The sequence below is a fragment of the Saccoglossus kowalevskii genome, chromosome 14, assembly GCF_978046115.1.
Source record: "Saccoglossus kowalevskii chromosome 14, keSacKowa6.1, whole genome shotgun sequence".
NCBI classification, from domain to species: Eukaryota; Metazoa; Hemichordata; class Enteropneusta; family Harrimaniidae; genus Saccoglossus; species Saccoglossus kowalevskii.
The window spans coordinates 29,590,477-29,878,834 of NC_140654.1; the positions used below are offsets into that span (position 1 = coordinate 29,590,477).

General features: G+C 37.6%; 2 protein-coding genes and 1 long non-coding RNA gene across 3 annotated transcripts; 2 read left to right on the plus strand and 1 right to left on the minus strand.

The window, feature by feature from the left end:
• Positions 1 to 114,647: 114,647 nt before the first annotated feature.
• Positions 114,648 to 142,061, plus strand: LOC100368799 (solute carrier organic anion transporter family member 4A1-like). The gene is made up of 10 exons (XM_085508111.1): positions 114,648 to 114,735; positions 124,373 to 125,239; positions 126,255 to 126,357; positions 129,362 to 129,483; positions 130,418 to 130,672; positions 132,862 to 133,054; positions 133,951 to 134,110; positions 134,826 to 134,995; positions 135,757 to 135,821; positions 137,728 to 142,061. Exons 2-10 carry the CDS (start codon positions 124,558 to 124,560, stop codon positions 138,024 to 138,026), a joined length of 2,049 nt encoding a protein of 682 aa, XP_085364237.1. The 5' UTR covers positions 114,648 to 114,735; positions 124,373 to 124,557; the 3' UTR covers positions 138,027 to 142,061.
• A 21,254-nt stretch (positions 142,062 to 163,315) lies between these two features.
• Positions 163,316 to 238,028, minus strand: LOC102806997 (uncharacterized). The gene is made up of 10 exons (XM_006821180.3): positions 237,423 to 238,028; positions 224,386 to 224,511; positions 216,623 to 216,757; positions 209,735 to 209,904; positions 208,291 to 208,495; positions 196,092 to 196,184; positions 194,504 to 194,608; positions 190,902 to 191,104; positions 164,071 to 164,266; positions 163,316 to 163,581 (listed from the first exon to the last, which is right to left on the minus strand). Exons 1-10 carry the CDS (start codon positions 237,712 to 237,714, stop codon positions 163,316 to 163,318), a joined length of 1,791 nt encoding a protein of 596 aa, XP_006821243.1. The 5' UTR covers positions 237,715 to 238,028.
• A 23,339-nt stretch (positions 238,029 to 261,367) lies between these two features.
• Positions 261,368 to 261,544, plus strand: LOC144344830 (uncharacterized). The gene is made up of 2 exons (XR_013419277.1): positions 261,368 to 261,430; positions 261,461 to 261,544. It is a non-coding gene; the product is annotated as an uncharacterized LOC144344830 (long non-coding RNA).
• The last annotated feature ends 26,814 nt before the right edge of the window (positions 261,545 to 288,358 follow it).

The window sequence follows — 288,358 nt, forward strand, 5'->3', positions numbered from 1 at the left end:
TATGCAGGGTTCCCACCAAATTAGGCGACCCCACTTCTCAACTTATTATACTCGGTTTTCACCAAAGTAGGCGACCCAACTTCTCAACTTATTATACAGGGTTCTCACCAAAGTAGGCGACCCAACTTCTCAACTTAATATGCAGGGGCCTCACCAAAGTAGGCGACCCAACTTCTCAACTTAATATGCAGGGTTCTCACCAAAGTAGGCGACCCAACTTCTCAACTTATTATACTTGGTTTTCACAAAAGTAGGCGACCCAAATTCTCAACTTATTATACAGGATTCTCACCAAAGTAGGCCACCCAACTTCTCAACTTAATATGCAGGGTCCTCACCAAAGTAGGCGACCCAACTTCTCAACTTAGTATACTGGGTTCTCACCAAAGTAGGCGACCCAACTTCTCAACTGATTATACTGGGTTTTCACAAAAGTAGGCGACCCAACTTCTCAACTTAGTATGCAGGGTCCTCACCAAAGTAGGCGACCCAACTTCTCAACTTGGTATCCAGGGTTTTCACCAAAGTAGGCGACCCAACATCTCAACTTCATATACAGGGTTCTCCCCAAAGTAGGCGACCCAACTTCTCAACTTAGTATGCAGGGTCCTCACCAAAGTAGGCGACCCAACTTCTCAACTTGGTATCCAAGGTTTTCAACAAAGTAGACGACCCAACTTCTCAACTTAGTATACAGGGTTCTCACCAAAGTAGGCGACCCAACTTCTCAACTTATTATACTTGGTTTTCACGAAGTAGGCGACCCAACTTCTCAACTTATTATACAGGGTTCTCACCAAAGTAGGCGACCCAACTTCTCAACTTATTATACTCGGTTTTCACCAAAGTAGACGACCCAACTTCTCAACTTAGTATGCAGGGTCCTCACCATAGTAGGCGACCCAACTTCTCAAATTAATATACAGGGTTCTCACCAAAGTAGGCAACCCAACTTCTCAACTTAGTATGCAGGGTCCTCACCAAAGTAGGCGACCCAACTTCTCAACTTGGTATCCAGGGTTTTCACCAAAGTAGGCGACCCAACTTCTCAACTTAATATGCAGGGTCCTCACCAAAGTAGGCGACCCAACTTCTCAACTTGGTATCCAGGGTTTTCACCAAAGTAGACGACCCAACTTCTCAACTTAGTATACAGGGTTCTCACCAAAGTAGGCGACCCAACTTCTCAAATTAGTATATAGGGTTCTCACCAAAGTAGTCGACCCAACTTCTCAACTTAATATACAGGGTTCTCATCAAAGTAGGCGACCCAACTTCTCAACTTAATATGCCTGGTTCTCACCAAAGTAGGCGACCCAACTTCTCAACTTAGTATACAGGGTTCTCACCAAAGTAGGCGACCCAACTTCTCAACTTATTATACAGGGTTGTCACCAAAGTAGGCGACCCAACTTCTCAACTTAATATGCAGGGTTCTCACCAAAGTAGGCGACCCAACTTCTCAACTTAGTATACAGGGTTCTAACCAAAGTAGGCGACCCAACTTCTCAACTTAATATGCAGGGTCCTCACCAAAGTAGGCGACCCAACTTCTCTACTTAGTATACAGGGTTCTCACCAAAGTAGGCGACCCAACTTCTCAACTTATTATACTGGGTTTCCACCAAAGTAGGCGACCCAACTTCTCAACTTATTATACAGGGTTCTCACCAAAGTAGGCGACCCAACTTCTCAACTTAGTATCCAGGGTTCTCACCAAAGTAGGCGACCCAACTTCTCAACTTAATATACAGGGTTCTCACCAAAGTAGGTGACCCAAATTCTCAACTTGGTATCCATGGTTTTCACCTAAGTAGGCGACCCAACTTCTTAACTTAGTATGCAGGGTCCTCACCAAATTAGGCGACCAAACTTCTCAACTTGGTATCCAGGGTTTTCACCAAAGTAGGCGACCCAACTTCTCAACTTAATATACAGGTTTCTCACCAAATTAGGCGACCCAATTTCTCAACTTAGTATGCAGGTTTTTCACGAAAGTAGGCGACCCAACTTCTCAACTTAATATGCAGGGTCCTCAGCAAAGGAGGCGACCCAACTTCTCAACTTGGTATCCAGGGTTTTCACCAAAGTAGGCGACCCAACTTCTCAAGTTAGTAAACAGGGTTCTCACCAAAGTAGGCGACCCAACTTCTCAACTTAATATGCAGGGTCCTCACCAAAGTAGGCGACCCAACTTCTCAACTTAGTATCCAGGGTTCTCACCAAAGTAGACGACCCAACTTCTCAACTTAATATGCAGGTTCCTCACCAAAGTAGGCGACCCAACGTCTCAACTTGGTATCCAGGGTTTTCACCAAAGTCGGCGACCCAACTTCTCAACTTAATATACAGGGTTCTCACCAAACTAGGCGACCCAACATCTCAACTTAATATACAGGGTTCTCACCAAAGTAGGCGACCCAACTTCTCAACTTAATATGCAGGGTTCCCACCAAATTAGGCGACCCCACTTCTCAACTTATTATACTCGGTTTTCACCAAAGTAGGCGACCCAACTTCTCAACTTATTATACAGGGTTCTCACCAAAGTAGGCGACCCAACTTCTCAACTTAATATGCAGGGGCCTCACCAAAGTAGGCGACCCAACTTCTCAACTTAATATGCAGGGTTCTCACCAAAGTAGGCGACCCAACTTCTCAACTTATTATACTTGGTTTTCACAAAAGTAGGCGACCCAAATTCTCAACTTATTATACAGGATTCTCACCAAAGTAGGCCACCCAACTTCTCAACTTAATATGCAGGGTCCTCACCAAAGTAGGCGACCCAACTTCTCAACTTAGTATACTGGGTTCTCACCAAAGTAGGCGACCCAACTTCTCAACTGATTATACTGGGTTTTCACAAAAGTAGGCGACCCAACTTCTCAACTTAGTATGCAGGGTCCTCACCAAAGTAGGCGACCCAACTTCTCAACTTGGTATCCAGGGTTTTCACCAAAGTAGGCGACCCAACATCTCAACTTCATATACAGGGTTCTCCCCAAAGTAGGCGACCCAACTTCTCAACTTAGTATGCAGGGTCCTCACCAAAGTAGGCGACCCAACTTCTCAACTTGGTATCCAAGGTTTTCAACAAAGTAGACGACCCAACTTCTCAACTTAGTATACAGGGTTCTCACCAAAGTAGGCGACCCAACTTCTCAACTTATTATACTTGGTTTTCACGAAGTAGGCGACCCAACTTCTCAACTTATTATACAGGGTTCTCACCAAAGTAGGCGACCCAACTTCTCAACTTATTATACTCGGTTTTCACCAAAGTAGACGACCCAACTTCTCAACTTAGTATGCAGGGTCCTCACCATAGTAGGCGACCCAACTTCTCAAATTAATATACAGGGTTCTCACCAAAGTAGGCAACCCAACTTCTCAACTTAGTATGCAGGGTCCTCACCAAAGTAGGCGACCCAACTTCTCAACTTGGTATCCAGGGTTTTCACCAAAGTAGGCGACCCAACTTCTCAACTTAATATGCAGGGTCCTCACCAAAGTAGGCGACCCAACTTCTCAACTTGGTATCCAGGGTTTTCACCAAAGTAGACGACCCAACTTCTCAACTTAGTATACAGGGTTCTCACCAAAGTAGGCGACCCAACTTCTCAAATTAGTATATAGGGTTCTCACCAAAGTAGGCGACCCAACTTCTCAACTTAATATACAGGGTTCTCATCAAAGTAGGCGACCCAACTTCTCAACTTAATATGCCTGGTTCTCACCAAAGTAGGCGACCCAACTTCTCAACTTAGTATACAGGGTTCTCACCAAAGTAGGCGACCCAACTTCTCAACTTATTATACAGGGTTGTCACCAAAGTAGGCGACCCAACTTCTCAACTTAATATGCAGGGTTCTCACCAAAGTAGGCGACCCAACTTCTCAACTTAGTATACAGGGTTCTAACCAAAGTAGGCGACCCAACTTCTCAACTTAATATGCAGGGTCCTCACCAAAGTAGGCGACCCAACTTCTCTACTTAGTATACAGGGTTCTCACCAAAGTAGGCGACCCAACTTCTCAACTTATTATACTGGGTTTCCACCAAAGTAGGCGACCCAACTTCTCAACTTATTATACAGGGTTCTCACCAAAGTAGGCGACCCAACTTCTCAACTTAGTATCCAGGGTTCTCACCAAAGTAGGCGACCCAACTTCTCAACTTAATATGCATGGTCCTCACCAAAGTAGGCGACCCAACTTCTCAACTTGGTATCCAGGTTTTTCACCAAAGTAGGCGACCCAACTTCTCAACTAAGTATACAGGGTTCTCACCAAAGTAGGGACCCAACTTCTCAACTTAATATGCAGGGTCCTCAGCAAAGTAGGCGACCCAAATTCTCAACTTAGTATCCAGGGTTCTCACCAAAGTAGGCGACCCGACTTCTCAACTTGGTATCCAGGGTTTTCACCAAAGTATACGACCCAACTTCTCAACTTAGTATACAGGGTTCTCACCAAAGTAGGCGACCCAACTTCTCAACTTAGTATACAGGGTTCTCACCAAAGTAGGCGACCCGACTTCTCAACTTAATATACAGGGTTCTCACCAAAGTAGGCGACCCAACTTCTCAACTTAATATGCAGGGTTCTTACCAAAGTAGGCGACCCAACTTCTCAAATTAGTATACAGGGTTCTCACCAAAGTAGGCAACCCAACTTCTCAACTTATTATACAGGGTTCTCACCAAAGTAGGCGATGTAACTTCTCAATTTAGTATCCAGGGTTCTCACCAAAGTAGGCAACCCAACTTCTCAACTTAATATGCATGGTCCTCACCAAAGTAGGCGACCCAACTTCTCAACTTGCTATCCAGGGTTTTCACCAAAGTAGGCGACCCAACTTCTCAACTTAGTATACAGGGTTCTCACCAAAGTAGGTGATCCAACTTCTCAACTTAATATGCAGGGTCCTCAGCAAAGTAGGCGACCCAACTTCTCAACTTAGTATCCAGGGTTCTCACCAAAGTAGGCAACCAAACTTCTCAACTTAATATGTAGGTTCCTCACCAAAGTAGGCGACCCAACTTCTCAACTTGGTATCCAGGGTTTTCACCAAAGTAGGCGACCCAACTTCTCAAATTAGTATACAGGGTTCTCACCAAAGTAGGCGACCCAACTTCTCAACTTAGTATCCAGGGTTTTCACCAAAGTAGGCGACCCAACTTCTCAACTTAGTATACAGGGTTCTCACCAAAGTAGGCGACCCAACTTCTCAACTTAATATGCAGGTTCCTCACCAAAGTAGGCGACCCAAATTCTCAACTTGGTATCCAGGGTTTTCACCAAAGTAGGCGACCCAACTTCTCAACTTGGTATCCAGGGTTTTCACCAAAGTAGGCGACCCAACTTCTCAACTTAGTATGCATGGTTCTCACCAAAGTAGGCGTCCCAACTTCTCAACTTATTATACTGGGTTTTCACCAAAGTAGGCGACTCAACTTCTCAACTTGGTATCCTGGGTTCTCACCAAAGTAGGCGACCCAACTACTCAACTTAGTATCCAGGGTTCTCACCAAAGTAGGTGACCCAACTTCTCAAATTAATATGCAGGGTCCTCAGCAAAGTAGGCGACCCAACTTCTCAACTTGGTATCCAGGGTTTTCACCAAAGTAGGCGACCCAACTTCTCAAGTTAGTAAACAGGGTTCTCACCAAAGTAGGCGACCCAACTTCTCAACTTAATATGCAGGGTCCTCACCAAAGTAGGCGACCCAACTTCTCAACTTAGTATCCAGGGTTCTCACCAAAGTAGACGACCCAACTTCTCAACTTAATATGCAGGTTCCTCACCAAAGTAGGCGACCCAACGTCTCAACTTGGTATCCAGGGTTTTCACCAAAGTAGGCGACCCAACTTCTCAACTTAATATACAGGGTTCTCACCAAACTAGGCGACCCAACTTCTCAACTTAGTATGCAGGGTCCTCACCAAAGTAGGCGACCCGACTTCTCAACTTGGTATCCAGGGTTTTCACCAAAGTATACGACCCAACTTCTCAACTTAGTATACAGGGTTCTCACCAAAGTAGGCGACCCAACTTCTCAACTTAGTATACAGGGTTCTCACCAAAGTAGGCGACCCGACTTCTCAACTTAATATACAGGGTTCTCACCAAAGTAGGCGACCCAACTTCTCAACTTAATATGCAGGGTTCTTACCAAAGTAGGCGACCCAACTTCTCAAATTAGTATACAGGGTTCTCACCAAAGTAGGCAACCCAACTTCTCAACTTATTATACAGGGTTCTCACCAAAGTAGGCGATGCAACTTCTCAATTTAGTATACAGGGTTCTCACCAAAGTAGGCGACCCAACTTCTCAACTTATTATACTGTGTTTCCACCAATGTAGACGACCCAACTTCTCAACTTATGATACTGGGTTCTCACCAAAGTAGGCGACCCAACTTCTCAACTTAGTATCCAGGGTTCTCACCAAAGTAGGCGACCCAACTTCTCAACTTAATATGCATGGTCCTCACCAAAGTAGGCGACCCAACTTCTCAACTTGGTATCCAGGGTTTTCACCAAAGTAGGCGACCCAAATTCTCAACTTAGTATACAGGGTTCTCACCAAAGTAGGCGACCCAACTTCTCAACTTAATATGCAGGGTCCTCACCAAAGTAGGCGACCCAACTTCTACACTTATTATACTGGGTTTTCACCAAAGTAGGCGACCCAACTTCTCAACTTAGTATACAGGGTTCTCACCAAAGTAGGCGACCCAACTTCTCAACTTAGTATACAGGGTTCTCACCAAAGTAGACGACCCAACTTCTACACTTATTATACTGGGTTTTCACCAAAGTAGGCGACCCAACTTCTCAACTTAGTATACAGGGTTCTCACCAAAGTAGGCGACCCAACTTCTCAACTTAGTATACAGGGTCCTCACCAAAGTAGGCAACCCAACTTCTCAACTTAGTATCCAGGGTTTTACCCAAAGTAAACGACCCAATTTCTTAACTTAGTATACTGGGTTCTCAGCAAACTAGGCGACCCAACTTCTCAACTTAATATACAGGGTTCTCACCAAAGTAGGCGACCCAACTTCTCAACTTAATATGCAGGGTTCCCACCAAAGTAGGCGACCCCACTTCTCAACTTGGTATCCAGGGTTTTCACCAAAGTAGGCGACCCAACTTCTCAACTTAATATACAGGTTTCTCACCAAAGTAGGCGACCCAATTTCTCAACTTAGTATGCAGGTTTTTCACGAAAGTAGGCGACCCAACTTCTCAACTTGGTATCCAGGGTTTTCACCAAAGTAGACGACCCAGCTTCTCAACTTAGTATACAGGGTTCTCACCAAAGTAGGCGACCCAACTTCTCAACTTAGTATACAGGGTTCTCAGCAAACTAGGCGACCCAACTTCTCAACTTAATATACAGGGTTCTCACCAAAGTAGGCGACCCAACTTCTCAACTTAATATGCAGGGTTCCCACCAAAGTAGGCGACCCCACTTCTCAACTTATTATACTCGGTTTTCACCAAAGTAGGCGACCCAACTTCTCAACTTATTATACAGGGTTCTCACCAAAGTAGGCGACCCAACTTCTCAACTTAATATGCAGGGGCCTCACCAAAGTAGGCGACCCAACTTCTCAACTTAATATACAGGGTTCTCACCAAAGTAGGCGACCCAACTTCTCAACTTAATATGCAGGGGCCTCACCAAAGTAGGCGACCCAACTTCTCAACTTAATATACAGGGTTCTCACCAAAGTAGGCGACCCAACTTCTCAACTTAATATGCAGGGTTCTCACCAAAGTAGGCGACCCAACTTCTCAACTTAGTATACAGGGTACTCACCAAAGTAGACGAGCCAACTTCTACACTTATTATACTGGGTTCTCACCAAAGTAGGCGACCCAACTTCTCAACTTAATATGCAGGGTTCTTACCAAAGTAGGCGACCCAACTTCTCAAATTAGTATACAGGGTTCTCACCAAAGTAGGCAACCCAACTTCTCAACTTATTATACAGGGTTCTCACCAAAGTAGGCGATGCAACTTCTCAATTTAGTATACAGGGTTCTCACCAAAGTAGGCGACCCAACTTCTCAACTTATTATACTGTGTTTCCACCAATGTAGACGACCCAACTTCTCAACTTATGATACTGGGTTCTCACCAAAGTAGGCGACCCAACTTCTCAACTTAGTATCCAGGGTTCTCACCAAAGTAGGCGACCCAACTTCTCAACTTAATATGCATGGTCCTCACCAAAGTAGGCGACCCAACTTCTCAACTTGGTATCCAGGGTTTTCACCAAAGTAGGCGACCCAAATTCTCAACTTAGTATACAGGGTTCTCACCAAAGTAGGCGACCCAACTTCTCAACTTAATATGCAGGGTCCTCACCAAAGTAGGCGACCCAACTTCTACACTTATTATACTGGGTTTTCACCAAAGTAGGCGACCCAACTTCTCAACTTAGTATACAGGGTTCTCACCAAAGTAGGCGACCCAACTTCTCAACTTAGTATACAGGGTTCTCACCAAAGTAGACGACCCAACTTCTACACTTATTATACTGGGTTTTCACCAAAGTAGGCGACCCAACTTCTCAACTTAGTATACAGGGTTCTCACCAAAGTAGGCGACCCAACTTCTCAACTTAGTATACAGGGTCCTCACCAAAGTAGGCAACCCAACTTCTCAACTTAGTATCCAGGGTTTTACCCAAAGTAAACGACCCAATTTCTTAACTTAGTATACTGGGTTCTCAGCAAACTAGGCGACCCAACTTCTCAACTTAATATACAGGGTTCTCACCAAAGTAGGCGACCCAACTTCTCAACTTAATATGCAGGGTTCCCACCAAAGTAGGCGACCCCACTTCTCAACTTGGTATCCAGGGTTTTCACCAAAGTAGGCGACCCAACTTCTCAACTTAATATACAGGTTTCTCACCAAAGTAGGCGACCCAATTTCTCAACTTAGTATGCAGGTTTTTCACGAAAGTAGGCGACCCAACTTCTCAACTTGGTATCCAGGGTTTTCACCAAAGTAGACGACCCAGCTTCTCAACTTAGTATACAGGGTTCTCACCAAAGTAGGCGACCCAACTTCTCAACTTAGTATACAGGGTTCTCAGCAAACTAGGCGACCCAACTTCTCAACTTAATATACAGGGTTCTCACCAAAGTAGGCGACCCAACTTCTCAACTTAATATGCAGGGTTCCCACCAAAGTAGGCGACCCCACTTCTCAACTTATTATACTCGGTTTTCACCAAAGTAGGCGACCCAACTTCTCAACTTATTATACAGGGTTCTCACCAAAGTAGGCGACCCAACTTCTCAACTTAATATGCAGGGGCCTCACCAAAGTAGGCGACCCAACTTCTCAACTTAATATACAGGGTTCTCACCAAAGTAGGCGACCCAACTTCTCAACTTAATATGCAGGGTTCTCACCAAAGTAGGCGACCCAACTTCTCAACTTAGTATACAGGGTACTCACCAAAGTAGACGAGCCAACTTCTACACTTATTATACTGGGTTTTCACCAAAGTAGGCGACCCAAATTCTCAACTTATTATACAGGATTCTCACCAAAGTAGGCGACCCAACTTCTCAACTTAATATGCAGGGTCCTCACCAAAGTAGGCGACCCAACTTCTACACTTATTATACTGGGTTTTCACCAAAATAGGCGACCCAACTTCTCAACTTAGTATACAGGGTTCTCACCAAAGTAGGCGACCCAACTTCTCAACTTAGTATACAGGGTCCTCACCAAAGTAGGCAACCCAACTTCTCAACTTAGTATCCAGGGTTTTAACCAAAGTAGACGACCCAATTTCTTAACTTAGTATACTGGGTTCTCACCAATGTAGGCGACCCAACTTCTCAACTTAATATACAGGGTTCTCACCAAAGTAGGTGACCCAACTTCTCAACTTGGTATCCATGGTTTTCACCAAAGTAGGCGACCCAACTTCTTAACTTAGTATGCAGGGTCCTCACCAAAGTAGGCGACCCAACTTCTCAACTTGGTATCCAGGGTTTTCACCAAAGTAGGCGACCCAACTTCTCAACTTAATATACAGGTTTCTCACCAAAGTAGGCGACCCAATTTCTCAACTTAGTATGCAGGTTTTTCACGAAAGTAGGCGACCCAACTTCTCAACTTGGTATCCAGAGTTTTCACCAAAGTAGACGACCCAACTTTTCAACTTAGTATACAGGGTTCTCACCAAAGTAGGCGACCCAACTTCTCAACTTAGTATACAGGGTTCTCACCAAAGTAGGCGACCCAACTTCTCAACTTAATATACAAGGTTCTCACCAAAGTAGGCGACCCAACTTCTCAACTTAATATGCATGGTTCCCACCAAAGTAGGCGACCCCACTTCTCAACTTATTATACTCGGTTTTCACCAAAGTAGGCGACCCAACTTCTCAACTTATTATACAGGGTTCTCACCAAAGTAGGCGACCCAACTTCTCAACTTATTATGCAGGGGCCTCACCAAAGTAGGCGACCCAACTTCTCAACTTAATATACAGGGTTCTCACCAAAGTAGGCAACCCAACTTCTCAACTTAATATGCAGGGTTCTCACCAAAGTAGGCGACCCAACTTCTCAACTTATTATACTTGGTTTTCACCAAAGTAGGCGACCCAAATTCTCAACTTATTATACAGGATTCTCACCAAAGTAGGCCACCCAACTTCTCAACTTAATATGCAGGGTCCTCACCAAAGTAGGCGACCCAACTTCTCAACTTAGTATACAGGGTTCTCACCAAAGTAGGGACCCAACTTCTCAACTTAATATGCAGGGTCCTCAGCAAAGTAGGCGACCCAAATTCTCAACTTAGTATCCAGGGTTCTCACCAAAGTAGGCGACCCGACTTCTCAACTTGGTATCCAGGGTTTTCACCAAAGTATACGACCCAACTTCTCAACTTAGTATACAGGGTTCTCACCAAAGTAGGCGACCCAACTTCTCAACTTAGTATACAGGGTTCTCACCAAAGTAGGCGACCCGACTTCTCAACTTAATATACAGGGTTCTCACCAAAGTAGGCGACCCAACTTCTCAACTTAATATGCAGGGTTCTTACCAAAGTAGGCGACCCAACTTCTCAAATTAGTATACAGGGTTCTCACCAAAGTAGGCAACCCAACTTCTCAACTTATTATACAGGGTTCTCACCAAAGTAGGCGATGTAACTTCTCAATTTAGTATCCAGGGTTCTCACCAAAGTAGGCAACCCAACTTCTCAACTTAATATGCATGGTCCTCACCAAAGTAGGCGACCCAACTTCTCAACTTGCTATCCAGGGTTTTCACCAAAGTAGGCGACCCAACTTCTCAACTTAGTATACAGGGTTCTCACCAAAGTAGGCAACCCAACTTCTCAACTTAATATGCAGGGTCCTCAGCAAAGTAGGCGACCCAACTTCTCAACTTAGTATCCAGGGTTCTCACCAAAGTAGGCAACCAAACTTCTCAACTTAATATGTAGGTTCCTCACCAAAGTAGGCGACCCAACTTCTCAACTTGTTATCCAGGGTTTTCACCAAAGTAGGCGACCCAACTTCTCAAATTAGTATACAGGGTTCTCACCAAAGTAGGCGACCCAACTTCTCAACTTAGTATCCAGGGTTTTCACCAAAGTAGGCGACCCAACTTCTCAACTTAGTATACAGGGTTCTCACCAAAGTAGGCGACCCAACTTCTCAACTTAATATGCAGGTTCCTCACCAAAGTAGGCGACCCAAATTCTCAACTTGGTATCCAGGGTTTTCACCAAAGTAGGCGACCCAACTTCTCAACTTGGTATCCAGGGTTTTCACCAAAGTAGGCGACCCAACTTCTCAACTTAGTATGCATGGTTCTCACCAAAGTAGGCGTCCCAACTTCTCAACTTATTATACTGGGTTTTCACCAAAGTAGGCGACTCAACTTCTCAACTTGGTATCCAGGGTTCTCACCAAAGTAGGCGACCCAACTACTCAACTTAGTATCCAGGGTTCTCACCAAAGTAGGTGACCCAACTTCTCAAATTAATATGCAGGGTCCTCAGCAAAGTAGGCGACCCAACTTCTCAACTTGGTATCCAGGGTTTTCACCAAAGTAGGCGACCCAACTTCTCAAGTTAGTAAACAGGGTTCTCACCAAAGTAGGCGACCCAACTTCTCAACTTAATATGCAGGGTCCTCACCAAAGTAGGCGACCCAACTTCTCAACTTAGTATCCAGGGTTCTCACCAAAGTAGACGACCCAACTTCTCAACTTAATATGCAGGTTCCTCACCAAAGTAGGCGACCCAACGTCTCAACTTGGTATCCAGGGTTTTCACCAAAGTAGGCGACACAACTTCTCAACTTAATATACAGGGTTCTCACCAAACTAGGCGACCCAACTTCTCAACTTAGTATGCAGGGTCCTCACCAAAGTAGGCGACCCGACTTCTCAACTTGGTATCCAGGGTTTTCACCAAAGTATACGACCCAACTTCTCAACTTAGTATACAGGGTTCTCACCAAAGTAGGCGACCCAACTTCTCAACTTAGTATACAGGGTTCTCACCAAAGTAGGCGACCCGACTTCTCAACTTAATATACAGGGTTCTCACCAAAGTAGGCGACCCAACTTCTCAACTTAATATGCAGGGTTCTTACCAAAGTAGGCGACCCAACTTCTCAAATTAGTATACAGGGTTCTCACCAAAGTAGGCAACCCAACTTCTCAACTTATTATACAGGGTTCTCACCAAAGTAGGCGATGCAACTTCTCAATTTAGTATACAGGGTTCTCACCAAAGTAGGCGACCCAACTTCTCAACTTATTATACTGTGTTTCCACCAATGTAGACGACCCAACTTCTCAACTTATGATACTGGGTTCTCACCAAAGTAGGCGACCCAACTTCTCAACTTAGTATCCAGGGTTCTCACCAAAGTAGGCGACCCAACTTCTCAACTTAATATGCATGGTCCTCACCAAAGTAGGCGACCCAACTTCTCAACTTGGTATCCAGGGTTTTCACCAAAGTAGGCGACCCAAATTCTCAACTTAGTATACAGGGTTCTCACCAAAGTAGGCGACCCAACTTCTCAACTTAATATGCAGGGTCCTCACCAAAGTAGGCGACCCAACTTCTACACTTATTATACTGGGTTTTCACCAAAGTAGGCGACCCAACTTCTCAACTTAGTATACAGGGTTCTCACCAAAGTAGGCGACCCAACTTCTCAACTTAGTATACAGGGTTCTCACCAAAGTAGACGACCCAACTTCTACACTTATTATACTGGGTTTTCACCAAAGTAGGCGACCCAACTTCTCAACTTAGTATACAGGGTTCTCACCAAAGTAGGCGACCCAACTTCTCAACTTAGTATACAGGGTCCTCACCAAAGTAGGCAACCCAACTTCTCAACTTAGTATCCAGGGTTTTACCCAAAGTAAACGACCCAATTTCTTAACTTAGTATACTGGGTTCTCAGCAAACTAGGCGACCCAACTTCTCAACTTAATATACAGGGTTCTCACCAAAGTAGGCGACCCAACTTCTCAACTTAATATGCAGGGTTCCCACCAAAGTAGGCGACCCCACTTCTCAACTTGGTATCCAGGGTTTTCACCAAAGTAGGCGACCCAACTTCTCAACTTAATATACAGGTTTCTCACCAAAGTAGGCGACCCAATTTCTCAACTTAGTATGCAGGTTTTTCACGAAAGTAGGCGACCCAACTTCTCAACTTGGTATCCAGGGTTTTCACCAAAGTAGACGACCCAGCTTCTCAACTTAGTATACAGGGTTCTCACCAAAGTAGGCGACCCAACTTCTCAACTTAGTATACAGGGTTCTCAGCAAACTAGGCGACCCAACTTAATATACAGGGTTCTCACCAAAGTAGGCGACCCAACTTCTCAACTTAATATGCAGGGTTCCCACCAAAGTAGGCGACCCCACTTCTCAACTTATTATACTCGGTTTTCACCAAAGTAGGCGACCCAACTTCTCAACTTATTATACAGGGTTCTCACCAAAGTAGGCGACCCAACTTCTCAACTTAATATGCAGGGGCCTCACCAAAGTAGGCGACCCAACTTCTCAACTTAATATACAGGGTTCTCACCAAAGTAGGCGACCCAACTTCTCAACTTAATATGCAGGGTTCTCACCAAAGTAGGCGACCCAACTTCTCAACTTAGTATACAGGGTACTCACCAAAGTAGACTAGCCAACTTCTACACTTATTATACTGGGTTTTCACCAAAGTAGGCGACCCAAATTCTCAACTTATTATACAGGATTCTCACCAAAGTAGGCGACCCAACTTCTCAACTTAATATGCAGGGTCCTCACCAAAGTAGGCGACCCAACTTCTCAACTTAGTATACAGGGTACTCACCAAAGTAGACGACCCAACTTCTACACTTATTATACTGGGTTTTCACCAAAATAGGCGACCCAACTTCTCAACTTAGTATACAGGGTTCTCACCAAAGTAGGCGACCCAACTTCTCAACTTAGTATACAGGGTCCTCACCAAAGTAGGCAACCCAACTTCTCAACTTAGTATCCAGGGTTTTAACCAAAGTAGACGACCCAATTTCTTAACTTAGTATACTGGGTTCTCACCAATGTAGGCGACCCAACTTCTCAACTTAATATACAGGGTTCTCACCAAAGTAGGCGACCCAACTTCTCAACTTAATATGCAGGGTTCCCACCAAAGTAGGCGACCCCACTTCTCAACTTATTATACTCGGTTTTCACCAAAGTAGGCGACCCAACTTCTCAACTTATTATACAGGGTTCTCACCAAAGTAGGCGACCCAACTTCTCAACTTAATATGCAGGGGCCTCACCAAAGTAGGCGACCCAACTTCTCAACTTAATATACAGGGTTCTCACCAAAGTAGGCGACCCAACTTCTCAACTTAATATGCAGGGTTCTCACCAAAGTAGGCGACCCAACTTCTCAACTTAGTATACAGGGTACTCACCAAAGTAGACTAGCCAACTTCTACACTTATTATACTGGGTTTTCACCAAAGTAGGCGACCCAAATTCTCAACTTATTATACAGGATTCTCACCAAAGTAGGCGACCCAACTTCACAACTTAATATGCAGGGTCCTCACCAAAGTAGGCGACCCAACTTCTCAACTTAGTATACAGGGTACTCACCAAAGTAGACGACCCAACTTCTACACTTATTATACTGGGTTTTCACCAAAATAGGCGACCCAACTTCTCAACTTAGTATACAGGGTTCTCACCAAAGTAGGCGACCCAACTTCTCAACTTAGTATACAGGGTCCTCACCAAAGTAGGCAACCCAACTTCTCAACTTAGTATCCAGGGTTTTAACCAAAGTAGACGACCCAATTTCTTAACTTAGTATACTGGGTTCTCACCAATGTAGGCGACCCAACTTCTCAACTTAATATACAGGGTTCTCACCAAAGTAGGTGACCCAACTTCTCAACTTGGTATCCATGGTTTTCACCAAAGTAGGCGACCCAACTTCTTAACTTAGTATGCAGGGTCCTCACCAAAGTAGGCGACCCAACTTCTCAACTTGGTATCCAGGGTTTTCACCAAAGTAGGCGACCCAACTTCTCAACTTAATATACAGGTTTCTCACCAAAGTAGGCGACCCAATTTCTCAACTTAGTATGCAGGTTTTTCACGAAAGTAGGCGACCCAACTTCTCAACTTGGTATCCAGAGTTTTCACCAAAGTAGACGACCCAACTTTTCAACTTAGTATACAGGGTTCTCACCAAAGTAGGCGACCCAACTTCTCAACTTAGTATACAGGGTTCTCACCAAAGTAGGCGACCCAACTTCTCAACTTAATATACAAGGTTCTCACCAAAGTAGGCGACCCAACTTCTCAACTTAATATGCATGGTTCCCACCAAAGTAGGCGACCCCACTTCTCAACTTATTATACTCGGTTTTCACCAAAGTAGGCGACCCAACTTCTCAACTTATTATACAGGGTTCTCACCAAAGTAGGCGACCCAACTTCTCAACTTATTATGCAGGGGCCTCACCAAAGTAGGCGACCCAACTTCTCAACTTAATATACAGGGTTCTCACCAAAGTAGGCAACCCAACTTCTCAACTTAATATGCAGGGTTCTCACCAAAGTAGGCGACCCAACTTCTCAACTTATTATACTTGGTTTTCACCAAAGTAGGCGACCCAAATTCTCAACTTATTATACAGGATTCTCACCAAAGTAGGCCACCCAACTTCTCAACTTAATATGCAGGGTCCTCACCAAAGTAGGCGACCCAACTTCTCAACTTAGTATACTGGGTTCTCACCAAAGTAGGCGACCCAACTTCTCAACTTATTATACTGGGTTTTCACAAAAGTAGGCGACCCAACTTCTCAACTTAGTATGCAGGGTCCTCACCAAAGTAGGCGACCCAACTTCTCAACTTGGTATCCAGGGTTTTCACCAAAGTAGGCGACCCAACTTCTCAACTTCATATACCGGGTTCTCACCAAAGTAGACGACCCAACTTCTCAACTTAGTATGCAGGGTCCTCACCAAAGTAGGCGACCCAACTTCTCAACTTGGTATCCAAGGTTTTCAACAAAGTAGACGACCCAACTTCTCAACTTAGTATACAGGGTTCTCACCAAAGTAGGCGACCCAACTTCTCAACTTAATATGTAGTGTTCTCACCAAAGTAGGCGACCCAACTTCTCAACTTATTATACTTGGTTTTCACGAAGTAGGCGACCCAACTTCTCAACTTATTATACAGGGTTCTCACCAAAGTAGGCGACCCAACTTCTCAACTTATTATACTCGGTTTTCACCAAAGTAGACGACCCAACTTCTCAACTTAGTATGCAGGGTCCTCACCAAAGTAGGCGACCCAACTTCTCAACTTAGTATACAGGGTTCTCACCAAAGTAGGCGACCCAACTTCTCAAATTAGTATACAGGGTTCTCACCAAAGTAGGCGACCCAACTTCTCAAATTAATATACAGGGTTCTCATCAAAGTAGGCGACCCAACTTCTCAACTTAATATGCCTGGTTCTCACCAAAGTAGGCGACCCAACTTCTCAACTTAGTATACAGGGTTCTCACCAAAGTAGGCGACCCAACTTCTCAACTTAGTATACAGGGTCCTCACCAAAGTAGGCAACCTAACTTCTCAACTTAGTATCCAGGGTTTTACCCAAAGTAGACGACCCAATTTCTTAACTTAGTATACTGGGTTTTCACCAAAGTAGGCGACCCAACTTCTCAACTTAGTATGCAGGGTCCTCACCAAAGTAGGCGACCCAACTTCTCAACTTAATATACAGGGTTCTCACCAAAGTAGGTGACCCAACTTCTCAACTTGGTATCCATGGTTTTCACCAAAGTAGGCGACCCAACTTCTTAACTTAGTATGCAGGGTCCTCACCAAAGTAGGCGACCCAACTTCTCAACTTGGTATCCAGGGTTTTCACCAAAGTAGGCGACCCAACTTCTCAAATTAATATACAGGTTTCTCACCAAAGTAGGCGACCCAATTTCTCAACTTAGTATGCAGGTTTTTCACGAAAGTAGGCGACCCAACTTCTCAACTTGGTATCCAGGGTTTTCACCAAAGTAGACGACCCAACTTCTCAACTTAGTATACAGGGTTCTCACCAAAGTAGGCGACCCAACTTCTCAACTTAGTATACAGGGTTCTCACCAAACTAGGCGACCCAACTTCTCAACTTAATATACAGGGTTCTCACCAAAGTAGGCGACCCAACTTCTCAACTTAATATGCAGGGTTCCCACCAAAGTAGGCGACCCCACTTCTCAACTTATTATACTCGGTTTTCACCAAAGTAGGCGACCCAACTTCTCAACTTATTATACAGGGTTCTCACCAAAGTAGGCGACCCAACTTCTCAACTTAATATGCAGGGGCCTCACCAAAGTAGGCGACCCAACTTCTCAACTTAATATACAGGGTTCTCACCAAAGTAGGTGACCCAACTTCTCAACTTAATATGCAGGGTTCTCACCAAAGTAGGCGACCCAACTTCTCAACTTATTATACTTGGTTTTCACCAAAGTAGGCGACCCAAATTCTCAACTTATTATACAGGATTCTCACCAAAGTAGGCGACCCAACTTCTCAACTTAATATGCAGGGTCCTCACCAAAGTAGGCGACCCAACTTCTCAACTTAGTATACAGGGTTCTCACCAAAGTAGACGACCCAACTTCTACACTTATTATACTGGGTTTTCACCAAAGTAGGCGACCCAACTTCTCAACTTAGTATACAGGGTTCTCACCAAAGTAGGCGACCCAACTTCTCAACTTAGTATACAGGGTCCTCACCAAAGTAGGCAACCCAACTTCTCAACTTAGTATCCAGGGTTTTAACCAAAGTAGACGACCCAATTTCTTAACTTAGTATACTGGGTTTTCACCAAAGTAGGCGACCCAACTTCTCAACTTAGTATGCAGGGTTCTCACCAAAGTAGGCGACCCAACTTCTCAACTTAATATACAGGGTTCTCACCAAAGTAGGTGACCCAACTTCTCAACTTGGTATCCATGGTTTTCACCAAAGTAGGCGACCCAACTTCTTAACTTAGTATGCAGGGTCCTCACCAAAGTAGGCGACCCAACTTCTCAACTTAGTATCCAGGGTTTTCACCAAAGTAGGCGACCCAACTTCTCAACTTAATATACAGGTTTCTCCCCAAAGTAGGCGACCCAATTTCTCAACTTAGTATGCAGGTTTTTCACGAAAGTAGGTGACCCAACTTCTCAACTTGGTATCCAGGGTTTTCACCAAAGTAGACGACCCAACTTCTCAACTTAGTATTCAGGGTTCTCACCAAAGTAGGCGACCCAACTTCTCAACTTAGTATACAGGGTTCTCACCAAAGTAGGCGACCCAACTTCTCAACTTAATATACAAGGTTCTCACCAAAGTAGGCGACCCAACTTCTCAACTTAATATGCAGGGTTCCCACCAAAGTAGGCGACCCCACTTCTCAACTTATTATACTCGGTTTTCACCAAAGTAGGCGACCCAACTTCTCAACTTATTATACAGGGTTCTCACCAAAGTAGGCGACCCAACTTCTCAACTTAATATGCAGGGGCCTCACCAAAGTAGGCGACCCAACTTCTCAACTTAATATACAGGGTTCTCACCAAAGTAGGCAACCCAACTTCTCAACTTAATATGCAGGGTTCTCACCAAAGTAGGCGACCCAACTTCTCAACTTATTATACTTGGTTTTCACCAAAGTAGGCGACCCAAATTCTCAACTTATTATACAGGATTCTCACCAAAGTAGGCCACCCAACTTCTCAACTTAATATGCAGGGTCCTCACCAAAGTAGGCGACCCAACTTCTCAACTTAGTATACTGGGTTCTCACCAAAGTAGGCGACCCAACTTCTCAACTTATTATACTGGGTTTTCACAAAAGTAGGCGACCCAACTTCTCAACTTAGTATGCAGGGTCCTCACCAAAGTAGGCGACCCAACTTCTCAACTTGGTATCCAGGGTTTTCACCAAAGTAGGCGACCCAACTTCTCAACATCATATACAGGGTTCTCACCAAAGTAGACGACCCAACTTCTCAACTTAGTATGCAGGGTCCTCACCAAAGTAGGCGACCCAACTTCTCAAATTGGTATCCAAGGTTTTCAACAAAGTAGACGACCCAACTTCTCAACTTAGTATACAGGGTTCTCACCAAAGTAGGCGACCCAACTTCTCAACTTAATATGCAGTGTTCTCACCAAAGTAGGCGACCAAACTTTTCAACTTATTATACTTGGTTTTCACGAAGTAGGCGACCCAACTTCTCAACTTATTATACAGGGTTCTCACCAAAGTAGGCGACCCAACTTCTCAACTTAGTATACTGGGTTCTCACCAAAGTAGGCGACCCAACTTCTCAACTTATTATACTGGGTTTTCACAAAAGTAGGCGACCCAACTTCTCAACTTAGTATGCAGGGTCCTCACCAAAGTAGGCGACCCAACTTCTCAACTTGGTATCCAGGGTTTTCACCAAAGTAGGCGACCCAACTTCTCAACATCATATACAGGGTTCTCACCAAAGTAGACGACCCAACTTCTCAACTTAGTATGCAGGGTCCTCACCAAAGTAGGCGACCCAACTTCTCAAATTGGTATCCAAGGTTTTCAACAAAGTAGACGACCCAACTTCTCAACTTAGTATACAGGGTTCTCACCAAAGTAGGCGACCCAACTTCTCAACTTAATATGCAGTGTTCTCACCAAAGTAGGCGACCAAACTTCTCAACTTATTATACTTGGTTTTCACGAAGTAGGCGACCCAACTTCTCAACTTATTATACAGGGTTCTCACCAAAGTAGGCGACCCAACTTCTCAACTTATTATACTCGGTTTTCACCAAAGTAGACGACCCAACTTCTCAACTTAGTATGCAGGGTCCTCACCAAAGTAGGCGACCCAACTTCTGAACTTAGTATACAGGGTTCTCACCAAAGTAGGCGACCCAACTTCTCAAATTAGTATACAGGGTTCTCACCAAAGTAGGCGACCCAACCTCTCAACTTAATATACAGGGTTCTCATCAAAGTAGGCGACCCAACTTCTCAACTTAATATGCCTGGTTCTCACCAAAGTAGGCGACCCAACTTCTCAACTTAGTATACAGGGTTCTCACCAAAGTAGGCGACCCAACTTCTCAACTTATTATACAGGGTTGTCACCAAAGTAGGCGACCCAACTTCTCAACTTAATATGCAGGGTTCTCACCAAAGTAGGCGACCCAACTTCTCAACTTAGTATACAGGGTTCTAACCAAAGTAGGCGACCCAACTTCTCAACTTAATATGCAGGGTCCTCACCAAAGTAGGCGACCCAACTTCTTTACTTAGTATACAGGGTTCTCACCAAAGTAGGCGACCCAACTTCTCAACTTATTATACTGGGTTTCCACCAAAGTAGGCGACCCAACTTCTCAACTTATTATACAGGGTTCTCACCAAAGTAGGCGACCCAACTTCTCAACTTAGTATCCAGGGTTCTCACCAAAGTAGGCGACCCAACTTCTCAACTTAATATGCATGGTCCTCACCAAAGTAGGCGACCCAACTTCTCAACTTGGTATCCAGGGTTTTCACCAAAGTAGGCGACCCAACTTCTCAACTTAGTATACAGGGTTCTCACCAAAGTAGGGACCCAACTTCTCGACTTAATATGCAGGGTCCTCAGCAAAGTAGGCGACCCAACTTCTCAACTTAGTATCCAGGGTTCTCACCAAAGTAGGCGACCAAACTTCTCAACTTAATATGTAGGTTCCTCACCAAAGTAGGCGACCCAACTTCTCAACTTGGTATCCAGGGTTTTCACCAAAGTAGGCGACCCAACTTCTCAACTTAGTATACAGGGTTCTAACCAAAGTAGGCGACCCAACTTCTCAACTTAATATGCAGGGTCCTCACCAAAGTAGGCGACCCAACTTCTCTACTTAGTATACAGGGTTCTCACCAAAATAGGCGACCCAACTTCTCAACTTATTATACTGGGTTTCCACCAAAGTAGGCGACCCAACTTCTCAACTTATTATACAGGGTTCTCACCAAAGTAGGCGACCCAACTTCTCAACTTAGTATCCAGGGTTCTCACCAAAGTAGGCGACCCAACTTCTCAACTTAATATGCATGGTCCTCACCAAAGTAGGCGACCCAACTTCTCAACTTGGTATCCAGGGTTTTCACCAAAGTAGGGGACCCAACTTCTCAACTTAGTATACAGGGTTCTCACCAAAGTAGGTGACCCAACTTCTCAACTTAATATGCAGGGTCCTCACCAAAGTAGGCGACCCAACTTCTCAACTTAGTATCCAGAGTTCTCACCAAAGTAGGCGATCAAACTTCTCAACTTAATATGTAGGTTCCTCACCAAAGTAGGCGACCCAACTTCTCAACTTGGTATCCAGGGTTTTCACCAAAGTAGGCGACCCAACTTCTCAACTTAGTATACAGGGTTCTCACCAAAGTAGGCGACCCAACTTCTCAACTTAGTATCCAGGGTTTTCACCAAAGTAGGCGACCCAACTTCTCAACTTAGTATACAGGGTTCTCACCAAAGTAGGCGACCCAACTTCTTAACTTAATATGCAGGTTCCTCACCAAAGTAGGCGACCCAAATTCTCAACTTGGTATCCAGGGTTTTCACCAAAGTAGGCGACCCAACTTCTCAACTTGGTATCCAGGGTTTTCACCAAAGTAGGCGACCCAACTTCTCAACTTAGTATGCATGGTTCTCACCAAAGTAGGCGTCCCATCTTCTCAACTTATTATACTGGGTTTTCACCAAAGTAGGCGACCCAACTTCTCAACTTGGTATCCAGGGTTCTCACCAAAGTAGGCGACCGAACTTCTCAACTTAGTATCCAGGGTTCTCACCAAAGTAGGTGACCCAACTTCTCAACTTAATATGCAGGGTCCTCAGCAAAGTAGGCGACCCAACTTCACAACTTGGTATCCAGGGTTTTCACCAAAGTAGGCGACCCAACTTCTCAAGTTAGTAAACAGGGTTCTCACCAAAGTAGGCGACCCAACTTCTCAACTTAATATGCAGGGTCCTCACCAAAGTAGGCGACCCAACTTCTCAACTAAGTATCCAGGGTTCTCACCAAAGTAGACGACCCAACTTCTCAACTTAATATGCAGGTTCCTCACCAAAGTAGGCGACCCAACGTCTCAACTTGGTATCCAGGGTTTTCACCAAAGTAGGCGACCCAACTTCTCAACTTAATATACAGGGTTCTCACCAAACTAGGCGACCCAACTTCTCAACTTAGTATGCAGGGTCCTCACCAAAGTAGGCGACCCAACTTCTCAACTTGGTATCCAGGGTTTTCACCAAAGTATACGACCCAACTTCTCAACTTAGTATACAGGGTTCTCACCAAAGTAGGCGACCCAACTTCTCAACTTAGTATACAGGGTTCTCACCAAAGTAGGCGACCCAACTTCTCAACTTAATATACAGGGTTCTCACCAAAGTAGGCGACCCAACTTCTCAACTTAATATGCAGGGTTCTTACCAAAGTAGGCGACCCAACTTCTCAAATTAGTATACAGGGTTCTCACCAAAGTAGGCAACCCAACTTCTCAACTTATTATACAGGGTTCTCACCAAAGTAGGCGACCCAACTTCTCAATTTAGTATACAGGGTTCTCACCAAAGTAGGCGACCCAACTTCTCAACTTATTATACTGGGTTTCCGCCAATGTAGGCGACCCAACTTCTCAACTTATTATACAGGGTTCTCACCAAAGTAGGCGACCCAACTTCTCAACTTAGTATTCAGGGTTCTCACCAAAGTAGGCGACCCAACTTCTCAACTTAATATGCATGGTCCTCACCAAAGTCGGCGACCCAACTTCTCAACTTGGTATCCAGGGTTTTCACCAAAGTAGGCGGCCCAAATTCTCAACTTCGTATACAGGGTTCTCACCAAAGTAGGCGACCCAACTTCTCAACTTAATATGCAGGGTCCTCACCAAAGTAGGCGACCCAACTTCTCAACTTAGTATCAAGGGTTCTTACCAAAGTAGGCAACCGAACTTCTCAACTTAATATGCAGGTTCCTCACCAAAGTAGGCGACCCAACTTCTCAACTTGGTATCCAGGGTTTTCACCAAAGTCGGCGACCCAACTTCTCAACTTAGTATACAGGGTTCTCACCAAAGTAGGCGACCCAACTTCTCAACTTAGTATCCAGGGTTTTCATCAAAGTAGGCGACCCAACTTCTCAACTTAGTATACAGGGTTCTCACCAAAGTAGGCGACCCAACTTCTCAACTTAATATTCAGGTTCCTCACCAAAGTAGGCGACCCAACTTCTCAACTTGGTATCCAGGGTTTTCACCAAAGTAGGCAACCCAACTTCTCAACTTATTATACAGGGTTCTCACCAAAGTAGGCGACCCAACTTCTCAACTTAGTATCCAGGTTTCTCACCAAAGTAGGCGACCCAAGTTCTCAACTTAGTATACAGGGTTCTCTCCAAAGTAGGCGACCCAACTTCTCAACTTAGTATACAGGGTTCTCACCAAAGTAGGCGACCCAACTTCTCAACTTAATATACAGGGTTCTCACCAAAGTAGGCGACCCAACTTCCCAAGTTAATATGCAGGGTCCTCACCAAAGTAGGCGTCCCAACTTCTCAACTCGGTATCCAGGGTTTTCACCAAAGTAGACGACCCAACTTCTCAACTTATTATACTGGGTTTCCACCAAAGTAGGCGACCCAACTTCTCAACTTATTATACAGGGTTCTCACCAAAGTAGGCGACCCAACTTCTCAACTTAGTATCCAGGGTTCTCACCAAAGTAGGCGACCCAACTTCTCAACTTAATATGCATGGTCCTCACCAAAGTAGGCGACCCAACTTCTCAACTTGGTATCCAGGGTTTTCACCAAAGTAGGCGACCCAACTTCTCAACTTAGTATACAGGGTTCTCACCAAAGTAGTGACCCAACTTCTCGACTTAATATGCAGGGTCCTCAGCAAAGTAGGCGACCCAACTTCTCAACTTAGTATCCAGGGTTCTCACCAAAGTAGGCGACCCAACTTCTCAACTTAGTATACAGGGTTCTAACCAAAGTAGGCGACCCAACTTCTCAACTTAATATGCAGGGTCCTCACCAAAGTAGGCGACCCAACTTCTCTACTTAGTATACAGGGTTCTCACCAAAATAGGCGACCCAACTTCTCAACTTATTATACTGGGTTTCCACCAAAGTAGGCGACCCAACTTCTCAACTTATTATACAGGGTTCTCACCAAAGTAGGCGACCCAACTTCTCAACTTAGTATCCAGGGTTCTCACCAAAGTAGGCGACCCAACTTCTCAACTTAATATGCATGGTCCTCACCAAAGTAGGCGACCCAACTTCTCAACTTGGTATCCAGGGTTTTCACCAAAGTAGGCGACCCAACTTCTCAACTTAGTATACAGGGTTCTCACCAAAGTAGGTGACCCAACTTCTCAACTTAATATGCAGGGTCCTCACCAAAGTAGGCGACCCAACTTCTCAACTTAGTATCCAGAGTTCTCACCAAAGTAGGCGACCAAACTTCTCAACTTAATATGTAGGTTCCTCACCAAAGTAGGCGACCCAACTTCTCAACTTGGTATCCAGGGTTTTCACCAAAGTCGGCGACCCAACTTCTCAACTTAGTATACAGGGTTCTCACCAAAGTAGGCGACCCAACTTCTCAACTTAGTATCCAGGGTTTTCACCAAAGTAGGCGACCCAACTTCTCAACTTAGTATACAGGGTTCTCACCAAAGTAGGCGACCCAACTTCTCAACTTAATATTCAGGTTCCTCACCAAAGTAGGCGACCCAACTTCTCAACTTGGTATCCAGGGTTTTCACCAAAGTAGGCAACCCAACTTCTCAACTTATTATACAGGGTTCTCACCAAAGTAGGCGACCCAACTTCTCAACTTAGTATCCAGGGTTCTCACCAAAGTAGACGACCCAACTTCTCAACTTAGTATACAGGGTTCTCTCCAAAGTAGGCGACCCAAGTTCTCAACTTAGTATACAGGGTTCTCTCCAAAGTAGGCGACCCAACTTCTCAACTTAGTATACAGGGTTCTCACCAAAGTAGGCGACCCAACTTCTCAACTTAATATACAGGGTTCTCACCAAAGTAGGCGACCCAACTTCCCAAGTTAATATGCAGGGTCCTCACCAAAGTAGGCGTCCCAACTTCTCAACTCGGTATCCAGGGTTTTCACCAAAGTAGACGACCCAACTTCTCAACTTATTATACTGGGTTTCCACCAAAGTAGGCGACCCAACTTCTCAACTTATTATACAGGGTTCTCACCAAAGTAGGCGACCCAACTTCTCAACTTAGTATCCAGGGTTCTCACCAAAGTAGGCGACCCAACTTCTCAACTTAATATGCATGGTCCTCACCAAAGTAGGCGTCCCAACTTCTCAACTTGGTATCCAGGGTTTTCACCAAAGTAGGCGACCCAACTTCTCAACTTAGTATACAGGGTTCTCACCAAAGTAGGGACCCAACTTCTCGACTTAATATGCAGGGTCCTCAGCAAAGTAGGCGACCCAACTTCTCAACTTAGTATCCAGGGTTCTCACCAAAGTAGGCGACCAAACTTCTCAACTTAATATGTAGGTTCCTCACCAAATTAGGCGACCCAACTTCTCAACTTGGTATCCAGGGTTTTCACCAAAGTAGGCGACCCAACTTCTCAACTTAGTATACAGGGTTCTAACCAAAGTAGGCGACCCAACTTCTCAACTTAATATGCAGGGTCCTCACCAAAGTAGGCGACCCAACTTCTCTACTTAGTATACAGGGTTCTCACCAAAATAGGCGACCCAACTTCTCAACTTATTATACTGGGTTTCCACCAAAGTAGGCGACCCAACTTCTCAACTTATTATACAGGGTTCTCACCAAAGTAGGCGACCCAACTTCTCAACTTAGTATCCAGGGTTCTCACCAAAGTAGGCGACCCAACTTCTCAACTTAATATGCATGGTCCTCACCAAAGTAGGCGACCCAACTTCTCAACTTGGTATCCAGGGTTTTCACCAAAGTAGGCGACCCAACTTCTCAACTTAGTGTACAGGGTTCTCACCAAAGTAGGTGACCCAACTTCTCAACTTAATATGCAGGGTCCTCACCAAAGTAGGCGACCCAACTTCTCAACTTAGTATCCAGAGTTCTCACCAAAGTAGGCGACCAAACTTCTCAACTTAATATGTAGGTTCCTCACCAAAGTAGGCGACCCAACTTCTCAACTTGGTATCCAGGGTTTTCACCAAAGTAGGCGACCCAACTTCTCAACTTAGTATACAGGGTTCTCACCAAAGTAGGCGACCCAACTTCTCAACTTAGTATCCAGGGTTCTCACCAAAGTAGGCGACCCAACTTCTCAACTTAGTATACAGGGTTCTCACCAAAGTAGGCGACCCAACTTCTTAACTTAATATGCAGGTTCCTCACCAAAGTAGGCGACCCAAATTCTCAACTTGGTATCCAGGGTTTTCACCAAAGTAGGCGACCCAACTTCTCAACTTGGTATCCAGGGTTTTCACCAAAGTAGGCGACCCAACTTCTCAACTTAGTATGCATGGTTCTCACCAAAGTAGGCGTCCCATCTTCTCAACTTATTATACTGGGTTTTCACCAAAGTAGGCGACCCAACTTCTCAACTTGGTATCCAGGGTTCTCACCAAAGTAGGCGACCGAACTTCTCAACTTAGTATCCAGGGTTCTCACCAAAGTAGGTGACCCAACTTCTCAACTTAATATGCAGGGTCCTCAGCAAAGTAGGCGACCCAACTTCTCAACTTGGTATCCAGGGTTTTCACCAAAGTAGGCGACCCAACTTCTCAAGTTAGTAAACAGGGTTCTCACCAAAGTAGGCGACCTAACTTCTCAACTTAATATGCAGGGTCCTCACCAAAGTAGGCGACCCAACTTCTCAACTAAGTATCCAGGGTTCTCACCAAAGTAGACGACCCAACTTCTCAACTTAATATGCAGGTTCCTCACCAAAGTAGGCGACCCAACGTCTCAACTTGGTATCCAGGGTTTTCACCAAAGTAGGCGACCCAACTTCTCAACTTGGTATCCAGGGTTTTCACCAAAGTAGGCGACCCAACTTCTCAACTTAGTATGCAGGGTCCTCACCAAAGTAGGCGACCCAACTTCTCAACTTGGTATCCAGGGTTTTCACCAAAGTATACGACCCAACTTCTCAACTTAGTATACAGGGTTCTCACCAAAGTAGGCGACCCAACTTCTCAACTTAGTATACAGGGTTCTCACCAAAGTAGGCGACCCAACTTCTCAACTTAATATACAGGGTTCTCACCAAAGTAGGCGACCCAACTTCTCAACTTAATATGCAGGGTTCTTACCAAAGTAGGCGACCCAACTTCTCAAATTAGTATACAGGGTTCTCACCAAAGTAGGCAACCCAACTTCTCAACTTATTATACAGGGTTCTCACCAAAGTAGGCGACCCAACTTCTCAATTTAGTATACAGGGTTCTCACCAAAGTAGGCGACCCAACTTCTCAACTTATTATACTGGGTTTCCGCCAATGTAGGCGACCCAACTTCTCAACTTATTATACAGGGTTCTCACCAAAGTAGGCGACCCAACTTCTCAACTTAGTATTCAGGGTTCTCACCAAAGTAGGCGACCCAACTTCTCAACTTAATATGCATGGTCCTCACCAAAGTAGGCGACCCAACTTCTCAACTTGGTATCCAGGGTTTTCACCAAAGTAGGCGACCCAAATTCTCAACTTAGTATACAGGGTTCTCACCAAAGTAGGCGACCCAACTTCTCAACTTAATATGCAGGGTCCTCACCAAAGTAGGCGACCCAACTTCTCAACTTAGTATCAAGGGTTCTTACCAAAGTAGGCAACCGAACTTCTCAACTTAATATGCAGGTTCCTCACCAAAGTAGGCGACCCAACTTCTCAACTTGGTATCCAGGGTTTTCACCAAAGTCGGTGACCCAACTTCTCAACTTAGTATACAGGGTTCTCACCAAAGTAGGCGACCCAACTTCTCAACTTAGTATCCAGGGTTTTCACCAAAGTAGGCGACCCAACTTCTCAACTTAGTATACAGGGTTCTCACCAAAGTAGGCGACCCAACTTCTCAACTTAATATTCAGGTTCCTCACCAAAGTAGGCGACCCAACTTCTCAACTTGGTATCCAGGGTTTTCACCAAAGTAGGCAACCCAACTTCTCAACTTATTATACAGGGTTCTCACCAAAGTAGGCGACCCAACTTCTCAACTTAGTATCCAGGGTTCTCACCAAAGTAGACGACCCAACTTCTCAACTTAGTATACAGGGTTCTCTCCAACGTAGGCGCCCCAAGTTCTCAACTTAGTATACAGGGTTCTCTCCAAAGTAGGCGACCCAACTTCTCAACTTAGTATACAGGGTTCTCACCAAAGTAGGCGACCCAACTTCTCAACTTAATATACAGGGTTCTCACCAAAGTAGGCGACCCAACTTCCCAAGTTAATATGCAGGGTCCTCACCAAAGTAGGCGTCCCAACTTCTCAACTCGGTATCCAGGGTTTTCACCAAAGTAGACGACCCAATTTCTTAACTTAGTATACTGGGTTTTCTCCAAAGTAGGCGACCCAACTTCTCAACTTAGTATTCAGGGTTCTCACCAAAGTAGGCGACCCAACTTCTCAACTTAATATGCATGGTCCTCACCAAAGTAGGCGACCCAACTTCTCAACTTGGTATCCAGGGTTTTCACCAAAGTAGGCGACCCAAATTCTCAACTTAGTATACAGGGTTCTCACCAAAGTAGGCGACCCAACTTCTCAACTTGGTATCCAGGGTTTTCACCAAAGTAGGCAACCCAACTTCTCAACTTATTATACAGGGTTCTCACCAAAGTAGGCGACCCAACTTCTCAACTTAGTATCCAGCGTTCTCACCAAAGTAGACGACCCAACTTCTCAACTTAGTATACAGGGTTCTCTCCAACGTAGGCGCCCCAAGTTCTCAACTTAGTATACAGGGTTCTCTCCAAAGTAGGCGACCCAACTTCTCAACTTAGTATACAGGGTTCTCACCAAAGTAGGCGACCCAACTTCTCAACTTAATATACAGGGTTCTCACCAAAGTAGGCGACCCAACTTCCCAAGTTAATATGCAGGGTCCTCACCAAAGTAGGCGTCCCAACTTCTCAACTCGGTATCCAGGGTTTTCACCAAAGTAGACGACCCAATTTCTTAACTTAGTATACTGGGTTTTCTCCAAAGTAGGCGACCCAGCTTCTCAACTTGGTATCCAGGGTTTTCACCAAAGTAGGCGACCCAACTTCTCAACTTAGTATGCAGGGTCCTCACCAAAGTAGGCGACCCAACTTCTCAACTTGGTATCCAGGGTTTTCACCAAAGTAGGCGAACCAACTTCTCAACTTAATATACAGGGTTCTCACCAAAGTAGGCGATCCAACTTCTCAACTTAGTATGCAGGGTCCTCACCAAAGTAGGCGACCTAACTTTTCAACTTGGTAACCAGGGGTTTCACCAAAGTAGACTACCCAACATCTCAACTTAGTATACAGGTTTCTCACCAAAGTAGGCGACCCAACTTCTCAACTTAGTATACAGGTTTCTCACCAAAGTAGGCGACCCAACTTCTCAACTTAATATACAGGGTTCTTACCAAAGTAGGCGACCCAACTTCTCAACTTAATATGCAGGGTTCTCACCAAAGTAGGCGACCCAACTTCTCAACTTATTATACTTGGTTTTCAGCAAAGTAGGCGACCCAACTTTTCAACTTATTATGCAGGGTTCTCACCAAAGTAGGCGACCCAACTTCTCAACTTAATATGCAGGGTCCTCACCAAAGTAGGCGACCCAACTTCTCAACTTAGTATACAGGGTTCTCTCCAAAGTAGGCGACCCAACTTCTCATCTTATTATACTGGGTTTTTACCAAAGTAGGTGACCCAACTTCTCAACTTATTATACAGGGTTCTCACCAAAGTAGGCGACCCAACTTCTCAACTTAGTATCCAGGCTTCTCACCAAAGTAGGCGACCCAACTTCTCAACTTAATATGCAGGGTCCTCACCAAAGTAGGCGACCCAACTTCTCAACTTAGTATCCAGGGTTCTCACCAAAGTAGACGACCCAACTTCTCAACTTAATATACAGGGTTCTCACCAAAGTAGGCGACCCAACTTCTCAACTTAATATTCAGTGTTCTCACCAAAGTAGGCGATCCAACTTCTCAACTTAGTATGCAGGGTCCTCACCAAAGTAGGGGACCTAACTTCTCAACTTGGTATCCAGGGTTTTCACCAAAGTAGGCGACCCAACTTCTCAACTTAATATACAGGGTTCTCACCAAAGTAGGCGACCCAACTTCTCAACTTAATATGCAGGGTACTCACCAAAGTAGGCGACCCAACTTCTCAACTTATTATACTTGGTTTTCACCAAAGTAGGCGACCCAACTTCTCAACTTAATATGCAGGGTCCTCACCAAAGTAGGCGACCAAACTTCTCAACTTAATATGCAGGTTCTTCACCAAATTAGGCGACCCAATGTCTCACAATGGTATCCAGGGTTTTCACCAAAGTAGGCGACCCAACTTCTCAACTTAGTATACAGGGTTCTCACCAAAATAGGCAACCCAACTCCTCAACTTAATATACAGGGTTCTCACCAAAGTAGGCGACCCAACTTCTCAACTTAATATACAGGGTTCTCACCAAAGAAGGCGATCCAACTTCTCAACTTAGTATGCAGGGTCCGCACCAAAGTAGGCGACCTAACTTTTCAACTTGGTATCCAGGGTTTTCACCAAAGTAGACTACCCAACTTCTCAACTTAGTATACAGGGTTCTCACCAAAGTAGGCGACCCAACTTCTCAACTTAGTATACAGGGTTCTCACCAAAGTAGGCGACCCAACTTCTCAACTTAATATACAGGGTTCTCACCAAAGTAGGCGACCCAACTTCTCAACTTAATATGCAGGGTTCTCACCAAAGTAGGCGACCCAACTTCTCAACTTATTATACTTGGTTTTCAGCAAACTAGGCGACCCAACTTCTCAACTTATTATACAGGGTTCTCACCAAAGTAGGCGACCCAACTTCTCAACTTAATATGCAGGGTCCTCACCAAAGTAGGCGACCCAACTTCTCAACTTAGTATTCAGGGTTCTCACCAAAGTAGGCGACCCAACTTCTCAACTTATTATACTGGGTTTTCACCAAAGTAGGCGACCCAACTTCTCAACTTATTATACAGGGTTCTCACCAAAGTAGGCGACCCAACTTCTCAACTTAGTATCCAGGGTTCTCACCGAAGTAGGTGACCCAACTTCTCAACTTAATATGCAGGGTCCTCACCAAAGTAGGCGACCCAACTTCTCAACTTATTATACAGGGTTCTCACCAAAGTAGGCGACCCAACTTCTCAACTTAGTATCCAGGGTTCTCACCAAAGTAGGTGACCCAACTTCTCAACTTAATATGCAGGGTCCTCACCAAAGTAGGCGACCCAACTTCTCAACTTGGTTTCCAGGGTTTTCACCAAAGTAGGCGACCCAACTTCTCAACTTAATATACAGGGTTCTCACCAAAGTAGGCGACCCAACTTCTCAACTTAATATGCAGGGTTCTCACCAAAGTAGGCGACCCAACTTCTCAACTTATTATACTTGGTTTTCAGCAAACTAGGCGACCCAACTTCTCAACTTATTATACAGGGTTCTCACCAAAGTAGGCGACCCAACTTCTCAACTTAATATGCAGGGTCCTCACCAAAGTAGTCGACCCAACTTCTCAACTTAGTATCCAGGGTTCTCACCAAAGTAGGCGACCCAACTTCTCAACTTATTATACTGGGCTTTCACCAAAGTAGGCGACCCAACTTCTCAACTTATTATACAGGGTTCTCACCAAAGTAGGCGACCCAACTTCTCAACTTAATATACATGGTTCTCACCAAATTTGGCGACCCAACTTCTCAACTTAATATGCAGGGTTCTCACCAAAGTAGGCGACCCAACTTCTCAACTTATTATACTTGGTTTTCAGCAAACTAGGCGACCCAACTTCTCAACTTATTATACAGGGTTCTCACAAAAGTAGGCGACCCAACTTCTCAACTTAATATGCAGGGTCCTCACCAAAGTAGGCGACCCAACTTCTCAACTTATTATACAGGGTTCTCACCAAAGTAGGCGACCCAACTTCTCAACTTATTATACTGGGTTTTCACCAAAGTAGGCGACCCAACTTCTCAACTTATTATACAGGGTTCTCACCAAAGTAGGCGACCCAACTTCTCAACTTAGTATCCAGGGTTCTCACCGAAGTAGGTGACCCAACTTCTCAACTTAGTATGCAGGGTCCTCACCAAAGTAGGCGACCCAACTTCTCAACTTATTATACAGGGTTCTCACCAAAGTAGGCGACCCAACTTCTCAACTTAGTATCCAGGGTTCTCACCAAAGTAGGTGACCCAACTTCTCAACTTAATATGCAGGGTCCTCACCAAAGTAGGCGACCCAACTTCTCAACTTGGTATCCAGGGTTTTCACCAAAGTAGGCGACCCAACTTCTCAAGTTAGTAAACAGGGTTCTCACCAAAGTAGGCGACCCAACTTCTCAACTTAATATGCAGGGTCCTCACCAAAGTATTCGACCCAACTTCTCAACTTAGTATCCAGGGTTCTCACCAAAGTAGACGACCCAACTTCTCAACTTAATATGCAGGTTCCTCACCAAAGTAGGCGACCCAACGTCTCAACTTGGTATCCAGGGTTTTCACCAAAGTAGGCGACCCAACTTCTCAACTTAGCATACAGGGTTCTCACCAAAGTAGGCGACCCAAATTCTCAACTTAATATACAGGGTTCTCAACAAAGTAGGCGACCCAACTTCTCAACTTAGTATCCAGGGTTCTCACCAAAGTAGACGACCCAACTTCTCAACTTAATATGCAGGTTCCTCACCAAAGTAGGCGACCCAACGTCTCAACTTGGTATCCAGGGTTTTCACCAAAGTAGGCGACCCAACTTCTCAACTTAGTATACTGGGTTTTCACCAAAGTTGGCGACCCAACATTTCAACTTAGTATACAAGGTTCTCATCAAAGTAGGCGACCGAACTTCTCAACTTAGTATACAGGGTTCTCACCAAAGTAGGCGACCCAACTTCTCAACTTGGTATCAGGGTTTTCACCAAAGTAGGCGACCCAACTTCTCAACTTAATATTCAGGGTTCTCACCAAAGTAGGCGATCCAACTTCTCAACTTAGTATGCAGGGTCCTCACCAAAGTAGGCGACCTAACTTCTCAACTTGGTATCCAGGGTTTTCACCAAAGTAGGCTACCCAACTTATCAACTTAGTATACAGGGTTCTCACCAAAGTAGACGACCCAACTTCTCAACGTAGTATACAGGGTTCTCACCGAAGCAGGCGACCCAACTTCTCAACTTAATATACAGGGTTCTCACAAAAGTAGGCGACCCAACTTCTCAACTTAATATGCAGGGTTCTCACCAAAGTAGGCGACCCAACTTCTCAACTTATTATACTTGGTTTTCACCAAAGTAGGCGACCCAACTTCTCAACTTAATATGCAGGGTCCTCACCAAAGTAGGCGACCCAACTTCTCAACTTAATATGCAGGTTCCTCACCAAAGTAGGCGACCCAACGTCTCAACATGGTATCCAGGGTTTTCACTAAAGTAGGCGACCCAACTTCTCAACTTAGTATACAAGGTTCTCACCAAAGTAGGCAACCCAACTTCTCAACTTAATATACAGGGTTCTCACCAAAGTATGTGTCCCAACTTCTCAACATAATATGCAGGTTCCTCACCAAAGTAGGCGACCCAACTTCTCAACTTGGTATCCAGGGTTTTCACCAAAGTAGGCAACCCAACTTCTCAACTTATTATACAGGGTTCTCACCAAAGTAGGCGACCCAACTTCTCAACTTGGTATCCAGGGTTCTCACCAAAGTAGACGACCCAACTTCTCAACTTAATATGCAGGGTCCTCACCAAAGTAGACGACCCAACTTCTCAACTTAATATGCAGGGTCCTCACCAAAGTAGGCGACCCAACGTCTCAACTTGGTATCCAGGGTTTTCACCAAAGTAGGCGACCCAACTTCTCTACTTAGTATACCGGGTTCTCACCAAAGTAGGTGACCCAACTTCTCAACTTAATATACAGGGTTCTCACCAAAGTAGGCGACCCAACTTCTCAACTTAATATTCAGTGTTCTCACCAAAGTAGGCGATCCAACTTCTCAACTTATTATGCAGGGTCCTCACCAAAGTAGGCGACCTAACTTCTCAACTTGGTATCCAGGGTTTTCACCAAAGTAGGCTACCCAACTTCTCAACTTAGTATACAGGGTTCTCACCAAAGTAGGCGAACCAAATTCTCAACTTAGTATACAGGGTTCTCACCAAAGTAGGCGACCCAACTTCTCAACTTAATATACAGGGTTCTCACCAAAGAAGGCGATCCAACTTCTCAACTTAGTATGCAGGGTCCGCACCAAAGTAGGCGACCTAAGTTTTCAACTTTGTATCCAGGGTTTTCACCAAAGTAGACTACCCAACTTCTCAACTTAGTATACAGGGTTCTCACCAAAGTAGGCGACCCAACTTCTCAACTTAGTATACAGGGTTCTCACCAAAGTAGGCGACCCAACTTCTCAACTTAATATACAGGGTTCTCACCAAAGTAGGCGACCCAACTTCTCAACTTAATATGCAGGGTTCTCACCAAAGTAGGCGACCCAACTTCTCAACTTATTATACTTGGTTTTCAGCAAACTAGGCGACCCAACTTCTCAACTTATTATACAGGGTTCTCACCAAAGTAGGCGACCCAACTTCTCAACTTAATATGCAGGGTCCTCACCAAAGTAGGCGACCCAACTTCTCAACTTAGTATACAGGGTTCTCACCAAAGTAGGCGACCCAACTTCTCAACTTATTATACTGGGTTTTCACCAAAGTAGGCGACCCAACTTCTCAACTTATTATACAGGGTTCTCACCAAAGTAGGCGACCCAACTTCTCAACTTAGTATCCAGGGTTCTCACCAAAGTAGGTAACCCAACTTCTCAACTTAATATGCAGGGTCCTCACCAAAGTAGGCGACCCAACTTCTCAACTTAGTATCCAGGGTTCTCACCAAAGTAGGTGACCCAACTTCTCAACTTAATATGCAGGGTCCTCACCAAAGTAGGCGACCCAACTTCTCAACTTGGTATCCAGGGTTTTCACCAAAGTAGGCGACCCAACTTCTCAAGTTAGTAAACAGGCTTCTCACCAAAGTAGGCGACCCAACTTCTCAACTTAATATGCAGGGTCCTCACCAAAGTATTCGACCCAACTTCTCAACTTAGTATCCAGGGTTCTCACCAAAGTAGACGACCCAACTTCTCAACTTAATATGCAGGTTCCTCACTAAAGTAGGCGACCCAACGTCTCAACTTGGTATCCAGGGTTTTCACCAAAGTAGGCGACCCAACTTCTCAACTTAGCATACAGGGTTCTCACCAAAGTAGGCGACCCAACTTCTCAACTTAATATACAGGGTTCTCACCAAAGTAGGCGACCCAACTTCTCAACTTAGTATCCAGGGTTCTCACCAAAGTAGACGACCCAACTTCTCAACTTAATATGCAGGTTCCTCACCAAAGTAGGCGACCCAACGTCTCAACTTGGTATCCAGGGTTTTCACCAAAGTAGGCGACCCAACTTCTCAACTTAGTATACTGGGTTTTCACCAAAGTTGGCGACCCAACATTTCAACTTAGTATACAAGGTTCTCATCAAAGTAGGCGACCGAACTTCTCAACTTAGTATACAGGGTTCTCACCAAAGTAGGCGACCCAACTTCTCAACTTGGTATCAGGGTTTTCACCAAAGTAGGCGACCCAACTTCTCAACTTAATATTCAGGGTTCTCACCAAAGTAGGCGATCCAACTTCTCAACTTAGTATGCAGGGTCCTCACCAAAGTAGGCGACCTAACTTCTCAACTTGGTATCCAGGGTTTTCACCAAAGTAGGCTACCCAACTTATCAACTTAGTATACAGGGTTCTCACCAAAGTAGACGACCCAACTTCTCAACTTAATATACAGGGTTCTCACAAAAGTAGGCGACCCAACTTCTCAACTTAATTTGCAGGGTTCTCACCAAAGTAGGCGACCCAACTTCTCAACTTATTATACTTGGTTTTCACCAAAGTAGGCGACCCAACTTCTCAACTTAATATGCAGGGTCCTCACCAAAGTAGGCGACCCAACTTCTCAACTTAATATGCAGGGTCCTCACCAAAGTAGGCGACCCAACGTCTCAACATGGTATCCAGGGTTTTCACTAAAGTAGGCGACCCAACTTCTCAACTTAGTATACAGGGTTCTCACCAAAGTAGGCAACCCAACTTCTCAACTTAATATACAGGGTTCTCACCAAAGTATGTGTCCCAACTTCTCAACATAATATGCAGGTTCCTCACCAATGTAGGCGACCCAACTTCTCAACTTGGTATCCAGGGTTTTCACCAAAGTAGGCAACCCAACTTCTCAACTTATTATACAGGGTTCTCACCAAAGTAGGCGACCCAACTTCTCAACTTGGTATCCAGGGTTCTCACCAAAGTAGACGACCCAACTTCTCAACTTAATATACAGGGTCCTCACCAAAGTAGACGACCCAACTTCTCAACTTAATATGCAGGTTCCTCACCAAAGTAGGCGACCCAACGTCTCAACTTGGTATCCAGGGTTTTCACCAAAGTAGGCGACCCAACTTCTCAACTTAGTATACCGGGTTCTCACCAAAGTAGGTGACCCAACTTCTCAACTTAATATACAGGGTTCTCACCAAAGTAGGCGACCCAACTTCTCAACTTAATATTCAGTGTTCTCACCAAAGTAGGCGATCCAACTTCTCAACTTAGTATGCAGGGTCCTCACCAAAGTAGGCGACCTAACTTCTCAACTTGGTATCCAGGGTTTTCACCAAAGTAGGCTACCCAACTTCTCAACTTAGTATACAGGGTTCTCACCAAAGTAGGCGACCCAAATTCTCAACTTAGTATACAGGGTTCTCACCAAAGTAGGCGACCCAACTTCACAACTTAATATACAGGGTTCTCACCAAAGAAGGCGATCCAACTTCTCAACTTAGTATGCAGGGTCCGCACCAAAGTAGGCGACCTAAGTTTTCAACTTGGTATCCAGGGTTTTCACCAAAGTAGACTACCCAACTTCTCAACTTAGTATACAGGGTTCTCACCAAAGTAGGCGACCCAACTTCTCAACTTAGTATACAGGGTTCTCACCAAAGTAGGCGACCCAACTTCTCAACTTAATATACATGGTTCTCACCAAAGTAGGCGACCCAACTTCTCAACTTAATATGCAGGGTTCTCACCAAAGTAGGCGACCCAACTTCTCAACTTATTATACTTGGTTTTCAGCAAACTAGGCGACCCAACTTCTCAACTTATTATACAGGGTTCTCACCAAAGTAGGCGACCCAACTTCTCAACTTAATATGCAGGGTCCTCACCAAAGTAGGCGACCCAACTTCTCAACTTAGTATACAGGGTTCTCAACAAAGTAGGCGACCCAACTTCTCAACTTATTATACTGGGTTTTCACCAAAGTAGGCGACCCAACTTCTCAACTTATTATACAGGGTTCTCACCAAAGTAGGCGACCCAACTTCTCAACTTAGTATCCAGGGTTCTCACCAAAGTAGGTAACCCAACTTCTCAACTTAATATGCAGGGTCCTCACCAAAGTAGGCGACCCAACTTCTCAACTTATTATACAGGGTTCTCACCAAAGTAGGCGACCCAACGTCTCAACTTGGAATCCAGGTTTTTCACCAAAGTAGGCGACCCAACTTCTCAACTTAGTATACTGGGTTTTCACCAAAGTTGGCGACCCAACATTTCAACTTAGTATACAAGGTTCTCATCAAAGTAGGCGACCTAACTTCTCAACTTAGTATACAGGGTTCTCACCAAAGTAGGCGACCCAACTTCTCAACTTTGTATCAGGGTTTTCACCAAAGTAGGCGACCCAACTTCTCAACTTAATATTCAGGGTTCTCACCAAAGTAGGCGATTCAACTTCTCAACTTAGTATGCAGGGTCCTCACCAAAGTAGGCGACCTAACTTCTCAACTTGGTATCCAGGGTTTTCACCAAAGTAGGCTACCCAACTTATCAACTTAGTATACAGGGTTCTCACCAAAGTAGACGACCCAACTTCTCAACTTAGTATACAGGGTTCTCACCGAAGCAGGCGACCCAACTTCTCAACTTAATATACAGGGTTCTCACCAAAGTAGGCGACCCAACTTCTCAACTTAATATGCAGGGTTCTCACCAAAGTAGGCGACCCAACTTCTCAACTTATTATACTTGGTTTTCACCAAAGTAGGCGACCCAACTTCTCAACTTAATATGCAGGGTCCTCACCAAAGTAGGCGACCCAACTTCTCAACTTAATATGCAGGTTCCTCACCAAAGTAGGCGACCCAACGTCTCAACATGGTATACAGGGTTTTCACCAAAGTAGGCGACCCAACTTCTCAACTTAGTATACAGGGTTCTCACCAAAGTAGGCAACCCAACTTCTCAACTTAATATACAGGGTTCTCACCAAAGTATGTGTCCCAACTTCTCAACATAATATGCAGGTTCCTCACCAAAGTAGGCGACCCAACTTCTCAACTTGGTATCCAGGGTTTTCACCAAAGTAGGCAACCCAACTTCTCAACTTATTATACAGGGTTTTCACCAAAGTAGGCGACCCAACTTCTCAACTTAATATTCAGGGTTCTCACCAAAGTAGGCGATCCAACTTCTCAACTTAATATACAGGGTTCTCACCAAAGCAGGCGACCCAACTTCTCAACTTAGTATACAGGGTTCTCACCAAAGTAGGCGACCCAACTTCTCAACTTATTATACTGGGTTTTCACCAAAGTAGGCGACCCAACTTCTCAACATATTATACAGGGTTCTCACCAAAGTAGGCGATCCAACTTCTCAACTTAATATACAGGGTTCTCACCAAAGTAGGCGACCCAACTTCTCAACTTAGTATACAGGGTTCTCACCAAAGTAGGCGACCCAACTTCTCAACTTATTATACTGGGTTTTCACCAAAGTAGGCGACCCAACTTCTCAACTTAATATTCAGGGTTCTCACCAAAGTAGGCGATCCAACTTCTCAACTTAATATACAGGGTTCTCACCAAAGTAGGCGACCCAACTTCTCAACTTAGTATACAGGGTTCTCACCAAAGTAGGCGACCCAACTTCTCAACTTATTATACTGGGTTTTCACCAAAGTAGGCGACCCAACTTCTCAACATATTATACAGGGTTCTCACCAAAGTAGGCGACCCAACTTCTCAACTTAGTATCCAGGGTTCTCACCAAAGTAGGTAACCCAACTTCTCAACTTAATATGCAGGGTCCTCACCAAAGTAGGCGACCCAACTTCTCAACTTATTATACAGGGTTCTCACCAAAGTAGGCGACCCATCGTCTCAACTTGGTATCCAGGTTTTTCACCAAAGTAGGCGACCCAACTTCTCAACTTAGTATACTGGGTTTTCACCAAAGTTGGCGACCCAACATTTCAACTTAGTATACAATGTTCTCATCAAAGTAGGCGACCTAACTTCTCAACTTAGTATACAGGGTTCTCACCAAAGTAGGCGACCCAACTTCTCAACTTTGTATCAGGGTTTTCACCAAAGTAGGCGACCCAACTTCTCAACTTAATATTCAGGGTTCTCACCAAAGTAGGCGATCCAACTTCTCAACTTAGTATGCAGGGTCCTCACCAAAGTAGGCGACCTAACTTCTCAACTTGGTATCCAGGGTTTTCACCAAAGTAGGCTACCCAACTTATCAACTTAGTATACAGGGTTCTCACCAAAGTAGGCGACCCAACTTCTCAACTTATTATACTGGGTTTTCACCAAAGTAGGCGACCCAACTTCTCAACTTATTATACAGGGTTCTCACCAAAGTAGGCGACCCAACTTCTCAACTTAGTATCCAGGGTTCTCACCAAAGTAGGTAACCCAACTTCTCAACTTAATATGCAGGGTCCTCACCAAAGTAGGCGACCCAACTTCTCAACTTAGTATCCAGGGTTCTCACCAAAGTAGGTGACCCAACTTCTCAACTTAATATGCAGGGTCCTCACCAAAGTAGGCGACCCAACTTCTCAACTTGGTATCCAGGGTTTTCACCAAAGTAGGCGACCCAACTTCTCAAGTTAGTAAACAGGCTTCTCACCAAAGTAGGCGACCCAACTTCTCAACTTAATATGCAGGGTCCTCACCAAAGTATTCGACCCAACTTCTCAACTTAGTATCCAGGGTTCTCACCAAAGTAGACGACCCAACTTCTCAACTTAATATGCAGGTTCCTCACTAAAGTAGGCGACCCAACGTCTCAACTTGGTATCCAGGGTTTTCACCAAAGTAGGCGACCCAACTTCTCAACTTAGCATACAGGGTTCTCACCAAAGTAGGCGACCCAACTTCTCAACTTAATATACAGGGTTCTCACCAAAGTAGGCGACCCAACTTCTCAACTTAGTATCCAGGGTTCTCACCAAAGTAGACGACCCAACTTCTCAACTTAATATGCAGGTTCCTCACCAAAGTAGGTGACCCAACGTCTCAACTTGGTATCCAGGGTTTTCACCAAAGTAGGCGACCCAACTTCTCAACTTAGTATACTGGGTTTTCACCAAAGTTGGCGACCCAACATTTCAACTTAGTATACAAGGTTCTCATCAAAGTAGGCGACCGAACTTCTCAACTTAGTATACAGGGTTCTCACCAAAGTAGGCGACCCAACTTCTCAACTTGGTATCAGGGTTTTCACCAAAGTAGGCGACCCAACTTCTCAACTTAATATTCAGGGTTCTCACCAAAGTAGGCGATCCAACTTCTCAACTTAGTATGCAGGGTCCTCACCAAAGTAGGCGACCTAACTTCTCAACTTGGTATCCAGGGTTTTCACCAAAGTAGGCTACCCAACTTATCAACTTAGTATACAGGGGTTCTCACCAAAGTAGACGACCCAACTTCTCAACTTAGTATACAGGGTTCTCACCGAAGCAGGCGACCCAACTTCTCAACTTAATATACAGGGTTCTCACAAAAGTAGGCGACCCAACTTCTCAACTTAATATGCAGGGTTCTCACCAAAGTAGGCGACCCAACTTCTCAACTTATTATACTTGGTTTTCACCAAAGTAGGCGACCCAACTTCTCAACTTAATATGCAGGGTCCTCACCAAAGTAGGCGACCCAACTTCTCAACTTAATATGCAGGTTCCTCACCAAAGTAGGCGACCCAACGTCTCAACATGGTATCCAGGGTTTTCACTAAAGTAGGCGACCCAACTTCTCAACTTAGTATACAGGGTTCTCACCAAAGTAGGCAACCCAACTTCTCAACTTAATATACAGGGTTCTCACCAAAGTATGTGTCCCAACTTCTCAACATAATATGCAGGTTCCTCACCAATGTAGGCGACCCAACTTCTCAACTTGGTATCCAGGGTTTTCACCAAAGTAGGCAACCCAACTTCTCAACTTATTATACAGGGTTCTCACCAAAGTAGGCGACCCAACTTCTCAACTTGGTATCCAGGGTTCTCACCAAAGTAGACGACCCAACTTCTCAACTTAATATACAGGGTCCTCACCAATGTAGACGACCCAACTTCTCAACTTAATATGCAGGTTCCTCACCAAAGTAGGCGACCCAACGTCTCAACTTGGTATCCCAGGGTTTTCACCAAAGTAGGCGACCCAACTTCTCAACTTAGTATACCGGGTTCTCACCAAAGTAGGTGACCCAACTTCTCAACTTAATATATTACAGGGTTCTCACCAAAGTAGGCGACCCAACTTCTCAACTTAATATTCAGTGTTCTCACCAAAGTAGGCGATCCAACTTCTCAACTTAGTATGCAGGGTCCTCACCAAAGTAGGCGACCTAACTTCTCAACTTGGTATCCAGGGTTTTCACCAAAGTAGGCTACCCAACTTCTCAACTTAGTATACAGGGTTCTCACCAAAGTAGGCGACCCAAATTCTCAACTTAGTATACAGGGTTCTCACCAAAGTAGGCGACCCAACTTCTCAACTTAATATACAGGGTTCTCACCAAAGAAGGCGATCCAACTTCTCAACTTAGTATGCAGGGTCCGCACCAAAGTAGGCGACCTAAGTTTTCAACTTGGTATCCAGGGTTTTCACCAAAGTAGACTACCCAACTTCCTCAACTTAGTATACAGGGTTCTCACCAAAGTAGGCGACCCAACTTCTCAACTTAGTATACAGGGTTCTCACCAAAGTAGGCGACCCAACTTCTCAACTTAATATACAGGGTTCTCACCAAAGTAGGCGACCCAACTTCTCAACTTAATATGCAGGGTTCTCACCAAAGTAGGCGACTTCTCAACTTATTATACTTGGTTTTCAGCAAACTAGGCGACCCAACTTCTCAACTTATTATACAGGGTTCTCACCAAAGTAGGCGACCCAACTTCTCAACTTAATATGCAGGGTCCTCACCAAAGTAGGCGACCCAACTTCTCAACTTAGTATACAGGGTTCTCACCAAAGTAGGCGACCCAACTTCTCAACTTATTATACTGGGTTTTCACCAAAGTAGGCGACCCAACTTCTCAACTTATTATACAGGGTTCTCACCAAAGTAGGCGACCCAACTTCTCAACTTAGTATCCAGGGTTCTCACCAAAGTAGGTAACCCAACTTCTCAACTTAATATGCAGGGTCCTCACCAAAGTAGGCGACCCAACTTCTCAACTTATTATACAGGGTTCTCACCAAAGTAGGCGACCCAACGTCTCAACTTGGTATCCAGGTTTTTCACCAAAGTAGGCGACCCAACTTCTCAACTTAGTATACTGGGTTTTCACCAAAGTTGGCGACCCAACATTTCAACTTAGTATACAAGGTTCTCATCAAAGTAGGCGACCTAACTTCTCAACTTAGTATACAGGGTTCTCACCAAAGTAGGCGACCCAACTTCTCAACTTTGTATCAGGGTTTTCACCAAAGTAGGCGACCCAACTTCTCAACTTAATATTCAGGGTTCTCACCAAAGTAGGCGATTCAACTTCTCAACTTAGTATGCAGGGTCCTCACCAAAGTAGGCGACCTAACTTCTGAACTTGGTATCCAGGGTTTTCACCAAAGTAGGCTACCCAACTTATCAACTTAGTATACAGGGTTCTCACCAAAGTAGACGACCCAACTTCTCAACTTAGTATACAGGGTTCTCACCGAAGCAGGCGACCCAACTTCTCAACTTAATATACAGGGTTCTCACCAAAGTAGGCGACCCAACTTCTCAACTTAATATGCAGGGTTCTCACCAAAGTAGGCGACCCAACTTCTCAACTTATTATACTTGGTTTTCACCAAAGTAGGCGACCCAACTTCTCAACTTAATATGCAGGGTCCTCACCAAAGTAGGCGACCCAACTTCTCAACTTAATATGCAGGTTCCTCACCAAAGTAGGCGACCCAACGTCTCAACATGGTATACAGGGTTTTCACCAAAGTAGGCGACCCAACTTCTCAACTTAGTATACAGGGTTCTCACCAAAGTAGGCAACCCAACTTCTCAACTTAATATACAGGGTTCTCACCAAAGTATGTGTCCCAACTTCTCAACATAATATGCAGGTTCCTCACCAAAGTAGGCGACCCAACTTCTCAACTTGGTATCCAGGGTTTTCACCAAAGTAGGCAACCCAACTTCTCAACTTATTATACAGGGTTTTCACCAAAGTAGGCGACCCAACTTCTCAACTTAATATTCAGGGTTCTCACCAAAGTAGGCGATCCAACTTCTCAACTTAATATACAGGGTTCTCACCAAAGTAGGCGACCCAACTTCTCAACTTAGTATACAGGGTTCTCACCAAAGTAGGCGACCCAACTTCTCAACTTATTATACTGGGTTTTCACCAAAGTAGGCGACCCAACTTCTCAACATATTATACAGGGTTCTCACCAAAGTAGGCGATCCAACTTCTCAACTTAATATACAGGGTTCTCACCAAAGTAGGCGACCCAACTTCTCAACTTAGTATACAGGGTTCTCACCAAAGTAGGCGACCCAACTTCTCAACTTATTATACTGGGTTTTCACCAAAGTAGGCGACCCAACTTCTCAACTTAATATTCAGGGTTCTCACCAAAGTAGGCGATCCAACTTCTCAACTTAATATACAGGGTTCTCACCAAAGTAGGCGACCCAACTTCTCAACTTAGTATACAGGGTTCTCACCAAAGTAGGCGACCCAACTTCTCAACTTATTATACTGGGTTTTCACCAAAGTAGGCGACCCAACTTCTCAACATATTATACAGGGTTCTCACCAAAGTAGGCGACCCAACTTCTCAACTTAGTATCCAGGGTTCTCACCAAAGTAGGTAACCCAACTTCTCAACTTAATATGCAGGGTCCTCACCAAAGTAGGCGACCCAACTTCTCAACTTATTATACAGGGTTCTCACCAAAGTAGGCGACCCATCGTCTCAACTTGGTATCCAGGTTTTTCACCAAAGTAGGCGACCCAACTTCTCAACTTAGTATACTGGGTTTTCACCAAAGTTGGCGACCCAACATTTCAACTTAGTATACAAGGTTCTCATCAAAGTAGGCGACCTAACTTCTCAACTTAGTATACAGGGTTCTCACCAAAGTAGGCGACCCAACTTCTCAACTTTGTATCAGGGTTTTCACCAAAGTAGGCGACCCAACTTCTCAACTTAATATTTAGGGTTCTCACCAAAGTAGGCGATCCAACTTCTCAACTTAGTATGCAGGGTCCTCACCAAAGTAGGCGACCTAACTTCTCAACTTGGTATCCAGGGTTTTCACCAAAGTAGGCTACCCAACTTATCAACTTAGTATACAGGGTTCTCACCAAAGTAGACGACCCAACTTCTCAACTTAGTATACAGGGTTCTCACCGAAGCAGGCGACCCAACTTCTCAACTTAATATACAGGGTTCTCACCAAAGTAGGCGACCCAACTTCTCAACTTAATATGCAGGGTTCTCACCAAAGTAGGCGACCCAACTTCTCAACTTATTATACTTGGTTTTCACCAAAGTAGGCGACCCAACTTCTCAACTTAATATGCAGGGTCCTCACCAAAGTAGGCGACCCAACTTCTCAACTTAATATGCAGGTTCCTCACCAAAGTAGGCGGCCCAACGTCTCAACATGGTATCCAGGGTTTTCACCAAAGTAGGCGACCCAACTTCTCAACTTAGTATACAGGGTTCTCACCAAAGTAGGCAACCCAACTTCTCAACTTAATATACAGGGTTCTCACCAAAGTATGTGTCCCAACTTCTCAACATAATATGCAGGTTCCTCACCAAAGTAGGCGACCCAACTTCTCAACTTGGTATCCAGGGTTTTCACCAAAGTAGGCAACCCAACTTCTCAACTTATTATACAGGGTTCTCACCAAAGTAGGCGACCCAACTTCTCAACTTGGTATCCAGGGTTCTCACCAAAGTAGACGACCCAACTTCTCAACTTAATATGCAGGGTCCTCGACAAAGTAGACGACCCAACTTCTCAACTTAATATGCAGGTTCCTCACCAAAGTAGGCGACCCAACGTCTCAACTTGGTATCCAGGGTTTTCATCAAAGTAGGCGACCCAACTTCTCAACTTAGTATACGGGGTTCTCACCAAAGTAGGTGACCCAACTTCTCAACTTAATATACAGGGTTCTCACCAAAGTAGGCGACCCAACTTCTCAACTTAATATTCAGTGTTCTCACCAAAGTAGGCGATCCAACTTCTCAACTTAGTATGCAGGGTCCTCACCAAAGTAGGCGACCTAACTTCTCAACTTGGTATCCAGGGTTTTCACCAAAGTAGGCTACCCAACTTCTCAACTTAGTATACAGGGTTCTCACCAAAGTAGGCGACCCAAATTCTCAACTTAGTATACAGGGTTCTCACCAAAGTAGGCGGCTCAACTTTTCAACTTAGTATACTGGGTTTTCACCAAAGTTGGCGACCCAACATTTCAACTTAGTATACAAGGTTCTCATCAAAGTAGGCGACCTAACTTCTCAACTTAGCATACAGGATTCTCACCAAAGTAGGCGATCCAACTTCTCAACTTGGTATCTAGGGTTTTCACCAAAGTAGGCGACCCAACTTCTCAACTTAATATACAGGGTTCTCACCAAAGTAGGCGATCCAACTTCTCAACTTAGTATGCAGGGTACTCACCAAAGTAGGCGACCTAACTTCTCAACTTGGTATCCAGAGTTTTCACCAAAGTAGACGACCCAACTTCTCAACTTAGTATACAGGGTTCTCACCAAAGTAGGCGACCCAACTTCTCAACTTAGTATACAAGGTTCTCACCAAAGTAGGCGACCCAACTTCTCAACTTAATATACAGGGTTCTCACCAAAGTAGGCAACCCAACTTCTCAACTTAATATGCAGGGTCCTCACCAAAGTAGGCGACCCAACTTCTCAACTTAGTATACAGGGTTCTCACCAAAGTAGGCGACCCAACTTCTCAACTTATTATACTGGGTTTTCTCCAAAGTAGGCGACCCAACTTCTCAACTTATTATACAGGGTTCTCACCAAAGTAGGCGACCCAACTTCTCAACTTAGTATCCAGGGTTCTCACCAAAGTAGGCGACCCAACTTCTCAACTTAGTATCCAGGGTTCTCACCAAAGTAGGCGACCCAACTTCTCAACTTAATATGCAGGGTCCTCACCAAAGTAGGCAACCCAACTTCTCAACTTGGTATCCAGGGCTTTCACCAAAGTAGGCGACCCAACTTCTCAACTTAGTATACAGGGTTCTCACCAAAGTAGGCGACCCAACTTCTCAACTTAATATGCTGGGTCCTCACCAAAGTAGGTGACCCAACTTCTCAACTTAGTATCCAGGGTTCTCACCAAAGTAGACGACCCAACTTCTCAACGTAATATGCAGGTTCCTCACCAAAGTAGGCGACCCAACGTTTCAACTTGGTATCCAGGGTTTTCACCAAAGTAGGCAACCCAACTTCTCAACTTATTATACAGGGTTCTCACCAAAGTAGGCGACCCAACTTCTCAACTTAGTATCCAGGGTTCTCACCAAAGTAGGCGACCCAACTTCTCAACTTAATATGCAGGGTTTTCACCAAAGTAGGCGACCTAACTTCTCAACTTATTATACTGGGTTTTCACCAATGTTGCCGACCCAACTTTTCAACTTAGTATGCAGGGTCCTCACCAAAGTAGGCGACTCAACTTTTCAACTTAGTATACTGGGTTTTCACCAAAGTTGGCGAGCCAACATTTCAACTTAGTATACAAGGTTCTCATCAAAGTAGGCGACCCAACTTCTCAACTTATTATACAGGGTTCTCACCAAAGTAGGCGACCCAACTTCTCAACTTAATATGCAGGGTCCTCACCAAAGTAGGCGACCCAACTTCTCAACTTAGTATACAGGGTTCTCACCAAAGTAGGCGACCCAACTTCTCAACTTATTATACTGGGTTTTCACCAAAGTAGACGACCCAACTTCTCAACTTAGTATACAGGGTTCTCACCAAAGTAGGCGACCCAACTTCTCAACTTAGTATACAGGGTTCTCACCAAAGTAGGCGACCCAACTTCTCAACTTAGTATACAGGGTTCTCACCAAAGTAGGCGACCCAACTTCTCAACTTAATATGCAGGGTTCTCACCAAAGTAGGCGACCCAACTTCTCAACTTATTATACTTGGTTTTCACCAAAGTAGGCGACCCAACTTCTCATCTTAGTATACAGGGTTCTCACCAAAGTAGGCGACCCAACTTCTCAACATATTATACTGGCTTTTCACCAAAGTAGGCGACCCAATTTCTCAACTTATTATACAGCGTTCTCACCAAAGTAGGCGACCCAACTTCTCAACTTAGTATACAGGGTGCTCACCAAAGTAGGCGACCGAACTTCTCAACTTAATATGCAGTGTTCTCACCAAAGTAGGTGACCCAACTTCTCAACTTATTATACTTGGTTTTCACCAAGTAGGCGACCCAACTTCTCAACTTATTATACAGGGTTCTCACCAAAATAGGCGACCCAACTTCTCAACTTGGTATCCAGGGTTTTCACCAAAGCAGGCGACCCAACTTCTCAACGTAATATGCAGTGTTCTCACCAAAGTAGGCGACCCAACTTCTCAACTTATTATACTTGGTTATCACCAAGTAGGCGACCCAACTTCTCAAATTATTATTCAGGGTTCTCACCAAAGTAGGCGACCCAACTTCTCAACTTAATATGCAGGGTTCTCACCAAAGTAGGCGACCCAACTTCTCAACATATTATACTGGCTTTTCACCAAAGTAGGCGACCCAATTTCTCAACTTATTATACAGCGTTCTCACCAAAGTAGGCGACCCAACTTCTCAACTTAGTATACAGGGTGCTCACCAAAGTAGGCGACCGAACTTCTCAACTTAATATGCAGTGTTCTCACCAAAGTAGGTGACCCAACTTCTCAACTTATTATACTTGGTTTTCACCAAGTAGGCGACCCAACTTCTCAACTTATTATACAGGGTTCTCACCAAAGTAGGCGACCCAACTTCTCAACTTAATATGCAGGGTCCTCACCAAAGTAGGCGACCCAACTTCTCAACTTAGTATACAGTGTTCTCACCATAGTAGGCGACCCAACTTCTCATTTTAGTATAAAGGGTTCTCACCAAAGTTGGCGACCCAACTTTTCAACTTAGTATACAGGGTTCTCACCAAAGTAAGCGACCCAACTTCTCAACTTAGTATACAGGGTTCTCACCAAAGTAGGCGACCCAACTTCTCAACTTAGTATGCAGGGTCCTCACCAAAGTAGGCGACCCAAATTCTCAACTTAGTATACAGGTTTCTCACCAAAGTAGGCGACCCAACTTCTCAACTTAGTATACAGGGTTCTCACCAAAGTAGGCGACCCAACTTCTCAACTTAATATACAGGGTTCTCACCAAAGTAGGCGACCCAACTTCTCAACTTAATATGCAGGGTTCTCACCAAAGTAGGCGACCCAACTTCTCAACTTATTATACTTGGTTTTCACCAAAGTAGGCGACCCAACTTCTCAACTTAGTATACAGGGTTCTCACCAAAGTAGGCGACCCAACTTCTCAACATATTATACTGGATTTTCACCAAAGTAGGCGACCCAATTTCTCAACTTATTATACAGGGTTCTAACCAAAGTAGGCGACCCAACTTCTCAACTTAGTATCCAGTGTTCTCACCAAAGTAGGCGACCAACTTCTCAACTTCATATGCAGGGTCCTCACCACCAAAGTAGGCGACCCAACTTCTCAACTTGGTATCCAGGGTTTTCACCAAAGTAGGCGACCCAACTTCTCAGCTTAGTATAAAGGGTTCTCACCTAAGTTGGCTACCCAACTTCGCAACTTAATATGCAGGGTCCTCACCAAAATAGGCGACCCAACTTCTCAACTTGGTATCCAGGGTTTTCACCAAAGCAGGCGACCCAACTTCTCAACGTAATATGCAGTGTTCTCACCAAAGTAGGCGACCCAACTTCTCAACTTATTATACTTGGTTATCACCAAGTAGGCGACCCAACTTCTCAACTTATTATTCAGGGTTCTCACCAAAGTAGGCGACCCAACTTCTCAACTTAATATGCAGGGTCCTCACCAAAGTAGGCGACCCAACTTCTCAACTTGGTAACCAGGGTTTTCACCAAAGTAGGCGACCCAACTTCTCAGCTTAGTACAAAGGGTTCTCACCAAAGTAGGCTACCCAACTTCTCAACTTAATATGCAGGGTCCTCACCAAAGTAGGCGACCCAACTTCTCAACTTAGTATCCAGGGTTCTCACCAAAGTAGGCGACCCAACTTCTCAACTTGGTATCCAGGGTTTTCACCAAAGTAGGCGACCCAACTTCTCAACTTAATATGCAGTGTTCTCACCAAAGTAGGCGACCCAACTTCTCAACTTATTATACTTGGTTTTCACCAAGTAGGCGACCCAACTTCTCAACTTATTATACAGGGTTTTCACCAAAGTAGGCGACCCAACTTCTCAACTTAATATGCAGTGTTCTCACCAAAGTAGGCGACCCAACTTCTCAACTTATTATACTTGGTTTTCACCAAAGTAGGCTACCCAACTTCTCAACTTAATATGCAGGGTCCTCACCAAAGTAGGCGACCCAACTTCTCAACTTAGTATCCAGGGTTCTCACCAAAGTAGGCGACCCAACTTCTCAACTTAATATGCAGGGTCCTCACCAAAGTAGGCGACCCAACTTCTCAACTTAGTATACAGGGTTCTCACCAAAGTAGGCGACCAACTTCTCAACTTAATATTCAGGGTCCTCACCACCAAAGTAGGCGACCCAACTTCTCAACTTGGTATCCAGGGTTTACACCAAAGTAGGCGACCCAACTTCTCAGCTTAGTATAAAGGGTTCTCACCAAAGTAGGCTACCCAACTTCGCAACTTAATATGCAGGGTCCTCACCAAAATAGGCGACCCAACTTCTCAACTTAGTATCCAGGGTTCTCACCAAAGTAGGCGACCCAACTTCTCAACTTGGTATCCAGGGTTTTCACCAAAGTAGGCGACCAAACTTCTCAACTTAATATGCAGTGTTCTCACCAAAGTAGGCGACCCAACTTCTCAACTTATTATACTTGGTTTTCACCAAGTAGGCGACCCAACTTCTCAACTTATTATACAGGGTTTTCACCAAAGTAGGCGACCCAACTTCTCAACTTAATATGCAGTGTTCTCACCAAAGTAGCCGACCCAACTTCTCAACTTATTATACTTGGTTATCACCAAGTAGGCGACCCAACTTCTCAACTTATTATTCAGGGTTCTCACCAAAGTAGGCGACCCAACTTCTCAACTTAATATATAGGGTCCTCACCAAAGTAGGCGACCCAACTTCTCAACTTGGTAACCAGGGTTTTCACCAAAGTAGGCGACCCAACTTCTCAGCTTAGTATAAAGGGTTCTCACCAAAGTAGGCTACCCAACTTCTCAACTTAATATGCAGGGTCCTCACCAAAGTAGGCGACCCAACTTCACAACTTAGTATCCAGGGTTCTCACCAAAGTAGGCGACCCAACTTCTCAACTTGGTATCCAGGGTTTTCACCAAAGTAGGCGACCCAACTTCTCAACTTAATATGCAGTGTTCTCACCAAAGTAGGCGACCCAACTTCTCAACTTATTATACTTGGTTTTCACCAAGTAGGCGACCCAACTTCTCAACTTATTATACAGGGTTTTCACCAAAGTAGGCGACCCAACTTCTCAACTTAATATGCAGTGTTCTCACCAAAGTAGACGACCCAACTTCTCAACTTATTATACTTGGTTTTCACCAAGTAGGCGACCCAACTTCTCAACTTAATATGCAGGGTCCTCACCAAAGTAGGCGACCCAACTTCTCAACTTAGTATACAGGGTTCTCACCAAAGAAGGCGACCCAACTTGTCAACTTATTATACTGGGTTTTCCCCAAAGTAGACGACCCAACTTCTCAAATTAGTATACAGGGTTCTCACCAAAGTAGGCGACCCAACTTCTCAACTTAATATACAGGGTTCTCACCAATATAGGCGACCCAACTTCTCAACTTATTATACTTGGTTTTCACCAAAGTAGGCGACCCAACTTCTCAACTTATTATACTGGCTTTTCACCAAAGTAGGCGACCCAATTTCTCAACTTATTATACAGGGTTCTCACCAATATATTCGACCCAACTTCTCAACTTAGTATCCAGGGTTCTCACCAAAGTAGGCGACCCAACTTCTCAACTTGGTATCCAGGGTTTTCACCAAAGTAGGCGACCCAACTTGTCAGCTTAGTATAAAGGGTTCTCACCAAAGTAGGCTACCCAACTTCTCAACTTAATATGCAGGGTCCTCACCAAAGTAGGCGACCCAACTTCTCAACTTAGTATCCAGCGTTCTCACCAAAGTAGGCGACCCAACTTCTCAACTTATTATGCAGGTTCCTCACCAAAGTAGGCGACCCAACTTCTCAACTTGGTATCCAGGGTTTTCACCAAAGTAGACGACCCAACTTCTCAACTTATTATACTGGGTTTTCACCAAAGTAGGCGACCCAACTTCTCAACTTAGTATACAGGGTTCTCACCAAAGTAGGCGACCCAACTTCTCAACTTAGTATACAGGGTTCTCACCAAAGTAGGCGACCCAACTTCTCAACTTAATATACAGGGTTCTCACCAAAGTAGGCGACCCAACTTCTCAACTTAGTATACAGGGTTCTCACCAAAGTAGGCGACCCAACTTCTCAACTTATTATACTGGGTTTTCACCAAAGTAGGCGACCCAACTTCTCAACTTAATATGCAGGGTCCTCACCAAAGTAGGCGACCCAACTTCTCAACTTAGTATACAGGGTTCTCTCCAAAGAAGGCGACCCAAATTGTCAACTTATTATACTTGGTTTTCACCAAAGTAGACGACCCAACTTCTCAAATTAGTATACAGGGTTCTCACCAAAGTAGGCGACCCAACTTCTCAACTTAGTATACAGGGTTCTCACCAAAGTAGGCGACCCAACTTCTCAACTTAATATACAGGGTTCTCACCAAAGTAGGCGACCCAACTTCTCAACTTATTATACTTGGTTTTCACCAAAGTAGGCGACCCAACTTCTCAACTTATTATACTGGCTTTTCACCAAAGTAGGCGACCCAACTTCTCAGCTTAGTATAAAGGGTTCTCACCAAAGTAGGCGACCCAACTTCTCAACTTGGTATTCAGGGTTTTCACCAAAGTAGGCGACTCAACTTCTCAACTTAGTATACAGGGTTCTCACCAAAGTAGGCGACCCAACTTCTCAACTTAATATACAGGGTTCTCACCAAAGTAGGCGACCCAACTTCTCAACTTAGTATACAGGGTTCTCACCAAAGTAGGCGACCCAACTTCTCAACTTATTATACTGGGTTTTCACCAAAGTAGGCGACCCAACTTCTCAACTTAATATGCAGGGTCCTCACCAAAGTAGGCGACCCAACTTCTCAACTTAGTATACAGGGTTCTCTCCAAAGAAGGCGACCCAAATTGTCAACTTATTATACTGGGTTTTCACCAAAGTAGACGACCCAACTTCTCAAATTAGTATACAGGGTTCTCACCAAAGTAGGCGACCCAACTTCTCAACTTAGTATACAGGGTTCTCACCAAAGTAGGCGACCCAACTTCTCAACTTAATATACAGGGTTCTCACCAAAGTAGGCGACCCAACTTCTCAACTTATTATACTTGGTTTTCACCAAAGTAGGCGACCCAACTTCTCAACTTATTATACTGGCTTTTCACCAAAGTAGGCGACCCAACTTCTCAGCTTAGTATAAAGGGTTCTCACCAAAGTAGGCGACCCAACTTCTCAACTTGGTATTCAGGGTTTTCACCAAAGTAGGCGACTCAACTTCTCAGCTTAGTATAAAGGGTTCTCACCAAAGTAGGCGACCCAACTTCTCAACTTATTATGCAGGTTCCTCACCAAAGTAGGCGACCCAAATTCTCAACTTGGTATCCAGGGTTTTCACCAAAGCAGGCGACCCAACTTCTCAACGTAATATGCAGTGTTCTCACCAAAGTAGGCGACCCAACTTCTCAACTTATTATACTTGGTTTTCACCAAGTAGGCGACCCAACTTCTCAACTTATTATTCAGGGTTCTCACCAAAGTAGGCGACCCAACTTCTCAACTTAATATGCAGGGTCCTCACCAAAGTAGGCGACCCAACTTCTCAACTTGGTAACCAGGGTTTTCACCAAAGTAGGCGACCCAACTTCTCAGCTTAGTATAAAGGGTTCTCACCAAAGTAGGCTACCCAACTTCTCAACTTAACATGCAGGGTCCTCACCAAAGTAGGCGACCCAACTTCTCAACTTATTATACTGGGTTTTCACCAAAGTAGGCGACCCAACTTCTCAACTTAATATGCAGGGTCCTCACCAAAGTAGGCGACCCAACTTCTCAACTTAGTATACAGGGTTCTCTCCAAAGAAGGCGACCCAAATTGTCAACTTATTATACTGGGTTTTCACCAAAGTAGACGACCCAACTTCTCAAATTAGTATACAGGGTTCTCACCAAAGTAGGCGACCCAACTTCTCAACTTAGTATACAGGGTTCTCACCAAAGTAGGCGACCCAACTTCTCAACTTATTATACTTGGTTTTCACCAAAGTAGGCGACCCAACTTCTCAACTTATTATACTGGCTTTTCACCAAAGTAGGCGACCCAACTTCTCAGCTTAGTATAAAGGGTTCTCACCAAAGTAGGCGACCCAACTTCTCAACTTGGTATTCAGGGTTTTCACCAAAGTAGGCGACCCAACTTCTCAGCTTAGTATAAAGGGTTCTCACCAAAGTAGGCGACCCAACTTCTCAACTTATTATGCAGGTTCCTCATCAAAGTAGGCGACCCAAATTCTCAACTTGGTATCCAGGGTTTTCACCAAAGCAGGCGACCCAACTTCTCAACGTAATATGCAGTGTTCTCACCAAAGTAGGCGACCCAACTTCTCAACTTATTATACTTGGTTTTCACCAAGTAGGCGACCCAACTTCTCAACTTATTATTCAGGGTTCTCACCAAAGTAGGCGACCCAACTTCTCAACTTGATATGCAGGGTCCTCACCAAAGTAGGCGACCCAACTTCTCAACTTGGTAACCAGGGTTTTCACCAAAGTAGGCGACCCAACTTCTCAGCTTAGTATAAATGGTTCTCACCAAAGTAGGCTACCCAACTTCTCAACTTAACATGCAGGGTCCTCACCAAAGTAGGCGACCCAACTTCTCAACTTAGTATCCAGGGTTCTCACCAAAGTAGGCGACCCAAATTCTCAACTTGGTATCCAGGGTTTTCACCAAAGTAGGCGACCCAACTTCTCAACATAATATGCAGTGTTCTCACCAAAGTAGGCGACCCAAGTTCTCAACTTATTATACTTGGTTTTCACCAAGTAGGCGACCCAACTTCTCAACTTATTATACAGGGTTTTCACCAAAGTAGGCGACCCAACTTCTCAACTTAATATGCAGTGTTCTCACCAAAGTAGGCGACCCAACTTCTCAACTTATTATACTTGGTTTTCACCAAGTAGGCGACCCAACTTCTCAACTTAATATGCAGGGTCCTCACCAAAGTAGGCGACCCAACTTTTCAACTTAGTATACAGGGTTCTCACCAAAGAAGGCGACCCAACTTGTCAACTTATTATACTGGGTTTTCCCCAAAGTAGACGACCCAACTTCTCAAATTAGTATACAGGGTTCTCACCAAAGTAGGCGACCCAACTTCTCAACTTAATATACAGGGTTCTCACCAATGTAGGCGACCCAACTTCTCAACTTATTATACTTGGTTTTCACCAAAGTAGGCGACCCAACTTCTCAACTTATTATACTGGCTTTTCACCAAAGTAGGCGACCCAATTTCTCAACTTATTATACAGGGTTCTCACCAATATATTCGACCCAACTTCTCAACTTAGTATCCAGGGTTCTCACCAAAGTAGGCGACCCAACTTCTCAACTTGGTATCCAGGGTTTTCACCAAAGTAGGCGACCCAACTTCTCAGCTTAGTATAAAGGGTTCTCACCAAAGTAGGCTACCCAACTTCTCAACTTAATATGCAGGGTCCTCACCAAAGTAGGCGACCCAACTTCTCAACTTAGTATCCAGCGTTCTCACCAAAGTAGGCGACCCAACTTCTCAACTTATTATGCAGGTTCCTCACCAAAGTAGGCGACCCAACTTCTCAACTTGGTATCCAGGGTTTTCACCAAAGTAGACGACCCAACTTCTCAACTTATTATACTGGGTTTTCACCAAAGTAGGCGACCCAACTTCTCAACGTAGTATACAGGGTTCTCACCAAAGTAGGCGACCCAACTTCTCAACTTAGTATACAGGGTTCTCACCAAAGTAGGCGACCCAACTTCTCAACTTAATATACAGGGTTCTCACCAAAGTAGGCGACCCAACTTCTCAACTTAGTATACAGGGTTCTCACCAAAGTAGGCGACCCAACTTCTCAACTTATTATACTGGGTTTTCACCAAAGTAGGCGACCCAACTTCTCAACTTAATATGCAGGGTCCTCACCAAAGTAGGCGACCCAACTTCTCAACTTAGTATACAGGGTTCTCTCCAAAGAAGGCGACCCAAATTGTCAACTTATTATACTGGGTTTTCACCAAAGTAGACGACCCAACTTCTCAAATTAGTATACAGGGTTCTCACCAAAGTAGGCGACCCAACTTCTCAACTTAGTATACAGGGTTCTCACCAAAGTAGGCGACCCAACTTCTCAACTTAATATACAGGGTTCTCACCAAAGTAGGCGACCCAACTTCTCAACTTATTATACTTGTTTTTCACCAAAGTAGGCGACCCAACTTCTCAACTTATTATACTGGCTTTTACCAAAGTAGGCGACCCAACTTCTCAGCTTAGTATAAAGGGTTCTCACCAAAGTAGGCGACCCAACTTCTCAACTTGGTATTCAGGGTTTTCACCAAAGTAGGCGACCCAACTTCTCAGCTTAGTATAAAGGGTTCTCACCAAAGTAGGCGACCCAACTTCTCAACTTATTATGCAGGTTCCTCACCAAAGTAGGCGACCCAAATTCTCAACTTGGTATCCAGGGTTTTCACCAAAGCAGGCGACCCAACTTCTCAACGTAATATGCAGTGTTCTCACCAAAGTAGGCGACCCAACTTCTCAACTTATTATACTTGGTTTTCACCAAGTAGGCGACCCAACTTCTCAACTTATTCAGGGTTCTCACCAAAGTAGGCGACCCAACTTCTCAACTTAATATGCAGGGTCCTCACTAAAGTAGGCGACCCAACTTCTCAACTTGGTAACCAGGGTTTTCACCAAAGTAGGCGACCCAACTTCTCAGCTTAGTATAAAGGGTTCTCACCAAAGTAGGCTACCCAACTTCTCAACTTAACATGCAGGGTTCTCACCAAAGTAGGCGACCCAACTTCTCAACTTAGTATCCAGGGTTCTCACCAAAGTAGGCGACCCAACTTCTCAACTTGGTATCCAGGGTTTTCACCAAAGTAGGCGACCCAACTTCTCAACATAATATGCAGTGTTCTCACCAAAGTAGGCGACCCAAGTTCTCAACTTATTATACTTGGCTTTCACCAAGTAGGCGACCCAACTTCTCAACTTATTATACAGGGTTTTCACCAAAGTAGGCGACCCAACTTCTCAACTTAATATGCAGTGTTCTCACCAAAGTAGGCGACCCAACTTCTCAACTTATTATACTTGGTTTTCACCAAGTAGGCGACCCAACTTCTCAACTTAATATGCAGGGTCCTCACCAAAGTAGGCGACCCAACTTCTCAACTTAGTATACAGGGTTCTCACCAAAGAAGGCGACCCAACTTGTCAACTTATTATACTGGGTTTTCCCCAAAGTAGACGACCCAACTTCTCAAATTAGTATACAGGGTTCTCACCAAAGTAGGCGACCCAACTTCTCAACTTATTATACAGGGTTCTCACCAATGTAGGCGACCCAACTTCTCAACTTATTATACTTCGTTTTCACCAAATTAGACGACCCAATTTCTCAACTTATTATACAGCGTTCTCACCAATATATTCGACCCAACTTCTCAACTTAGTATCCAGGGTTCTCACCAAAGTAGGCGACCCAACTTCTCAACTTGGTATCCAGGGTTTTCACCAAAGCAGGCGACCCAACTTCTCAACGTAATATGCAGTGTTCTCACCAAAGTAGGCGACCCAACTTCTCAACTTATTATACTTGGTTTTCACCAAGTAGGCGACCCAACTTCTCAACTTATTATTCAGGGTTCTCACCAAAGTAGGCGACCCAACTTCTCAACTTAATATGCAGAGTCCTCACCAAAGTAGGCGACCCAACTTCTCAGCTTGGTAACCAGGGTTTTCACCAAAGTAGGCGACCCAACTTCTCAGCTTAGTATAAAGGGTTCTCACCAAAGTAGGCTACCCAACTTCTCAACTTAATATGCAGGGTCCTCACCAAAGTAGGCGACCCAACTTCTCAACTTAGTATCCAGGGTTCTCACCAAAGTAGGCGACCCAACTTCTCAACTTGGTATCCAGGGTTTTCACCAAAGTAGGCGACCCAACTTCTCAACATAATATGCAGTGTTCTCACCAAAGTAGGCGACCCAACTTCTCAACTTATTATACTTGGTTTTCACCAAGTAGGCGACCCAACTTCTCAACTTATTATACAGGGTTTTCACCAAAGTAGGCGACCCAACTTCTCAACTTAATATGCAGTGTTCTCACCAAAGTAGGCGACCCAACTTCTCAACTTATTATACTTGGTTTTCACCAAGTAGGCGACCCAACTTCTCAACTTAATATGCAGGGTCCTCACCAAAGTAGGCGACCCAACTTCTCAACTTAGTATACAGGGTTCTCACCAAAGAAGGCGACCCAACTTGTCAACTTATTATACTGGGTTTTCCCCAAAGTAGACGACCCAACTTCTCAAATTAGTATACAGGGTTCTCACCAAAGTAGGCGACCCAACTTCTCAACTTATTATACAGGGTTCTCACCAATGTAGGCGACCCAACTTCTCAACTTATTATACTGGCTTTTCACCAAAGTAGGCGACCCAATTTCTCAACTTATTATACAGGGTTCTAACCAATATATTCGACCCAACTTCTCAACTTAGTATCCAGGGTTCTCACCAAAGTAGGCGACCCAACTTCTCAACTTGGTATCCAGGGTTTTCACCAAAGTAGGCGACCCAACTTCTCAGCTTAGTATAAAGGGTTCTCACCAAAGTAGGCTACCCAACTTCTCAACTTAATATGCAGGGTCCTCACCAAAGTAGGCGACCCAACTTCTCAACTTAGTATCCAGCGTTCTCACCAAAGTAGGCGACCCAACTTCTCAACTTATTATGCAGGTTCCTCACCAAAGTAGGCGACCCAACTTCTCAACTTGGTATCCAGGGTTTTCACCAAAGTAGACGACCCAACTTCTCAACTTATTATACTGGGTTTTCACCAAGTAGGCGACCCAACTTCTCAACTTATTATTCAGGGTTCTCACCAAAGTAGGCGACCCAACTTCTCAACTTAATATGCAGAGTCCTCACCAAAGTAGGCGACCCAACTTCTCAGCTTGGTAACCAGGGTTTTCACCAAAGTAGGCGACCCAACTTCTCAGCTTAGTATAAAGGGTTCTCACCAAAGTAGGCAACCCAACTTCTCAACTTATTATACAGGGTTCTCACCAATGTAGGCGACCCAACTTCTCAACTTATTATACTTCGTTTTCACCAAAGTAGGCGACCCAACTTCTCAACTTATTATACTGGCTTTTCACCAAATTAGACGACCCAATTTCTCAACTTATTATACAGGGTTCTCACCAATATATTCGACCCAACTTCTCAACTTAGTATCCAGGGTTCTCACCAAAGTAGGCGACCCAACTTCTCAACTTGGTATCCAGGGTTTTCACCAAAGTAGGCAACCCAACTACTCAGCTTAGTATAAAGGGTTCTCACCAAAGTAGGCTACCCAACTTCTCAACTTAATATGCAGGGTCCTCACCAAAGTAGGCGACCCAACTTCTCAACATAGTATCCAGCGTTCTCACCAAAGTAGGCGACCCAACTTCTCAACTTATTATGCAGGTTCCTCACCAAAGTAGGCGACCCAACTTCTCAACTTGGTATCCAGGGTTTTCACCAAAGTAGACGACCCAACTTCTCAAATTATTATACTGGGTTTTCACCAAAGTAGACGACCCAACTTCTCAACTTAGTATACAGGGTTCTCACCAAAGTAGGCGACCCAACTTCTCAACTTAGTATACAGGGTTCTCACCAAAGTAGGCGACCCAACTTCTCAACTTAATATACAGGGTTCTCACCAAAGTAGGCGACCCAACTTCTCAACTTAGTATACAGGGTTCTCACCAAAGTAGGCGACCCAACTTCTCAACTTATTATACTGGGTTTTCACCAAAGTAGGCGACCCAACTTCTCAACTTAATATGCAGGGTCCTCACCAAAGTAGGCGACCCAACTTCTCAACTTAGTATACAGGGTTCTCACCAAAGAAGGCGACCCAAATTGTCAACTTATTATACTGGGTTTTCACCAAAGTAGACGACCCAACTTCTCAAATTAGTATACAGGGTTCTCACCAAAGTAGGCGACCCAACTTCTCAACATAATATACAGGGTTCTCACCAAAGTAGGCGACCCAACTTCTCAACTTATTATACTTGGTTTTCACCAAAGTAGGCGACCCAACTTCTCAACTTATTATACTGGCTTTTCACCAAAGTAGGCGACCCAACTTCTCAGCTTAGTATAAAGGGTTCTCACCAAAGTAGGCGACCCAACTTCTCAACTTGGTATTCAGGGTTTTCACCAAAGTAGGCGACCCAACTTCTCAGCTTAGTATAAAGGGTTCTCACCAAAGTAGGCGACCCAACTTCTCAACTTATTATGCAGGTTCCACACCAAAGTAGGCGACCCAAATTCTCAACTTGGTATCCAGGGTTTTCACCAAAGCAGGCGACCCAACTTCTCAACGTAATATGCAGTGTTCTCACCAAAGTAGGCGACCCAACTTCTCAACTTATTATACTGGGTTTTCACCAAGTAGGCGACCCAACTTCTCAACTTATTATTCAGGGTTCTCACCAAAGTAGGCGACCCAACTTCTCAACTTAATATGCAGAGTCCTCACCAAAGTAGGCGACCCAACTTCTCAGCTTGGTAACCAGGGTTTTCACCAAAGTAGGCGACCCAACTTCTCAGCTTAGTATAAAGGGTTCTCACCAAAGTAGGCTACCCAACTTCTCAACTTAATATGCAGTGTCCTCACCAAAGTAGGCGACCCAACTTCTCAACTTAGTATCCAGGGTTCTCACCAAAGTAGGCGACCCAACTTCTCAACTTGGTATCCAGGGTTTTCACCAAAGTAGGCGACCCAACTTCTCAACTTATTATACAGGGTTTTCACCAAAGTAGGCGACCCAACTTCTCAACATAATATGCAGTGTTCTCACCAAAGTAGGCGACCCAACTTCTCAACTTATTATACTTGGTTTTCACCAAGTAGGCGACCCAACTTCTCAACTTAATATGCAGGGTCCTCACCAAAGTAGGCGACCCAACTTCTCAACTTAGTATACAGGGTTCTCACCAAAGAAGGCGACCCAACTTGTCAACTTATTATACTGGGTTTTCCCCAAAGTAGACGACCCAACTTCTCAAATTAGTATACAGGGTTCTCACCAAAGTAGGCGACCCAACTTCTCAACTTATTATACAGGGTTCTCACCAATGTAGGCGACCCAACTTCTCAACTTATTATACTGGCTTTTCACCAAAGTAGGCGACCCAATTTCTCAACTTATTATACAGGGTTCTCACCAATATATTCGACCCAACTTCTCAACTTAGTATCCAGGGTTCTCACCAAAGTAGGCGACCCAACTTCTCAACTTGGTATCCAGGGTTTTCACCAAAGTAGGCGACCCAACTTCTCAGCTTAGTATAAAGGGTTCTCACCAAAGTAGGCTACCCAACTTCTCTACTTAATATGCAGGGTCCTCACCAAAGTAGGCGACCCAACTTCTCAACTTAGTATCCAGCGTTCTCACCAAAGTAGGCGACCCAACTTCTCAACTTATTATGCAGGTTCCTCACCAAAGTAGGCGACCCAACTTCTCAACTTGGTATCCAGGGTTTTCACCAAAGTAGACGACCCAACTTCTCAACTTATTATACTGGGTTTTCACCAAGTAGGCGACCCAACTTCTCAACTTATTATTCAGGGTTCTCACCAAAGTAGGCGACCCAACTTCTCAACTTAATATGCAGAGTCCTCACCAAAGTAGGCGACCCAACTTCTCAGCTTGGTAACCAGGGTTTTCACCAAAGTAGGCGACCCAACTTCTCAGCTTAGTATAAAGGGTTCTCACCAAAGTAGGCTACCCAACTTCTCAACTTAATATGCAGGGTCCTCACCAAAGTAGGCGACCCAACTTCTCAACTTAGTATCCAGGGTTCTCACCAAAGTAGGCGACCCAACTTCTCAACTTGGTATCCAGGATTTTCACCAAAGTAGGCGACCCAACTTCTCAACATTATATGCAGTGTTCTCACCAAAGTAGGCGACCCAACTTCTCAACTTATTATACTTGGTTTTCACCAAGTAGGCGACCCAACTTCTCAACTTATTATACAGGGTTTTCACCAAAGTAGGCGACCCAACTTCTCAACTTAATATGCAGTGTTCTCACCAAAGTAGGCGACCCAACTTCTCAACTTATTATACTTGGTTTTCACCAAGTAGGCGACCCAACTTCTCAACTTAATATGCAGGGTCCTCACCAAAGTAGGCGACCCAACTTCTCAACTTAGTATACAGGGTTCTCACCAAAGAAGGCGACCCAACTTTTCAACTTATTATACTGGGTTTTCCCCAAAGTAGACGACCCAACTTCTCAAATTAGTATACAGGGTTCTCACCAAAGTAGGCGACCCAACTTCTCAACTTATTATACAGGGTTCTCACCAATGTAGGCGACCCAACTTCTCAACTTATTATACTGGCTTTTCACCAAAGTAGGCGACCCAATTTCTCAACTTATTATACAGGGTTCTCACCAATATATTCGACCCAACTTCTCAACTTAGTATCCAGGGTTCTCACCAAAGTAGGCGACCCAACTTCTCAACTTGGTATCCAGGGTTTTCACCAAAGTAGGCGACCCAACTTCTCAGCTTAGTATAAAGGGTTCTCACCAAAGTAGGCTACCCAACTTCTCAACTTATTATGCAGGTTCCTCACCAAAGTAGGCGACCCAACTTCTCAACTTGGTATCCAGGGTTTTCACCAAAGTAGACGACCCAACTTCTCAACTTATTATACTGGGTTGTCACCAAAGTAGACGACCCAACTTCTCAACTTAGTATACAGGGTTCTCACCAAAGTAGGCGACCCAACTTCTCAACTTAGTATACAGGGTTCTCACCAAAGTAGGCGACCCAACTTCTCAACTTAATATACAGGGTTCTCACCAAAGTAGGCGACCCAACTTCTCAACTTAGTATACAGGGTTCTCACCAAAGTAGGCGACCCAACTTCTCAACTTATTATACTGGGTTTTCACCAAAGTAGGCGACCCAACTTCTCAACTTAATATGCAGGGTCCTCACCAAAGTAGGCGACCCAACTTCTCAACTTAGTATACAGGGTTCTCACCAAAGAAGGCGACCCAAATTGTCAACTTATTATACTGGGTTTTCACCAAAGTAGACGACCCAACTTCTCAAATTAGTATACAGGGTTCTCACCAAAGTAGGCGACCCAACTTCTCAACTTAGTATACAGGGTTCTCACCAAAGTAGGCGACCCAACTTCTCAACTTAATATACAGGGTTCTCACCAAAGTAGGCGACCCAACTTCTCAACTTATTATACTTGGTTTTCACCAAAGTAGGCGACCCAACTTCTCAACTTATTATACTGGCTTTTCACCAAAGTAGGCGACCCAATTTCTCAACTTATTATACAGGGTTCTCACCAAAGTAGGCGACCCAACTTCTCAACTTAGTATCCAGGGTTCTCGCCAAAGTAGGCGACCCAACTTCTCAACTTGGTATTCAGGGTTTTCACCAAAGTAGGCCACCCAACTTCTCAGCTTAGTATAAAGGGTTCTCACCAAAGTAGGCTACCAACTTCTCAACTTAATATGCAGGGTCCTCACCAAAGTAGGCGACCCAACTTCTCAACTTAGTATCCAGCGTTCTCACCAAAGTAGGCGACCCAACTTCTCAACATATTATGCAGGTTCCTCACCAAAGTAGGCGACCCAACTTCTCTACTTGGTATCCAGGGTATTCACCAAAGTAGGCAACCCAACTTCTCAGCTTAGTATAAAGGGTTCTCACCAAAGTAGGCTACCCAACTTCTCAACTTAATATGCAGGGTCCTCACCAAAGTAGGCGACCCAACTTCTCAACATAGTATCCAGCGTTCTCACCAAAGTAGGCGACCCAACTTCTCAACTTAATATGCAGGGTTCTCACCAAAGTAGGCGACCCAACTTCTCAACTTATTATGCAGGTTCCTCACCAAAGTAGGCGACCCAAATTCTCAACTTGGTATCCAGGGTTTTCACCAAAGCAGGCGACCCAACTTCTCAACGTAATATGCAGTGTTCTCACCAAAGTAGGCGACCCAACTTCTCAACTTATTATACTTGGTTTTCACCAAGTAGGCGACCCAACTTCTCAACTTATTATTCAGGGTTCTCACCAAAGTAGGCGACCCAACTTCTCAACTTAATATGCAGGGTCCTCACCAAAGTAGGCGACCCAACTTCTCAACTTGGTAACCAGGGTTTTCACCAAAGTAGGCGACCCAACTTCTCAGCTTAGTATAAAGGGTTCTCACCAAAGTAGGCTACCCAACTTCTCAACTTAACATGCAGGGTCCTCACCAAAGTAGGCGACCCAACTTCTCAACTTATTATACTGGGTTTTCACCAAAGTAGGCGACCCAACTTCTCAACTTAATATGCAGGGTCCTCACCAAAGTAGGCGACCCAACTTCTCAACTTAGTATACAGGGTTCTCTCCAAAGAAGGCGACCCAAATTGTCAACTTATTATACTGGGTTTTCACCAAAGTAGACGACCCAACTTCTCAAATTAGTATACAGGGTTCTCACCAAAGTAGGCGACCCAACTTCTCAACTTAGTATACAGGGTTCTCACCAAAGTAGGCGACCCAACTTCTCAACTTATTATACTTGGTTTTCACCAAAGTAGGCGACCCAACTTCTCAACTTATTATACTGGCTTTTCACCAAAGTAGGCGACCCAACTTCTCAGCTTAGTATAAAGGGTTCTCACCAAAGTAGGCGACCCAACTTCTCAACTTGGTATTCAGGGTTTTCACCAAAGTAGGCGACCCAACTTCTCAGCTTAGTATAAAGGGTTCTCACCAAAGTAGGCGACCCAACTTCTCAACTTATTATGCAGGTTCCTCATCAAAGTAGGCGACCCAAATTCTCAACTTGGTATCCAGGGTTTTCACCAAAGCAGGCGACCCAACTTCTCAACGTAATATGCAGTGTTCTCACCAAAGTAGGCGACCCAACTTCTCAACTTATTATACTTGGTTTTCACCAAGTAGGCGACCCAACTTCTCAACTTATTATTCAGGGTTCTCACCAAAGTAGGCGACCCAACTTCTCAACTTAATATGCAGGGTCCTCACCAAAGTAGGCGACCCAACTTCTCAACTTGGTAACCAGGGTTTTCACCAAAGTAGGCGACCCAACTTCTCAGCTTAGTATAAAGGGTTCTCACCAAAGTAGGCTACCCAACTTCTCAACTTAACATGCAGGGTCCTCACCAAAGTAGGCGACCCAACTTCTCAACTTAGTATCCAGGGTTCTCACCAAAGTAGGCGACCCAAATTCTCAACTTGGTATCCAGGGTTTTCACCAAAGTAGGCGACCCAACTTCTCAACATAATATGCAGTGTTCTCACCAAAGTAGGCGACCCAAGTTCTCAACTTATTATACTTGGTTTTCACCAAGTAGGCGACCCAACTTCTCAACTTATTATACAGGGTTTTCACCAAAGTAGGCGACCCAACTTCTCAACTTAATATGCAGTGTTCTCACCAAAGTAGGCGACCCAACTTCTCAACTTATTATACTTGGTTTTCACCAAGTAGGCGACCCAACTTCTCAACTTAATATACAGGGTCCTCACCAAAGTAGGCGACCCAACTTCTCAACTTAGTATACAGGGTTCTCACCAAAGAAGGCGACCCAACTTGTCAACTTATTATACTGGGTTTTCCCCAAAGTAGACGACCCAACTTCTCAAATTAGTATACAGGGTTCTCACCAAAGTAGGCGACCCAACTTCTCAACTTAATATACAGGGTTCTCACCAATGTAGGCGACCCAACTTCTCAACTTATTATACTTGGTTTTCACCAAAGTAGGCGACCCAACTTCTCAACTTATTATACTGGCTTTTCACCAAAGTAGGCGACCCAATTTCTCAACTTATTATACAGGGTTCTCACCAATATATTCGACCCAACTTCTCAACTTAGTATCCAGGGTTCTCACCAAAGTAGGCGACCCAACTTCTCAACTTGGTATCCAGGGTTTTCACCAAAGTAGGCGACCCAACTTCTCAGCTTAGTATAAAGGGTTCTCACCAAAGTAGGCTACCCAACTTCTCAACTTAATATGCAGGGTCCTCACCAAAGTAGGCGACCCAACTTCTCAACTTAGTATCCAGCGTTCTCACCAAAGTAGGCGACCCAACTTCTCAACTTATTATGCAGGTTCCTCACCAAAGTAGGCGACCCAACTTCTCAACTTGGTATCCAGGGTTTTCACCAAAGTAGACGACCCAACTTCTCAACTTATTATACTGGGTTTTCACCAAAGTAGGCGACCCAACTTCTCAACGTAGTATACAGGGTTCTCACCAAAGTAGGCGACCCAACTTCTCAACTTAGTATACAGGGTTCTCACCAAAGTAGGCGACCCAACTTCTCAACTTAATATACAGGGTTCTCACCAAAGTAGGCGACCCAACTTCTCAACTTAGTATACAGGGTTCTCACCAAAGTAGGCGACCCAACTTCTCAACTTATTATACTGGGTTTTCACCAAAGTAGGCGACCCAACTTCTCAACTTAATATGCAGGGTCCTCACCAAAGTAGGCGACCCAACTTCTCAACTTAGTATACAGGGTTCTCTCCAAAGAAGGCGACCCAAATTGTCAACTTATTATACTGGGTTTTCACCAAAGTAGACGACCCAACTTCTCAAATTAGTATACAGGGTTCTCACCAAAGTAGGCGACCCAACTTCTCAACTTAGTATACAGGGTTCTCAACAAAGTAGGCGACCCAACTTCTCAACTTAATATACAGGGTTCTCACCAAAGTAGGCGACCCAACTTCTCAACTTATTATACTTGTTTTTCACCAAAGTAGGCGACCCAACTTCTCAACTTATTATACTGGCTTTTCACCAAAGTAGGCGACCCAACTTCTCAGCTTAGTATAAAGGGTTCTCACCAAAGTAGGCGACCCAACTTCTCAACTTGGTATTCAGGGTTTTCACCAAAGTAGGCGACCCAACTTCTCAGCTTAGTATAAAGGGTTCTCACCAAAGTAGGCGACCCAACTTCTCAACTTATTATGCAGGTTCCTCACCAAAGTAGGCGACCCAAATTCTCAACTTGGTATCCAGGGTTTTCACCAAAGCAGGCGACCCAACTTCTCAACGTAATATGCAGTGTTCTCACCAAAGTAGGCGACCCAACTTCTCAACTTATTATACTTGGTTTTCACCAAGTAGGCGACCCAACTTCTCAACTTATTCAGGGTTCTCACCAAAGTAGGCGACCCAACTTCTCAACTTAATATGCAGGGTCCTCACTAAAGTAGGCGACCCAACTTCTCAACTTGGTAACCAGGGTTTTCACCAAAGTAGGCGACCCAACTTCTCAGCTTAGTATAAAGGGTTCTCACCAAAGTAGGCTACCCAACTTCTCAACTTAACATGCAGGGTCCTCACCAAAGTAGGCGACCCAACTTCTCAACTTAGTATCCAGGGTTCTCACCAAAGTAGGCGACCCAACTTCTCAACTTGGTATCCAGGGTTTTCACCAAAGTAGGCGACCCAACTTCTCAACATAATATGCAGTGTTCTCACCAAAGTAGGCGACCCAAGTTCTCAACTTATTATACTTGGCTTTCACCAAGTAGGCGACCCAACTTCTCAACTTATTATACAGGGTTTTCACCAAAGTAGGCGACCCAACTTCTCAACTTAATATGCAGTGTTCTCACCAAAGTAGGCGACCCAACTTCTCAACTTATTATACTTGGTTTTCACCAAGTAGGCGACCCAACTTCTCAACTTAATATGCAGGGTCCTCACCAAAGTAGGCGACCCAACTTCTCAACTTAGTATACAGGGTTCTCACCAAAGAAGGCGACCCAACTTGTCAACTTATTATACTGGGTTTTCCCCAAAGTAGACGACCCAACTTCTCAAATTAGTATACAGGGTTCTCACCAAAGTAGGCGACCCAACTTCTCAACTTATTATACAGGGTTCTCACCAATGTAGGCGACCCAACTTCTCAACTTATTATACTTCGTTTTCACCAAATTAGACGACCCAATTTCTCAACTTATTATACAGCGTTCTCACCAATATATTCGACCCAACTTCTCAACTTAGTATCCAGGGTTCTCACCAAAGTAGGCGACCCAACTTCTCAACTTGGTATCCAGGGTTTTCACCAAAGCAGGCGACCCAACTTCTCAACGTAATATGCAGTGTTCTCACCAAAGTAGGCGACCCAACTTCTCAACTTATTATACTTGGTTTTCACCAAGTAGGCGACCCAACTTCTCAACTTATTATTCAGGGTTCTCACCAAAGTAGGCGACCCAACTTCTCAACTTAATATGCAGAGTCCTCACCAAAGTAGGCGACCCAACTTCTCAGCTTGGTAACCAGGGTTTTCACCAAAGTAGGCGACCCAACTTCTCAGCTTAGTATAAAGGGTTCTCACCAAAGTAGGCTACCCAACTTCTCAACTTAATATGCAGGGTCCTCACCAAAGTAGGCGACCCAACTTCTCAACTTAGTATCCAGGGTTCTCACCAAAGTAGGCGACCCAACTTCTCAACTTGGTATCCAGGGTTTTCACCAAAGTAGGCGACCCAACTTCTCAACATAATATGCAGTGTTCTCACCAAAGTAGGCGACCCAACTTCTCAACTTATTATACTTGGTTTTCACCAAGTAGGCGACCCAACTTCTCAACTTATTATACAGGGTTTTCACCAAAGTAGGCGACCCAACTTCTCAACTTAATATGCAGTGTTCTCACCAAAGTAGGCGACCCAACTTCTCAACTTATTATACTTGGTTTTCACCAAGTAGGCGACCCAACTTCTCAACTTAATATGCAGGGTCCTCACCAAAGTAGGCGACCCAACTTCTCAACTTAGTATACAGGGTTCTCACCAAAGAAGGCGACCCAACTTGTCAACTTATTATACTGGGTTTTCCCCAAAGTAGACGACCCAACTTCTCAAATTAGTATACAGGGTTCTCACCAAAGTAGGCGACCCAACTTCTCAACTTATTATACAGGGTTCTCACCAATGTAGGCGACCCAACTTCTCAACTTATTATACTGGCTTTTCACCAAAGTAGGCGACCCAATTTCTCAACTTATTATACAGGGTTCTCACCAATATATTCGACCCAACTTCTCAACTTAGTATCCAGGGTTCTCACCAAAGTAGGCGACCCAACTTCTCAACTTGGTATCCAGGGTTTTCACCAAAGTAGGCGACCCAACTTCTCAGCTTAGTATAAAGGGTTCTCACCAAAGTAGGCTACCCAACTTCTCAACTTAATATGCAGGGTCCTCACCAAAGTAGGCGACCCAACTTCTCAACTTAGTATCCAGCGTTCTCACCAAAGTAGGCGACCCAACTTCTCAACTTATTATGCAGGTTCCTCACCAAAGTAGGCGACCCAACTTCTCAACTTGGTATCCAGGGTTTTCACCAAAGTAGACGACCCAACTTCTCAACTTATTATACTGGGTTTTCACCAAGTAGGCGACCCAACTTCTCAACTTATTATTCAGGGTTCTCACCAAAGTAGGCGACCCAACTTCTCAACTTAATATGCAGAGTCCTCACCAAAGTAGGCGACCCAACTTCTCAGCTTGGTAACCAGGGTTTTCACCAAAGTAGGCGACCCAACTTCTCAGCTTAGTATAAAGGGTTCTCACCAAAGTAGGCAACCCAACTTCTCAACTTATTATACAGGGTTCTCACCAATGTAGGCGACCCAACTTCTCAACTTATTATACTTCGTTTTCACCAAAGTAGGCGACCCAACTTCTCAACTTATTATACTGGCTTTTCACCAAATTAGACAACCCAATTTCTCAACTTATTATACAGGGTTCTCACCAATATATTCGACCCAACTTCTCAACTTAGTATCCAGGGTTCTCACCAAAGTAGGCGACCCAACTTCTCAACTTGGTATCCAGGGTTTTCACCAAAGTAGGCAACCCAACTACTCAGCTTAGTATAAAGGGTTCTCACCAAAGTAGGCTACCCAACTTCTCAACTTAATATGCAGGGTCCTCACCAAAGTAGGCGACCCAACTTCTCAACATAGTATCCAGCGTTCTCACCAAAGTAGGCGACCCAACTTCTCAACTTATTATGCAGGTTCCTCACCAAAGTAGGCGACCCAACTTCTCAACTTGGTATCCAGGGTTTTCACCAAAGTAGACGACCCAACTTCTCAACTTATTATACTGGGTTTTCACCAAAGTAGACGACCCAACTTCTCAACTTAGTATACAGGGTTCTCACCAAAGTAGGCGACCCAACTTCTCAACTTAGTATACAGGGTTCTCACCAAAGTAGGCGACCCAACTTCTCAACTTAATATACAGGGTTCTCACCAAAGTAGGCGACCCAACTTCTCAACTTAGTATACAGGGTTCTCACCAAAGTAGGCGACCCAACTTCTCAACTTATTATACTGGGTTTTCACCAAAGTAGGCGACCCAACTTCTCAACTTAATATGCAGGGTCCTCACCAAAGTAGGCGACCCAACTTCTCAACTTAGTATACAGGGTTCTCACCAAAGAAGGCGACCCAAATTGTCAACTTATTATACTGGGTTTTCACCAAAGTAGACGACCCAACTTCTCAAATTAGTATACAGGGTTCTCACCAAAGTAGGCGACCCAACTTCTCAACATAATATACAGGGTTCTCACCAAAGTAGGCGACCCAACTTCTCAACTTATTATACTTGGTTTTCACCAAAGTAGGCGACCCAACTTCTCAACTTATTATACTGGCTTTTCACCAAAGTAGGCGACCCAACTTCTCAGCTTAGTATAAAGGGTTCTCACCAAAGTAGGCGACCCAACTTCTCAACTTGGTATTCAGGGTTTTCACCAAAGTAGGCGACCCAACTTCTCAGCTTAGTATAAAGGGTTCTCACCAAAGTAGGCGACCCAACTTCTCAACTTATTATGCAGGTTCCACACCAAAGTAGGCGACCCAAATTCTCAACTTGGTATCCAGGGTTTTCACCAAAGCAGGCGACCCAACTTCTCAACGTAATATGCAGTGTTCTCACCAAAGTAGGCGACCCAACTTCTCAACTTATTATACTGGGTTTTCACCAAGTAGGCGACCCAACTTCTCAACTTATTATTCAGGGTTCTCACCAAAGTAGGCGACCCAACTTCTCAACTTAATATGCAGAGTCCTCACCAAAGTAGGCGACCCAACTTCTCAGCTTGGTAACCAGGGTTTTCACCAAAGTAGGCGACCCAACTTCTCAGCTTAGTATAAAGGGTTCTCACCAAAGTAGGCTACCCAACTTCTCAACTTAATATGCAGTGTCCTCACCAAAGTAGGCGACCCAACTTCTCAACTTAGTATCCAGGGTTCTCACCAAAGTAGGCGACCCAACTTCTCAACTTGGTATCCAGGGTTTTCACCAAAGTAGGCGACCCAACTTCTCAACTTATTATACAGGGTTTTCACCAAAGTAGGCGACCCAACTTCTCAACTTAATATGCAGTGTTCTCACCAAAGTAGGCGACCCAACTTCTCAACTTATTATACTTGGTTTTCACCAAGTAGGCGACCCAACTTCTCAACTTAATATGCAGGGTCCTCACCAAAGTAGGCGACCCAACTTCTCAACTTAGTATACAGGGTTCTCACCAAAGAAGGCGACCCAACTTGTCAACTTATTATACTGGGTTTTACCCAAAGTAGACGACCCAACTTCTCAAATTAGTATACAGGGTTCTCACCAAAGTAGGCGACCCAACTTCTCAACTTATTATACAGGGTTCTCACCAATGTAGGCGACCCAACTTCTCAACTTATTATACTGGCTTTTCACCAAAGTAGGCGACCCAATTTCTCAACTTATTATACAGGGTTCTCACCAATATATTCGACCCAACTTCTCAACTTAGTATCCAGGGTTCTCACCAAAGTAGGCGACCCAACTTCTCAACTTGGTATCCAGGGTTTTCACCAAAGTAGGCGACCCAACTTCTCAGCTTAGTATAAAGGGTTCTCACCAAAGTAGGCTACCCAACTTCTCTACTTAATATGCAGGGTCCTCACCAAAGTAGGCGACCCAACTTCTCAACTTAGTATCCAGCGTTCTCACCAAAGTAGGCGACCCAACTTCTCAACTTATTATGCAGGTTCCTCACCAAAGTAGGCGACCCAACTTCTCAACTTGGTATCCAGGGTTTTCACCAAAGTAGACGACCCAACTTCTCAACTTATTATACTGGGTTTTCACCAAGTAGGCGACCCAACTTCTCAACTTATTATTCAGGGTTCTCACCAAAGTAGGCGACCCAACTTCTCAACTTAATATGCAGAGTCCTCACCAAAGTAGGCGACCCAACTTCTCAGCTTGGTAACCAGGGTTTTCACCAAAGTAGGCGACCCAACTTCTCAGCTTAGTATAAAGGGTTCTCACCAAAGTAGGCTACCCAACTTCTCAACTTAATATGCAGGGTCCTCACCAAAGTAGGCGACCCAACTTCTCAACTTAGTATCCAGGGTTCTCACCAAAGTAGGCGACCCAACTTCTCAACTTGGTATCCAGGATTTTCACCAAAGTAGGCGACCCAACTTCTCAACATTATATGCAGTGTTCTCACCAAAGTAGGCGACCCAACTTCTCAACTTATTATACTTGGTTTTCACCAAGTAGGCGACCCAACTTCTCAACTTATTATACAGGGTTTTCACCAAAGTAGGCGACCCAACTTCTCAACTTAATATGCAGTGTTCTCACCAAAGTAGGCGACCCAACTTCTCAACTTATTATACTTGGTTTTCACCAAGTAGGCGACCCAACTTCTCAACTTAATATGCAGGGTCCTCACCAAAGTAGGCGACCCAACTTCTCAACTTAGTATACAGGGTTCTCACCAAAGAAGGCGACCCAACTTTTCAACTTATTATACTGGGTTTTCCCCAAAGTAGACGACCCAACTTCTCAAATTAGTATACAGGGTTCTCACCAAAGTAGGCGACCCAACTTCTCAACTTATTATACAGGGTTCTCACCAATGTAGGCGACCCAACTTCTCAACTTATTATACTGGCTTTTCACCAAAGTAGGCGACCCAATTTCTCAACTTATTATACAGGGTTCTCACCAATATATTCGACCCAACTTCTCAACTTAGTATCCAGGGTTCTCACCAAAGTAGGCGACCCAACTTCTCAACTTGGTATCCAGGGTTTTCACCAAAGTAGGCGACCCAACTTCTCAGCTTAGTATAAAGGGTTCTCACCAAAGTAGGCTACCCAACTTCTCAACTTATTATGCAGGTTCCTCACCAAAGTAGGCGACCCAACTTCTCAACTTGGTATCCAGGGTTTTCACCAAAGTAGACGACCCAACTTCTCAACTTATTATACTGGGTTTTCACCAAAGTAGACGACCCAACTTCTCAACTTAGTATACAGGGTTCTCACCAAAGTAGGCGACCCAACTTCTCAACTTAGTATACAGGGTTCTCACCAAAGTAGGCGACCCAACTTCTCAACTTAATATACAGGGTTCTCACCAAAGTAGGCGACCCAACTTCTCAACTTAGTATACAGGGTTCTCACCAAAGTAGGCGACCCAACTTCTCAACTTATTATACTGGGTTTTCACCAAAGTAGGCGACCCAACTTCTCAACTTAATATGCAGGGTCCTCACCAAAGTAGGCGACCCAACTTCTCAACTTAGTATACAGGGTTCTCACCAAAGAAGGCGACCCAAATTGTCAACTTATTATACTGGGTTTTCACCAAAGTAGACGACCCAACTTCTCAAATTAGTATACAGGGTTCTCACCAAAGTAGGCGACCCAACTTCTCAACTTAGTATACAGGGTTCTCACCAAAGTAGGCGACCCAACTTCTCAACTTAATATACAGGGTTCTCACCAAAGTAGGCGACCCAACTTCTCAACTTATTATACTTGGTTTTCACCAAAGTAGGCGACCCAACTTCTCAACTTATTATACTGGCTTTTCACCAAAGTAGGCGACCCAATTTCTCAACTTATTATACAGGGTTCTCACCAAAGTAGGCTACCAACTTCTCAACTTAATATGCAGGGTCCTCACCAAAGTAGGCGACCCAACTTCTCAACTTAGTATCCAGCGTTCTCACCAAAGTAGGCGACCCAACTTCTCAACATATTATGCAGGTTCCTCACCAAAGTAGGCGACCCAACTTCTCTACTTGGTATCCAGGGTATTCACCAAAGTAGGCAACCCAACTTCTCAGCTTAGTATAAAGGGTTCTCACCAAAGTAGGCTACCCAACTTCTCAACTTAATATGCAGGGTCCTCACCAAAGTAGGCGACCCAACTTCTCAACATAGTATCCAGCGTTCTCACCAAAGTAGGCGACCCAACTTCTCAACTTATTATACTGGCTTTTCACCAAATTAGACGACCCAATTTCTCAACTTATTATACAGGGTTCTCACCAATATATTCGACCCAACTTCTCAACTTAGTATCCAGGGTTCTCACCAAAGTAGGCGACCCAACTTCTCAACTTGGTATCCAGGGTTTTCACCAAAGTAGGCAACCCAACTTCTCAGCTTAGTATAAAGGGTTCTCACCAAAGTAGGCTACCCAACTTCTCAACTTAATATGCAGGGTCCTCACCAAAGTAGGCGACCCAACTTCTCAACATAGTATCCAGCGTTCTCACCAAAGTAGGCGACCCAACTTCTCAACTTATTATGCAGGTTCCTCACCAAAGTAGGCGACCCAACTTCTCAACTTGATATCCAGGGTTTTCACCAAAGTAGACGACCCAACTTCTCAACTTATTATACTGGCTTTTCACCAACGTAGACGACCCAACTTCTCAACTTAGTATACAGGTTCTCACCAAAGTAGGCGACCCAACTCCTCAACTTAGTATACAGGGTTCTCACCAAAGTAGGCGACCCAACTTCTCAACTTAATATACAGGGTTCTCACCAAAGTAGGCGACCCAACTTCTCAACTTAGTATACAGGGTTCTCACCAAAGAAGGCGACCCAAATTGTCAACTTATTATACTGGGTTTTCACCAAAGTAGGCGACCCAACTTCTCAACTTAATATGCAGGGTCCTCACCAAAGTAGGCGACCCAACTTCTCAACTTAGTATACAGGGTTCTCACCAAAGAAGGCGACCCAAATTGTCAACTTATTATACTGGGTTTTCACCAAAGTAGACGACCCAACTTCTCAAATTAGTATACAGGGTTCTCACCAAAGTAGGCGACCCAACTTCTCAACATAATATACAGGGTTCTCACCAAAGTAGGCGACCCAACTTCTCAACTTATTATACTTGGTTTTCACCAAAGTAGGCGACCCAACTTCTCAACTTATTATACTGGCTTTTCACCAAAGTAGGCGACCCAACTTCTCAGCTTAGTATAAAGGGTTCTCACCAAAGTAGGCGACCCAACTTCTCAACTTGGTATTCAGGGTTTTCACCAAAGTAGGCGACCCAAATTCTCAGCTTAGTATAAAGGGTTCTCACCAAAGTAGGCGACCCAACTTCTCAACTTATTATGCAGGTTCCACACCAAAGTAGGCGACTCAAATTCTCAACTTGGTATCCAGGGTTTTCACCAAAGCAGGCGACCCAACTTCTCAACGTAATATGCAGTGTTCTCACCAAAGTAGGCGACCCAACTTCTCAACTTATTATACTTGGTTTTCACCAAGTAGGCGACCCAACTTCTCAACTTATTATTCAGGGTTCTCACCAAAGTAGGCGACCCAACTTCTCAACTTAATATGCAGAGTCCTCACCAAAGTAGGCGACCCAACTTCTCAGCTTGGTAACCAGGGTTTTCACCAAAGTAGGCGACCCAACTTCTCAGCTTAGTATAAAGGGTTCTCACCAAAGTAGGCGACCCAACTTCTCAACTTATTATACAGGGTTTTCACCAAAGTAGGCGACCCAACTTCTCAACTTAATATGCAGTGTTCTCACCAAAGTAGGCGACCCAACTTCTCAACTTATTATACTTGGTTTTCACCAAGTAGGCGACCCAACTTCTCAACTTAATATGCAGGGTCCTCACCAAAGTAGGCGACCCAACTTCTCAACTTAGTATACAGGGTTCTCACCAAAGAAGGCGACCCAACTTTTCAACTTATTATACTGGGTTTTCCCCAAAGTAGACGACCCAACTTCTCAAATTAGTATACAGGGTTCTCACCAAAGTAGGCGACCCAACTTCTCAACTTATTATACAGGGTTCTCACCAATGTAGGCGACCCAACTTCTCAACTTATTATACTGGCTTTTCACCAAAGTAGGCGACCCAATTTCTCAACTTATTATACAGGGTTCTCACCAATATATTCGACCCAACTTCTCAACTTAGTATCCAGGGTTCTCACCAAAGTAGGCGACCCAACTTCTCAACTTGGTATCCAGGGTTTTCACCAAAGTAGGCGACCCAACTTCTCAACTTAGTATACAGGGTTCTCACCAAAGTAGGCGACCCAACTTCTCAACTTAGTATACAGGGTTCTCACCAAAGTAGGCGACCCAACTTCTCAACTTAGTATACAGGGTTCTCACCAAAGTAGGCGACCCAACTTCTCAACTTAATATACAGGGTTCTCACCAAAGTAGGCGACCCAACTTCTCAACTTAGTATACAGGGTTCTCACCAAAGTAGGCGACCCAACTTCTCAACTTATTATACTGGGTTTTCACCAAAGTAGGCGACCCAACTTCTCAACTTAATATGCAGGGTCCTCACCAAAGTAGGCGACCCAACTTCTCAACTTAGTATACAGGGTTCTCACCAAAGAAGGCGACCCAAATTGTCAACTTATTATACTGGGTTTTCACCAAAGTAGACGACCCAACTTCTCAAATTAGTATACAGGGTTCTCACCAAAGTAGGCGACCCAACTTCTCAACTTAGTATACAGGGTTCTCACCAAAGTAGGCGACCCAACTTCTCAACTTAATATACAGGGTTCTCAACAAAGTAGGCGACCCAACTTCTCAACTTATTATACTTGGTTTTCACCAAAGTAGGCGACCCAACTTCTCAACTTATTATACTGGCTTTTCACCAAAGTAGGCGACCCAATTTCTCAACTTATTATACAGGGTTCTCACCAAAGTAGGCGACCCAACTTCTCAACTTAGTATCCAGGGTTCTCGCCAAAGTAGGCGACCCAACTTCTCAACTTGGTATTCAGGGTTTTCACCAATGTAGGCCACCCAACTTCTCAGCTTAGTATAAAGGGTTCTCACCAAAGTAGGCTACCAACTTCTCAACTTAATATGCAGGGTCCTCACCAAAGTAGGCGACCCAACTTCTCAACTTAGTATCCAGCGTTCTCACCAAAGTAGGCGACCCAACTTCTCAACATATTATGCAGGTTCCTCACCAAAGTAGGCGACCCAACTTCTCTACTTGGTATCCAGGGTATTCACCAAAGTAGGCAACCCAACTTCTCAGCTTAGTATAAAGGGTTCTCACCAAAGTAGGCTACCCAACTTCTCAACTTAATATGCAGGGTCCACACCAAAGTAGGCGACCCAACTTCTCAACATAGTATCCAGCGTTCTCACCAAAGTAGGCGACCCAACTTCTCAACTTATTATACTGGCTTTTCACCAAATTAGACGACCCAATTTCTCAACTTATTAAACAGGGTTCTCACCAATATATTCGACCCAACTTCTCAACTTAGTATCCAGGGTTCTCACCAAAGTAGGCGACCCAACTTCTCAACTTGGTATCCAGGGTTTTCACCAAAGTAGGCAACCCAACTTCTCAGCTTAGTATAAAGGGTTCTCACCAAAGTAGGCTACCCAACTTCTCAACTTAATATGCAGGGTCCTCACCAAAGTAGGCGACCCAACTTCTCAACATAGTATCCAGCGTTCTCACCAAAGTAGGCGACCCAACTTCTCAACTTATTATGCAGGTTCCTCACCAAAGTAGGCGACCCAACTTCTCAACTTGGTATCCAGGGTTTTCACCAAAGTAGACGACCCAACTTCTCAACTTATTATACTGGCTTTTCACCAAAGTAGACGACCCAACTTCTCAACTTAGTATACAGGGTTCTCACCAAAGTAGGCGACCCAACTCCTCAACTTAGTATACAGGGTTCTCACCAAAGTAGGCGACCCAACTTCTCAACTTAATATACAGGGTTCTCACCAAAGTAGGCGACCCAACTTCTCAACTTAGTATACAGGGTTCTCACCAAAGAAGGCGACCCAAATTGTCAACTTATTATACTGGGTTTTCACCAAAGTAGGCGACCCAACTTCTCAACTTAATATGCAGGGTCCTCACCAAAGTAGGCGACCCAACTTCTCAACTTAGTATACAGGGTTCTCACCAAAGAAGGCGACCCAAATTGTCAACTTATTATACTGGGTTTTCACCAAAGTAGACGACCCAACTTCTCAAATTAGTATACAGGGTTCTCACCAAAGTAGGCGACCCAACTTCTCAACATAATATACAGGGTTCTCACCAAAGTAGGCGACCCAACTTCTCAACTTATTATACTTGGTTTTCACCAAAGTAGGCGACCCAACTTCTCAACTTATTATACTGGCTTTTCACCAAAGTAGGCGACCCAACTTCTCAGCTTAGTATAAAGGGTTCTCACCAAAGTAGGCGACCCAACTTCTCAACTTGGTATTCAGGGTTTTCACCAAAGTAGGCGACCCAACTTCTCAGCTTAGTATAAAGGGTTCTCACCAAAGTAGGCGACCCAACTTCTCAACTTATTATGCAGGTTCCACACCAAAGTAGGCGACTCAAATTCTCAACTTGGTATCCAGGGTTTTCACCAAAGCAGGCGACCCAACTTCTCAACGTAATATGCAGTGTTCTCACCAAAGTAGGCGACCCAACTTCTCAACTTATTATACTTGGTTTTCACCAAGTAGGCGACCCAACTTCTCAACTTATTATTCAGGGTTCTCACCAAAGTAGGCGACCCAACTTCTCAACTTAATATGCAGAGTCCTCACCAAAGTAGGCGACCCAACTTCTCAGCTTGGTAACCAGGGTTTTCACCAAAGTAGGCGACCCAACTTCTCAGCTTAGTATAAAGGGTTCTCACCAAAGTAGGCTACCCAACTTCTCAACTTAATATGCAGGGTCCTCACCAAAGTAGGCGACCCAACTTCTCAACTTAGTATCCAGGGTTCTCACCAAAGTAGGCGACCCAACTTCTCAACTTGGTATCCAGGGTTTTCACCAAAGTAGGCGACCCAACTTCTCAACATAATATGCAGTGTTCTCACCAAAGTAGGCGACCCAACTTCTCAACTTATTATACTTGGTTTTCACCAAGTAGGCGACCCAACTTCTCAACTTATTATACAGGGTTTTCACCAAAGTAGGCGACCCAACTTCTCAACTTAATATGCAGTGTTCTCACCAAAGTAGGCGACCCAACTTCTCAACTTATTATACTTGGTTTTCACCAAGTAGGCGACCCAACTTCTCAACTTAATATGCAGGGTCCTCACCAAAGTAGGCGACCCAACTTCTCAACTTAGTATACAGGGTTCTCACCAAAGAAGGCGACCCAACTTGTCAACTTATTATACTGGGTTTTCCCCAAAGTAGACGACCCAACTTCTCAAATTAGTATACAGGGTTCTCACCAAAGTAGGCGACCCAACTTCTCAACTTATTATACAGGGTTCTCACCAATGTAGGCGACCCAACTTCTCAACTTATTATACTGGCTTTTCACCAAAGTAGGCGACCCAATTTCTCAACTTATTATACAGGGTTCTCACCAATATATTCGACCCAACTTCTCAACTTAGTATCCAGGGTTCTCACCAAAGTAGGCGACCCAACTTCTCAACTTGGTATCCAGGGTTTTCACCAAAGTAGGCGACCCAACTTCTCAGCTTAGTATAAAGGGTTCTCACCAAAGTAGGCTACCCAACTTCTCAACTTAATATGCAGGGTCCTCACCAAAGTAGGCGACCCAACTTCTCAACTTAGTATCCAGCGTTCTCACCAAAGTAGGCGACCCAACTTCTCAACTTATTATGCAGGTTCCTCACCAAAGTAGGCGACCCAACTTCTCAACTTGGTATCCAGGGTTTTCACCAAAGTAGACGACCCAACTTCTCAACTTATTATACTGGGTTTTCACCAAAGTAGACGACCCAACTTCTCAACTTAGTATACAGGGTTCTCACCAAAGTAGGCGACCCAACTTCTCAACTTAGTATACAGGGTTCTCACCAAAGTAGGCGACCCAACTTCTCAACTTAATATACAGGGTTCTCACCAAAGTAGGCGACCTAACTTCTCAACTTAGTATACAGGGTTCTCACCAAAGTAGGCGACCCAACTTCTCAACTTATTATACTGGGTTTTCACCAAAGTAGGCGACCCAACTTCTCAACTTAATATGCAGGGTCCTCACCAAAGTAGGCGACCCAACTTCTCAACTTAGTATACAGGGTTCTCACCAAAGTAGGCGACCCAACTTCTCAACTTAGTATACAGGGTTCTCACCAAAGTAGGGACCCAAATTCTCGACTTAATATGCAGGGTCCTCACCAAAGTAGGCGACCCAACTTCTCAACTTAGTATACAGGGTTCTCACCAAAGAAGGCGACCCAAATTGTCAACTTATTATACTGGGTTTTCACCAAAGTAGACGACCCAACTTCTCAAATTAGTATACAGGGTTCTCACCAAAGTAGGCGACCCAACTTCTCAACTTAGTATACAGGGTTCTCACCAAAGTAGGCGACCCAACTTCTCAACTTAATATACAGGGTTCTCACCAAAGTAGGCGACCCAACTTCTCAACTTATTATACTTGGTTTTCACCAAAGTAGACGACCCAACTTCTCAACTTATTATACTGGCTTTTCACCAAAGTAGGCGACCCAATTTCTCAACTTATTATACAGGGTTCTCACCAAAGTAGGCGACCCAACTTCTCAACTTAGTATCCAGGGTTCTCACCAAAGTAGGCGATCCAACTTCTCAACTTGGTATTCAGGGTTTTCACCAAAGTAGGCCACCCAACTTCTCAGCTTAGTATAAAGGGTTCTCACCAAAGTAGGCTACCAACTTCTCAACTTAATATGCAGGGTCCTCACCAAAGTAGGCGACCCAACTTCTCAACTTAGTATCCAGCGTTCTCACCAAAGTAGGCGACCCAACTTCTCAACATATTATGCAGGTTCCTCACCAAAGTAGGCGACCCAACTTCTCTACTTGTTATCCAGGGTATTCACCAAAGTAGGCGACCCAACATCTCAACTTATTATACTGGGTTTTCACCAAAGTAGACGACCCAACTTCTCAACTTAGTATACAGGGTTCTCACCAAAGTAGGCGACCCAACTTCTCAACTTAATATGCAGGGTTCTCACCAAAGTAGGCGACCCAACTTCGCAACTTATTATACTTGGTTTTCACCAAAGTAGGCGACCCAACTTCTCAACTTAGTATACAGGGTTCTCACCAAAGTAATCGACCCAACTTCTCAACTTATTATACTGGCTTTTCACCAAAGTAGGCGACCCAATTTCTCAATTTATTATACAGGGTTCTCACCAAAGTAGGCGACCCAACTTCTCAACTTAGTATCCAGTGTTCTCACCAAAGTAGGCGACCCAACTTCTCAACTTAATATGCAGGGTCCTCACCAAAGTAGGCGACCCAACTTCTCAACTTGGTATCCAGGGTTTTCACCAAAGTAGGCGACCCAACTTCTCAGCTTAGTATAAAGGGTTCTCACCAAAGTAGGCTACCCAACTTCTCAACTTAGTATACAGGGTCCTCACCAAAGTAGGCGACCCAACTTCTCAACTTAGTATACAGGGTTCTCACCAAAGTAGGCGACCCAACTTCTCAACTTAGTATACAGGGTTCTCACCAAAGTAGGCGACCCAACTTCTCAACTTAATATACAGGGTTCTCACCAAAGTAGGCGACCCAACTTCTCAACTTAGTATACAGGGTTCTCACCAAAGTAGGCGACCCAACTTCTCAACTTATTATACTGGGTTTTCACCAAAGTAGGCGACCCAACTTCTCAACTTAATATGCAGGGTCCTCACCAAAGTAGGCGACCCAACTTCTCAACTTAGTATACAGGGTTCTCACCAAAGAAGGCGACCCAAATTGTCAACTTATTATACTGGGTTTTCACCAAAGTAGACGACCCAACTTCTCAAATTAGTATACAGGGTTCTCACCAAAGTAGGCGACCCAACTTCTCAACTTAGTATACAGGGTTCTCACCAAAGTAGGCGACCCAACTTCTCAACTTAATATACAGGGTTCTCAACAAAGTAGGCGACCCAACTTCTCAACTTATTATACTTGGTTTTCACCAAAGTAGGCGACCCAACTTCTCAACTTATTATACTGGCTTTTCACCAAAGTAGGCGACCCAATTTCTCAACTTATTATACAGGGTTCTCACCAAAGTAGGCGACCCAACTTCTCAACTTAGTATCCAGGGTTCTCGCCAAAGTAGGCGACCCAACTTCTCAACTTGGTATTCAGGGTTTTCACCAATGTAGGCCACCCAACTTCTCAGCTTAGTATAAAGGGTTCTCACCAAAGTAGGCTACCAACTTCTCAACTTAATATGCAGGGTCCTCACCAAAGTAGGCGACCCAACTTCTCAACTTAGTATCCAGCGTTCTCACCAAAGTAGGCGACCCAACTTCTCAACATATTATGCAGGTTCCTCACCAAAGTAGGCGACCCAACTTCTCTACTTGGTATCCAGGGTATTCACCAAAGTAGGCAACCCAACTTCTCAGCTTAGTATAAAGGGTTCTCACCAAAGTAGGCTACCCAACTTCTCAACTTAATATGCAGGGTCCACACCAAAGTAGGCGACCCAACTTCTCAACATAGTATCCAGCGTTCTCACCAAAGTAGGCGACCCAACTTCTCAACTTATTATACTGGCTTTTCACCAAATTAGACGACCCAATTTCTCAACTTATTATACAGGGTTCTCACCAATATATTCGACCCAACTTCTCAACTTAGTATCCAGGGTTCTCACCAAAGTAGGCGACCCAACTTCTCAACTTGGTATCCAGGGTTTTCACCAAAGTAGGCAACCCAACTTCTCAGCTTAGTATAAAGGGTTCTCACCAAAGTAGGCTACCCAACTTCTCAACTTAATATGCAGGGTCCTCACCAAAGTAGGCGACCCAACTTCTCAACATAGTATCCAGCGTTCTCACCAAAGTAGGCGACCCAACTTCTCAACTTATTATGCAGGTTCCTCACCAAAGTAGGCGACCCAACTTCTCAACTTGGTATCCAGGGTTTTCACCAAAGTAGACGACCCAACTTCTCAACTTATTATACTGGCTTTTCACCAAAGTAGACGACCCAACTTCTCAACTTAGTATACAGGGTTCTCACCAAAGTAGGCGACCCAACTCCTCAACTTAGTATACAGGGTTCTCACCAAAGTAGGCGACCCAACTTCTCAACTTAATATACAGGGTTCTCACCAAAGTAGGCGACCCAACTTCTCAACTTAGTATACAGGGTTCTCACCAAAGAAGGCGACCCAAATTGTCAACTTATTATACTGGGTTTTCACCAAAGTAGGCGACCCAACTTCTCAACTTAATATGCAGGGTCCTCACCAAAGTAGGCGACCCAACTTCTCAACTTAGTATACAGGGTTCTCACCAAAGAAGGCGACCCAAATTGTCAACTTATTATACTGGGTTTTCACCAAAGTAGACGACCCAACTTCTCAAATTAGTATACAGGGTTCTCACCAAAGTAGGCGACCCAACTTCTCAACATAATATACAGGGTTCTCACCAAAGTAGGCGACCCAACTTCTCAACTTATTATACTTGGTTTTCACCAAAGTAGGCGACCCAACTTCTCAACTTATTATACTGGCTTTTCACCAAAGTAGGCGACCCAACTTCTCAGCTTAGTATAAAGGGTTCTCACCAAAGTAGGCGACCCAACTTCTCAACTTGGTATTCAGGGTTTTCACCAAAGTAGGCGACCCAACTTCTCAGCTTAGTATAAAGGGTTCTCACCAAAGTAGGCGACCCAACTTCTCAACTTATTATGCAGGTTCCACACCAAAGTAGGCGACTCAAATTCTCAACTTGGTATCCAGGGTTTTCACCAAAGCAGGCGACCCAACTTCTCAACGTAATATGCAGTGTTCTCACCAAAGTAGGCGACCCAACTTCTCAACTTATTATACTTGGTTTTCACCAAGTAGGCGACCCAACTTCTCAACTTATTATTCAGGGTTCTCACCAAAGTAGGCGACCCAACTTCTCAACTTAATATGCAGAGTCCTCACCAAAGTAGGCGACCCAACTTCTCAGCTTGGTAACCAGGGTTTTCACCAAAGTAGGCGACCCAACTTCTCAGCTTAGTATAAAGGGTTCTCACCAAAGTAGGCTACCCAACTTCTCAACTTAATATGCAGGGTCCTCACCAAAGTAGGCGACCCAACTTCTCAACTTAGTATCCAGGGTTCTCACCAAAGTAGGCGACCCAACTTCTCAACTTGGTATCCAGGGTTTTCACCAAAGTAGGCGACCCAACTTCTCAACATAATATGCAGTGTTCTCACCAAAGTAGGCGACCCAACTTCTCAACTTATTATACTTGGTTTTCACCAAGTAGGCGACCCAACTTCTCAACTTATTATACAGGGTTTTCACCAAAGTAGGCGACCCAACTTCTCAACTTAATATGCAGTGTTCTCACCAAAGTAGGCGACCCAACTTCTCAACTTATTATACTTGGTTTTCACCAAGTAGGCGACCCAACTTCTCAACTTAATATGCAGGGTCCTCACCAAAGTAGGCGACCCAACTTCTCAACTTAGTATACAGGGTTCTCACCAAAGAAGGCGACCCAACTTGTCAACTTATTATACTGGGTTTTCCCCAAAGTAGACGACCCAACTTCTCAAATTAGTATACAGGGTTCTCACCAAAGTAGGCGACCCAACTTCTCAACTTATTATACAGGGTTCTCACCAATGTAGGCGACCCAACTTCTCAACTTATTATACTGGCTTTTCACCAAAGTAGGCGACCCAATTTCTCAACTTATTATACAGGGTTCTCACCAATATATTCGACCCAACTTCTCAACTTAGTATCCAGGGTTCTCACCAAAGTAGGCGACCCAACTTCTCAACTTGGTATCCAGGGTTTTCACCAAAGTAGGCGACCCAACTTCTCAGCTTAGTATAAAGGGTTCTCACCAAAGTAGGCTACCCAACTTCTCAACTTAATATGCAGGGTCCTCACCAAAGTAGGCGACCCAACTTCTCAACTTAGTATCCAGCGTTCTCACCAAAGTAGGCGACCCAACTTCTCAACTTATTATGCAGGTTCCTCACCAAAGTAGGCGACCCAACTTCTCAACTTGGTATCCAGGGTTTTCACCAAAGTAGACGACCCAACTTCTCAACTTATTATACTGGGTTTTCACCAAAGTAGACGACCCAACTTCTCAACTTAGTATACAGGGTTCTCACCAAAGTAGGCGACCCAACTTCTCAACTTAGTATACAGGGTTCTCACCAAAGTAGGCGACCCAACTTCTCAACTTAATATACAGGGTTCTCACCAAAGTAGGCGACCTAACTTCTCAACTTAGTATACAGGGTTCTCACCAAAGTAGGCGACCCAACTTCTCAACTTATTATACTGGGTTTTCACCAAAGTAGGCGACCCAACTTCTCAACTTAATATGCAGGGTCCTCACCAAAGTAGGCGACCCAACTTCTCAACTTAGTATACAGGGTTCTCACCAAAGTAGGCGACCCAACTTCTCAACTTAGTATACAGGGTTCTCACCAAAGTAGGGACCCAAATTCTCGACTTAATATGCAGGGTCCTCACCAAAGTAGGCGACCCAACTTCTCAACTTAGTATACAGGGTTCTCACCAAAGAAGGCGACCCAAATTGTCAACTTATTATACTGGGTTTTCACCAAAGTAGACGACCCAACTTCTCAAATTAGTATACAGGGTTCTCACCAAAGTAGGCGACCCAACTTCTCAACTTAGTATACAGGGTTCTCACCAAAGTAGGCGACCCAACTTCTCAACTTAATATACAGGGTTCTCACCAAAGTAGGCGACCCAACTTCTCAACTTATTATACTTGGTTTTCACCAAAGTAGACGACCCAACTTCTCAACTTATTATACTGGCTTTTCACCAAAGTAGGCGACCCAATTTCTCAACTTATTATACAGGGTTCTCACCAAAGTAGGCGACCCAACTTCTCAACTTAGTATCCAGGGTTCTCACCAAAGTAGGCGATCCAACTTCTCAACTTGGTATTCAGGGTTTTCACCAAAGTAGGCCACCCAACTTCTCAGCTTAGTATAAAGGGTTCTCACCAAAGTAGGCTACCAACTTCTCAACTTAATATGCAGGGTCCTCACCAAAGTAGGCGACCCAACTTCTCAACTTAGTATCCAGCGTTCTCACCAAAGTAGGCGACCCAACTTCTCAACATATTATGCAGGTTCCTCACCAAAGTAGGCGACCCAACTTCTCTACTTGTTATCCAGGGTATTCACCAAAGTAGGCGACCCAACATCTCAACTTATTATACTGGGTTTTCACCAAAGTAGACGACCCAACTTCTCAACTTAGTATACAGGGTTCTCACCAAAGTAGGCGACCCAACTTCTCAACTTAATATGCAGGGTTCTCACCAAAGTAGGCGACCCAACTTCGCAACTTATTATACTTGGTTTTCACCAAAGTAGGCGACCCAACTTCTCAACTTAGTATACAGGGTTCTCACCAAAGTAATCGACCCAACTTCTCAACTTATTATACTGGCTTTTCACCAAAGTAGGCGACCCAATTTCTCAATTTATTATACAGGGTTCTCACCAAAGTAGGCGACCCAACTTCTCAACTTAGTATCCAGTGTTCTCACCAAAGTAGGCGACCCAACTTCTCAACTTAATATGCAGGGTCCTCACCAAAGTAGGCGACCCAACTTCTCAACTTGGTATCCAGGGTTTTCACCAAAGTAGGCGACCCAACTTCTCAGCTTAGTATAAAGGGTTCTCACCAAAGTAGGCTACCCAACGTCGCAACTTAATATGCAGGGTCCTCACCAAAATAGGCGACCCAACTACTCAACTTAGTATCCAGGGTTCTCACCAAAGTAGGCGACCCAACTTCTCAACTTATTATGCAGGTTCCTCACCAAAGTAGGCGACCCAACTTCTCAACTTGGTATCCAGGGTTTTCACCAAAGCAGGCGACCCAACTTCTCAACTTAATATGCAGTGTTCTCACCAAAGTAGGCGACCCAACTTCTCAACTTATTATACTTGCTTTTCACCAAGTAGGTGACCCAACTTCTCAACTTATTATTCAGGGTTCTCACCAAAGTAGGCGACCCAACTTCTCAACTTAATATGCAGGGTCCTCACCAAAGTAGGCGACCCAACTTCTCAACTTGGTATCCAGGGTTTTCACCAAAGTAGGCGACCCAACTTTTCAGCTTAGTATAAAGGGTTCTCACCAAAGTAGGCTACCCAACTTCTCAACTTAATATGCAGGGTCCTCACCAAAGTAGGCGACCCAACTTCTCAACTTAGTATCCAGGGTTCTCACCAAAGTAGGCGACCCAACTTCTCAACTTATTATGCAGGTTCCTCACCAAAGTAGGCGACCCAATTTCTCAACTTGGTATCCAGGGTTTTCACCAAAGTAGGCGACCCAACTTCTCAACTTAATATGCAGTGATCTCACCAAAGTAGGCGACCCAACTTCTCAACTTATTATACTTGGTTTTCACCAAGTAGGCGACCCAACTTCTCAACTTATTATACAGGGTTCTCACCAAAGTAGGCGACCCAACTTCTCAACTTAATATGCAGGGTCCTCACCAAAGTAGGCGACCCAACTTCTCAACTTAGTATACAGGGTTCTCACCAAAGAAGGCGACCCAACTTGTCAACTTATTATACTGGGTTTTCACCTAAGTAGACGACCCAACTTCTCAAATTAGTATACAGGGTTCTCACCAAAGTAGGCGACCCAACTTCTCAACTTAATATACAGGGTTCTCCCCAAAGTAGGCGACCCAACTTCTCAACTTAATATACAGGGTTCTCACCAAAGTAGGCGACCCAACTTCTCAACTTATTATACTTGGTTGTCACCAAAGTAGGCGACCCAACTTCTCAACTTATTATACTGGCTTTTCACCAATGTAGGCGACCCAATTTCTCAACTTATTATACAGGGTTCTCACCAAAGTAGGCGACCCAACTTCTCAACTTAGTATCCAGGGTTCTCACCAAAGTAGGCGACCCAACTTCTCAACTTGGTATCCAGGGTTTTCACCAAAGTAGGCGACCCAACTTCTCAGCTTAGTATAAAGGGTTCTCACCAAAGTAGGCTACCCAACTTCTCAACTTAATATGCAGTGTTCTTACCAAAGTAGGCGACCCAACTTCTCAACTTATTATACTTGGTTTTCACCAAGTAGGCGACCCAACTTCTCAACTTATTATACAGGGTTCTCACCAAAGTAGGCGACCCAACTTCTCAACTTAATATGCAGGGTCCTCACCAAAGTAGGCGACCCAACTTCTCAACTTAGTATACAGGGTGATCACCAAAGAAGGCGACCCAACTTGTCAACTTATTATACTGGGTTTTCACCAAAGTAGACGACCCAACTTCTCAAATTAGTATACAGGGTTCTCACCAAAGTAGGCGACCCAACTTCTCAACTTAGTATACAGGGGTCTCACCAAAGTAGGCGACCCAACTTCTCAACTTAATATACAGGGTTCTCACCAAAGTAGGCGACCCAACTTCTCAACTTATTATACTTGGTTTTCACCAAAGTAGGCGACCTAACTTCTCAACTTATTATACTGGCTTTTCACCAAAGTAGGCGACCCAATTTCTCAACTTATTATACTGGGTTTTCACCAAAGTAGACGACCCAACTTCTCAACTTAGTATACAGGGTTCACACCAAAGTAGGCGAGCCAACTTCTCAACTTAGTATACAGGGTTCTCACCAAAGTAGGCGACCCAACTTCTCAACTTATTATACTGGGTTTTCACCAAAGTAGGCGACCCAATTTCTCAACTTATTATACTTGGTTTTCACCAAAGTAGGCGACCTAACTTCTCAACTTATTATACTGGCTTTTCACCAAAGTAGGCGACCCAATTTCTCAACTTATTATACTGGGTTTTCACCAAAGTAGACGACCCAACTTCTCAACTTAGTATACAGGGTTCACACCAAAGTAGGCGAGCCAACTTCTCAACTTATTATACAGGGTTCTCACCAAAGTAGGCGACCCAACTTCTCAACTTAATATGCAGGGTCCTCACCAAAGTAGGCGACCCAACTTCTCAACTTAGTATACAGGGTGATCACCAAAGAAGGCGACCCAACTTGTCAACTTATTATACTGGGTTTTCACCAAAGTAGACGACCCAACTTCTCAAATTAGTATACAGGGTTCTCACCAAAGTAGGCGACCCAACTTCTCAACTTAGTATACAGGGGTCTCACCAAAGTAGGCGACCCAACTTCTCAACTTAATATACAGGGTTCTCACCAAAGTAGGCGACCCAACTTCTCAACTTATTATACTTGGTTTTCACCAAAGTAGGCGACCTAACTTCTCAACTTATTATACTGGCTTTTCACCAAAGTAGGCGACCCAATTTCTCAACTTATTATACTGGGTTTTCACCAAAGTAGACGACCCAACTTCTCAACTTAGTATACAGGGTTCACACCAAAGTAGGCGAGCCAACTTCTCAACTTAGTATACAGGGTTCTCACCAAAGTAGGCGACCCAACTTCTCAACTTATTATACTGGGTTTTCACCAAAGTAGGCGACCCAATTTCTCAACTTATTATACTTGGTTTTCACCAAAGTAGGCGACCTAACTTCTCAACTTATTATACTGGCTTTTCACCAAAGTAGGCGACCCAATTTCTCAACTTATTATACTGGGTTTTCACCAAAGTAGACGACCCAACTTCTCAACTTAGTATACAGGGTTCACACCAAAGTAGGCGAGCCAACTTCTCAACTTAGTATACAGGGTTCTCACCAAAGTAGGCGACCCAACTTCTCAACTTATTATACTGGGTTTTCACCAAAGTAGGCGACCCAACTTCTCAACTTAGTATACAGGGTTCTCACCAAAGTAGGCGACCCAACTTCTCAACATATTATACTGGGTTTTCACCAAAGTAGATGACCCAACTTCCCAACTAAGTATACAGGGTTCTCACCAAAGTTGGCGACCCAACTTCTCAACTTATTATACTGGGTTTTCACCAAAGTAGACGACCCAACTTCCCAACTTAGTATACAGGGTTCTTACCAAAGTAGGCGACCAAACTTCTCAACTTAGTATACAGGGTTCTCACCAAAGTAGGCGACCCAACTTCTCAACTTATTATACTGGGTTTTCACCAAAGTAGACGACCCAACTTCTCAACTTAGTATACAGGGTTCTCACCAAAGTAGGCGACCCAACTTCTCAACTCAGTATCCAGAGATCTCACCAAAGTAGGCGACCCAACTTCTCAACTCAGTATCCAGAGATCTCACTAATGTAGGCGACCCAACTTCTCAACTTAATATGCAGGGTTCTCACCAAAGTAGGCGACCCAACTTCTCAACTTAATATGCAGGGTCTTCACCAAAGTAGGCGACCCAACTTCTCAACTTGGTATCCAGGGTTTTCACCAAAGTAGACGACCCAACTTCTCAACTTAGTATACAGGGTTCTCACCAAAGTAGGCACCCAACTTCTCAACTTTCCAAGTTAGTATGCAGGATTCCAATCAAAATAGGCGACCCAATTTCTCAACTTATCATCCAGGGTTCCCACCAAAATAGACGACTCAACTTATTATCCAGGGTTCTCTCCACAATTGGCAACCCAACTTCTCAACTTCTGAAGTTAGTATCCAGGGTTCTCACCAAAGTAGGCGACCCAACTTCTCAACTTAGTATCCAGGGTTCTCACAAAAGTAGGCGACCCAACTTCTCAACTTATTATACTGGGTTTTCACCAAAGTTGGCGACTCAACTTAGTGTACAGAGTTCTCACCAAAATAGGCGACCCAACTTCCCAACTTAGTATACAGGGTTCTCACCAAAGTAGGCGACCCAACTTCTCAACTTATTATACTGGGTTCTCACCAAAGTATGCAACCCAATTTCTCAACTTAGTATCCAGGGTTCTCACCAAAGTAGGCGACCCAACTTCTCAACTTAGTATCCAGGGTTCTCACCAAAGTAGGCGACGCAACTTCTCAACTTATTATACTGGGTTTTCACCAAAGTAGACGACCCAACTTCTCAACTTAGTATACAGGGTTCACACCAAAGTAGGCGAGCCAACTTCTCAACTTAGTATACAGGGTTCTCACCAAAGTAGGCGACCCAACTTCTCAACTTATTATACTGGGTTTTCACCAAAGTAGGCGACCCAACTTCTCAACTTAGTATACAGGGTTCTCACCAAAGTAGGCGACCCAACTTCTCAACATATTATACTGGGTTTTCACCAAAGTAGATGACCCAACTTCCCAACTAAGTATACAGGGTTCTCACCAAAGTTGGCGACCCAACTTCTCAACTTATTATACTGGGTTTTCACCAAAGTAGACGACCCAACTTCCCAACTTAGTATACAGGGTTCTTACCAAAGTAGGCGACCAAACTTCTCAACTTAGTATACAGGGTTCTCACCAAAGTAGGCGACCCAACTTCTCAACTTATTATACTGGGTTTTCACCAAAGTAGACGACCCAACTTCTCAACTTAGTATACAGGGTTCTCACCAAAGTAGGCGACCCAACTTCTCAACTCAGTATCCAGAGATCTCACCAAAGTAGGCGACCCAACTTCTCAACTCAGTATCCAGAGATCTCACTAATGTAGGCGACCCAACTTCTCAACTTAATATGCAGGGTTCTCACCAAAGTAGGCGACCCAACTTCTCAACTTAATATGCAGGGTCTTCACCAAAGTAGGCGACCCAACTTCTCAACTTGGTATCCAGGGTTTTCACCAAAGTAGACGACCCAACTTCTCAACTTAGTATACAGGGTTCTCACCAAAGTAGGCACCCAACTTCTCAACTTTCCAAATTAGTATGCAGGATTCCAATCAAAATAGGCGACCCAATTTCTCAACTTATCATCCAGGGTTCCCACCAAAATAGACGACTCAACTTATTATCCAGGGTTCTCTCCACAATTGGCAACCCAACTTCTCAACTTCTGAAGTTAGTATCCAGGGTTCTCACCAAAGTAGGCGACCCAACTTCTCAACTTAGTATCCAGGGTTCTCACAAAAGTAGGCGACCCAACTTCTCAACTTATTATACTGGGTTTTCACCAAAGTTGGCGACTCAACTTAGTGTACAGAGTTCTCACCAAAATAGGCGACCCAACTTCCCAACTTAGTATACAGGGTTCTCACCAAAGTAGGCGACCCAACTTCTCAACTTATTATACTGGGTTCTCACCAAAGTATGCAACCCAATTTCTCAACTTAGTATCCAGGGTTCTCACCAAAGTAGGCGACCCAACTTCTCAACTTAGTATCCAGGGTTCTCACCAAAGTAGGCGACGCAACTTCTCAACTTATTATACTGGGTTTCACCAAAGTTGGCGACTCAACTTAGTGTACAGGGTTCTCACCAAAGTAAGCGACCCAACTTCTCAACTTATTATACTGGGTTCTCACCAAAGTATGCGACCCAACTTCTCAACTTAGTATCCAGGGTTCTCACCAAATTAGACGACCCAACTTTTCAACTTAGTATACAGGGTTCTCACCAAAGTAGGCGACCCTACTTCTCAACTTATTATACTGGGTTTTAACCAAAGTAGACGACCCAACTTTTCAACTTAGTATACAGGTTTCTCACCAAAGTAGGCGACTCAACTTTTCAACTTAGTATACTGGGTTTTCACCAAAGTTGGCGACCCAACTTTTCAACTTAGTATACAAGGTTCTCACCAAAGTAGGCGACCCAACTTCTCTACTTGATATGCAGGGTCCTCACCAAAGTTGGCGACCCAACTTCTCAACTTGGTATCCAGGGTTTTCACCAAAGTAGGCGACCCAACTTTTCAGCTTAGTATAAAGGGTTCTCACCAAAGTAGGCTACCCAACTTCTCAACTTAATATGCAGGGTCCTCACCAAAGTAGGCGACCCAACTTCTCAACTTAGTATCCAGGGTTCTCACCAAAGTAGGCGACCCAACTTCTCAACTTATTATGCAGGTTCCTCACCAAAGTAGGCGACCCAATTTCTCAACTTGGTATCCAGGGTTTTCACCAAAGTAGGCGACCCAACTTCTCAACTTAATATGCAGTGATCTCACCAAAGTAGGCGACCCAACTTCTCAACTTATTATACTTGGTTTTCACCAAGTAGGCGACCCAACTTCTCAACTTATTATACAGGGTTCTCACCAAAGTAGGCGACCCAACTTCTCAACTTAATATGCAGGGTCCTCACCAAAGTAGGCGACCCAACTTCTCAACTTAGTATACAGGGTTCTCACCAAAGAAGGCGACCCAACTTGTCAACTTATTATACTGGGTTTTCACCTAAGTAGACGACCCAACTTCTCAAATTAGTATACAGGGTTCTCACCAAAGTAGGCGACCCAACTTCTCAACTTAATATACAGGGTTCTCCCCAAAGTAGGCGACCCAACTTCTCAACTTAATATACAGGGTTCTCACCAAAGTAGGCGACCCAACTTCTCAACTTATTATACTTGGTTGTCACCAAAGTAGGCGACCCAACTTCTCAACTTATTATACTGGCTTTTCACCAATGTAGGCGACCCAATTTCTCAACTTATTATACAGGGTTCTCACCAAAGTAGGCGACCCAACTTCTCAACTTAGTATCCAGGGTTCTCACCAAAGTAGGCGACCCAACTTCTCAACTTGGTATCCAGGGTTTTCACCAAAGTAGGCGACCCAACTTCTCAGCTTAGTATAAAGGGTTCTCACCAAAGTAGGCTACCCAACTTCTCAACTTAATATGCAGTGTTCTTACCAAAGTAGGCGACCCAACTTCTCAACTTATTATACTTGGTTTTCACCAAGTAGGCGACCCAACTTCTCAACTTATTATACAGGGTTCTCACCAAAGTAGGCGACCCAACTTCTCAACTTAATATGCAGGGTCCTCACCAAAGTAGGCGACCCAACTTCTCAACTTAGTATACAGGGTGATCACCAAAGAAGGCGACCCAACTTGTCAACTTATTATACTGGGTTTTCACCAAAGTAGACGACCCAACTTCTCAAATTAGTATACAGGGTTCTCACCAAAGTAGGCGACCCAACTTCTCAACTTAGTATACAGGGGTCTCACCAAAGTAGGCGACCCAACTTCTCAACTTAATATACAGGGTTCTCACCAAAGTAGGCGACCCAACTTCTCAACTTATTATACTTGGTTTTCACCAAAGTAGGCGACCTAACTTCTCAACTTATTATACTGGCTTTTCACCAAAGTAGGCGACCCAATTTCTCAACTTATTATACTGGGTTTTCACCAAAGTAGACGACCCAACTTCTCAACTTAGTATACAGGGTTCACACCAAAGTAGGCGAGCCAACTTCTCAACTTAGTATACAGGGTTCTCACCAAAGTAGGCGACCCAACTTCTCAACTTATTATACTGGGTTTTCACCAAAGTAGGCGACCCAATTTCTCAACTTATTATACTTGGTTTTCACCAAAGTAGGCGACCTAACTTCTCAACTTATTATACTGGCTTTTCACCAAAGTAGGCGACCCAATTTCTCAACTTATTATACTGGGTTTTCACCAAAGTAGACGACCCAACTTCTCAACTTAGTATACAGGGTTCACACCAAAGTAGGCGAGCCAACTTCTCAACTTATTATACAGGGTTCTCACCAAAGTAGGCGACCCAACTTCTCAACTTAATATGCAGGGTCCTCACCAAAGTAGGCGACCCAACTTCTCAACTTAGTATACAGGGTGATCACCAAAGAAGGCGACCCAACTTGTCAACTTATTATACTGGGTTTTCACCAAAGTAGACGACCCAACTTCTCAAATTAGTATACAGGGTTCTCACCAAAGTAGGCGACCCAACTTCTCAACTTAGTATACAGGGGTCTCACCAAAGTAGGCGACCCAACTTCTCAACTTAATATACAGGGTTCTCACCAAAGTAGGCGACCCAACTTCTCAACTTATTATACTTGGTTTTCACCAAAGTAGGCGACCTAACTTCTCAACTTATTATACTGGCTTTTCACCAAAGTAGGCGACCCAATTTCTCAACTTATTATACTGGGTTTTCACCAAAGTAGACGACCCAACTTCTCAACTTAGTATACAGGGTTCACACCAAAGTAGGCGAGCCAACTTCTCAACTTAGTATACAGGGTTCTCACCAAAGTAGGCGACCCAACTTCTCAACTTATTATACTGGGTTTTCACCAAAGTAGGCGACCCAATTTCTCAACTTATTATACTTGGTTTTCACCAAAGTAGGCGACCTAACTTCTCAACTTATTATACTGGCTTTTCACCAAAGTAGGCGACCCAATTTCTCAACTTATTATACTGGGTTTTCACCAAAGTAGACGACCCAACTTCTCAACTTAGTATACAGGGTTCACACCAAAGTAGGCGAGCCAACTTCTCAACTTAGTATACAGGGTTCTCACCAAAGTAGGCGACCCAACTTCTCAACTTATTATACTGGGTTTTCACCAAAGTAGGCGACCCAACTTCTCAACTTAGTATACAGGGTTCTCACCAAAGTAGGCGACCCAACTTCTCAACATATTATACTGGGTTTTCACCAAAGTAGATGACCCAACTTCCCAACTAAGTATACAGGGTTCTCACCAAAGTTGGCGACCCAACTTCTCAACTTATTATACTGGGTTTTCACCAAAGTAGACGACCCAACTTCCCAACTTAGTATACAGGGTTCTTACCAAAGTAGGCGACCAAACTTCTCAACTTAGTATACAGGGTTCTCACCAAAGTAGGCGACCCAACTTCTCAACTTATTATACTGGGTTTTCACCAAAGTAGACGACCCAACTTCTCAACTTAGTATACAGGGTTCTCACCAAAGTAGGCGACCCAACTTCTCAACTCAGTATCCAGAGATCTCACCAAAGTAGGCGACCCAACTTCTCAACTCAGTATCCAGAGATCTCACTAATGTAGGCGACCCAACTTCTCAACTTAATATGCAGGGTTCTCACCAAAGTAGGCGACCCAACTTCTCAACTTAATATGCAGGGTCTTCACCAAAGTAGGCGACCCAACTTCTCAACTTGGTATCCAGGGTTTTCACCAAAGTAGACGACCCAACTTCTCAACTTAGTATACAGGGTTCTCACCAAAGTAGGCACCCAACTTCTCAACTTTCCAAGTTAGTATGCAGGATTCCAATCAAAATAGGCGACCCAATTTCTCAACTTATCATCCAGGGTTCCCACCAAAATAGACGACTCAACTTATTATCCAGGGTTCTCTCCACAATTGGCAACCCAACTTCTCAACTTCTGAAGTTAGTATCCAGGGTTCTCACCAAAGTAGGCGACCCAACTTCTCAACTTAGTATCCAGGGTTCTCACAAAAGTAGGCGACCCAACTTCTCAACTTATTATACTGGGTTTTCACCAAAGTTGGCGACTCAACTTAGTGTACAGAGTTCTCACCAAAATAGGCGACCCAACTTCCCAACTTAGTATACAGGGTTCTCACCAAAGTAGGCGACCCAACTTCTCAACTTATTATACTGGGTTCTCACCAAAGTATGCAACCCAATTTCTCAACTTAGTATCCAGGGTTCTCACCAAAGTAGGCGACCCAACTTCTCAACTTAGTATCCAGGGTTCTCACCAAAGTAGGCGACGCAACTTCTCAACTTATTATACTGGGTTTTCACCAAAGTAGACGACCCAACTTCTCAACTTAGTATACAGGGTTCACACCAAAGTAGGCGAGCCAACTTCTCAACTTAGTATACAGGGTTCTCACCAAAGTAGGCGACCCAACTTCTCAACTTATTATACTGGGTTTTCACCAAAGTAGGCGACCCAACTTCTCAACTTAGTATACAGGGTTCTCACCAAAGTAGGCGACCCAACTTCTCAACATATTATACTGGGTTTTCACCAAAGTAGATGACCCAACTTCCCAACTAAGTATACAGGGTTCTCACCAAAGTTGGCGACCCAACTTCTCAACTTATTATACTGGGTTTTCACCAAAGTAGACGACCCAACTTCCCAACTTAGTATACAGGGTTCTTACCAAAGTAGGCGACCAAACTTCTCAACTTAGTATACAGGGTTCTCACCAAAGTAGGCGACCCAACTTCTCAACTTATTATACTGGGTTTTCACCAAAGTAGACGACCCAACTTCTCAACTTAGTATACAGGGTTCTCACCAAAGTAGGCGACCCAACTTCTCAACTCAGTATCCAGAGATCTCACCAAAGTAGGCGACCCAACTTCTCAACTCAGTATCCAGAGATCTCACTAATGTAGGCGACCCAACTTCTCAACTTAATATGCAGGGTTCTCACCAAAGTAGGCGACCCAACTTCTCAACTTAATATGCAGGGTCTTCACCAAAGTAGGCGACCCAACTTCTCAACTTGGTATCCAGGGTTTTCACCAAAGTAGACGACCCAACTTCTCAACTTAGTATACAGGGTTCTCACCAAAGTAGGCACCCAACTTCTCAACTTTCCAAATTAGTATGCAGGATTCCAATCAAAATAGGCGACCCAATTTCTCAACTTATCATCCAGGGTTCCCACCAAAATAGACGACTCAACTTATTATCCAGGGTTCTCTCCACAATTGGCAACCCAACTTCTCAACTTCTGAAGTTAGTATCCAGGGTTCTCACCAAAGTAGGCGACCCAACTTCTCAACTTAGTATCCAGGGTTCTCACAAAAGTAGGCGACCCAACTTCTCAACTTATTATACTGGGTTTTCACCAAAGTTGGCGACTCAACTTAGTGTACAGAGTTCTCACCAAAATAGGCGACCCAACTTCCCAACTTAGTATACAGGGTTCTCACCAAAGTAGGCGACCCAACTTCTCAACTTATTATACTGGGTTCTCACCAAAGTATGCAACCCAATTTCTCAACTTAGTATCCAGGGTTCTCACCAAAGTAGGCGACCCAACTTCTCAACTTAGTATCCAGGGTTCTCACCAAAGTAGGCGACGCAACTTCTCAACTTATTATACTGGGTTTCACCAAAGTTGGCGACTCAACTTAGTGTACAGGGTTCTCACCAAAGTAAGCGACCCAACTTCTCAACTTATTATACTGGGTTCTCACCAAAGTATGCGACCCAACTTCTCAACTTAGTATCCAGGGTTCTCACCAAATTAGACGACCCAACTTTTCAACTTAGTATACAGGGTTCTCACCAAAGTAGGCGACCCTACTTCTCAACTTATTATACTGGGTTTTAACCAAAGTAGACGACCCAACTTTTCAACTTAGTATACAGGTTTCTCACCAAAGTAGGCGACTCAACTTTTCAACTTAGTATACTGGGTTTTCACCAAAGTTGGCGACCCAACTTTTCAACTTAGTATACAAGGTTCTCACCAAAGTAGGCGACCCAACTTCTCTACTTGATATGCAGGGTCCTCACCAAAGTTGGCGACCCAACATTTCAACTAAGTATACAGGGTTCTCACCAAAGTAGGCGACCCAACTTTTCAACTTAGTATACAGGGTTCTCACCAAAGTAGGCGACCCAACTTCTCAACTTATTATACTGGGTTTTCACCAAAGTAGGCGACCCAACTTCTCAACTTATTATACAGGGTTCTCACCAAAGTAGGCGACCCAACTTCTCAACTTAGTATACAGGGTTCTCACCAAAGTAGGCGACCCAACTTTTCAACTTAGTATACAGGGTTCTCACCAAAGTAGGCGACCCAACTTCTCAACTTAGTATACAGTGTTCTCACCAAAGTAGGCGACCCAACTTCTCAACTTAGTATACAGGGTTCTCACCAAAGTAGGCGACCCAACTTCTTAACTTAGTATACTGGGTTTTCACCAATGTTGGTTACCTCAACTTTTCAACTTAGTATACAGAGTTCTCACCAAAGTAGGCGACCCAACTTCTCAACTTAGTATACAGGGTTCTCACCAAAGTAGGCGACCCAACTTCTCAACTTAGTATACTGGGTTTTCACCAATGTTGGTTACCCAACTTTTCAACTTAGTATACAGAGTTCTCACCAAAGTAGGCGACCCAACTTCTCAACTTATTATACTTGGTTTTCACCAAAGTAGGCGACCCAACTTCTCAACTTAGTATACAGGGTTCTCACCAAAGTAGGCGACCCAACTTCTCAACTTAATATACAGGGTTCTCACCAAAGTAGGCGACCCAACTTCTCAACTTAGTATACAAGGTTTTCACCAAAGTAGGCGACCCAACTTTTACACTTATTATACTGGGTTTTCACCAAAGTTGGTTACCCAACTTTTCAACTTAGTATACAGAGTTCTCACCAAAGTAGGCGACCCAACTTCTCAACTTAGTATACAGGGTTCTCACCAAAGTAGGCGAGCCAACTTCTCAACTTAGTATACAGTGTTTTCACCAAAGTAGGCGACCCAACTTCTCAACTTAGTATACAGGGTTCTCACCAAAGTAGGCGACCCAACTTCTCAACTTAGTATGCAGGTTTCCTACGAAGTAGGCTTATGCTTATGCATTGTCCCACACATTTGGTTATCTAAATTATCTTTTTACTAACCATGGCTGTGGAAATGTTTCAATATGTGATGTTATCATTTGATGCTCTGTAGCAGACAGAGCAGTTACTATTTTCCAGCCTCTTTAACTGTTTACATTCTTAATTAAAACAACGTTTAACATAACTATATATTCATTGGTATTTACCGGTAAAATGTTGGTAAATGAATTGTCTATCGTGAGATACAAAACCAACATTTTTGCAAAACTGCTTGGGTAAACCTAAGGCTGGACTAAGCTCTGGTTTGTTCGAGTGAAAGACGAACGCCCACTACACTAAAGCAAATATAAACAAACTCAACACCTTACCACAAAAAACAGACATGTGTCTTGTTGTTTCTAATTTCATAAACAAGTCACAAATTAATCCGTGTTGTTGCATTTGTTATACTTAATAATGATATAATTTGCTCTAAAATGTGATGAATAATTGAAAGATACAGCGGACTAATTTGTTACCTTTACATTGTTGCAACCTAAACAACTCGTGTTTGAAAAACAAAGAACAAAACATGAAACAAACACGTCTAAAAAGCACAACTAAAATATCATAAGTAAATAAGTTTTGTAATTCATAAATATTTATTTTGTTGCGGTACTTGCGGTACGGTGTATTAAGATTATGTTTGGAGAAAAGACGTACCAAAAACGAGTGTCAACGAAAACCATTTAATTTTACTGTTTTTTGTGGTGAAACAATTGTTTTTGTTTATTTTTTATAACTGGACGCTGTTGACTATATTCCACACCTGATATAGTTATTGATATGTGTGCACACATAAAGATATTGTTGTTTCTTGGTGCTGACTTGCTGGAGACTAAAACAATGGCTAAAATGTTTACCGGAATTATCAATTTTGATTTTTTAAAACGGTTACACAACAAAGTAAATACACTCAGCATATCACACACAATATACGAGCAATATTTTCAAACAATAAGCAAAAAGACAATTTTTGCGTTTCATCAAAATTAGGAACTTCGTACAATTGTTTAAATTTAAACGATAACATAAAAATAAAGAAGAGCAATTACGGATCTGAACGCGGTCCTCTAAAACCAATGCAACAGTAATACAATGGTAGCCATCGCTAACGACATTTCGAAAAAAAACCACACACTAAAAATGTAAGACTGTATACCCCAAGTGTAGTAGTAGTATTAATTTAGGAATAACAACACAAACATACGAGACACCCCAGTACTTTAAGGTTAACCCACTAACGCATTTGGCCAATCATTGTGAAATAACAATGTTACTTTTAATCAACTAAAACATATATGAACAATTATATACTAATACAGCAACACGCATGGATCAGAGATACGTCATCAATGATTCCTCTAAGAAAATATATGTCTAAATACATTGGATAGTTTAGATTAGATTAGATAGAGCACAGCTATATCGGGAAAACAAGGATTCAAAGGTAAGTGCTTCAAAATGGACTAAATATTCTTTTCGAAATCATGTAACCCATTGCGAATTCATCTAAAGATGTTTGATGCAGTAATTAAACCAGTCCTTCTGTACTGTACAGACGTTTGATCAAGTGACATAGTTAAACAAACTTTGCAAATGTTGTCTCCTATAATTATGATAAAGCAGTAAGGGTCTTGTGAAACTGTATTCACATCGATAGCAGACAAAAATCAGAAACAAATTCATCGAGATTTGAAGACAAAGATTGTCGCCTCTACATAAAGAATTAAACGCATGTATAACATACCGAATTGATGATCTAATCAACTGAGGTTAATTCTTCACATTGAAATTTTAAAAGCATAAGTAAAGAAAAGAAACATGCTAAGTTAATTACCAAGAAGAGAATAACATGAATTTAGCTTCAGAAAAAGAGCCACCAAAGATAACTTCTTTCACTCACGTCGACTTGACATGCAGGACAGCAACGAAATTTTGCCACTCTTGCCTGTCCCGGGCTAGCTTCTGTATGTCGTGTTGGAAGGTTCTCAGCTCTGCTTCCATAATTTGTCACCAGGTGTTCTTGGGATGTCCCCGCTTGCGTCTTCCTTCTGATGTCCAATGCAGATGTGCGGATGATGTTGTTCTCCCTTCCAATGACGTGACCAAGCCATCTCCATCACCTTAGCATGATGGTGGTTTCCATGAAGTCCTGGTTGCATTGAGCAAACAGTTGTTGGTTACAGATAGTTTTCAGGATCCTTCTGAGGTGGACAGTTTGTTGAAATCCCGTTTTGTCATCCTCCAGCATTCCAATCTGTACAGCAATGTGGAGAGTACACAGCTCTGGTACAGTCTTAGTTTTTGGTGGTGCTGTACTCATATGACTCTAACTGCATTTCGTCCCTTGCTGGGACGGTTTTTGGTTCCGCTGCCTGCTCTTCCATTGTGCCTGTGTATGCTCCCCATGTAGGCGGATTTTTCCGTCGTTGGTAGATCTTTTTAGTTCACTGTGACAGGTGAGAAGTTCTTGACACTGAGCAACACCACCTCTGTTTTCTTCTGGCTGATCTTCAGGCCTGTTTGATGTGCGAATTTGCTGGGTTGGGTTGTCTTCTCCTGCATGTGTTGGTGCGTATGCGAGACCCAAAGTAGTAACAAAATGAGTAACAAATTAAATTTTCACAAAGATAAAGAAATAAAACTGCAAAGAACTTTAATTATTTTTGTGTGACACTCACCCTTAATAGATAATCCCAAAGAAAATGTTCTAACATGTGGTATGCAAGTGGTTATAAATAATTCCAAGAAGATGTATATCCCCGATATTGCATTTTACTTTTGGCGTTTAAACACCTAAAGTGGGTATATAGGTATATCTAGGCAGATATTCGCTAGATGTGTTCATAAACGAAAAACAAATGGTCAAATATTACAGTCGTATTATGAACTTTAATAATTTGATACTAATGAAGCAGTGTTACTGAATAAATAAATATACATGGTATAAACATATTCAAGAGCAACACACACTAATAAACTAGACTGTAGTTACAAGGAATTTTCAGTGTTTCCTGGCATCATAATTTGTGTTGCCAAAACAAAATAACAAAACAAATATATGCAATTGCGTTGTAAATCAAAATAGAAATAAATTGTTTTGTAACGTGTCGCTCAGTCTTGCATGGGTACCGTATGTTCTAATAAAACTTTCCCAAAATACCAAACACTTAAAAACCGAAAATTGTCGGTAAGATTGTCATGCAAATGAGGATTAAAATCTGATGTTGTTGGAGTTGGAGTGAATATGTACTGAATTTAATATTCAAATAAAAAAATGGTAATAACTTGACTACACATACAAGGAGTGGAACAACTATTAACGACCACAGCATTATATCTTCTGTCACAGTCTCAGAATTTGAACTCGGGTCAACCAATCACGTATCGTTGAACCTTTGACATACACGTCCACATCGTTTAAGATCAATAGCGTTCACGCACTTGAGTTGTGATCATGCTTTAAGTTTTATAGTGTTACTCGTTACTGTGTCAAACTTGTTACCATGCAAGTAATAAGAATAATTAAAAGGGGTGGTGCATTGGAAACTCTTTAAGGGACGATGGCAGAAAAACCGTGCACAATATTTGTTTGTTCCTGCTGTAAAATTTGTAATATTTTCAAAGCAAATTATAATATATCGAAAATTAGTTTCTATTCGTCGACCTTTAAATGAGCTAGTAGATTCTCTTTAAATATAGTATATTAAAATGCGTTATTTGTTTCAATCTGATATAGTAAAACTATTGAAACTCCATGCCATGGAGTACATACATGTTGTGACGTCTGGCGCAACTGAAAATGCACGCTTTGGGTACAAATAAAAAAAATCTAATAATTTCCTAATATCATCAATAGTCAAACATTAAAGAATAGATGTGATAGCTATTGGAAAAATGTAAATTAAAAGAAAAACTTTGATTAGTAAAAATATTGAAACACTGATTTACGAGACCGACTGAGCAAATTCTGGCTATGTAAAATCCATCTGAAACCGGTGGGCAAACCAAACCAAAGACATCGATTGTGTGAATTATGAAATAAACAAGAGAAGTAGGAGATGAAATGCATTTTATTCTGACAGAGACGGACACATTAATAATCCCACTAGTAATGTATAAACGCGACTGCATGGAATTAAAACAGCAACGATCTCCCAACTAAGTTGTTCAAGTTTCATTGTAACAGCGTATTCATGTATTTTAGCGATTATGTCTGTAATTGTTAGTGATTTGTAAAAGTATGTATTAACTAGTCTAGGCCAGTGTTGTGTAAATAAATAAATAAATAAATAAATAAATAAATAAATAAATAAATAAATAAATAAATAAATAAATAAATAAATAAATAAATAAATAAACAAACAAGCAAGCAAGCAAGCAAGCAAGCAAACAAACAAACAAACAAACAAACAAACAAACAGACAAACAAACAAACAAACAAACAAACCAACAAACAAAACAAACAAACAAACAAATAAACAAATAAATTATTAAAAACTTACCGCCAGAACTAGCTATGTTTCCAGCACTTGTTCTCTGCCTGGCAGCATACCCTTGCCTGTCAGCAGAGATGTGTCCCGTATCCGTTATCTCTACACTGCTCGCAGTGATTGTGACATACGCGTTACTTGTGTATTCAATAATAACTGTGCCAGCTATGTGGACTGAATCTAGTTGGCCTGTGCGCGACCCGGCTTGTATGGTACAGGTATCTCCTACGTCCACCACAAGATTGCTGGAAATCGAACATACACTGCTTTGTCAACATGCGAAGCACATTGTGCTTAATACAATTAGTATTAACTGTAAGCGTTGTTGACGTCTCGTCATAATATATCTATGTTTTAACACAGTTACTATAGAAGATTGCTACATTGGTCAGTTATGGTTTCCTCGTGTACTGCTTTCACTTGCATAACACAAGTATTAATGTATGAAATATTAAGTTACAGGTAGATGTTATATTCGAATGTGCTATATATAAACATATTTATGTAATTGGTCTATATTCGTCAAATTGAAGATGCATATTACCCACTCATACAATCATTTGTGGACAACAGGGCGGACTCCATTTTGACGAAAACAACGGCCTAAATAACGGCCAATTTTACACCTCCAGGCTACCTGCGACACTAAGATACTGGATCAACTTTTCTACTGGACGAATAGAAATACCAGAACTCTGTGCGAATCCCCCTTGATTCTGGCTGCTGGATATTTTCGTTCATGAAATCGTCGGATATCACCATTCAAAACGCGGGATTTGTGCAGTTTTGAATAAAACCAAGTTAGCGATTATGAACAATGGTTTTTTGCACGAAGAGCGCGACCATACTTGAGAGTCCGGTGCTTGCTCCCCCTTAAAATGTTTGAAATCTGGATGTTTGTTTGAAAGCTTTATTTGTAACCGAGAAAGACGTCAGATTTTTGAACGTCATTAGAATAGTATATTTTTCTTTTTCATTTTACTATCTTCGGTAAGGAAACGAATTTGTCTGTACATCGTCTCTATTTTATTTGTACATTTAGTCTGGTACAGTAACCCCACGCTAATTCGTGGGTGTCGGAATCCAAGCAAAAACTGTGACTTATCGAGGCGCGACTTAGTGAGTCACTGTATATAGTAAACTATGTAAATATTAAAACAGCACCTGCTGGAAGCCTCCATAGGTAGCCAAACTATGAGATCTAGCAGTGAGCGAAAAATCTATAATTAATAATAGTTCTTTTTATAGACAGCTTTTCAGCACACAGGGATTCTTTCAAAGCTTACTTTCATTTTAATCATCTGTTAAAATTATATATAATTGTATCATCGTCACTGTTACTAATTAGTAACTGTGTTACCATGCACAGTTGTAAATCTAAAAGACTCACTCTTATTGGTCAGTTTTGTCGCATGTTGTCTTTTATGGTTATGAGGATTATTTTCTTGTATTTTGTATTTTGTATTTGCTTCATTTTATTGTATGAAATAAAAGTTTTTTGAAAAAAAAATCGTAGCTGGGGATGTTATAAACTTGTTTTTAAAAATAAATATTTATAAATCAAAATGACTGTTAAAATTCAAATTGACCAATCCACAAACCATGTGGCGTATAACATCATTCAAACAGCAACCCCTTCATTTTGAATAAGTAGGCGGTAGCAGTGGCCATGTCAATTGAAGGCTTGTATGCGTATTATAGGTGTAGACAACGTGGAGATCTTGAGTCAATCATTAAACTTTTGAATTTGAATGAAAGCTGATGATTGGTATTTACAAATTGTTATAAATACGTTTATAATCTAAGGTACAACTTTCTGTGTTTCACTTTATCATATTTAATACAACAGTTGAAATATAAATGCCATTGCTAACAAAATACTGTTTTCAAAATTTTGTGTACAAATTATTGTTGTGTAAACTAACTTATATAAATATATCTTAAATATGAGAACAAGCCGAGAAATATTAGTTTTGATACTGGAAGGGAGAACCACTTGTGGTATTTACATGGCAAATGTAAAAGAAATCTGGTAGCAAAAGAAAAACAAAAAAAACAATCCATTTACCTCCAAATCACAACTCCCCCCACAAATAACAGCAGATATTGCCAAACAGTACACAAATCAGAACACTCCTGTTCCTGAAAACCAATATTATTTAAATTGATGTTTTCAAGAAGACTGAAATTAACTGCAATATTCTTAAGGAGGGTCGCCACTAAGGGTAATGTTACACGTTAATTTTCTGAAATTTTCTACAGTTGTAGAACTAAGTTAAAGTATTCAAGAATAAAAAAAATGTATGATCACCGGTCAATTTTTGGTGTAGTCTGGTCCCCTGTTCTAATTTCAACGCTGAAATTGGGGCAGGGGACCAGACTATTTTTGGTGGTGGTGCCATCTAGTGTCAAGAAGTTGTCCAAAGCTGAGCAATTCATGACATATACTAAACTAACTCCTAAATATGATTTCAATAGCTGGCGAATCAGTCACTTTATCAGAATAGTATAATCAAAGTTCTGTATGGTCAAATGATACTGAATTATTGTAAATCATCTGCAATTTTTGAGAGGATTACAATTTAAAATTTTATAATTTCATTAAAAATTGTGATAATAGCAACACAGCAAATTTCCTAAAACTCTGTATATAGCTTATTTAATTTACCCTTAATCGAATAAGCATTAAAAATAGGGGGTAACCGATCTTAATTTTAAGATATTTACTTTACAATTCATGTGAATCCTAATAATGGAAGTTGTAATGGTTTCCATAGCAACAAGTAAATGTGTTAGCTATGGAACAATGTACTTGAAAAATAATTTGAAAATAAATTTATGGAGTGTTTATCTTGGAGATGTAAATTTTGTGTTGCTATGACAAGCAACTTCTAAAAGTTAAGAATGTCTCAAATTGTTCAATGTCATGTGAATGTAAATATTATTTTAGTTATGACCTATCTTTGTTGAGGTGAGAGGGAAAGCAGCAGTTTAATACCACATCCAATCTGTTATTGAACTATAATAATAACATGGAGGATGGGAAGGTGTATCAGGCAAGACAAAACTATACATGCCACCTTTCCTAAAATGAGACAAAATACAGTCCCTATAAATCACGCCCTCTGGTGACAAAGCGCTTCCATGACGTAAATGACCGTAGACGGCGTTTAAATCATCGATGTCGTTTAGGTCTGTTTCCATCAATGAAAACTATGTTTTTTATAGATTTTATTATACTCCAGATGACGAACGACTACACAACCAAACAGTGATCGATTTGAACGACAAAACCTTCTCCTATTTACACATATACGTCACAAGAAAAAAATTAACATACTAGGCGAAAAGTGTGCTAAGTTTATTTCAAAAACGAGATATTTGCACAAATGTGTAGGTTCTGCTAATTAAGTTTATTCTCGAAAAAACAGTATGAACAGCCGAAACATGTTCAAACTCTATTTGAATGTATGAACGTTGGTAGGTTATTTAGTGCGTATACCAGGCCTGGTGTTCTGAAAACAAATCACTTAACATATATATTATGCGTTAATAGAAAACAACAAGGCTTGTGTCTAATGGTGAAAATACCCCCATTCCGTAATTAGTGCATCCTAAATTTGAGTATACCAGCCAACTTGAATTTATGTGTACTCGGACGTAGTTGGCGTCGATCTTCCATGAATTGCTTTCACAGCAATAAATCACTGGATGAATAAAATGTCGTGACATATATGCATTATATGAACTGAGGTTGTTGTATGTGGCAGGCCATTCTGGGGTGATGTTAGAATTTCAGTGCAAAATATTTGTTTTTCGTCATTTAGCCTCCAGTGACTGTTTAAACTTGCCAAATGATTGGTTGAAAAAGCAAAAACACCCACATTAAAAGTTAGTTTATTGTTATATATATGACACGGATTAGGAAAATCAAAATATGAGGTTATTGTGTTCAACATATTTATATAGGATTGTATATTTTTTTAGTGGGGTTCCATAGAAACGCTGACTATGGAAAACGCTGATAAAATATATTTTTCACAAAAAAATTTGACAAAGGGGAAAAACGTCCACGTGCTGTTGACTAATACTGGATTGATTAACTTCAGAGTTTGGCATTAAATGTTCTCAGTGTTACATGCTCGAAACACTTGCCAGATTGTCATGAATAACTTTCTACCTCAAGAAGACTGATGCCAGCACCTAGGTCTGTTAACAGTGTAAACTGCACTACATATATGTGTTTCCTCATTGTGAACGTAACGACAACGGAACCAACAACAATTCAATACAAGCCACTAGTTTGCGAACAGTCTAGAAATGTTAATAGTTCAAACTAGCAGTTTGCTATGGTAAGCTGATGTCAATATTGTTACTTTGTTAGCAAAATGATGAGATATATTACGATACTGTCGGTTCGGTTGCTTTTTTTGTTTTCAGTGGTATATAAAACAAGTAGCTAATTTGAATAACTCACTGTTTTAATAGTTGGCAGGCATGCCGGGATCAATGGTACCATTCAAAGCACATTCCTCCAACTAGCTTGCCATCTCTATAAAACATTGATGATTTAATAGAATCAGAAATGAAACTACATCATGCTTCCCAATTACTATTATCAATAAAATACATATTTTTTTATTTCGAAAAGTAATATTTAACGTTAGCAAACGGTAATACTTTTAGTAAATCATAATGAAACCGCATATCCAAATGGACAATTATGTCGGTAGAATATTGCGAGATCTTGCAAACTACGGAAAACGGCTTATTGAGGGAAATGTTAGATTCTGCTGATTCAGAAAAAAATATATGTTGTTGTTCGGCATATGAGTGATGGGGAAAAAGGAAAACAAAGTTTCCGCATAGACAGAGAAAGCAAATAATGGCTGTCACACACTGTTCTTGGGTGACAGTAATTTAATTAATGGACCTCTATTCTGAATGGAATGACGTATTCAATTATTTTATGCGTGTTTTTCTCCTACGAAATTTTATCCCGGAATCGTATCGGCGTTATGGGAACGTATTTTATGATTTCTAAGCAATATTTCGACTCTAAATAAGTACTACGCTATAAGTAATTGTTTCTGCTATATTATAGTAAATGATAGTAAATGACCACTTAGGTATGGTTATTAGTAAAAAAAAAAGAAGTTAGTGGAGAACTGGAAATGCTAAAATCCAAAAAAGCACCAGGCTTGGATGGTTTCTGTTTAGAACTATTAAAATACAGCTCAAACTATCTAATTAATTCACTTACAAAATTGTTTAACTTCGTTTTGAGTAGCTCAGTTTTCCCAGATATTTAAGTTCCATCACTCGTCTTTATAAAAAGGAGACAAAATTAGACCCTCAAAATGACAGGGGAATATCAGTTTCAATTTGTATTGGTAAAGTCTTCTGTTCCATCATAAATAAACGTGTCAATAGAGAATTTCGACCGGGACGCAGAGGTGGTGTGGTAGTATGAACCAGTGATCTTTATTCGGATGGTCACATCAGGATAACGACGCATAGAGTACAGAAGTTGTGTCTGGGCGTTGGTGAAACGGCCAAGCCCAGAGACCAAACAAGTGGACCAGGTCCGGTGTATCTGTGTATATGTCCGAGTCTCTCTCTATTTCTTTTTATATGGTAAATCACGTGATCCAAATTGATACATCACATGACTCAAAACAACATTTTAGACAGGACAGTGATTCAATACACCCGCATAAGTTTCCAGAAATACATTGAATAAAAATACAAAAGTGATTTTAGCACCTCCACATCGTGGTTAAATGCTTTACAAGCTGATTTGTCGTGGATGACAATGTTTTACGAATTATATTATTACAACTGTCAGCTGCCCAGTTACCACATACTTGCTAAAAGCGACACGGATATTGTTTTAGAAACCACGCTTGTTGATGGCAATGGGAAGATACGCTTTATATCACCCGTGGGAATCCTGACAACGCCCATGATGGGTGTCTGTACGAGCGATATGACATGGTACAAACGATTTAAATTAAAGCGTCCTCGCTTTACGCAAATGTAATCAAAGAAAGAATGAAATTGAAAAAAACTATGATTGATGAAAATATACTGAACATCTAGTACAAGAAGTTTAGCAATAGAATACTTAAATTGCTAATAATTCTATCGATATGATGGCATGACTAAGATATTGCAGAATGTTTTGTGCATCTCCTCAATTTAAAAACAATCAGAAATGTCGTCAAATATACCATACATCTAACTAATCCAAAATCACCCAAAGAAGAGACTATTTTAAAACAGCACCTGAATGAGTGTGGTATGCTTGGGCCTGAGAATATGTGAATGAAAGCACTGTAAATAGTCACTTTTTGTGGAATGTCCAGATCAATTAAAGTGTTGGATACTATGACCGTTCTAAATGTCTATCCAAAATTACGGATATGAGTAGAGTTGTCCCATTGAAATAATGAATCAAATAAAACACACGAGATTTTGAACATTTTACGGACTTGTGGGGAAATGTCTCTCCCACGAATATTTTCTGTAACCTGGCTGTTTGTTGTCACATAAATGAAAATATAAAAAAAATGTGTGTTATTGGAAGATTTGTTTTGTCGGGAATAAACTCATTTTGACCAACTATTGTTTTTTTGAAATGTTCATGACCAGAGTTTTCTCAAAATGACGAATTTTTATTTGACATGAAACATCACACAAAATAGAATTAGGATTGTACTGTTAAAATCATACCTCGTGCCACCCTGCAAGGAAAAACGACCTATTGGTGACAAGTCGCATATAATGTATGAAAAAATAATTAAAATTAAAAGTCAAACGAGTGTAAAAGTTCAAAATCCTCTGTTTCTTCACATCTTCATTTTGTAGTTTGTCTTTGGTTGAAGTATGTATCGTCCACAATTTCTTTGCTTCTCATGGGTTAATTTGCGTTCATCAACACTGACGATGTTTAGTTGATTCGCTGTTCTGCACAGAAGTGACCCATGTAATCACAATTTGATTGAACTTGACTTTGAAGTAGTTTATGGGTGATATTCTGTGCCGAGGTTTGGTGGTACTGTCTTTGTCCGTCCGTTTTCGATTCCGTTCACTGTTCCTGTAATACTAGTATGTTGCTGTATGTCCTTCTTGTCCTGAATTGTCTTGTGATAGAGGAACTGGATATTGTTTTAGAAACCACGCTTGTTGATAGCAATGTGAAGATACGCTTGATATTGTTTGAATACAGGCGTCACCCGTGGGAATCCTGGCAACGACCATGATGGGTCTGTACGAGCGATATGACAAACGCATAAACTGTTTCATTGACGAAAATAAAATACTCAAAAAACAATCAGGCCGGCTTCAGAAGAAAACACGGAACAACTGATCAAATTTTTGTATTAAAAACTCTAATTCATGAACACATTAAAAATAAACAAAAACTCCATGTTTGTTTTGTAGATTTTGCCAAAGCATTCAACACGGTATGGAGAGTAGGGCTATTCCATAAACTATTAAAAAATAACATTAATGGCAAGATTTACAAAATAATAAAAAAACAAAAGCTTGCATTAATATAAATAATTATATAACCAAAGAATTCACTATTAATAGAGGAGTAAAACAGGGATGTATAATTAGCCCAACTCATTTCAACATTTTTATTAATAATTTAAAAGATAGTTTAGATAATGCCGAATCACCACTTCTGAATAATAACATTGTTAACTCTATTTTATATGCAGATGATTTAGCCCTTACTTCCACTACTCAGGCTGGTCTACAGACATCATTGAATACACTAAATAAATAAATATTGCAATATCTGAAAATTAAGTGTGAACCTTTCAAAAACACAAGTTGTTTTCTTTGGTTCATCAACATTGAGTAAAAAAATACCAATTCAGTTTTGGAAATGATAACATTCAAACAACAAACAGTTATACATATCTAGGAATCACAATAAAATCAAATAGAAGTTTTGCTAGTGCCATGTCAAATTTAGCAGGTAAAGCTGGAAAATCAATTTACACCATGAACAAAGTACTTTTAGGAAACTATTTAACATTTACAAAAAACAATTTTGCTTTTATGGCTCAGAAATATGGGCCATAGACTTGCAGGACATTCAGAACAATGCTAAATGGGACAAAACATCAATTGAAAAAAAGTCAATATTAAATTCTGCAAACAAATCTTACAAGCAGTGGCGGCGGTACAGGGGGGGGGGCAAAAAGATGTTGGGGCATCACCCCTCGAAAATCATGATGAAACCCTTTGTGTCAGCAAAATTTGTCCCTCAAAATGCAGGAAATAGCGTTTCAAAGGGTCTAGATTTCAACATTTTTAAGGGGGCATGCCAAGAGCAGAGGTGGGTATTTATCCACAACTGCTCAGTGTAAAAGTTCAAGGTATTAATTACTGGTTGCATATAAAGGAACTCCCAGATGATAATTTAACAAATAAACAGGCATACCTAGAACAAACGCAGCAGAATACTATACAATATTGAAAGACAATTCACTAAACTTCGTAAACGAAAAACTGAGAACATATGCTAAATTTAAAATTGAATACATCTTTGAGCCATATTTGAATAAACTTGACACTCATAAAAGGAAAATATTGACAAAATTTAGAATTAGTAACCATAACTTAAAAATAGAGGAAGGCAGATATTCAATTCACAAGAAACCTATAAACAAAAGAATATGTAAAAACTGTGACACAAATTCAATTGAAGACGAAGAACATTTTCTACTGAATTGCCAAAAAAACACACTTATCCTAATATTTTTACACAGAGACAATAAAGTTATTATTATTATATTATTTATTATTATTCTTACATTGCTTGTAAACTTGCGTGTAATGATGGTGTTTAACCGATAATCAAAATCTACACGTGGTCACATGAGCGACGAACTCATCAGTCAGTCCAAATTTGTCTCGAAGTGTTGTCTAACCACTACATCTTACATGACAGTCAGAATCGCTGTGAATGTACTATGCAATGAAATACTAGTAACACAGATAAAGAAAACAATCAAAAGTGGGCGTGGTAAGTGTCTTCCTGAAAGTACGTCAATGACGACGGTGACTCATACTATCATTTTGTAAGCCAGGGGTGAATTAAAAATGAAGCCGGAAACAGTTTAAATCCAGTACAGAAAATGACACAACCTCAGAAAAAAAAAACAATTGCATAAGTACTGGTAGTACTGAACCCTAAAATAGCTCCTACAATGGCAATGGTGCAACTGCAACAGTACGCTTGATTGACAAGAGAATACCGGAAGTAGCTCTTCATTGAAAGTATTTCTTTGCACCCGCTTTGACCTCCACCCTTTCTCACGCTCGCCAGACACCCAGACGAGTACCCTGCGTCATATTATACTGTACAACGCAACCCGGGACCCCATACAAAGGTACGGCATACTAGTGCGGCAGATATTAAACTTTCTTTATATGTCTGACTTGTTCTTGAACGGATTTGTTGTAAATCGCGCTATCGATGGCCGACAGTGTACACCAAATGAAAATGTCTGCTGGCAATCGAAAGGGCTATGAAACCGCAGCTGTGGTATCTCTATACTGTGGACACGTTTCTGAATGGCAGTCTTGTTGATTCAATGATGTATCCATTTGTTTGTGGGAACCTTTCAAATTTGTCTGCCACCTCAAATTTCAGACATTGACGTGCAAGCTGCTTAACATTATTTTGATCAACATGGTTCTAAATGAATACAGACAACACATTCACAGCATGTATGTACACATATTTTCTCTTTCATGTTCACAGTTACTTGACGGCTGAACATCTATATATATTGATTTTCTAAGTCAAGCCTACGTCACAAACTGGTCAAAATCCCCATTGCCAGCAACTCATCACAGACTAGCTTAATATATCCCCCACACTAACTTGAAAAATCTTTTGTTTTTGTTTTTGTTTTTGTTTCGTTTCCGTTTCCAGTCTGTCTTAGGAGGTATGTATGGGGGTCTAAAAACTAACTCTGCGACGTGATTGTGCGACTCACCGAATGTCGATTATTAATGCACTCTGCGACAAGATCGCAGTGTCACTCTGCGAAGAGCACGATTCTCATTGGTAGGTTGGTCGAAAAGCGTGAATCTCAATGGTCAATCGATGTAAGGGTACACAGCATGCCTTATAGAAATGTTCAGTTTTAAATGGTTATTTCGCCGACTGCTCGTGAACTACGGTAAACAAGTATTTACCGACGACATGCTACACGGTTCGGTAATCAGCAAGTATTTAACATTGATTTATTAACATGTATAACATCCCCCGGAGGGGATGAGAGTGATTACAAAACACATGCACGTTGGTGTTGGGTGCTTATTACGGTGTACTATTAACATCAGGGAGCTGGTAACATTAGACCTTAGAATCTCATTTTAAGGTCTATGGTTTCACACGATGTTACTTTTTTTTTTTTTTTTTCATTAGCAAGTTTAATTTATTATGACTATATTCATCACTTTGAATTCCCAAATGAAGCGTGTAGCGGGTCAAACTGTTTCTAGGCAATCAATATCGTTTTATTAAGAATATTAAGAGAGAAAAAACGTAAAGCTATGTGAATGGATTGAAACTACTGCTGAAGATGGAAAACTACTAGTAAAACGGCAGTGTCAACGGAAAATTAGATGGTGCACGCTTTCTGCATAAACGGAAAAGATGGCCTTGTTTATTTGGCCGATGTCGACGAGCAACAGATTTCCTGTACTCATTTCCTCGTCTAATCACCGGCCCTCAATGGTCTCACGTATCGGTGTCGTCATCGTTAAGTAGTTGAAACTCTCGCGTTGATGCGAATATTTCAGCCTAATCGTCCCTTTCGAACCACTCGCGAGGTTGGTCATAATATGACCTAGACGTGCTTGCAATCTGTTGCAATTCCGATGAAAAATTCTTGAAAAATAAATATAAATTGCATAAATGAGGGGTGAACGCGAAAGTCCTGTAATTTTGCATCGAAATCACAACAGGCTGCACGCAAGTCTAAATTAGTAAATATGACCCTGAGTTGCAGATTTTCTTTGCCTCGTCTGTCATTGGCGTCTTTGCTTTCTTTCTTTTCATCGTCATTGCTTTAGTAAGATGGTGTTATTATAATAGAATATAGACTTAGAAAATAAAACGATTTCTCAGACGAAGTCTTGATTGATAATAATGCTGACAGTGGACGTTAGATTAATATGCATTGTTTGCGACAGGATCGAAGCTTGTCACCCGTTCTATCAAAATCGTCAACAACAGAGTATTACCAGTAGTATACATATACATGTAATAAACATTATGCAAATATTAATGAAACGGTAGTAGTGTTAGCGTTTGAGCACTGGTCTTTCCGAAGTTTCAAAAGCTGGGATGATGAATCAATGTACAAAGTAACCGTTTTTATTTATTATTGAAAAATCAAGAAAAAAAAAGAATTTCCCTTCCGCTACATTAAGATCAATATGGACCACCGAAATTTGTCGTTCATTTAAAAAAATAAACCACAATTTTCAGTAATACTGACTTCAAAAACTATGATACAAAAATAATTACATTCATGCCTCAAACCAACGCCGTTTTTGTTTACTTTTCATAACTGTTACAAAGTATTTTATTTCTGGTGGTTAAAATACCAGCTAATCGATCGTAGACCACAAGTTTTGAGTCCGTTTATGATCTAAACGAAGGCAGACGATTGCAAACAACTGCTGTCATGGCAAAACTTTGCACGTCGTGAATGATTTTTTTTTTCACTGCATGCAAATTATTTTCCTTGATGCACTCAACAAAGTCAAAGCAGACGTACAGCATTCGTTGCAGAACGTGTGAAAAGTACTTCGCGTTCCACTTGCTTTGAAGCTGCCGCCTATGCCAATGAGCATCGTCATCGGAACGAAGCCTTACAACTCCAAGATGGCGATAACGTTACACCATAAATAGGCAGTCAAAACCAACATGCACGTTACACTATTTAATTTTTCTAGCCAGCGGTGTGATGTGTCTAAAAACCTTAAACCACGTGTCATTTGTTTGGTCCCACAATTTGTCTTCCATGTGCTTGCCGATCACCGAACAGTGCGGCATGTCGCCGGTACATAGTGTTTACACACTTTTTTTACCGTACCATTTTTACCATTTAAAACTTAATTTCTTTACAAGGCATATGCGGTGAACATCGACCATTGGGATACGCGCTGTTCGACCAACCAACCAATAGGAATCGTGCTCTTCGCAGAGTGACACTGCGATCCTGTCACAGAGTGCATTAATCGACATTCGGCGAGTCGCACAATCACGTCGCAGAGTTAGTTTTTATACCCCCATACATACATGGTCTTAGAGAATCAGTACAATTTATTGTCTATTTTTCGTTGTTTCACAATGTTTTGGTGAAGGATAATAATAATTGTTTATTGCATCTTTAGAAATACACATTTCTTTCAGTATATAGCAGTAGAAATATTAATCAATACAAAAAAAAAATATAACAGTGAAGTGACTGTGGTTTTTATACTCTCAAAAACCAGGCTACTTCTCTCAGTAAAATGTCAGTAGACTCCAGCATTTATTGATTGATAGAGGAATTCTTTGATGTCAACAAACTAATTTATATATAATGGAATTCTTCAACAAACTATTATGTCAGTATTATCTGAAAAACAAATATGAGAAAAAAAACAGTTCCTCTACAGACTGTTCAAAAATATTACCAGTGTAATGATGGGCAATTCGCTACAGGAATTCTTGGATATAAAACCAAATTTTGTGAAATCAACTTGAAAGTTTAGTTGTGGTAAATTAAAGTCCTGTAGTGCAAAGTTAGATTTCAAGTGTGAGCAATTGCATTTCTGTTGCAAGAAGTTTTTTTTCAGTTGTTAGAATTATGTTTACATTTGCTTGAATACAATTTTTTTTTCTCGTAATTTAAACTTTTACTTTATAAATTAAAGTTGATGTTGCAGAAAGTGAAGATTAATGTGACACCAGTGGGCCATTGTAATATTATGAGGTTATTACGAGGATACCTCAAAGTATGCACAAAGACAGTACAGCTGAAGTATCAACCAACGCACAGCGGAGGTCAATGTGACGGTGTACTGACTGAGTGCATACTTTGAGGTATTCTCGTAATAACCTTATTATTATACATCTTTTCCTTAAAAAACTACATCATGGGAATGCCGAAATCCAAAATGTTCAGAACAGATCAGTGAACTCATTTGTGTGGAGTCCTGTCAAACCCTGGTGTCAGCCAATTCACATTTCCTAATATGATCAATGAAAATACCCGTAAAATACTGCAAATTTACAACACGCTGCATAACTTTATTGCATAGTTCTCAGTGTTGAAGTGATCCGTTTAAAAACCCTGTAAAGCTAATGCTCTATTTTATGATGGACTTCTCATAAATTATCTCATGAACTGTAGAAAATTCTTATGAAGCTTACAGGGTCAGTGAGAGGTTTACTAGGAATTCATACGAACTAGAAACGGAAACTTAAATATAGGAGGAATTTGGAAATTGTATTTGGTACAGGGGTTATACCCATTGGCCTTTTCACTACCAGTTCCCTCTTTTCATCACAAGTTCACAAAATAGTCCTGTTTATAGTTGGCACTTTCCTTCAGAATATTGGGACGAAAATAGTCAATTTTTTTAGTACAAACTGAAAGTTAATTCAAATTGTTTGTTGACTCCAAAATTTTCATTTCCAGACATATTGACGAAAATATAATAAACGTGCAGACAAATTTGGACAAGGAAGTCTGGTGGTGAAAAGGTTAAAAAAATGGTGGATTTGAAAAAAAATGGTTTTGGATGAAGAGAAGGAAATAAAAACTTGCTTTGATAAAATGTTAATTTATTAATTCAATTTATATATTTTTGTTGGATTCAGTGGCAAACAATATTATATTCCATTATTAAGAATATTAATTTTGAAACAATTAATTGAGTTTTCTCATTCATCCAGACACATTAGTTTTAAACAACTTTTTTCTAGACAATTTATTTGTCTCACAACTTATCGGTGATTGTCGATGAAACTAAAATAGTCTGCAAGATTTTCTTGTGAGTATCGCCGTCTTCCTGCTTTGACTATGTACAGCGAAGAGGTATTTACTGGTCTTAGTTCAAATGTCATCTTCCCATGTCTGTCTAAAAGTATTTCTCACAATTATTATTCACCTTATTTTACTTTCTGATCCAATCAAAAATCATAGCAGTCATTTTTCAAAAAAAACTACCTGTAACAATTGTTATCGATTGTCTTCATCTGATACCTGATGAACTTTTTCATTTCTCTACAATAATATGCAAATACAACAATTCATCATTGATACTCATTTCATGGCACTCCAGAGGAATTTTCACTGCTACAAAATATCATGGTTTTCACTGACCCAGGTAAATTAGTCTCACAAAATTAATCTTTCCACCACCAGACTTCCTTGCCCAAATTGTTCTGGACTTTTTTGTTTATATTCTTCAATATTTCTGGAAATGAACACTGATTTTGGAGCCACCAGACAAAGTTTGTGTTAATTTTCAGTTTTTAATCAGTTTCAGTTTCGCAGACTATAAACGGGACTATTTTGTAAATTTGTGATGAAAAGAAAGAACAGTTTGTACAGTAAAATTGTTTCAGTGGTATGATTGTAGTGAATATCCTCTTGGCTTATCACTGTGTTATCATTTGGATTCCCACTTGTGATGCAACAGTATGAAGTATTCTAGATGTCATAATTTCAAAGTATACCTATGAGTTTTGTAATCAGGAATAACTGCAGTTACTGTAATCATTATTTGGAATCTGGGGCAGAAATCTGAATCTGAAACTAATTTTCCATCTCTAATTCCCACTGGTGGGACCATAGTCTGCCTATAATCACTCAGACTACTGTTGGCATTTACGAGGTTAACCTAAGGTCAGATTTGCTGGTTTACATGATACCATTGACATGCTGTCTACCACTGCTACTGTATTTCTGTTTTCATATAGGGGTCTTCCCAAAGCATAGAATACATGTAGGTTATTCATCCTGGTACTTTTGGTGGTATTAAAAATCAAAACGAGTTTATTTTATAGATATTTCGGCACAATTTCTTAGACTTGACTATTTGTCTTAGCTACTAGAGTAAAATGTTTCTGTTAGGAACAAATAAACACATTAAAATTCTACAATTGTTGTCATGCTGTTATACATATGTACCAACATTAGTATCCAAAATGGATAAGAAGTTTTATCAAAATCAGTAAAGAAAATGAAATAAACATGTTTACACAAAATTTAGAAAAGATGAAATCATTAAAACACTACTGTTGGTTTAAAAGAAACATTAAAAAAGAAAATTACATAATAGATCCTTATGATCATCATGGTATCTCCCTTGTCTTTAAAACTAGGTCAAACTCTTTAGATCTTGAAGGTAACAAAATGGGATGGAAAAATTACAGGGGTAATGGAATTTGTGGAGTCTGCAATCAGGGCAAAGAAGACATTTACCACTTTCTTTATCTTTGTACGTCATCTAATCATATTAGAAAGGAATTTTATTTAGCATTAGAAACCTCACTGAGAAACAATGTTGAATCTTCATCACTAATGAATAGTTTTCTTTCAGGGGGGTTGAATTATAGGTTCAATTTCCTTTTTGGTGATACACTATGGAACATAAATGAAAATGTGGGAAATACCTCATCAGCTTTAATTAGGAAATAAGTAACTGATTTATGGCAATATAGAAAAGAAATGATGAATGTAATTTAAATATATGTATTACTGTTTTCATGCTGCCGATACAAAGGTTGAATAAACATTATTATTATTATTAGTAGTACCAGGATGTGTGACCTTTAGGGGTCATGAGAAGGGCATAATTATCATAATAATAAATACGATATAATTAATTAACATTTGCTGTTGTTATGCAAATATGTTTTTTCTTGTGTGTAGAACAATGATTGCAGATCCCTCACATCAGGTCTAGATGGTCACTTCCAGGGAAGCGACCATGCTTTTAAGTATCTTATCTTCTGTACTGCAGTACATGTACCTATACATCATTAATGATTTTGATATACTCACCACAAATTCATCAGTTAATTTCAAGTGTCATAATATTGATTCACCCTAATACTTTGTTCATTGCATTTCAAAACTCTTGGTAATTATCTTTTAAATTCACACGCTTCACTTGTTTCTTCTAAGTCAAATACAAGCGTAGTGGTCAATTTGCATCTCATTTGCATGTGTATTTTGACTTGGAATATTAGGTTATTTACATGTGCTCTGAATTCATTTCTTACTATTACTATTATAATACAAATCATATTCTAAAGTAGTGCACATTATTTGAATTAATATTGGGTGTCGCTATTAAAATGAAAATGTCAAAATACATTAAGATTTTGATGCATTATATCGCCATGGAAACTATTCAGTCATATTCATCTCTGATATTAGATACAGTAATAGACAAGAGAACTGGTGATGGTTGTAGAACCATAACTGCCTCAGCTCAAAGATTGTTATGTAATACAGGGGAATGTGAAGGGAAATGTATTGTACCTCTGTGTAATTTACAATATATCTGCATTAACCTTCACTGTGAAGGACAATATGGCAGTTGACTTAAATGACTGGTAAAAGCAAGGCTTGTCAAATTCTGCGAAATAGTAGTTAGAATTTCCAGATTACGCAACCGACACATTGTGAGATATCAAAATATGGATGATAAACAGCAAGTGATCATGATATTTCCAGAGATGTAGTTGGATATGAAGCAAATTGACCTAATAATCCATGAAACATACTCTCACATATTCGTACATATCATCCTGTCTTATTGTGTGTGGGCAAAGCTGTCATGCACACAATCGGAAAAATATGTTATTACTGTAAATAATTATGAACAATAAAAACTATGAACAATTAATAAGGAAAATATGTGATTTGCTATGCAGTTTCCAGAAAATTATTACAAGTCCCAGAAGTGCATACGAGTCGTCAAAACGTACAGTTTGGTAACAGAACCCAAATGAGAAGTCTGGATTCACGGCGAATACTTCTAGTGAGTCACCCCTCTAAAAACGTCATTACTGTGCCAATGACATTGAACTTTGCTCTTCCATAAAGCAGCAGTTTTCATCTTCAAATAATCAAAATAAACTTGATACCCTGGCGAAGCATGTCTATTGTTTCACAACGACTGTCCCAGGGGATTTTCGTCTTCTCAATTTCTCAAGATAAACATCCCAGGGTTGTTTTGTGTACTAGAAGGACATGTTTATTGGCAGCATTTCTTGTATTAATTTCCATTGCACAAAAAAAAAAGAAGAAGCAAATACTGTTACTGAAGCACAGAATTTGCATGAATTTTTCTCCCCGGCCATTCATGCAAACTGCAAATGAAGTCTTTTACCTCATCCATAGTTGTTGACACTTTGCAACCGCCTTGATGGATGTATTTTGACCCCGGATTCTGACCTTGCGTTCTGGCTACATGTACTGCCCTTTCATACCAGTTCTATTTCCTTTCATTATTACATCCAAATGTCATGATAATTAATATTTAAAACCAACCTTTATTTCACAGTCACTTTAGTTTTCACTTTTCTAAAATTATTTTACTGATCAAAAGACTTTTCACTCCCATCATGCAATTTCCAGTAGTACTTCCGCAGACACAGCGGCGATCGCCAACATATCTACAAATAACCTCACTCTCAGGAGCTGAGGAATAATCTATTATCTCATATTATCTTTTCTTCTAATAGCTTGAAAATTATTTTGCTGTCAGCTTTGAAAAATTTATATTTATTCTTCCTTTTAATTTCACATTGTGTGAAGTAGTACATCATTATATATAATGTTTTGTACATCTGACATGGTCCTGCATCATGTGATATGAAGAAGAACAAAATCGGAAATAAGTAAAAATAAATATTTAACCCACTTTAAAATCAAGAAAGTATCACAAATATTTTTGCAAATCACTGTCGTCTCTAAATGAAGAATGATGATAAGGTTTTTTTTAAGCATTTGCTAAACGTATGCTTAAATTAATTTGTATATTTATTCTGCAGTGTTTAGAGAATTTTTTAATCTTTACAAACTTCCTCTGTACATATGTTACAAAGTTCAATTCACTTGCACTCATGGCATCCAACTAGATTTGCTGTAAAGTATTTTCCAATCCCTCATCTTGGTTTAACACTTTGAGTGCCATATTTATTCCCCACTCAAAATGGGGTCAATTTGTTTCATGTCATTTGTTTCACTGAATTCAAATATGGCAGTAATTTCATGTCTCAGGAGAGATGGTGGATGCAATATAACGCAAGAGACCACTGAAATTTTGATTGAAATGAGATGCATTTTCAGTTTGATTTATGTTCGACTTGTTGCCATTGGTGATGATCCAGAAACTGACATTTGTAATTTAGTTTTTTACAAAAAATAAATTGTCCCAGACAGATATTATTTTTCCTTGTCTAACTCGCATTGGAGGTGGATAGAATTGCAGCTCACTTGTTAAAAATTTGAAAATTACTAAAATTCTAGGGTATTTGCTCATGGGTACCCAGGCATGTTACCAAGGAAACAATGATTAAGCACTATATTGGTGGCCATTTTGGATTAGAAAATACTCACAACTTATGTTTATAATTAAAAAAAAAACATTTTCAAGTAAATGTACCTTAAATTTTTTCTTTGGAATTTGAAAAAGCCAATCACAAAGAATATTTTAGCAAAGTTTCAAAAAATTGTCGTCCCAAATATGTGTCAGCCACAACCATTCTTCATTTATGCGAGACTGTATAGCACTGTTGGGAATTCATGTGAACCCATTGAAGTGTAGTAGTTGATGTACTCAATTGATCACATGTATACATTACACCATACTGACAGTTATGATGCACAGACAATTATAAATCTGTTTTATGGCGATATAAATTCTTTCGTAACAAGAAATAGATTTGCTTATGGCCATACTTTAATTCCTAAAATGTCCTTTTCTGCTTTTTTCCAGTTTTTTGTGCATTACTGAGAAGTGCTATCAGCATCATTTGCGGTAATTTCCATAGTAACCACCATCCAAAAGTCATCATTATAAGTCAAGTACCAAAACGATAAGATAACAGAAGAAGAAGACAAAGTTATTTTCTCATTGATTGTCGATTTTTCAATATTCTGGACTTTGATAGTGATTGTCAAATGATGGCTGACAATAATTTTCACAGTCTGGGGGCATCGGCATCGCAGAAGGACACAAATAAAAACGATTATGATGCTGAAAACAAGGACAATGTACAACTCGGCGTTATAGACACTGAACCACTGACCGTAGATCAGCAGTGTGGATGGGGAAGCTGGAAGCCATCTTGTGCACAGGTGTTCAACAACTCTAAAGGCGTTCTCTTCTTCTTGTGCATTTTTTCAATAACCCAGAGTATGGCAGTAAACGGTTTCATTAACGTTGTGATTACAAGTCTTGAACGTCGTTTTGATCTTCCAAGCATAAATACAGGACTTATTGCTAGCAGTTATGACATTGCTGTATTAGTTCTTCTCATATTTGTCACCTACTACGGTGGTCAAGGGCACAAACCGAAGATGCTAGGGTGTGGTGCTTTCATCGTGGGGCTTGGATCATTTGTATTCATGTTGCCGCACTTCACCTCAGGGTTGTACGAGTTTGATGCTAATACTCTTGACGTGTGTGATAAAAACAGCACTATTATAGAAGATTGCGAGAGTAGTTCCAATTTATCCCTATACCTAGGTGTTTTTATAGTTGCTCAGCTACTGCATGGCTTTGGAGCCTGTCCTCTTTATACTCTAGGCGTTACATACATTGATGAGAACGTCCCAACTAAAATGTCTTCAGTATATGTTGGTAAGTATTGATTTTAATTATGATAACTATGATTTAATATGAATGTGCTGTTTGGATTGTAACCAATCTGATTAAAATAATCATGAATTAGGAGGTCATTTTAATTTTCAGTCGCTGGTGTTCATCACTTCGAAATATATCTGACCAAATAAATCACCAAATCATGCACAGTTTCCCTGACAGGATTTATGTTCCAATTAGAGCCCTCCTTAGAGTGCAGTCTGTAACACAAATTCTGATTGGTAGCTGATCCTACAAGATTGAATGAGAGTTTCAGTGTCTAAAAAAACAAAAAAACATTGAAACTTAATCAGATTGAATTGCGATGGGATATGTGTACAAATCAGTGTTAGCATAGGATATAATTGTAACATATTATTGTGTACCGTAAAATCTGTATTAGAAGCCGCATCCCTAATAGAAGTCGCACCCATTCTTTTTGAAAAATTGAGAACCAAAAAATCATCATTTCTCATATGTATAGATGCTCTAATAGAAGCCGCATCTCCTCTATTGCATTGTACCATTTTAATAGAAGCCGCGATTTCTAATACAGATTTTACAGTAATTATGATATTCCATTAATATGTGTTAGGGACAGTCTGGCATTGTTGCAGAAGCTAAAGAAACTTAATTTTTGTGCTTTTTATCATTTGGGGGGGGGGAGAGGTTAGCATACTTCATTTGCTGAATCTCAATTTCACACTTGTTGATATTATAAAGACACACAAAATAAAATAAACTGCAACATGCATGAACATGAACAGCAAAGATCTGCACGAACTTAATGAAATATACGTTGGATAAAATCAAAAGTGTGTCAATGTGACCCCGACAGATGACTTAAACAGTGGATGCATGTGACTTTTGAATTGCTGACTGTTCATCTATCTGCGATAATGCAAGATCATTTCTTAGATGTTAGTCTAGGCTAGAGCTGCCTCTATATTGACAATGAACTTTTGTTTATTTTTTGTGTGTGGGTGGAATGGTATTATATTTTACTTTGTTTCAGGTATCTTTTATGGTTTTTCCATGTTTGGACCTGCTATAGGTTACGTGTTAGGTGGAATGATGCTAAATTTGTATACTGATATAGGTCAAGTAGATACATCAGAGTAAGTACATATCTCATTTTGCATATGACACAGTCATGTGAATATCGCAAAAAAAACATGAATTTCATCAGTATATGCTGACCATCACTGAAACAGTATCTTTTGGATTTTAAAAAAAAAAACACCATTCCATCCTGTACATTATTGTTAGGTTTATATTTATAAAAACTTCAAAAAGCCAACTATTTTCATTTTAAATTAATCTCACTCACTCTCAAGTGAAAGGATTAGATTGGCTAGTTAGGCGCTATTCTGTATTTCATGAAGTGCTCACATGTCAATTACACAGTATTCTAACCATTTACAACATTACACATACATTGTCTAACTGTCATTTGAGTTTATTAATATTTATATTTATAAATAATTTATGATGTACCTGACTTCAATGTGAATAGCATTCATTTTGCAAGATATATACATTGGGTATTGGGAATTGCGCTGACCAGTGACGTTTTGATGCCGTGGATATTATATGCTTCATTATAGTGGACACTTCACTATAACAAAATATTTGTACATGTATGTCTCCAAAAAAGTTTGTTATAATGAGGTTACAGTGTAGGTAAATGAATGAATGGTGACTTCCTGCAATCTTGCTTTTTAGTCCTCGTTTGGACGAAGTCCGACACAGGAACTATTAATTTGAGTTCGCTCCGTCCGTCCGTCCGTCCATCCGTACGTACATCTGGAACCATATCTTGGACACCCATTGACGGATTTCATTCAAACTTAACATGAAGACAATACATAATGTTTTACGTATGCGCGTCAAGTTACTTTATGATCGGTACAAAAATGGCCGACTGGTGGCCATTTTGGGTATAAAATTTGCTATTTCTGATACCTAAACATGTTCGCAGCAGTTTCTCAGAGATGACTGGGCCGATTTGGATCAAAGTTGATATGATAATCATACATATTGGGTTGTAGGTGCACGTAATTTTTTTCTCGTGATTCAAACAAATATGGCCGACTGGCGACCATTTTGTTTTTCATAGTACCCATGCTACTTTATCTTGAATGCAATGAACGTTTCTGTTCAAATTTTGTACAAAGATAGTATACCAAGAGGTACATCTGCACCAACATGATTTTTGTGATTCAATTCAATATGGCTGGCCGACGCCAAATGTTCATGTAAAAGCGCTTAATCGTCATTTTTACATGTCTGGAGCCGTTTCTCAGAGATGACTAGGCCAATTTGGATCAAAGTTGGTATGATGATCATACATATTGGGTTATAGTTGCATGTCATATTTTTTCTGTGATTCAAACTAATATGTCTGACTGGTGGCCATTTTGTTAGTCCCCGTTCGGACGTACAAACGGGGACTTATGGTTTGCCATGTGTGCGTTCGTGCGTCTGTGATCACCTGTATCTCGAACATGCATGGACCGATTAAGTTCAAACTTCACTCATACATCACACATTATATGGGACATATGCATTTTTTTCATGATCAATTTAAACGATAGCCGAATAGCAGTCATTTTAAGGCCAAAAATGCATCAAAATCGCACATTTTCACCATTCCGGACCCGGATCTCAGTTATGCATGGACAGATTTTGTTCAAATTTGGTACATACATTAAACATAATAGGACCTTGATGAACGTCATTTTTTGGGGGGGATCGGGTTTGAAATGGCCGACTGGCGGCCATTTTGTTTTAAAGAATTCAGTTCTGGATCCGTATCTGAGACATGCCTGGATTAATCGAGTACAAACTTCACACACACAAGGTACATCATATTACAAATATGTATGTGCATTTGATTCATGATCTCATTAACGATAGCCAAATGGCCGCCGCTTTAAGGCCGAAAATGCATTGAAATCGCACATTTTCACCATTCCGGACCCGGATCTCAGTTATGCATGGACGATTTTGTTCAAATTTGATACATACATTAAACATAATAGGACCTTGATGCACGTCATTTTTTTGTGTGGATCAACTTCGAAATGACCGACTGGCGGCCATTTTGTTTTAAAGATTTCAGTTCTGGATCCGTATCCGAGACATGTCTGGATTGATCAAGTTCAAACTTCACACACACATGGTATATCATGTCACAAATAAATATGTGTATTTGTTTCATGATCCGCTTAACAATAGCTGAATGATGGCCATTTTAAGGCCGAAAATGCATCAAAGTCACGTATTCCGGAACCGGATCTCAGTCATGCATGCATGGATTTTGTTTAGATTTAGTACAATGTGTTGTACGTATGCAGGTGCATTTCGGTCTGAAACTTTGATCATGATCTGCTTTGAATGTATATGTCACTCAAATATGAACGGAACGGGGACGTGTCATTGACAATGACTTGTTTTGCATAGTACCCATGCCTACTTTCCCATGAATTCAATGAACATTTCTGTTTAAATTTTGTACAAAGATAGTATATCAATAAATATATCCACATGAATATTATTTTTGTAATTTGATTCAATATGACTGCCTAATGTCCAATTCTTGTGTAAAAGCACTAAATCATAATTTTTTTACAAATTCATCTCCTATTAATAGTTTCAATCTAATCTCAATGACTTCATCAGCATCAAATTGATATGTCAGATCACAAAATTTTGGACGAGGACTGTGTCATTAACAATGACTTGTTGATCATACTACTATACTAAAATTAATTTGTGTTCATGTTTATTAATTTAACTTTATTACTCAGAGCCCAATAAAGATTGTAATTTCTTCACGATGATAATGAAGTGTTATTGTATTGTATATCTTGTGCATGAGCCCAGACAAATGAAGTTAAGTGAGGATACAAAAAAATGCATGAATAGCATATTCTTTTGAATTTAACATGTATATTTTGATTTTGATAGTCATTTAAAAGATCTAATTACTGTTGATACTAGATCAACTAATTCACTCCCAACTATGCTTTTGGTCCATATTACTATTTTTGGCAAGAATAATTTTTTTTCTAAATCTGACTATGTCATTTACAAAAACTTATTTTACATAATTTGCAGATTGTCTATAACTGTTGACAGTCCATTATGGGTGGGTGCTTGGTGGCTAGGCTTCATAATTACTGGGACGTTAGCTTGGATGGTTTCATTACCATTAGTAGCATATCCGAAACAGTTACCAGGTAAGCAATATTATTAAATACTGTCCTCATGAATATCATTAAAAGTTTGAAGTGCCAACGCTCACGTTGGTAAACAGTGTAAAAAGCGGAGACACTTGTTGAATTTGGTGATCAGTTAAGTATGATAGATAGCGTGTACAGTCTTCAAATAACCACAATAGACAGTTGGGGTCAAGACTATATACATGTATATGTGATTCTAACATTTCATAATAAATGCTTTCTAAAAATAATTGCACTTTAAAATAATATTCATGAGATATGACTATGTCATTACCATATTATTAAAATTATTAGAGTATTGTGTACGCAGTGCTCATGCTTCAGTCCCTTTTTTCGTATTCCACAACATATGTGTCATCACAGTGAGGTCAATTGCAATTCACATTTTAAGCAAGGTAACGTTCATGTCAATGAGGTTTGTCAATGCTGAATGTTGTGTTTGTATTCAAAGCCCACACATAAGCGATGCTACCAGATATATACACAAGCTAACAAGCCACACCAACCCAGCGACTGCTCAGATTGCAATAATTTGTACACAGTCACACCGTGTCATATGCTGTGATATGCAATTACAATTCTGGTTCCCTCATAACCTGTACAACTAGTTGGTGTCTAAAGTAGCTCTTTTCTCAGAGTGGACTTCATTTTCAATGCCTGGCTACCATCGTGAGTGAAAACAAAAGCCGAAAATTAGCGAGAAATGGTTTTTTGGGCTAGTTGTTGAGACTTTCCTGAACAGTGTTGAATTATATAATGCTGTTTTCATATCTTTAGCTTATTTCAGCAACAGCCCATAGAATGGTACAGTATAGCTTACTGGCCGGTTTTATATTATAATATGTTGTTTTAATTGAAATGAAAGACTTTTTTTTATGATTATCTGTATTTTACAATCATGATATGAAAAAGTGTATTGTTTTGCTTATAGGTTCTGACAAACTGAAGAGAGTGTCAGAGACACATCAAAGCAGAGGAGAAGAGAAAGCTTCTCAACCTGGTTTTGGTTCCTCCATCAGAGACATGCCAGCTGCCTTTGCTGTATTGCTCTGCAACATTCCATTTTTATGTTTGAATCTGGCTGGTGCAACTGAGGGTTTTATTATGACTGGGTTTTCAACATTTACCCCAAAGTATGTGGAGTCACAATTTGGTCTTCCATCTTCCTGGTCAGCCACCCTATTTGGTTAGTGTTTTTGTCTTGTTTTAAGTTTGAATGCTACACAAAAGTAACAATATTGTCATTTTACATATTTGATATATCATATGTTACAAGAGTTAAGGAAATGAAATAAAAATATGGGGTAACCATACTCGCTTTAAAGAAATTTGTTAAAAAATATCTGTGAAAACAGCATGTTTTGTCTGTAGGGCGTTAACCAATGTTTCCTTTGGGAGAATATATATCTCAATATTTCTAAATGTTGCTAAGTGACAATGGTGAAAAAAAGATATAAAGTCCTGAAAGTTACTTTTTGATATCTAGAAGTATTAAAATATTAACAATATTTTTAATGAGATTTAACAGTGAAATTTGTTTTCATTGTGGTTTATGGAAACATTGTTAAAGTGGCATTTTATTTGTGTTATTTTACTGTTAAGAATTTTTTGGCTGATTACATAGTAATCTGAGGTTAACACTGCTGGGACGACCACACCTGTCTACTACCTACATATCATGTTTTCACAATCGTAGTTTATACTTAACACCTGACCATGGGGTTCATTTGCCTCACCCTGTTGCCAGTCTTTTGTTCAATGTTATGTTTTAATTATCACCCTCATACTTATAATAATCCTCTTTCTGCATTACACATCCAGTCCTTTGTTTCATTGCCATGCTTTGTTATTAAGTACACATTCCATAACCTGCATTCTTGGTAACCAATCATATTTTGTATATTCCATAATCCTCCCATCCCCAACCAATCAATTCTCTGCATCTTGGTTATTTAACCACTAGACCAAGCATTCACTCATCAGTCATATCACACTTGCTTCATTGCTTGCTGTTGAACGATTTTTCCCACCCACCCACCGCAGTCTCTGTTATTCACTTGATTTTCAGTATTATACAATAAAGCACAGGGGGGCTGTCACTGCAGCATACACAGCCTTGCTTTAGGTACCACGGTGTTCTTGCCGCAGTGTTAGTCTAAATTGTGACTCGTACTGTGCCAACAACTCTTACGACGCCTACTTGTGAGGTTGCCGTAGTGACCACCAACACTCAGGTACCACGTTGTTCATGTCATGATGTAATTCAAATCTGTGAATTGCATCATGGGGTCAGCCGCTATGACGCCTGCACGTGAGGGTGTGATGCTCCCATCATACCTACCTATCGGCATCCTTGTCTCTGTGTCATTTATTTTGGTCTCACCCCACTTGATTTAACTACTGTAGTCCCATCAGTGTTAATCAAAAATAAGATTGATGGTGAACAAACTGTTGACTAATACTAAAATGACTAATTGTAGACAGATTTTGACACAAAATATTGCTACTGTTATATGCACTTTTTTTGTTGTTGAGATTTCTAGTGCAAAAAGGAAAGATTTTTTTCTGAAGATTGCAGCTTAATAAGAATTTTTGTTACAAAGATATTTCATGACAATGCATGGTTGGTCTCAATATCTACTCAATATTGACTTCACAGATTTGAAGTTTGTATTTTGCCAACCAGAACAATAGCTTGTGATTGCTCGAAATAAAAAATAAATAATTTAAATTGCATTCAGTCAATTTACAAGCAGAAAATTTGCAGACCAAGTTGTATTTTTATATTGCCGGTATAATTGGACCTATATGTATCTGTGAATGTAATGTTGTTTCACACAGACACCTTTTATGTTTTCAAAAACACACTAGTTGGAGTTCAAGTTCAATAAACATTATTCTTATCATTATCAATTTTAATGTGTAAAGCTTGCACCACAAAGTTTCTCTCTAAAAAATGTATATGCAACTTTTTCACTTCCGTAATTGCGACTATGTCTGAACATTGAATGCCTCATACTTCCTAGATTACCAATTATAGCCATGTTTAGCGAGCATCCAAAGCTGATTTCAAAACAACAATGCATTGTGGAATATTAGGTCATCCAGAAAAATAACACTACTTATTATGCAGTATTTTTCAAATGGACATTCTACACAATACGCCGAACAATTCAACTTATATACAGAAAACTTATGTGCATGCGTCAGATGCCCATAGCGTGTCATTGTTTACAAACAAGCGTCTACCCATGAGCCTTTGCATTTTTAGCGTGTGTTGTTATTGTCGGTTGGGATTCACTCCCTGCGCGTGCGCAGGTGACGATCCTCCCGCTTTAAATTGTACAATTAACAATGTTCATTTCTTCTTCCTAGGTATTGTAGTGGTACCTAGTGGGTTTCTTGGTACTGTAATGGGTGGTTGGTGCATAAAGAAAATGAAACTTAAAGTAGCTGGGATAATAAAGTACTGTTTTGTGATGATACTGTTTTCTTCTTTATGCTGTGCCATACTGTTGGCAAGATGTCCTAATCCACTTTTTGCTGGCATTACAACACCCTATAACAGGTACAGTGCAAGGTTCCACCTGCATAATTCTTTTAATGCCATTATTTTGCCGCCATGATTTTGGTGCGACGTTCTGCAGTTTTTTATGCATTTTTCAATAATTTCTTTGTTGATTTTTTGAACAATGGATATAATTACCCATTATCTATGAGTGGACATTAATTTATCTCTCGATAAAGATTTTTTAAGAAAAACAAAATATGTTTTTTAATTTTGTATTAGACAGAAGTTGACTTAGTGTTTCAAATGTTCATACAGTTGGAATGTTTGTTTATTCACGAAGTGTTTTGCATTTTTGGATGTGGCGATAACCCCACTCAAGGGTAGGCAATTTGGAATCCAGGGATGGGAAGTAGAATTATCAAAAAAAAATTGCACAAGAAAAAAGAATCATGGGACAAAAATTCTGCAGGAATCAATAAAAAAGAATACGTCCACCCCTAACTTTCTGTTATTATGCAGTCAAACTTTTCCACTGTGTCCACTGCCTTATGTGATGCCAAATTTGGTTGAAGTACATTTGGTACATGAGAATTTTATTGTATATCACCATACATACCCTAATTCTTATAAATTGATCATAATGCCATGGATACTGGTATGAATCCCGCTGACCTCTGATTATTATGTGTTCAATTGTTATTTATTGTTTCCTAATTACAAGATTTTTTGTTTTCACATAGACTAGATTTACCGTATTTGATCTATAAGAAGTGCATCTCTGATAGAATTTAGAAGGACACAGAAACCCATACTTGCATTTGCTGTATGCCAAATTATTAAAATATTAGTTATTTGGTCAAAAGTAATTTACACCTAATATGTAATTTATATATAAGTGAATGAGCCACTATTAGAACAAATATGGTATTTATTTGTGTGTATTTTTATTTCAGTACTGGTGCTACAATAGATGGTAATTTGACTGATATTTGCAACCGTGATTGTCACTGTCTTTCAATATATGATCCTGTATGTGGTTCAGATGGTATTGCTTACTATTCTCCCTGTCACGCAGGCTGTCAGACTCGTGATGAATCACAGCTGAATAAGAGAGTAGGTGTCACTGCTACTTATCAATATTTGTATTGTATGAATACTACAAGGTTATAACAAGAATCCTGTGAAGTATGCACAAAGGCATATGCTCGGAGATAATGCGCAGAGCTGATTATTTTTTGGTTTTGGTACATATTAATGATCTAATTTGCATATGATTTTCACTTTATTCTCAAGAACCATTACGAGAATAGCGCAAAATATGCACGGCAGCAGTATTGTGATCATATCGACTGTCCCGTACTGCCTGAGTGCATACTTTGCAGTATCCCTGTGATAAACTTTAAGTTAATATTATACATCTTTTTCCTGCTTGTAGTAATAATTTTATGGGAGATAATAGCCTGAAATGGCAAGGAAGAACGTTTCATGCTGTACTGCCTGAGTGCATACTTTGCAGTATCCCTGTGATAAATTTTAAGTTAATATTATACATCTTTTTCCTGCTTGTAGTAATACTTTAATGGGAGATAACAGCCTGAAATGGCAAGGAAGAACGTTTCAAGCTGCGCAAACATTCAGTAACAAGATTCCATGTCCAAACAACAGCCTCCTCTCTTTATGCATATAATAAAACATATTAGAACAGCCTTTGATACTGTATGCAAACATACAATGAGTAACTGTAGTTTGAGTTTATGAATTATTTATAATGTACATGTCTTACCTGATTTCAGTGTGTAATATTGTCACTGTGTGTTATTCTTAATAGGTGTACCATGATTGTGAATGCATCCCTCAATTGGATGGTAACTCTACTTCAGCCTATGCTGGTAAATGTGAGAGAAATTGTTCATATCAAATAGTCTTCTTTGTTGTATTCTTTTTGGCCATCTTCTTTACATTTATGGCAAGTGTACCAGCACTAACAGCCACCCTCAGGTGAGTTTTGCAGTTTTATCACCTCCCCTCATGGCATGCAAATACTGTAATATTGATATGTGGGAAATTATTGCCCCAATGTGAAGGAGCACTTCCCATAGCTTATGAGGCTGGGCAATACAAGGTATATGATGAAGTTTATTTTCACATGCAATTTATTTTTGCTATTTCGCTGAAATGAAATTCTCTAATAAGTATGTGCACTGCATTTTTGGTATGTACCATAACAATCATTGCATGTGTAGTAGTGAGTCATCTAATGAAAACGTGTGTCTTGCAATGCAACATTTTTTGTTTATGATAAATCTTAGTTCAATTTGGTCAACAGTATCAAACAACAAAATTACCGAAAAAACTATTTAACCATTAATTTGGAAAATCTATTTTTGTGACATTACTAATTCTTTTATTCCTATATGTTTAAAATTCATACAGTGGCAGACTTTGACGTTCACATCACCATACTGTGAGACGTTTTGAACAAGTTGTTTTAATATTCCATTTTCTTCTCATTTTGCATGAACCCTCATAGTCTTGTAGTGGCGTCACATGAAATTTTACAAACTTCTCACCTAACAATGTGCTATTTAATGATGCACAGTTTTCATAACGGGTATCTCAACATTATATTTTTTCTTGAATGATCGGCAGTGAGTAATGAAAAAAGAAATTCAAAATTAAATCAATGGATGTTTGGTCCACGCTTTTCACCCAATGCACAAGATGGAAAACCCCCTTATTGTTATTCATTTTCATTACAGGTGTGTTCCATTTTCTCAGCGATCATTTGCACTTGGTATTCAATGGATAGTCATCAGAGTTCTAGGTAAGAATTTGGTCATTCTAAAAAATTGCCATAATTCAGAAGCATTGCAATGAAGACTTACTATGTGTATAGCGCCCTCTACTGGCAGCCATATTTTCTACATGTAGCAGCAGCAAGAGGGCGCAATTCATAATAAAATGCCTGGCTAATGAAATATAATACTTTCTCTGTAAACTCAGACCAGTTTTTTGAGACCAGTTTATATTGCTGTTGCATGCAGATCTTTCCGATATAAGTATTGTTTGCTAAATGTCTTTTTTTGTTTGCTTGCACAGTTGCATTCATATCAATTCAGAAATTCCTCTCTAAGAACCTGTGTGGTAGCTCAGTATGTTTATGAGTATGCATGTGTTACCCTTCTTTCCAAAAACAATGCCCCAGGGCTAGCGATAGAGCAGACTAAGGGTAGACAAAATAATCAATTTATATGGTCCGGAATGGTAGCGCAGGACACACACATGCAAGAGACTCATAAGTAGGGAAATAATCAAAGTATGTATAAACAATGTATTAACGTTCAACAGTGATGGTACAATATTCCTTTTCAATATAAAATACTACCCCAATACAGATATAAAATAAAAAGCTCGCATCAGCAATACAAGAGTTCACTCAGGTGTATGTTGAACTGCTTGACGGATGGATGTACGATGTCTGGCATTAGTCATACAGAGACGTTGAATACAAACTCTGCAGCATGTAAAGGTGTCGTAGCTACCACGAATCCTAGCAGGTGTGCTGCACAGGTGTACTTCTTGAAGTTGAGGGCGCTGTCTTCAGTCACGAAGACGTAAAATAAACAAATGTCTATATTGGCAATAACGTTACATCTAGCATCGATCATAGACGTATTACTATAACAAGTGGCACGTATGTACGTACAATGCTTAGCAATGGCGAACATCAACAGTATAACAATGCGGAAGAGAATGAATAATGTTGAGGCTGGAAACAATTCATATGCACCAATATGCACTTAAGTTGTACATAAGGCAATGGTAGCAATCGATTATATTCGTAACGCACTTATCTGGCTTGCGGTTGAGAGATTTCACACTTCCGTGTTTGCTTCATGGGCGCCGCCATCTTGTTTCCCATGGAAACCGAGTCTCGCGTTTTGCGGGAGTTCAATTCAGCTCGGTCCGAGTAGAGATCGGAAAAACGCTATTTTACAGTGGTTACTAAATTATAAATCAAGTAAAAACGCCTTCAATACGAGCACCAAGTTTCCTTTGTTGACTGGACAAAATCGATCAGGTCGGATTCAAAGCTATCCAGCACAAATACTTCGTTTTGCGAAGCAGCTCAATCCTCACATGTGCTCTGCCGACATTTGTAGAGAGAGAGAGAGAGTGCGCGATCGCTCGCTCGCCTCCCTAACTTAACTAATAAAAATACATCATGAAATGGGGCAACACTTTTATGAAATAACCATCGTAAATCACAAATAACACATCAGAACTTCATAAATAATAAAACAACATTTTCAGCAAATCGTAGGACTTTCGTTTAGCCCAAAAGACATCCTTTACCAAACTACATAATTCAAAGTGAAAGCTGACCCAAACTGGCTGTTGAGGGCACAGTACCATTATACTAAAGAAAGCATCTCACTTATGTTGGTATCACATGGTAGAGGTTGTATAACACAATAGCAAAGTTAACAATCAATAGGATTCGTTGTTACAAATATTTCAAATATGCCAAGCCCCATGTGCACTGTTTGTGGTGATTACAAAATATTCGTTTCATTTCTTTTGATTTGTTTTCTGCCTATAATTATGCCATTTTCAAGAATGTGAATATGAATATATGACGGTAAATTATGTCTGTCACACTTTTATTGTACTTGACCAATTTAACATCGACTGTGATCACTGTATATATTATTTTATTTTATTGGTAGGCTCAATACCAGGTCCGATAGTCTTTGGTGCTGTAATCGACAGGTCATGTATTCTATGGGAAGAGAAATGTGGTTCATCAGGGACTTGTTGGCAGTACGATAACCCTATGATGAGTTTATATCTGTTCATTGTGGCTGCTGGACTTAAAGTACTTAGTTTATTGTTCTTCAGTTTAGCTCTTTGTACTTACAAACCACCTATGCAAGAGACAGCGGAGGACCATGAAGGTATTGCTATAGACAAGTATAAGACTGTGGAACCAAAGGAGACTGAATTGGAGGCATTCACTGAGAAGTAGATTTAGTCGGGGTCAATTCCATGGTGCATGCATCCAGTGTGCCTTCTAACAGGGCTGATTTTGTAGAGATTATGAGTCAAAATTGAATCTCTTAAAATAAAGTTGAGTCAGTTTTTTGACTGCTGTGGAGAGAAAAAAAATTGTATGTGACTGCTTCTTTCCTTGATGCTGTATTAGATTTGTATCTTATTCATCCATTTCATAACAATGTCAGTTGAACAGTGTAGAGTACAGTTGCTATGTCCCATTAAGTTGTATTGTTGGCAACAATTTGTTTAAAGCTTTGGGCATGTGAAGTAATAGGTGTAATATAATAAATTCAACAGTTACAGTTTCTTTTTAATATCAGAAAATCACCAAGCACTTTATAGATTCATGTGTGAGTAAGTTTCCAGCATCTTGGGGTGTCATCAAGTCATTAGTCCCCGTTCGGACGAAGTCCGAAAACGGGGACTTATAATTCGGTCTCTGTGCGTCCGTGCATCTGTGCGTCCGTCCGAAGTCATATCGATTCTGTTCATTCTTTGCATGTGTCTAGTACTTTATGTGGGACATATGCACATGCAGTGGTTTAGCAATTCGATTCAAAATGGCCGACTGGCAGCCATCTTGTTTTTTGAAAATGTTGTATTTCGGACATGCTTTGTCAGTTGTCATTCAAACTTGGTACATAGATTATACTTGTTAGGATACATGTCCATGACGATTTATTTCTCAATTGGATCAAAGATGGTCGACTGGCAGGCATCTTGTTTTTTTTTATGCGGTATCTTGGATGTGCTCTGTCAGTTTTCATTCAAATTTGGCACATACATGTACTTTATACATGTTAGGATGCATGTCCATGACAATTTGTTTCAAAATCTGGTTAAGGATGGCCGATTGACAGCCATCTGATATTTTGGCCTTACTACTATATTTCCACAATTTATGTACCATTTTCATTCGTATTTGGCACATACATCATACATAGCAGTGTGTTTCATAATCAGATCAAAGATGGCCGAATAACGGCTGTTTTTATTTTTGGCCATATTACTACTACACGGAACACCTGTTTTGATGTAAATAAACAATCAGTTGTATACGCCACTTGGAACTCAAGTTTCAAGGACACGCTCGCGCCACCCCCTCCGCTTTAATATGACGAGCACAAAGAGAACTTTCAAAAATTTAACGGGGACTGTGTCATTTTCAATGAATTGTTGAGTTTTCAGCATCTTAGGGTGTCACCAAGTCACTGAGTTTTCAGCATCTTAGGGTGTCATCTAATCACTGAGTTTTCAGCATCTTAGGGTGTCATCTAATCACTGAGTTTTTAGCATCATAAGGTGTTACAAGTCATTGAATTTACAGCTTTTTAGGGTGTTATATTTTCAACATTTTAGTGTGTCATCATGTCACCGAATCACAAATTGAGTATGCAATACATGTATGTAATGCATTTTCCATTAAGATTGGTCGGAGATGCACGCTAGACTTTTGAGTATAGCCATTAGGTCTCTCCTTTTCAAATTTCAAGGATAATTACTTTAATCATAACAGAATGTATTGTAGTGAAGACAATAGTTACTTAAGTTGATAAATAACAAAAATATGTCAGGTTTGATCAGTGTAACTGGTGAACAGTGTAATCTTAAGATTTGATTTATTGCAAAGTTATAACTCAAATAAAGTCTTTCAACTAAATGTTACCATCAATACAACTTTGAGAACACCATTATCAAAACTGTGCTTATATGTGCTCTACTAGTCTGATTGGTGTTACTGACATCCTAGACACTATGTAGTCCATTCAAACACAATAATGGCAACAAGTCTTATCTAGTTGCTTAGCCAGTCTGTTCACCAGACTTTTAGCACCCCTCTAAAACCGCTGCTGGGTGAGAACCCATGTTAGATTATACTGTGTACATGACAACAGTGTTGCTTCATGTATGCTATACACTTTTATAGGCTTGAAGGCATCAATTGTTTTTTCAAGTAATTCATTAAATGGAAAAAAGTATTTAATACAAAATTTGATACATTCAGGATTTTAATATTATATGAGAATCACATATGAACTGTATATTACATGTATGGGACTCAGTGAACTGTATATTACATGTATGGGACTCAGTGAACTGTATATTACATGTATGGGACGCAGTGAACTGTATATTACATGTATGGGACTCAGTGAACTGTATATTACATGTATGGGACTCAGTGAACTGTATGTTTGCATGTATGGGACTCAGTGAACTGTATGTTTGCATGTATGGGACTCGGTGAACTGTATGTTTGCATGTATGGGACTCAGTGAACTGTATATTACATGTATGGGACTCAGTGAACTGTATGTTACATGTATGGGACTCAGTGAACTGTATGTTTGCATGTATGGGACCCAGTGAACTGTATGTTTGCATGTATGGGACCCAGTGAACTGTATGTTACATGTATGGGACTCAGTGAACTGTATGTTTGCATGTATGGACCCAGTGAACTGTATGTTTGCATGTATGGGACCCAGTGAACTGTATGTTTGCATGTATGGGACCCAGTGAACTGTATGTTTGCATGTATGGGACCCAGTGAACTGTATGTTTGCATGTATGGGACCCAGTGAACTGTATGTTTGCATGTATGGGACCCAGTGAACTGTATGTTTGCATGTATGGGACCCAGTGAACTGTATGTTTGCATGTATGGGACCCAGTGAACTGTATGTTTGCATGTATGGACCCAGTGAACTGTATGTTTCCATGTATGGGACTCAGTGAACTGTATGTTTGCATGTATGGGACCCAGTGAACTGTATGTTTGCATGTATGGGACCCAGTGAACTGTATGTTTGCATGTATGGGACCCAGTGAACTGTATGTTTGCATGTATGGGGCCAAGTGATATGGATGTTGCATGTATGGAACTCTGAACTGAATGTTACTTGTATGGTTAACTGAATGTGTAAACAATTGCCAAATGTTTTTATCATAGACATTTTTTAAAACAGGTGTTATTCAAGAATTATTTTTTTAACATATATGTATTTTTCTCACTGTATAATTGGTTGCATGTATATATTGTATAACTTGTCTGTAATATTTATTTATCTACTGGACTAGACCATTCATTAATGGCGGTGTAGGGATAGAAAATATTATTTTTATCTGAGAAATGATTTTTATATATTCTGCACTGCATAATTCTTACCATCATGATCATCTGCAGAAAATGTGTGATCAGGACTTATACCCAATGAAAAATTATGTTTTGTTTGTCCAAAATTAAAAATGAAATAGTTTTCTGTTCATCATGCGTTATACATTAAATTAAACGTAGAAACATGACAATCAAAGCATGGGATTTGACAAACATGAATTTTTTGTTTATGTATTTTCTGTATTTCTCAGTGCCTATTTCTTTCTGATAGGCATTCCAGCATTGAACTATAATAAAAAGAATTCAACTTTAAAATCAAATCATTAATTTTTGTGGCATACATTCAATCTTACAGTGAACAGAAAATCAGATAGGGTAGAACAATATGTACAGATTAACAAAGTGTAGTACCAAAATGTTTGCTTGAAAAATCATTCTATTCAAAGGCTTATGAACTTGACATTTTATCGCATATTATTCTTTTATTAACTTTCAAATTTACTCAGCTATGTCAACCAGGGGTTTGCTTTTAAACCTGAAAAAGACCTACAGAATAATGTTCTGAATAAATATTTTATAAACTTTATAAAATATTAAGACAACTGTGCTGTAAACAGAATATCCATGATATGTATTTTGTGAAAAAAAAGTCGTGTAATAAATTTCCATGAAAAGTTCCATTATGGCTGAATCTGTGAATACATTATGACTGAATTCAACAGAGTAATAATATTATTAATAAATATTTTTTATCTAGAAATAAGTTATAAATGTATACCTTTGTGCAACCTGTGGTGTAAAATTGTGAGTTTTTCAGAATCTTCATGATAATAGTTATGTATATTATAAAGGAAAAAATTGTGTAATAAATTGTGTATGTATTTTAAACATGTGTTCATTCATTATTACTGAATCTGTAAATTCTATAATAGTAAGTTAATAATGGCTGATGCTGTGCCTATGCTTATCTGTGTACAATATTGGCTGACGCTGTAACTATGCCATTCTGTGTACAATAATGGCTAATGCTGTAACTATGCCAATCTGTGTACAATAATGGCTAATGCTGTAACTAAGCCAATCTGTGTACAATAATGGCTAATGCTGTAACTATGCCAATCTGTGTACAATAATGGCTAATGCTGTAACTATGCCAATCTGTGTACAATAATGGCTAATGCTGTAACTATGCCAATCTGTGTACAATAATGGCTAATGCTGTAACTATGCCAATCTGTGTACAATAATGGCTATCGGTGTAACTATGCCAATCTGTGTACAATAATGGCTAATGCTGTAACTATGCCAATCTGTGTACAATAATGGCTAATGCTGTAACTATGCCAATCTATGTACAATAATGGCTAATGCTGTAACTATGCCAATCTGTGTACAATAATGGCTAATGCTGTAACTAAGCCAATCTGTGTACAATAATGGCTAATGCTGTAACTATGCCAATCTGTGTACAATAATGGCTAATGCTGTAACTATGCCAATCTATGTACAATAATGGCTAATGCTGTAACTAAGCCAATCTGTGTACAATAATGGCTAATGCTGTAACTATGCCAATCTGTGTACAATATTGGCTGACGCTGTAACTATGCCAACTGTGTACAATAATGATCAATGCTGTAACTATGCCAATCTGTGTACAATAATGGCTGATGCTGTAACTATGCCAATCTGTGTACAATAATACGAATGACAAATGCTGTAACTATGCCAATCTGTGTACAATAATGGCTGATACTGTAATGCCAATCTTTGTACAATAATGGCTAATGCTGTAACTATGCCAATCTGTGTACAATAATGGCTGATGCTGTAACTATGCCAATCTGTGTACAATAATGGCTGATGCTGTAACTATGCCAACTGTGTACAATAATGATCAATGCTGTAACTATGCCAATCTGTGTACAATAATGGTTGACAGCTGTAACTATGCCAATCTGTGTACAATAATGGTTGACAGCTGTAACTATGCCAATCTGTGTACAATAATGGGTGATGCTGTAACTATGCAAATCAATGTACAATACTGGCTCATGCTGTAACCATGACATCCTCATTATATACATGGATAGGTTTACATCTATGATCAGGAAGTATACAAATCCAACAGATTATACATGTTACTAACATTTCAAATATTTGAATAATCTGTCTTGTCAAAGATTGATGAATAGCATGTTTTGACATAATCTTTAACCATAGATTTATCTGTCGAATGATTCAGCACCAAAGTCTGTAAGAGAATGATAGAAAACGAATCAACAGTAATGTTTATGGCCGCTTTTAAAATATGGGCCCCTTGCTGTCGAGATAACTGTATTAGAAATGTACAGAGATTATTGCCGGGGATACGTCCACCTAGCCCTCACTAAATAGCATATAACAGCTGGCATATCATGTATGCCTCATTAAGGTTACTATATGCCTAGATTCATATATTGTGTCGATCCCAACACAAGTTTCCTACCATAACAAAATACACTAGGCTAGGTTTTCATATGATGCGTTCTCTTCCAATTGCAGCCTTTGCAATCTGTTTTCAAGAAGAAGTCAAAAATAGAAAAAAATAAAAACACCAACAAAAATACTAGAAAAAATCATGAATTGCTGTAATAAGTCACATGTTCCAGAGATTGTAGTATCTCGCAGTGAACGTGAATTCCGTTATTTTTTTAACAAAACCAATGGGTTTTTCCCCCATGCTATGCGTACAAATATTAAAGGAGCCGGACATAGGCGTGATAGGCGGCCTCGCCGGCTGAACAGCATCAGCCCCAAACTTGGGTTTGAAGCACCGCAGAGGGCGCAACTCATGTGAATTTGTCAGGCTAATTCCAAAGTAATTGAGCAGTATTTAAAAGTTCACTCCGATGTACAAAAATATTGAAGGAAGAAATTGCCCAGAGCTCTGTTCACGGTAAACTACATATCACAAATCGACTAAATCGATTGATGGAGTTGAAGTAGAAGCCAGCATCTTCACCTAAGGTCTATCAAAATAAATCGTTTTGACAATCATTTATCAGAAGCGGTATGATATGATTGAGCCTCTAAACGTTCTTCGGACACCTAGTAAACTAATCCTGGATTTGGTGATATATACAGGTGAAAAGACATGTGTACGTGTTTCTCATGGGTTCTTGAAAACAGTTAATTTAGGAAGCCTGAATTAAAAGCATGCGCAATTACAGTGATTTTCATTCGAAATGTATTGGGTCAGGACTGTCAGCATATTCCCTCCGCAGACTTACCGACTAATCAGGTTTTGAAAAGAAATAATTTTTGTGCGGAAACATACTGTTATTTGGAGAAAATGAATCAAGATTAGCAGCAACTACTGTGGTAAACCACGTTTGGATAGCCTTTAGGGGATACTAAAATACGCACCAAGATACTGCGTATGTTCTTAAGACGCTTTAATCTTCTTAATTTTCTTTTGTCGGTTATTGATTCACTCTGATCATGTATCTAATAATTCTCTGATTGAACTGAGAGGTTATCGATTAACGTGTGTGTATGTCACGTGGTGATTAATTTTGTGACAGATTAAAAATGTCTATAATGGTTTGATTGACAGTACTTATGTGAGATGGACATTAGAATGTGATCAGACGACGTTTTAGCCAGTAATTAAACCTCTGATGATTCATTGGAGCATAACTATGCTGCTTTTATAAATAGTTATCATAAACGTTATCACCATGTGCGTAATCATTTGAAGCTTATACGTGAATAACTATTTCATTCATCATTAAGTTTGATGATCGTATGCTAATAATATCACCGTAAAGCCTTACAATTGGTTTAATGTTATTAACAGATTGAGTAGCTACAGAGTGTAAACATGATCGTTTGAATTATGAAACTTGTAACATTAAAACAACATGTCGTGAGCTATATTTATAAACATAACGACAACACTAACGTGTGCAACATGGGTTTTATTTTAATAAATAGAATAAATAATACTAGATGGACTCAGGCTAGTTACACCAGTGAGTCTAGTGATATTGATGTAGAAACTCACATTCGGATAAGGCGTGCTCTAGTTTGATAAGGCGGTGCTCATGAAAGCATATTATGTCCATGTTATATATGAATTATAAGCAATACGTAAGTTAACTGACACGTGACTAAATTCAACAACTTCAGTCTGTTGATAATGTTTCTGAAATTCAAATGTCCCCGGGACTCGTGTAAAACAGTTTTATGTTGTTTTAATGTTTATTTATAGTGCTGTGGCTATTCTGATATAAGGGCTCAGTAAAGGGAGTAACCCCTCCCCCGGGTATAACAATTCACAACCATGTTTTTTTGCCTCTGTGGTGGGAAATGGATGGTTGTGAAAAAAATTAGGTTGTTTAACATATATATTAGGCGCGATTACCAATTTGCGTAATGACGTGTTTACGAATTAAGATAAATTTGTGTTGTTGTCACATTCTTTAACATATATGCATATATCTGGTGTCATTTTGTTTGTAAAAGCTTGTTCTGTCAAGATATTGACAGCAACATTGATTTAGCTAGATTGTTTTCACTGAATAACTACCTTTTCAACAATTTTTTTGCTTCAATTTCTGGTACAGCATGGTGAAATTTTCAAAAAGATTACGAATTTAGAATATATAATCAGGTCACAATTTCCAGAAAAAAATCCCTGATTATCTCTGGTTGTACTGAAACCTCATTTTGCTATAATTTGTATATTTGTGTGTTGTCTAATAAAGTAACATGGTTTAAATGACCATAGCTCCAGTGCTACAAATGACATTGTCGTCTTTCGTACCGTCTCTTCTGTTGATGTCGGTATGATTACATGGGTGCATTGTAGTGACAGTCTTCTGTCTGCATTAACAAAAACCATCTTTTTATTTTCAGAGTGTACGTGGTAGTGGGTTATTATGATCTTCCAAAGTTAACCATGTCTCTTTCAATTTGTTTCTGGTAACTACATTAGCTGACAATAGCATGATGGATTGTGCACCACCAGAGAAGAAACGACGACTGGATACAGACAAATGTAAAATTTGCTTCAAGCCACTCAGCAAATTGAAGGCCAAAGATAAAATAGTGAAAAATCCAACTCCAGAAGGGATTTTCAACAATACTAAAGGCTACACATGCACATACAGATGATGTATTTGAAGCTCTATCACCAGTGGAAGATCAACTTCGATCAAATAGTCTGAAAGTGTCATTCCACAAGTCCTGTAGAGACGCATATACCAGTTCATCAAACAATTATATGTACATGATGGACAATCCATCTGGAAGCTCAACCAAGTCTAGATCTTATTCAACATCTGAGACACAGTCATTACGTAAAAGTAGCAGAACTGAAACTTCTGGGTTTGACAAACGAAGTGACTGTTTCATTTGTGGTAAAAGTAATCAATACAAAGACACAAATTCCGACAGGCACTGGCAAGAGTACAAGAGAAAAAGTGTTAACTGCATCAGAAAAAAGGAAGGACGATGTTGTTTATCACTGTATGCTGACAAATCTTGATTTGTTTGCAGCAGATGTAAAATATCAAAGATCTGCAAAAAACAGTACTGTCCAAGGATATGGCAGTCATTAATTTGGCACACATCAGAACAGAGTATGTTAAAAAGCTGGCGGAATTTGAAGTAGAGGATCCACAGAACTACTCACCGTGGAAGCGAAACAAACGACTTGTGAATCATTTTGCCGGAAAGCTCGTCTTCATTGAAAGGCCTGGACGATCTAACTTGGTTTGTTCAAATAATATGACAGTAAGTGATGTTCTACAGAAGGAGTCATATATAGACAATAGCAACACGGACATTGAACTTGAGGATTTGGGTACTCAACCTACTCAATTAGATGATAAACAAGTGTTATATATGGCAGCTTCTATACTGCGAGAGAGCATGGCTGGTATTAAGGACGAGGACACGTACACATCCAGTATGGGTATCAATGTTGAACACTGTAGTGAGTATGTCCCTATGTGGTGTGTAAAAGAAAGTGCGTTCAAGAATGTTTCCAGCTGCTGTGATGAAGGACAAGACAAAAATGAACTAATTTCTAATAATTTCTATTTGTCATACTCTGATTAACCAGTGTCAGCAGGTTCGCACACCCATTGCACTTGTACTTGTAATTCGTATTCACCATAACTTTGGAAGCAAAACTTTCATAGAGGAACTGCATTCCCTAGGATACTGTGTATCCTATGATGAAATTAGACTATTTCTCACATCTGTTGCACTTGATCAAAAACATGAAGGAGAATTCATTCCAAGAGGGTTGCATCAAGAAGGTGACTCCATACTTATTGATGCTTCAATTGATAACTTCGACCAAAACGAAGACACTCTTGACGGCAAGTCTACAACTCATGCCATGGCAGCTGTAGTATATAAGAGATGTTCTGTTGATCCATCTGAGTGTCGAGTGCCTAGAGTACCACAGAAGTCGCTGTCATCCGTACAAGCTTTCAATATGAATGATGCATTATTGAGGTACAACAAACCATCAACCTCCAGATGTACAAAAATTATCACACATCGATGTGCAGAGAACAGCAGCAGGCTACACAGATACCGAGAAAAGGAACCTACTGTGGACTTTGGGACGTCTTCACAAAACTGATGATGCACAACAGATGAACCCTGCTTGGACAGGTTTCAATTCAACCCTATCTGACAACTTGCCAACAACGAGAATACGTTATATGCCATTTATCCGAGCACCATCATGTGACCTTTCAACCATATACACGATTCTCAACAAGTTAGTTAAGATGTCAACGAAGATTGGTCAGTCACACATGTTGATTACTGCTGACAAATCTTGTGGAAGAAACCACCAACACTAGATGGATGGATAACCATGCGAGTAGGTGGGATGCACACATCCATGGCCATGTTAGCTTCCTTAAGAAAGCTGTATGGTAGTGGGTGATTGCTGTCACTCTGAACTGAGTCTAACACATATGCTGAAGCCACAGCCATACAAATGCTGCAAGGTAACCAAGTTGCCCGTGGAATTCGCATGGTAAAGATTGTTTATGAGGCTTTATTCAAAGTATTCTATGCATCTTTCCAGGTCTGGTTAGAAAAGTCAAATCGCAACCCAGTAGATGACACTTTACAACAGAAGCTCAAAGACCTACAACATGTATTTAGTTCAACAAATAATGAAACTCGTAGGAATTCTGTAAAAGAAATAATGGAAGATGACCTATCAACAATTATGGATGCTATCAAAGATTTCACAACAGTAGGCAGAGCACTATAAACCACATTCGCCTACTGGGATAACTTTATGAAAGGGGCGAGAGTACTGCTTCATATGTTGAGGGCAGAATGAGATGGTTTGTTTGACCTCCATTTTAATGCTATGTGTGAAGCTCGTCCACTATGCCAAGTATGTCCCTTGCTACATAACAGATATGAAGAATCTAGGACAGAAACACCCAAAGTCCAATCAACATCTTTACCAAGGTGCATTTGTGGTTTGGCACACTGGATACTACAATTTCAATGCTGTTAGTACTGACCAAGCTCTAGAACAAACTATTAATAAAGAAGGTAAGAGTCAGGGGGCAGTATTGGACTTACCCTGCAAAAGGATGCACTTAATCGCTGGCTTCTGACTCGACATGTGACAGCTGAATTTTCCAATGCCTTCAGAAACATGTGCTATCAAACATCAGACAAAAGGATCCATGGGGATCTAGAAAAGAAGCAGGATGTCAAAGGATGAGTCTGATGTAGCAAATGTTGTTGATATCTTAAATCAGAATCAAAATCCCTTTGATTTGGATACTGTTCCTTCCATGCTCGTCAATATTATAACTGGCCAAGTAGCTTCAGCAGAGGTGACACAGAGTCTCAGTGACTTCTTAGAGTTGGGACAAAACAAGCACACAGATTTCATGAAAAGAAAATTAGTGGAAGGTACCAGATCGACCAGTTTTGGGGATCCAGAAACCTGCACTAAGGTACTAACGTTTGCAGACATGCATAAATCACTGCAAGTGGACAAGTCAACCAAGCTGATGATAGATTCTGAAGTTCTCTTTAGATGGCTTCTGGCAGTATCCAAACAACATGATGTGGATTTGCAGACAGTCCTAGCGGCAGTACCCCCTTCATTGTTCCATGACGATGGCAACATGCGAAAATGCACCAAGGCCAAACTTGCCAAAGAGTTAGAGTTCATGACATAGTCATATTCACGACGTGCAAAACTTACCCCAAATTGAAGGATCTACAGCCTACATATTTGATGAAATGGCATTGCTACAGAGCCAACATGAGTCTCAGTTCAGCACATTTGAAGACCTGGCTCAGCTACTGCTACAGAGAGTTTTACTGCTTCTGAATGGTCGAATGGGAGTAGAGGATGTTGTGCTTGTGTTTGATCATTATGATGCCCCAAACTCCATCGAGTGTCAGGAAAGAGTACGTCGTGGTGCTGTTGAAGCTGCTAGTCATATTATCACAGCTAGCCGAGTTGTGCCACATTACTGAAACTTCTTGAAAAATACCAGCAATAAAGCAGCACTTGCAGCTTATATTTGCAAGTATTTTATGGAAAAAGCCCCTGCAATGTTAACAGGAAACCATAGCATTACCCTGGCTGGCGATTTCACAGATGGAAAGCAGGCCAAAGTGATCATGAAAGACCAGACTACAGATTTAGAGAACCTGTTGTGTACACAGGAGGAAGCAGACACAAGAATGTTGCTGCATGCTGTTGATATATCAGAGTCAAGTCATAGAATTGTTATTCGTGCAGACGATACAGATGTACTGGTTCTTTTGGTCTACTATTATAGTAAGGGTCAGTTGTCTGGTTTGGTCTATATGCATGCCGGTCAAACAAAAAACGTTTCATACCAGTACATGAAATATGTGACAAACTTGGCCCTAAGGTGTCTCAAGCATTGCCGGCTGATCATACAATAACTGGTTGTGACACAGTATCAATCTGTTCAGGATATGTAAACGTACAGCATACAGTACACTTCTCCAGCATGCCGAGAAAATGCCTGCTGTTGTTTCATTTGGAGAGTCACAAAATCTGAACGAACGTCTAGCAACTGCACGTAAGTTTGTATGTGCCCTCTACTTTGAACTAGCTCCTTTTAAGTGCTCATTCTAGTGTGCTGTTATTTTCAAAAGTACATTCTATTCGCGTGTTTTAAAGTTCATACACTCGTAGTAAAAGAGAAGCCTAACCTTAACCAACCCTTGTCATAAAACTGAAGAGATTTTTCATGAATGAGAGATGTAACAGTCAGAGATTTTAATAAATCACTTGACAGGCTGACGCGGCCTACTTTGTATATACTTTGTCTGATGTAACCGCATTTCAGACTACTATGTAGTTAAATATTGATTTCTTCAAAATAGTAGTTTCTTCGTTGGTCTTAAAAAGTATTATTGATTCGTCTTTGTATATATACTTGCAATTTCAATGCACGTTGTTTCTACAAAACTGTCACAAAACACAATTGTGTGAGATGCCATATTTCAGTGTGCCATACAAACAGTTGAAATTGCCAAAGATATTGTATTCTCCCATGGATATATTTGATCGATAATTTATCGAGTAAAAACAATTATATTAAATTGATTCACATATGCTATGAATTATAATCACGTCAATTTCAGTTATTTTTTCAATTCATTTATTTTTGAGATTCATTCAAAGGGATCGTCTTATCACTGAGAACAATTAGGTGTCCCAAAGATAGAAAAATACATGTAAGAACAAAAATTACCAAAAAAAATCTCATCATATTTGTACATTTGCAATGAATGGCCCGGGTACAAAAGTTATAACAAAAGATACCAATTATTCCAGTAAAATTTCTTCACCGCTGGCAAAACTGACGTAGCTGAATTAGATGGTTTTATCGGTTACTTGGTAATTAGTCTACAAATCGAAGATTCTGTTGAACAAACGATCCTGGAATTAAACTGTATTGTTAAAGATGCAGTTTACCTGACAGGTATTTTAATTAGTTAATTAGGAAACCAAGATGACCTCCCTTGTCCACAAAATTATATATTTTCAAAAACATTATTGTATAAATTTTTAAATTTTGTTAGTATTTTTTTATGGACGTTGTAGTTTGAAATATGCACAAATGTACCTTTTTGGTCAAAAGTGATTTAAAAAAAAAATTAGCTTCTAAACCATGCGTCTGTTTCCTGTCAAAATTGGTTTACGGGTACATCTGTTTACTATGAAGAAAGTGTCGTCTTGAAAACTGTCTATCAGTTGTCAATTTTGAAGGGCAGCAGCTCAAATTTCACTACTTCAAGTTTATGCATAAATTAATACCCAGGCTAGTTGTTTGTACGATTGTTGTAACACTGTTCAACCAGAAACAATGCTCTGACGGCGTTTTGAAGATAAACACATTGTCAATCATTTGTGAAAATTTCAAAACAAAAGGTCAAAGCGTCCAGGAGCTAGTTTTGGGATGTGCACTAAAAAGAAGCTGAGATAATTGCTAATTTGCATAACCATTCATTCAGGGAGAAGTTTGCTAATGCTCATAATTAAAATGGCTGTGACAGTTCCAAATTTAAATTAGTATTAAGAATTATCGATTTGTAAAAAGTTAAATATAGTGCATAATATGGAGATCCCATAGTTTCTTTTTTCACCATGTTTCTTTTTTATTATTTACGTACAGCCTTGCTAAGCATTCAAAAGAGGGAATGTTTGTCTTTTGAGTATGTTCCACTACTCACAATTCTACAAAATTTTAACAGTCTATAGCCAAAACTGTTTGGATTATGAAAAGCAAAAAAAAAACAATACACTCCTAAGTGCCCACGAACCTGCATCTCTACCTTATGCCTTATGGCATTTGAATTATCACTTAAAGGCCCAGGTATACTATAAATACACTCCTAAACAACACGGATTATTTCCTTGCTTGTCCCCTGTAGTAAACAGCTCCAGCTAAGCTCCGGTAAAACGCGTGTTCTCAAACTTACAGGTCGATTATGTCGTGCCAAAGTGGATGCATGTGACTATAAATATCACAGCAGTGACTAAGTGTAATATTTATGTCAATAAATAGTGTACGAGTTGAGATTTTGGCAGATAAAAGTCAAAAACACGAACCAGGGAAAGGGACACGCTACTAATCTTGAATAATTAACTACCGTCAATCAAAGTCGCATGATGTTGGACCGCTGAAATGGGATGCGTTATAGGCTATACAAGTGATTAACAACACTCGTTAGCATAGCCACACCTCCAATTCACACTTGCCCTGGACAAGTGAATTGGGCCTTTAAATAGGTTGGACATTAGTTATATAGAACATGGTGAAATTTCCCATTCATAATGAAGAACATCTAGACAGGCACTTTATGAAGAAAAAACACACTGAGATCCACTTAATATACAGGCAAGGTGTATTCATTAACGCATAAATAAATATGACTCTTGAAATGGACTTGCATATGAACACGAAATCAAATCCTAAAGAATGGATACACAAGGGAAATGAGGTTACTGACCATTTCTAGTTAATCCTACAGGAACAGACAATATACAGTACAACACACTACAGGATCATTACGCTTATTTGGTTGATCCTGTAGATTGTACGTACAGGAAGATTCAAGATCATTTTCCATTTCTAGTTATTCACAAAGAATGGACGTACAGAAAAAAAGAGATCATTGTCCATTTCTAGTTATTCACAAAGAATGGACGTACAGAAAAAAAGAGATCATTGTCCATTTCTAGTTATTCACAAAGAATGGACGTACAGAAAAACAAGCAGCCTGTCGGCTGAGATAGCTCCGCTGTTAGCAATGCACATGGCAATTAAAGAACAGAAGATATCATTAGAAAATGAACAAATCTGAGAGAGGTCCACATGTAGTACCTATATGTATAATATATCAAAGCAATTGGACTTGCGGTTTTCAACAAGAAGTCGAAAATATCACTTTTTACCAAAAATTACAAAAATATTCATCAAAATTAGAGAATTAAAGATATCATCATGAAATGAACAAATCTGAGAGAGGTCCACATGTAGTACCTATATATGTAATATCAAAGCAATTGGACTTGCGGTTTTCAACAAGAAGTCGAAAATATCACTTTTTACCAAAAATTACAACAAGCAGCCTATCGGCTGAGATAGCTCCGCTGTTAGCAATGCACATTTCAATTAAAGAACTGAAGACATGATTAGAAAATGAACAATATGAATAGTATCAAAGCAATCAGACTTACAGTTTTTAACAAGAAGTCGAAAATATCACTTTTTACCAAAAAATTACAAAAATATTCACCAAAATAAATTAATTAGAGAATTGAAGATATCATCACAAAACGAACAAATCTGAGAGAGGTCCACATGTAGTACCTATATATGTAATATCAAAGCAATCAGACTTACAGTTTTCAACAAGAAGTCGAAAATATCACTTTTTACCAAAAATGACAAAAATATTCACCAAAATTAGAGAACTGAAGATATCATCACAAAATGAACAAATCTGAGAAAGGTCTACATGTAGTATCTATATATGTAATATCAAAGCAATTGAACTATTGGTTTTTAACAAGAAGTCGAAAATATCACTTTTTACCAAAAATTACAAAAATATTCACCAAAATTAGAGAATTAAAGATATCATTACAAAATGAACAAATCTGAGAGAGGTCCACATGTAGTACCTATATATGTAATATCAAAGCAATTGCACTTGCGGTTTTTAACAAGAAGTCGAAAATATCAGTTTTTACCAAAAATGACAAAAATATTCACCAAAATTAGAGAATTGAAGATATCATCACGAAATGAACAAATCTGAGAGAGGTCCACATGTAATACCTATATATGTAGTATCAAAGCAATTGGACTTGCGGTTTTTAACAAGAAGTCGAAAATATCAGTTTTTACCAAAAATGACAAAAATAATCACCAAAATTAAAGAATTAAAGATATCATTACAAAATTAACAAATCTGAGAGAGGTCCACATGTAGTACCTATAGATGTAATATCAAAGCAATTGCACTTGCGGTTTTTAACAAGAAGTCGAAAATATCAGTTTTTACCAAAAATGACAAAAATATTCACCAAAATTAGAGAATTAAAGATATCAACATGAAATGAACAAACCTAAGAGAGGTCTACCCAAGGTACATATACACCAAGTATCAAAGCATTTAGGCTTGTAGTTTTCAAGAAGAAGTCGAAAAAGTAAAACATTGACACGGACGACGACGGACGACGACGACGGACAATCACTCATATGATAAGCTCCGCTCGACAAAGTCGACAGCGGAGCTAAAAATATTCACCGAAATTACAGAATTAAAGATATCATTACAAAATGAACAAATCTGAGAGAGGTCCACATGTAGTACCTATATATGTAATATCAAAGCAATTGGACTTGCGGTTTTCAACAAGAAGTCGAAAATATCACTTTTTACCAAAAATTACAAAAATATTCACCAAAATTAGAGAATTAAAGATATCATTACAAAATGAACAAATCTGAGAGAGGTCCACATGTAGTACCTATATATGTAATATCAAAGCAATTGGACTTGCGGTTTTCAACAAGAAGTCGAAAATATCACTTTTTACCAAAAATTACAAAAATATTCACCGAAATTAGAGAATTAAAGATATCATTACAAAATGAACAAATCTGAGAGAGATCCACATGTAGTACCTATATATGTAATATCAAAGCAATTGGACTTGCGGTTTTCAACAAGAAGTCGAAAATATCACTTTTTACCAAAAATGACAAAAATATTCACCAAAATTAGAGAATTAAAGATATCATTACAAAATGAACAAATCTGAGAGAGGTCCACATGTAGTACCTATATATGTAATATCAAAGCAATTGCACTTGCGGTTTTCAACAAGAAGTCGAAAATATCACTTTTTACTAAAAATGACAAAAATATTCACCAAAATTAGAGAATTGAAGATATCATCATGAAATGAACAAATCTGAGAGAGGTCTACCCAAGGTACATATACACCAAGTATCAAAGCATTCAGGCTTGTAGTTTTCAAGAAGAAGTCGAAAAAGTAAAACATTGACACGGACGACGGACGACGGACGACGACGGACAATCACTCATATGATAAGCTCCGCTCGACAAAGTCAACAGCGGAGCTAAAAAGAGATCATTGTCCATTTCTAGTTATTCACAAAGAATGGACGTGCAGAAAAAAAAAGAGATCATTGTCCATTTCTAGTTATTCACAAAGAAGGGACGGGACGTACAGAAAAAAAAGAGATCATTGTCCATTTCTAGTTATTCCCACGGAATAGATGTGCAGGTCAACACAGGGCCGATACACATTTATCAGTGAATCCTGTAGGATAGATTAGGGCTTGATGAATGTACAAAAAAACAGTAAATCACGTAGAACATGCTGAAACCAGAGAAACACAATACGAGAACCTCTTTATATATTGAATAACAAAGGATGGACGCGCAGGGGAATGCAAATTACTTGAGTCTGGTATATTTATAGGCACAGGGGACGGGATACAATTTTCTATTTTGGCGAATTCCTGCAGAGAATATTATGACCATTGCGATGGATCCCTTAGGTGGATGTGACATTGTCCATTTCTATGCAAGGGGCAGAAGATCAGTCCATTTCTAGTGAACTTGACACTGTAAATAAGATTCCCTACATTTTGTGATTAGCCAAATAGTTATCAAGTTTATTCTGAGAACATACTTGTCAAAAATGTATTGGCGTGTACAATGTAAATGTAATGTATTAATACAATGAGAACAATTTGAGTGTTTATGTTTCCATACAAATATCAGTGATTAACAGGTTTATTTAACTGAAACCACTCAATTACCTTCTTCTATTTCATGCCTAGAATGGTCTGTTTGAACAAAATCTTTATTGCAGAAATACTTTCCCTAGGCAATGGATAAACAGTTTTGCAGCTCATATTCAGATCAAAACTTTTAGATCAGGGAACTTGAACTTGTCTCAACACGTTTTTCTCATACATAAGTTTGGCTTTAACTTGTTCTTTTCATAGCACATACCATCACTACGAGTTACCTACTATAAAATCCAGCATTGCTCACTGACTTGATTATGTATTTAGGATTGACAATTTAAAATCAAAGTGGTGGGGTGAGATTTGTCACCAAGAAATAAAATTGCATACAAGGTGTTGAAGAGAAAACATGTTGACACGTTCAAGAAAAATAAAAATGTGCAGGCAAGACAATGTGAAAAAAATGGAACTCTTCCAGCCACCCTCTCCCCAAGGATTTCAAATGTTTGCCCCCTTAACAAATATATTTGCACTTTTCTCCTCAGGAAAATGCTCAAGCATTGTAGGTAATTTGCATATGAAAGAGTGACTAACTTATTCATACTACAAAACTCTGATATAACACTGAGTTGTAAGATATATTGTTTTTGTGTTAATGTAGATTTCCTGATGTATTGATTTGGTATGACATATTCTATTTTTAAGACTGTAAAACTATAAAAAAACAGACAAATTCACTAGCATAAAATAGAATTTATTTTTCTTACTTTTCTTGGGGGTAGGTTTTACAGCAATGGTGCAATAGTATCATAACTATGGATCATTCCATTCATTAAATCACTTTTTAAAAATAATTACCATAATAAATTAAGTTTTGGTTTCACTTGGATAAGATTTATGTTACCATTAAAATAAATAAAACTATAGTAGAAACACAACTAAAATGTAAGCTAAAAAATAAAGTATGTTCTTTTGTAAGCTTACAACATAAAAATAAATTGTTCTAAACAAAGTACTAGTGTGAAGCTTTGTTTACTTTCTAACACTAACAAATATATCCTGTAGTTCTGGCAGTGTTGTAAGCTTTGCTATGGACATGTAGCTATAAAGCTTTTATGAACTATAGAAATTAAATAAGCTTTTCACATAGTAATAACAAGCATGTAAAAAATAGTCTGTTTCAACATGCTAAGTACCAATAGCAATAAGATTTTTATGGTTAAAGGGTGATGGTCACACACACAAGATAGGGGTCTCATATAAACAAATATGGACCTTAACTGCTGCACAGACATAGGAGTACCAACTGATAGGTTACCAAGCTTTAATTAGGTAATTCTTTTGGTGATTGGAAGGTATCAAAGGATTCACTGGCAGTAATTAGTGCAAGTGGTGCCCAGGTCTTGTACTCGTGATTTCATTAGAAAAGTGCAATGTTTATCAATACGAATGTCGCACCGCCCTTAAAATAATGTTCAGCTACAATCTTTTTAGATACTGCACATAAAATGAACATCCAATAAGCATTCAGAAACTATGAACAAACATGAAAATTTTGCATTGTAAAAGACAACTACTTGTACACACTTGTAAAGAAATTTGGTTGAGCAGGGAAATAGTGCAAACAAATCATTTAAAAAAATGAAGAACGAGAGATAAATGCATTAGGGGTGATCAATATAGTTCTCTGAATATGGATGGGTTTGAAGTGGACACGCCAGAATTGCTCCCCAATACATTAACACAGGGCAAAAAACTGACATTGCCATAATTTACAAATAGGTCTGTACCCTTTTTGAATTTTTTAAATATAGTTCCAAACACATTGTTTTTTGATAAAATTATTTATAAATTTAATGGATCATATTTTACTTTCCCAATCAAGTACTATAAATTAATTCTGTAATCCGCATAAATTATTATAATTATCTGAAAAATTGGGTTCGCAGTTATTCTTCCCCACTCGGCATTATGGTAATTAAAGAGGGAGTGATTTAAAGTCCAGAGCAGATGCATTGTAGATTAACATATATAAAATGATTAAAAGACAAAATATAAATGCCATTAGTCTGTAACGAAGCATGTTACATTGCTATACTCGCTAGCATGACCTGTATTTTACTGATGTCATAGCCTTCTATCAGCAAATATCTTTCTATACATTATAACTGTAAATACATAATAACCACTCTCCAATAGAAAGATTAAAACTCAAATACTACACAAAACATACAAATATAACTTTGTATACAAAAAATAATATAATATACACAATTTGTTTTGGAATTGTAATTATTGATATTTGTAACAGTTAAGTGAATTACAATCAAGTTTTCATGAATTCTGCATGAAGGACAGGGATTACGTATGGATTATGTATGGGGAGGGGGTACTTCAGATATTTTCACTGTAGGGGTGTGCCAACAAATTACCAAACAAAATACAAACACTAAATATCCAATTTTGGTATCGACATAAATAATAAATGTTGGTAGCGTACATGGTGCAATAATTTCTAATTTTAATACAGTGCTTGTATTATTATTTTAACTTAAGGGAGGAAGGGAGAAAACTTATTTGCTGAAGGGCTTTATATCAGTCAATGGGATTTCAATAGACTCTTCATGTTTTGGATATATTTCAGAATACTCTATTTTCGCTTTGAATTAATTTTCGCTGAAGGTATGATTCATTGAAAATAAAATCTAGCGAATATACCTTTTTGCCTGTATTTTACATTCAACTTGTCAAAAATCAGTGAAAAAATAAATTCCATACAAAACAATCGAAAACACAGCGAAAATTAATTCCAGCTAAAATAAAGTATTTTATAGTAGATAAAAAAAATATTGCTTTACAGGGATTAGAACTAACAATATTGGGTGAAAGCACAAGGTGGATGGGGATAATGTTGTAGAAAAGTTCAAAATCCCAAACAATGTATTTATAGTATTTGCCTAGTAGTAGCACATATAAATCAAAAATTGCATTTACTACATGCTGTATCATTGAGATATGACTTATTTAGGCTACATATGCACCTCTATTGCTTGAAAGCACATGCTCTACTGATAGAGCAAATTTGAATTCTGGGTAATAGCCAAACAGGAGGATTTATATCCTTACTAATAAAATTTTGATTTCTGAAACAGAAAGAAAAATGTGTACAGGCCTACTTGCAGGTTTTAGTTAATCATGATGGAGACCATACACAACCAAGTCATGCTAAGTACACTTATCAATATTTTCTACATTGAAATTCACCACAAAATATATGACAGTAGTAAAATGCAATCGTATCTCAGCAGTTACTGAAAATGACCTATTACAATGGAACTAAAACATTTCTAAATTTTTTTTTAGCTAGAAGGCGCTGCAAAATTACATTAGAGATTGAGGCTCTTTGGAATTTTAATGGTGTCAAAATGGATAGTACTGTAGACAATCAGGGTGACGGAATTTCTAAATGATTATATGAAAGTAATTGAGAATAATATTTTGATTGTTTTTTTTACAAGAAAGATGCAATTTTTTTTATATTTTTTCACCTCTTGGCAATATATATTAGCAAGTATCAGTGTAGTATTAAAATGGGTGTGTATTGGGTAATTTTTGAATGTGTGCGTAGGGTGGGTGTGGTGCAAAGTGGGTGTGGGTGTGGTGCCAAGTGGGTGTGGTGCTATGTGGGTGTAAAATACAAATTACAATGAATGAGTAAATTTGAATTAATATCTCAATTTAAAACTCTGTCTCCCATGATGCTTGATATAACTGTATTATTTTGTTAAGTAGTTCATTAGAAAGCAGAATACAACAAAATCAATATGGTCAAATTAAAATCGCTATTTGTTTAACGTTCCATAGAAGTTTGTTGTTTCACCACATTTATGTACAAGGTAGTGAATTAAATGTACAGTGTATGTCAGAACACCGTGGCATGAGAGTTAAATTTGTAAACTGATCTACTAGTTACACAAGCAGGCTCTCGGCTGAGATAGCACCGCTGTTAGCAATGCATATTTCAATTAAAGAACAGAAGATATCATTAGAAAATGAACAATATGTATAGTATCAAAACAATCAGACTTGCGGTTTTCAACAAGAAGTGGAAAATATCACTTTTTACCAAAAATTACAAAAATATTCATCAAAATTAAAGAATTGAAGATATCATCATGAAATGAACAAATCTGAGTTATAACCACACGTAGTACCTATATATGTAATATCAAAGCAATTGGACTTGCGGTTTTCAACAAGAAGTTGAAAATATCACTTTTTACCCAAATTGACAATAATATTCACCAAAACTAGAGAATTAAAGATATCATTACAAAATGAACAAATCTGAGAGAAGTCCACATGTAGTACCTATATGTATATATGTAATATCAAAGCAATTGGACTTGTGGTTTTCAACAAGAAGTCGTAAATATCACTTTTTACCAAAAATGACAAAAATATTCACCAAAATTAGAGAATTAAAGATATCATTACAAAATGAACAAATCTGAGAGAGGTCCACATGTAGTACCTATATATGTAATATCAAAGCAATTGGACTTGCCGTTTTTAACAAGAAGTTGAAAATATCACTTTTTACCAAAAATGACAAAAATATTCACCAAAATTGGAGAATTAAAGATATCATTACAAAATGAACAAATTTGAGAGAGGTCCACATGTAGTATCTATATATGTAATATCAAAGCAATTGGACTTGCCGTTTTTAACAAGAAGTTGAAAATATCACTTTTTACCAAAAATGACAAAAATATTCACCAAAATTAGAGAATTGAAGATATCATCATGAAATGAACAAATCTAAGAGAGGTCTACCCAAGGTACATATACAACAAGTATCAAAGCATTCAGACTTGTAGTTTTCAAGAAGAAGTCGAAAAAGTAAAACATTGACACGGATGACGGACGCTGGACGCCGACGGACAATCACTCATATGATAAGCTCCGCTCGACAAAGTCAACAGCGAAGCTAAAAAAAATTGACACTCACGAATGAAGAACAAAGATTCAATTTGTATGGCATCGATTATATGTAATTTCATATCACTGGATGAAAACTATTATATTTATATATACCGTACTTACAGTGGTGTATGTTATATCAATATTATTTTTGTTTCAAGATTAAGTAAATAATCAATTTATGTATATTATGAAATAGTATACACAGCGGCAACAATTTGATAAGTAATTAGACTGAGATATGCAAGATATTAGTGAAATGGATGTGACAGACCCCTTAGCTCTCCTTGTGTGCTCAGTGTATTGCAGTGATGAATGGTATAAATGACATAAATGTGAAAGCATCATATTGTGAAGCATGCATCATGAAAAGTGATGGAATTGTATAATACAGAAAATAGAAATTATTTGTATAATATTCCTCCATTAGAAGAGCTTCCAAAAGTACTAGCTTCCGTGCTAGGAGAATTATTCGTACGCGCAACAATCAATCATACCCATTGAAAGCAGTTCTGTGCAACATAGTGACAATGCTAAAGATTCATTGTAGACATAATGATATTTCAAATTATTTCAGATGACTTGAAATAAATAATCCAGGTGATGCATTTCTACTCAGAGTGTACATCAATATACAGGTTTCAATTTAATATTACTATACTGTAAAATAATTTATTTTCACTGAATCACTCCTTCAATAAAGTATTTTACAGTATACAGCAATAATACACTAGATATTCAAAGACTAATTTGTAATTATTATAAGTGATTTAAATTAAAATCAATAATATTTTTGCCACCATATTGTTTGAGACACCAAAACAGCAACATTGCAATCCAAGTTGCTGACTGGTTTGTTATGTGCTTCTCAACATTGTTATGTGATAAGATGGTAATTTGTTTGACGAAATACATGCATTTACTAGTCATCTGACGTGACACTGCATCAGTAGAAACATTTTGTTTAATTTTTTTGGATAACTTTGGCATTTGTCATTTATATGATTGGATGAAATAAATTTGAATGTAATCTTCTATCGATATTCAACGTGTCCCTCACTATTAGTTTGATATCTCCTCAAGGTTGTTTTGACTCAACTTTTTTCAATTGCGTAAAGATCTTGAAATGCGCATAGTAAACCAGTCAGCAACAGTAAATAAAAATGTCTCATATGACAGAAAATCTGACTGATAATCTTATGTGTTTTACATGCAAGCTACGGTAATCTCATGAAAGGAATTCAGTCTTGTACTTTATAAAACTGATTGATATGTGGGTTTACAGTTTGCATTGTAATGTTACATCTCTTCTTTCAAAACGTGCAGTTTACATTATTATAATCTGAGCGCAAATCAGAATTTACACACATCTAAATACTGCATGCTTTTCTTGTATATAATTTGTGACTTAAAAAAACTTTTGTTGGTCCCCTAAAGTAATTTCATGCTCTGTTACTCCTAACCATGCAGACTTCATGGAATTTATATATTGACCACTGCAGCCATAAAATCCAGTTTACCAATGACTTGCACACCCCACTACACTAAATGGTTACAAATATATAACAAGACATTTATGGTTATTGCCTGTTTGAAGGTTTTTGAAAATTAGTCTTGTATTACTAATGCATTAATTGTAGCTTTTTTAATGATGTATACTCATTGATATGCGGCACATTGATGTATATTTCAGCATGACCAACAAACTTGTCTACTCGGTATCAGAATTTATGGTCTATGTTTGTTTATGTCAGGAATATATAGTGTTTTTCTTATTTAACACATTGCTTTTTACATTCCACATACTGTGAAATAATGTATTTTGGCTGGAATTAATTTTCGCTGAAAAATTTTTTTAAGTGTAGTGTATGGAATTTATTTTCACTGATTTTTGATGAGTTGAATGTGAGCCAAAAGAAAAAAAGTATATTCGCTGGATTTTATTTTCACTGAAACATCCCTTCAGCAAAAATAGCGAAAATAAATTCTAAGCGGAAATAAAGTATTCTACAGTATCTGTGGATATAGCACATGATGTGTTAGGAAATTGTAGAATTATTTGAGTATAAGCTTAATTTAAAAGGCAGTGGTTGTAGCGCCATGCACGTGTGAGATACACGTCTCATGTTAACAAAGATGGTGCCTTTGATATAGAAATAAGGACACTACCAAAACTAATTACTATAGATAATTCATGATTGTCACTGGGAGAGCGCAATGGGTTGTAGCCAAATCATTGTTTATCAATACCAATCTTGCACATGGTTGGTATTTAACTATTGTTTTACATTACTATGGCAACATATAACACCTGTCTTTTGTAAGTCAGACCACAGTCTCTCGTTTCACACTCACTGTAGAGTGTCTGCGTGCACAAGGCCCATCTTCTAAGTAGGCTGAATTTGAAAGATGTGGATGTCGGTGTGGAGTATGCGAGACAGTCTGTGGCACTGCCCTCGGTGTTCTATTCATTTCCACACAGTATGGGTTCTCCACTTCACTTGCATCAAAATAATTAGGAAGAATAAACTCATTAAGGATCCAGGAGACTTTACGAGTGACTTCTTCTGGTTTCTCACACTCAATGACAGCTGAAATGTAAAAAAATTAATACTATAACATAAAGACTAATTTTGGAAAAATCATTTGATATTGAAAACAGCATCAATTTAATACTTATTGTTACATTAGTAGTATGCACATCCTGTTCTAGTTCACATGTCTAGTCTGTTTCTCAACAATTTCACTAATAAATACATTTTTTTTCGCAAATTTAACACATATATTTTCATGTATCAATTTGATGGATATTATCAGCCAAGCAACTCTTTCTAACGTCTGAAATTAATATGGGTAAAATTTTAACAGTAGGATTTCTGGGGGTGAATTGACAAGCAGTTTGAAACTGGTGATGATGAAATCTATTGGTATAATAATATATTATGTATTTTTATTATCATGAAATAATGTTTCGACAACATTGAAAGAACAAAGTAAGTCTGCTGATATTAACATGTCAAGCACAGTAGGGCAGCAAAATATTTAATTTTAATATTCAGTAAATTGAGTAAAATCCCTACCTGTGAAGTATTTCCACATCTCATTATTATGGATGTTATTTTTGCGAGAATTACTGTGGAACGTTTGATGAGTTGACCAATCACCAGCTGCTTTCACCGTTAAAGGTTTTACCATAATAGTAATGGGATCAAGATTATAAACTAGCGCTAACTTCACAGACCAGAATTCATCAGACTCCAGGATGCAATATTTTCCCTGCGGATGAACATAAATAATATATATTATGATATGCAAGACATACATGTAGTGTGGATTATTTTCCACCTGCTAGTAAAATAATTGACAGGAAGTTTATAACAGAAAAAAAATGCTTCTGGTGTATTATTTAAAACGAGAAGTAGAAACATTTTAAAAAACGGAACATTCATGCTGTGACACATATTATTAATGATGCATTTGTGAGCTAGGAACAAATATTTTTCAATCATTTGCAAGTCTTGATCAAAAATAGAGATACAAAATATAGACAAAGTTTTTGAAATAAAACAAGCAGCAACCTTTCAGCTGATATAGCTGCGCTGTTAGTGATGCATATTTCACAAGCAATCTGTACCACAGTATAAGAATGAAGTTCTGTGTGCAAAGTGAATTAAAGCCATTGATTGGATGTAGGAGATAATTATAATATCACAATTAAACAAAACTTCATTTTGTGAACATAAATTTATCCAAAATCATAACAATCGGCAATTCTAAAAATCTTTATCAAAGAAGTTGAGAATATAATTTTTTTTACCAAAAATGATTGCCAACAAGCCATGTATGGCACAGTCCCAGTTAGTTATCAAATTTAAGTTATGTAGTTTTATTTATAGTAATATAGTATGAGTCCATATTGAGAGATATTGCTCTGGAACAACATTAATTAAAACAAAATGGACATGGGTCAGCCATTTTGAATCGAATTGTCAAACCAATACATGTACATCTGTATATCTATGACATGATATATAATGAATATATAAAATTTGAACATAATCAGTTAAAGCATGTCAGAGATATGGCTCTAGAACCGCGTTCATAAAAACAAAATGGATGCAAATGGACCATTTTTAATCCAAACTGAAAAACAAAATGATGTGCATCAACAACCAACAATGTTCTTTGACAAAATTCATTCATTAACAACCAAGATCCAGTTCCGGAATGCCAGAAATGCTTGATTTTTGTTGATTTTTAGCACAAATTCGGCCATTTTGAATTGGATGGTCAAACCAATATATATATCTATTAGATGATGTATGATGAATATTTAAAATTTGAACAATCAGAGATACAGCACTAGAACCACATTCATTAATACAAAATGGCCGTCAGTCGGCCATTTCGAATCTGATCTGGAAAACAAAATGACGTGCATCAAGGTCCCATAATGTCAAATGTACATGACGCACACACTGAGGTCATTCCAAAAGAGTACTAAAAAAAGAGATTTGAAGATATTGTCATGAATTTGACAGCAATCCACTCAAGGTACCTACATATCATATATCAAAACAACAAGCCATGCATGGCACAGTCACCGTTAGTTATCAAATTTAAGATATATAGTTTTGTTTATAGTAATATAGCTGGAATATAACCATGTCAGGAATATGATTTTTTAACATTAAAATGATTGACATTTGTATCTGATCGTCAAACAGCATTCAAAATCCGCCATTTGAATACATGTATATATATAACATGATGTATAATGAATATATAAAATTTGAATATAATCAGTCAAAGCATTTAAGAGATATGGCTCTAGAAGCCCATTCATTAAAACAAAATGGCCACCAGACAGCCATTTTGAATCTGATCTGAAAAATAAAGGATGTGCATCAGGAACCTGTAATGTCTAATATATGTACCAAGTTTGAACGAAATCCATCCAGAAATGCTTGATATTTGATGTTTTTTAGCACAAAAATGGCCACCATTTGGCCATTTTGAATAGAATCGTCAAACCAATATATCTGTCTATCTATGAAATGATGTATAATGAATATTTAAAATTTGAACATAATCAGTGAAAGCAAGTCAGAGATATGGCACGAGAACCACATTCATTAATACAAAATGGCCACCAGTCGGCCATTTTGAATCTTATCTGAAAAACAAAATTATTTGCATCAAGGTCCCATAATGTCTAATGTATATACCAAGTTTGAATAAAATCCATCTGTAAACAGCCGAGAAATGCTTGATTTTTAGGATTTTTTAGCACAAAAATGGCCGCCATTCAATCATCTTGAATCAGATCGTAAAACAAAATGATGTGCATCAAGGTTCTATAATGTCTAATGTATATACCAAGTTTGAACAAAATCCATCTGTAAACAGCCGAGAAATGCTTGATTTTTAGGATTTTTTAGCACAAAAATGGCCGTTATTCGACCATCTTGAATCAGATCGTAAAACAAAATGATGTGCATCAAGGTCCTATAATGTCTAATGTATATACCAAGTTTGAACAAAATCCATCTGTAAACAGCCGAAAAATGCTTGATTTTTAGGATTTTTTAGCACAAAAATGGCCGCCATTCGACCATCTTGAATCAGATCGTGAAACAAATTGATGTGCATATGTATAATATCATGTATGATGTATGTGTGAAGTTTGATTGTGATTGATTCAGGCATTTCTAAGATACAGGTCCGGACGCACGCACAGACGCACGCACGCACGCACGGACACACAGAGGTCAAAACATAAGTCCCCGTTTTCGGACTGTGTCCAAACGGGGACTAATTAAGCTGGTAGTTTTCAAGGAGTCTAGAATAGCGTCTTTTACCAAAAATGACTAAAAAATATTCAAATTTAGACTTTAAAGAGGTAATCACAAAATGAACAAATTCATAGAGGTTTACCCAAGGTACCCCCACAGTACCTACCTATAATATCAAAACAGGGGAAATAGTGGTCTAAAGAAACAATGACATAATGTACCTGAGAAACAGTTAATAGAGTTTAGAATTTCACACAAGTTGTCAAAGGTAGTAAAGATCCAGCTTTTAATGAGTCATTCTCAATTTCTCTTGCAATTCACTTTTAAACGTGTTGTGCCTGAGAAGCGTATTACCAGTACTGCTAATACCCATAAGTTTGGTAACTAGTTATATTAAAAAAAAAACATATCAAAAATCCTAAAGGAATAGCGATTGACGCCTATAACATTTTTTCATTTTTTTTTTAAATTCGATAATCATATTTTGAAATATACAAATGAAATTCAGTTAAACATTAAATTTTTGACATTCAAATTTGTTTAAATTTAAATTTATTTCACCTTTATGAAAGTCACCCTTACTCACTGGTATAAGAACCCCAATGAAATATTCACTGACTAAATATTCACCATAATCAATAATCAATATACTTCTATTAGCAATATTTCATATCTCTGTAACAGCATTAAAAATACCAAATATGAAAAAAAATATTTCGCCTTTTGTGTATATTTGAGTACAGCACATCTAAATAGAGTAACAGTGACTTAACTCTTTCGCCATTCGACTTTTTCGCCCAAATTTTTTTGCACTTTTTTTTATATAATCTTAAATATTTCTAAAAAAAGGAACAATGATTTTGGAGCCAACAGACAAAATTTAAGTAAATTTTTTGTTTTTACCCACAAAATTTGGCTATTTTTGTCCCATTCTTTTCAAGAAAAGTGCAGACTATAAACAGAACTATTTTTTAAATTTGTGATGAAAAAAGAGAAGTGGTGGTAAAAAGGTAAAGTATGTATATAGACTGGTGTGTATCATCATTACAAACACCTCAGGCAAATAAATACAAATATAGGTATATATCGGTATATGATAAGGATATCATAAATATTTTAATAAACTACAGGAGGTATAATGTACATAATATGTATGGTGTCCTTCATTGTAGTCTGTTTATCTGACAAAAACCCAACTAAAATGCGTGTAAGTGTGACTTACTGCACTATTCTATTTAGCAACCATGGTCAACTAAAACTATTATCAGATATTCAACTGCACACTGAGTGAGCATATGCAAATAACTGATCATCCCTTTGGTCCCGCAAGCTAAAAATAATTCCATTTTTAGAAAAACAATCATAAACAAATGTAATAAATGAAGACCATCAAAATGCATTTTTGATCAATATCAGTTGATTTTATTAAGTAGGAATTTTCTTCTCAGAAATCTCAGCTCACTCACTCACTCACTCACTCACTCACTCACTCACAGACAGACTGACAGACAGACAGATAGACTGGACGGACTGTCCAGGTGGCACTAAAAAACAGGATTGCTATTTTTTCTGCATGGATAATTTCAACCATCATTAACAGATCAAACTAAGTCTATCTGAATCTTAAACTTAGTAGATACACAACACAACTCCAGTATACATATATTAACAACATGAGCCGATAGAATGCAACAGTACTAATGCATCATATGGCTCCATCTTCAATAAGTCAAATATTACCAAATTATGAAAATGAGGCTCAGTTACTTGTAGTGTGTCTGACCTGAAATGGTTGCAGCAAAAATCAATTACTTTCCAATAGCATTAGTGCATTTTTGCTACTTCACTCGTGCTGGCAAATTATATTGAAAGTCAGAACATCAAAGGTTTTACGATGACTTGATGACATAATCACAAGACCAATACTCCAACATATGTTTTCCATTAGTATAATTACAAACATACATCTAAAGACCACTAACTGTTGCTAAAATGTTAAATTCAATAATATCCTATCAGTCACATATAAATATAACCATGTGTTGTTGACTCCTAGAAAAGATAACAATAAGATGAGAACATGGCTTAAGGTGGCAACAGGGAGAAAAAAAGTTACAATTTGATTTGTGATTCAGACATTGTCTAAAAGTTATTCTACTATAATGGTAGTGCATATACAGTACCAATGTTTCTCTAAGGGATTATGTGATGGCCAATTTCGTAGGTCAAAGAAATCTAAAGGTGGTTTTACTCAAAGAGAAGATCTTCTATAACTAAGGCCAGATTATAAATAAAAAAGAAAAACCTATGTTTACAAAATAATCTTCTTTTCTTTACTTAATTTGTTATGCATTTGTTTATATTTATGTGTTAAGTTTGTACCAAATGAACGTAAATTCCCATTGGTTACCACTTTTGATCAAATTTCTTGACATTTTAAAAACAATATACAGGAATATTCAAGAGCTGACAATCAACATTCACTGACTTCATGTCTCCATAGTAAATAACATTACACTACAAAATTTAAAACATTTTCTAATTGAGATGCTACACTGATGTTCAAACAAAAAAACAAACACGTTTTCAAATATATAAGTATCATGAACAGGTCAGGACAGAAAAATTGATTAGAGAATTTTTTCAACAGAACAAGTATTATTTTATCTATAAGAAGCTTATCTCCAACAAAAGCAGATATGTAAGACTAAAAGCATGTAATCATTTAAGAGGCATAGTAACCTGACAGAGCCATCTGCTATGTAAACTATTCCCTCAAGGCACTTGTGTAAACACATATATTCCTAACATAGAAAAGTAAAATATGGATTGAAATAACCAAAAAAACAGCTCAGTTTCTACTCCTCCAACCATAATTAAAATTGTATAGACAATTAGGTGTTCTTAGGAGGGGCAAATACAATTAAATTACAGAGTTCTAGAGAGTGAGGATGGGGAATGAAAAAAAAACCTAATTAAATACTTCAAATTTACATGTGATTGATCCATTAAGCATTGCATTCCTTCACATTTATATCACATACATCACTATTGAAACATTGTCATTTAGATAAAATATGCAAACTCAAAAGATAACCATTGCATTCCATCACATTTATACCACATACATCACTATTGAAACATTCTCATTTGCAAAATATGTGCAAACCAAAAAGATAACCATTGCATTCCATCACATTTATATCACATGCATCACTATTGAAACATTCTCATTTGCATAATATGTGCAAACCCAAAAGATAACCATTGCATTCCATCACATTTACACCACATACATCACTATTGAAACATTCTCATTTGCATAATATGTGCAAACCCAAAAGATAACCATTGCATTCCATCACATTTATATCACATACATCACTATTGAAACATTCTCATTTGCATATGTGCAAACCCAAAAGATAACCATTGCATTCCATCACATTTATACCACATACATCACTATTGAAACATTCTCATTTGCATAATATGTGCAAACCAAAAAGATAACCATTACATTCCTTCACATTTATATCACATACATCACTATTGAAACATTCTCATTTGCAAAATATGTGCAAACCAAAAAGATAACCATTGCATTCCATCACATTTATATCACATACATCACTATTGAAACATTCTCATTTGCATAAAATGTGCAAACCCAAATAATAACCATTGCATTCCATCACATTTATATCACCTACATCACTATTGAAACATTCTCATTTGCATAATATGTGCAAACCCAAATATTAACCATTGCATTCCTTCACATTTATATCAAATACATCACTATTGAAACATTCTCATCATTTGCATAAATTATGCAAACTCAAAAGATAACCATTGCATTCCATCACATTTATACCACATACATCACTATTGAAACATTCTCATTTGCAAAATATGTGCAAACCAAAAAGATAACCATTGCATTCCATCACATTTATATCACATACATCACTATTGAAACATTCTCATTTGCATAAAATGTGCAAACCCAAATAATAACCATTGCATTCCATCACATTTATATCACATACATCACTATTGAAACATTCTCATTTGCAAAATATGTGCAAACCAAAAAGATAACCATTGCATTCCATCACATTTATATCACATGCATCACTATTGAAACATTCTCATTTGCATAAAATGTGCAAACCCAAATAATAACCATTGCATTCCATCACATTTATATCACATGCATCACTATTGAAACACTCTCATTTGCATAATATGTGCAAACCCAAATAATAACCATTGCATTCCATCACATTTATATCACATACATCACTATTGAAACATTCTCATTTGCATAATATGTGCAAACCCAAATAATAACCATTGCATTCCATCACATTTATATCACATACATCACTATTGAAACATTCTCATTTGCATAAAATGTGCAAACCCAAATATTAACCATTGCATTCCTTCACATTTATATCACATACATCACTATTGAAACATTGTCATTTACATAAAATATGCAAACTCAAAAGATAACCATTGCATTCCATCACATTTATACCACATACATCACTATTGAAACATTCTCATTTGCAAAATATGTGCAAACCAAAAAGATAACCATTGCATTCCATCACATTTATATCACATGCATCACTATTGAAACATTCTCATTTGCATAAAATGTGCAAACCCAAATAATAACCATTGCATTCCATCACATTTATATCACATACATCACTATTGAAACATTCTCATTTGCATAAAATGTGCAAACCCAAATATTAACCATTGCATTCCTTCACATTTATATCACATACATCACTATTGAAACATTCTCATTTACATAAAATATGCAAACTCAAAAGATAACCATTGCATTCCATCACATTTATATCACATGCATCACTATTGAAACATTCTCATTTGCAAAATATGTGCAAACCAAAAAGATAACCAATGCATTCCATCACATTTATATCACATGCATCACTATTGAAACATTCTCATTTGCATAAAATGTGCAAACCCAAATAATAACCATTGCATTCCATCACATTTATATCACATACATCACTATTGAAACATTCACATTTGCATAATATGTGCAAACCCAAATAATAACCATTGCATTCCATCACATTTATATCACATACATCACTATTGAAACATTCTCATTTGCATAATATGTGCAAACCCAAATATTAACCATTGCATTCCTTCACATTTATACCACATACATCACTATTGAAACATTCTCATTTGCATAATATGTGCAAACCAAAAAGATAACCATTGCATTCCTTCACATTTATACCACATACATCACTATTGAAACATTCTCATTTGCAAAATATGTGCAAACCAAAAAGATAACCATTGCATTCCACCACATTTATATCACATACATCACTATTGAAATATTCTCATTTGCATAAAATATGCAAACTCAAAAGATAACCATTGCATTCCATCACATTTATACCACATACATCACTATTGAAACATTCTCATTTGCAAAATATGTGCAAACCAAAAGGATAACCATTGCATTCCATCACATTTATATCACATGCATCACTATTGAAACATTCTCATTTGCATAAAATGTGCAAACCCAAATAATAACCATTGCATTCCATCACATTTATATCACATACATCACTATTGAAACATTCTCATTTGCATAATATATGCAAACCCAAAAGATAACCATTACATTCCATCTTTTATATCACATGCATCACTATTGAAACATTCTCATTTGCATAAAATGTGCAAACCCAAATAATAACCATTGCATTCCATCACATTTATACCACATACATCACTATTGAAACATTCTCATTTGCAAAATATGTTCAAACCCAAAAGATAACCATTGCATTCCATCATTTATATCACATACATCACTATTAAAACATTCTCATTTGCATATGTGCAAACCCAAAAGATAACCATTGCATTCCATCACATTTATACCACATACATCACTATTGAAACATTCTCATTTGCATAATATGTGCAAACCAAAAAGATAACCATTGCATTCCTTCACATTCATCACATACATCACTATTGAAACATTCTCATTTGCAAAATATGTGCAAACCAAAAAGATAACCATTGCATTCCATCACATTTATATCACATACATCACTATTGAAACATTCTCATTTGCAAAATATGTGCAAACCAAAAAGATAACCATTGCATTCCATCACATTTATATCACATGCATCACTATTGAAACATTCTCATTTGCATAATATGTGCAAACCCAAATAATAACCATTGCATTCCATCACATTTATATCACACACATCACTATTGAAACATTCTCATTTGCATAATATGTGCAAACCCAAATAATAACCATTGCATTCCATCACATTTATATCACATACATCACTATTGAAACATTCTCATTTGCATAAAATGTGCAAACCCAAATATTAAGCATTGCATTCCTTCACATTTATATCACATACATCACTATTGAAACATTGTCATTTAGATAAAATATGCAAACTCAAAAGATAACCATTGCATTCCATCACATTTATACCACATACATCACTATTGAAACATTCTCATTTGCAAAATATGTGCAAACCAAAAAGATAACCATTGCATTCCATCACATTTATATCACATGCATCACTATTGAAACATTCTCATTTGCATAAAATGTGCAAACCCAAATAATAACCATTGCATTCCATCACATTTATATCACATACATCACTATTGAAACATTCTCATCATTTGCATAAAATGTGCAAACCCAAATAATAACCATTGCATTCCATCACATTTATACCACATACATCACTATTGAAACATTCTCATTTGCAAAATATGTGCAAACCAAAACGATAACCATTGCATTCCATCACATTTATATCACATACATCACTATTGAAACATTCTCATTTGCATAAAATGTGCAAACCCAAATAATAACCATTGCATTCCATCACATTTATATCACATACATCACTATTGAAACATTCTCATTTGCAAAATATGTGCAAACCAAAAAGATAACCATTGCATTCCATCACATTTATATCACATGCATCACTATTGAAACATTCTCATTTGCATAAAATGTGCAAACCCAAATAATAACCATTGCATTCCATCACATTTATATCACATGCATCACTATTGAAACACTCTCATTTGCATAATATGTGCAAACCCAAATAAAGACCATTGCATTCCATCACATTTATATCACATACATCACTATTGAAACATTCTCATTTGCATAATGTGTGCAAACCCAAATAATAACCATTGCATTCCATCACATTTATATCACATACATCACTATTGAAACATTCTCATTTGCATAAAATGTGCAAACCCAAATATTAACCATTGCATTCCTTCACATTTATATCACATACATCACTATTGAAACATTCTCATTTACATAAAATATGCAAACTCAAAAGATAACCATTGCATTCCATCACATTTATACCACATACATCACTATTGAAACATTCTCATTTGCAAAATATGTGCAAACCAAAAAGATAACCATTGCATTCCATCACATTTATATCACATGCATCACTATTGAAACATTCTCATTTGCATAAAATGTGCAAACCCAAATAATAACCATTGCATTCCATCACATTTATATCACATACATCACTATTGAAACATTCTCATCATTTGCATAAAATGTGCAAACCCAAATAATAACCATTGCATTCCATCACATTTATACCACATACATCACTATTGAAACATTCTCATTTGCATAATATGTGCAAACCAAAAAGATAACCATTGCATTCCAACACATTTATATCACATACATCACTATTGAAACATTCTCATTTGCATAAAATGTGCAAACCCAAATAATAACCATTGCATTCCATCACATTTATATCACATACATCACTATTGAAACATTCTCATTTGCATAATATGTGCAAACCCAAATAATAACCATTGCATTCCATCACATTTATACCAAATACATCACTATTGAAACATTCTCATTTGCAAAATATGTGCAAACCAAAAAGATAACCATTGCATTCCATCACATTTATATCACATACATCACTATTGAAACATTCTCATTTGCATAAAATGTGCAAAAGCAAATAATAACCATTGCATTCCATCACATTTATATCACATACATCACTATTGAAACATTCTCATTTGCAAAATATGTGCAAACCAAAAAGATAACCATTGCATTCCATCACATTTATATCACATGCATCACTATTGAAACATTCTCATTTGCATAAAATGTGCAAACCCAAATAATAACCATTGCATTCCATCACATTTATATCACACACATCACTATTGAAACATTCTCATTTGCATAAAATGTGCAAACCCAAATATTAACCATTGCATTCCTTCACATTTATATCACATACATCACTATTGAAACATTCTCATTTACATAAAATATGCAAACTCAAAAGATAACCATTGCATTCCATCACATTTATACCACATACATCACTATTGAAACATTCTCATTTGCAAAATATGTGCAAACCAAAAAGATAACCATTGCATTCCATCACATTTATATCACATGCATCACTATTGAAACATTCTCATTTGCATAAAATGTGCAAACCCAAATAATAACCATTGCATTCCATCACATTTATATCACATACATCACTATTGAAACATTCTCATTTGCATAATATGTGCAAACCCAAATATTAACTATTGCATTCCTTCACATTTATACCACATACATCACTATTGAAACATTCTCATTTGCATAATATGTGCAAACCAAAAAGATAACCATTGCATTCCTTCACATTTATACCACATACATCACTATTGAAACATTCTCATTTGCAAAATATGTGCAAACCAAAAAGATAACCATTGCATTCCATCGCATTTATATCACATACATCACTATTGAAACATTCTCATTTGCATAAAATATGCAAACTCAAAAGATAACCATTGCATTCCATCACATTTATACCACATACATCACTATTGAAACATTCTCATTTGCAAAATATGCGCAAACCAAAAAGATAACCATTGCATTCCATCACATTTATATCACATGCATCACTATTGAAACATTCTCATTTGCATAAAATGTGCAAACCCAAATAATAACCATTGCATTCCATCACATTTATATCACATACATCACTATTGAAACATTTTCATTTGCATAATATATGCAAACTCAAAAGATAACCATTACATTCCATCTTTTATATCACATGCATCACTATTGAAACATTCTCATTTGCATAAAATGTGCAAACCCAAATAACCATTGCATTCCATCACATTTATACCACATACATCACTATTGAAACATTCTCATTTGCAAAATATGCGCAAACCCAAAAGATAACCATTGCATTCCATCATTTATATCACATACATCACTATTAAAACATTCTCATTTGCATATGTGCAAACCCAAAAGATAACCATTGCATTCCATCACATTTATACCACATACATCACTATTGAAACATTCTCATTTGCATAATATGTGCAAACCAAAAAGATAACCATTGCATTTCTTCACATTTATATCACATACATCACTATTGAAACATTCTCATTTGCAAAATATGTGCAAACCAAAAAGACAACCATTGCATTCCATCACATTTATATCACATACATCACTATTGAAACATTCTCATTTGCATAAAATGTGCAAACCCAAATAATAACCATTGCATTCCATCACATTTATATCACATACATCACTATTGAAACATTCTCATTTGCAAAATATGTGCAAACCAAAAAGATAACCATTGCATTCCATCACATTTATATCACATGCATCACTATTGAAACATTCTCATTTGCATAAAATGTGCAAACCCAAATAATAACCATTGCATTCCGTCACATTTATATCACATGCATCACTATTGAAACACTCATTTGCATAATATGTGCAAACCCAAATAATAACCATTGCATTCCATCACATTTATATCACATACATCACTATTGAAACATTCTCATTTGCATAATATGTGCAAACCCAAATAATAACCATTGCATTCCATCACATTTATATCACATACATCACTATTGAAACATTCTCATTTGCATAAAATATGCAAACCCAAATATTAACCATTGCATTCCTTCACATTTATATCACATACATCAGTATTGAAACATTGTCATTTACATAAAATATGCAAACTCAAAAGATAACCATTGCATTCCATCACATTTATACCACATACATCACTATTGAAACATTCTCATTTGCAAAATATGTGCAAACCAGAAAGATAACCATTGCATTCCATCACATTTATATCACATGCATCACTATTGAAACATTCTCATTTGCATAAAATGTGCAAACCCAAATAATAACCATTGCATTCCATCACATTTATATCACATACATCACTATTGAAACATTCTCATCATTTGCATAAAATGTGCAAACCCAAATAATAACCATTGCATTCCATCACATTTATACCACATACATCACTATTGAAACATTCTCATTTGCAAAATATGTGCAAACCAAAAAGATAACCATTGCATTCCATCACATTTATATCACATACATCACTATTGAAATATTCTCATTTGCATAAAATGTGCAAACCCAAATAATAACCATTGCATTTCATCACATTTATATCACATACATCACTATTGAAACATTCTCATTTGCAAAATATGTGCAAACCAAAAAGATAACCATTGCATTCCATCACATTTATATGACATGCATCACTATTGAAACATTCTCATTTGCATAAAATGTGCAAACCCAAATAATAACCATTGCATTCCATCACATTTATATCACATGCATCACTATTGAAACACTCTCATTTGCATAATATGTGCAAACCCAAATAATAACCATTGCATTCCATCACATTTATATCACATACATCACTATTGAAACATTCTCATTTGCATAATATGTGCAAACCCAAATAATAACCATTGCATTCCATCACATTTATATCACATACATCACTATTGAAACATTCTCATTTGCATAAAATGTGCAAACCCAAATATTAACCATTGCATTCCTTCACATTTATATCACATACTTCACTATTGAAACATTGTCATTTACATAAAATATGCAAACTCAAAAGATAACCATTGCATTCCATCACATTTATACCACATACATCACTATTGAAACATTCTCATTTGCAAAATATGTGCAAACCAAAAAGATAACCATTGCATTCCATCACATTTATATCACATGCATCACTATTGAAACATTCTCATTTGCATAAAATGTGCAAACCCAAATAATAACCATTGCATTCCATCACATTTATATCACATACATCACTATTGAAACATTCTCATCATTTGCATAAAATGTGCAAACCCAAATAATAACCATTGCATTCCATCACATTTATACCACATACATCACTATTGAAACATTCTCATTTGCAAAATATGTGCAAACCAAAAAGATAACCATTGCATTCCATCACATTTATATCACATACATCACTATTGAAATATTCTCATTTGCATAAAATGTGCAAACCCAAATAATAACCATTGCATTTCATCACATTTATATCACATACATCACTATTGAAACATTCTCATTTGCAAAATATGTGCAAACCAAAAAGATAACCATTGCATTCCATCACATTTATATGACATGCATCACTATTGAAACATTCTCATTTGCATAAAATGTGCAAACCCAAATAATAACCATTGCATTCCATCACATTTATATCACATGCATCACTATTGAAACACTCTCATTTGCATAATATGTGCAAACCCAAATAATAACCATTGCATTCCATCACATTTATATCACATACATCACTATTGAAACATTCTCATTTGCATAATATGTGCAAACCCAAATAATAACCATTGCATTCCATCACATTTATATCACATACATCACTATTGAAACATTCTCATTTGCATAAAATGTGCAAACCCAAATATTAACCATTGCATTCCTTCACATTTATATCACATACTTCACTATTGAAACATTGTCATTTACATAAAATATGCAAACTCAAAAGATAACCATTGCATTCCATCACATTTATACCACATACATCACTATTGAAACATTCTCATTTGCAAAATATGTGCAAACCAAAAAGATAACCATTGCATTCCATCACATTTATATCACATGCATCACTATTGAAACATTCTCATTTGCATAAAATGTGCAAACCCAAATAATAACCATTGCATTCCATCACATTTATATCACATACATCACTATTGAAACATTCTCATTTGCATATGTGCAAACCCAAATAATAACCATTGCATTCCATCACATTTATATCACATACATCACTATTGAAACATTCTCATTTGCATAATATGTGCAAACCCAAATATTAACCATTGCATTCCTTCACATTTATACCACATACATCACTATTGAAACATTCTCATTTGCATAATATGTGCAAACCAAAAAGATAACCATTGCATTCCTTCACATTTATACCACATACATCACTATTGAAACATTCTCATTTGCAAAATATGTGCAAACCAAAAAGATAACCATTGCATTCCATCACATTTATATCACATACATCACTATTGAAACATTCTCATTTGCAAAAAATATGCAAACTCAAAAGATAACCATTGCATTCCATCACATTTATACCACATACATCACTATTGAAACATTCTCATTTGCAAAATATGTGCAAACCAAAAAGATAACCATTGCATTCCATCACATTTATATCACATGCATCACTATTGAAACATTCTCATTTGCATAAAATGTGCAAACCCAAATAATAACCATTGCATTCCATCACATTTATATCACATACATCACTAATGAAACATTCTCATTTGCATAATATATGCAAACCCAAAAGATAACCATTACATTCCATCTTTTATATCACATGCATCACTATTGAAACATTCTCATTTGCATAAAATGTGCAAACCCAAATAATAACCATTGCATTCCATCACATTTATATCACATACATCACTATTGAAACATTCTCATTTGCAAAATATGTGCAAACCAAAAAGATAACCATTGCATTCCATCACATTTATATCACATGCATCACTATTGAAACATTCTCATTTGCATAAAATGTGCAAACCCAAATAATAACCATTGCATTCCATCACATTTATATCACATGCATCACTATTGAAACACTCTCATTTGCATAATATGTGCAAACCCAAATAATAACCATTGCATTCCATCACATTTATATCACATACATCACTATTGAAACATTCTCATTTGCATAATATGTGCAAACCCAAATAATAACCATTGCATTCCATCACATTTATATCACATACATCACTATTGAAACATTCTCATTTGCATAAAATGTGCAAACCCAAATATTAACCATTGCATTCCTTCACATTTATATCACATACTTCACTATTGAAACATTGTCATTTACATAAAATATGCAAACTCAAAAGATAACCATTGCATTCCATCACATTTATACCACATACATCACTATTGAAACATTCTCATTTGCAAAATATGTGCAAACCAAAAAGATAACCATTGCATTCCATCACATTTATATCACATGCATCACTATTGAAACATTCTCATTTGCATAAAATGTGCAAACCCAAATAATAACCATTGCATTCCATCACATTTATATCACATACATCACTATTGAAACATTCTCATTTGCATATGTGCAAACCCAAATAATAACCATTGCATTCCATCACATTTATATCACATACATCACTATTGAAACATTCTCATTTGCATAATATGTGCAAACCCAAATATTAACCATTGCATTCCTTCACATTTATACCACATACATCACTATTGAAACATTCTCATTTGCATAATATGTGCAAACCAAAAAGATAACCATTGCATTCCTTCACATTTATACCACATACATCACTATTGAAACATTCTCATTTGCAAAATATGTACAAACCAAAAAGATAACCATTGCATTCCATCACATTTATATCACATACATCACTATTGAAACATTCTCATTTGCAAAAAATATGCAAACTCAAAAGATAACCATTGCATTCCATCACATTTATACCACATACATCACTATTGAAACATTCTCATTTGCAAAATATGTGCAAACCAAAAAGATAACCATTGCATTCCATCACATTTATATCACATGCATCACTATTGAAACATTCTCATTTGCATAAAATGTGCAAACCCAAATAATAACCATTGCATTCCATCACATTTATATCACATACATCACTAATGAAACATTCTCATTTGCATAATATATGCAAACCCAAAAGATAACCATTACATTCCATCTTTTATATCACATGCATCACTATTGAAACATTCTCATTTGCATAAAATGTGCAAACCCAAATAATAACCATTGCATTCCATCACATTTATACCACATACATCACTATTGAAACATTCTCATTTGCAAAATATGTGCAAACCCAAAAGATAACCATTGCATTCCATCATTTATATCACATACATCACTATTAAAACATTCTCATTTGCATATATGCAAACCCAAAAGATAACCATTGCATTCCATCACATTTATACCACATACATCACTATTGAAACATTCTCATTTGCATAATATGTGCAAACCAAAAAGATAACCATTACATTCCTTCACATTTATATCACATACATCACTACTGAAACATTCTCATTTGCAAAATATGTGCAAACCAAAAAGATAACCATTGCATTCCATCACATTTATATCACATACATCACTATTGAAACATTCTCATTTGCATAAAATGTGCAAACCCAAATAATAACCATTGCATTCCATCACATTTATATCACCTACATCACTATTGAAACATTCTCATTTGCATAATATGTGCAAACCCAAATATTAACCATTGCATTCCTTCACATTTATATCAAATACATCACTATTGAAACATTCTCATCATTTGCATAAATTATGCAAACTCAAAAGATAACCATTGCATTCCATCACATTTATACCACATACATCACTATTGAAACATTCTCATTTGCAAAATATGTGCAAACCAAAAAGATAACCATTGCATTCCATCACATTTATATCACATACATCACTATTGAAACATTCTCATTTGCAAAATATGTGCAAACCAAAAAGATAACCATTGCATTCCATCACATTTATATCACATGCATCACTATTGAAACATTCTCATTTGCATAAAATGTGCAAACCCAAATAATAACCATTGCATTCCATCACATTTATATCACATGCATCACTATTGAAACACTCTCATTTGCATAATATGTGCAAACCCAAATAATAACCATTGCATTCCATCACATTTATATCACATACATCACTATTGAAACATTCTCATTTGCATAATATGTGCAAACCCAAATAATAACCATTGCATTCCATCACATTTATATCACATACATCACTATTGAAACATTCTCATTTGCATAAAATGTGCAAACCCAAATATTAACCATTGCATTCCTTCACATTTATATCACATACTTCACTATTGAAACATTGTCATTTACATAAAATATGCAAACTCAAAAGATAACCATTGCATTCCATCACATTTATACCACATACATCACTATTGAAACATTCTCATTTGCAAAATATGTGCAAACCAAAAAGATAACCATTGCATTCCATCACATTTATATCACATGCATCACTATTGAAACATTCTCATTTGCATAAAATGTGCAAACCCAAATAATAACCATTGCATTCCATCACATTTATATCACATACATCACTATTGAAACATTCTCATTTGCATATGTGCAAACCCAAATAATAACCATTGCATTCCATCACATTTATATCACATACATCACTATTGAAACATTCTCATTTGCATAATATGTGCAAACCCAAATATTAACCATTGCATTCCTTCACATTTATACCACATACATCACTATTGAAACATTCTCATTTGCATAATATGTGCAAACCAAAAAGATAACCATTGCATTCCTTCACATTTATACCACATACATCACTATTGAAACATTCTCATTTGCAAAATATGTACAAACCAAAAAGATAACCATTGCATTCCATCACATTTATATCACATACATCACTATTGAAACATTCTCATTTGCAAAAAATATGCAAACTCAAAAGATAACCATTGCATTCCATCACATTTATACCACATACATCACTATTGAAACATTCTCATTTGCAAAATATGTGCAAACCAAAAAGATAACCATTGCATTCCATCACATTTATATCACATGCATCACTATTGAAACATTCTCATTTGCATAAAATGTGCAAACCCAAATAATAACCATTGCATTCCATCACATTTATATCACATACATCACTAATGAAACATTCTCATTTGCATAATATATGCAAACCCAAAAGATAACCATTACATTCCATCTTTTATATCACATGCATCACTATTGAAACATTCTCATTTGCATAAAATGTGCAAACCCAAATAATAACCATTGCATTCCATCACATTTATACCACATACATCACTATTGAAACATTCTCATTTGCAAAATATGTGCAAACCCAAAAGATAACCATTGCATTCCATCATTTATATCACATACATCACTATTAAAACATTCTCATTTGCATATATGCAAACCCAAAAGATAACCATTGCATTCCATCACATTTATACCACATACATCACTATTGAAACATTCTCATTTGCATAATATGTGCAAACCAAAAAGATAACCATTACATTCCTTCACATTTATATCACATACATCACTACTGAAACATTCTCATTTGCAAAATATGTGCAAACCAAAAAGATAACCATTGCATTCCATCACATTTATATCACATACATCACTATTGAAACATTCTCATTTGCATAAAATGTGCAAACCCAAATAATAACCATTGCATTCCATCACATTTATATCACCTACATCACTATTGAAACATTCTCATTTGCATAATATGTGCAAACCCAAATATTAACCATTGCATTCCTTCACATTTATATCAAATACATCACTATTGAAACATTCTCATCATTTGCATAAATTATGCAAACTCAAAAGATAACCATTGCATTCCATCACATTTATACCACATACATCACTATTGAAACATTCTCATTTGCAAAATATGTGCAAACCAAAAAGATAACCATTGCATTCCATCACATTTATATCACATACATCACTATTGAAACATTTCATTTGCATAATATGTGCAAACCCAAATAATAACCATTGCATTCCACCACATTTATATCACATACATCACTATTGAAACATTCTCATTTGCATAAAATGTGCAAACCCAAATAATAACCATTGCATTCCTTCACATTTATATCACATACATCACTATTGAAACATTCTCATTTGCAAAATATGTGCAAACCAAAAAGATAACCATTGCATTCCATCACATTTATATCACATACATCACTATTGAAACATTTCATTTGCATAATATGTGCAAACCCAAATAATAGCCATTGCATTCCACCACATTTATATCACATACATCACTATTGAAACATTCTCATTTGCATAAAATATGCAAACTCAAAAGATAACCATTGCATTCCATCACATTTATACCACATACATCACTATTGAAACATTCTCATTTGCAAAATATGTGCAAACCAAAAAGATAACCATTGCATTCCATCACATTTATATCACATGCATCACTATTGAAACATTCTCATTTGCATAAAATGTGCAAACCCAAATAATAACCATTGCATTCCATCACATTTATATCACATGCATCACTATTGAAACACTCTTATTTGCATAATATGTGCAAACCCAAATAATAACCATTGCATTCCATCACATTTATATCACATACATCACTATTGAAACATTCTCATTTGCATAAAATGTGCAAACCCAAATAATAACCATTGCATTCCATCACATTTATATCACATACATCACTATTGAAACATTTCATTTGCATAATATGTGCAAACCCAAATAATAACCATTGCATTCCACCACATTTATATCACATACATCACTATTGAAACATTCTCATTTGCATAAAATATGCAAACTCAAAAGATAACCATTGCATTCCATCACATTTATACCACATACATCACTATTGAAACATTCTCATTTGCAAAATATGTGCAAACCAAAAAGATAACCATTGCATTCCATCACATTTATATCACATGCATCACTATTGAAACATTCTCATTTGCATAAAATGTGCAAACCCAAATAATAACCATTGTATTCCATCACATTTATATCACATACATCACTATTGAAACATTCTCATTTACATAATATGTGCAAACCCAAATAATAACCATTGCATTCCATCACATTTATATCACATACATCACTATTGAAACATTCTCATTTGCATAATATGTGCAAACCCAAATAATAACCATTGCATTCCATCACATTTATATCACATACATCACTATTGAAACATTCTCATTTGCATAAAATGTGCAAACCCAAATATTAAGCATTGCATTCCTTCACATTTATATCACATACATCACTATTGAAACATTGTCATTTAGATAAAATATGCAAACTCAAAAGATAACCATTGCATTCCATCACATTTATACCACATACATCACTATTGAAACATTCTCATTTGCAAAATATGTGCAAACCAAAAAGATAACCATTGCATTCCATCACATTTATATCACATGCATCACTATTGAAACATTCTCATTTGCATAAAATGTGCAAACCCAAATAATAACCATTGCATTCCATCACATTTATATCACATACATCACTATTGAAACATTCTCATCATTTGCATAAAATGTGCAAACCCAAATAATAACCATTGCATTCCATCACATTTATACCACATACATCACTATTGAAACATTCTCATTTGCAAAATATGTGCAAACCAAAACGATAACCATTGCATTCCATCACATTTATATCACATACATCACTATTGAAACATTCTCATTTGCATAAAATGTGCAAACCCAAATAATAACCATTGCATTCCATCACATTTATATCACATACATCACTATTGAAACATTCTCATTTGCATAATATGTGCAAACCCAAATATTAACCATTGCATTCCTTCACATTTATACCACATACATCACTATTGAAACATTCTCATTTGCATAATATGTGCAAACCAAAAAGATAACCATTGCATTCCTTCACATTTATACCACATACATCACTATTGAAACATTCTCATTTGCAAAATATGTACAAACCAAAAAGATAACCATTGCATTCCATCACATTTATATCACATACATCACTATTGAAACATTCTCATTTGCAAAAAATATGCAAACTCAAAAGATAACCATTGCATTCCATCACATTTATACCACATACATCACTATTGAAACATTCTCATTTGCAAAATATGTGCAAACCAAAAAGATAACCATTGCATTCCATCACATTTATATCACATGCATCACTATTGAAACATTCTCATTTGCATAAAATGTGCAAACCCAAATAATAACCATTGCATTCCATCACATTTATATCACATACATCACTAATGAAACATTCTCATTTGCATAATATATGCAAACCCAAAAGATAACCATTACATTCCATCTTTTATATCACATGCATCACTATTGAAACATTCTCATTTGCATAAAATGTGCAAACCCAAATAATAACCATTGCATTCCATCACATTTATACCACATACATCACTATTGAAACATTCTCATTTGCAAAATATGTGCAAACCCAAAAGATAACCATTGCATTCCATCATTTATATCACATACATCACTATTAAAACATTCTCATTTGCATATATGCAAACCCAAAAGATAACCATTGCATTCCATCACATTTATACCACATACATCACTATTGAAACATTCTCATTTGCATAATATGTGCAAACCAAAAAGATAACCATTGCATTCCTTCACATTTATATCACATACATCACTACTGAAACATTCTCATTTGCAAAATATGTGCAAACCAAAAAGATAACCATTGCATTCCATCACATTTATATCACATACATCACTATTGAAACATTCTCATTTGCATAAAATGTGCAAACCCAAATAATAACCATTGCATTCCATCACATTTATATCACCTACATCACTATTGAAACATTCTCATTTGCATAATATGTGCAAACCCAAATATTAACCATTGCATTCCTTCACATTTATATCAAATACATCACTATTGAAACATTCTCATCATTTGCATAAATTATGCAAACTCAAAAGATAACCATTGCATTCCATCACATTTATACCACATACATCACTATTGAAACATTCTCATTTGCAAAATATGTGCAAACCAAAAAGATAACCATTGCATTCCATCACATTTATATCACATACATCACTATTGAAACATTTCATTTGCATAATATGTGCAAACCCAAATAATAACCATTGCATTCCACCACATTTATATCACATACATCACTATTGAAACATTCTCATTTGCATAAAATGTGCAAACCCAAATAATAACTATTGCATTCCTTCACATTTATATCACATACATCACTATTGAAACATTCTCATTTGCATAATATGTGCAAACCCAAATATTAACCATTGCATTCCTTCACATTTATATCAAATACATCACTATTGAAAGATTCTCATCATTTGCATAAATTATGCAAACTCAAAAGATAACCATTGCATTCCATCACATTTATACCACATACATCACTATTGAAACATTCTCATTTGCAAAATATGTGCAAACCAAAAAGATAACCATTGCATTCCATCACATTTATATCACATACATCACTATTGAAACATTCTCATTTGCATAAAATGTGCAAACCCAAATAATAACCATTGCATTCCATCACATTTATATCACATACATCACTATTGAAACATTCTCATTTGCAAAATATGTGCAAACCAAAAAGATAACCATTGCATTCCATCACATTTATATCACATGCATCACTATTGAAACATTTCATTTGCATAATATGTGCAAACCCAAATAATAACCATTGCATTCCACCACATTTATATCACATACATCACTATTGAAACATTCTCATTTGCATAAAATATGCAAACTCAAAAGATAACCATTGCATTCCATCACATTTATACCACATACATCACTATTGAAACATTCTCATTTGCAAAATATGTGCAAACCAAAAAGATAACCATTGCATTCCATCACATTTATATCACATGCATCACTATTGAAACATTCTCATTTGCATAAAATGTGCAAACCCAAATAATAACCATTGCATTCCATCACATTTATATCACATGCATCACTATTGAAACACTCTCATTTGCATAATATGTGCAAACCCAAATAATAACCATTGCATTCCATCACATTTATATCACATACATCACTATTGAAACATTCTCATTTGCATAAAATGTGCAAACCCAAATAATAACCATTGCATTCCATCACATTTATATCACATACATCACTATTGAAACATTTCATGTGCATAATATGTGCAAACCCAAATAATAACCATTGCATTCCACCACATTTATATCACATACATCACTATTGAAACATTCTCATTTGCATAAAATATGCAAACTCAAAAGATAACCATTGCATTCCATCACATTTATACCACATACATCACTATTGAAACATTCTCATTTGCAAAATATGTGCAAACCAAAAAGATAACCATTGCATTCCATCACATTTATATCACATGCATCACTATTGAAACATTCTCATTTGCATAAAATGTGCAAACCCAAATAATAACCATTGCATTCCATCACATTTATATCACATGCATCACTATTGAAACACTCTCATTTGCATAATATGTGCAAACCCAAATAATAACCATTGCATTCCATCACATTTATATCACATACATCACTATTGAAACATTCTCATTTGCATAATATGTGCAAACCCAAATATTAACCATTGCATTCCTTCACATTTATATCACATACATCACTATTGAAACATTCTCATCATTTGCATAAATTATGCAAACTCAAAAGATAACCATTGCATTCCATCACATTTATACCACATACATCACTATTGAAACATTCTCATTTGCAAAATATGTGCAAACCAAAAAGATAACCATTGCATTCCATCACATTTATATCACATGCATCACTATTGAAACATTCTCATTTGCATAAAATGTGCAAACCCAAATAATAACCATTGCATTCCATCACATTTATATCACATACATCACTATTGAAACATTCTCATTTGCATAATATGTGCAAACCCAAATAATAACCATTGCATTCCATCACATTTATATCACATACATCACTATTGAAACATTCTCATTTGCATAATATGTGCAAACCCAAATAATAACCATTGCATTCCATCACATTTATATCACATACATCACTATTGAAACATTCTCATTTGCATAATATGTGCAAACCCAAATAATAACCATTGCATTCCATCACATTTATATCACATACATCACTATTGAAACATTCTCATTTGCATATGTGCAAACCCAAATAATAACCATTGCATTCCTTCACATTTATATCACATACATCACTATTGAAACATTCTCATTTGCATAATATGTGCAAACCCAAATAATAACCATTGCATTCCATCACATTTATATCACATACATCACTATTGAAACATTCTCATTTGCATAATATGTGCAAACCCAAATATTAACCATTGCATTCCTTCACATTTATATCACATACATCACTATTGAAACATTCTCATTTGCATAATATGTGCAAACTCAAAAGATAACCATTGCATTCCATCACATTTATACCACATACATCACTATTGAAACATTCTCATTTGCAAAATATGTGCAAACCAAAAAGATAACCATTGCATTCCATCACATTTATATCACATGCATCACTATTGAAACATTCTCATTTGCATAAAATGTGCAAACCCAAATAATAACCATTGCATTCCATCACATTTATATCACATACATCACTATTGAAACATTCTCATTTGCATAATATGTGCAAACCCAATTAATAACCATTGCATTCCATCACATTTATATCACATACATCACTATTGAAACATTCTCATTTGCATAATATGTGCAAACCCAAATAATAACCATTGCATTCCATCACATTTATATCACATACATCACTATTGAAACATTCTCATTTGCATAATATGTGCAAACCCAAATAATAACCATTGCATTCCATCACATTTATATCACATACATCACTATTGATTGAAACATTCTCATTTGCATAATATGTGCAAACCCAAATAATAACCATTGCATTCCTTCACATTTATATCACATACATCACTATTGAAACATTCTCATTTGCATAATATGTGCAAACCCAAATAATAACCATTGCATTCCATCAGATTTATATCACATACATCACTTTTGAAACATTGTCATTTGCATAATATGTGCAAACCCAAAAGAAAACCATTACATTCGATCATTTATATCACATACATCATTATTGAAACATTCTCATTTGCAAATATGTGCAAACCCAAAAGAAAACCATTACATTCCATCATTTATATCACATACATCACTATTGAAACATTCTCTTTTGCATAATATGTGCAAACCCAAAAGATAACCATTGCATTTCATCATTTATATCATATACATCACACAGGAGTCAAAAACACTGTGCTTTCGTATTTATCCCACTTTCCATAAATAGATGAGACTGCATCTTTTTTGGGAATGATTCAATCTACAGAATTACTCAGCCTTCCCACATGACAGCAATTTGACACTTTCCACAGAGAATCTATATATTCCTGTGATGATACTCCATAACCTAAGCTATCACAGTTTGCTTTTCAGTTATTGATTAATTAATTATTTATTTATTGTTGAGTTTTGTCCAATGAAAACGCTAGTTCCAGTTCAGCTACATTTTGCAAACTCATATTACCCATGAGAGCATTTTTGATGTTTTGATGTCTTCCGAGTGGATGCATTAACTGAACAAGTAATAGTAGTGTGTTACAGACAAAAAAGACCAGGATGTGTGACCTTTCACCTTGGCCTTTCACTCAAAGATGCAATGACTTCATTACCCACCTGCTGTGTAATCTCCTTAACAGATGATGGCAAAACAAGAAACTCTTTATCAAGACATGATTTGCTGTTATTCTGAAAGTACTTCAGCCTCTCATCAACAATGTACTCTTTTTTCTCAATAACTGATTGCATGTCTTTCACTGACTGGAATTTCAGCCTCCATCCAGGGTCATATACCAAGTTTATGTCAATATTAGTGGTGGCTGTAACAGAGATAAAATAAAACTATTTTGTATCAGACCTGAAATTTGTTTTATGATGTCAGTTCATTTTTTCTTGTATTTTTCAAAATTTTCTGGAAATGAACTGTAATTTACTCAAAAAATTTGGCTTTTTTGTCCCAAATTGGCAGACTATAAAGAGAACTATTTTGTGAATTTGTGACAAAAAGAGGAAACTGGTGGTGTAAAATCTCTCATTTTTAAGGCAAAATGTGATAAGATTGCCTTGGCGTATAGGAGTAGTATAGAGAAAATCTGTATTTTCTAGGACACCAAGGCAAACTCTTAGGACAGTGAGATAATTGCCTTTGATGCCTCCATGAAGATCAAATTCTGTGATGTTATCTAATATCTAGTTTTGACAAGTTGAATGTAGAATATAGGAAAAAAAAGTAAATTCGCTGGGTTTTATTTTCACTGAATTGATACTAAAAATAGCAAAATTTTATTCCAAGCGAAAATAAAATATTTTACAGTATACCTTCAGCATGTATAAAAATTTGTTTAGAGTTTGCTAACATCACATGGAAATTGCAATGTTCACTACTGCACAAATTGAGACTTATTTCCCCAGAATACAGGTCATAATGCGAAAGTAATGAACATACTGTGCAGATTGGATACTGTGTGAAAATAACAAAACTGACATTGACTGGGAGGAGATTAAACAGATAGTACCACTTACATGTAGCTGGCTGGCTGTTAACTTTGTCCCAGGGTATACTTGTTAAATTAGATCATGCGGAACTGACATCTTATTCAGTCTCCCACAAGTCATACATATACAGTGTGATATTTTTATTTGAGCTCAAGAGACAATTAGGTCTTTAATACAAGAATACCATGCACTTATCCTATATTGATTGTGAGTAATATAATTTAGAAATGCCAAAAATATTATTTGGTTTTAGTTGAAAGTCGACCATTAGGAATTGTTGCAATCATGGTATATTATGCACAGTACTGTACCAAAATATATTATACGAGTATTCAGCAAGGGACTGTCCACTTTAATGATTAACCATAATTGATAATACTTGCGAAAAGTAATGGCATCTTTGTGAAAATAACACAATGAGCATTCTATAATATTCATGCAGAAAATTATTCAATATTGGATACAATTTTTATAGACATATATTTCTCAAAACTGTCCAATTAATATATCCATACAAGTAATCAATATATTTTTTATTACTTTACAATATCATTTTTATGAGTTTTCAGATTGGTTGACTTATTAAACTCACACATTATTATGCCAATGTGAAAAATCTTTATTTAGATTGATCTTTACATGGGTTTTTAAGAAGATTTTTGCAGCATACATGTATAGATTACTGTAAAATACTTTAAACTATTTTACATAGAATTATTTTTTGTATTTTGTATTGAATTTATTATGTATTTATTTTCATTGATTTTTGACAAGTTGAATGTAAAATATAGGAAAGAAGGTATATTGCTGGATTTTATTTTTGCTGAATCATTCCTTCGACAAAAAAAACGAAAATGAATTCCAAGTGAAAATTAAGTATTCCACAGAATAATAAACAGTTCATTTATCTATTATATCTGACCGCTTCCTGTATTTATTCTAGCTATGTTCCCAATAATCAAACACAAGTCAAAGTCTGCCCTCAATGATGGTATATTTATATGGTTACAATACATGTAGTTTTAGTTTAGTTTAATATAATACGAGGTTATTACAACAATACTGAAAAGTATCCTTATAATAACCTTATTATTATACATCTTTTTCTTTCAAGGATACACAATGGGAATGCCGAAATCCAAAAAGTTTAGAAGGGATTTAGCGAACTTCTTCGTGTGGGTCTGGTCAAACAGTGGAGGCTGCCATGTTTGTTTTTTATTATTAGAGGATGGTTCTGTGAGTTCCACATTTGGAATTTGCATTCCCTAATATTGTAGGATGAAAATACCCAGTGCAATACCACAAAATTTTGGCAAACTGTAATTTATGGCGTTACGGTGACAGATGTGTAATAATATACTTAATGTAACTTGGCTTGGTTAATGCACAAAATTGTTTCATTTTCTTGCAAATGTCTACAGTAAAGCTGCCTTTGTATATCTTGTTGAGTTGTCTGTCTACAAGGAGATCAAAGCAAGCATTTGGCAGTCAAATAACTCTGTTCAATCATTGATGTGCTTTGGCTGCATTTCTTGATCCATATTGAATACAAAAACAATCTCCTATAAAACACTGGTGAGGGCGCTTTGACATATTTCAAAACAGATACTTAAATTGCCATGCTGGAGAAAAGCTTAGATATAGACGTTTTTTTCAAAGCCAAGGCGAGGGCTTTCATAATATGTGGGCATGTTTCAGTCAAGTATACAAACAGATTTGTAACATAACACACAATTATTTAGTGCGAACAAGAGTGTACAAACATGGCCCACAGAATTGAGGTCACAAGTTCAATTGAAATGTGCATAACTTAATACTGGATGTTGTATTCATGATTGATGCACAGTCAGCAGCTGTGTTGTGATGTAGCGCAATTTATATTTTAGTAATTTAATGCTGGATCAGGGAATACTGTGTTCATGAGTGTATGTCAGCTGGTGTGTACAAGGAACATTCAGTTTTGTAGTTTTATAACTTGAATTATTAATGAATTAATTACAGTAAAAGGTTGTAATTACTATAATTAATTTTATTTAAAAAGTGCTCTCCCATTGTGTACTCCTCCAGTCATATAGTATCACACTTTAATATACAACGTACAATTAGTGAACATATACTGAATATGTGTTCAGTTCAATTTCACAGAAATAGCAATTCATTTTCATGAAAGTACTAATAATAGCGTTTTGACTCACTTCAAAAAATCCACTGATGGTTAGAAAAAGTGGTTTCAAATGCTGATGGGTTATTTTATAAACAATTCTTTCATTTTAAGAAATGAACATTCACTTGATTTGTAATACTGACTTTCTCTCTTTTACTATTACATTCATTTTATTTATAAATTGCTATTAACCAATAGAACATTTTTAAGGATGCAGTATATATATTATTATTAAATTTTATTGACACATGTATGCTGTGATAGTATTTAATTCACAGTTTTAAATGGACTTCTTGAGTATACTGTATTTACTCTATTAGAAGCATATCACCAATACCAACTAAAAAACTAAAATTTGTGACCATAGAATAAACTCGCAGCTTAGTATGAAATCGAGTCTCTATTATTTAGGTTATATATAACCCTATGTGCCTCTTATCATAGTTTTAGCAGGACCAACACACCCTATTATTGCGGTTATAAATACCCTTATGTGTCCCCCTATCATGCATAAGCCTGGCTATGTGGAACAATACGGTAATTAAGAAGGTTGACTTACTTCTGCAGCAATCATCAAATTTGTCGGGATAACTACTGTTAAAATATAGACTGGTTCCACGTATCAATGACAGTGGTCCACAGAGGATGATAGGTCTACCAGGCACTGTAGGATAAAAAGATTGGTATTAGAATCAACAAGCCATGCATGGCACAGTTCCCATTATCGAATTTAAGATATATAGTTTTGTCTATAGTAATATAGCTGGAATATAAACATGTCAGGAATATGATTATGAAAACATTTAAATGATTGACATTTTTATCTGATCGTCAAACAAGTATTGAGAGATATTGCTCTGGAACAGCATTAATTAAAACAAAATCAGCCATTTTGAATACATGTATAATGAATATATAAAATTTGAACATAGTCAGTCAAAGCATGTCATAGGTATGGCTCTAGAAGCCTATTCATTAAAACAAAATGGCGGCCAGTCAGCCATTCTGAATCTGATCTAAAAAAATAAAATAACATGCATCAGGAACCATAAAGTCTAATGTTTGTACCAAGTTTGAACAAAATCCATCCATAAATGCCAGAAATGCTTGATATTTGATGATTTTATAGCACACAAATTGCCAACAATCGGCCATTTTTAATAGGATCATCAAACCAATATATTTGTATATCTATGACATGATGTATGATGAATATTTAAAATTTGAACATAATCAGTCATAGCAAGTTCGAGATATGGCACTATAGAACCACATTTATTAAAACAAAATGGCTGCCAGTTGGCCATTTTGAATCTTATCTGAAAACAAAATGATGTGCATCAAGATCTTATAATGTCCAATGTATATGCCAAGTTTGAACAAAATCCAACATCCGAGAAATGTTTGATTTTGATGATTTTTAGAGCAAAAATAGCCACCATTCGGCCATCTTGAATCACATCGTGAAACAAATTGATGTGCATATGTAGAATATCATGTATGATGTATGTGTGAAGTTTGATTGTGATTGGTCCAAGCATTTCTAAGATACAGGTCCGGACGCATGCACGAACAGACGGACGGACGGACGGAAGCACGCACGCACGCACAGAGGTCAAAACATAAGTCCATGTTTTCAGACTGTGTTCGTAAGGGTGAGTGGGACTAGTAGGGGTTTATGAGTAGATGACATGGTCTGGACAGGATGATGGATCTATCAAGTAATATGGGATAGGAATTGATATTAACAACTAGTAATAGTCTAAATGTAGATGAGTTAGAGTAAAGGTGAGTGGGACTAGTAGGGGGCTTATGTGTGGATGGATTGATATTAACAACCAGTAATAGTCTAAATGCAAGACGTTTTACCAAATAATAATTGTTTAATCCTTAATGTACAAAAAACACATAAAATAAACACAATAAAACTTACAATACCACCAATAATAGTTTACTCACATACAATAATGGCACAGTTGAAACTTGCAGAAAATATATAACTTGATATAAATTCCCTAACTCACTAGAAAAGTAAAACTCATAAAACTCCCTAACTCAAGTAAAAAAACAACAACATCAAACTATACTGATCAAATCAAAAGATGTACAGGTGATTGGAGAAGTGAGCAATAATAAATGGTTCTTACCTGAGTTGGAATTCTGAGCATGAGAAGGGAAAGTGTTCATAATAGTTGAAAGCTGTGTATAAACGTCGTCCCATATGTCTGCACATATGGTAGCTGTAAAAAGACAATGTAGCATTCAGTATCCTCTAGACTGCTTTGACAAAAGAATATGCTTGGTTTCAAAGCACCATTACTATAGTCCTATACCATTAACCACGCTGCCAGCACTTTTAGTGAAGTGTTTTATTATTCTTAATATTACTTTTACATAAGTACATATATGATAATTTAACATTCAAATTAATTATATATACAATACAAATCATACCATTTGTTGCCACTTTTGATGTAAAAATTTCTCTACTTTCAGATATATTTAGCGATAACAAATCATGGCATAATCTTTAAACGAAGGGTTTTCAGATTAAAAACAAATGTACAACGGAAGATGGAACGATTTCTGAAAGAGCTCCACTGTAATGGCATGTATGCAATGGACTGTGTCCCTGCAATACTTGAATATATGAATGTAAACAAATCCAGTGAGGAAGGTGACAGACCATATCAGAGAGATAAGTTTGAATCTTGAAATTACATAATTTAGAATTAGGCGAGGGTTCTCCGAACCCGCCTATTCACATAGTTCATACCCACTATAGACTCCGGTCAGTCAAAATGACTATTTTGAACTGTAGGCATTAATCAGCGATTCTGCCGGTGACGGAAAGATAGAATCAGGGGAAGCCCCATGACCTCAAGATTCTTTTACACCTTACATGTACGTCACAAACCCACGTGACCGAGGCCACATGGCAGCGCCATAGGTAGCCGTCAATCACTTTGGTTCCTTTCTCTTCGCCTTGAGGACTTAGACCAACACGACGAAAAGAGTGGGGAGGTTGGGGGGGGGGAGTCTATGGTGGGTATGAACTATGTGAATAGGCGGGTTCGTAGAACCCTCGCCTTAATTCACTACATTCAATTACCCACCATAGACTCCGGTCAGTCAAAATGACTATTTTGAACTGTAGTCAGACACCGATAGGTGGCGGATTTTTCCGAACAAACAGAAAAAATGATGAAAGTCTTTTCCCAGTCTGGGATGAAAACAAACTCAACACCCTAGTTAAGACCCAAAAAAGGGTAGTGTCTTACCTTGCCTGTGCTGTCCCCGGAGCAAGGAGCCAACATGCTGCTATGGTGACAGGGTTCGGTGTGCCCGAGAAAGCTAGACCCCAACCAAATTCTGGGGGGTAGTAAGCTTTCAAAGTAAAGACCGAAACAGTTCTGCATGAGGGCATAGGCCGCAAAGTGGGACCTGGGAGCTCTCAGGGGAGTGCGATGGTAGAGAAACCTGTTCGCATAAAATGCCGGACTGACTTATTGCCTATGCGCAGGGACCCTAGCGGTCATTCGGGCTGGGTCAGCAAACAAAGACTGACCCGCTACGACGGGACCCAACCTAGAGAGACCCTTTTCAATTGATTCGGTGTCTCTTAGATGGTAGTTGATAAAGACGTTCTGCATTCTCCAGAAACCTGCCCTACATGTGTGCTCGAGGGGGGGGGGGGGCTGACGCTAGCACTAGCGAGTTAGCCATCGCACAGACCTCATGAGCTCGTACTTGGTGTCTCTGCGAGCTCTGTGTCGAGGAATATAAAGTATTAGACCTCTATTACAGTCGCAGTAAACCACCTAGTTATAGAAGTTGGGGAGACCGGCATATCCTGCCTGCCTAGGCCATAACACAAAGATGTGTGCCTGGCACCCTGTTCCAAATCCTTAGTATGGTTTGGTGGCAACTATGTGCTCGAACCGGGTAGAGAAGCAATTCCTCCTGACCCTCCGGGCAGACAAAATTTGACAGCCGAGGGATGACGATCGGGTGAGGATAGTGTCCTGGGATTTGGTTCTAAACGAGAAACCCGATTCGTGTCTTTAGCACAACTTGATTGTCCATAACGACAGTCCATCATCCGAGAAGTACAATGCCCCCCCCCAGCTCTGGCCGCGCCTACCTGAGGCAAGGGCCAGTAGGAAGACTATTTTCCACGTTCAAAATTTGAGTGGTGCTGATTGGAGAGGCTCAAAGGGCGTTCTGCTTAGAGCAGACAACACAGCCGACGAGTCCCAGTTGGGCGGCTCCCTTGTATGGGGTCTTGGCATCCGGAAAGCAGTAAATAGTCTCCTAATAATAGGACAATCGGCTAGTCTTGTTCCCATACATTTAGAGTGGTGGGGGACAAGACTGACCTGTAGCCAACGATCGCTGTGTAGGACAACCCACTTCGTCAAACAGGTGGACAAAAGAGCCTGCTACCTGGCCAATAGAGGGATGGTATGGATCAATCTCCCTTCCGCTACACCAATCAGTGTATGCTCGCAACCTAGAAATGTAGGCCCCTGTTCGCCCTGGTCAGGACGTTGGCAGCCCGCTCAGATAAGGCTTTCGTATGTGCGGGTCTACTGAGAGCCTCTATGTGTGTAAGTGATACCTGCTGGGCTCATTGGTAGTGCGCCATCTGGTTGGGACGGCAGATCCGGTAAGTCCGAAAGCACTTGTCGCCTGGTAAATTTGACGCCATTGAGTTGTATTTTTATTGTGTAATTAGAACATTTTATAGATTGTCAGACGGACATGACATGCAGTGATTTGTGTGGATGTGCTTTTTGCATACACTATACTAACAGGGATAGCCGTAATGGAGTTATGAAACTTATTTTGGCTCCTGAGTGAATACATTTGACATGAGAGTATCACGTGATCACTTCGTGGAAGGGATGACGTCAGCGTAGTGAAGACGGGGGAACAATGGCTGCTCGTTAAAGTGGAACCACGCCGTCCCGAGTTGACTGGTTGAAACGCTGCCTGAGCCGATCAGCGCGACCAGAAAAGGCCATTGCCGATGGGACTGTGAGTTGAAGTCCTTGCTGAGTGACAGGTACCCGTGGGGCCGGAGTATTTCGAGTCGAACGACTGATAGAAGCAGTTGTGGGCGAGTGAAGTGAACTGGTTTTGTCAAGTTTGTGAAACTACTGTACGCGCGTGAGGCGATTTGAAAGTCAAAGGGACCTACGCTCCGCCGCTACAGTTGTGAGGGTTTCGCCGCTATTTTGACGTGATCGACACCAGTACGCCACTGTGGGACTCGCCGTTACCGTAAGGAACTTGAAGATCAGGTTTGATACTCGTTATTGACTAACAAAAGTTAACTTTGTGCAAACTGTCATACGATTTCGAACAGTGATCAGTTCCGTTACTCACATGTACACGCGCGACTGTATGATTTTTGTGTGTTTGAATCTTTGCGCTTGGAGGGAAGTTTTTCGTTTGGCTTGTTGTTAAAGTTAGCAATTTCGTGTGTTGTGCCCTACAAGACAGCAAAGATTGTGCGTATCTGTGTGATGTTCGTCTGAAGTGAATATTAATTAGAGGTTACATGTAATCAGTTAACTAGGGTTAGTGCTTTTACTGTTGGTACATTCATGACATGTATAGTTTTATTAGGCTGTACGTTGTACTAAAGTTCATGCAGAATTTTATTGAGTTGTTGTACCAGTTAACTGTTGTTGTATTTACCCAACGAGAGAATTTCATAACACTATAGTTATTGTTGTGTTTACGCTACATGTATATTGATGGACATTGTGTATTTAACTATCGAGTCATACAACTTTAGTAATTATTGTGATGAACATTGCTGTTAATTCTGTTAACCGGAAGTGATTATTATTGTGTGTATTACTGCCAATTCATGCATTTGTAGTGTTTATTACCATACTATTGTTAGTTTATACTTCAGTGAGCGAGGTGCCAATTATTGTGTTATGTACAAATAATTATATGTGCCCACTGTTGACTTTGGTTCACCTTTATGAATATTGAATAGAAGTTGTTGTTTACTTGACCTGTCTGCGTTGTTAATTAATGGTGTGAATGTCTCCTTGATTATAATATTCGATGTACGTCGTTACCTCGGTTTACCACTGGACTGTCGAATTGTCCCGACCGGAGTAAGAGATCCCTGGTTGTTATTGTAGAGATACCAGTTAGGTGCCCTTCATATAAATTTTCCCTATCTGTCCACCTGTGATTTGAGCTAATCTAGTTTTAGGCAACTTATGGGTGTGACACACTGCTAGTGATTCGACTAGCATTTTCAACAGAAGTGGAAACTAGGCCTTGCTTGGCCAATTGGGTGCAACCCATGATAATATGCGGGTGTGCACCTGTCAAAGTTTTTTCCGGTGCCTGGTGAGCGGGAAGGGAGGAAAGGCGTACACAACTAAGTGGGTCCACAGGGTTAGCAAACTGACCCTGGCCCAGGCTCCTGGAGTCAGCAGGAGTGTTACGTACGTTGGGAGCTTGGCGTTCCGGGGTGCGGCAAACTGGTCCAACCTTGGACCGTCCCACAGCCGAAACAGCCTGGAGGCTACCCACTGGGGTATCAGCCACTTGGACGGAGCCATCCTGAAAGGGCGTCGCCAGACTGTTCCTTACCCCTGGAAGGTGGTATGCGGTTAGCACCCCTGTCCGAGGTTGGCCAGTGATGACCACCAGGGCAGGGTTTCCTTCACTTGGTCCGAGAAAGAAACCCGTCTATCTAGTTCCCATAGGAGAGCTCGGCGTTATAACAAGCGTTATACCGGGCAGCTGCGTAGTGCGGCCTGGAGAACGACCCTTTGAAGTGAGGTCATCATTCCGATGATCTGTATTTGTTCTCGGAGGGACACTGAGGGAACGCTGACTAGGCATTCGGCTAGACTGCTTAGCGCTAAGCAACACGTTCGATAAGCCAAGCTTACCTCTGTGTCAAAACTCCATGCCCAGGGACACCAACTGCGCGTTGGGTTGAGGTGGGACTTGTCGATTTACTAACGAGCCTAACTGGTGAAGTAAATCCTGTGTTAGCCTGACATGTTTGGCTATTAACCCCTTGCCCGGGTAGTTAGTAACCAGTAGTCTGGGTACGGATTGAGGTGTTCCAACATCTGGTGAAGCAGCAGCACTACCTGTTTCATCACTTGGGTGAACACGTAGGGCGCTGTGCCTAACCCAAAAGGGGGGCACCCAAAATTCGAATACTTGGCCCAGCTGGGCAATTCGAATGAGATGGCAACTCGCTGGGTGCATCAGTATGTGCTGGTAGGCCCCGCTTAAGTCTAGTGGGGCTAGCTAGTCGAAACGGTGGATGGAGAGGAGAACCCTGAATGGTGTCTCCATGTGGAACCAATCGAGGAGCACGTACTGATTCAGTCTGCCTAGGTCCAGAACTGGACGCCTGCCACTTGTAGATTTGGTACTACGAACACATTTGTAAAGCCTGGATTTAGTTCCGGCTGATGTACCCTGTGTATGCCGCCTTTTACCAGCAAACTGCTACTTCCTGTCTGATTGAGATCCCTGGCAGTGCCCAACAGGGGAGACACTGATGGGGGGAAATGGAGATTTCAGCGGTATCCCGTAACAGGATGTCATCACCTGGAAAGGTCCAGGGATCGGTCACTCGCTGTCTCCAAACCGGACTACATCGGTGCAATCTGTGTATGACAGGGATATGTGGCCATGTGTTCAGCAGTTGCGAGGGGGGAAGCTCCCTTCCCCCATGAGGTGAGTTCCCCAAGTGAGTTCACTAAGTTGTGACCTGGCCACTCATCGAACACGTGCCTGTCCCCCCCCCCCATTGTAGAGGTGAGCGTCAAACATGCTTCCCCTGCTGCCGGGTAGACGTCCACCCAGAGAGGGCGAGGAGCCACCACCTGGCTCTTTCCTCCCTGGGGGCGTGCCACTACTCTTCCCTCCCATGGAAGGGTATGATCGCTTGCCTCCTGGCTAACTCTGGCTAGCGGACAACACCCTAGGGCGTTGTGTATTCTGTGCTTGGGGTGCCCTCCGCTTGTCCATGGCAGGGCCAACTGGCAAGCGGATTCGAACTGAACCCTCTGGTTCATTGCACTCCGAAGCTCAAAATGTACCCACCATTCCCTGAACAAAGAGGGTAGAGGATGTCCAGTCTGCGTCAATAAGGTGGGGACGTACCTCGGCTCAGCTTGTCGGCCAAAACACGTGCGCCTAAGGCCGCGTCTCGTAGCACAGTAGTGGCCTCGGCCAAGAGAGTCAGGCGACACTAGGGGGTGTCGCATGTAGATGTGCAGTGGCCCACCTGTAAAAATGTCTCCTGGTCTAGGAGGCTGGTGCGTTCAGTCTCCAAGGTCCACAGAGTCTTGAGCATGCAAATTAATGCGCTCAAGCAACTCTGCCCTCAGGGCTGGATGGGTCATCTTTAATTGCCAAATTTGTGGTACCAGGGTCTGGGGAAGGAGCCTTGGAATCCGGTTGGGGGTGTTTTGGTCTCATCCCATGCTATGGGGTCTGATCCCGAAACCACACCGACCGGGTAGCGTTTGGTCAAATAGGAAGTGTTGCCTAATGTTATCCCCACCCAGGAGCCTTAAGCATTACATCCTCCACGGCTGACCAACACCGCCCATCAACACCGTTTGTGTGCTCTGCGCCCCACTCCGCACTGCTTTGGATCCCGATGCCCATGATCCCATAAGCTTTGAAGCAACCTTAAGTGGTCGCTTTAGGATCAATGGTGGGGGTATCGACATCGTATCACTGGAATCGATGATACTCCGCCTCACCCCAAAAGCGTGGCTCACCAAGTCATACAGATGGAAGACTCTTAGGGAACGCCCGGAGTACCGGCTGTATCCGACGCGAGCAAACTGCGTCCTCTTTCACTTTAAATATGTGAGAGGGAGCGTGTTCGACTGTGCGTCTCATGACAGGGTCGGTTCCCTCTGGGGACGCCCGTGGGTCAGTAAGAAAGGAGTCAAAACCCACAGCGGAGACCAGACACAAGGATAAATTCGTTACCGTTGTACCGTCACCGCGTGACGAACCCTAGCTGGCTGAAAGTAGGGGGGGTCAACGTGTGCCCTGCCCTGAAAGCCCTGCCTCGAGATCGGAGGCTTGGCTGCCAGCACCCCATTGGCATTCAGTGCCGGAGGCTCCAGAAGAGGCCCAGTGCAATTAGCCTGAGCCTCGACCTCCCCCCAAAATAGTGGGAGAGCCGTGGCTGGAAACGGGGGTTTGAATGCAAACATGCTTTTGTGTCTCTTCCTGCTTGCCCACCGAGGGGACACAGTGGAGGCAGCTCGCTCCGACTGCGTCTGATCTGCCCGGCCTTCCAGGGACGCAATTGTCCCGACAGTCCTTCGACCAAAGCCCTTGGAGGCTTGGAGGCAAACCCGTGTGAAGAAGGGTCCACAAAAGGACCCGCAACAAGCCCCATAGGAGGAAAGCCTCCAGGGGCACAGCCTCGCTGCAGCCGGTAAAATCGGGTAAGCCATCGCCGTCGAACTGAACCCTCTGGTTCATTGCACTCCGAAGCTCAAAATGTACCCACCATTCCCTGAACAAAGAGGGTGGAGGATGTCCAGTCTGCGTCAATAAGGTGGGGACGTACCTCGGCTCAGCTTGTCGGCCAAAACACGTGCGCCTAAGGCTGCGTCTCGTAGCACAGTAGTGGCCTCGGCCAAGAGAGTCAGGCGACACTAGGGGGTGTCGCATGTAGATGTGCAGTGGCCCACCTGTAAAAATGTCTCCTGGTCTAGGAGGCTGGTGCGTTCAGTCTCCAAGGGCCACCGAGTCTTGAGCATGCAAAATACTGCGCTCAAGCAACTCTGCCCTCAGGGCTGGATGGGTCATCTTTAATTGCCAAATTCGTGGTACCAGGGTCTGGGGAAGGAGCCTTGGAATCCGGTTGGGGGCGTTTTGGTCTCATCCCATGCTATGGGGTCTGATCCCGAAACCACACCGACCGGGTAGCGTTTGGTCAAATGGGAAGTGTTGCCTAAAGTTATCCCCACCCAGGAGCCTTAAGCATTACATCCTCCGCGGCTGACCAACACCGCCCATCAACACCGTTTGTGTGCTCTGCGCCCCACTCCGCACTGCTTTGGATCCCGATGCCCATGATCCCATAAGCTTTGAAGCAACCTTAGGTGGTCGCTTTAGGATCAATGGTGGGGGTATCGACATTGTATCACTGGAATCGATGATACTCCGCCTCACCCCAAAAGCGTGGCTCACCAAGTCATACAGATGGAAGACTCTTAGGGAACGCCCGGAGTACCGGCTGTATCCGACGCGAGCAAACTGCGTCCTCTTTCACTTTAAATATGTGAGAGGGAGCGTGTTCGACTGTGCGTCTCATGACAAGGTCGGTTCCCTCTGGGGACGCCCGTGGGTCAGTAAGAAAGGAGTCAAAACCCACAGCGGAGACCAGACACAAGGATAAATTCGTTACCGTTGTACCGTCACCGCATGACGAACCCTAGCTGGCTGAAAGTAGGGGGGGTCAACGTGTGCCCTGCCCTGAAAGCCCTGCCTCGAGATCGGAGGCTTGGCTGCCAGCACCCCATTGGCATTCAGTGCCGGAAGCTCCAGAAGAGGCCCAGTGCAATTAGCCTGAGCCTCGACCTCCCCCCAAAATAGTGGGAGAGCCGTGGCTGGAAACGGGGGTTTGAATGCAAACATGCTTTTGTGTCTCTTCCTGCTTGCCCACCGAGGGGACACAGTGGAGGCAGCTCGCTCCGACTGCGTTCGATCTGCCCGGCCTGCCAGGGACGCAATTGTCCCGACAGTCCTTCGACCAAAACCCTTGGAGGCTTGGAGGCAAACCCGTGCGAGGAAGGGTCCACAAAAGGACCCGCAACAAGCCCCATAGGAGGAAAGCCTCCAGGGGCACAGCCTCGCTGCAGCCGGTAAAATCGGGTAAGCCATCGTCTAAAAAAACAGACTGTGCGGATGCCCTCCGATCAGCGTGGAAAGCCGAGAAAAATATTGGTACCTCCACCGTACCGTCGGGCCTCTTACTTGACGTCCCGGTATAAGAAGTACCGGTAGCCGAGCGTGAGGACTTTCCACTCATGCAAAACACGCAACTCACTTTAACCGATATGTTCACTGAACGCGCGACCTTGCTGTGACGCGGTCAGTCTCAGCGATTTTGATGGCTCTAAAAGAAAATCTCAGGCCTCAGAACTCCAGTGGAAAACCACACACCAAAAAAACCCCGAACCCTGCATGCAGCTATGACAAAGTATCTCGGATGCAGATTCTATGCTGGTAAATTCTGAATATAACCACTGCATGGTCGACTCGAAACACGAGGAAACTGGAAAGAAAACATTGTTGTGGAAAAGCATAACACACAAAAGGGAAAACGACACAAGAGTAAAAATGCAAGAAAAACTTATGCTACCAGCTAGAATGTCGGATGCGGCAGCTGCGGCGACGACCCATGCTAGAAACCTGGACAGCAAAAAGCAACAGAGCCAGGCAGAGCCGCTCAGAATCATTCCCGGACGAGGCAGAGAAAAATGAAGAGTGATTGACGGCTACCTATGGTGCTGCCATATGGCCTCGGTCATGTGGGTTCGTGACGTAAGGGGTAAAAGAATCTTGAGGCCATGGGGCTTCCCCTGACCTAGATTCTATCTCTCCGTCACCGGCAGAATCGCTGATTAATGCCTACAGTTCAAAATAGTCATTTTGACTGACCGGAGTCTATGGTGGGTAATTGAACGTAGTGAATAGATAAAATGCAAACATGCCTGTAAAACTGGTTTGCGATGAAATTTAGATTCATGACAATAAATACAGAGAAAAAAAAAATTGTAGTATATTTACTGCTTTCAGTAGATAGAGAAAAAATCAGCCCAAAGTTGACAAATGAAATTGAGATTACGGAACTGTTATTAACTCACAACTTATGAGGAACAAGAGTCTTGTTTCCCTGATAAGAGAATCATCTCACAGCTGAATTTTGGTGATATAAATGTCACATCAGGGAGATTAATCTTCAAATTTCCCCTCAGTCATAATTCCTTACTGATATACATGTTTTAGATAATCAAAAATTGCTGTTAGTAAAAGCCTGTATAATGGCGTTCCAAATCTCCTTAATTGGGTAAAACTACATAACATTATTTACAGAAAACATGTGCTTGATCACTGGACAAATGCTAGAAACTATGAGGGCCTTTTTACAACAAATATTTTACAAGGAAGGAAGGAAGCTTAGAAAGAACTCCTGTGGGATGACGTTATTGGAAATGTGATATAGATAAAGGAATTACAGAGTATTTAAAATTGAATAAAAATTTAAGACCAGCCAAATAAATAGGAAGCCATTTTGTTTAGAGATGCACAATGTGGAATCCACAGAATTGAACTTGCTAAAAGCAACTAAACATTTAAAGAAAAATTTGTTTGTACATTGTTTGTGATATATAGAATATGCCATAGCACCTATATAGCAAGCATCATTTAAATCTGTTTAGCGACACTGATTTCACTTATAAACTAAACATGCCTGTGGATTACCCCAGGCTATTTATGTTCAAAGTTTCATTTCAATCTGTTTAGCGACACTGATTTCACTTATAAACTAAACATGCCTGTGGACTACCCCAGGCTATCTATGTTCAAAGATTCATTTCAATCTGTTTAGCGACACTGATTTCACTTATAAACTAAACATGCCTGTGGATTACCCCAGGCTATCTATGTTCAAAGTTTCATTTCAATCTGTTTAGCGACACTGATTTCACTTATAAACTAAACATGCCTGTGGATTACCCCAGGCTATCTATGTTCAAAGTTTCATTTCAATCTGTTTAGCGACACTGATTTCACTTATAAACTAAACATGCCTGTGGATTACCCCAGGCTATCTATGTTCAAAGTTTCATTTCAATCTGTTTAGCGACACTGATTTCACTTATAAACTAAACATGCCTGTGGATTACCCCAGGCTATCTATGTTCAAACTTTCATTTCAATCTGTTTAGCGACACTGATTTCACTTATAAACTAAACATGCCTGTGGATTACCCCAGGCTATCTATGTTCAAAGTTTCATTTCAATCTGTTTAGCGACACTGATTTCACTTATAAACTAAACATGCCTGTGGATTACCCCAGGCTATCTATGTTCAAAGTTTCATTTCAATCTGTTTAGCGACACTGATTTCACTTATAAACTAAACATGCCTGTGGATTACCCCAGGCTATCTATGTTCAAAGTTTCATTTCAATCTGTTTAGCGACACTGATTTCACTTATAAACTAAACATGCCTGTGGATTACCCCAGGCTATCTATGTTCAAAGTTTCATTTCAATCTGTTTAGCGACACTGATTTCACTTATAAACTAAACATGCCTGTGGATTACCCCAGGCTATCTATGTTCAAAGTTTCATTTCAATCTGTTTAGCGACACTGATTTCACTTATAAACTAAACATGCCTGTGGATTACCCCAGGCTATCTATGTTCAAAGTTTCATTTCAATCTGTTTAGCGACACTGATTTCACTTATAAACTAAACATGCCTGTGGATTACCCCAGGCTATCTATGTTCAAAGTTTCATTTCAATCTGTTTAGCGACACTGATTTCACTTATAAACTAAACATGTCTGTGGATTACCCCAGAATAACTATGTTCAAAGTTTCAATTCAATCTGTTAAGCGACACTGAATTCACTTATAAACTAAACATGTCTGTGGATTACCTCAGAATAACTATGTTCAATATTTCATTTCAATCTGTTATGCAGCACTGATTTCACTTATAAACTAAACAGGGCTCCAATGTATCTTTGAAATCTGATAAATGCTCTTGAAAAATCAAAAGTTGTTTGATTTATGCAAATTAGGTAATTAATATGCACAGAAATGGCCTTTTATTAGGTGTATATATTATAGAAAATTGACGAGTAACAATGGAGATCTCAATGAAGGTGCTTAACATTGGCTAATCAATATTTATATTAGGTAATTAAATTTCTTAAATTTCAACTCAACACTCAAGTCATTGGCCGAGAGCATCTATGTCTAACAAGTTTCATAGAAATCTGTCAAGTGGTCTTGAGATACCAATGGAATATACATAAACATACACACACACACACACCCACCCACACCCACCCACCCACCCACACACACAGGGTTAACCACAATGACTCCCACTGTTTACTGCGCACTCTAGAGAAAAAAATTAAACCTTGAAAATTCATTTGATTCAGTTTCAAGATGTTTTTACAAGAATATCGTGAAATGAGCTGACAGCTTGCAGTCACATCAAATTCAGAACTGTTAGTAGATGAATGCTACACTGTATTTCTTTCAGTATTACAGAATTACCTGTTATGACATGTTTGTAAGCCTTTTCTTGCTGTAGGAGATGTGCATAATATTTCTGTGTATCACGCACAGACAGGCTTTTAACCATATTTTGCAGTGAATGGCAGAACGTAGGTTTGATGTAAATAATGTATGGATCTAATCTGGCCTCCATCAGTCGCAGAGCGCCCTCAACTTCAGTACCAAAAAGGACACAGTGTTTTCCCTACATATAAAAAAAAAGTGTTGTTAATTACTATGGTTAAAAATTAAATATATGTGAGAATCAAACAATCAAACAGAGCATATTTAACTACATCAGCTGTTATCCATAACTCTTCAGGCCAAATAAAAAAATATTTGTGGTTTGAGTAACCCAACCCTACCTAAAAAATATTACCTATACAAAACTTTGTTTTTGACCAAATATAAAAAAAAAGAGATTTCAAGGAAACTGAATTTATTATATAGAATATGGGCCAAATTGGGAAGACTTTACTGTAAACACCATTAAATATGAATTTTGTTATTAAGTTTTTATCATGCGATAACCTACTTTATCATGATGACAGAATTGACAATCAGCATACCAGCATGAAGGCAACGTCAGTGTGAATAGTGACATTTCAAGGCTTTGAACCAGCTGCGTCATTTTGTTTGCAGTTACATTGTAGAAAAACAGTGAAATGGATAAAAGGAATTATATTTGGAAACTATATAATGAAATTTGAATATTCTAAGATGGGATATATTGCAAGTCATCTCATTTTTGATGCTAGAAATTTCCACACAATCCAGGAGTTCAGCAGTGTAAAAATTCTCTTATAAAAGAACTAGTACAGTGAAAGGTAGTAAGGCAGTTTATAAACATAACAATTACTGATCATAAGCTTTCATTCAAATTCAAATATTTAATAATGATTGGTTAGAGAGCTTGATAATGTCTATGCCAATAATGTACATGCACCCAAGTACATAGCAACTGCTACCACTTACTTATTCAATATAACAGGCTTGCTGATTGGATGCTGATGAACTACCTCATTAATATTAATTAGAACTTGTGATGTCTCAAATTTAAATTCTACCAGATACAATTTTTTACCAGTAATTTTTGATTTATAAAGATTTATATTTATAGATTGTTCATATCATCCCCAGGTTTATGCCCTTCCCTGTATATACATTGATAGAGTAGACAATGTTTGGTAATCGTTGTCCGATGTAACTATTCAAAAGAGCTTCTGCTTTGTGTCAAACAATGTTTAAATGTATCCATAGGCTAAACATAAGAATATACATAACAACTATAAAATGGAATCTCTAAAAAATAGAATAGAACACAATAGAACATGTATACACGCATGAAGTAGTACTAGTAAGCCCAGGAAAAGAGTGGAACCAATTGATTCCCTGTGGTTGCTTTAGTTCTAAAGTGGAGTATAGTTCATATACATTGCATTACCTGCTTTGCCATAGTCTGCACTGTCAATAATTTAATGCCGTATAAATGAATGTCCATCTTCTCAAAAGATAAAAAGTAGCCTCTTTGTATTTCTTTCTTCATTTGTTGTTTATTTACAAACCAATATTCAAGGCCATCTACTTCATGGAATTCTTTCGGCCGTGATGTATCTGTCGATTTACAGGTTGCAATAGAATAGGTTTATTGTCTATGGAATGAATCACGTAAATGATTGAAACTTTTACTTTTATGCGAACTATACTACATGTATATATTATAGATTTTTCAGTTATTTTTACCAAGCCGGGGGAAATGAATAAAAAAAAGAATGTCAAATTATCATTCTAAAGTGGAAGGTTTTGTTATCAGGCTCGAACCTTAGGGCAAACTTCTAATACTAGCATCTTAATAAATAAAATAATCAATAAAATAATCTATCAAACTTAAAATGTTAATATAAACACTCCTACACTAGTAGGGTACTGATATGATCTTGGTATTTCAATTTAATTAGCAGTTCTTGAAATCTCATAAGGTGTGCCTTCTACTGAAGACTACATTTGCAAGTCTGAGTTTTAAGATCAACATGCAGAAGCTGTACAATTTATTTTTTATTTTTTAAAGTTATCTATCTATCAATTTCTAGCAAAGTTTCCCCACACCAGATAACTGTTCAACGTATTTTAATGGTTCTTCAAATCTCATAAGGTGTGCCTTCTACTGAAGACTACAGTTTGAGTCTGTGAGATAAGTATACAGATGAATTTTGAAATTAAGCATTTCTGGTTGTGTGAAGCAAAATGCACGTTTCAATATGAGACAGTGGAAAAAATAAATTGAAAGGAAAAAAACAATGATACAGGAATGAAGATGGCTGTCATCTGGGATATTCAGATGTCTAAAATTGTACCTAGCCATCTCCAGGTTTGTGTTAGTACACATGTTTAATGATTTCACATTGTACACAGTATTAAAGTGTGCTATTAAGTTAGTATCTGATAAGTCCATGTATTAACTTGATTGCTAGGTTTACAGAGCAGCATCTTATCAAAGCCGCACAATTGCTTCCCTTACCAATAAACAGAAGATTATCTCATGTGCGATTATATGGTTAGGGTTGAACAGGGTCTGAAGTTCAGAGTGATTAGATCTGGAACAGTGCCAGCTCTTGACTGGGAATTCTCTTTAAACAGTCAGGCCACATTGAGGCTCAGTCCTATCATATTTCAACCACAAGAAGTTATTGAAATCAAATTCGACTTGAGCTAAATAAGTTTATTTTTACTGGCTCAAGCCGACTTGAGCTTTTGGTTGGTTGATAAAATTCTGTCACATAAACGAGGTGAGTAATTTGCAGATTAGGCTAATCCATAAGAACAGATAATGACGAATTAATTGATACTGATTATAATGTTCTCACCAGGAAATAAATATACTTGAGTAGAATTTGTTGATCAGTTTAGAATAAATAAGAGAATTTGCAATTCATGTGGAACTAGAGAAAGAAACATGAAGTATTTTGTTCGTCTCATAGTTAATATAATGTCTTTGAATATCTCCGTACATTTTCAGGAACTGTTGGCCCGTATATATAGCCACCTCTAGGTTTGTGTTAAGACTCAAGATTAATGGGACACACGTTGCACACAGTACTTGTACAAGGGGGTTATCAAGTTAGTATCTGATAAGTCAATCTATGAACCTTATTAAGTACACAATAAATCCCAGATTAAGCTAATCCATAAGAACAAATAATGATGGATTAATAGATATATAATGTTCTCAGCGGGAAATAAATATACTGGGGTAGAATTGTTTTATCAGTTTAGAATGTACAAGACAATTAGCCACCATGAAGGACTAGAGACATGAAATATTTTGTTCCCCTTATAGTGAAGATACATGTCCTTGAAAACATGCTCAAGAACTGCCTGTTGTTAAATCATTTGGCATCAAATGTTTGGTAATTTTTCATTCTCCATTTTTAAACTGTTGTGTGTATTTCCTTACATTTTTGTCTCATGAGAGTAAAAAAAAACCTACAACAAAAATATAAGTGAGTGTGAGAGATAACTGCACTTCGACTTTGTATTATGTGAAAAACACCTTGCACTGATTATTGTGATCATCATCAAAAATGATAAAATCAGTTGCTATGGCAACAAATCACAGCACTGAAGACTAGGTATCTATGTCATTCATTTGTTTTCAATTGAAATTGTTTTCAAGTTTTATGATTGTAATTAATTTGTCAGCCAATCATTTTGGTTTGATGTTAAGTCTGTGTTGATCGCTAAGCAATGGCATCATAATTTTATTTGACAGCACGTACAAACATTCACTGATTGCCTTGCGAGAATGACACATTTTTTTTTGCCTGCACATGAAATTAAAAGGAATCAAATGCCTGAGTTTTTTTTTTTGTCCTTGTGTGCACAATAACTCATTCTAGCTGTTATAAGATAATTACAATATTATTTCGGAACACCACACTGACATAATTATGTTTATGCTGCTTTGCTATCAGTGTGTGCAAATTTTCCTTCAATAACTCTTCATGAAAACTACATACATTGGCCTCCTGTGAACAAGACTGAACTCAATCACATTTATTCATCATTGAATGAAGTGAGAATTGTGTTAACTATTACTACAACAATTCACAAGTAAGATAAATTGTAATTTGTTATTATTATATTATTATTATTATTATTATTATTATTATTATTATTATACATGTAGGCATAACAAATTACAATTCTTCTTTTGTTTGTAAATAATAAAGTTGTTTTTTTCTTATGTGTGTATTTGACTACTAATTTTAAGAGTTACATGTACTAGTCCATGTGATAATTTATGATCCATTAGGCTTAGTACAATGTAACTACTAAAAGCCATGCATATAAGTATGAAGACAAATAAATAAATACTAGTACTCTATTTATGTAGACAACATCATATGATTTTTTTGGTAAAGTTCTAGTAGTTCATTTGACAACTACATTTGAAAGTAGTAGCCCTAAGACAAGAGTTGGTAGTCTGTGGCACCTTGGGCTACTTTTATTTCCGGACCTTAGTCTGTTGCCACATATAAACTTAATAATAACATGTTTGAGTGTATGTTCATTTAATACAATGACAGCAAGAAAAACTAGATGAAATTTGGGTTTTACACACAAGATTTGCATAGTACCAAATTCCCAAATTCAGTTGTGTTGTAGCAGAATTATAAGACTGAAATGGCACAAACATAATAAGGTTTGATTGGCCTGAAACACGCATGTTTTCAGTAGATTTGACCTATGATATATCACTAACAGAAACAAGGTTTTCAAGCTTCAAGGAGGATGCCATGTGAACATTAAAGTTACACTCCGCCAATTCAATTAAAGCTAATGGAGATATATTTGAAACCTGCACAGAAGCCCATAGCATGTATTTACAGAATAAAGTAAGCAAATAACACCGAATAAACGGCAAGGTAAAGACTATGTCTAATTATAGTAAATACGTACTGCGTGCGTGACTCGAACCGGCGCTCACGTACGGCACCTAATCGCCTAGCTTCACGCCACTACACGTCTTCCCCTCGGCCACCGGGCATCCCCAAAAAAGGATGCTTAATAACCGAGCTTATTACGTGCAGAGAACGTGAAACCCGTCCACGCGATACGCGCCACACAGCATGGCCAGAATGCGGCAAATGCGGTGCGGTGTTATGTATTTACAGAATGTAAGGGACTGGCCATAAGAAACCTGCACAGAAGCCCATAGCATGTATTTACAGAATGTAAGGGGGACTGGCCATAAGAAACCTGCACAGAAGCCCATAGCATGTATTTACAGAATGTAAGGGGGACTGGCCATAAGAAATCTGCACAGAAGCCCATAGCATGTACAAATGTATTTACAGAATGTAAGGAACTGTCCATAAGAAACCTGCACAGAAGCCCATAGCATGTATTTACAGAATGTAAGGGACTGGCCATAAGAAACCTGCACAGAAGCCCATAGCATGTATTTACAGAATGTAAGGGGGACTGGCCATAAGAAACCTGCACAGAAGCCCATAGCATGTATTTACAGAATGTAATAGACTGGCCAAAAGAAACCTGCACAGAAGCCCATAGCATGTATTTACAGAATGTAAGGGACTGGCCATAAGAAATCTGCACAGAAGCCCATAGCACGTATTTACAGAATGTAAGGGACCGGCCATAAGAAACCTGCACAGAAGCCCATGGCATGTATTTACAGAATGTAAGGGATCGGCCATAAGAAACCTGCACAGAAGCCCATGGCATGTATTTACAGAATGTAAGGGACCGGCCATAAGAAACCTGCACAGAAGCCCATAGCATGTATTTACAGAATGTAAGGGACCGGCCATAAGAAACCTGCACAGAAGCCCATGGCATGTATTTACAGAATGTAAGGGACTAGCCATAAGAAACCTGCACAGAAGCCCATAGCATGTATTTACAGTAAGTAAATAACACCGAATAAACGGCAAGGTAAAGACTATGTCTAATTATAGTAAACACGTACTGCGTGCGTAACTCGAACCGGCGCTCGTGTACGGCACCTAATCGCCTAGCTTCACGCCACTACACGTCTTCCCCTCGGCCACCGGGCATCCCCAAAAAAGGATTAGGTGCCGTACGCGAGCGCCGGTTCGAGTCACGCACGCAGTACGTGTTTACTATAATTAGACATAGTCTTTACCTTGCCGTTTATTCGGTGTTATTTACTTACTTTACTTCCTATGTCGACAGCAACTATGAGTTTAAAATTATTTCTCAGTACTTATTCACTGTTACAATGCTGTACCATTACTTTCACCATCCTACTACAGCCAGATCTGAAGGCCTTTGCCGCATTCTGGCCACGCTGTGTGGCGCGGATCGCGTGGACGGGTTTCATGTTCTCTGCACGTAATAAGCTCGGTTATTAAGCATCCTTTTTTGGGGATGCCCGGTGGCCGAGGGGAAGACGTGTAGTGGCGTGAAGCTAGGCGATTAGGTGCCGTACGCGAGCGCCGGTTCGAGTCACGCACGCAGTACGTGTTTACTATAATTAGACATAGTCTTTACCTTGCCGTTTATTCGGTGTTATTTACTTACTTTACTTCCTATGTCGACAGCAACTATGAGTTCATGTATTTACAGGTTGTGATAGTACTACTATGCAAATTATCTTTTTCCTTCACCTAGTTTTGAGCTACTTTTTTCTGACATGATGATTTTGCTGTACATTTATTGCTTTTCTCTTTCAAATATGTGTAAAATATTTTTTTTTTCTGTGAAAAATTCCTATTTTTAAATATTATAAAATTTTATAATGGTAAAAGCCTAACTAAGTCCCAAAACATGCAAGAAATCTTGTTGAAAGCACTTAATGGTTTAGATGTGATTGTATTGATATTAACCAAGACTACATATAGGAAGTATGATACAGTGACTCAATAGCAAGTCTCATCAAATTTAGTAATCAATGGTCAATTTAAAACAGATTATTCTCATAAATTTAATGATCAGCTTGACATGTAAATTTGTCAATTTCCGGATAAAACTGACATACTACTAACAATCAGCTGAGATGCCAGTTTATGCCATGCATATTTCCAATACATATTATTATTTTCAAACTGAAAATCATCAGGGTTTGAAATCAAACAATTAAATAATATTTGAGGAAAATTAATTACAGTCGAAAACAACAGAAAATTCCAAAGACTGATAGAAATATGTAAAGGATTATTTCTAATTATTCAAAGTTTCCAGACACACAGATGCACAATAAGGCAGCCCTGCTACACACAACACAGTGACATTCAATTCAGTTAAGTTGAACACGTAATATATTATGCAGATGTAATTTGCAACAGTGTGTGTATTTAAGTTATTAAATGGATGACTACAGACTGGTATTCAAATATTTGACGTTTGGATAATAGTTCTATAATCACCTGCTATGAAAGGAAGGTAATTAATTTAGGTCTTTTGTGCAATATTTTTTCCCCTTTCTACTGTCTGTGACATCTAGGAATAATGATTCATTCCTCATTAGCCAAATTATACTCAGATATCTAAATTATCTTTTGGTAAATAATTCTCAAATACCAAAAAGTGATTATCAAGGGACATTAGGAATGAACCATTAGAAACTCGTGGAGGGTGATAGTAGAATTGGATATCATTAAACAAGCAATCTGTCAGCTGATATAGCTCCACTGCATTGTTGAAAATATCATTTTTAGCAAAAATATTCACTAAAATAATATTATCATCAAAAAATGAGCAAATATGTCAGTGGTCCACTAAAGGTGGCTAAATGTAAAATATCAAAGCAATTGGACTAGCCCAAAATGACAAAAATTAGAGAATTGAAGGTATCATCACAAAATGAACAAAGATGACTGATATCCACCCGAGGTAGAGCTAGCTGTTCAACAAAGTCAACAGCGGAACTAACAACAATCCCGCGATTGTGTGCAAAGTCTTAAAACTGATAAAATGCATCAATATACTTTATTTGTAAAGGGCAAGAGCTGTGTAACTTTTTGTCTTCCAAATAGTGTTTCATTCTCTTCCGCAGTCGTGTCCACTGTTTCAATAACCGCGGGTTATCTAGGTCACCAGAACAGTGGACGCACTGACAAATCACGCAAAAAAATTTGGGGAGACATGAGATGTCTTGGGACTTTCTACGAGATTTCAGCATCTATTGCAGAATAAGATCTAATACCAGAATGGATACTGCACCACATGGTTTGGGAAATCATAGTTAATGAAACTAAGTCAAGTAACATGTATGTACGCATTGTACATACATGTTACTTAAAAGGGGAATAAAATACCACTTGAGTGAAAGAATAGATTAACTTACGCATGACAGGAAGTACAAACTTATCGTTTCCTGTTAGCTGACTTAGCTTCTCTCGATAGATAGCTTTACCGATATTCTCTGGGCATGATAAGATAAATATAGGCCTTGCATATGGTCCTCTTTTGTTGACGCCACCTATAATAAATAGTATTATGGGATATTGGTGAGAACTATTATGGGATGTACAAAATACCAGTATTTCAAATCATATTGGCCTAAGTAACTAAGCTAAGATGTCGGTGATACTTTTGATATTTCTTTTTCCATTTACTTAGATGTCACTTTGGATTAATTTAAAAAGAAAATGTGTCACTGTCACAGGATATGATCAAAATGTAAGAAAAAGTAACAACAGTGATGACAATCAAGAATAAGGGTCAGATCATTAATTATTAGGAGGGATGACAGAATTTAGAGACAGATTCATTTTTTCTTCCAAGAATTTACCTATTCTTCTTCCCTGCAAGAAATGATGGTCTTTTGTCACTGTCTAGGCAAACATGAAGTGATGTAAAAGATGTAAAAGGTTCAAAAATAAGTTATATATCTCAAGAGCCATTTTTTTTATTCATAAAAGTAATTATAGGCAAAATAGCAGATACTTAGGCTGTGAAATTCTGAAGCTTGTTATTTACCGTTTTTAATTTACCAAATTCGAAAATTGCCAATGCAAATTTAAAAGCACTGAGACTGCTCAGTAATTAGCAAGGAACTGTAATGAACGTATCCATAATTTCAAATATAGCATCTCTCACAAGCTCTCAAAGGCAGTTACCATGACAACCAATTGAAGCACTGCGAATGCAAAACACAGTGCGAGGCACAATAGCGGGGGAGTTGTGAGGTATTGTCGAAAACCTATTTTTCCAGTCAGATGGTTATTATATTGCTTTTGCAGACATTATGGAAAAACATAAAAGCTGTCTGGTATGTACGTCACGCAAAACTCACTCAAAATCGATAATAACACGACTTCCAAAGATTTTCATTGCATATTCACCTAAGGTTATTTGATCTTTTGACGAACAGAAATAGAGATACAAAAACGAATGAGATACATCGGTATGGGCAGGGTATTAAATACTTAGTGAAACTATGTAACGAGTCATACATCCTACTACGATAGCCATTTTATGACCACAATGCTACGTATAACAAATCAGAAGAAATCCAGTATGTGTTTTTCAACATACAGTATACATAGACTTGAAACATTACAGTTGTTGCGCAACCCATGTTTGAATTTTGTGTAAACTAACGATGTATTTTACACATGTTGTTTTTGTCACTATAGAATCCATATCGAATATGACGTAGCGACTGTGGCGCTTTACACATGCACAGCTAAGTTTTTATAATCTGACAATAAACTGTCGGTTTCAGCAAAAGTTTTTGATTGTCTATCTATCCACTGCAAGCCATAAACTCGCAATTAACGACATTAACATATTATTACCATACACATGGACGCTTAACTTGGATGATAAGATGAAATACTTCACATGTCACAACTTGAACGATTAGAAGAAATACTTCAAATATATTGTTATCAGGCAGATTGAGAAGAGAATCGTATACACATTACAGCAATTAACCACCTAAATAATTTTCGCTGAAAAGACATTTCAAATGTTTTGTAGTTAACTTATTTTCACTGATGAGTTGAATGTAAAATAGAAAAATAGTATATTGATTTATTTTATTTTCACTGAATCATTCCTTTAGCGCACATGGAGAAAATAAATTTCAATTAAGTATTTTACAGTATTTCACTGACTGCTATAAATAGGCTAAATTTTCATATTTAACACAAGAATGTATTGTTACCCTCACAAATCAGTGATTTAAATATCCTTGCAACATAACATCTGCTGAAATTAAACACAGTGAATGTTTTCCCTAATTTTTAAAACATAGTTAAATTATTGGTGCCCTACCCAACAAATACTAGTAAGCCACACATGGTGATCCTGAATATCAACAAATCCTAAAAAATGTTAAAGTAATACAATTTTGTTCAAATGTTCTTTCGGAATGAATAACCTGCAATGCCCTCTTACCAATACAACATTTGTTACTCAATTTTTAAAACATAGTTAAATTATCAGTGCCCTACACAACAAAATACTAGTAAGCTACACATGGTGATCTTTAATATCAACAAATCCTAAAAATATAAATGAACTGAAGAAAATGTACTACATGTATACAGTGACAATTTTTGATTCTAATATGTACATTAAAATCAATTTAGTGAAATACGTAATTTCACTAGTGGTCAGTAATTCACAATTATTGAGTAGAACATGCGTATTAAAATGACAGATGTGTCTCTGGTGGATACAAGTTGTATTGTAATGATGCAGTATATACAATACATGCAGAAGTTGGTTCATATGCATTCTACTGGAGATGCGCTAATAATGGAGTAAATATGGTACTGTATTCTTGTAATAACCTTATTAGTATACATCTTTTCCTTCCAAGTGAATGCCATGGGAATGCCGAAATCCAAAATGTTTAGAACAGAATCAGGAAACTACTTTGTGCTGAGTCCGGTCAAACTCTGGTGGCGGCTATGTTTGTTTTTATTATCAGAGAAAACTTACACGCGTAACCATTCCATATTTGGAGCTCACATTTCCTAATATAGTAGGTTGACCCCCCCCCCCCCCGTACAATACTGCAAAATTACGGCACGCTCTAACTTATAGCCTTACGGTCACAGATGTATAATAATATAAAATAGTTGTGAACAAGTAGGAGATTTTGACTCTCACAATTCTGATGTTTTCAATCCACTGATAAAAACTTTAATTTTTATTATCATCAATATAACTGACATTCAGGCTATTTACAAAAATATAAAACAGGTGAGATGCATGATGGGAAAAATTTCCTTCCACCATAATGGGATATTCTTCAAAGCGCAAACCTAAATTACAACCATATAACATCCCAGAAAGTAGCGCACACGTAGAGGAAATCAATTTACTGAAATGCTCGTATAAAAAAAAAATATTTCCGAGATTATCGTTTACTGAAAGAAGAAAGTTCGACCCTTGAAACCAGTAAATCCGCTTGAGTCTAGCTTCACAACTGCCAATTATAATGCACATTTTTAATATAGATATGTGGATGTGAGTAGCATTCAAATACCATACACATATCTAGCAGGCAAAGACTGCTTTTTGTTCCCATTGTCATCTATGACAGATGTGCAGTAAAATAATGAGGTACACGTACATGTGTTCCTGAGATTGATCAGCCATCATTATTGCTTAAGTCTAAGCAATCAAGTTACTGTTATATACTTTATTCTCACTCAGAATTTATTTTCGTTATTTTCATTGGAGGGATGATTTAGTGATAATAAAATAATGTATTTTATAGTATGAGGCATGCATGAACATATTATTGGATGTGTCATGAATATTAATTACTTCATCTTGAACATATGGTACAGGAAATATAATTGAAGACTTTTTATATAACAGATAGAAGGGAAAAGATAAGCCATCTCTATAATGGTGGTAGCTCATGTGGTGGAGATAACACTACCTTGAAAATAAGGCAGATCTCTTGTTAATCACTACTAACTACAAGACTTATCAAAGCTCCCAGATAAAAAGGCTCTACAAATGATGAAAAATGCAAATTACAGTTTTTTTTATATCACTTTTCATTCTCTAGATATTTAACTTTTAATCAGTGTATGTAGTCCACCATCTTGATTCTCCAGCAAAGGACTATGGGTAAAGTATGACCTCATAACAACTGTTGTGAAAAATTTCATCTATAACTTTTAAAGTAGGACTTAATAGTAGAAGATAACTCATAATTTTTGAGAAAGTTGATCATAAATCACATGACAATGTTCATTGCTTTAGACAATATATTCCTCAATATTAGCAACCCAGTACCAACCATGCAAATATTAATTTTTTTCTTTTTCTACAAATGTTTCATATATTTTATACTGTACATCAATGAGAATATCTTATACAATAACCAGTTGACAGCAAATAATGGGACAACAAATTATCATTCAATTTTCATTTATATTGGCAATATCATAACTGGAAGGCTTCATTAATAAGAGAGATGCATCATGGGAGAACCTGAATACTAAAGTTAGTGATAACTTATAACCATACATCAGAACATTGCAACATTTACTTCCCAATTAGATGTTTGACTTTAGTGATGAGGCTATAAATTCTGTAATAGTAAAGATTAGTAAATCTAAAATCTTTTGAAATTTGTCATGCGAACATTTGAATTTAGAATTGTTTCAATACATTTCAAAATACATTTGATGTAACATGTAAACTTATTCTTAATTTCAAACAAAACGATAAGTGGAATGCACTGTAGTCTTATGAGGGTAGTGGGGTTCTAGCTATCCTGGCTTTTCGCTTCTTGTGATCTAAGAAACCAATAAAAGAGAAGTTCTCTCATAAACTTTAATTGCTAATTCCTTAACACTGTGCAATATAATTAGAGCAATAAATTTAACAAATGGAAAAATACATAACTAAGGTTTTTTTGAAAAATAAACTACAATAAACATTCTTAAAGAAAAAAATTATTAGTGAAATGATTACAAGATAAAATTTTCAGCACAAGAATTGAGCAGGCAGAGGTTTTATCAGCACCTGATAAGATTATTTTTATACTCATACATGTGTATGTGTGAATAGCATTATACAAAGTTTTATTTTATCAGTAGCTTAATAGAAAACTTAATAATACATTGTATGAATAATAAGACGAGTAAATCAATTAATTATGAAGTAGACTTTGTGTCTGTTTCTGACACTACTAGTTATTTCTCATTAAGAGTCATTTGTAAGCGTATGATTTAATAAAGCGTATATTAATAAAAACAGCTGAATGACTTTTTTGTCACATTATTAGCGTCGTCTCCAGGGACAACCCAATCCACAACTTATACTAATCATATTCAATACATAGACGTAAATATTGACAAGACTCATCAAGATGCATTATCTGGATTTTTTTTAATCATTATGAATGAGCGAAGATATCAAGTTGTGAATGTATGGAATGGTTATTGATTTAATTTTAGTTTTGTGTCCAGCAATCTATTTCTCCAGGAGGTCACACGACTCATTTTATGTTAGTCTGGGCTAGGGAATAGCAAAGAGTATCCATCATGCATTGCAATCAAAATTATAGAATAAATTACCGCAGTTGTCTGAGTATAAACCCCTGCTCGAGTATAAGCACCTCTCCAAATTTACAGCATTTTACAACAAGGCATATAACCCTGGATGACAATTTTGAAATAAAATATGTCAGAAATAACAGTATTCAGACACATACACTACAAATTAATGGCCATTAGTTAGCCATTTTGAGCTAGGAAAGAAATGAACTGCCAGTCTGTAAGCCATTAATTTCATATAATGAGATGTTCCAGAACCAATCAGTAGTCAGTCATACTGCAGTACATTACTAATATGAACTGGTACCTAACTATGAACACAATCAGCTAAACTATAGTGCATAGACACTATATAGATAGCAATGGTGAATAAATCAAACTTGTAGCAAAATAATGGATGTCTGAGGCCATTAAAGTCAAAGTTATATGTACTAAGATTATACGTATAAATATATATTTGATAATAAAAACGAATATATGTCATTCGGAGGTTGGGGTGCGAGAAGTATTCAACGAATCACTCAGATCTGTCCATTTTCCATTCACTGTGATATTTTACGTTATGAGTGAATTCAAACATAAAAGCAAGACTAAGGTAATAGTGCTGTGACGTCAAAGCATCATGTGTTGATTGTCAAACATGAAAGTATTTTTGAGGTATTTCCACACTTCATAATGTGCTATACACATTTCATGATGGTAAAATTTTGATGAAGTAAGGTTATCTCAACACCATATTTCTCTCTGAGTTCAGCATTTTTACATTATGCTATGAAAAATAAGGAAATTCAAAATTAAATTATTTGATTTTTGCAGCAGATGTTGATTAGAAAACTTGGCTGACATGACATGAATGATATGCTATTGCATTCTAGTTGTTTCAGATATACTTCACTCAAAACCACAATAAGATCACAACAATATGTATTATAGAATGATACCCTGAGATTATATCTATAAATCACTTTAAATTTTTGTGAATTTTGCGGGTCAGAGATTATCAAGAAGGTTGAGAAAAATTAACATTTTACTAGGGTCTTTAGTAATGAGTGACTTTTGTTGAAAACAATTCTGTGTATAACGCTCTGACTTTATGAGGCAGTCAACATTTACAGCATTGAAAACAAGCAGCCTTTCATCTGAGATACAAATGTAGCTTCGCTGTTAGCGATGCACATTTCAATTAAGAAATTGAAGATATTATTAAGAAATGAACTTGTAGTACCTATATATGTTCAATATCAAAGCAATCAAAATTGTTTTATTAAACAAGAAGTCAAAAATATCACTTTTTACCCAAAATATTCATTAGAGAATTAAAGATATCATCACGAAATGAAAAAAATTAGAAAGGGGTCAACCTGAGGTCAATTTGTACCTCAAAACACTTGGACATGTAGTTTTCATGAAAAAGTCGAAAAAGTAAAAAGTGGATGCAGGCGCTAATGACGATGGACAATCACTCATATGATAAGCTCCGCTCGACAAAGTCGACAGCGGAGCTACAAAATGTAATAAGAGGTTTACAGTAGATATACAGTAGAAATTTATAGATGTGATGATATTCAAGCATGCATAATTAATCTGCTTTGAGATGTCAACTTGAGATGAAGGATTGCAATATGATGTACTGCTTTGAGATTACTAAAGTAGATATTAAATTTGGTGTAAATAATTAAAGTGGCACTGTAACAGGATTCATGAAAAGAATATTGAAATATCACAATAATGATGTGTTCTTTCATTACAATCGTGAAAGTAATAAACGAAAGTATTATTAAATTAGTAAAACGGGATGAATTTTCATTGTCTGGACTCAAACTTTATAAGCCCCCTAGCACGCAAAAACATTCAGTTCATACAACCACACAGGAAAAAAAAAGATTCAAAATTTAAACTCTCTAACATACTAATAAATAAATGCTTAAATGATATTATCAGGACTCCCTATACTAGCATATCATTCCATTAGCCCTCCCCAAGCATAAATGTAAAGTCAGTTCATTATAGAGTGCTTACTGAGCAAACTCCCCAGCATATGAATTAAAGAACACTCATTGAGTGAACACCCTAGCATATCATAACATATTTTCAACAATACTCAGTAAACACCTTAGTGTTTAAATTGAAGAATACTCAATTAAATAATCTCCGGAGCAAATAAATTAAAGAATACCCATTGGTGAACACCTTAGCATATAAATTAATGAATACACAATGTACTTTTTGAGTGAATTCCCCAGCATATTAATTAAAGAATCCCTAACTCCCTAACTTATAAGGTAAAAGGTTCATATTGAGTGTACTCCCTAGCACATGAATTGGAGAATACTTATTAACTTAACTCTCTTCCATAAAAATTAAAGAATAAAAGTCAAATTAACTGATCATGAAATAAATTTTTAACTGTATTAATCATACAGTACCTAACTGCACAATGGTCTCAACAATCAAGGAATGTTACACACTAATCAGGAGCCCAGCAACACATGAACAACCCACTTGACAAATTGAACCCTGACAGGAAACCAGATCACATGTACACTGATAAATAACTGAAGGTTGCACTTACTTTGTACACCTTCCGGTAGATCACTCTCTGAAAGGTGATGTTGTAAATGTGCTGCTGGAGCTAGGTGTCTCTCTGTGCATGGTTCTTCACTGGCACTTCGGGGAATCCCAGGAGAGTCTGTAAAATCTGTAAATAACAACAACATGGAGTAGATTTAGACAACCATAGATCCAGTATGGGTCTGAAAGTTGGTTTCAGTATAATTGAATAATGATAATGATATATATGTTAAATTGCCTGTGAAATGCCCACCCACATCTTTCCTATTTTAGATCTGTGAAAAGTTATTGATTTTGTTGTTGAAAATGTTTACTCCTATCCAAGTAAATTTTATATATTTCTCTTGCTGCATCCACGTCCACCTATCCTGAAACAGTTGACTGTTTCCGGATTTTCGACTCTCGCCGAGGTTAAAGTGCACCACCAAATGTCAAAATATGAGAAGAAGACATACTATTCGGCTGCACTTTTATAACACTGTCATTCAACATACTTTTAAACAAAATACATTTTTCAGTCAGCGTTTTTTTTGTCTCCTTGTACCATCATATGTGTCCACTTTACCTCAGATTCTTTTTTCGAAAAACTGTCCTCGTTCATGAAAGAACAACTAGGTTTTAAAGGAGCGTCAACAACTTAAACCTGAGTGCAATACCAACTAAATAGATTCCGACCCAATCCATTTTCAACAAGAAAGAGGGAAAGAGATGTCGGGTAAATGTTTCATATGATTTGACTTTGACTGAATATCGCTTTTTAGAGACCATTTAGTTTTGCTTTATGTAAGAGGTAACAATAATTTTAATAGTGACGTGAAGACAAAGCGTCGAACAAACAGAAAATTATGCAGCACTTACACACTGCTAATTGGTTTCATTTTCGCAGGGTAAAAGTTTCTGAATTGATCAGTGATATGTGTTGAATGACAAATTCACACCTTTGTTACCTTGATCTGCGTAAAAATCATGGAATAAGTATCCAGGCTTCGACTAAGTAATTTTTTAATAAGATGTCATAATTATGACAATAATGCTAACTCAAATCCACTCTGAATTTCTCTGAATATGCGTCTGTCTCAATTATTTTTGTTATCTAATCAAACGCCGCCATTCACACGCTTGTCCTTGTCGTGACCCGACATGTTCACCCATTTAAACAGAATGTCAATTAATTTCCTCGCGGGTGTCGTTTATTTAGTAACTGTGATTTGTCAATTTTAAAAATTATTTCTCTATTTTATTGATCACTACAGTTAAATGTTTAGAAAGTCAAAATATGTTTTCTTTTTTTTAATTTTTAATTTTTTTTCTTCAGTAGATGATCGATAAAATAAAACAGTGACATGTCTAGTAACCTGCTAAATAACGAGACAATTCAGGCATCAAATTTGATTTTGAAAAACTCAGCGATGATCGACATAGGCGTGGAGAGTTCCATGGAAATAGAAGTTGACACTTCGACTGACTACCATATAAGTAATTGTGCAGTCCAGACCAACCCCGTTGTAGTTCAGTGACAGTGTACAAATGTGCGATGAGGATGATCACGGTGACCAGAAAGCTATGCCAGAAAGGACATATTTCACCTCTAACTCAACTCTGTGCGACAAACTTGATATTATGTGTTCATTACGGTCCATTCTTCCTCGATGAATAAGTACATAAGTGGCAATTTAGTCAAAGAAGTGTGCCTTATATACAGTACAGTTCTCGCGAAAGCTTTGGCTTCACTTCAGCTTCACCTTCGCTTCAGCATGGCATCATTATGGCATTGTTATGGCTTCAGCATCGCATCAATGTCGTGACATTAAAAAGTTAGGTGGTTAACGCTTCGCTTCATTGTGGCCTCATTATGGCGACAATGTGGCATCAACATCGCTTCATCAAACAAAGAAGTACAGAACTCATTTCGCCCAACCTCTCGCTCACTTCCACTTTTCAATCGCTCGCTTTTGCGACCGCTTGTTGAATTTCCGCTTTATTTTCGACTGTGCAAAAATTCGGTCTACTAAAAATTTTGTGGTTTTCATAGATCATGGTTACTAGTTTATTAGTAACCATGCATAGATGTTGAACAACCATCAAAAGTTTATTTACTTTTTGTTTTAACTATCTATAATTATATGCACGCAATCTGACCCTTTGACCTAGATTTGGCTGGGATTGACTATTTTATTTTAAACAACTTATTCTGACATGACGCACTTCTACAAAATGTATTTCAACAGAAGTACGACATGGTTGTCTGGGTTTCTTTTCCTGACTGTGTTGAGTTTACGATTTGTATAATTGTTATTTCCCCCAAGGAGAAGACAAGCCGAAGGACCATGAAGCTAAATAGAAATTCCCACGCATGGACTGAGTGAAAGAAAATATTTCTAAGGCTAAAATAAAACCTTATATCTCTGTGTATTTGTCAATTTTGCATATATTTGGTATGATTGTATTTTCGTAAATATCTGGAAAAATCTCGTCTTTCGTTAATAACTTCATTTGTTTGAAATGTCTACCGACAGTGTCCCAATAATTTGTTTCCCGGTTTGGAATATCGATCCCTGTTGGTTTCTCCAAACGGTCCCGACGTCCGTCATTCAACACATTCAGCATTTATTTATCGCAATTCATGGGGATCATGTCCCATAATTTGTGGACTGTAAAACTAAATAGTTAAACAAGTATTATTTATTATATATTTTTTTTACCTCGCGAAACTACAACACAGCGTAGAGTTGTCGTGGTGAAACAGTCGCCTTGAAATCGATGGAACTTCAATTATCCATTTCTCACCTTGAAATAAAATAAAAAAATTCGTAGAGCATCAGGGGTTATATCATTAACCAGTCTTACCAATCGCTAGCTTTATTTTATTCAGTCAAATCCAAGTGCTATTCGATTTTTACAGGGTATGTGGCTCGTTTTTATTCGAAAATATTTTTTGTGAGAATACTTTTAAAGTACATATAGATCGGGCTCAGGTTGAAAATTGGATGTAAAATGTTACCAGACCGACGCCATCACAACCATCCAATCATAGTTAGAAATGTACGCACTTGTTTTGAAACTTTGTATCAAGATGGCAGGTGACAACACCGACACACCAGGCGGCGTACGTGTGTTTTGCATGTATCAGTAGTCTGGGCATGGGACTCGGCTAAAACTAAATGAAACACATAAAATGAACGAAAATAAGGTAATTTTATAACAAGAACAGTTTCATTTTGTATAGCAAATTGAGTTGTATCCGAACGACGATTGCATCGTGTGATTTAAATTTATCACGATTTTCCTTGCAGTCAATATGACACTTGTCACCTTGCAGATTGCAATGTACTTCACAAAGTTTTTGGTACCCAATACTCGCAACATTAAATAATTAAACAAGATATCTTTTTAAAATGTCATTTTACTCTTGGTATTTTATTCCCCTTACCACCTTGAATTTCAAATGGATTACATATCGAACTTATGTACATGTGTTTTTCTCTACTGCCTTTCCGTGTGAAAATAATGAGGTCATACTCATGTCACAATACTTTGAAGCTGATGCCAAGTTGATGCCATGAGACTGCGAAGCTGAGATCACGATGATGCCACAAAATAAGCGAGGCGAACACAGCTTCAATTTTCAATGATGTGAAGCTGATGCCACAATGATGCGATGCTGAGGCGACAATGAAGCCATGTGTAGGCGACAATGATGCCACAGAAGCCAAAGCTTTCACGAGAACTGTACTGTACATGTATCGGCAATGCAAGCTGCCCAGCAAGTTCCCCTTCTGACGTCACAAGGGGAATTTCTGTATACAAATGAGAAACTAATGAGGAGCCTCATTTTAAAATACACAAAAATAAAACCTGTTTTTTTCGTAAAAATATTTTATGCTTAGAAACATAACAATTAGTAATATTGATGTACCAATGAATGATTTTAGGTGAGAAGATAGCAGGTATTTTACGTACAGGCACTTTAAGGTGCCAAAAAAAGTAAAATAAGTTAAAAGTTAATCTGTGATTTAGGCATTCTCTAAATATTACAAAGCATGCTACTTTAACAACCTATATATCATCTCATAAATATTGGTGATTATGGTAGTGCATATGCCATACCAATGTTTGTCTAAGGGATTACATTACGGGTCAATTTTATAAGTCAAAGAAATCTAAAGGTGGTTTAACGCTTTGCGAGGGTCCCAGGTACACATTTATGCTAGACCGAGGTTTTTGTGTGAATCTACAAGAAACCTGCATCCATGTTATAGTTTTCTAGTTACAGCGTGTCAATATTGTCCAATGAATTGTTGTTAGCTTGTCTGTAGATATTTGGTCGTAGCTTGAGAATATCAGTGTTATGAAAATCCTGCGCAATTTACAATCCATTCGTGTGACCATGGTGTGACTTTTAGTGTTAAAAAAATGATGTTTTCAAAAGTTATAGCGAAAATGGTACTCCCTTAAACAAACATTGTTATGGCATATGCCATGTATGTAAATGTGTCGAAATGGGCGTAGTGCGAGTGGCTAGTGCTAGTAGCACTAATCCGAAAAAGTACTAGATCTAGTGCTAAAATGGCACTAGATCTAGTGCTAAAATGTGCACAGTGCGAGTGGCATTGTTATCGCATTGTCAACGACGTCGAATAATAGGAGGGGCATCAACAACCACTTTCATATGCAAACTACAAACAGTATAAAACATCGGCAATATACGCGAGATGTCCATAATAATACTTTCTTTATATGCCGTCGTAAATTAGCCATCCGAAAATCGCCTGGGGATTTCACGGCTGGTGGGCACTTATTTTGGGCTCAGAATTTCAAAAAATAATCATCAAATATTTTTTGAGGACTTCCATTTTCATCATTGAAGTATCTAACTAGTGTACGCAGACTTTCAACACCGTCAGTTGGGCCACCAAAGACGAAAGAAACTATTGCAGAATTAACAATAATAATTAATAATTCTTGTTGAATTATAAAGTAGACCGCCTGCAATTTCATTACAATATCGCCCAGTGTCATTTTTCAAATACATTTGTTTTTATTTTATTGGTAACGAAAGTATATTCTCAACGAAGTTTCAAATAAAAACGAACACAACTGCATTGTGTAGTAGCAAATGATTCTGGTTGCGCAATCCGGTCATGCTGCGTCTCACAATTGTTGAATATTATTCAGTAGTGATTATAATAATGCACAAAAAATAAATTCGTTGAATTGTTATGAAATTCAAATAAAATTCACTTAGTTTCATCGTAAGCAAATGATTCCGATCGCATATAAACGCTCGATGCTGTAGGGTATCCGCCATGTTTCTTTTGTATGAGTTGAGCTAATAGGTCAAATCGCTAATTAACCAATCAAAATGCTGAAGGATGCCCATGTGTTCAAATCACCATAGCTCATTTAAATAGATTGAACGCAACGCGGAAGAGATTTGCCGATGTTGTAGTACGATATTTTGGCTTGGATTTTGATGGGAAAATGGCATGATTTTTTTTTTCAAGTCAAAAAATAGCTGTTTTCAAAAGATGAACTGAGCATCAGAAGAATAATTTAATATTGTTTACAGTGATAGCAGCTCTTTGTCCACACGAAGCTTACCCATTCACGCTTGTAACAATAAACACGCTCTTGAATAAAAATTTAAATCACCGTCCGTGTTGAGGGACGGTGCTTAAATAGACTATTGTAGGCGTCCGGAAAGATTGAAATGTCTAAAAAATTACGCCAAAATATTTAAAAACTGCCGAAAAATCGCCGCATTACGAAACTACGGTTATCACGTATGCGCACTGGGTTTGTTTAGCTGTGAAGGGTTAAAATACGCATTTCACAACCGGAAATTCAAACTTGTAACTTCACAGATTTCGCATGTTTTAATTATTAGCAACTGTAACAAGAACAAAATTTCGAGAGTCTAGAACAAACAATCCTAAGGACTCCTAAAAAATACTATTGCTGAGAAAGTGTCTAGACATATATTATATGGTCATGTTAAAACATCAGCGAGGTTATATCATATTCCGCTAACTGGTTACTTGTGTAAGCAATCGCAAACTATCATTGGCATCAAAGATGAGCTAGACAGTGTCCTTATCAGGATTAACTTGGGTTGAAACGAAAGGAAATAAGCCAGTTAAGAGGCTTAAATGGCCACTTGAGAGGGGTTGTCGCTGCTTCCGTTAGTACCTCCTTGCATAGACATTCTAAGGTCTATGCTCCTTGGTACAATGTAACAACAGGATTGCGTGAATCCACTTTTATAATTGGTTGATTATGTCCGCAAAGGTCAATGTCATGACAACCAGACAACGGTTCATTTTCTGTCTGGTTCCCAGCGGTACTGAGCGACATGCCCATTCACAGGTCGCCGTACACACAAAATCCACCAAGCTTTACAGGGACCCGGGACTTAGACTAGGAGTATACACATTTTTTTATTTAGTTCACATATGGCATCATAATTTCATTTTCGAAGATCTATTTTCATTAAGTGTGGCGCCGACTAGAAATAAAACGGCACGTCAGCGATTTAAAAAAAAATCAACGCTGAATTCCACCATTTACATATAAGTTACAAGTTTATATCCACCGAAGCTGAAAACACAAACTTCCACACAATACGATTTCATACAGTGTATCTATTCACAATTTGTAAAAATTGCGAAGTTTGACCTGCAGTTTCACTGTCCGTGGAGCTAGTTTCCCGCGTTGTTTCAAAGGTCTCTTTTAGTAACCGTGATTACGACAAACGTGGACAATGACATTCATGTACATTCTCAATTTTCCCACTGCAGCACATTTCCCAATGAATGAAAGATACAACAATTTACATAAATATTAATTCATTTTCGGACAATTACGGGATGTCTCGACGTCGTTGACAATGCGATATCAATGCCACTCGCACTATGTACATTTTAGCACTAGATCTAGTGCCATTTTAGCACTAGATCTAGTGCCATTTTAGCGCTAGATCTAGTGCCATTTTAGCACTAGATCTCGTGCCATTTTAGCACTAGATCTAGTACTACTGTAAAGGGGGTAATTATTCACTGGGTTTTAATTTAGCTTATTTCGCTGACTGGAAAATGCGCTAAATTAAAACACAGTGAATATGTAAAATTTCGCATAGAACACATTATCTAAATGACGAAACCGTGAATTTAAAACCCACTGAATATGCCTGAAATGGTAAATCAGTGAAATTTAAACCCAGTGAAAATTAGTCATTTTACAGTATTTCGGATTAGTGCTACTAGCACTAACCACTCGCACTACGCCCATTTCGACACATTTACATACCTCCATATGCACTACCTTATTTGCCTATATCTAAGCTTTCAGAACAAGTATAGGTTGTTATAGTAGCATGTTCAGTAATTTTTTAGAAAATGTATGAATCACAGATTAATTCTTAACTCCCCTACCCCTATTTGTAACACAGAAAGCAATTAGCAAGGGACGCTAGGGGATGTGTGCAAAAGACATTGATTGGTCCGCAAAAAACAAAGCTGTGGTAGGTAAACAAAGCTGTGATAGGTCAAAATAAACGAGCTGTGATAGGCTGAAGGCAAGACGGCCAGAATCCGGATTAGACTCCAAGCTCAGGGCGTTTTACAAAATCGATTTTAGCAAGCCAAAATCACACTTGCTAATGTTCTGGAAAAGAGATATGCAATCCGCTGAGTACCTGGACATTTTTCAGATAAACAGGACAAAGGCATTCAACAGATCTTGTTTATTATCATCTACAACCTTGGAAAGAATTAATTTGCACTACTGTTAGTAGGGTATGAGTGTACATAAATTACAGTGGTATGCTTATGATCAAAGTAAGTCTTATTTTAATGATCTACTATACAATAAATGCAACTTTTGGTTTATATGCACTTCTATTGGAGATGTATTTCTAATAAAGTAAATGATGCTTCAGGCATGAATAAAATTGGCCCATCTATATTTACGACCGAATCACACAACACTGGAACCAAATAAAAAAAAGAGATTAATATGGATTTGTGTTAGCCAATAGGTGACCTCTGTTAGTGCGAGATCTTGCGTATTGTGTGAAAAAGCACACACCAAAAACACCTGCTGCAAAAATTGAATGATTTGATTTTGTACTTTAATTTCCCCTTTTTTCAAAGATCAATGTTGGTCTTTGAGAGAAGACTATGACATTGAGATATCCTTACTTCATCAAAATTGACCCCCATCAAATGTGTATAGGGCATTATAAAGTGTGAAAAGACCTTTGGCTATTACAACACCATTGTTTGCCTGTTTTTAAATTCCATTATATGCACAACGCAGGATCTAGCAGGGAATGGAACATTGTATTAAAAGCGCCACTAGTCAGCCATCCTGTTTTGAAAACAGATATACCAAACAAATGATATATTTCCAATATGAAATAATGAACACTTCACCATTCAAGACAAGAAATTGAATTAATTTCTTAGGACATGCGATAAGATCTACAGCCTGGGACTATACCTACATGTATATGCTTTATATATATGCCTATTTTTTTTCTACTGAAAACATTTTATTGCACTTAAACCAGAACCACAAATGTATTTCCTAAATGGATGCAAAAAGATTTTATTCCAATGTCTTATTACATGTTCATAATTTTTAATTTTCTACAACCCAGATTATCAGTTTAAAATATTATTAAATTATTCCAACCACGTGTTTTATCTATAGAGTTAGCATTATCTCGGCAGATCATAGGTGAAATGTTGGAGCAATATAAGAGTGAATTAATTTTCACTGGCACATGTGATTTGCATGACATAGAAAACATGCAATATGGTGGAAACTATTAGACCAAAAACAAATTTCTGGTCAATTTGTTTTGTAAAATTAGTGCACCAGGAAGGTTTTATTATTATTCAAAAATTTAAAAAAAAATTCTGATGGTGGCCCCAGACTCTATATTTTATTGAATAGTTCTGGAATGTATATCATAACAATTGTTAATTTGGACTAATTCCTTAATCCAACAATATTTGTTTAACTTACGGTTTCTTATTTGATGCTTGTACTGGATATTGTAATGAACTTAACCATGACTAATACGCCAAGACCATCAAATGGCTTATGTTCACAGCCTAAGTTAACACAACACATTACATGTCAGAAACTGCACTGAAATCAACAACAACTTGCCCACTGGTATGTGCTCTTATATTCAATACAAGCGCCAATTGAAATAAAAGCTTTATTTAAACATGTCTACCAAGACATGCACTTGCATACATAGACCCTAATTGTACAATGCACAAACGAAAAATACAATTTGGTTGAAAACTCAGCAGGAGACAACATAGGAGGTCATAGTTAGGTTAAACCCAGGTCATTTGGGGGTCACGACATGGCGCTGCACTGCACTTTACAATGTCCATACAAGCATGTACTGACAGATGTATAAAAGCTTACATTGTACACACTAAAACATTGCCACTTCAAATTTCTAGTTTTAGTATGTATTAGGAGAGAAATTAGTGGTTTATAAGAACAGCTCACTCAGAAACAGAATGAAAAACAGTGAACAAATTCCAATATTCAGTTTACATGCCCAAACAAAAATTAAAAAACAAATCGCTTTTCGATTATCTATTAATTTCATGCCATGATTCCATGTCTACATATTATACCAAAAATAAAACATTAATATTGTAACATGCTATCCAGAGAACTTAAATATTGGTATTAACACAAAGATGATTTTTTTAGATTGTATTGCCTCAGGGAATTCATTCTCTGACGTAAGAGCTAGAGATTTGATGTATTACGTACAAGATGTGAGTACAATATTTTGAATTATCATTCTATTCCGACTGGAATACTGAATTTAATTACATTTTACATACAAGTCCAGTATTCTGTTATGTGTCGAGATATGAATGAATTACATGTCCACGAAGCTCTGGATCCTGCTATTAATTCCTGGAGTCAAATTTGACTAATGTTCAATGTGACAAAAATAATTTTTATTTTTTCATATGTAGCACAATTAAAAAAATTATAAATATAACTAAAACTTATTTAATTATGAAACAGATATATTCTAACATTCTGTCAGAATAATAATAATAATACAGAACAGTGAAGCCATAAAAGATCAAATGTTCAGACTTAATTATGATGTCTGGCCATGATTGCTAGAGCATGGGGTCAAGGAGTCGTAAGGAGTGTTGTCAAAAGTGTTTAATAAATCATCTACAATGCCTGTTTTCATCATATATATGACTTGTACAAAACAGATGATTTTTGTTCAAACAGTGTACAGATGACAGACATGACAAAAACCGTTCGCTGTATGGGCATGTACCACCTGCAGGAGTCAACAACATCAAACAAACAGTAAATTCACACAGTATTCCTTCAATACTACGCGACTTGATGCAAAATATACAAAAAAAAAACAGATTCTTCATTTGCTTTTAAAAGAGCATACAGCAAATTAAATAAGAGCCCAATAAATGGACAGAATTAACTGAAATTCAAGTATTTCAATACCAAAAATCAGCAGTAACCTAAAGCATACAGACTACCAACTCTTGTTTTAAAAACACTTAATATATTTAAACATTAGCAACTCAATTGAATAAATAAAAAACAATTACAATCTTTCTAATTAGAGCATCCTACACAAATTGAGCAATGATGTATATTTCAAACTTTAAATTTAAGCTTGGCTAAAAGTACCACCATAACATGATGGCCGAGACACCTAATACTGTAAAATACTTTATTTTTGCTGAAAGAATGATTCAGTGAAAATTCAACTCAGCGAATACACCTTTTGTCCTATATTTTACATTCAACTTGCCAAAAATCGATAAAATTGAATTCCATACAAAGCCCCCAAAATGTCTTTTCAGCGAAAATTAATTCCAGCTAAAATAAAGTATTTTACAGTATTACTAGTACCATGGGAATACCAGATATTCAAAATGTTTCTTAGAGGAAAATTTAATGTTAATTTCAAACCATGTTTTTTTTTACAGTATCAAATAGGTAGAACTAAATACAACTTGAAACCACATGAAATGGAAATAAACACTAAATATTGAGAATTTACAGAATTGTATTGTATTAAAAATTTAATTTATTGCAAATAGTTTGAAATATTGTGTACAGTTTGATGAAAGAAGACTGCCAAGTATCAATAAATGAATACGAAAGTGTTGCTTCATTTTCAAAATATATAATACAGGGTTACTGCTACCCATTCTACATGTATATCTATAATAATCTCCTACCCAATGTTGAGTTGCTAAACTTAAAATTAATTTGGCTATATGTTTTACCGTATTACTCTCAGTGCAACAAAAGTTTTCCCTTCATTCAATATTTATAAATTTCAATAGCAGTTGAATCCAACCAGCCAATCAATGAACAGTATGTCCCAACATCATTTGAAAACATTCCAATTTATTTGAATCAGCCAATAGAAACTTTTCGTTACAAGTTTAAATAGTGAAATTTATAAATATTTATAAAAGGTAAGCCTTTGTTGTGCTGATAGTACTCATATATGGTTGATGTGAGATTCATGACAAAACAGTAACTTGATGACCAGGTTGGGCTCAAAGTTTTTCCAACCTATAGGAGGCCCTATTTAACTGATTGTAATAAGTCAGGATGAACACAGGTACATGACATTGACATTCAAGCTTTCACAATATCAATTATAATCTCATAATTTACCAATTTAATAATAACATGTCTACTTAGAGAATAAATGATCTCAATTTATGAGATGCATATCTTTGTATCTATCTAAGGAGGAAATTACTCAAAATGTGAATGAAAACATTTTTTTCATACTGTTTTTTTTTTATAGGAAAATACTGAATAATAATAATGTGGAAAGGTAATTCTTGTGTTTCTATGTCCATCGAAACCATACTTAAGTAGAAATTGAATCCAATGAAGTTGAAACGAATTGGTATTGTTCGTAGTTACACACCTGAGTGGCGGAGAATTGAACAGATCTTTAGAGCTACCACGTCAGCAATACAAATTTACTGATGAGTAAGCCACACAGGGTCCTAAGTATTCAGTCAGCACAAATTCATTACATTTTTTTTTTCTCTTCAATATCCAGCACTAGTACTTCAGCTTAGAATGTTTGGTGGAAATCTATAAGACTATAACTGGCTTCATCCTAAAAGTAATGTTTACCAACTAATTATACATTAAACATACATGATGTTAGAAATGAGTTTTATCACATGTCAAATTAAATGTATCTAGCCAACAAAAGGATGCTTAGAAGTGACTCAACTGTCATTTAAATAATTAATCAAATGTAGAATCTGATAAGAATCAAGAAAAATGACAAAATTTTGATTCTCAAATAGTTAATTTAGAATGATAGTGCAAATGCTTTCATTTCACAAATTTTTCACAAAATTTACCAGTCAATAAAAATTGAGTTCTTCAGGCAGGAAAGTGATTTTTGTGAAATTTAATAACCCCCATATCATGAATGCCTTCAAGTTATCAAACCGTGACATGATAACATTTTTGTGTATAATCACTACAGACTGGTCATTGTATGTGCTACTAGTACTGTACCAACACATACCATGCTATGTATACATGGTAATGGGAGGCTATATTTACAAGAAGACAGTCACTTCACAGTATACCTCATATGTAGAAGACAAAGTTCAACACAAAGCCAATGGCAGGAAAACAGACATTACTGGTAATTAAGTTTGACAACCAACTCAAACACTGCAGGCCACACCCAAGGTTCTTTGTGTATTCTACCTGCACAATTCTACTTATAATTTGTTTTAATATGCGATATGAATTAATTATGAGAGTAAATTTCTGAAAATAATTATTTATTCATAATATTGATTTTATCGCCAACTTACTGTTTACTCGTGTTTAAGAAATAATATTTCTATGGATAGATTATGAATTGGTCGGCAGTATGGGGTAGCTTTAGTTGTCTCCGGAGTTGTCTCTGTCCATCTTAAAATCGAAAACTGATAGATGTTCACTTACCCTGGGCTCCGTGTATGGGTCCGCTATTTGATCTACGTAATGGTGACGGTGGAGGGTTTACTGTTTTTTCCGTGTTCGGTGAAGGTGGTTCAAGATATGATCTGGAAGGGAGAGATAGCGACCCGGAAGTGCGAGAAAGAGAGGCGCCCGTCGGAGCATCGTCGTCACAGTCGCCGTCCGATGATGGTGGTATAAGTTTGACGGGTGGTGGAGAAAAGTATTCATTTGTAAACGGGTTCAGTTGTGGGTTGGACGTATTACTGATGGTGCTGGTGAGACCAAACGTTGCCATGGATTTTACAAATGTTCTTTTCTCACGATGTTGTCCTTAGGTTCGCTTCACTTGAAGAAACGGATGATCAGACTCGACCAGATCCAGTCGATCTCTGACGACGAGTGTAAATTTTTAGAAAGATTGTCGTATCTCGCGACGCCTTACGGAGTTTTTTTCAGCCTACACGGCAATTGCGTGGGAATTTTGCCGTAGTTCACATGCCTGGGAGCTTGGGACGTCCTGTGGTGTACACAACATACAGCAGCATGTTCATACTGAATATACCATACACGTTTAAACTCAAACGCCAACGAATAAACTCTCTTGTCGTCAGCAGACCTTTCTGAAACGTGAGGTCAAGGGAAACTACGTCGAGGAGATATACGCCCTCAACGGAGTGTTTTCATTGATTTTCGTTTTAGGAATAATTAATTCCAATATGTTATACAACTTTCCAGGAAGTCAAAGTTACGGCGTGTTAGATATCACGTAAACTTTCACGTGTGCTTCTCGACTGATTGTAAACTTTATTGACATTGTACCCTCTTTAGGGTATTAAATTGATTATAATAAAGTAAATATGTTTTTAGAAAAAAACACATAAACAATTAAAAATAAATGATCAGATAAAGCAAAGTAAAATACAGTAATTACTAAAATAGCTAAATAATAGAAAAAAATTAAAATCACTACTAGTATCAGAAATAAATATGTATAATGTAAATATCGATGTACCAATGGACGTCACACAAATAAAATTCTCTTCTATCGACTTACAACCCTCGTCCGATCGCATGGTTCTGTATCACACTCCCACGTGTGTTAAGACTTCAAAAGTGTCCTTGACTTCAAAAGTGTCCCAGAGCGTAAATGCAGTAAGATAGGAGGCTTATGCTCGGTGTGTATCCCATGTGACGATGTAGTAAGTCAGCATAGTGAAATGACAGCAATGCTAGCAGACACTAAACATCGAAGAGATATATAGTTTATTATATAAATATTAGGTTATAAATAAATGATATATACAGGTCGTAACCTACAAAATAGTTTTATAACCCTTCACATTTTAAACAAACACAATTAATATTATTTATAATTTAATATTTATAACATATTAAAGTTTCGTTTAGAGATTGTTAAGATTTAGTGACTGAGGCTAATTTGAAAGTGTGATAAAAATTACTTCAAATATGTATTTCTAGTGCGAGCAAAATAAATGCAAAATATTAAATTGAAAATATTAAGGGACACTTTTGAAGTCATATTAATTTGTTATATTCATGAACAAGTAATGGTGACATACATGCAAATTATCAAATTAAAACTATTAAAGAACACTTTTGAAGACATGGCGACACTTTTGAAGTCATATTAATTTGTTATATTCATGAACAAGTAATGGTGACATAAATGCAAATTATTAAATTAAAAATGTTAAGGGACACTTTTGAAGACATGGGGACACTTTTGAGGTCATATTAATTTGTTATATTCATTAACAAGTAATGGTGACATAAATGCAAATTATTAAATTATAAATATTAAGGGACACTTTTGAAGACATGGGGGACACTTTTGAGGTCATATTAATTTGTTATATTCATGAACAAGTAATGGTGACATAAATGCAAACTATTAAATTATATATATTAAGGGACACTTTTGAAGACATGGGGACACTTTTGAAGTCGTATTAATTTGTTATATTCAAAAATAACTAATTGTACCATGAATGCAAATTATTAAATTAAAAATATTAGGGGACACTTTTGAAGTCATATTAATTTGTTATATTCATTAACAAGTAATTGTGACACAAAAGCAAATTATTAAATTAAAAATATTAAAAAACTCTTTTGTAGATATGGGGACACTTTTGCGGTCATATTAATTTGTTATATTCATTAACAAGTAACGGTGACATAAATGCAAATTATTAAATCAAAAATAATAAAGGACACTTTTGAAGACATGGAGACACTTTTGAGGTCATATTAATTTGTTATATTCATTAACAATTAATGGTGACATAAATGTAAATTATTAAATCAAAAATATTAAAGGACACTTTTGAAGACATGGGGACACTTCTGAGTTCATATTAATTTGTTATATTCATTAACAAGTAATGGTGACATAAATGCAAATTATTAAATTATATATATTAAAAGACACTTTTGAAGACATGGGGGACACTTTTGGGGTCATATTAATTTGTTATATTCAATAACAATTAATGGTGACATAAATAAAAATTATTGAATTATAAATATTAAGGGACACTTTTGAAGTCATATTAATTTGTTCCATTAACGAACAACTAATGGTGACATAAATATAAATTATTAGATTAAAACTATTCAGGGACACTTTTGAAGACAAAGGAACACTTTTGAAGTCATATTAATTTATTCTATTAACAAACAACTGTTGGTGACATAAATATAAATTATTAGATTAAAACTATTCAGGGACACTTTTGAAGACATGGGGACACTTTTGAAGTCATATTAATTTGTCCTATTCACGAACAACTAATGGTGACATAAATGCAAATTATTAAATCAAAAATATTAAAGGACACTTTTGAAGACATGGGGACACTTTTGAGGTCATATTAATTTGTTATATTCATTAACAAGTAATGGTGACATAAATGCAAATTATTAAATCAAAAATATTGAAGAACACTTTTGAAGACATGGGGACACTTTTGAAGTCATATTAATTTATTCTATTAACAAACAACTAATGGTGACATAAATATAAATTATTGAATTAAATCTATTCAAGGACACTTTTGAATGACATGGGGACACTTTTGAAGTCATATTAATTTGTCCTATTCACGAACAACTAATGGTGACATAAATGCAAATTATTAAATCAAAAATATTAAAGGACACTTTTGAAGACATGGGGACACTTTTGAGGTCATATTAATTTGTTATATTCATTAACAAGTAATGGTGACATAAATGCAAATTATTAAATCAAAAATATTAAAGGACACTTTTGAAGACATGGGGACAGTTTTGAGGTCATATTAATTTGTTATATTCATTAACAAGTAATGGTGACATAAATGCAAATTATTAAATCAAAAATATTGAAGAACACTTTTGAAGACATGGGGACACTTTTGAGGTCATATTAATTTGTTATATTCATTAACAAGTAATGGTGACATAAATGCAAATTATTAAATCAAAAATATTAAGGGACACTTTTGAAGACATGGGGACACTTTTGAAGTCATATTAATTTGTTATATTCACAAACAACTAATGGTGCCATGAATGCAAATTATTAAATTAAAAATATTAAAGGACACTTTTGAAGACATGGAGACATTTTTGAGGTCATATTAATTTGTTATATTCATTAACAATTAATGGTGACATAAATGTAAATTATTAAATCAAAAATACTAAAGGACACTTTTGAAGACATGGGGACACTTTTGAGTTCATATTAATTTGTTATATTCATTAACAAGTAATGGTGGCATAAATGCACATTATTAAATTATATATATTAAAAGACACTTTTGAAGACATGGGGGACACTTTTGGGGTCATATTAATTTGTTATATTCTTTAACAATTAATGGTGACATAAATGTAAATTATTAAATCAAAAATATTAAAGGACACTTTTGAAGACATGGGGACACTTTTGAGTTCATATTAATTTGTTATATTCATTAACAAGTAATGGTGACATAAATGAAAATTATTAAATTATATATATTAAAAGACACTTTTGAAGACATGGGGGACACTTTTGGGGTCATATTAATTTGTTATATTCTTTAACAATTAATGGTGACATAAATGTAAATTATTAAATCAAAAATATTAAAGGACACTTTTGAAGACATGGGGACACTTTTGAGTTCATATTAATTTGTTATATTCATTAACAAGTAATGGTGACATAAATGAAAATTATTAAATTATATATATTAAAAGACACTTTTGAAGACATGGGGACACTTTTGGGGTCATATTAATTTGTTATATTCTTTAACAAGTAATGCTGACAAAAATGCAAATTATTAAATTATAAATATTAAGGGACACTTTTGAAGACATGGGGACACTTTTGAAGTCGTATTAATTTGTTAAATTCAAAAATAACTAATTGTACCATGAATGCAAATTATTAAATTAAAAATATTAGGGGACACTTTTGAAGTCATATTAATTTGTTATATTCATTAACAAGTAATTGTGACACAAAAGCAAATTATTAAATTAAAAATATTAAAAAACACTTTTGTAGATATGGGGACACTTTTGTGGTCATATTAATTTGTTATATTCACTAACAAGTAATGGTGACATAAATGCAAATTATTAAATCAAAAATAATAAAGGACACTTTTGAAGACATGGAGACACTTTTGAGGTCATATTAATTTGTTATATTCATTAACAATTAATGGTGACATAAATGTAAATTATTAAATCAAAAATATTAAAGGACACTTTTGAAGACATGGGGACACTTCTGAGTTCATATTAATTTGTTATATTCATTAACAAGTAATGGTGACATAAATGCAAATTATTAAATTATATATATTAAAAGACACTTTTGAAGACATGGGGGACACTTTTGGGGTCATATTAATTTGTTATATTCATTAACAATTAATGGTGACATAAATGAAAATTATTGAATTATGAATATTAAGGGACACTTTTGAAGTCATATTAATTTGTTCCATTAACGAACAACTAATGGTGACATAAATATAAATTATTAGATTAAAACTATTCAGGGACACTTTTGAAGACAAAGGAACACTTTTGAAGTCATATTAATTTATTCTATTAACAAAAAACTGTTGGTGACATAAATATAAATTATTAGATTAAAACTATTCAGGGACACTTTTGAAGACAAATGGACACTTTTGAAGTCATATTAATTTGTCCTATTCACGAACAACTAATGGTGACATAAATATAATTTATTAGATTAAAACTATTCAGGGACACTTTTGAAGACAAAGGGACACTTTTGAAGTCATATTAATTTATTCTATTAACAAACAACTAAAGGTGACATAAATATAAATTATTGAATTAAATCTATTCAAGGACACTTTTAAATGACATGGGGACACTTTTGAAGTCATATTAATTTGTCCTATTCACGAACAACTAATGGTGACATAAATGCAAATTATTAAATCAAAAATATTAAAGGACACTTTTGAAGACATGGGGACACTTTTGAGGTCATATTAATTTGTTATATTCATTAACAAGTAATGGTGACATAAATGCAAATTATTAAATCAAAAATATTAAAGGACACTTTTGAAGACATGGGGACACTTTTGAGGTCATATTAATTTGTTATATTCATTAACAAGTAATGGTGACATAAATGCAAATTATTAAATCAAAAATATTGAAGAACACTTTTGAAGACATGGGGACACTTTTGAGGTCATATTAATTTGTTATATTCATTAACAAGTAATTGTGACACAAAAGCAAATTATTAAATTAAAAATATTAAAAAACACTTTTGTAGATATGGGGACACTTTTGTGGTCATATTAATTTGTTATATTCATTAACAAGTAATGGTGACATAAATGCAAATTATTAAATCAAAAATAATAAAGGACACTTTTGAAGACATGGAGACACTTTTGAGGTCATATTAATTTGTTATATTCATTAACAATTAATGGTGACATAAATGTAAATTATTAAATCAAAAATATTAAAGGACACTTTTGAAGACATGGGGACACTTCTGAGTTCATATTAATTTGTTATATTCATTAACAAGTAATGGTGACATAAATGCAAATTATTAAATTATATATATTAAAAGACACTTTTGAAGACATGGGGGACACTTTTGGGGTCATATTAATTTGTTATATTCATTAACAATTAATGGTGACATAAATGAAAATTATTGAATTATGAATATTAAGGGACACTTTTGAAGTCATATTAATTTGTTCCATTAACGAACAACTAATGGTGACATAAATATAAATTATTAGATTAAAACTATTCAGGGACACTTTTGAAGACAAAGGAACACTTTTGAAGTCATATTAATTTATTCTATTAACAAACAACTGTTGGTGACATAAATATAAATTATTAGATTAAAACTATTCAGGGACACTTTTGAAGACATGGGGACACTTTTGAAGTCATATTAATTTGTCCTATTCACGAACAACTAATGGTAACATAAATATAATTTATTAGATTAAAACTATTCAGGGACACTTTTGAAGACATGGGGACACTTTTGAAGTCATATTAATTTGTTCCATTAACGAACAACTAATGGTGACATAAATATAAATTATTAGATTAAAACTATTCAGGGACACTTTTGAAGACATGGGGACACTTTTGAAGTCATATTAATTTGTCCTATTCACGAACAACTAATGGTGACATAAATATAATTTATTAGATTAAAACTATTCAGGGACACTTTTGAAGACATGGGGACACTTTTGAAGTCATATTAATTTGTTCCATTAACGAACAACTAATGGTGACATAAATATAAATTATTAGATTAAAACTATTCAGGGACACTTTTGAAGACAAAGGGACACTTTTGAAGTCATATTAATTTATTCTATTAACAAACAACTAAAGGTGACATAAATATAAATTATTGAATTAAATCTATTCAAGGACACTTTTAAATGACATGGGGACACTTTTGAAGTCATATTAATTTGTCCTATTCACGAACAACTAATGGTGACATAAATGCAAATTATTAAATCAAAAATATTAAAGGACACTTTTGAAGACATGGGGACACTTTTGAGGTCATATTAATTTGTTATATTCATTAACAAGTAATGGTGACATAAATGCAAATTATTAAATCAAAAATATTAAAGGACACTTTTGAAGACATGGGGACACTTTTGAGGTCATATTAATTTGTTATATTCATTAACAAGTAATGGTGACATAAATGCAAATTATTAAATCAAAAATATTGAAGAACACTTTTGAAGACATGGGGACACTTTTGAGGTCATATTAATTTGTTATATTCATTAACAAGTAATTGTGACACAAAAGCAAATTATTAAATTAAAAATATTAAAAAACACTTTTGTAGATATGGGGACACTTTTGTGGTCATATTAATTTGTTATATTCATTAACAAGTAATGGTGACATAAATGCAAATTATTAAATCAAAAATAATAAAGGACACTTTTGAAGACATGGAGACACTTTTGAGGTCATATTAATTTGTTATATTCATTAACAATTAATGGTGACATAAATGTAAATTATTAAATCAAAAATATTAAAGGACACTTTTGAAGACATGGGGACACTTCTGAGTTCATATTAATTTGTTATATTCATTAACAAGTAATGGTGACATAAATGCAAATTATTAAATTATATATATTAAAAGACACTTTTGAAGACATGGGGGACACTTTTGGGGTCATATTAATTTGTTATATTCATTAACAATTAATGGTGACATAAATGAAAATTATTGAATTATGAATATTAAGGGACACTTTTGAAGTCATATTAATTTGTTCCATTAACGAACAACTAATGGTGACATAAATATAAATTATTAGATTAAAACTATTCAGGGACACTTTTGAAGACAAAGGAACACTTTTGAAGTCATATTAATTTATTCTATTAACAAACAACTGTTGGTGACATAAATATAAATTATTAGATTAAAACTATTCAGGGACACTTTTGAAGACATGGGGACACTTTTGAAGTCATATTAATTTGTCCTATTCACGAACAACTAATGGTGACATAAATATAATTTATTAGATTAAAACTATTCAGGGACACTTTTGAAGACATGGGGACACTTTTGAAGTCATATTAATTTGTTCCATTAACGAACAACTAATGGTGACATAAATATAAATTATTAGATTAAAACTATTCAGGGACACTTTTGAAGACATGGGGACACTTTTGAAGTCATATTAATTTGTCCTATTCACGAACAACTAATGGTGACATAAATATAATTTATTAGATTAAAACTATTCAGGGACACTTTTGAAGACATGGGGACACTTTTGAAGTCATATTAATTTGTTCCATTAACGAACAACTAATGGTGACATAAATATAAATTATTAGATTAAAACTATTCAGGGACACTTTTGAAGACATGGGGACACTTTTGAAGTCATATTAATTTGTCCTATTCACGAACAACTAATGGTGACATAAATATAATTTATTAGATTAAAACTATTCAGGGACACTTTTGAAGACAAAGGGACACTTTTGAAGTCATATTAATTTATTCTATTAACAAACAACTAAAGGTGACATAAATATAAATTATTGAATTAAATCTATTCAAGGACACTTTTGAATGACATGGGGACACTTTTGAAGTCATATTAATTTGTCCTATTCACAAACAACTAATGGTGACATAAATGCAAATTATTAAATCAAAAATATTAAAGGACACTTTTGAAGACATGGGGACACTTTTGAGGTCGTATTAATTTGTTATATTCATTAACAAGTAATGGTGACATAAATGCAAATTATTAAATCAAAAATATTAAAGGACACTTTTGAGTTCATATTAATTTGTTATATTCATTAACAAGTAATGGTGACATAAATGAAAATTATTAAATTATATATATTAAAAGACACTTTTGAAGACATGGGGGACACTTTTGGGGTCATATTAATTTGTTATATTCTTTAACAATTAATGGTGACATAAATGTAAATTATTAAATCAAAAATATTAAAGGACACTTTTGAAGACATGGGGACACTTTTGAGTTCATATTAATTTGTTATATTCATTAACAAGTAATGGTGACATAAATGAAAATTATTAAATTATATATATTAAAAGACACTTTTGAAGACATGGGGACACTTTTGGGGTCATATTAATTTGTTATATTCTTTAACAAGTAATGCTGACAAAAATGCAAATTATTAAATTATAAATATTAAGGGACACTTTTGAAGACATGGGGACACTTTTGAAGTCGTATTAATTTGTTAAATTCAAAAATAACTAATTGTACCATGAATGCAAATTATTAAATTAAAAATATTAGGGGACACTTTTGAAGTCATATTAATTTGTTATATTCATTAACAAGTAATTGTGACACAAAAGCAAATTATTAAATTAAAAATATTAAAAAACACTTTTGTAGATATGGGGACACTTTTGCGGTCATATTAATTTGTTATATTCATTAACAAGTAATGGTGACATAAATGCAAATTATTAAATCAAAAATAATAAAGGACACTTTTGAAGACATGGAGACACTTTTGAGGTCATATTAATTTGTTATATTCATTAACAATTAATGGTGACATAAATGTAAATTATTAAATCAAAAATATTAAAGGACACTTTTGAAGACATGGGGACACTTCTGAGTTCATATTAATTTGTTATATTCATTAACAAGTAATGGTGACATAAATGCAAATTATTAAATTATATATATTAAAAGACACTTTTGAAGACATGGGGACACTTTTGGGGTCATATTAATTTGTTATATTCATTAACAATTACTGGTGACATAAATGAAAATTATTAAATTATGAATATTAAGGGACACTTTTGAAGTCATATTAATTTGTTCCATTAACGAACAACTAATGGTGACATAAATATAAATTATTAGATTAAAGCTATTCAGGGACACTTTTGAAGACAAAGGAACACTTTTGAAGTCATATTAATTTATTCTATTAACAAAAAACTGTTGGTGACATAAATATAAATTATTAGATTAAAACTATTCAGGGACACTTTTGAAGACAAAGGGACACTTTTGAAGTCATATTAATTTGTCCTATTCACGAACAACTAATGGTGACATAAATATAATTTATTAGATTAAAACTATTCAGGGACACTTTTGAAGACAAAGGGACACTTTTGAAGTCATATTAATTTATTCTATTAACAAACAACTAAAGGTGACATAAATATAAATTATTGAATTAAATCTATTCAAGGACACTTTTAAATGACATGGGGACACTTTTGAAGTCATATTAATTTGTCCTATTCACGAACAACTAATGGTGACATAAATGCAAATTATTAAATCAAAAATATTAAAGGACACTTTTGAAGACATGGGGACACTTTTGAGGTCATATTAATTTGTTATATTCATTAACAAGTAATGGTGACATAAATGCAAATTATTAAATCAAAAATATTAAAGGACACTTTTGAAGACATGGGGACACTTTTGAGGTCATATTAATTTGTTATATTCATTAACAAGTAATGGTGACATAAATGCAAATTATTAAATCAAAAATATTGAAGAACACTTTTGAAGACATGGGGACACTTTTGAGGTCATATTAATTTGTTATATTCATTAACAAGTAATTGTGACACAAAAGCAAATTATTAAATTAAAAATATTAAAAAACACTTTTGTAGATATGGGGACACTTTTGTGGTCATATTAATTTGTTATATTCACTAACAAGTAATGGTGACATAAATGCAAATTATTAAATCAAAAATAATAAAGGACACTTTTGAAGACATGGAGACACTTTTGAGGTCATATTAATTTGTTATATTCATTAACAATTAATGGTGACATAAATGTAAATTATTAAATCAAAAATATTAAAGGACACTTTTGAAGACATGGGGACACTTCTGAGTTCATATTAATTTGTTATATTCATTAACAATTAATGGTGACATAAATGAAAATTATTGAATTATGAATATTAAGGGACACTTTTGAAGTCATATTAATTTGTTCCATTAACGAACAACTAATGGTGACATAAATATAAATTATTAGATTAAAACTATTCAGGGACACTTTTGAAGACAAAGGAACACTTTTGAAGTCATATTAATTTATTCTATTAACAAAAAACTGTTGGTGACATAAATATAAATTATTAGATTAAAACTATTCAGGGACACTTTTGAAGACAAATGGACACTTTTGAAGTCATATTAATTTGTCCTATTCACGAACAACTAATGGTGACATAAATATAATTTATTAGATTAAAACTATTCAGGGACACTTTTGAAGACAAAGGGACACTTTTGAAGTCATATTAATTTATTCTATTAACAAACAACTAAAGGTGACATAAATATAAATTATTGAATTAAATCTATTCAAGGACACTTTTAAATGACATGGGGACACTTTTGAAGTCATATTAATTTGTCCTATTCACGAACAACTAATGGTGACATAAATGCAAATTATTAAATCAAAAATATTAAAGGACACTTTTGAAGACATGGGGACACTTTTGAGGTCATATTAATTTGTTATATTCATTAACAAGTAATGGTGACATAAATGCAAATTATTAAATCAAAAATATTAAAGGACACTTTTGAAGACATGGGGACACTTTTGAGGTCATATTAATTTGTTATATTCATTAACAAGTAATGGTGACATAAATGCAAATTATTAAATCAAAAATATTGAAGAACACTTTTGAAGACATGGGGACACTTTTGAGGTCATATTAATTTGTTATATTCATTAACAAGTAATTGTGACACAAAAGCAAATTATTAAATTAAAAATATTAAAAAACACTTTTGTAGATATGGGGACACTTTTGTGGTCATATTAATTTGTTATATTCATTAACAAGTAATGGTGACATAAATGCAAATTATTAAATCAAAAATAATAAAGGACACTTTTGAAGACATGGAGACACTTTTGAGGTCATATTAATTTGTTATATTCATTAACAATTAATGGTGACATAAATGTAAATTATTAAATCAAAAATATTAAAGGACACTTTTGAAGACATGGGGACACTTCTGAGTTCATATTAATTTGTTATATTCATTAACAAGTAATGGTGACATAAATGCAAATTATTAAATTATATATATTAAAAGACACTTTTGAAGACATGGGGGACACTTTTGGGGTCATATTAATTTGTTATATTCATTAACAATTAATGGTGACATAAATGAAAATTATTGAATTATGAATATTAAGGGACACTTTTGAAGTCATATTAATTTGTTCCATTAACGAACAACTAATGGTGACATAAATATAAATTATTAGATTAAAACTATTCAGGGACACTTTTGAAGACAAAGGAACACTTTTGAAGTCATATTAATTTATTCTATTAACAAACAACTGTTGGTGACATAAATATAAATTATTAGATTAAAACTATTCAGGGACACTTTTGAAGACATATTAATTTGTTCCATTAACGAACAACTAATGGTGACATAAATATAAATTATTAGATTAAAACTATTCAGGGACACTTTTGAAGACATGGGGACACTTTTGAAGTCATATTAATTTGTCCTATTCACGAACAACTAATGGTGACATAAATATAATTTATTAGATTAAAACTATTCAGGGACACTTTTGAAGACATGGGGACACTTTTGAAGTCATATTAATTTGTTCCATTAACGAACAACTAATGGTGACATAAATATAAATTATTAGATTAAAACTATTCAGGGACACTTTTGAAGACATGGGGACACTTTTGAAGTCATATTAATTTGTCCTATTCACGAACAACTAATGGTGACATAAATATAATTTATTAGATTAAAACTATTCAGGGACACTTTTGAAGACAAAGGGACACTTTTGAAGTCATATTAATTTATTCTATTAACAAACAACTAAAGGTGACATAAATATAAATTATTGAATTAAATCTATTCAAGGACACTTTTGAATGACATGGGACACTTTTGAAGTCATATTAATTTGTCCTATTCACAAACAACTAATGGTGACATAAATGCAAATTATTAAATCAAAAATATTAAAGGACACTTTTGAAGACATGGGGACACTTTTGAGGTCATATTAATTTGTTATATTCATTAACAAGTAATGGTGACATAAATGCAAATTATTAAATCAAAAATATTAAAGGACACTTTTGAAGACATGGGGACACTTTTGAGGTCATATTAATTTGTTATATTCATTAACAAGTAATGGTGACATAAATGCAAATTATTAAATCAAAAATATTGAAGAACACTTTTGAAGACATGGGGACACTTTTGAGGTCATATTAATTTGTTATATTCATTAACAAGTAATGGTGACATAAATGCAAATTATTAAATCAAAAATATTAAGGGACACTTTTGAAGACATGGGGACACTTTTGAAGTCATATTAATTTGTTATATTCACAAACAACTAATGGTGCCATGAATGCAAATTATTAAATTAAAAATATTAAAGGACACTTTTGAAGACATGGGGACACTTTTGAGGTCATATTAATTTGTTATATTCATTAACAAGTAATGGTGACATAAATGTAAATTATTGAATCAAAAATATTAAAGGACACTTTTGAAGACATGGGGACACTTTTGAGGTCATAGTAATTTGTTATATTCATTAACAATTAATGGTGACATAAATGTAAATTATTAAATCAAAAATACTAAAGGACACTTTTGAAGACACGGGGACACTTTTGAGTTCATATTAATTTGTTATATTCATTAACAAGTAATGGTGGCATGAATGCAAATTATTAAATCAAAAATATTAAAGGACACTTTTGAAGACATGGGGACACTTTTGAGGTCATAGTAATTTGTTATATTCATTAACAATTAATGGTGACATAAATGTAAATTATTAAATCAAAAATACTAAAGGACACTTTTGAAGACATGGGGACACTTTTGAGTTCATATTAATTTGTTATATTCATTAACAAGTAATGGTGACATAAATGCACATTATTAAATTATATATATTAAAAGACACTTTTGAAGACATGGGGGACACTTTTGAGGTCATATTAATTTGTTATATTCATTAACAAGTAATGGTGACATAAATGCAAATTATTAAATCAAAAATATTAAGGGACACTTTTGAAGACATGGGGACACTTTTGAAGTCATATTAATTTGTTATATTCACAAACAACTAATGGTGCCATGAATGCAAATTATTAAATTAAAAATATTAAAGGACACTTTTGAAGACATGGGGACACTTTTGAAGTCGTATTAATTTGTTATATTCAAAAATAACTAATTGTACCATGAATGCAAATTATTAAATTAAAAATATTAGGGGACACTTTTGAAGTCATATTAATTTGTTATATTCATTAACAAGTAATTGTGACACAAAAGCAAATTATTAAATTAAAAATATTAAAAAACACTTTTGTAGATATGGGGACACTTTTGTGGTCATATTAATTTGTTATATTCACTAACAAGTAATGGTGACATAAATGCAAATTATTAAATCAAAAATAATAAAGGACACTTTTGAAGACATGGAGACACTTTTGAGGTCATATTAATTTGTTATATTCATTAACAATTAATGGTGACATAAATGTAAATTATTAAATCAAAAATATTAAAGGACACTTTTGAAGACATGGGGACACTTCTGAGTTCATATTAATTTGTTATATTCATTAACAATTAATGGTGACATAAATGAAAATTATTGAATTATGAATATTAAGGGACACTTTTGAAGTCATATTAATTTGTTCCATTAACGAACAACTAATGGTGACATAAATATAAATTATTAGATTAAAACTATTCAGGGACACTTTTGAAGACAAAGGAACACTTTTGAAGTCATATTAATTTATTCTATTAACAAAAAACTGTTGGTGACATAAATATAAATTATTAGATTAAAACTATTCAGGGACACTTTTGAAGACAAATGGACACTTTTGAAGTCATATTAATTTGTCCTATTCACGAACAACTAATGGTGACATAAATATAATTTATTAGATTAAAACTATTCAGGGACACTTTTGAAGACAAAGGGACACTTTTGAAGTCATATTAATTTATTCTATTAACAAACAACTAAAGGTGACATAAATATAAATTATTGAATTAAATCTATTCAAGGACACTTTTAAATGACATGGGGACACTTTTGAAGTCATATTAATTTGTCCTATTCACGAACAACTAATGGTGACATAAATGCAAATTATTAAATCAAAAATATTAAAGGACACTTTTGAAGACATGGGGACACTTTTGAGGTCATATTAATTTGTTATATTCATTAACAAGTAATGGTGACATAAATGCAAATTATTAAATCAAAAATATTAAAGGACACTTTTGAAGACATGGGGACACTTTTGAGGTCATATTAATTTGTTATATTCATTAACAAGTAATGGTGACATAAATGCAAATTATTAAATCAAAAATATTGAAGAACACTTTTGAAGACATGGGGACACTTTTGAGGTCATATTAATTTGTTATATTCATTAACAAGTAATTGTGACACAAAAGCAAATTATTAAATTAAAAATATTAAAAAACACTTTTGTAGATATGGGGACACTTTTGTGGTCATATTAATTTGTTATATTCATTAACAAGTAATGGTGACATAAATGCAAATTATTAAATCAAAAATAATAAAGGACACTTTTGAAGACATGGAGACACTTTTGAGGTCATATTAATTTGTTATATTCATTAACAATTAATGGTGACATAAATGTAAATTATTAAATCAAAAATATTAAAGGACACTTTTGAAGACATGGGGACACTTCTGAGTTCATATTAATTTGTTATATTCATTAACAAGTAATGGTGACATAAATGCAAATTATTAAATTATATATATTAAAAGACACTTTTGAAGACATGGGGGACACTTTTGGGGTCATATTAATTTGTTATATTCATTAACAATTAATGGTGACATAAATGAAAATTATTGAATTATGAATATTAAGGGACACTTTTGAAGTCATATTAATTTGTTCCATTAACGAACAACTAATGGTGACATAAATATAAATTATTAGATTAAAACTATTCAGGGACACTTTTGAAGACAAAGGAACACTTTTGAAGTCATATTAATTTATTCTATTAACAAACAACTGTTGGTGACATAAATATAAATTATTAGATTAAAACTATTCAGGGACACTTTTGAAGACATATTAATTTGTTCCATTAACGAACAACTAATGGTGACATAAATATAAATTATTAGATTAAAACTATTCAGGGACACTTTTGAAGACATGGGGACACTTTTGAAGTCATATTAATTTGTCCTATTCACGAACAACTAATGGTGACATAAATATAATTTATTAGATTAAAACTATTCAGGGACACTTTTGAAGACATGGGGACACTTTTGAAGTCATATTAATTTGTTCCATTAACGAACAACTAATGGTGACATAAATATAAATTATTAGATTAAAACTATTCAGGGACACTTTTGAAGACATGGGGACACTTTTGAAGTCATATTAATTTGTCCTATTCACGAACAACTAATGGTGACATAAATATAATTTATTAGATTAAAACTATTCAGGGACACTTTTGAAGACAAAGGGACACTTTTGAAGTCATATTAATTTATTCTATTAACAAACAACTAAAGGTGACATAAATATAAATTATTGAATTAAATCTATTCAAGGACACTTTTGAATGACATGGGACACTTTTGAAGTCATATTAATTTGTCCTATTCACAAACAACTAATGGTGACATAAATGCAAATTATTAAATCAAAAATATTAAAGGACACTTTTGAACACATGGGGACACTTTTGAGGTCATATTAATTTGTTATATTCATTAACAAGTAATGGTGACATAAATGCAAATTATTAAATCAAAAATATTAAAGGACACTTTTGAAGACATGGGGACACTTTTGAGGTCATATTAATTTGTTATATTCATTAACAAGTAATGGTGACATAAATGCAAATTATTAAATCAAAAATATTGAAGAACACTTTTGAAGACATGGGGACACTTTTGAGGTCATATTAATTTGTTATATTCATTAACAAGTAATGGTGACATAAATGCAAATTATTAAATCAAAAATATTAAGGGACACTTTTGAAGACATGGGGACACTTTTGAAGTCATATTAATTTGTTATATTCACAAACAACTAATGGTGCCATGAATGCAAATTATTAAATTAAAAATATTAAAGGACACTTTTGAAGACATGGGGACACTTTTGAGGTCATATTAATTTGTTATATTCATTAACAAGTAATGGTGACATAAATGTAAATTATTGAATCAAAAATATTAAAGGACACTTTTGAAGACATGGGGACACTTTTGAGGTCATAGTAATTTGTTATATTCATTAACAATTAATGGTGACATAAATGTAAATTATTAAATCAAAAATACTAAAGGACACTTTTGAAGACACGGGGACACTTTTGAGTTCATATTAATTTGTTATATTCATTAACAAGTAATGGTGGCATGAATGCAAATTATTAAATCAAAAATATTAAAGGACACTTTTGAAGACATGGGGACACTTTTGAGGTCATAGTAATTTGTTATATTCATTAACAATTAATGGTGACATAAATGTAAATTATTAAATCAAAAATACTAAAGGACACTTTTGAAGACATGGGGACACTTTTGAGTTCATATTAATTTGTTATATTCATTAACAAGTAATGGTGACATAAATGCACATTATTAAATTATATATATTAAAAGACACTTTTGAAGACATGGGGGACACTTTTGAGGTCATATTAATTTGTTATATTCATTAACAAGTAATGGTGACATAAATGCAAATTATTAAATCAAAAATATTAAGGGACACTTTTGAAGACATGGGGACACTTTTGAAGTCATATTAATTTGTTATATTCACAAACAACTAATGGTGCCATGAATGCAAATTATTAAATTAAAAATATTAAAGGACACTTTTGAAGACATGGGGACACTTTTGAGGTCATATTAATTTGTTATATTCATTAACAAGTAATGGTGACATAAATGCAAATTATTAAATCAAAAATATTGAAGAACACTTTTGAAGACATGGGGACACTTTTGCGGTCATATTAATTTGTTATATTCATTAACAAGTAATGGTGACATAAATGCAAATTATTAAATCAAAAATAATAAAGGACACTTTTGAAGACATGGAGACACTTTTGAGGTCATATTAATTTGTTATATTCATTAACAATTAATGGTGACATAAATGTAAATTATTAAATCAAAAATATTAAAGGACACTTTTGAAGACATGGGGACACTTCTGCGTTCATATTAATTTGTTATATTCATTAACAAGTAATGGTGACATAAATGCAAATTATTAAATTATATATATTAAAAGACACTTTTGAAGACATGGCGGACACTTTTCGGGTCATATTAATTTGTTATATTCATTAACAATTAATGGTGACATAAATGAAATTATTGAATTATGAATACTAAGGGACACTTTTGATGTCATATTAATTTGTTCTATTAACGAACAACTAATGGTGACATAAATATAAATTATGAGATTAAAACTATTCAGGGACACTTTTGAAGACAAAGGAACACTTTTGAAGTCATATTAATTTATTCTATTAACAAACAACTGTTGGTGACATAAATATAAATTATTAGATTAAAACTATTCAGGGACACTTTTGAAGACAAATGGACACTTTTGAAGTCATATTAATTTGTCCTATTCACGAACAACTAATGGTGACATAAATATAATTTATTAGATTAAAACTATTCAGGGACACTTTTGAAGACATGGGGACACTTTTGAAGTCATATTAATTTGTCCTATTCACGAACAACTAATGGTGACATAAATATAATTTATTAGATTAAAACTATTCAGGGACACTTTTGAAGACAAAGGGACACTTTTGAAGTCATATTAATTTATTCTATTAACAAACAACTAATGGTGACATAAATATAAATTATTGAATTAAATCTATTCAAGGACACTTTTGAATGACATGGGGACACTTTTGAAGTCATATTAATTTGTCCTATTCACGAACAACTAATGGTGACATAAATGCAAATTATTAAATCAAAAATATTAAAGGACACTTTTGAAGACATGGGGACACTTTTGAGGTCATATTAATTTGTTATATTCATTAACAAGTAATGGTGACATAAATGCAAATTATTAAATAAAACATATTGAAGAACACTTTTGAAGACATGGGGACACTTTTGAGGTCATATTAATTTGTTATATTCATTAACAAGTAATGGTGACATAAATGCAAATTATTAAATCAAAAATATTAAGGGACACTTTTGAAGACATGGGGACACTTTTGAAGTCATATTAATTTGTTATATTCACAAACAACTAATGGTGCCATGAATGCAAATTATTAAATTAAAAATATTAAAGGACACTTTTGAAGACATGGGGACACTTTTGAGGTCATATTAATTTGTTATATTCATTAACAAGTAATGGTGACATAAATGCAAATTATTAAATAAAAAATATTGAAGAACACTTTTGAAGACATGGGGACACTTTTGAGGTCATATTAATTTGTTATATTCTTTAACAAGTAATGCTGACAAAAATGCAAATTATTAAATTATAAATATTAAGGGACACTTTTGAAGACATGGGGACACTTTTGAAGTCGTATTAATTTGTTATATTCAAAAATAACTAATTGTACCATGAATGCAAATTATTAAATTAAAAATATTAGGGGACACTTTTGAAGTCATATTAATTTGTTATATTCATTAACAAGTAATTGTGACACAAAAGCAAATTATTAAATTAAAAATATTAAAAAACACTTTTGTAGATATGGGGACACTTTTGCGGTCATATTAATTTGTTATATTCATTAACAAGTAATGGTGACATAAATGCAAATTATTAAATCAAAAATATTAAAGGACACTTTTGAAGACATGGGGACACTTTTGCGGTCATATTAATTTGTTATATTCATTAACAAGTAATGGTGACATAAATGCAAATTATTAAATCAAAAATAATAAAGGACACTTTTGAAGACACGGGGACACTTTTGAGTTCATATTAATTTGTTATATTCATTAACAAGTAATGGTGACATAAATGTAAATTATTGAATCAAAAATATTAAAGGACACTTTTGAAGACATGGGGACACTTTTGAGGTCATAGTAATTTGTTATATTCATTAACAATTAATGGTGACATAAATGTAAATTATTAAATCAAAAATACTAAAGGACACTTTTGAAGACACGGGGACACTTTTGAGTTCATATTAATTTGTTATATTCATTAACAAGTAATGGTGGCATGAATGCAAATTATTAAATCAAAAATATTAAAGGACACTTTTGAAGACATGGGGACACTTTTGAGGTCATAGTAATTTGTTATATTCATTAACAATTAATGGTGACATAAATGTAAATTATTAAATCAAAAATACTAAAGGACACTTTTGAAGACATGGGGACACTTTTGAGTTCATATTAATTTGTTATATTCATTAACAAGTAATGGTGACATAAATGCACATTATTAAATTATATATATTAAAAGACACTTTTGAAGACATGGGGGACACTTTTGAGGTCATATTAATTTGTTATATTCATTAACAAGTAATGGTGACATAAATGCAAATTATTAAATCAAAAATATTAAGGGACACTTTTGAAGACATGGGGACACTTTTGAAGTCATATTAATTTGTTATATTCACAAACAACTAATGGTGCCATGAATGCAAATTATTAAATTAAAAATATTAAAGGACACTTTTGAAGACATGGGGACACTTTTGAGGTCATATTAATTTGTTATATTCATTAACAAGTAATGGTGACATAAATGCAAATTATTAAATCAAAAATATTGAAGAACACTTTTGAAGACATGGGGACACTTTTGCGGTCATATTAATTTGTTATATTCATTAACAAGTAATGGTGACATAAATGCAAATTATTAAATCAAAAATAATAAAGGACACTTTTGAAGACATGGAGACACTTTTGAGGTCATATTAATTTGTTATATTCATTAACAATTAATGGTGACATAAATGTAAATTATTAAATCAAAAATATTAAAGGACACTTTTGAAGACATGGGGACACTTCTGCGTTCATATTAATTTGTTATATTCATTAACAAGTAATGGTGACATAAATGCAAATTATTAAATTATATATATTAAAAGACACTTTTGAAGACATGGCGGACACTTTTCGGGTCATATTAATTTGTTATATTCATTAACAATTAATGGTGACATAAATGAAATTATTGAATTATGAATACTAAGGGACACTTTTGATGTCATATTAATTTGTTCTATTAACGAACAACTAATGGTGACATAAATATAAATTATGAGATTAAAACTATTCAGGGACACTTTTGAAGACAAAGGAACACTTTTGAAGTCATATTAATTTATTCTATTAACAAACAACTGTTGGTGACATAAATATAAATTATTAGATTAAAACTATTCAGGGACACTTTTGAAGACAAATGGACACTTTTGAAGTCATATTAATTTGTCCTATTCACGAACAACTAATGGTGACATAAATATAATTTATTAGATTAAAACTATTCAGGGACACTTTTGAAGACATGGGGACACTTTTGAAGTCATATTAATTTGTCCTATTCACGAACAACTAATGGTGACATAAATATAATTTATTAGATTAAAACTATTCAGGGACACTTTTGAAGACAAAGGGACACTTTTGAAGTCATATTAATTTATTCTATTAACAAACAACTAATGGTGACATAAATATAAATTATTGAATTAAATCTATTCAAGGACACTTTTGAATGACATGGGGACACTTTTGAAGTCATATTAATTTGTCCTATTCACGAACAACTAATGGTGACATAAATGCAAATTATTAAATCAAAAATATTAAAGGACACTTTTGAAGACATGGGGACACTTTTGAGGTCATATTAATTTGTTATATTCATTAACAAGTAATGGTGACATAAATGCAAATTATTAAATAAAACATATTGAAGAACACTTTTGAAGACATGGGGACACTTTTGAGGTCATATTAATTTGTTATATTCATTAACAAGTAATGGTGACATAAATGCAAATTATTAAATCAAAAATATTAAGGGACACTTTTGAAGACATGGGGACACTTTTGAAGTCATATTAATTTGTTATATTCACAAACAACTAATGGTGCCATGAATGCAAATTATTAAATTAAAAATATTAAAGGACACTTTTGAAGACATGGGGACACTTTTGAGGTCATATTAATTTGTTATATTCATTAACAAGTAATGGTGACATAAATGCAAATTATTAAATCAAAAATATTGAAGAACACTTTTGAAGACATGGGGACACTTTTGAGGTCATATTAATTTGTTATATTCTTTAACAAGTAATGCTGACAAAAATGCAAATTATTAAATTATAAATATTAAGGGACACTTTTGAAGACATGGGGACACTTTTGAAGTCGTATTAATTTGTTATATTCAAAAATAACTAATTGTACCATGAATGCAAATTATTAAATTAAAAATATTAGGGGACACTTTTGAAGTCATATTAATTTGTTATATTCATTAACAAGTAATTGTGACACAAAAGCAAATTATTAAATTAAAAATATTAAAAAACACTTTTGTAGATATGGGGACACTTTTGCGGTCATATTAATTTGTTATATTCATTAACAAGTAATGGTGACATAAATGCAAATTATTAAATCAAAAATATTAAAGGACACTTTTGAAGACATGGGGACACTTTTGCGGTCATATTAATTTGTTATATTCATTAACAAGTAATGGTGACATAAATGCAAATTATTAAATCAAAAATAATAAAGGACACTTTTGAAGACATGGAGACACCTTTGAGGTCATATTAATTTGTTATATTCATTAACAATTAATGGTGACATAAATGTAAATTATTAAATCAAAAATATTAAAGGACACTTTTGAAGACATGGAGACACTTCTGAGTTCATATTAATTTGTTATATTCATTAACAAGTAATGGTGACATAAATGCAAATTATTAAATTATAAATATTAAGGGACACTTTTGAAGACATGGGGACACTTTTGAAGTCGTATTAATTTGTTATATTCAAAAATAACTAATTGTACCATGAATGCAAATTATTAAATTAAAAATATTAGGGGACACTTTTGAAGTCATATTAATTTGTTATATTCATTAACAAGTAATTGTGACACAAAAGCAAATTATTAAATTAAAAATATTAAAAAACACTTTTGTAGATATGGGGACACTTTTGCGGTCATATTAATTTGTTATATTCATTAACAAGTAATGCCCTTATAAAAATGAAACTTTGATAAAACTTTCCCGATGCCTTCCTGGTACCTTCCGGGAACTAACCGGGAAGGTTCTCGCATAGAAATCCTATGCAACAAAAACTAAGCAGCTTTATGCGAGTAGCTGATTAGTTCTTGCATAGTGTTAATACTATGCGAGAAGGTGTCAGTTATTTTCATACTATGCGAGAAGGTGCCAATAAAAGCATAATTCTATGCAAGAAGGTGCCAGCTATTTTCATACTATGCGAGAAGGTGCCATTAAAAGCATAATTCTATGCAAGAAGGTGCCAGCTATTTTCATACTATGCGAGAAGGTGCCAATAAAAGCATAATTCTATGCAAGAAGGTGCCAGCTATTTTCATACTATGCGAGAAGGTGCCAATAAAAGCATAATTCTATGCAAGAAGGTGCCAGCTATTTTCATACTATGCGAGAAGGTGCCAATAAAATCTGAATTATATGCGAGAAGGTGCCAACTATTTTCATACTATGCGAGAAGGTGCCAATAAAATCTGAATTCTATGGGACAAGATGCCAGCTATTTTTGTACTATACCAATAAAATAAGAAGTTATGCAATTTCACTCTAGCTTCCGACTTGCACAAGCACCCTTTGAACCATTTAAAGAGTAAAATAATCATCATCACAAATATGTGTTGCATTAATGATAAATTTTATTTAAACCTTTTAAAATTTACAGCAACAAAAACTGGTTTTATTTTACAACAATAACTGTAATTATTCTTGACTACAGATTTGCTATAAATGTGTGTGCAACACTGGACTAAATGCAATTGCATTTATGAAATACACTCCTAGGTGTCTCGGGGGGAGGAGGGGTTGTTTCTATTATATTATATAATTCTGAGAGACACAAATAACTATATAGTACCAAAAGCCATGTTCAAATGTGATACACTTTTGAAATGCTTTATTTGAAACCATCGTTAATAATATAAAAATATTTTGTTTGGAAATTGAGTTCAATTTGATTGTTGTTTCAACTTTCCCAAAAAATAATATTTACTTTGTGACAAATATTCAATTTATCTAAATTCCTTCCTGTGAATTTTGGTTTTGATACTACCAACAGAATTTTGTGTCCCTTAGAATCCAAATAAATACATGTGCACTGTATAGTTTAGACTGTCAACAGTTCTCGGGCCTAATAAAGAGTAACTTATTTTCAAACGCCTTGGGCGTTTTAAAGATATGCCGAAGGTTTTTCAAACGAGAGCCGTAAGGCCCGAGAGACTTTTATAGCATGAAACGCCCTCATGGCATGACATTCCTGCGGAGATTTGTCACTCAAACTATGCCATACACCGATCAACCAATCATGAGAGAAACGAGTCACCAAGGAAGTAGTTTGAGTGACAAGTCTCAACAGGAACGTCACCGGGCAATTTCCAGGTAATGTCGCATGAGGGCGTTACATGCTATAACAGTCTCTCGGCATTTCATTAAAAACACCTACAGCATTTGAAAAGTGATTTTTTATCAGGCTCGAGAACTGTAGACAGTATATGTATAGTTACTAAATACATTTTTGAAAATGATTGCACAAGTGATATGCAAGATATAATTCCAATTTTGAACAAATTATCTGTGAATCTAATCACACTCCACCATATTTCCAAATTCACATACATAACTAACATTGTTGACTGAAACATTTACACACAGACCTAAAATATTATTAATTTGAATCAGATCTATGTTCCTACTCTCAGACTTGCACGGGTGTATGTGGCTCAGTGTAATGTTGAGGAAATTTTCCAACCCAGCAAATGCAAGGATTTTTGATCGTTGCTCTGACTCAAGACGACATATGCATGCCAAAATTGATTTGACGGTGCAAACACAGTTTTGTTCATTCTTACACCAACAGTGAGGGATAGCAAAAAAGTCAACTAATCCAAATCGAACAATATTGTTGTGGCTGTCAAAATACTTAACACAGTAAGAGTTTCTAGCTTTCACTCGTGTGTAATCTCGTGAATGAATTACCTGACCATGAAGGAATATACGACTATGGTACACCAATTTCTTTGGCCTCCAGCCAAGACAGTCTATAACCTTATACATAAGTTCATTAGGCAAGTCCTTTGAATAGCCGCGACCCAGTGGACGAACAAACTCATCATTCTGAACATTACCACATGGCTTCACAAAAGATACATTTTTGCACATTCCTTGAAGAAAGGATTGCTCCTTTGTACCTGAAACAGATTCAATCATTTGTGGAATTGTTTGCAGTATATTGACAGACCCAACAATCTGCAAATCAACATGCTGAGTTCCATGGAATAACTTCAAAAGATTGCCATTGAGGTTTTCAAATGGAAAACATGAATATGCCCAGAGAGGACCCAGATCTCGAACACACATTGGCAAATGGAGAAGAGAATGTAGGTTCAATGTAAAATGCTTGAGCCCATATAATGGTTCGAACATCAGAACAAAATAGCGCAACAACAGTTCACTTTGTCTGATATCATCCTCAGTAATACTGTCTTTACAAAGAATAAAGATTTTTTTTGCGCATGTGCGAGCAACTGACAGTGTAGGAGTGTCGAGGGCTCTCGAAAAGTGTGCCAAATTATACAGTTTTATGCAACAGAGACGCACAACAAGAGGTAATCAAGGCCATTAATGAACTGGGTACCTGTAAACCTTAAACAAATTCCAATAGAACAATGATGAGACGAACCAGAAGTGGTGGAAAAAATCGTGGCTGTAAATCTACACCGACAAAAGGATCCATTGCTAATTTTATGCAAATTAATGCATTGACAGAAAACCAAGAATGCGATACACCTGATGAAGACACGCAATCTGGCAATGTTGACCAATCTGATCATGCGCAGGAAGCTGACACGTATTCAATCAATGAACACGACGAGGACGACGTCTTAGAAATGCACGATTTCCAACGCTTCGTAAAAAACGCTTTAATGCGTTTAGAGAAAAGCATAGACAAGATTTGTAAGGAACATTCAGTTATCCTTGAAAAATTGCAAGTTACGGAACTCAGACAGAAGACGCTAGAAGAAACTGTAACCAAACAGGGTGAAACAATCCGAGAGCTAGAGAACGCAAACCGTGACATGCATGAACAAGTGAGTCAACTGCATCATAACTGTTTACAACTACGTGATACAAACAGTAGACTAGATGAAGAAAACCTCAAAATGCAGAGATATTCGATAAGTTTTAACTTACGGTTCGGAGGTGTCCAAGAAATAGAAGACGAAGACTGCCTACGCGTGGCAAAGCAGATTTTACAGAACAAGTTCGGAATGGAAAACGCAGAGATAGAGAACGCACACCGTACTGGTCTTAAAAATAGTGGGAAACCGCGGCATATTCTAGCCAAATTTTTATATCGTCCGCAACGCCATAACATTATTGTGAACTCAAAGAAGGCATTACAAGGTACGGGAATTTTCGTGACTGAAGATCTCTGCCCAGCAGATTATAGAAGTAAACGCGCCGTACGTGAAATAATGAATAAAGCCTATAGCGAAGGACGAAAACCAAGATTTCGGGATGGAAAACTATATATAAATGGGAAACAATACACCAACCAACCATGTGCCAACTGAATCTAGAAGATAGCGGTGAATCAAAGATGGAAATTGGTCTGAGTGGTCATATTTCTACATGTGTATCCTTAACTGTATGAATTAATATACATCATGAATATTAACGAGTTATTTGTTTATATATGTGTATATATGTTTCAATTTTTGTGTGTATATATATATATATGTGTATATATATATATATATATATATATATATATATATATATATATATATATATCAGTTCTTTTTATTTAGATCATGGCAATTTTTTGGTCAGAGCGCCCTCTAGTTTTGTGGAGAATCATGTTCATTTGGAATGCTCTGATTGGATGGAAGTTCAAGCCTAGCAAGGTGTGATAGAATTGGCCTGTTATGTTCAGATTCAAATAAGCATGAACCACTAATTTGACAGGGAAGTGATACTTATAATGCAGCAAGCTGTTCTAATTGCTGTTGTGGTAGAGTTTTTCTATTTTCCTGTCAAATGCATTTATTGGTCCACTGAAAAATGAAAATAATGTTCCCTGTAACTTAGACTCTTATTGATCAAGGCATTTTAAAAATCATGGGTGTTAACTCCCCTCAAGTTATGACCCGTTGTCCCCTACAGAATAATGGTTGCATCTAATATTAAAATAAAGATGGCGGAGTATAGCGTTGATTCATCTCGTTCTACTCTGGATTACTTGGAGTCAATAAAGATCCTAGAAAGTTAGTATTTATATGCCTGTGTGTTTTTTGTTTGTTTGTTTTTTCACTGTCTTTGACTTTCCCAGTATGTTTGTTGCTGTTGACAACAATTCAGTCCTCTGCCAGGCTTCAGTCAATGTTTTTCTTCACTACCTACCCAACTCCTCGTCGGGCACTATGTAGCTGGTGTGGTATATTTATCACAGACAGTAGGGCAATTGTCACATTTAGTGCTCCAAGAAAATATTCTCTGTCCATGTGTATTTATATAAATAGATGCAGTTTCTTTGGCTTGAATAACGATCACTGGCTTCGTACATACAGGTATACTGGTTTACCTGTTTCTAGTTGAAATATAGCCAATCTTATTAACCAAGACAGTTGGACATTTGCCACATGTCACAACACTCATTTCCAAGTGCCATAGCTTGAAACAAGTAGTCAAATCTGATATTGGCTGGAGCTTTAGTTTATATGGACATGGTAAATGGCAAACTAGATGGTCAGAAAGTAATAAAAATAATCACAGCTTTACTCCACCCACCCCACTATGAAGTAAAAGGCTGTTTATAAGGCCATGTATGATGGTTTCATTTTTCTTATGGAAAACAATTTTAATTAAAAACTTCTATGCTCCTGTACCCAACCGTGGGGGTTCATCACACTAAACAACAGGTGTCACTATTACTAAGATAAATGTACTTTTTTTTCATTAAAATTACTGAATGCTTATACATATGTACTAAAACGTTAGTTAACATTTAATATCAGGCAATGCATTGGTTCATTACCCTGGCTACGTGTTAAAATGGGTATGAATTCATTTTGGATAAGTACGTACATAACCGACCAATCTTGGACTTTATTTCAATGTGTTGGTCAGGGTTCTGACCCTGTGTATTTTTCGGTGGGTACCGTTTAATTTCACTACCCTGGCTACGTGTTAAAATGGTTATGAATTCATTTTGGATAAGTACGTACATAACCGACCAATCTTGGACTTTATTTCAATGTGTTGGTCAGGGTTCTGACCCTGTGTATTTTTCGGTGGGTACCGTTTAATTTCACTACCCTGGCTACGTGTTAAAATGGGTATGAATTCATTTTGGATAAGTACGTACATAACCGACCAATCTTGGACTTTATTTCAATGTGTTGGTCAGGGTTCTGACCCTGTGTATTTTTCGGTGGGTACCGTTTAATTTCACTACCCTGGCTACGTGTTAAAATGGTTATGAATTCATTTTGGATAAGTACGTACATAACCGACCAATCTTGGACTTTATTTTGCATGCAGGTAAGGTACACCTACAGACATAACTGTGGACATTCAGTTCTTTTTATTTAGATCATGGCAATTTTTTGGTCAGAGCGCCCTCTAGTTTTGTGGAGAATCATGTTCATTTGGAATGCTCTGATTGGATGGAAGTTCAAGCCTAGCAAGGTGTGATAGAATTGGCCTGTTATGTTCAGATTCAAATAAGCATGAACCACTAATTTGACAGGGAAGTGATACTTATAATGCAGCAAGCTGTTCTAATTGCTGTTGTGGTAGAGTTTTTCTATTTTCCTGTCAAATGCATTTATTGGTCCACTGAAAAATGAAAATAATGTTCCCTGTAACTTAGACTCTTATTGATCAAGGCATTTTAAAAATCATGGGTGTTAACTCCCCTCAAGTTATGACCCGTTGTCCCCTACAGAATAATGGTTGCATCTAATATTAAAATAAAGATGGCGGAGTATAGCGTTGATTCATCTCGTTCTACTCTGGATTACTTGGAGTCAATAAAGATCCTAGAAAGTTAGTATTTATATGCCTGTGTGTTTTTTGTTTGTTTGTTTTTTCACTGTCTTTGACTTTCCCAGTATGTTTGTTGCTGTTGACAACAATTCAGTCCTCTGCCAGGCTTCAGTCAATGTTTTTCTTCACTACCTACCCAACTCCTCGTCGGGCACTATGTAGCTGGTGTGGTATATTTATCACAGACAGTAGGGCAATTGTCACATTTAGTGCTCCAAGAAAATATTCTCTGTCCATGTGTATTTATATAAATAGATGCAGTTTCTTTGGCTTGAATAACGATCACTGGCTTCGTACATACAGGTATACTGGTTTACCTGTTTCTAGTTGAAATATAGCCAATCTTATTAACCAAGACAGTTGGACATTTGCCACATGTCACAACACTCATTTCCAAGTGCCATAGCTTGAAACAAGTAGTCAAATCTGATATTGGCTGGAGCTTTAGTTTATATGGACATGGTAAATGGCAAACTAGATGGTCAGAAAGTAATAAAAATAATCACAGCTTTACTCCACCCACCCCACTATGAAGTAAAAGGCTGTTTATAAGGCCATGTATGATGGTTTCATTTTTCTTATGGAAAACAATTTTAATTAAAAACTTCTATGCTCCTGTACCCAACCGTGGGGGTTCATCACACTAAACAACAGGTGTCACTATTACTAAGATAAATGTACTTTTTTTTCATTAAAATTACTGAATGCTTATACATATGTACTAAAACGTTAGTTAACATTTAATATCAGGCAATGCATTGGTTCATTACCCTGGCTACGTGTTAAAATGGGTATGAATTCATTTTGGATAAGTACGTACATAACCGACCAATCTTGGAGTTTATTTCAATGTGTTGGTCAGGGTTCTGACCCTGTGTATTTTTCGGTGGGTACCGTTTAATTTCACTACCCTGGCTACGTGTTAAAATGGTTATGAATTCATTTTGGATAAGTACGTACATAACCGACCAATCTTGGACTTTATTTCAATGTGTTGGTCAGGGTTCTGACCCTGTGTATTTTTCGGTGGGTACCGTTTAATTTCACTACCCTGGCTACGTGTTAAAATGGGTATGAATTCATTTTGGATAAGTACGTACATAACCGACCAATCTTGGACTTTATTTCAATGTGTTGGTCAGGGTTCTGACCCTGTGTATTTTTCGGTGGGTACCGTTTAATTTCACTACCCTGGCTACGTGTTAAAATGGTTATGAATTCATTTTGGATAAGTACGTACATAACCGACCAATCTTGGACTTTATTTTGCATGCAGGTAAGGTACACCTACAGACATAACTGTGGACATTCAGTTCTTTTTATTTAGATCATGGCAATTTTTTGGTCAGAGCGCCCTCTAGTTTTGTGGAGAATCATGTTCATTTGGAATGCTCTGATTGGATGGAAGTTCAAGCCTAGCAAGGTGTGATAGAATTGGCCTGTTATGTTCAGATTCAAATAAGCATGAACCACTAATTTGACAGGGAAGTGATACTTATAATGCAGCAAGCTGTTCTAATTGCTGTTGTGGTAGAGTTTTTCTATTTTCCTGTCAAATGCATTTATTGGTCCACTGAAAAATGAAAATAATGTTCCCTGTAACTTAGACTCTTATTGATCAAGGCATTTTAAAAATCATGGGTGTTAACTCCCCTCAAGTTATGACCCGTTGTCCCCTACAGAATAATGGTTGCATCTAATATTAAAATAAAGATGGCGGAGTATAGCGTTGATTCATCTCGTTCTACTCTGGATTACTTGGAGTCAATAAAGATCCTAGAAAGTTAGTATTTATATGCCTGTGTGTTTTTTGTTTGTTTGTTTTTTCACTGTCTTTGACTTTCCCAGTATGTTTGTTGCTGTTGACAACAATTCAGTCCTCTGCCAGGCTTCAGTCAATGTTTTTCTTCACTACCTACCCAACTCCTCGTCGGGCACTATGTAGCTGGTGTGGTATATTTATCACAGACAGTAGGGCAATTGTCACATTTAGTGCTCCAAGAAAATATTCTCTGTCCATGTGTATTTATATAAATAGATGCAGTTTCTTTGGCTTGAATAACGATCACTGGCTTCGTACATACAGGTATACTGGTTTACCTGTTTCTAGTTGAAATATAGCCAATCTTATTAACCAAGACAGTTGGACATTTGCCACATGTCACAACACTCATTTCCAAGTGCCATAGCTTGAAACAAGTAGTCAAATCTGATATTGGCTGGAGCTTTAGTTTATATGGACATGGTAAATGGCAAACTAGATGGTCAGAAAGTAATAAAAATAATCACAGCTTTACTCCACCCACCCCACTATGAAGTAAAAGGCTGTTTATAAGGCCATGTATGATGGTTTCATTTTTCTTATGGAAAACAATTTTAATTAAAAACTTCTATGCTCCTGTACCCAACCGTGGGGGTTCATCACACTAAACAACAGGTGTCACTATTACTAAGATAAATGTACTTTTTTTTCATTAAAATTACTGAATGCTTATACATATGTACTAAAACGTTAGTTAACATTTAATATCAGGCAATGCATTGGTTCATTACCCTGGCTACGTGTTAAAATGGGTATGAATTCATTTTGGATAAGTACGTACATAACCGACCAATCTTGGACTTTATTTCAATGTGTTGGTCAGGGTTCTGACCCTGTGTATTTTTCGGTGGGTACCGTTTAATTTCACTACCCTGGCTACGTGTTAAAATGGTTATGAATTCATTTTGGATAAGTACGTACATAACCGACCAATCTTGGACTTTATTTTGCATGCAGGTAAGGTACACCTACAGACATAACTGTGGACATTCAGTTCTTTTTATTTAGATCATGGCAATTTTTTGGTCAGAGCGCCCTCTAGTTTTGTGGAGAATCATGTTCATTTGGAATGCTCTGATTGGATGGAAGTTCAAGCCTAGCAAGGTGTGATAGAATTGGCCTGTTATGTTCAGATTCAAATAAGCATGAACCACTAATTTGACAGGGAAGTGATACTTATAATGCAGCAAGCTGTTCTAATTGCTGTTGTGGTAGAGTTTTTCTATTTTCCTGTCAAATGCATTTATTGGTCCACTGAAAAATGAAAATAATGTTCCCTGTAACTTAGACTCTTATTGATCAAGGCATTTTAAAAATCATGGGTGTTAACTCCCCTCAAGTTATGACCCGTTGTCCCCTACAGAATAATGGTTGCATCTAATATTAAAATAAAGATGGCGGAGTATAGCGTTGATTCATCTCGTTCTACTCTGGATTACTTGGAGTCAATAAAGATCCTAGAAAGTTAGTATTTATATGCCTGTGTGTTTTTTGTTTGTTTGTTTTTTCACTGTCTTTGACTTTCCCAGTATGTTTGTTGCTGTTGACAACAATTCAGTCCTCTGCCAGGCTTCAGTCAATGTTTTTCTTCACTACCTACCCAACTCCTCGTCGGGCACTATGTAGCTGGTGTGGTATATTTATCACAGACAGTAGGGCAATTGTCACATTTAGTGCTCCAAGAAAATATTCTCTGTCCATGTGTATTTATATAAATAGATGCAGTTTCTTTGGCTTGAATAACGATCACTGGCTTCGTACATACAGGTATACTGGTTTACCTGTTTCTAGTTGAAATATAGCCAATCTTATTAACCAAGACAGTTGGACATTTGCCACATGTCACAACACTCATTTCCAAGTGCCATAGCTTGAAACAAGTAGTCAAATCTGATATTGGCTGGAGCTTTAGTTTATATGGACATGGTAAATGGCAAACTAGATGGTCAGAAAGTAATAAAAATAATCACAGCTTTACTCCACCCACCCCACTATGAAGTAAAAGGCTGTTTATAAGGCCATGTATGATGGTTTCATTTTTCTTATGGAAAACAATTTTAATTAAAAACTTCTATGCTCCTGTACCCAACCGTGGGGGTTCATCACACTAAACAACAGGTGTCACTATTACTAAGATAAATGTACTTTTTTTTCATTAAAATTACTGAATGCTTATACATATGTACTAAAACGTTAGTTAACATTTAATATCAGGCAATGCATTGGTTCATTACCCTGGCTACGTGTTAAAATGGGTATGAATTCATTTTGGATAAGTACGTACATAACCGACCAATCTTGGACTTTATTTCAATGTGTTGGTCAGGGTTCTGACCCTGTGTATTTTTCGGTGGGTACCGTTTAATTTCACTACCCTGGCTACGTGTTAAAATGGTTATGAATTCATTTTGGATAAGTACGTACATAACCGACCAATCTTGGACTTTATTTTGCATGCAGGTAAGGTACACCTACAGACATAACTGTGGACATTCAGTTCTTTTTATTTAGATCATGGCAATTTTTTGGTCAGAGCGCCCTCTAGTTTTGTGGAGAATCATGTTCATTTGGAATGCTCTGATTGGATGGAAGTTCAAGCCTAGCAAGGTGTGATAGAATTGGCCTGTTATGTTCAGATTCAAATAAGCATGAACCACTAATTTGACAGGGAAGTGATACTTATAATGCAGCAAGCTGTTCTAATTGCTGTTGTGGTAGAGTTTTTCTATTTTCCTGTCAAATGCATTTATTGGTCCACTGAAAAATGAAAATAATGTTCCCTGTAACTTAGACTCTTATTGATCAAGGCATTTTAAAAATCATGGGTGTTAACTCCCCTCAAGTTATGACCCGTTGTCCCCTACAGAATAATGGTTGCATCTAATATTAAAATAAAGATGGCGGAGTATAGCGTTGATTCATCTCGTTCTACTCTGGATTACTTGGAGTCAATAAAGATCCTAGAAAGTTAGTATTTATATGCCTGTGTGTTTTTTGTTTGTTTGTTTTTTCACTGTCTTTGACTTTCCCAGTATGTTTGTTGCTGTTGACAACAATTCAGTCCTCTGCCAGGCTTCAGTCAATGTTTTTCTTCACTACCTACCCAACTCCTCGTCGGGCACTATGTAGCTGGTGTGGTATATTTATCACAGACAGTAGGGCAATTGTCACATTTAGTGCTCCAAGAAAATATTCTCTGTCCATGTGTATTTATATAAATAGATGCAGTTTCTTTGGCTTGAATAACGATCACTGGCTTCGTACATACAGGTATACTGGTTTACCTGTTTCTAGTTGAAATATAGCCAATCTTATTAACCAAGACAGTTGGACATTTGCCACATGTCACAACACTCATTTCCAAGTGCCATAGCTTGAAACAAGTAGTCAAATCTGATATTGGCTGGAGCTTTAGTTTATATGGACATGGTAAATGGCAAACTAGATGGTCAGAAAGTAATAAAAATAATCACAGCTTTACTCCACCCACCCCACTATGAAGTAAAAGGCTGTTTATAAGGCCATGTATGATGGTTTCATTTTTCTTATGGAAAACAATTTTAATTAAAAACTTCTATGCTCCTGTACCCAACCGTGGGGGTTCATCACACTAAACAACAGGTGTCACTATTACTAAGATAAATGTACTTTTTTTTCATTAAAATTACTGAATGCTTATACATATGTACTAAAACGTTAGTTAACATTTAATATCAGGCAATGCATTGGTTCATTACCCTGGCTACGTGTTAAAATGGGTATGAATTCATTTTGGATAAGTACGTACATAACCGACCAATCTTGGACTTTATTTCAATGTGTTGGTCAGGGTTCTGACCCTGTGTATTTTTCGGTGGGTACCGTTTAATTTCACTACCCTGGCTACGTGTTAAAATGGTTATGAATTCATTTTGGATAAGTACGTACATAACCGACCAATCTTGGACTTTATTTTGCATGCAGGTAAGGTACACCTACAGACATAACTGTGGACATTCAGTTCTTTTTATTTAGATCATGGCAATTTTTTGGTCAGAGCGCCCTCTAGTTTTGTGGAGAATCATGTTCATTTGGAATGCTCTGATTGGATGGAAGTTCAAGCCTAGCAAGGTGTGATAGAATTGGCCTGTTATGTTCAGATTCAAATAAGCATGAACCACTAATTTGACAGGGAAGTGATACTTATAATGCAGCAAGCTGTTCTAATTGCTGTTGTGGTAGAGTTTTTCTATTTTCCTGTCAAATGCATTTATTGGTCCACTGAAAAATGAAAATAATGTTCCCTGTAACTTAGACTCTTATTGATCAAGGCATTTTAAAAATCATGGGTGTTAACTCCCCTCAAGTTATGACCCGTTGTCCCCTACAGAATAATGGTTGCATCTAATATTAAAATAAAGATGGCGGAGTATAGCGTTGATTCATCTCGTTCTACTCTGGATTACTTGGAGTCAATAAAGATCCTAGAAAGTTAGTATTTATATGCCTGTGTGTTTTTTGTTTGTTTGTTTTTTCACTGTCTTTGACTTTCCCAGTATGTTTGTTGCTGTTGACAACAATTCAGTCCTCTGCCAGGCTTCAGTCAATGTTTTTCTTCACTACCTACCCAACTCCTCGTCGGGCACTATGTAGCTGGTGTGGTATATTTATCACAGACAGTAGGGCAATTGTCACATTTAGTGCTCCAAGAAAATATTCTCTGTCCATGTGTATTTATATAAATAGATGCAGTTTCTTTGGCTTGAATAACGATCACTGGCTTCGTACATACAGGTATACTGGTTTACCTGTTTCTAGTTGAAATATAGCCAATCTTATTAACCAAGACAGTTGGACATTTGCCACATGTCACAACACTCATTTCCAAGTGCCATAGCTTGAAACAAGTAGTCAAATCTGATATTGGCTGGAGCTTTAGTTTATATGGACATGGTAAATGGCAAACTAGATGGTCAGAAAGTAATAAAAATAATCACAGCTTTACTCCACCCACCCCACTATGAAGTAAAAGGCTGTTTATAAGGCCATGTATGATGGTTTCATTTTTCTTATGGAAAACAATTTTAATTAAAAACTTCTATGCTCCTGTACCCAACCGTGGGGGTTCATCACACTAAACAACAGGTGTCACTATTACTAAGATAAATGTACTTTTTTTTCATTAAAATTACTGAATGCTTATACATATGTACTAAAACGTTAGTTAACATTTAATATCAGGCAATGCATTGGTTCATTACCCTGGCTACGTGTTAAAATGGGTATGAATTCATTTTGGATAAGTACGTACATAACCGACCAATCTTGGAGTTTATTTCAATGTGTTGGTCAGGGTTCTGACCCTGTGTATTTTTCGGTGGGTACCGTTTAATTTCACTACCCTGGCTACGTGTTAAAATGGTTATGAATTCATTTTGGATAAGTACGTACATAACCGACCAATCTTGGACTTTATTTCAATGTGTTGGTCAGGGTTCTGACCCTGTGTATTTTTCGGTGGGTACCGTTTAATTTCACTACCCTGGCTACGTGTTAAAATGGGTATGAATTCATTTTGGATAAGTACGTACATAACCGACCAATCTTGGACTTTATTTCAATGTGTTGGTCAGGGTTCTGACCCTGTGTATTTTTCGGTGGGTACCGTTTAATTTCACTACCCTGGCTACGTGTTAAAATGGTTATGAATTCATTTTGGATAAGTACGTACATAACCGACCAATCTTGGACTTTATTTTGCATGCAGGTAAGGTACACCTACAGACATAACTGTGGACATTCAGTTCTTTTTATTTAGATCATGGCAATTTTTTGGTCAGAGCGCCCTCTAGTTTTGTGGAGAATCATGTTCATTTGGAATGCTCTGATTGGATGGAAGTTCAAGCCTAGCAAGGTGTGATAGAATTGGCCTGTTATGTTCAGATTCAAATAAGCATGAACCACTAATTTGACAGGGAAGTGATACTTATAATGCAGCAAGCTGTTCTAATTGCTGTTGTGGTAGAGTTTTTCTATTTTCCTGTCAAATGCATTTATTGGTCCACTGAAAAATGAAAATAATGTTCCCTGTAACTTAGACTCTTATTGATCAAGGCATTTTAAAAATCATGGGTGTTAACTCCCCTCAAGTTATGACCCGTTGTCCCCTACAGAATAATGGTTGCATCTAATATTAAAATAAAGATGGCGGAGTATAGCGTTGATTCATCTCGTTCTACTCTGGATTACTTGGAGTCAATAAAGATCCTAGAAAGTTAGTATTTATATGCCTGTGTGTTTTTTGTTTGTTTGTTTTTTCACTGTCTTTGACTTTCCCAGTATGTTTGTTGCTGTTGACAACAATTCAGTCCTCTGCCAGGCTTCAGTCAATGTTTTTCTTCACTACCTACCCAACTCCTCGTCGGGCACTATGTAGCTGGTGTGGTATATTTATCACAGACAGTAGGGCAATTGTCACATTTAGTGCTCCAAGAAAATATTCTCTGTCCATGTGTATTTATATAAATAGATGCAGTTTCTTTGGCTTGAATAACGATCACTGGCTTCGTACATACAGGTATACTGGTTTACCTGTTTCTAGTTGAAATATAGCCAATCTTATTAACCAAGACAGTTGGACATTTGCCACATGTCACAACACTCATTTCCAAGTGCCATAGCTTGAAACAAGTAGTCAAATCTGATATTGGCTGGAGCTTTAGTTTATATGGACATGGTAAATGGCAAACTAGATGGTCAGAAAGTAATAAAAATAATCACAGCTTTACTCCACCCACCCCACTATGAAGTAAAAGGCTGTTTATAAGGCCATGTATGATGGTTTCATTTTTCTTATGGAAAACAATTTTAATTAAAAACTTCTATGCTCCTGTACCCAACCGTGGGGGTTCATCACACTAAACAACAGGTGTCACTATTACTAAGATAAATGTACTTTTTTTTCATTAAAATTACTGAATGCTTATACATATGTACTAAAACGTTAGTTAACATTTAATATCAGGCAATGCATTGGTTCATTACCCTGGCTACGTGTTAAAATGGGTATGAATTCATTTTGGATAAGTACGTACATAACCGACCAATCTTGGACTTTATTTCAATGTGTTGGTCAGGGTTCTGACCCTGTGTATTTTTCGGTGGGTACCGTTTAATTTCACTACCCTGGCTACGTGTTAAAATGGTTATGAATTCATTTTGGATAAGTACGTACATAACCGACCAATCTTGGACTTTATTTTGCATGCAGGTAAGGTACACCTACAGACATAACTGTGGACATTCAGTTCTTTTTATTTAGATCATGGCAATTTTTTGGTCAGAGCGCCCTCTAGTTTTGTGGAGAATCATGTTCATTTGGAATGCTCTGATTGGATGGAAGTTCAAGCCTAGCAAGGTGTGATAGAATTGGCCTGTTATGTTCAGATTCAAATAAGCATGAACCACTAATTTGACAGGGAAGTGATACTTATAATGCAGCAAGCTGTTCTAATTGCTGTTGTGGTAGAGTTTTTCTATTTTCCTGTCAAATGCATTTATTGGTCCACTGAAAAATGAAAATAATGTTCCCTGTAACTTAGACTCTTATTGATCAAGGCATTTTAAAAATCATGGGTGTTAACTCCCCTCAAGTTATGACCCGTTGTCCCCTACAGAATAATGGTTGCATCTAATATTAAAATAAAGATGGCGGAGTATAGCGTTGATTCATCTCGTTCTACTCTGGATTACTTGGAGTCAATAAAGATCCTAGAAAGTTAGTATTTATATGCCTGTGTGTTTTTTGTTTGTTTGTTTTTTCACTGTCTTTGACTTTCCCAGTATGTTTGTTGCTGTTGACAACAATTCAGTCCTCTGCCAGGCTTCAGTCAATGTTTTTCTTCACTACCTACCCAACTCCTCGTCGGGCACTATGTAGCTGGTGTGGTATATTTATCACAGACAGTAGGGCAATTGTCACATTTAGTGCTCCAAGAAAATATTCTCTGTCCATGTGTATTTATATAAATAGATGCAGTTTCTTTGGCTTGAATAACGATCACTGGCTTCGTACATACAGGTATACTGGTTTACCTGTTTCTAGTTGAAATATAGCCAATCTTATTAACCAAGACAGTTGGACATTTGCCACATGTCACAACACTCATTTCCAAGTGCCATAGCTTGAAACAAGTAGTCAAATCTGATATTGGCTGGAGCTTTAGTTTATATGGACATGGTAAATGGCAAACTAGATGGTCAGAAAGTAATAAAAATAATCACAGCTTTACTCCACCCACCCCACTATGAAGTAAAAGGCTGTTTATAAGGCCATGTATGATGGTTTCATTTTTCTTATGGAAAACAATTTTAATTAAAAACTTCTATGCTCCTGTACCCAACCGTGGGGGTTCATCACACTAAACAACAGGTGTCACTATTACTAAGATAAATGTACTTTTTTTTCATTAAAATTACTGAATGCTTATACATATGTACTAAAACGTTAGTTAACATTTAATATCAGGCAATGCATTGGTTCATTACCCTGGCTACGTGTTAAAATGGGTATGAATTCATTTTGGATAAGTACGTACATAACCGACCAATCTTGGAGTTTATTTCAATGTGTTGGTCAGGGTTCTGACCCTGTGTATTTTTCGGTGGGTACCGTTTAATTTCACTACCCTGGCTACGTGTTAAAATGGTTATGAATTCATTTTGGATAAGTACGTACATAACCGACCAATCTTGGACTTTATTTCAATGTGTTGGTCAGGGTTCTGACCCTGTGTATTTTTCGGTGGGTACCGTTTAATTTCACTACCCTGGCTACGTGTTAAAATGGGTATGAATTCATTTTGGATAAGTACGTACATAACCGACCAATCTTGGACTTTATTTCAATGTGTTGGTCAGGGTTCTGACCCTGTGTATTTTTCGGTGGGTACCGTTTAATTTCACTACCCTGGCTACGTGTTAAAATGGTTATGAATTCATTTTGGATAAGTACGTACATAACCGACCAATCTTGGACTTTATTTTGCATGCAGGTAAGGTACACCTACAGACATAACTGTGGACATTCAGTTCTTTTTATTTAGATCATGGCAATTTTTTGGTCAGAGCGCCCTCTAGTTTTGTGGAGAATCATGTTCATTTGGAATGCTCTGATTGGATGGAAGTTCAAGCCTAGCAAGGTGTGATAGAATTGGCCTGTTATGTTCAGATTCAAATAAGCATGAACCACTAATTTGACAGGGAAGTGATACTTATAATGCAGCAAGCTGTTCTAATTGCTGTTGTGGTAGAGTTTTTCTATTTTCCTGTCAAATGCATTTATTGGTCCACTGAAAAATGAAAATAATGTTCCCTGTAACTTAGACTCTTATTGATCAAGGCATTTTAAAAATCATGGGTGTTAACTCCCCTCAAGTTATGACCCGTTGTCCCCTACAGAATAATGGTTGCATCTAATATTAAAATAAAGATGGCGGAGTATAGCGTTGATTCATCTCGTTCTACTCTGGATTACTTGGAGTCAATAAAGATCCTAGAAAGTTAGTATTTATATGCCTGTGTGTTTTTTGTTTGTTTGTTTTTTCACTGTCTTTGACTTTCCCAGTATGTTTGTTGCTGTTGACAACAATTCAGTCCTCTGCCAGGCTTCAGTCAATGTTTTTCTTCACTACCTACCCAACTCCTCGTCGGGCACTATGTAGCTGGTGTGGTATATTTATCACAGACAGTAGGGCAATTGTCACATTTAGTGCTCCAAGAAAATATTCTCTGTCCATGTGTATTTATATAAATAGATGCAGTTTCTTTGGCTTGAATAACGATCACTGGCTTCGTACATACAGGTATACTGGTTTACCTGTTTCTAGTTGAAATATAGCCAATCTTATTAACCAAGACAGTTGGACATTTGCCACATGTCACAACACTCATTTCCAAGTGCCATAGCTTGAAACAAGTAGTCAAATCTGATATTGGCTGGAGCTTTAGTTTATATGGACATGGTAAATGGCAAACTAGATGGTCAGAAAGTAATAAAAATAATCACAGCTTTACTCCACCCACCCCACTATGAAGTAAAAGGCTGTTTATAAGGCCATGTATGATGGTTTCATTTTTCTTATGGAAAACAATTTTAATTAAAAACTTCTATGCTCCTGTACCCAACCGTGGGGGTTCATCACACTAAACAACAGGTGTCACTATTACTAAGATAAATGTACTTTTTTTTCATTAAAATTACTGAATGCTTATACATATGTACTAAAACGTTAGTTAACATTTAATATCAGGCAATGCATTGGTTCATTACCCTGGCTACGTGTTAAAATGGGTATGAATTCATTTTGGATAAGTACGTACATAACCGACCAATCTTGGACTTTATTTCAATGTGTTGGTCAGGGTTCTGACCCTGTGTATTTTTCGGTGGGTACCGTTTAATTTCACTACCCTGGCTACGTGTTAAAATGGTTATGAATTCATTTTGGATAAGTACGTACATAACCGACCAATCTTGGACTTTATTTTGCATGCAGGTAAGGTACACCTACAGACATAACTGTGGACATTCAGTTCTTTTTATTTAGATCATGGCAATTTTTTGGTCAGAGCGCCCTCTAGTTTTGTGGAGAATCATGTTCATTTGGAATGCTCTGATTGGATGGAAGTTCAAGCCTAGCAAGGTGTGATAGAATTGGCCTGTTATGTTCAGATTCAAATAAGCATGAACCACTAATTTGACAGGGAAGTGATACTTATAATGCAGCAAGCTGTTCTAATTGCTGTTGTGGTAGAGTTTTTCTATTTTCCTGTCAAATGCATTTATTGGTCCACTGAAAAATGAAAATAATGTTCCCTGTAACTTAGACTCTTATTGATCAAGGCATTTTAAAAATCATGGGTGTTAACTCCCCTCAAGTTATGACCCGTTGTCCCCTACAGAATAATGGTTGCATCTAATATTAAAATAAAGATGGCGGAGTATAGCGTTGATTCATCTCGTTCTACTCTGGATTACTTGGAGTCAATAAAGATCCTAGAAAGTTAGTATTTATATGCCTGTGTGTTTTTTGTTTGTTTGTTTTTTCACTGTCTTTGACTTTCCCAGTATGTTTGTTGCTGTTGACAACAATTCAGTCCTCTGCCAGGCTTCAGTCAATGTTTTTCTTCACTACCTACCCAACTCCTCGTCGGGCACTATGTAGCTGGTGTGGTATATTTATCACAGACAGTAGGGCAATTGTCACATTTAGTGCTCCAAGAAAATATTCTCTGTCCATGTGTATTTATATAAATAGATGCAGTTTCTTTGGCTTGAATAACGATCACTGGCTTCGTACATACAGGTATACTGGTTTACCTGTTTCTAGTTGAAATATAGCCAATCTTATTAACCAAGACAGTTGGACATTTGCCACATGTCACAACACTCATTTCCAAGTGCCATAGCTTGAAACAAGTAGTCAAATCTGATATTGGCTGGAGCTTTAGTTTATATGGACATGGTAAATGGCAAACTAGATGGTCAGAAAGTAATAAAAATAATCACAGCTTTACTCCACCCACCCCACTATGAAGTAAAAGGCTGTTTATAAGGCCATGTATGATGGTTTCATTTTTCTTATGGAAAACAATTTTAATTAAAAACTTCTATGCTCCTGTACCCAACCGTGGGGGTTCATCACACTAAACAACAGGTGTCACTATTACTAAGATAAATGTACTTTTTTTTCATTAAAATTACTGAATGCTTATACATATGTACTAAAACGTTAGTTAACATTTAATATCAGGCAATGCATTGGTTCATTACCCTGGCTACGTGTTAAAATGGGTATGAATTCATTTTGGATAAGTACGTACATAACCGACCAATCTTGGACTTTATTTCAATGTGTTGGTCAGGGTTCTGACCCTGTGTATTTTTCGGTGGGTACCGTTTAATTTCACTACCCTGGCTACGTGTTAAAATGGTTATGAATTCATTTTGGATAAGTACGTACATAACCGACCAATCTTGGACTTTATTTTGCATGCAGGTAAGGTACACCTACAGACATAACTGTGGACATTCAGTTCTTTTTATTTAGATCATGGCAATTTTTTGGTCAGAGCGCCCTCTAGTTTTGTGGAGAATCATGTTCATTTGGAATGCTCTGATTGGATGGAAGTTCAAGCCTAGCAAGGTGTGATAGAATTGGCCTGTTATGTTCAGATTCAAATAAGCATGAACCACTAATTTGACAGGGAAGTGATACTTATAATGCAGCAAGCTGTTCTAATTGCTGTTGTGGTAGAGTTTTTCTATTTTCCTGTCAAATGCATTTATTGGTCCACTGAAAAATGAAAATAATGTTCCCTGTAACTTAGACTCTTATTGATCAAGGCATTTTAAAAATCATGGGTGTTAACTCCCCTCAAGTTATGACCCGTTGTCCCCTACAGAATAATGGTTGCATCTAATATTAAAATAAAGATGGCGGAGTATAGCGTTGATTCATCTCGTTCTACTCTGGATTACTTGGAGTCAATAAAGATCCTAGAAAGTTAGTATTTATATGCCTGTGTGTTTTTTGTTTGTTTGTTTTTTCACTGTCTTTGACTTTCCCAGTATGTTTGTTGCTGTTGACAACAATTCAGTCCTCTGCCAGGCTTCAGTCAATGTTTTTCTTCACTACCTACCCAACTCCTCGTCGGGCACTATGTAGCTGGTGTGGTATATTTATCACAGACAGTAGGGCAATTGTCACATTTAGTGCTCCAAGAAAATATTCTCTGTCCATGTGTATTTATATAAATAGATGCAGTTTCTTTGGCTTGAATAACGATCACTGGCTTCGTACATACAGGTATACTGGTTTACCTGTTTCTAGTTGAAATATAGCCAATCTTATTAACCAAGACAGTTGGACATTTGCCACATGTCACAACACTCATTTCCAAGTGCCATAGCTTGAAACAAGTAGTCAAATCTGATATTGGCTGGAGCTTTAGTTTATATGGACATGGTAAATGGCAAACTAGATGGTCAGAAAGTAATAAAAATAATCACAGCTTTACTCCACCCACCCCACTATGAAGTAAAAGGCTGTTTATAAGGCCATGTATGATGGTTTCATTTTTCTTATGGAAAACAATTTTAATTAAAAACTTCTATGCTCCTGTACCCAACCGTGGGGGTTCATCACACTAAACAACAGGTGTCACTATTACTAAGATAAATGTACTTTTTTTTCATTAAAATTACTGAATGCTTATACATATGTACTAAAACGTTAGTTAACATTTAATATCAGGCAATGCATTGGTTCATTACCCTGGCTACGTGTTAAAATGGGTATGAATTCATTTTGGATAAGTACGTACATAACCGACCAATCTTGGACTTTATTTCAATGTGTTGGTCAGGGTTCTGACCCTGTGTATTTTTCGGTGGGTACCGTTTAATTTCACTACCCTGGCTACGTGTTAAAATGGTTATGAATTCATTTTGGATAAGTACGTACATAACCGACCAATCTTGGACTTTATTTCAATGTGTTGGTCAGGGTTCTGACCCTGTGTATTTTTCGGTGGGTACCGTTTAATTTCACTACCCTGGCTACGTGTTAAAATGGGTATGAATTCATTTTGGATAAGTACGTACATAACCGACCAATCTTGGACTTTATTTCAATGTGTTGGTCAGGGTTCTGACCCTGTGTATTTTTCGGTGGGTACCGTTTAATTTCACTACCCTGGCTACGTGTTAAAATGGTTATGAATTCATTTTGGATAAGTACGTACATAACCGACCAATCTTGGACTTTATTTTGCATGCAGGTAAGGTACACCTACAGACATAACTGTGGACATTCAGTTCTTTTTATTTAGATCATGGCAATTTTTTGGTCAGAGCGCCCTCTAGTTTTGTGGAGAATCATGTTCATTTGGAATGCTCTGATTGGATGGAAGTTCAAGCCTAGCAAGGTGTGATAGAATTGGCCTGTTATGTTCAGATTCAAATAAGCATGAACCACTAATTTGACAGGGAAGTGATACTTATAATGCAGCAAGCTGTTCTAATTGCTGTTGTGGTAGAGTTTTTCTATTTTCCTGTCAAATGCATTTATTGGTCCACTGAAAAATGAAAATAATGTTCCCTGTAACTTAGACTCTTATTGATCAAGGCATTTTAAAAATCATGGGTGTTAACTCCCCTCAAGTTATGACCCGTTGTCCCCTACAGAATAATGGTTGCATCTAATATTAAAATAAAGATGGCGGAGTATAGCGTTGATTCATCTCGTTCTACTCTGGATTACTTGGAGTCAATAAAGATCCTAGAAAGTTAGTATTTATATGCCTGTGTGTTTTTTGTTTGTTTGTTTTTTCACTGTCTTTGACTTTCCCAGTATGTTTGTTGCTGTTGACAACAATTCAGTCCTCTGCCAGGCTTCAGTCAATGTTTTTCTTCACTACCTACCCAACTCCTCGTCGGGCACTATGTAGCTGGTGTGGTATATTTATCACAGACAGTAGGGCAATTGTCACATTTAGTGCTCCAAGAAAATATTCTCTGTCCATGTGTATTTATATAAATAGATGCAGTTTCTTTGGCTTGAATAACGATCACTGGCTTCGTACATACAGGTATACTGGTTTACCTGTTTCTAGTTGAAATATAGCCAATCTTATTAACCAAGACAGTTGGACATTTGCCACATGTCACAACACTCATTTCCAAGTGCCATAGCTTGAAACAAGTAGTCAAATCTGATATTGGCTGGAGCTTTAGTTTATATGGACATGGTAAATGGCAAACTAGATGGTCAGAAAGTAATAAAAATAATCACAGCTTTACTCCACCCACCCCACTATGAAGTAAAAGGCTGTTTATAAGGCCATGTATGATGGTTTCATTTTTCTTATGGAAAACAATTTTAATTAAAAACTTCTATGCTCCTGTACCCAACCGTGGGGGTTCATCACACTAAACAACAGGTGTCACTATTACTAAGATAAATGTACTTTTTTTTCATTAAAATTACTGAATGCTTATACATATGTACTAAAACGTTAGTTAACATTTAATATCAGGCAATGCATTGGTTCATTACCCTGGCTACGTGTTAAAATGGGTATGAATTCATTTTGGATAAGTACGTACATAACCGACCAATCTTGGACTTTATTTCAATGTGTTGGTCAGGGTTCTGACCCTGTGTATTTTTCGGTGGGTACCGTTTAATTTCACTACCCTGGCTACGTGTTAAAATGGTTATGAATTCATTTTGGATAAGTACGTACATAACCGACCAATCTTGGACTTTATTTTGCATGCAGGTAAGGTACACCTACAGACATAACTGTGGACATTCAGTTCTTTTTATTTAGATCATGGCAATTTTTTGGTCAGAGCGCCCTCTAGTTTTGTGGAGAATCATGTTCATTTGGAATGCTCTGATTGGATGGAAGTTCAAGCCTAGCAAGGTGTGATAGAATTGGCCTGTTATGTTCAGATTCAAATAAGCATGAACCACTAATTTGACAGGGAAGTGATACTTATAATGCAGCAAGCTGTTCTAATTGCTGTTGTGGTAGAGTTTTTCTATTTTCCTGTCAAATGCATTTATTGGTCCACTGAAAAATGAAAATAATGTTCCCTGTAACTTAGACTCTTATTGATCAAGGCATTTTAAAAATCATGGGTGTTAACTCCCCTCAAGTTATGACCCGTTGTCCCCTACAGAATAATGGTTGCATCTAATATTAAAATAAAGATGGCGGAGTATAGCGTTGATTCATCTCGTTCTACTCTGGATTACTTGGAGTCAATAAAGATCCTAGAAAGTTAGTATTTATATGCCTGTGTGTTTTTTGTTTGTTTGTTTTTTCACTGTCTTTGACTTTCCCAGTATGTTTGTTGCTGTTGACAACAATTCAGTCCTCTGCCAGGCTTCAGTCAATGTTTTTCTTCACTACCTACCCAACTCCTCGTCGGGCACTATGTAGCTGGTGTGGTATATTTATCACAGACAGTAGGGCAATTGTCACATTTAGTGCTCCAAGAAAATATTCTCTGTCCATGTGTATTTATATAAATAGATGCAGTTTCTTTGGCTTGAATAACGATCACTGGCTTCGTACATACAGGTATACTGGTTTACCTGTTTCTAGTTGAAATATAGCCAATCTTATTAACCAAGACAGTTGGACATTTGCCACATGTCACAACACTCATTTCCAAGTGCCATAGCTTGAAACAAGTAGTCAAATCTGATATTGGCTGGAGCTTTAGTTTATATGGACATGGTAAATGGCAAACTAGATGGTCAGAAAGTAATAAAAATAATCACAGCTTTACTCCACCCACCCCACTATGAAGTAAAAGGCTGTTTATAAGGCCATGTATGATGGTTTCATTTTTCTTATGGAAAACAATTTTAATTAAAAACTTCTATGCTCCTGTACCCAACCGTGGGGGTTCATCACACTAAACAACAGGTGTCACTATTACTAAGATAAATGTACTTTTTTTTCATTAAAATTACTGAATGCTTATACATATGTACTAAAACGTTAGTTAACATTTAATATCAGGCAATGCATTGGTTCATTACCCTGGCTACGTGTTAAAATGGGTATGAATTCATTTTGGATAAGTACGTACATAACCGACCAATCTTGGACTTTATTTCAATGTGTTGGTCAGGGTTCTGACCCTGTGTATTTTTCGGTGGGTACCGTTTAATTTCACTACCCTGGCTACGTGTTAAAATGGTTATGAATTCATTTTGGATAAGTACGTACATAACCGACCAATCTTGGACTTTATTTTGCATGCAGGTAAGGTACACCTACAGACATAACTGTGGACATTCAGTTCTTTTTATTTAGATCATGGCAATTTTTTGGTCAGAGCGCCCTCTAGTTTTGTGGAGAATCATGTTCATTTGGAATGCTCTGATTGGATGGAAGTTCAAGCCTAGCAAGGTGTGATAGAATTGGCCTGTTATGTTCAGATTCAAATAAGCATGAACCACTAATTTGACAGGGAAGTGATACTTATAATGCAGCAAGCTGTTCTAATTGCTGTTGTGGTAGAGTTTTTCTATTTTCCTGTCAAATGCATTTATTGGTCCACTGAAAAATGAAAATAATGTTCCCTGTAACTTAGACTCTTATTGATCAAGGCATTTTAAAAATCATGGGTGTTAACTCCCCTCAAGTTATGACCCGTTGTCCCCTACAGAATAATGGTTGCATCTAATATTAAAATAAAGATGGCGGAGTATAGCGTTGATTCATCTCGTTCTACTCTGGATTACTTGGAGTCAATAAAGATCCTAGAAAGTTAGTATTTATATGCCTGTGTGTTTTTTGTTTGTTTGTTTTTTCACTGTCTTTGACTTTCCCAGTATGTTTGTTGCTGTTGACAACAATTCAGTCCTCTGCCAGGCTTCAGTCAATGTTTTTCTTCACTACCTACCCAACTCCTCGTCGGGCACTATGTAGCTGGTGTGGTATATTTATCACAGACAGTAGGGCAATTGTCACATTTAGTGCTCCAAGAAAATATTCTCTGTCCATGTGTATTTATATAAATAGATGCAGTTTCTTTGGCTTGAATAACGATCACTGGCTTCGTACATACAGGTATACTGGTTTACCTGTTTCTAGTTGAAATATAGCCAATCTTATTAACCAAGACAGTTGGACATTTGCCACATGTCACAACACTCATTTCCAAGTGCCATAGCTTGAAACAAGTAGTCAAATCTGATATTGGCTGGAGCTTTAGTTTATATGGACATGGTAAATGGCAAACTAGATGGTCAGAAAGTAATAAAAATAATCACAGCTTTACTCCACCCACCCCACTATGAAGTAAAAGGCTGTTTATAAGGCCATGTATGATGGTTTCATTTTTCTTATGGAAAACAATTTTAATTAAAAACTTCTATGCTCCTGTACCCAACCGTGGGGGTTCATCACACTAAACAACAGGTGTCACTATTACTAAGATAAATGTACTTTTTTTTCATTAAAATTACTGAATGCTTATACATATGTACTAAAACGTTAGTTAACATTTAATATCAGGCAATGCATTGGTTCATTACCCTGGCTACGTGTTAAATGGGTATGAATTCATTTTGGATAAGTACGTACATAACCGACCAATCTTGGACTTTATTTCAATGTGTTGGTCAGGGTTCTGACCCTGTGTATTTTTCGGTGGGTACCGTTTAATTTCACTACCCTGGCTACGTGTTAAAATGGTTATGAATTCATTTTGGATAAGTACGTACATAACCGACCAATCTTGGACTTTATTTTGCATGCAGGTAAGGTACACCTACAGACATAACTGTGGACATTCAGTTCTTTTTATTTAGATCATGGCAATTTTTGGTCAGAGCGCCCTCTAGTTTTGTGGAGAATCATGTTCATTTGGAATGCTCTGATTGGATGGAAGTTCAAGCCTAGCAAGGTGTGATAGAATTGGCCTGTTATGTTCAGATTCAAATAAGCATGAACCACTAATTTGACAGGGAAGTGATACTTATAATGCAGCAAGCTGTTCTAATTGCTGTTGTGGTAGAGTTTTTCTATTTTCCTGTCAAATGCATTTATTGGTCCACTGAAAAATGAAAATAATGTTCCCTGTAACTTAGACTCTTATTGATCAAGGCATTTTAAAAATCATGGGTGTTAACTCCCCTCAAGTTATGACCCGTTGTCCCCTACAGAATAATGGTTGCATCTAATATTAAAATAAAGATGGCGGAGTATAGCGTTGATTCATCTCGTTCTACTCTGGATTACTTGGAGTCAATAAAGATCCTAGAAAGTTTAGTATTTATATGCTGTGTGTTTTTTGTTTGTTTGTTTTTTCACTGTCTTTGACTTTCCCAGTATGTTTGTTGCTGTTGACAACAATTCAGTCCTCTGCCAGGCTTCAGTCAATGTTTTTCTTCACTACCTACCCAACTCCTCGTCGGGCACTATGTAGCTGGTGTGGTATATTTATCACAGACAGTAGGGCAATTGTCACATTTAGTGCTCCAAGAAAATATTCTCTGTCCATGTGTATTTATATAAATAGATGCAGTTTCTTTGGCTTGAATAACGATCACTGGCTTCGTACATACAGGTATACTGGTTTACCTGTTTCTAGTTGAAATATAGCCAATCTTATTAACCAAGACAGTTGGACATTTGCCACATGTCACAACACTCATTTCCAAGTGCCATAGCTTGAAAACAAGTAGTCAAATCTGATATTGGCTGGAGCTTTAGTTTATATGGACATGGTAAATGGCAAACTAGATGGTCAGAAAGTAATAAAAATAATCACAGCTTTACTCCACCCACCCCACTATGAAGTAAAAGGCTGTTTATAAGGCCATGTATGATGGTTTCATTTTTCTTATGGAAAACAATTTTAATTAAAAACTTCTATGCTCCTGTACCCAACCGTGGGGGTTCATCACACTAAACAACAGG

What these genes read in the sequence shown, in the direction of transcription:
- LOC100368799 (XM_085508111.1), top strand. Translation starts at nt 124,558, where the DNA reads ATGATGGCTGACAATAATTTTCACAGTCTGGGGGCATCGGCATCGCAG. An exon ending in GGTCAAGTAGATACATCAGA is followed by an intron (nt 126,358 to 129,361) that starts GTAAGTACATAT and finishes CATAATTTGCAG; the next exon opens with ATTGTCTATAACTGTTGACA. An exon ending in GATAGTCATCAGAGTTCTAG is followed by an intron (nt 135,822 to 137,727) that starts GTAAGAATTTGG and finishes TTTTATTGGTAG; the next exon opens with GCTCAATACCAGGTCCGATA.
- LOC102806997 (XM_006821180.3), bottom strand. Translation starts at nt 237,714, where the DNA reads ATGGCAACGTTTGGTCTCACCAGCACCATCAGTAATACGTCCAACCCA. An exon ending in ACCCATACACGGAGCCCAGG is followed by an intron (nt 224,512 to 237,422) that starts GTAAGTGAACAT and finishes TGTTATTTACAG; the next exon opens with ATTTTACAGACTCTCCTGGG. An exon ending in TTAAGGAGATTACACAGCAG is followed by an intron (nt 164,267 to 190,901) that starts GTGGGTAATGAA and finishes GTTCATCCGCAG; the next exon opens with GGAAAATATTGCATCCTGGA.